Source organism: Dunckerocampus dactyliophorus, chromosome 20, assembly GCF_027744805.1.
Source record: "Dunckerocampus dactyliophorus isolate RoL2022-P2 chromosome 20, RoL_Ddac_1.1, whole genome shotgun sequence".
Lineage (NCBI taxonomy): Eukaryota > Metazoa > Chordata > Actinopteri > Syngnathiformes > Syngnathidae > Dunckerocampus > Dunckerocampus dactyliophorus.
The window spans coordinates 13278978-13567335 of NC_072838.1; the positions used below are offsets into that span (position 1 = coordinate 13278978).

At 40.6% G+C, this 288358-nt stretch overlaps 1 protein-coding gene and 2 long non-coding RNA genes across 4 annotated transcripts; 2 read left to right on the top strand and 1 right to left on the bottom strand.

The window, feature by feature from the left end:
• Positions 1-29936: 29936 nt before the first annotated feature.
• csmd2 (CUB and Sushi multiple domains 2) lies at positions 29937-231344 on the bottom strand. Of its 2 annotated transcripts, XM_054764766.1 has the most exons (72): positions 230603-231344; positions 207952-208168; positions 188966-189078; positions 169569-169763; positions 162343-162550; positions 134898-135010; positions 131518-131595; positions 130632-130719; positions 130422-130546; positions 128012-128133; positions 125337-125440; positions 124501-124613; positions 119575-119757; positions 117680-117870; positions 117475-117610; positions 116130-116324; positions 115221-115359; positions 113398-113585; positions 112690-112878; positions 112083-112199; positions 110371-110586; positions 109966-110154; positions 109131-109300; positions 108853-109009; positions 108459-108650; positions 106576-106702; positions 98070-98272; positions 97737-97928; positions 96905-97043; positions 96633-96820; positions 93453-93647; positions 92873-92989; positions 90808-90921; positions 85861-85956; positions 85292-85495; positions 84683-84807; positions 81293-81389; positions 80858-80962; positions 80530-80648; positions 78843-78912; positions 76803-76919; positions 74976-75185; positions 73764-73952; positions 71877-72054; positions 70861-71006; positions 70694-70774; positions 70191-70304; positions 64450-64638; positions 63355-63501; positions 61026-61214; positions 60292-60477; positions 60032-60226; positions 59784-59957; positions 59508-59681; positions 59097-59270; positions 54871-55059; positions 52703-52876; positions 51625-51807; positions 48217-48393; positions 47555-47734; positions 46218-46391; positions 45911-46084; positions 45556-45629; positions 44887-44998; positions 44475-44654; positions 43334-43399; positions 41741-41902; positions 39843-39955; positions 39287-39374; positions 35783-35915; positions 34822-34999; positions 29937-34579 (listed from the first exon to the last, which is right to left on the bottom strand). In XM_054764766.1, exons 1-71 carry the CDS (start codon positions 230763-230765, stop codon positions 34840-34842), a joined length of 10794 nt encoding a protein of 3597 aa, XP_054620741.1. In that variant the 5' UTR covers positions 230766-231344; the 3' UTR covers positions 29937-34579; positions 34822-34839. The 2 variants fall into 2 exon arrangements, with proteins under 2 accessions (XP_054620741.1, XP_054620742.1); XM_054764767.1 differs by lacking the exon at positions 51625-51807.
• On the top strand, positions 169093-173355 carry LOC129173670 (uncharacterized). Its single transcript, XR_008567267.1, has 4 exons — positions 169093-169240; positions 169553-169633; positions 171923-172072; positions 172573-173355. It is a non-coding gene; the product is annotated as an uncharacterized LOC129173670 (long non-coding RNA).
• Positions 215767-219009, top strand: LOC129173671 (uncharacterized). The gene is made up of 3 exons (XR_008567268.1): positions 215767-215971; positions 217666-217822; positions 218445-219009. It is a non-coding gene; the product is annotated as an uncharacterized LOC129173671 (long non-coding RNA).
• Positions 231345-288358: the final 57014 nt, after the last annotated feature.

Below are 288358 nucleotides of genomic sequence, written 5' to 3' on the forward strand. Positions count from 1 at the left end.
GGGAGCCATTAGCGGTGGCGCTCATCCTTTTGTTACACAACCCAGTTTGTGTCCCTCACCCCTCAGCCCAACCCTGAGGCCCTTCGTGTTCTCCTGCACACCTGGCTTTCCCTTTCACCCATCGCAGTTTCTTCGGCTCCCATGACTGATTAATTTTACACTGGGCTCGATAAATGGGATAGTGAGAGAAGTGGATTTTATTAGCAGGATTGGAGAAATGAGCTACATGGTGGAGAGACAAGCCAACCATTTTTGCAAAAATTCTTTGAAAAGTTTCCACATTATACGATTTGTAATTGGGTGCGCTCATCTTGCTATGAGTGAGTCAAAGTGTCATGTCCATGAGGGGGGGTTTGTTAATGACGCCAAGAAAATCAGGAACCTCCAAAGCAACCATTTGAGCACTGAAAAAAAGAGGGGCAAACAAGTGATGATATGATAGATTTTTCTCACGTTCTCTGCTCATGAACAGGCTTTAGGGACCCATATTACTGTTATATCATCATTAAAAAGTCAATTTGGCATATTTTCAGTTCCGTTTTGACAAAAGGGAATGGAATGGAACACAAAAGCATCAATCTGCTTCTATTACACAAGCCACCATGTTTTCCTTGAATTCCCTGCATCCTTGATCAATATGTACAAGCCAACGCGCCTGCTGCAGTCATTCCATTGGGAGAATCGCTTGTATAAAAGCTTCCCCCTCACTTCTCCCAAATCGCAGCATGGCAGCAAGACTGGAGCTGGCTTTTCTTCATACACAAAGACCCCCAACTATCCTGCCTTGGCCCAGAAACATGTCTGCTTAGCCAGCCTCTTACCAGCCAAAAAGACCCCCCTCATGGCGGCTCGGATTTGACCAAATCTATATTTACCTCTTCTGTATCCCACAAATATATGAGACAGAACATCATGTATAATTGAGCCCCAGGGTGGGACGCTTGAGAGAAAATGATATATCATTCCTGTCAGATCACTGACTTGCAGTTGTTGTGGCTCTCGGTTGGGCAATATTAACTTAATTTCTCACCTGTGTCATATCTACTACTCTTTTCACTTGGGAATATGGAGGATTAAAGACGAAAGTCATCTCTCACAGGATCCAAAGAGAGCAGTGAGTAAATTGAGTCTATTCTGTTTACTTTGATTTGACCACTGACATAATTCACCTGAAAAAGGTCTCACCTGTAAGGGCATCCTTTGGGAGTTTGAGGAAAATTGCTTTTTATTTTGGAGTCACTTTTACTAGCCTGTCAATCACTGATAAAATACAGAAAATACAGTTGTTCTTCGCCACTTTGCAGTTTGAATTTCATGGGTGTTTCAGCTGTAACCCACGGCAAGATGAAACTCAAACGTCACTTCCTGGCCGCCACTCACTCTGCTCCCGTGGCGAACACATTTATACCAACACACACGAGCATGAGTCTTACTTATGTCTAAAATGGCTTATTTACTCTTGTCTGCTATATTGGGTAATATAAGTGTAAGATAAGATAAAAGATAAGATATGCCTTTATTAGTCCCATGAATTCCAATTCATGTCTTGACGGCTGTAATTTGAAAGGTTGTAAACAGGTTTTGATGCTCTGACTACAAAAATATGAAATTTATACATAAGGAACCCTGGATAGAAATACTATTTATTTCCCACTGACGCACTCTGTCCAATAATAGAGAACATAAATTGAACAAAATGATTAACCATATTCTTTTGGTTTGTTATTGACTTACCTTTTCCAATCCTAACAATGAACCACCGTGTTTTACTGAGCTTGTCTCGCTGTACCCCTGGGTGAGTACTTTCCTCCCATGCTTTTTTAAAATTCTCTTCTATTTGACACCATTGATCATGGTCCTTCCCTGGCCAGACATCCCGCAGGTCTTTGAGGAGGTGTTAAGAATCTCCACCTCTGGACTTCATGCCCTCTTGCTGAAAAGATGATATCGATCATCAGCTCCATATGAACTGCCAGATGGTTAAAAAATGAAGTGAACATACTGTAAGAGCTCGATGGAAAAGGGTTCTGCCCTTGGGTTGGACAGTGATGCATTGGCAAGAACGTGTCATATAGAGAAAGTTTGAAGATTTAAATTCTTTTTAAAGATGTTACAACACTAATATATGTCTTTTGAGCTTATTATGCTAGTATCTAGCATTTCCCTCACCGTTTGCAGCACTTTTGAGAGAAGAGGCGCTCAAGCGAATGGTTTTGAAGTTACAGGTTCTCATGATGTCATGAAAGGAAAACCTCCTTCCTCATGGACACAACAGTTAGATATTATTATTACACCTGTAGATTCAGTGTATTAGCTCAATGCATTTTCTGTCTGCTAGCTTCTCACAGAATGCCTTCTTGACACACACACACACACTCACATAGCACAATCAGAGTTGTGCAACACTTACATATGTCTGATGGAAAAATACTGGAAGAGGCAGACACACCATCGATGCATTATACTCACTCACGCAAGCGTAACTCACTTCGACACAAGCTTAACTTTCAAGTTCACTTTTTAGAGGGGCGTGGCAAATGCTACATAGACTATGTGTACTTTCAATCTGGCCTGTTCGTCCATATTCCTTGTCGGTGTAGAGTTCAGCACTGCAACCAAATATATTGCTATTATTTTTTAATGCAATTTGAAAACCTTTTAAATTGTGCGATTGACTTACTTGACTACTTCTCCGATTGCAACGAGGTCCAAAGAACCGGGAAGAAAGGCTTTTACAAAATCCGCCGCCTATTTCCAACATTTGTTTTGGTCCAAATATTTGATTGTACGTAGAGGACAGTTTTGAAAAAGCAGGCTTCGCAGCGCATCTTAATTACGCCTGGGGCTTTGCCAACTATCCATCAGTCAACGATAGACGTGGGAGCTGTAAGTTTGATCATGTTGTTTTTACCTAGCATGATACTCTTGTAAAATGTGACTGTAATGTTAGCACTGCAGCTATTTTCTTATTGCAAAAAATCAAATGGATATACCGAAAGTTCTCCAGCACTCATGGTAGTCCATTACTTGCCTCTCTGCTTGAGGCAATGCTCAAAACTTATCCGCTCAATTCTCCATCCACTCTGCTGTATTATCTTAAGCCAGAGCATCTGAGGTGTGTGAAATAAGCTTGTGCAGTGTGCTTCATGTTTCAAAAGAAGATAAGAAAAGGAAAGCAGAATACCCATCTTGTGTGGTGGAAGAGAGACAATTCTGGAGGTATCTCCACCGTCTGGAAGGATACTATTTCTCAAAGAAAGAGATTGAACATGTTTGCAGTTAAAAGTCCTCATGATTATTTCATACATATGTTAATTATATCTTTGTCATCTGCAGATAAGAAACTGTCTGTACAAACCCAGAAAATTATATCTCAAGCATCTAAAATGTGGAAGAAAATTCGTGTATGAGGATGCGTCTCATTTAAGATTTTCTCGGGTGTGAACACTAAGTCAGGGATCGCTCCATTTAGATCATTTAGACTTGATAAAAGCACTTTCCGGCAGTATTCCTAAAATGGAAATTGAGTTTGAACTCTTTCTTTTAAAGCACAAATCGTTAGCCATTATCTTCACTACAGATTCTCCCCTATTTGGGATTGATCCTTCCTGCCAAACGTGCATTACAAGTAAAGTCAGCGGGTATTCAAGGCAATTCTGCAGCTAAAGATTTTGTGCATATGATATTTAACAATCAAATATGCTGTTAAACTACTGTAATGCTTTGTTTTGAAAGCGCTATGATTTGTGCAACACTAAAAAGGAAGTGCAAGGCGTGTAGCTTTGAAGCATTTTGTGCCTTAGAAGGTTGTAGTTCATTTTTCTTTGTTTATTGACATACTCAGACAGTATTTTGATACTAAAATACTATTAAAATGCTTGGTTGTTTGGCAGCTTGTTTTTACTTCAAATTAGGGGCGTCTTTCGCCAACTATTCGACGAGTCTGTTAAGAGGAGTGTGATTCGACTATCAATCTCACACTCAAATCACATGAAAATGTCATCAGGATTGTACCATTCTGACTAAATGGGGGTGCCCACGGCTGCTGCTGAGCATACATTTTTACACAGAAAGCCTTTGTTTTTGTAATAAATAACATGTAGCCTCATTTGTGTTAATAAAGAATTGAAAACAACACCGCACACTCTCCCTACCGAGCGTTTTCCTCGCTAATTTACTGAATAAAATGGGCAAGTTACGACTCCACATCGCACACAGTACGGAGACTTTTGGACTGCAAAGTCATCATTTTCACTGAGGCATGACAGCAGAGAACCGGGCAAGGCTATTGAGCTAGCTGACTGCCACAATCTTCGGGCAGATAGAACAGTGACTGAAACCGGCAAGACCAAAGGAGGAGGATTGTGCATCTACATCACCTGCTTTCTGTGTCACACATGATATGAAAGTACTGTTGCTGCACACCTGCCGTGTATGTTTACCTGAGTGGTTTCACCTTTTTTTAAAGATGGAAAAAGTTGCAAATGAGATCTGTTTAACTTGCAGGGATTGCCATTAGCGGTGCTCTTAAAAAAAACAATATTAGACTATTAGTTGACTATGGACACGATCTAACAAATCAGATTTGACTATAAAAATCCTTAGTCGAGGACAACATCACAATCCATACAGCTATTTTTACAAACCAAAAGTGTCTCACCACCACTAGCATATTAACAATGTAAGATAATATATTGTTTTTTTTTTTAATGAGTGAGACTATGTTGTCTGTAAAGTAATTAATTGGGGATCAATTGGGCATTATTTTTCATCCTGCATGCACTGCGACCATTTTTCCGACAGTTACATACACAATTCAACATGTTGAAAAAAAAAAAAGAGTAAGAAGAAGCAGAGCTTATTTATCTACTGAAACTTGGTATGATTATGCAAGCCGCGTCTTGTAAGTAATGCAGCATTCTGACAGCCGCACACTGAGTCTGATGCTCTTTTTTAACTTTGTTGCAACTTTAACGCGCCAGCAGCGGTGCTCAGTTTGACCACCGCTCACACATTTCACCATCGGGCTCTCCACAACAGCAACTCAACCCTTCCTCATTATCCACCAATCACGGTCATGGTGAGCATTCCGTAGAAATAAAAAGGCACAAAATCTGCATGTTTTCCTTTTTTTAAGTGCTGGTTCGCGCACGGTTCAATAGTGATGGAAATTTTGGCTCTTTTCTGGGAGACTTTATGTTGTGCTCCTTAAAAAACTGCCAGCTCTAAATGTATTTATTACCAAAATGCATGTAAAATGAATTTTGAATGCACCACACATTTGGACCAATCACGTGCAGCTTTAACAGAAAAGAAAAAAACGACGGCTCGCTCACTTCAAAAATTCGCTTCAACGAGCCGTTTTGTTCGTGACAGACACATCACTTTTCAGCTTGTTTAAGCATTTCCTGCGTTTAAATATAATAATTTTCTAATAGAGAGAGAAAAGAACAGAGGATGTGACAATAAATTAGTCTTACCCCGGGATGACGCTTTCGAAGAACCATAAATGGATGTTCTGCGATTGGCTGGCGACCAGTCCAGGGTGTACCCCGCCTGTTGCCCGAAGTCAGCTGGGATAGGCTCCAGCATGCCCCCGCGACCCTAATGAGGAGAAGCGGCATAGAAGATGGATGGATGGATAAATGGATGTTTTTTAATTGCCTCTTAACTGCATGATTCCCAGACACATTTCAGTTTTGCTTGAGCAGATGCAGACTGACTGATAAGTAATTGAGCTGTCTATTGACTTTAACTTAACATGGCTCAGAATATAACTACAGGAGCAAACACTTTACAAAAGCATTTACACAAACATGCTACCAGGGCGAGTGTTGAATCATTGCATGCGCTTCACTTTAGCAGTGATATGAATGGAGATGTGCTGCCGTTACCCTCATCCGGCCTGCTACACCAGCCCTGCCTTTCATTCATCAGCGTGATTAAATGAGAGACATTCACACCAGATTTGTTAATTCATCAAAACGACACGTTGTGGGAGGTAGAGGTTGTATTCATCTCATTCTGGGGGAAAATTTGCTTGGGCTTGCATAAAACTTAAACAGGTATGCATTAGAGATTAGTCTTGTGGTGAAAGAGCCTCACCTCAACCAAAACTTATCGCATTGTCATCCCAGTCACTGACAGACTCATACAAAGAGGGGCTATGTATCTACTGATGGATGGGATGAGTTATAATGAGAATAAAGATGGTTCCTTTCTAGACTATGACTGTACATCAAACACTCTGCTTAAAGGGATTTCTGAAGAAATGCCGAACATACCCACTCAGGATTACTTAAGGACATTAAGGGACACTACAATAAACCCTACATTTGATTTAATTAACGGGATTTGGAAAGTGGCAACTGTGCCCTGCATGGATATTAATAAGACAACAAGCAAAACAAAAATGAATAACTGTAATACATTTGAAAGAAACTGACAAATCCAATTCTATCCAACACAATAATCCCTCCTTTATCGCGGTTAATTGGTTCTAGACCAAAGTGAATTTCTACCAAGTAGGATTCTTTATTTAGAAATGGAATATTTTTGAAGTTAGAGCATAGAAAATCTGTTTATGACCTTCTAAATATGGGTTTTTAATATTATTAGAGCCCTCTAGACATGAAATAACACCCCTATAGTCACATTTACACTCATATTACCCAATATAGTAGACATTATCAGCGAAAATAAGACACTTACGACATAAATAAGACTTGTGCTCGTGTGTTGCTGTAAATGTGTGCTGGTGCGAGGAGAGCTGAGTGGAGGGGAGCGTACAGGAAGTGACATTCGGGGTCAGTTAAAAATATCTAATAGTTGGTCACGTAAGCTGCATGATGTCAAAATATTTGAAACACATCTCAGTAGTGCACCACTGCAACCTCAATCAAACATATTAACACATGTCTAATTGTTATTAGAGGCTAATTTTCTTTGAAATAGTAAACAATGGTTGCTAAAAGCTACCTCTGTCATGTTGCTCAAGACTTTCTTGACATAGTTCCTGCATTGGCAGCTCATTAGATTGAGTGGGCGTACCTAATGAAGTGTTCAGTGAATGTAGCTGGAAAAGCCTGGAGTGTTTGCACTGTAGGAAAAAGTACAATAGTGCAATTTAATCTCAACCATCAAAGCTGAAACACTGGCGAAAAAGCGGAGAGGAGAATATAAATAGTACGCGAGAGACTAATGGAGCTCATTTTAGGCAAGTATATGACCTACAGTATTTCAGAGAGAATCAAGGGTAATCAATTAAAAGCTCTTTTAGCAAAGGCATCTACTTTAATTACTCTGCAAAAGTGATTATTCTTTCGCTTGCTACCTACCACCCAAGAATAGATATCATCTTTGCAACATTAACATTTCTGGCTCTTGCCAAAGAGGAGAAGCCAGAGGAATGAAGCCAAAGTGGAGATATTCATCCTGTTTTTCTAATTTGCAATTAGCAACCATGGTAGTTTCTTACCCAGCCCCTATGTTTACATCAGCATAATTGCATGAAACCAGCTTTTTAAAAAAATGCATGTAAACACATTAATTATAATGTGTTTGCCTGTTTAAGGATCAGGGTAACACACGTAGGCTATGTGATCAATCTTTGGCACGTTAGCCATTGTTCACTCCTGCTGTAGCTCGTCAACGAGAGTTGGAATTTTTCTCACTCTTAAAACACTGCCCCCTAGCGTTATGGTGCAAGTCACAAGCTCAGCCCCCAACACTGACCTCATGAAACGTTTTTCAAAAAAAGTAACGCAATAATTACTTTCCCTGGTAAATAATTACATTTATTAAGGAATAATTCTGTTTCTAATTCAATTACTTTGTTGGGAAAGTAATTGGTTCTAGACTCAACTGTGATAAATGAATTTCTGTGATATAGGATTCAATGTTAATAAATATTTTCATAGTTATTACTGACTTGCTGATTTCTGATGCTGGTGTGACTGAGTGGCAGGTGACCCGTAGCGCTCTTCAACCCCCTCATACGCACAGTCAGCATGGCCTTCGGGTGTCGGGACCAATATGTGCTGCCGGGACAAAAGCACCTGTCGAGCACTAAGCCAGGCTGTTTGACAGTTAACCAACTCTAATCCACTCTCGCAGGGGAAGGAGTCAGAAATGACTGGACGTGCTCACGTAGCAAAGTGCCGGTGTGCCAGTGTGCAATGTGGCCTACTGTGTCTAAACATTATATGCGCACAATCAAACACAAGCAAATGCTACGAGTAAGACGGCTAATGCGTGATTTCAAGGTGTAGCACCTGAAGGCTGAAGCACTTTTATTTTGAATTTCTCTTGTTTATCACAGTTACAGTAATTGGTTCCAGACCCGTCTGAAGTGAATTTCCTCAAAGTAGGATCACTTACTAATAAATTGAATATTTTCAAAGGTAGAGTATATAAAACCTGTTTATACTTTATTTCAACATTATTAGAGCCCTCTAGACATGAAATAAAACCCCCTGTATTCACCTTTACGCTGCTATTACCCAATATAGTAAACATAATAACAGGAAATAAGCCATTTAAGAACAATTTATTTGTTCTCTACATTATGTCACTAGTTTGCTTACATGGCCACTTTTTGAGCTGCTGAATATGGTGGCCAGTGAGGGCCAAAAAACAAGTTCCGTACATACATATGAAATAAAAATTCTATTTGACAATAAACAACCTCTGAGACTTTTGGAGAGTGTTAAAGTTACATTCATTAAAGGCCAGATTAGCCACATGCCCAAAATTAATCTTTTCTAATTTAAGAATTTGAGAACCCCTGCAGAGTCCTTTGTTAACCCTACTGTTGAACCACAAAAAACCCCCCAAACATCTCCACCCCTTCTGGTTTTGGGTTGACTGAGTTCTTCCTCCACCCTCGATGGCTTCATGAAAAAAAAATCGTCGTAACTGCAGACTCTCAGCTCTCCAACAGCCATCGCCATCAAACCGGATGAGCACTCTGTGAGTCCGAAATGACTCGACAGATGGATTATATTCTTGTTTCCCACATCTCGCCGCAGGCAGCGGGCAAGGGTGTGTGATAAGGGCTAAGAAGTCTACAGTGGGCGGGGCCAAGATCACATCAACCTCTTAAAAAAAAAGAAAAAAACGCTGAGTAACTCTTCTGTAATGACCTTGCATCAGTTTTGCATATGATGGTATGCATGCCGTAATAAAAAAAGGGTGCAGGCTTAATTGCTTGTCAAATTCAATATGCTGATCAATGGCCTGTGCATCCTTCAGGTTGCTTATAATTACTCTACATGCGTCTGGCCGATGCGTGAGTCTGTCATTATTAAAATCCTAAGCAGGAGGGATGAGCGTTACATGCAAAAACAATGACTGGCTGCCATTTGTGCGTTGTTATGTATTCCAAATGAAAGTAGAGCACATTTTCACGAGTCAGTCTGAGCAAACTTTTCCATTGCGCTTAAATTGCAAATGCCAAACGCATTTGTGATAAAATAGCTTGCAGAAAGTCATTGGCAGCCTATAGTGTATTCTAATACCCATGGTAAAATTCAAATGTAGAGCCATCACATTAAACTGGCAATACATTTGAGCGCATACTGGATCGTGATGCCATAATGAACTTTGCTACATAATATTTTACATTTTTGGCCTTGTGCATTCTCCCATTCATTCCCCTCTAATTAATTCATATTTTTTCATCAAATACTTTGGATCGTAAAAAGCCCGTTATTGACAGACATGTAATAAGCCCTTTCAAAGCACTTTAGCTCATTAGTTTAGCTCCGAACCTGGTGGACTGCAGCATAACACAAATATTAGTCATGCATGCATGCACACCTGCACACACAGACTTGTGCACACAATCTTTTGTGTATGTGTGCGTGTGTATGTTCCACGGTTGCTCAGTATAATCCTTGGCCTTTACTGTCTACCCGTAGGTCTTGAAAAAATGTCAACCAAAAAAAGACGAGGGGGGAAAACAGCTGTATACAGTTTGATTAGCTTGTTTTCATGCCGGCACAACACACACACACACACACACACTTTAATACAGCCACAAAATACCCACAGAAGCCTGTGGAGCAAAGATAATGATTATAAAAGTGGCATAATTATATTATATACTGTATTATTTTTGTAATTTAAAATAACGCTGCTTCTCCAGGCTGCTTGTGGGTGAGCTGTCATTAAAACATAGACTAGCTAGTATAGACCATACAATCATAATGATATTAATGTGCATTGATAGTGGATTGACCCATGCTAACATGCTTTAAATACTGTTAGAGAGTGGATGCACTATTGATAGATGCACAACTCTCTTAATATGCACTATTGGATGCAATGTGCTGTATAGATTTATTTCATTCATGTATTTTTATTGATTTATTACTGAAATAATCATTTTTGTTGAGGCACAGACACAGACATACACTCACCAGCCACAATGTAAGATTCACCTGCACAATCCAAAGTGCGCCCCGGGGGCCATCTGCGGCCCGCAGATGTATTTTTATTGGTCCGAGGCACATTCTAAAAATATAATTCAACAAGAATAATATATATTTAAAAAAAAAACAGCAACAGCAAAAGTGGAAATTTGATAATGGAGTAAAGTCAGATTATTAAGAGAAAAAACGTTGTCATCTCACAAGAAAAAAATCTTAATTTTGAATAACAAATAATGTTGCAATACAATGAGGAAACATAATGTCAGTAGCATAAAGATGAAATGTGAAAGAAAAAATACTTTAAAAAATGAATAATTTATAAAACATTATAAATAAACAAAACAACAAATACATTTGGAATTTTTGGAAAATCAGATTGTGGAAAAAGCTATAACGTTACAAGAACAAAGTAAAAAAAAATAATTTCAAGAAGAAAATGTACTTGAAGAAAGCTGAAATACTGTAGATGGAAGATTAAAAAAAAACAGCAGACACAGAAAAAAAAATTTTATACTATGAGAAAAAACATTGGATTCTAACGGAAAAATATAATTATAATAGCATAAAGGTGAAATATTAAAGAAGGAATGCTATTTTTTTAAAGAAGTAATATTACAAGAAACAAACACAGCCAATAATAAAGTTGTTCAAAATGTCTGTCGTTCCCTATAAAGACATGATAGTGCCTCAGAGCCGCCCCGAGTTAGACACCACTTCACGGAGGACAGCCGCAAATAGCAGGCTTCGCTACACATCTTAAAATGAAGCCTGGAGTAATCCGTCAATCAGTTACTATCCGTCAGACTGAATTTGTTAAGGCAAACTGTATTGTGAGGTGCATTTATTAGTCTGGCAAACCTCTGCTTCACTCATTATTTCACTGCATGCAGTCTGCAGAACATAAAATGTTTGCCTATGTGGCTAAATCATAGAAGTGTGCAAACGCGTGCTGTAATCGCTGTAATGTTATTGCCATCAAATGGATTGTTACCTAAAACGCCTGCAATTACCATACATTAATTACACTAACATATTGTCTAATGACTCAGCAGGTGTCTCCTAGTTTTATGGACTTCTGTGATGTTCCCACTGATTGCATGTAAGAGTGCATCTGGGATTTTCTCTGCAGAAGCATTTCCATGTAATGCCAGCAGGTCAATAAGTCGTTTTAAAGAACATTTGGTCATTGTTACATTCATATGATCTCCGACATACTTTTAATGTGTTTGTGTGCTTTGCCATTAATGCGACAAGTGAAATTGAACCCGTGACCTTTCGCTTTGAAACAATCGTTTATGAATTAAGATACATAGAGAAACTAGTCTGTCCCTTACAGCCCACCCTTCAACACATCCCCTACCGGCAGCAGCAGGAAACATCTGGGTCTATTACACATCACCATGTGCATATTTCATGTGCAAGCCATGTCATGCAAATGTCACTTTTGTCACTTAGTATGCCACATGCAGCGACGACTCTCGGCAAGATTGAAGCGTCAGTGGACCACAGTTGAAAATGTATGCCACAAATTTCATTCCACCTTGACACATGCACTCACTAGCCACAGCATAAGACACACTTGCACAGGCTAAAGCAGGGGTGTCTAAAGCGCAGCTTTGGGGAGATTTGCAGCACACGCCTTGTATTTTCTCGGCCCACGGCACAATTTAGAAATAACAGTAAAAAAAAAAAAAAAATACAGCAAAAAGGCTCGCATGTAGCTGAGCGCCGTAATGCAATTCAATTGAATGGCCCAATGAAAACAAGGGCATGAAAATAGGACATGTCCTGGGTAATCAGGATGCTTGGTCACCCTATCCAAATCAAAGTTGATTTGTATAGCACCTTGCAACATCCCAGTGGTGCCCAAGGTGCTTCACAAGAGCAAAAACAGCAAGTAAGATCAAATAAGAAACAACTAAAACAAAATCAAAATACAGGCACAGAATCCCAACTAAAATACATGTAATCATCACGTGTCATAAGCCAGTCTGAATAAATGAGTTTTTAAAAGAGATTTTAAAAACGGATAACTCTGTAATATACCGTAGCGCAGGTGGAAGGGAGTTCCAAAGTGTGGGGGCAAACACAGCAAAAGCGCGACAGACCCCCCCCCCATTTTTTTGTATTTCATCCTCTGGACTTCTAATGTTGTGTGTTGAGAACAGCGCAGGGCCCTGGAGTGGTGATGGACAGCTGTCCAAGTGTCCTCCTTTACTTTTGAATGTCCCATTGTTGTATGTCATATATGACATCTTTTACGTTGGACAAGCGCAGAGTCACAGTATATACATGTAAATAAAAAGTGCACAATAGCGCTTCTTAGAGTACCACACACAGGACATTAGCATCAAAACAACAGACACACAAAACGGTGTGTTCCCAGTGAAAACGCTGTAACTCAAGGCAAGATTGTGGCGACACATTTCGAATGTACTACTGTGGGACCTCTGAGACGTAAAAACTGTTGAAAAATCGTATATTATACTTTAACATAGCTTGTAATGCTCTGTTAATGGTTACCTGTTTGGTTTTTACAGCAGAAATACTCTGCTACATATGCACCCCAGAAAAGGTCATGTTTTAACTACAGAGGATACACTAAAGTGGTGTTGTGGGACAAAACGAAGGGAACCTACCAGATGTTAGGTCCTTCTGCTGAAGATCATTGCCTCAAGGTAAAGATATCTCTCGACTTCACATGGTCTCTTACCACGGAATCAACAGTATGCATCAGTATGAGGTCAACCTGTAAGAAATTGGGTACAATGTTATCATACATTCATTCTACATTAATGAAAACACCCAAGGGTGAAATAAACGTTGCATTTGTTCATTTAAGAAGACTTATACATACTATGTAATGCACTCATCAGTCAACGTTTATATTGTAATACCTTTAAGTGATATCAACAATAAAATTGGCTATTATAAGGCCTGAACATCCTCAGCACTGTCTTGCCAGGCCGGGAGAACCGCAAGAGTTTGACCCATTCCCTCCACCCTCCCCGAGGAGTGCTTCTATGCCGGGTAGAAAATGAATCTGTGGAGAGTTGGTAGCAGAGGTCACCGTGTGGTCACTGCCCTGCAGCGAACCAGTGCTAGATCCAATCTGCTGCATGCTTTGTCACATTTGGGAAAAGAAAGAACAATAATACAAAGGGAGGTGGCGGATGGTGGGGAAACTGCATTTTTACCGCATATAAAATACAGTGCAATTACTTCGAACAATATAGTGTAATGAAACTGATTTATTTGCTGGAAACTCACAAAAATTAATGTGTTTATATTTTATCATTAAGCTGCTTGTTCACATCCAGTGTTTGGGTGGAATAAGAAAAGACTAGCAATTATGTAGCAATACTGTAGATTGACAGTTTATACAGTGATGAAAGAAAAGAGAAGGGGAAAAGGTTATGAAAGAAAACAAATTTAAATACCAAATAACCAAATGGGTGTAGAGAACAACTGACCAAGTACAGCTTATACATTGATAAGGAAAAAAAGAAGAATAAAACAACAACGGTTACGTGAATAATAAAAAGAAATGGAACCTTGATAGACAAGGAAAGTCCACCTGAGATGTTTTCCACACGGCACAGTGGAGAGGGCGCCATCATGATCTGGGGTGCTTTTTCTTTAATGGAACAATGGAGCTTCGGGTTGTGCAGGGGCGTCAAAAAGGTTGATGGCTTTGTGGAGATGTTGCAAGTGCATCCCTCATGACTGAAGGCCCTCGTCTGTGTGGTAAAGACCGGCTTTTTCAGCAGAACAACACTGTAGTTCACAATGCTATTCTGACAAAAGACTTCTCCCAGAGGAATAACCTGACTGTTTTGGACCATCCTGCGTGTTCCCCTCATCTAAATCCAATTGAGAGCATTTGGGGGTGGGTGCAAGGGAAGTTTACAAAAACGGACATCAGTTCCAGACAGCGGATGCCCTCGGTGAAGCCATCTTCACCACCTGCAGCAACATTCCCACTAACCTCCTGGAAACACTGGCATCAAACATGCTCAAACCAATTTTTGAGGTGATTAACAAGAATGGTGCAGCTACTCATTACTCCTTTTTTTTTTGGGGGGGGGGGGGGGGGGGGGAGGGGGGGTTCGTGGTTTTATGAGCTGTGATCTTAAACTTTTGATCAGCTGATGAACAACCCATTTCAGTTTAATGGTCGTTTACAATAAATTGCTTCCTCAAAAATGTTTTTGTCTCACTCTCATTTCTTCTTTTTGCATTCTGAATCTCGACTTAGAGCCTCCTTTCGATGCAACACTGCAAAACGTAAATTCTTGCAATTTTTCAACTGGTCTTAAAATTTTGATCAGGAGTGTACATTGATCGCCTTGGCATCTAAGACATCTACAAATTAAGTTTGGGAACCCAACAGGAACACTTGACTATAAAGAGGAAGGAAAAGGTCAGGCAATTCATCAGCCCCATACCTGGTCATTACAGCAACACCAATGGAACCTGTGACAAATGAACCCTTCTTACTTTAATGGACTTGGCCTTCTGCTATTCTGAGCACACCAGGCAGAGCGACTGGGAGTCAACAAGGCACATGTACTCAGTTGTAAGAGAGCCGCAACACCTCTCGTAACCTCTTCAGCCAAGACCTGGCAATTAACAAGCACCCACTTAGAGGGGGGGCGGGAATGTGCCTGCGCTAATGGATGACGATGTGGGAGGAAGAGAAATGAGCGTTATGCAACTTTACAAATGAGAAGAACACGGCAAAACTGCACATCCAGGTTTAGAGTTTTGACTTATTTTCATTGCTGTGCACCTTTGGGTAGTTCTATGCATGGCAGTGGAAGCTCCAATGTCGAACACGCTCTGTGACACTGGTTTGATTCCAAGTTGTTGTAATTTCAAAACAATTATTTCCATTGGAAGTAATTTATTCATCACGGGGTTACAATCAAAAAGCCTTCTAATGTACAGGAAATGCTTTAAGCTCCCATTTTAACAGTAGCTGTTATAAAGTAAGGTAACAACTGTAAAATGAACAAACTAAAGCAAAACTACTGATACTTTGAAGATGCCTGAATTTGTGATATTAAATTAATTGCATGATTGAACTACACTACAAAATTTAATAACTGAAATCAAAAAGATATTTTGTCTTACTACGTTAGACCAACTTGCTAATTTTAAGTAATTTATACTAGAATCTTGGATATATTCTTTAGAATAATCAAACTAATCTGCTAGCATAGAAAGTTGCTGATAAAATATAGTATTAATCCCCTCCAAAAATTTGACAAGGTAGTGCACTTCTGGTTCTACGGTTATCATCACTATCATTTTTCTCTTCAATGTCACCGGTACCCCAAATTTTGTTGCATATTTTTTTCAGCACATTGTGGTTGAACTCCATATTGTACCACTTTTGTGGCTTTTAATTTTTGAAATTTCACTGTACAGTATGTGTGTATGCATCAACACCAACGCCCCTACCATTTCCCATGGACTGTCCTTCTTTGCTCTCTGGACAAGCCCTAAAGCACAAACCGGAGGCCCCCACTGGAAGTAATTACTGCAGCACACAACCAAGATGACAAATGTACGGCCTGCTCACTCCTACTTTCGCAGTTTTCCACATGCATTATTAGCACAGCATTATCCTCATTCCCACGAAACTAATAAGAAGTACTACTGTGTGTAAGCTGCAGACACGCATTTAAGAAGGAAAGGATAGGACAGGCGAGGAGTGAGCCTGTTAGATAGCCTGTCAGCAATGCAGGCAGCCATGTCCAAAGCAGCAGGGTCGTACGCCCAACACTAATTACATTGATGAATGGCGCTGGCTGTGTGTTCAGCTAGTAGCGATTTATTCAGCATCTGTGACCCAAACCAATGCCATACATGAAGGACAAAGCATGCAGAGTATAAAGACAGGGAGGAAATACACTTTATCAGGCGGGCAGGAGAAAATATTGGATTTAGTCATTGCACGGTCAACATCCTTACTCTTTAAGTACCGTGACAGATATATTACACATGATTACATATACAGTATATATATTACATATACTCTATAGGACGCTGGTTGACCTCACAATTTCTCCCAAAGGAAGTAACAGAAACATAATATAATGATCCTTTGTCGGGTCATACGTATGTACGCAGTTTTTGCTCTTCTAGTGGAAAAAGTAGTGAACCACTGATCAAGTAAAAAAGTAAAAATCTGTACCTTATTCGTAAGCGAGAACACATCACACAGAGGGCTGGCAGTTAACGTTGGGTGTGTCAGAGGTGTCGCAAGATATGCAGATATGACAGCTAATGAAATATGTTTTTCTGTGATGTCAGTGGCAAATTGTTGGTCAAATTCCAATTTATACCACCCGAGAGGCAACCGATCTGAGAGGTTTCACCGTTTGCATATGTAAGCGTTTATGGCTAAATAACCATGCAGCAGGAAGAGGTATGAAGGAAGATGCAGGAGTTCAGAACAATATTGATGCGTTGCGCTTTTCCTTATGCGGGCACCCACCATTTGTATAAATGGCAGAAAGCAAGCAGGGTTTCACTTTCCCAGCAAACGCATCATCAAAGAGAGACGCGGTGAGATTGAATGCAATTAATAAGCCCTGACACCGCCTCAGTCAAGCAGGCCAGTAGGAGGAGTTTTCAAATGAGAACTTCAACCTCCTACTGCTGCATGAGCTCTTTCATCTATTGCACTTTTGCCATGCTGCAAGTTTTCTGCAAGGGTAAGGCATATCCAACAGGTAGTCATCTAAAATAGTTTGTTAGGAATTTGATGGTAATTTCAGAAGTACTTACTAATTGTCTGCAAGGGACAGTGGGACATCCATGTGTGTCCATTCACGCCCAGTTATAGGATTACACAGTGAGCCTGCTGGGTCTCCAACCCATCTCAATTTTATCCAGTAAAAGTAAGAGGTAAAACAATTATTAAAAAGAGGCATCTGAGCATTTAAAAGACATTTAAACAGAGCACGGTTTGCATGGGGACATCGAGAAGCAAATAAGCACTTATCTGTTGACAGAGGAGTACATGATAGTCACTCAGCAGACTTGAGTTATGTCAGTAATATCTTGAAACTGAATGCACTGAAAAGGTTGTATTCATCAACAAAAATGCTGTACACTAATCCCTCTTTGCGCTTTGAATTTCACAGCTTCACTTTATCAGAGATTTTCACAAATATATTATTCATAAATCATATGGTGTTATGGTTGACTACGGCCAATGAGTTAGAAAAATTGCATATTTAAGGAAATGTGATGTATTCTTTTTGCCCAAATTAAGCATTTCAGAAGATGCATTCAAAGACATTGTGATGATATGTAATGTAGTACACTGGTCACTAGGTGTCAGTAATGTTACTATAGTGTTTGGTGAGACAAGCACCAGACTTGATCACTGGAACAGCAGGCTTTTACTGCAGGTTTGCATTATCTCACAAAAGGCACAATAATCCCTAACGTGGTACTGTTGCGGTTGTAACCCACACCGAGCTGAACTCAAGGACGCTTCCTGTTCGCCCCCCCACTCAGCTCAGAACACACACAAGCCTAAGTCTTATTTATCTCTAATGGTTTATTTATTTTCTGTTATTATTTCTACTATAATGGGTAATACAAGTGCAAATGTGGCTATAGGGATGTTGTTTTACGTCTAAAGAGCTGTACTAATGTTAAAAAACATATTTAGAAGGTCGTAAACACGTTCTCTATGTTCTAAATACAAACATATTTCATTTATAAATAAGGAGTCCTACTTCACTTATCCCGGTCAGGTCTGGAACCAATTAACCGCAATAAAGGAGGGATAGATAGATTGATTACTGTATTACATAAGTGCGACGGTTAGGGAACGCCCTCTGTAGGTTCTCATGATGGGGTTATGGGGGAATGCTGGTGGAGCCTGACTGTGTGTGGGTATGTATACACACACACACACACACACACACACACTGATGCCTTGGTTAATTTCAGAAGATCCGACTCAAACTAAAACGGACTCTAACCAAACGCATTTTCCCATATAAAACAATAATGCTAAATAATGGTGCTAAACAAGCGAGGAAATGTGAACCAAAGCAAAATTTTTGCAAAAATACATTTTAGCAAAAATTTTGGTTGTTAACCGAAGAACGTGCTAATCGGGGCGGACCTTAACCGAGGTACCACACGCACACCCACACATACAGTATATAGTTTTTCTGTATTTACTCTGCAGGTTGTAATGCTTACTTACTACTGTGAAGTTGCAAAATAACCCATTAAAAATCATATTGGTCAGGCATGAAAAATCAAGCCTGAGGCAACATGATTACTTTGAAAAAAGTTCCTGATGCAGAGGAATTCAAAAGATCCAAATAAAAGTGTTGGAACACAAAATATTACCAAACAAACTGACTCACTGGCAACTGGTGTTCATTTGAGCAAACATGGATGATGAAGCGAATAATTGATTTAAAAATTGAGATCTGGCAGCATATCGGGAGCATCTTGGACTGAAAAAAACATTTTTAAAAAATCCTACACACGGAGGATGACAGTCACATTAAATCAGTTTTCCATTTCAGCAACAGATTTGGAGAGCATCAGTGTCTCCTCACGCAGAGGACATATCAGCATGAGGAGAGGCTGCATCCTCATTAATCAACCAAGCAAGAAATGAAGTTGGCACCCCAAAAGTCTTACTGATAATATCTGTGTGTTTGTCTTGTTTATATTTTGCAGAAGATTTAAGGGTTGGGAATAAATTAAATCACAATGAAAGTGTTATTCTTTTAGGAATATACCGTACAAGACAATGCGAAGTCTGCACATAATTAATAAAATAGAAAAACATATGGACATGACTGTAATTGTTGCTAATGTGTACTAATGTTCCTACATTAGTAAGTGCTGTGACTTCTATTTTCTTTTTTAATGTCTCTATTGTTAAAGAGGCAAAGACATGTTTTTGCTTTTACTCTAAAAGGGTAAAACTTCCTGCTAAATGCATCACAATCATTGCCAGAAGAGGAGAAATCACGGCAGCCCTTTGAAAATACTTTCCTGGAGGTCACACACGATATCTCAGAGCATAAAAAAAAAAAAAAGCTCAGCAGCTTTTATTTCTGAATGCAGCCCACTGTTATCGTCACGGTCACACTTTAATATTTGATTCTCTTAACATTTACTTAGACATCAGCTCAGTCACCCCGCGACGCTCGCCATCTTCTCATCATCGTCTCTCCACGCCTGCCAGACAAGTTCGGCAATGGCGAGGCCTGTTGCCAGGCAACAACTGGGCGCATATGATTAAAACTTTGATTTCCGATCCATCACCTGTGAGACTGATGTAGCGTCTTTCTCTGAATGCTGTGCAGAGAAGCTGGGATGAACTTACTGCTCAGCATCTAGACACGAGCCAAATTCATTCTCACTGTGGAATTGAACATTTGGTCGAGAAACTGTCATCTTGTAGTGAAGGGGACTACGTGTGTCCTATCTAAAGGTGTCAACTTATGGACTGAACATATGCACCCCCCACTTCAAACCTGCCGAATTGAGCAGTTAAGGGACGGCTTGCTTGTGTCAGGATGTTGAACGACATCGGTCAAACCATAAGACGTGTTTCCACATGATTCCAAAGTGTCGTTTCAGCAACTTGGAAAAATTGTGATTTCGTGAAAGCCGCGGACTTTTAAAAAAGGCTGAAAATCAACCCGTCAGAACATACCCACCCCCCGCTTTAAACCCGCGGAATTGAGCAGTAAAGGGATGCCTTGGTTGTGTCAGGAGGTTGAATGACGTCGGCCACAGCGTACGAAGCGTTTCCACATGGTTTCATCATCTTGACTGATTCTGATCTGTACAAGCGTCTCTTATGTCCGCTTCTGAGTGACTATTTGTCAAAAGGAAATAAAGGAAGAGAAAATAGACACGTGTCAAGCACGGCGTCAAGTGTCATCTTAGAACTTTGGCCCCAGGCATCCGAGTAATCCATGACTGGCATATTTAACTCCGACACCGGGGCTCCCATATCTACGTTTACAGCGTGTTGGCAATCCAAGACTCATCTAAATGGTCCCCCACTGGCATCCCACGAGGAAAGAAGATTCCATCTGGTGGCCATAGATTATAGAATGGTGGCACACAGAGGGTAAAATGAGGAGCCCAGATGAGATGTTGGGATAAGACGAGGGGAAAAAAAAAATGAAGCAAGGAATCTGACAGACATCATGGACAGCGGAATAGAAAAATGGCGCCATCTTTGATTGGAAAGAAATCCACAGTGGGGCTTGGAGTGGGGAAGATGGTGGTAAAATGAAACTGAGAAGGGACGCGCCTTTGAGCCAATTATTTCATCAATCAACAAGATCAGGATTGGTTTTTAATAATTTGTCAACAGTCATACGCCAAGTGAGTACACGGCCATTTTTAGTATACAAGACATGCATGCATGCATTTTTCTCGTCTGTCGTATAGCCATCAAAAAACGAGCAGCTAGGAAATATTTTTTTGCTGATATTGAAACCATAAAAAAAAAAATCTTTAGGTTTGTTTTATTTGTCTTTATCAAGTAAGGTTTACAGTTTATTACTAAACGGAGTAGATCCAAGCAATTGTAGTGCCAGCACTCGAGAGACGGGTCAGCAGACCAGCCAAAGCCTGGCAAAGTCCAAGCGATCTCGCAAGTGAACCTCACTTCCTCTTCCTCATAAGCCTGCTGTGGACGCGGTGCCGATGATCAGGAAACCTGTTAAGTGTTGGACGGGACCTCGTATTTCGCCCTAATCCTTGATTTTTCACCTTACCGAGGACAATTGCGGATACCCATCTTGTATTATCGTCAAACTTGATACCTGATCATTAGTACTTTTCCATTAATATTTAAAGGTATGACTCAGAGAACCCTGTTGATTTGGAAGTGAATAATGTTAAATGCTTATTGAAAGAAATCAGTAATTACTGTCCAACAAACTGTTAGTAAGGCACACAGAACTAAAGTTAGATGGTCTTTCATAATATTTGCACATTCACTCCAAGTGAAGGAATGCTGATACTCTTTTGTGTCTCCAGCTGAGGGATTGACTGATGGTTGTGGGATTGAAGCAGAGCGTCTGATTAACTGTTTGATTTTTACAAAATACCCAAGGAATCGAACAAAGCAGCGTAGCCACAGCGTGCCGCACCCCGCGGTATTGGTATCAGTTGTTCAGTCTAACCCATAACAGGCTGACTGTGAGTGTTTTTTTCATTACAGAGAGTGTGGCTGATTGCGTTTTCACCCGCACTGGAGTTCGTATTTATATCTCCTCACAGACATTTGGCAAACATGTCATCCAATCACAGCAAAAAACTCAAAAGGCTCAATGTTGCAAGTGTCAGTACTTTGCAGGTTAATTTATTTGGGTGCAACACAGCATTTACTGCATTGACTTTTCGGTAAGAAGCCTGAATATAAGACAATCAAGACCTTTCTCTTGTGCAATTTATGAGCCACCTTTTTCCAGCAGGTCTGTGTGTCGCAGCTGCATTTATTCAGGTCACTGATGTGTGTGAGTGACAAGAAGAAAAGCTGTGAATCTATTGGGGAAAGGCCATTTGGTGCCACCAGTTGGTTTGCATATATAAATATATACACACGATAACCGCTGAATGTGTAACGGCTATTACCTCTCTTTAGCCTTTCTTCCTGGTTCTTTGGACCGGTGGTCAATGATCACACAATTTAAAAGGTTTTCAAACTGTATTAAAAAATAAAAGCAATATATCTCTTTACAGCGCTGGACTCTCATCAAAAAGGAAGATTGAGGACGAGCCCACAATAAAAGTGCACAGAGTCTATATAGCAGTTGCCGCACCCTTCTAGAAAGTGAAAGTGAAGCTAATTTCAGTACTAAATAATTTCTAGACAAAACATGCTGCACAGGTCACGGCAGGGGTATTCATCATGTTTTTATTTTCTTTTTTTAAAACATGCACACTGACTTGTTTCACTTCCTTTTTAATCATCCCCCGCCGCCTTTGTTTTATTGCAATCACAGAATAAAGTCTTTGCTGCAGGAAAAAGTCTTCTGAAACACCCAGGATCAGCTGAATTTAATTAGGCTTGTCTTAAATAGCCTCCCTCCTAATCTACATAAATAAGGGCATGTTTTATGGATGATTATTCATAATTTATTTTCAGAACAACTCCAGTGCGAGATCTGAGAACTCCTCGTCGAGAAATAACCATATGCTTGTGTGATCTTGTTGGTGACAGCAGTCATTAAAGTAGGAGTATTTCCACTATTGCCATACCATAAATAAGAACCTTATATCAGCACTGCTCACAAATAAAAGATTATTTCTATGTAATACCAATAACAATTCACTATTCTGTCATTTGCTGATATTTAAACGGGAGGAGGGGGCGAAGTTAGTGCGAGTGCCTCTGTTACCATGCCAACGTGCCTTCTCAAACTTGTTCGCAGAGCTATTTTTCAATCCTGCAGTGAAGCCGGGCGTAGCGGCTTGTGGTGGCACCTCCCTGTTGAGTGCTTATTACCTGACTGAATGAACTAGCCCTCGGCGTGTCACAAAGAGCAAGGCCTACCGGGCCAGGGCGCAGCGTGACAGCACTGAACCTATTCAACAGTTGCTCTTGACGGTGCCTGCCGAGTTAGCAATCTTTCTTTCAGGAGTTTCAAGTGCGGGTCTTTATGTGAAGGGAATTCAAAAGCACAACTGAAGAAATAAGGGTGTACTCACACTAGATACATTGTACCATGCCAGCTAATGTCCAGTAAAAGCCAAAGCGGCCTTTCCACCTCATTAATAAGCTCACTACACTGCTTGGTTATTGCTGAGGATCAGTAATTGATGTTGTGAATGATTCTAAGTTAAATGAACTGAGCTTTTAGTGCTTTGTACTTAAAATACCAAGTTCAGTACCTTCAGGTCTTCAAGTTGAACTCACTCAAGTTGTTTCATTACTTTCATTTTTTAAGGCAAAGGCAAGGTTTCCTCAAATTTTTCAAGTAAATTCAACTTACCCGGGTTGCCAGTGCAATAAACTAGAACAGAAGAAAGACGCGGACAGTGTGGGAGAGGGAATTGCTGACTAGAAGACATTGCTTTGGGTGTTATGATTAGTTAGAAAATCACAAGGAAGATCCAAGACGCTACAGAAATGACTTGAGAATTCCCCCTGAAAAGTTAACCCATTCACCTGATTGAGACATGCAGGGGCGCGCTTTGACATGCACCGCCCGCATTGTGTGTTCGCGGTGTGTTCACGTTGCATTCACGACTATTTCACGAACATTATGCGTGCCACAAATTTTGAACATTTCAAAATTTTCTTTGCCCACTGGCACGCAGCCCCGCAGTTTACACACACTTCACACCTGTTAACAACCAATGTACTCATTCACACGCCACTAGCATGCAAAAGTGTGTTACACTGCAAAGTGTGTGCAAGTGCAAACTTAAGTAGTTCTCGAGTGTCATGGTAACGTAACTACAAAACACTGAGGACCACGAAGCTCTGAAAAAAGCTCTGTGATAGCTCCTTGCAGGGTTCTGATTATACCAAAACAAAATACAGTGGAACCTTGGTTAAAGTCAATCCGCTCCACAAAGTCGGACTAAAACTATAAATAATGGACATCCAATAAATCCGTTCAAGAAAGCCAAACATGTTAACACAAAACATGATTTTATAGTTTTACAATGATAGCTTTGCATGCAGAAAACAATTCAAAATGCACATTCATTGATTTTTAACGCTCCCTCAGCTGGCTTCAAATCGAGCCATTGGTTTACTCGTCTATGTTGACTCTAAGCTGCTTTCCAAACAGTTTCTAACAAGTCTTTCCTCTGTGGTGTTTTAGTGGCAGGTAGCCAATACATGAGGTTTCTGGTGTTGTTTTCAGAACCAGAGTCTGCCTGATGAGAAAGGGGTAAGCCAGATTGAAAAGCCAAAGCTGTCATACAATGATAAATTGGAGTTTGGTTTAACAAAAAAAAAAAAAAAAAGCTTTGGAAATGCAATTACATAACGCTCTACATGTTGCGTGGTGATAACCTCCAGACATACGAGTGTGTATGTGGTTGAATCGTGCTTTATCTCTGTAATTACTCTCCTCTTTGTATTTGTTGTCGCCAAGGTCAGAAACTGCATCTCTTTTGAATCAGTCTCCTCTTTTTTCCGCTCTTCTATCGCTTATTTTACTGTGTCGAGCTCGGACATGGAAGGAGACATCAAAGCAGGAGGTTTACCCTCCCAAATCCCCCCAGCACGCTGGCCTGGGCCCTGGCTAATATCAGGCAAAATCCACACTGCTTTCCCAAAGGACATTGGACCATGGATGAAGGGATTGTCTGATGAGAGGACGTATATATTTGTTTTGTCAGTTGAATTTGTCAGGCGGGGGCCGGCTTACTTACTGGAGCGCCATTGGAGACAACTTGCTATGATTACAAATAAATAGTTGCCAGGCTGATATTTATTTGGGACCAAGCACTTGAATCTGCTATCCATGTTGTTGTATCAGAGATACTATCAATTCCCTATTCATTATTATTCTACACACGCTCACACTGAGGAGAAATGACGGCCTTTCCTTCCCCCTAAATAATGTGGTGTAATAAATACAAAGATCAGAGAAATAACCGTTAATGACAGATAATGAGCTTCCGAGTCATGAGATGACAACTTCTAATTATCTTAGATAATGAACGAGTCAAAAGAATATTCCAACTCCCTGATAAGAGTCGACTGCGAGTCTCCAATTAACAGCTACGCCTCAAAACAATGGGAATGTGTAATAAGGAACTGTCAGCACTCTGTGGCATGACGGGGTAATAACAGCATAGGCCTTTGGAATGACTTGTTTTTCTACCTATTCTTCCCTCCTCTCGCTCTCTCTCTTCAGTTAACTTGAAAAGGCCAAAGTCCAAAGTTTTGTTTGACTTTCGAGGCATATTCTTCCGGAAAATGTCGGTTGACTGGGTTGGAGGGTCCACTGAGAATAGCACACAGTATTTTTGTTATGATTAAATCCAATCATTAGGGCCGGACCAATTCCAATTATTTTCATCATTCCAAAAACCTGTGTATTCAATTAAAAATAATGATACTTAATTGTTATCCACACGAGCTCAATTTTCAAATGACGCAGTTTTTGTATGATTCGGATTTTGACATAAAAGGCCTGACAGGCCAGCTGTCCCAGTGACAGACACTGGAACTTTCTTATAAGAACTCTCACTTTCTTAAAGGAGATGTTTATTTCTGCTCTTCTTCTCACCTCCCAAGTGTCCACAAACCGCCCCTCACTCCTTGAGATGCCTCATTGTTGTCATTGTTGAGTGACCGTAACAAACGCTTTGCCTTTTTCACTCACCGCGTGCGTTTTTTTTCGCCAAACCTTTGACTCTGTTCTCGTACTACAGTACATTGCACATAAAAAACTGGACTGAACTTTACCCTTTGGCATATTGAATCTTGAGGCATTAATAAAAATGTAGACAGACAATACTCCCAGCATTGCTTGCTTATTCAGCCATCTTGGGCTACGTTCACACTGCAGGGTATGGTGCACAATTCAGATTCTTTGTTCAAATCTGACTATTTTATGTGGTCGTTCACCTTACCAAATATGAATATTTTCTTAACCAAATGATTCCACTTAGGAGATTAAGGAGAGGGAGGGCAAGAATTTTGGCTATGGCAATTCGTGGAGAACTTGCTGTGACGTGGTGGGACATTGTCAGGAGAAGCTTCACACTTCTTAAAAATAATTTTCAGATGAACTTTTGCCTAAATCAGGAAGTACCTTTATCCAGGCTACGTTTTTTTGCTCATATGTCACCTGCAGCTGAACAGCACAATTCCGATTTTTTCAAATGAGACTCAGGCCTCATTTGTATGTAGATATAAATCCGATGTGTATGCGATGCTACTGCCGGCTGAACGGCCAGATGGCATTAATGTGACCTACATGTCACCGAAAGGCGTGTTTTGCCATGCTTACCGAAATTTGGATATAGGTACTTGGCAATGTAGGTAAAAGCTCTTCGTGTCATTCGAAAATTATTTTTTAAAAAGTGTCAGTGAAGCGGCTCACGGCAATGTCAGGGCTATGTCCCAGCACCAACAAGTGTGGGAGGATGGCTCCGACACCCACACGCTCCTCGGAACAGACGTCACAGCAAGTTCTCCACAAACTGGCATAGCAAGAATGATTGCCCTCTTTCTTCTTAATCTGCTATGAAGGATCATTTAAGAAAATATTGATTCCCACGGCACACAACGACAAAATCAGGGAAGCTAATGTTGTGACAGGGGTGTAAGTGTTCACAAAACAGGATGTTGAGAAGTAGTTGTTGGTGTGGATCCCCTATTCCCTCTCTGCTCCTTGCCTTCTTGCAAACAAGACCTTCAATAAAGGTAAACATGATGAAATGTTCTTTTATCCATTTCATTTGTCATTTGGAATTATTTCACAGTTTTCTATGATAGATCCCCAACTCTAATCACATCACCGATGTATTCTATTCTATAATGCACAGTAAAATGCTCGCATTCTTACACAAGCAACAAAGGGAGAAGTCTGACACAGGTAATTGTGAGTTGTCATTGTGCACTGTGTTTTTGTCAAATGACAAAACTGTCATCTGCCATCCTCACTTTCAATGAAGAGACTTCAAGACTTCCGGGAAAACTTTTTTTTTTCCCTTTGCATTCTTTAGATTAGAGACCTCCACATCGCACACACACACACACACACACACACAAACACACACACACACAAAGACAGAAAGCAAGGCACTTACAGCTCACAAACATACAAATGCACCATCACTGCCAGCACTAAATGACCCACGCTGAGGATAAACCATTAGAAAGTGCATTTAGGCAAAATCAGATTCTAATCTGATGAACAGGCAATTATAGAGAGCGCCTTGAGTCTCAGATAGCAGCACGTGTTTAATTCATCTGCCTGGAAATGAAATCAATAGTTTCTTTTTGTTCTGCATCATCAAGTTGGTGGAAAAGTAGTGCGGTTGTTCTGTTAATACTTCTCCACAAAAGGACACAAACACTGAGGCCTCTCCAGCATTTTCAAGGCCATGCATACAATGGCCACCTTTAGATGTGGCCAAGAACTGGTGACCATTGAGCCTTATATGACATAGTAGCCCCAATATAAGGTTGTTCTCTGAAAAAGACTAGTCTTTTATTCGGGGCCTAGACATTTATACGTGCAAACCAACAGGTGGTGTCAGACGTCTCCCCGAGGGAGTCAGAGCTTTTCTGCATGTCCCTCGCCCCCACCAGTGACCTGGAGACAAGCTGAAAAAAGGGACAGTTGGCAAACACCAGATGAGTTGTTTTGATGTCAGTTTGAAGATAATCATGATCAGTGAAGCGGAGTCATCAAAGTAATACCATATCCTTGTTTACTGCAATTACTTTTCTATCCTAAATACTTTTCCAAAATCAGGTCTTGAAAAAGAGGGGTCGTGTCATGTCCATTGTCTTGTAATCGGTTCAATATAGTACTTTAACCAGTTCTTGCGCCAGCCTCATGGATTCTCATGGGTCGCTGAGCTGCTTTCACGAGCCTAAGAGACAACCTTGCAGAGGAGGGAACCTCTTTCTTTTTAAATGTGTTAGAAGCATCATTTTTAACAGTCTTGACAACATCCTCCTCTTGCTTATTAGGCATGCAGGTAAAGTCGATCTTCCATATCACGAGGGCAGCGTATGAGCTCACGTCACGGAAGATGAGAGGGGCGGCAAACCACCGCCTGCGCCGCCGTCCTCCTACAGCTGTAGGTACCAATTACCTGTCCAGTTTATCCACGCCTCCTGTTTTTATGGCTGAATCCTGGGTGATGGCTCACCATAATTGACTATGGGCTCATTGGCCTCGTTCTCAGCAGAGGACTGTGGCACACATGCTATAAAAAAGTGGACACTGCAGCTGTACTGTGCATATTTTAAAGCTACAACACTTACTTTGTATTGTCTGGAGGGCGACGAAGAAAACGACCTAAAAGGAAAAGTGTACTTTAACAAAAAAAAAAAAATGTGCCCATCATCCACAATCCTTATGTGAAACGTGACCACACGTCTTTCTCTTTTGCGCGTTCTACAGAAAGAAAAACAGCTAAACAACAGGTAGCATGTGGAGCTAACAATGCATGTACTGGGACACACCTATTTCGACTATAAAGCCATAAAATAAAATCTCCAAAAAACACCAACAATGTTCTATTTACATAACCGAACTGTATATAAACCAAGCTGCAGTGGCATTGTTATTGTAGCAGCTAACACAAAGAACTATTTTTCTGGCGTAGTGCCTCACGCCACTAAGGAGACATCACAGGCCCACTCCAAAACAATGAGATATGGCACCAATCTGTACTGACGAGGAAACAAGAACAAACATATGAACAACTATGAATAGACAACCAAATTATCTGTCAAGTATTAGCCCACATTCCATGTTTTGTTTATATATGGCTAGATGGACTGTGTTGGGATATCATATGCCATGTGCTCCACGTATCACAATCAATATCATGGTGACTTACACGATAGACAGCTGGTCTGGGCCGTCATTTCCGGTTTATTTTGGGTAGGTGCAAAAAAAGTTTCTATCACTGCAGGGTTTGTTAGTGCTAACAATTCTTTGTGTGTTCTCTCTTTAGAACGCACAGAAGAGGGAAACACGTGTGCTTATGTTTCACATAAGGATTGTGGATAATGGGCAAAATTCCAACAACATGTGCAGTTTCCTGTATCGATGGCTCAAAATGCGTATTCTGGATACCTGCAAAACAGAACTCAAAAAGCTGAGCTCATGTCATGTCATTGGTCGAAAGTCACAGGTCAGTGAGCGAACAAGGTGCACAAAACAGTAACGGCATACGACACAACGACCCTGAAAAGAAAAATACTGGAAACTTGTGGAAGTTGATTCCAAGGGCGTTATAAATAGTAACAGTCGATGGTTTTTCACAAGATCAAAAACCTCTAACTGCACCTCTGCTTGTGGGTCACCTCTTATACTGACCAAGTTATATTCTACAACGCAGGAACATACGTATATGTGACTTACCTTGTCATGTTGATCAAATGTCACACTTTGGCCAACATAACAAAGAAATACTTGGATTTTTTTTTTTTTTTATATTTTATTCCAAAACCTTCAAAATAAGTTTCAAGTTCAAGAAAGTAGAATAAGCTTAGACACAATGCAAAGCATCATATACAGACGGATAAAATACATTTTATATATTGCAGACAAGCCATGGTGGGTCTTACATATGTACAATACGTATGTAAACTTTTATATACAATCTTTTTTACATATACAAAAAAGCCTTGTTTCTATATTCTTTGTATATATTTATATAGTGATTTATTATATATATATATATATATATATATATATATATATATATATATATATATATATATATATATATATACTGTATATATATATATATATAAAATCTCGATCCATCCATTTTCTATGCCGCTTCTCCTCCCTCTCTCTTTCTAAATATATATATATATATATATATATATATATATATATACATATCAATCAATGTCCATGTACTCCTCACTAGCATTTGTACTACAATAATGGAAAAAAGTACATATGTCAATTCAGATTTTTTTCATTTTATATTACAAATGTATTTTCATAAAAATATATCTCTGTACAAAAAAGTTCTTTTTAATTTGCTAATATTGTCTTTTTTTTTTTCCAGAGACACTTTAAAGTTACACAGTCCTCTCCTGTCCATTTTCATTTCCGTTTGACGTTATCAGTATGCGTTGATGATGCTCAGTCTTGTTAAAGAGCCACGTGGAGCTCACTCAGGTGCTTTTGTGTCATCAACGGATTCAGTTGTCGATTTAGAGATTTTTGTAAAAAGAAGAATCTTTTTTTTTTTCCTTACCTGCTTGCAAAGGTGAGCACTAGCAGAAAATATGTTGTGATAAAAAAAAAAAAGGCAAATGCTGCGCTCAAGAAAAAAGCTAATTTTGAAGTCTTGGGACGCACTCAGTAAAATGAAATACATTCAGACAAATTATGTAACTGCCGGGCCTTTAAAAATGCTGTCTAAGCTTGAGTCACTTGCTAAAAACTGGAGCTAAATTGTGCGGTCACACAGCAGTGAGAGTGGCTTTGGCACAGGTGGGATACTTGAGATGACAAAGGAGAGTTTACCCCATGGTTGACGGATTGTTTCATTCGTAAACTGTTGCGGGGGACTGAGAAGTGAATCCGGGAAGCTCTTAGTCGCATTCCTGACTGTGAGGAGTCAACTCTGCGGGAAGAGGAACCGCGGTCTGTTTCATTATAGACGAGATGGTGAGCTGGAGAGAGCTGTGCCTTGCTGATAACAAAAATGTGTCGAAGATGGACAGAGTCTATGTCTTTAAATATGCAAAAGAACCAGGAAGTTGGCTGATAACTCCTTAAGCATAACTCTGACATCCTCATATAACTTCAGTGCACTTTCCTGGAGAGAACTTTCTGGACTAAACCCCCAAATGAAGATGTAACTCTCGTTAGGTGAAACTTTCCCATTTCTGTTAAATACCCAGCGTGATATTCTGAGAATGTCTGGCCCTGAATGGCCCTGTTTAAAAATTTGCAAAACTAAGAGATGCAACATCAAGAACAGAAAAGTTGAACTTAACTTCTTTGGTTATAGACTTCCAAAAACATGCAATGAGCAATCAAGCAGACAAACACATAACACATAAATTAGTCTATCGGCGTTAATCCCTCCACACATTATACTGCAGTAATATCCTAATAAGGACCAAAATAGCAAGAAAAATCTGACACAGCCGAAAATATTTTCCTTCCAAAATAATATAGATGTAAAGAACTTTCTTCAGTAGGCGTGTAATACATGCATTTCATATAAAGCAGTGATTCTCAACTGGTGGGTGGGTCACGGAAGTGTTTTCAGTGGGTTGCAGGTCTTTGCCAGAGCAAAACAATATACGTATATCATGACCCAATGTCCGTGAACGTGCCTCACATTCTTGTCTGTGCTATTCAAGGTGAGTGCCATGTTTATGGGCGACATTGCCAAGCTTCAGCGAGAGGGGTCTAAATGTGCTGTCAGTAGGACACACAGCTGCAGATATCTGCTGGAGAAGAGTGCACCATAAAGAGAGACATGGAGATTACGTTGCGTGGGAGAATTCCATCCACAATGAAGACGGTTCAAGTTTGAAAGTCAGTGCCCTCCAGGCAGCAGCATTGCAAACAGCCCCTTTAAATATAAGATGTTTGAGAAGTTTGAGTTGAAAAATTTCCAGGTCCCCACTTGTCATTGAGGGGTGACGGTGAGCCTCGCAGCCAAACCAGTTGAGAACCACTGATGTAAAGGATTAGGCAGCAAGAGCAATAATGGAGACCCCCAATCTATGCATTTTGGACTTTTTGAAGCAAACCATTACTTGTATTATGGGGTCCTAACAAGGCACTATGATGAACATAAAGTGCTTATTGGAGAGTGTAGAAGGTAGAAAAACATGAAGGGGAAAAGTTTGAGTCTGGTCCTTTAGATTGAGCCCTTGTATGTAAAAACAATCACAATTGTTCCTGTCAAAAGAAACAGTTCAATCTAGATGTAAATGTATCCTGTTGGCTATTCAATTAAGCTTAACAAAGGGTATTATTATCTGTCAAATGTTGCAATGGAAACTCAATTAAACAGGCCCACCTGGAAATAAGTGAACATAGCCAAGCTGCAGAAATATTCAGAACAGTACCAAACGGAAAAAAAAAAAAAAACATGATATTCCCAAATAGAGAACCACCCCACCTCCATACGACTGTGAGAAGTGAGCACCAATGCCTTGTGAGATAACGTGGGTGCTGCGCTCCGCCGTGAAATCTCCGGGGTAATTCAATTGTTTCCTTTTCCATCAATTCACGAGCATGGCTGGCAAGGGGCAATATTCTATCTGTGGCATTGAGATAAGTGAGGGGCTGTAAAAGTAATAACATTGTAAAAACAATTACCAGCCCCACAGCCACTCTGATTGAAGGAACATTACAGTGATTGGTTTCAAAGGCCTGGATTTCTGTGGGAAATTCTATACGTATGTGATTATAAACACTTCATTAAAAACCTGTTTGTATGGATGCTGATTTGGTATGTCAAAGCCACTCTTCTGCATTCAAATATATGATCTGTATATGTTAAAAGGGTGCCACGAAGTACACACTAAATTGGATTACATAATCAACTATGGGCGCCGTCACTGGTAAAATGGATGGCTATTTTGAGACTCCACAACATGGCAAGGCAAAATTAAAACAAAGTGCATGTAATGGCTCAATTTGCTGTGGTGGAGGTCAAGCACTACCCATGCCACTTTAGCATCCACGCAGGTATGAGGGTGCTGAGAGGTAAATAGCGAAGGGCAGGGCAATAGGTAATTCATTTTAGCATCCTTTCCTCCCATCAGGCGTGACCTTCTCAAACAAACACACAAACAAGACTCTCTCACTCCCTAAACAGTATTTTCATTCACAGATGTTGGTCTTTCATTGATTCCAAAGCAAACTTTTCGATTTGAATTCCAACCAATCAGTATGCCTGCGACTCGCCTGCCGTCACAGCTTTGAAAAAGCCCCCCCTGACCTATTCATGGCTACCCAAGACAAAAAAAAGCAACGCTACTCTTTTTCAAAGGGAAGTGAGCTGTCAAAAGTTAACTTAAAGGAAAAAAAAACAGAATGTAATCCAACAGACCTTAATCACTGATTCACCCATACTGCAGAGTCAAGCACCTTCTAGTCACTTCTCAGGGTGGTGCACTGCAGATATGGACACTTTTTGAGCTGACTAAATGAAGGGTGCGCAAACGGAGCATGTCCTCATCAGAATTTAGTAGGAATTTGCACAAAAAGTGGAGGATGACTTGCATTGGAAATTTTAGAATTTGCCATAATGTTGGTGTTATGCATAATAGTTTGTATACAATAGGAATGGGCATAATAATAGATTAATTCATAAACACTTGGGTTGATTGTGTGGAATTGGTCAGTAATCGCATCTTTAATCAACTGAAGCAAAAATGGAGTGCATAGAAGAGTATTAGAAACAGGATTTGAGGACATTCAGAGATCCCAATCCTGATAGTTGATCAACAAAATGATGTCAAATGCCCATCCCTTTGTCACGGTGCTTATTTTTGATACAAAATCCTTGTAAATTCTGCTGATGACTATACTGCATCTCAAGTTTGCAGTTTCCACAGTGACATGCTGTTCTGTAACTGCTACAGCTCTGTTAAGATCTTTGGAAACAGGACAAGTAACATGTTCTCAAGGTGATTGTGCATTGATGGAGAAGTGTTTTTTTGTTTTGTTTACTTCAAGTGTCTAAACATCAGGGTAGGAACACAGGAACCGATGCTTCTGGTGTGATTTAGGATGTATCTAGGATGGAGTAATAATCCACATTAAAATTAGAGGATAGAATGGAGGGGGAATTTAACTTAGGCTTGCAGATATCAACATCAACCGTCTTGCATCACGAAGCGCTTTTTCTGCAGCCTTTTGCTCCCTCAAAACTTTGCAATGGACACCATTGGCCTACATGCAGAACATTGGCAAAAAAAAAAAAAAAAGTAGGGACTGAATATTTCTCTCCTTGGGATTGCATTTTAAATCTATCCTCTGGGGATGCAGACTAGTGGATGGAACCAGCCGTAGAAGCAGATGGCTGGGAATGAATAAAGTTTATCATTACAGGAAGCAAGCGGTGTAAAAATCCAAACAAAGTAATGGAAACCACAGCATAGAATGTAAAGTCCAGTCCGGCTGACAGGCTGTCCGTCTGCCATATTTTTCTCTTGTACGTTGATCTCTGGTAGCCACAGGTTCACATACCGACTGCAAAATTTCTTTATGTTGAGGCAGAGGGTGATGAAGAGAGCGGTCACAGCTTCAACGCACTTTCAGGTGCAAACATTTCCTCCAGATGTGATGTTTTGTGTTGCTTCTTTCATGTCAGGGATGTTTCTTTAATTTTTTTCAGTGAATAAAATTTGCCATCTTGTTTAAGGAACTATGGAGGAATATCCTCGAAGATGGGGCAAACCTCTCCTCCTGAGACTAAAAAGTGAATGTAAAAAGGGGATGGACAGAATATTGCAAACGGGCAGATGGAAATATAGTTAGCATGGGAGAATAAATGAGGGTGAGGAGTTGTGGAAATGATGGAAAGATATGAGGGCGAGACAAGCAGTAGGCAACATTAGATGTCAAATCCTCAAGAAGCTGTTATTGTTCAATTCCAAAGAAATTAAGCTGTCTGACTGTACCTTATGGTTACATGTCAGGGTGGTGTTTCTTACCTTGACAGGAAGCAGTCACTATACAGCTGTGCACACTGTGCTGACTGTGAACTCTGTCTCATTGGCCATGATGTCAGTCGGCTGAATGTTGCGGTCATACATGGGGTTCTCAAATGTAGCCCGTCCATTAGTGTTCTCGTGGCCCACATAGCCATTGAAAGGGACTCTGGGTCTTCTTCTGAAGTAAGACAATGCGATGCAACATTGTAGTCGAAATGTGTGACAATTTAACATGGAGAGTAGTCAGCGTACCACTTGTATAGCAGTATAGATTTACCATCCACAGAAAATGACTCAACACACCGCCGTTATTGTCAAAATTACTTGGAATCACAAGTGAAGATCAAGCATGGCGGTTGTAAGGTCTCGGGCTGCATGAGTGCTGCTGGAACTGTGGTTCATGAGGGAAATGTGAATTCGAACATGTGACATTCTGAATTTATAAAGCCTTCCCCTGGGAAATTGGGCCACATGGCAGTTTTCCGACAAGGTAACGAGCCCAAACACGCCTCCAAGATGTAAGTGCCTTGCAGTATGTCTCCAGACCTGAACCAAATTGGGCATCCTCAAGCGGAAGGAAGGCAGGTTGCAAGGTGTCTTACGTCTATCGCCATCAGTGTGATCATGCAGGAGTAAAAGACAACCTGTGCAGCTCTTGTGAATTCCATGCCCAAGAGGATTAAGGCAGTGCTAGAAAAATATTGACACGTTGGACACAATTTGGACAGGTTGACTGTGAGGTGTTGCCAGCTGCAGTATATCAACAATAATGTGTGTTGTGTGTTGAGTTATTTTCTGAGGACAGTACATCTATCCATCTATACAAGCTGTACACTTCCAAGAATCCAAGTTATATCCAGGTTTCTATTTCTGTAGCATTGTCTCTTGAGAAGATATAATGAAATAGTAGATACACTGTCAGGGGTGTACTCACTTTGGTAAGATACTGTAAAATGCATACCTGTGTTTGTAGAGGTACAGAGCGAAGCCTGCAATGATCATGGCTATAAAAGGCACTAGAATGGCTGCGGCCACAGAACTGCTGTTGGACGCAAAGTTGTAAGCTGTTTTGTCTCTGCTGGGATCTAAACTCTCTGCAAGGAAGAGATAACATTGTATTGTTAATTCCACTTGAGTAGACTATTTAAAGAAATAGCACAAGAGGGAGCTTATCCTCCCAAACCTCTGCCAGTAACTCCTGTCAAAAATTCAAGGAAAATACATTTGAAAAAGAAAAGATGGCGATTATCATGGTTGGAGGGGTGCTGCCAGAAATGTTCAATTTACATAATAGACCGAGCAGACAAGTGACCTTTCAAAGTTTATTCTGGTGCTTTACTTTAATTTCCCCCCCCTTTGGGAACATCAAAACCCATTGTCCTAAAAATCACTCTTAATTAGTGGCATGCACTATTTCGGAGTCATTTTTTAATTTAGAAAAGTGTGTGTGTGTTTGTGAGGAACAACAACACGGGCAGAATGACAGCACACCTGTTTGCTATTCAGCACCCCCCGTCTTCCAAAATAAAGCTCTGATAAAAAGAAGTGACAAATGAGAAGGAATTCAATTAGTGGCTTATGTTGTGCTTGCCAATCATCCCTTTGCCACACGAACGCACGCACGCACGCACCCATGCGGGCACGCCGTTTGTCCGCAGCTGAGTTCCAACAAATTGTGTGGGATTACTACCAAGACATGTATTGCAAGCATTTCATATCGGCCTGAATGCAAACATACGTGTGCAGATGTTTGTGCGTTATAAAATAGCTGCGGCAGCAGGTGGAGGGAGAGCACGACAGCACCTGCTGTTCAGCCAGTCGCCTCTGTCTCATTACAGCCGTTTTTCACATCCACTTGCTTTGTGTTCACTGTGGACACTTAATCTGTGTCAACACAGTGAACATCCCGTTTCTCCTATGTTCCTTTATATGCCGTAACTGCTTTTGTACCTTGAAGCTACACAGCGAAGCACTCCAGGCCTCTTGGCTTTGCTTTTTAATATAAACTCCTGTTATATTTGCAATAACCAGACAACGCTGCAGCACTACTGGACACACAAGATGAGATCCATGGGAATACAGACTTGAAAGTGTACTTTAAGAATAATTCATTTTTGTCACAGCCCTGTTTTAGCACAGCTTATCACTGGGACTTGTTACATGAATAATTGCATTTACAAATGAGGACAGACGGACGACCACATGAATACTGATATAAATTTAAGTAAATCAGTGTACACTGCAATTTTTTACTTTTAATCATTTTGTGGAGTCGGATAAAAACCCGGAATGGAGGGCAGTAATGGAAATGGAAACCAAAATGATTCATATCCTGAATGTTTATTTGATGAATGGGTATCTTTTAGCTGGGAAAAAAATAAAAATATAGTCCACTTTTAGCCACATTGTTAGTTACACAATGCAGAATGTGCACTTCCTGTGCCTCTTGACTCTTGAAATACGTGGGAAGTCAGTAGGCTACGCAGCTTTTGGTTCGATACATTTGCGTACCGATTTGATCCAAACACGAAGACCGTGGAAACTCTGTTAGCGTACTCCCCGGTTAGTGTGTTTTTTGAATCACGTCAGAAATGTAGGCCAACATTTGGCTTTTTTCAGCTAGTGTACAATATGGCGCCCATATTGTTGTGTTATTAATACACTGCTTGAGTCACACTGTAGCTTGCTAACACAACGCAAACCGGAACCGGAAGTCAGCACCGTCGCCCCTCTATGATGTCATCAGCAGTTGACTCTGTAGTTCTTTGCTAACTAGAGTTACACCACAATTCTCTGCCTTTGATTTGACACAACTGCAAAATAAGCCACAATGGAGCCAGAAAAAGATGCAAGTGCCAGCATTTTGATGAAAAAGATGAGAAACACCGGTGGTGTCCATGTGAGTCTCCTCCCATCCTCCTTTTAGATGCTCGTCACTGTCTTTGTCAACAATGAAGTCTTCAATAAAGGTAAAAGTGATGTTAAATGTTTATTTATCCCTTCCATTCACACGTAAAACTATCATTGTAAAACTATAAAAATATGTTTTGTGGAACAAATTAAATGGATTTATTTTTTTTATGAGAAAATTTTATTTGGCAAGAGTCACACCTAATAACGCTAAACAAAGGTTCCACTGTACAGGCACAGACTGGCCATTGGGAGTGCTGTGAGTTTTCCCAGTGGGCCGATCAATAATGGGCCAATCCATAATTTATTTATTGCTGTGCCAATTGGTAACTACGGTAACTAAATCTCCAGGGCCCGCTGCAGACACAACAGAGGAGGTGTGTTGATACAGTCAGAGACACCTTTCCTTGCATGCAGGTCAAGGCAGAAGGTGCATCTCAACCCTGGAGTATTGTTTTTTTTTTTTTTTTTTTTTTATAAACAAAGAAGGCTTGTAATTGAGGGTGGGGTGGAGCCAGTCTGAACCAAGAGGTCCAGGACTGAATTTCTGTCCCAGTCCACTGCACGTGCATGTATTCGTTACACTCCTGCTATAAGATGATGTGTTAAGAGATATTCTTAAGGAAAAAATCTCTTTTTGAAACAAGATTACTACTTCAGTTTTTGATTTTTAGGTCCTAAAGTGAGAGCGTAAACACTCCTGGGTAAGCAAAAAGCTCGTTCCAAAAAATATACTCCAGAAAATCAGGTTTAGGGGCATTGGGGAGGCCCCAGCCGTATAATCTTCTTTGAGGGGAAAATACTCTGCCGCACTTTGAAAATCCCTGCTCCAGGTTATGCGAGAAGTTACTCTTTTAGAATGGTGTAAAAGTGTGTGTTTCCGTATATTTGCCTGATAAGATCAAGGATGTAATAATTTTCCAGGAAAAAAGTTCCACTTTCTTGGCATTTCCTGCCTTCGTGTATCACTGCTAAGATTTTGTACAGCCTAATAATATATCATATTTGGTAAAACTAAGTAATACTACTACTACTAATAATAATAATAATATGCATATTTTGACACAAACATATCACACATTAGTGCACTACTTTGTTCATCTCAGTAATTTGGCCTGTGAACTAAACCAAAAGAAAAGGAGGCATAAACCTTAAATTGTGCACACATTACACAACTGCAAAAAGCATCCAAATGAATGGGGAGAGGCTGGAAGGATTTGCTACAGACAAAAAGCACATCGGGGAGGACTGGATTGCTAGGTCACAGAAATGAAACAGAATACGCAACTTGGGGAAATTAACAAAACAACAACAAAACATGTCTTACCTAAAAGCATTGAATAAATATTTACAGAAGTACAAGCAAAGAGGTAAGTTGTGTAAATGATCTTAGAAAATGTCTTTGCATGTATGGAAAAAAGGAAATTCATGAAGAAACATGAAATGGAAATGTTTGAAGCACAGCACGGTGGTGATTAATACACAGTATTTGGTGGAATAGATACAGACACATCACTTAGACACAGTTTTATTAACAGGTGGACATCTAACTCACCCAGTCTTTGGAGACCAAACTGTCCGAAGCCTTTTCCACGGACAAATCCTTGGTACACAAAGGAATTGGATGAAGAGATGTAGGACACCTGCAGAGGGAGAGAAAACGACGATAGTCACAGCATGTGTGTGTACAACATCTAAGCGTTGCAAAAAAAAAAAAAAAAAAAATGTATCATCAAAGTGTCAGCCTGTGGTGCAGGGGAAAGATGAAACATCACGTTAAAAGGAGCATTGAGGTCTGACATGTAATATGACACTTGTACAGACACACTCAGCCATGTTGCATGAGAGAAGCAACCTTGCTTCCTGGAACATAAAACACAGCGGTACATGAATGCACCACTCTACCCAGACTGTGCGTGTATGTGTGTGAGTGCTGCAGGAGGGAATCCTGATTACCCGGGCAATGATTTAACAGACGTTTTAATTAAAGGCAAAACTCTAGGTGGGCCCTTCATCTCCCCAGACTGACAAGGTACCTCAATGTGTGCTTGTGCATATTTCCCTCATGAAGGCTTGTGTGTTTCACAGAACCTCACTCAGAGTGCACTTACGTGTCCATCCAGGGCCCAGTTGTCAATTTTGAACTTGTTGACAAAGATCTCCACGGGACCTCGGATTTGGTGAACCTGGAGTAGCAGCTGAGCTTCTTCTCTTTTATATGTACCTGCAACGGAAACAGATAAGATAAGGTGAATGCAACTTTACAGCAGTCTGATCATCATCAGACTTACTGATATAAAACAATGTTGTTAATGTAAAAAAAATTAACAATGCTCACGTGTGACACATACAGTGGAACCTCCAAAGTCGAATAAAACGCTAAAACGCTACTCTGAACCCCCAACGTCACTTCCTGTGCAAATCTGGATCATATTTATTGGAACTATCTGTCCTATTTACTGTATTTCTTAAATGATTTATTTTCTATTATTATGTCTACTATATTGCATAAGACAAGTGCAAAGGTGACTATTGGCTTGATTATTTTTATATATTGATATTAGAGAACCCTAATAATGTTTAAAAATGTATTTAGAAGGTTACAAACAGGTTTCCTATGCTCCAACTATAAAAATATTTCATTTATAAATAAGGAATCCAACTTTGTGGAAACACACTCATCACGTCTGGAACCAATTCACAGATTAACCGATAAACAAGGGATGACTGTACTGGAATAAAACTATGATACCTTAATACTAAGCATGCTCCGATCTATCGACCACCGCTCTATCGGACTCTTTCTGTGGAAAAGCATGTGCAGGCCAAATGCTGATCAATGCCTTTCAATACTGATCACAAAAACCTGTGGCTCGTACTTTTGTACCCTGCAGAGGATCCTGTCCTGCTCTAACGTCTTAGGTAGTGTCCCATTCCCATTTCCTTCACACTGCGCAGGTGGGTGGCGGCAAAACAAATACAGTATGTCTGCCATATGTAACATATCTGCCATTTGTGAAAGTGATGTAAACTTTGCATCCAATGTGGGTAAAATATCCTAGACTATGGAACAAACCTAAAGAAAAAAGCAGCCTACATCTCAACTTTGGTGAAAAATGGAACATATTGAAATTGTTGTTCTTCTACATTATTCTTGACTACTATTATTAATATTCTGGGAACTAAATCACTGCTTAGAGGGCCTTAACATACTTAAAAATGACTAAATCTTGCGAGCATGTGCATAGTGGTGAAAACTGTTCTTCAAGAAAGGATGCATGAAAATCATCAAACACCAGACCCACAGTAGGGATGCACAAAAAAAATATAAAACAAATTGTGAACTCACTAACTTTGAAATGTCACGGTCCATTAAAATAAAAAAAATAAAAATGCTGAGGGTCGCAAATGCCCCGTGTTGCACTTTGGACACCCCTGTAGATGCTCACGGAGCTGAAGTCTCAAAAACATTTGTGACAGTATGCATGATCGCTGTCCAAGTTTTGTATAACTTTTCAGTCTGTTTTTTCCAGAATATTCTGTTTGTGCCACTTTTGGGGCATTTGACTTTGCAAGTTCCACTGTAGATGCAAAGCAGATAGCGTTCTGCCAAGATTCTGCACCAACACCGAGGACCTATTCAATAAAACAGCATCAATTCCACAAGGCTATGCATGATTTTCCAAGTGTGTTGTGACAATATTAGGAGGAGAGAAGTGATGAGACTTCGCTTTTTTGCTAATGCAAATTTGCATTTTAATGATTGCAGCTGCACAGCGAGTATGCCACAGGGAAAATGTAAAATGTGTTCTGTTCCATAACGGCAGCAATAAGGTGCATCATACAGGGGGCCACATTGATTTCTTTCTCCTTGTCCTACCATGAAACTATTTGAGCTGTCTGCATCAAATCCCAACAAGGAGCCAACCAGTTTAAACACAATACGAAAGTCATGTGGAGTTTGTTGAGGAAGGGTGTGTCTGCTTGTTTCTTATTCTGGAGTACCAACCAGCGAGTTTGAGCTCCACGCCACTGTGGTCAAGTAGCGTTCCATTGACCCGGTTGCTAAACGGCTCAAAGGCAGTGATGCTGAGCATGGCTGGCTGCTTTTTCCCCAAGTACTCATAGGAGCCCCTCCACAAAGAGTTCTTTGAAAATACACCGCCTGGGACTGAGGGAGAAGGATGGAGGGGGCGGGAATGACAGGTAGAAAAGTAAGTGACAAAGTTATTATTGGTATTGTTATTTTTTCTCCCTCTGGAGGTGGTGTCAGCCTGCTCAATGGAAAAACAACTGCAGAGGGCGAGAGGCACTTTCATGCGCACGCTACATGCATATTTCATATGTTTGAGATTAAATAAGACAATTGATTTATTTTTATTTACAGAATTTAATTATCTTTAACAGTTCTTTTTCCTTGCTGTCCAAAGCCTTGCTGCTCAAGATAGCATGTATTTGCCTTTCAGTCTCATCATCATGATAGATAAATATTGGAGAAAAAATCCCCAAAAGATCAAAATTATTTCAATAAATCTAGTTTTAAAGTGTCTACAATTTCTACTAGACCAGGCGTATCCAAAGTGCAGCTATAGGGCTATTTGTGGCCCGCTGCCTTTTTTTTTTTTTATTGGCCAACAGTAAATTCCAAAAATATAATAATAAAAAAAAACAGCAAAAATTGAAAAATTAGCAGTAATCAGCAGTTTCCTTATAAGAAAAAATGTAAAAAGTCATAATTTTATGAGAATACCGTTGTAATATTATAAGGAAAAATAACACCATTTTAGTAGCATAAAGTTTAAATATTAAAGAACAAAGATGCTATCTTATAGAGAAATATTATGAAAAACCACAAATAAAGTTGTAATTTTTGGAAAATTAGGTTGTAGAAAAAAGTTAAAATGAGAATAAAGTCAAAATTACAAGAATAAAATTCATAAGAAAAAAGTTAAAATAGTTGGAATATAAAAAAAAAAAACTGCAAAAATGGGGAAAAAAACAGCTGTAATTTTACACGAATAAAGCCAAAATATGAAGAAAAAAAAGTTGTATTCTAATAAGACAAACAGGTCGCAATTTTACTAGCGTAAAACCATAATATTATGAGAAAAAATAATGTAGCTTAGAGCTGAATATTATTATTATTATTTTTTTTTTAATGTAATATTATAAGAAACTTGTAATTTTTTAAAGTTGTAATTTTTGGAAAATTAGGTTGGAGAAAAAGTTATATTATGGGAATTCAGTAAGAACATTACACAAAGAAAAAAGCTGAAATATTTGGCAAATTAAAAAAAAAACAAAAAGAACAAAAGAGGAGCAAATTCATACTAATACAGCACGCTTTTTCCACCTATATCACAAAGCTGAGATGCAGCGTTTTTCGTTATATGTAACTTCTTAGCATGTCTACATACTATGTATGTGGAACTTGGTATAAAATGTTTGGATACCCCTGTACTAGACGTTACTACTAGAGTGCCGTAATTAATAGGGTTATAACAGTCAGTGTACTGTAAATGCATGGCCAATGAAGATGCAAGTCAACAGCAACGGCAATTGGAAAAACTTATCTCTCACACCAGAAAAGAGCTTGTCTTACCGGGCAATTTGGAAGGAGGCTCCTGCACTGTTCCCACTGGGCTCTTACCACTTGGACGGTTATCAGCTGGGGAGCACATAACAACACAGTATCAAGTGAAGAAGTTGCTTCTGTGGCAGGCTAATCTTGACTTTGAAAACATAAGCTCAAAGTGGAGACCATTAGTGTACCCCTGTGGCCCGCGGAACATGGGCCTATAACTTGGACTTGGCATAAAAGTCCCTTCTGAACTGCGAGTCCGTTAGACACACAGTTTTGCAGCTCCGTGAGACCAACTTCAATAATGTCACACAAGTCACACAGGAAAAGTAAACAGCCGCCCCCACTCTGGCAAACAGAAAGGGGGACGTGCATACAAAGACAGGTATATGGAAGGTAGTTTATGAGCAATAACATCGGCTCGAGTAAACACGAAGAAGAAGAGGCGCAAACTCCTCCAGCCCTTTCTTCTTTATTAGCTGCCAGTATTTGAGCTGCCCGTCCATCACTGCGCCCAAAGGTGCTGTTAAACTGCACGGCCAGTTCCCTCACACATACGCTCCTAATGGAACACCATCACCTTCTTTAGCGCTGCGACTCACCCTTGCACACAACAAGCTTTGCATCTTTCCGAAAATCAGGCAGCATTATCAAGTGTCAGTAGTTTTAGTTTTCCTTCTATATATTTAGGCAAACAGTCAACCAGTCCATTCGTGTGCTCGACCTTGTTAACGCTGCCTCGCTGTTTATAAGATCTACTCCTGCTTAGCAAATCAATGGAAAGTGTTGTTCTAATCAGGTTTTGTCCTCCTGTTAATGTTGCAAAGCTTGCTTGCTGTGCATGTGTGTGTGTGTGTGTGTGTGTGAGTGTAATTGTGTGATGGATGGACCTCCCTATCCTGGCATGTGTCTGACTATAAGCAGATGTTAACCGAGGTATTTATCAGCATTAGGCGAGCCTGACGTTTCACCCCTGTTCGACCCATAACACTGCTGTTAAAAATTGCGCGTTATAAAAATTCCATTCATTATTTTGTTGTGTTGTATGTTTCTGGATTTTGGATGTCAGGTTTTGTGCAGCAAAAAGGTAACGATGGCCTTTGCATAATTAAGTTGCAATGACAAATGCTCACTAATGGAAGAATCATGGGCATATTTCTACCTGCACAGAGAGGTGGTTTCCCAGTCCAGCTCCCATCGGACTTGCAGGTCCTGTGCTCTGATCCTCCAGCCAAGTAGAATCCGGGCTGGCATGTATAGATCAGTGTGTAGCCGAGGGATGGCAGTTCAATGGCCCGCACGTCCGATTGGGCTGGCAGCTCTGGCTGGCTGCAGTGGTGAGCTGCAGAAATAAAAATGGGGATGAAGGGGGCCAAGATGGAGATAAGGATTAAAGGGAGCAAGGAAGAAAGGAGAGGGTTTTCACGTGAGAGGTTGGAAACAGCCAAGGTGCAGGGAGAGGGATCACAGAAAGAGCAGAAAGAAAGCAAGATGAAGGTAGAGTGTATGTAATATGAAAGCGCACGTTCAACAAACACATTTTATTTTCCAATATAAGCCTGACGTGAGCTTACCGATGCACTCAGGCTGAAAACCACTCCAAGTGAGGTTGGGCAGACAAGTCCGAGAGATAGAGCCCTGCAGCAGGTAGCCTTTTCTGCAGCTGAAGAAAACTGTGCCACTGATCTGAAAGCCGGCGCACAAACAAGGACGTGACAAATATAGCGTAGGATATTGCAAACACTGTATTCAATAAATGTCATATAAAGCACACTTTCTTTATTTTAAAGACGTCTATAAATCTGCTGTTATTCTGTCACAGGGGACTACAAAGCTGCAGCCACTTGGAGCGTCTTTTACAGTTCAAACATTAGCAAACAGACAATTTTCAGTTGAATTAAATGGGAGCACTGCTACTAATATTAATTTAAAAAAAATACTGGATTACTATTACATAACTACGCTGTGATTTTAATGTGTTGCAGATGATCATATCGTTAAAATATAATGAATGAGGTTTAAAAAAAAATGTAATTTGCAACTGACAAAACACCATGACATGTTTAAAGAAAAGTAGCCCGCATCTTGCAATTCAACAACACATGAAAACAACATACTGGCTTCTAAGTAAGGTGTGTAAGAATGTTATTTTTTTGTATAATCTCACTATCCTTCTGGGATTTCCTTTAAAATGTAGCACTGATTCTTTTTTTTTTGTCTCTTATATATGGTTTCTCTCATACCTGATATCCTTGGCTGTTGTTCTGATTACCAAAGAGAGGTGTGCCCGGGTCTATGCAGGTGGTGTGTGTCGGGTCTGAAACGCACACAAAAACAAAGTTGGCCTCTTTTTAATGCACACCATGCGCAGCAATAAATAGTCTCATCATAAAAACACTGAGCAGGATATAATATTTTTCTCAGTGCTGGTACGAAATACTGTCGGTTGTGTTATTGCTCACTGTGATGATTGCAGTGGGGACTGTTTTTGTTGGCGAATGAAGTTTGCTAGAGGCGCAATCTTGCATTACAAGATGTCTAGACGACACTAATATGGAAAAACTACACTCATACCAGGGACTATAAAGTGTTACATACCTATGCAAGAGGGCTGTGTTCCACTCCAAGTGCCATCATATTGGCAGTACCTCCTGGTAGAGCCCACAAGGATGAAGGGGGAATAGCAGGAAAAGGAGACGGAAGAAAGGTAGGTAAAGCCCCGGTCTTCCCTTCTCCCTTGGGCAGGAAAGCCAGGGTCTCCACAGAAAACAGCTGCAAAGACAAAAGCCCCAAAATAATTTGATTTATTTCCCCAAAGGGAGTGAAGCATCCCATAGGGACATACAACATATGCTACACATAACCTGTAGTTGAGTAAAAGAAATGTCACGCATAAGCTGCTTACGAAAGCACTGCGGTTTCTCCCCGCTCCAATTGCCATTGCCTTGGCAAATTAACACAGTGGGCAGTGACAGTTGGTAACCTTGGTTACAGGAGTAGCTGATGCTGGAGCCCCAGTTGAAGTCTGTACCAACCACCTGTCCATTAGGAATGATCGGCGGCGAACCACATACAATTGCTACAAGAGCAGAGAAAGAAATGAAAGGAATACGTAAAATCACATTTCAATTGACCAATTTGTGTATACAAACGCAGTATCGCACAAAAGGAAGCACCCCTCACATTACAGCAAATATATCTTTTAAATCTTCTCAAGGAAAAATACTATAATAATACATCACGTTTCCAACAATGCAATTAATAGTCCAAAACCTTTATGGTATGATTACTGTAACAAAGAGAGACAGGATGTTAAAAAAAAAGAATATTAAATCAAGCTTTTTATTAATTTGTATTTGCATTTAAGAACACATCTTCATTAAAATCCCAAATGAGGGCACTTTAAGTTCACAAAGGTTACTTATAATTAAGCTTTTTTGTTTACTATTTAAGTTATTTGATATGTATTTGTATTTCCATGAGGGATGATCACTGTTTTGGACAGTAATACATCAAATAGTGATGCTCCAGTGCTGCGGTTTGCATCTTTTTCCCAACCAAAAATCTCTGTGCCGGTTTTCTCTGGTTAGAGGGTTTGTCAGGAAAATATGGTTTGTCATTGCACTTACTCACATATTACTTATTGCACTTTGATTTGCTAATGTTAGTTAATAATTATGCACATACATATGTACTGTATTTCTGTTGAGATACACATTCATGTCACACAGACTTGCTATGATTATTTGCTCGAGGATAGAGGCCTCCTGTCTCCAAAACAAGTTTTCCACATGCTTATCACCTGATTCAAATAGCCTTGGGTGTCTAGACAGGTCCTTCATCATCTCTGTCCGTCACGTATGTTTCGCTGTATTAGCTTACATTATAGCATGAATAGTCAGACATTTTCTCTCGAAGCAATCTTTTCAGGGTGTACTGATTTGTCCTCCTTGCATGCAGGTTTTGTTAAATTGAACCTCTCATCTTTCTTGAGAACTTGTCTTGTCTAATGTCTGTTTTGGAGCTAGTAGCAGATTTTCCTTATATTCCACATATATATTCCACAGCGGGTAATTCACAGAAAAAGGTTGCGAACCACTGCTCTAAAGTATATCCAAGTTTCATTGCCATAGTATTGTTGTCCCTTAGTGTACTGTAATAAAAATGGTTGCTGAAATGTGTGGACTTTACTCACTTTTGTGAGATATGATATCTGCACTAGGTAGTAATCCACAACTTTACCTTTACAGAGAGGTTTGGTGCCGTTCCAGGTGCGGTCCTTTGTGCAGACGAGGGTGGAGGCGCGGTCGGCATCCATGGTGAAACCAGGAGAACACTGGAAACTAACGGTATGGCTGTAGGTAAAATCATTCCCGGACCTCACCCCATTGGCAGGTACGCCAGGGTCACCGCAGTTGATTACTAGGGATAATAAAATAAATGATTTACCAGCTGGCTGTGTAGTTCCGCTCTGCTGTAAATATCAAAGACCAGGAACGAGCAGAAGTACAAAACAAAGGCCTGCATATGAAAAGTGCATTTCATTAACATTGTGGCAAATGATGTTTCAGTAAATAACACTTGTTTTGACTGACAATGTCATTTAACTATTAATGTGGTTTGCAGTAGTGCAGGTTGCACTGCATCATAGTGGCAGGTGTACTTTCATTATGTCATTTCGTCCATATTGCTGATTTAACATTGCCATTAAGAAAAAGAGGCATTATATTTATTGCATTACTGCACAAATCTCTTATTTTCGATTTATTTTTTATGAAGAATCAGTTTGTGAAACCAACAAACCATTTCATGCCTGGATGCCAATAAAAAGGTTACACAAATTTCCCTTCATAAGAGTAAATGATAAGCATATAGATTAATTTCCCGCTAGGGCAGTTAATTACCAGAGCACTCGGGCATGTTGCCGGTCCAGGTGCCGTTGATCGTACAGTGGCGGGTTAGCAGGCCCGTAGAGTAGTAGCCCTCTCTGCAGGCGTAAGTAATGGATCGGGAAAAGGTGAGGCCATCGTGGACCAGGATCTGGGCATTCCGAGGAGTTCCAGGGTTTCCACAGGATATTACTAAAGTGACATGATTGTGTGTCAGTGAGTCAGTGGTGCTGGGGAAACAGTGTCAGTTATTATCCCATATATACTGTACATCTGTCCATCAGCTATGCTTGGGACCGCAGATTCCGGACTACTGCGTGCACCTGAACATAAGCTCACATTTAAAGAAAAAAAAAATTCTATATATAGGCTACAGGTGTCCATGTTGTAACATGGCCGTCACTCGTTAGCTCCGAGCATTGTTTAAACTGAAGGGTTCAAAGTGTGTGAAAAAAGTGCTGGCTTATAGTAGGGAACTTACGGTAATTATAAGTGGAGATGTGTGTCTTATACTTTTCAGTGTCTGTAAAGGTTCTGTGCGTCACACACTCCAGCTTGCATCAGACTCTCGGAGCCCCGAGGGTACCGGCCTTCCATAATGACCAGATGTGGTCCGGCCTTTGAAGCCCGTGCCAGCTAAGAACAGGTGGGCGACGCCGGCTCATATGTACACACCAAAGAGGAAAAGAGCCAAAGGGAGACACGACAGAGGTGGTGGCATAAGGAGATGTGTTTGTTGTTTAAAGATGGGGGGGGGGGGATTGCCTGGGAGTGAGGTTATCTACTTTAAAGGAACACAAGTCTTCCTCTTTTCTGTGCGTTCTAAAGATATAAAAACAGCTAAAAAGATGCAGCTAAGAATGCACGTAACGGGAAACACTTATTCTGCCTATAAAGCCTTCTGAAAAAAACTCCAAAAAGCGCTCCATTTACATATAATGTGATGTGCATTTAAGAAAGCCACAGCAACATTGCTATTATTATTATTATTATTGTTAACATTGTTACGCCGCTCAAACTCCGTCCCTGGCGTATCGACAAATTGCCACACCACACCGGCTAGCTACTAATCGGCTAGCGAGTAGCTTCACCACACACTCGCCCGCAGCGTGTAATCGCCTGTTTCTATGTTCAATGCACCTGCGTCTGCTTCATTGGTCAGCATTGTTTTAAAACATCCTCCTCCTCAGTTATTTACAAACTTCCTCAACCCGATGTAATTAACTGAGACAGTAGCAAATTGCTCAATATCATGACATGTTTTCTACTTCAAAACTGTAAACAATGATGAAACATTAGCACTCTGCAGCCAGGTAAACTGCTTCATAGTGTGGGAGGTGACTTTCATGTCTACATTGCACAAGAAATTCACTGAACATCCTTTTTTGACTTTAATAACCTCACATCACAACTCCCTAATGTCTCAGTTATGGTGCCCATTAAACTTCTACTTAATTCATTAAATTTTCCGCCACTTGTCAATATCTGCACTGCGGGTGCCTGAGATTCAAGCAGTCGTCGACTTTTCCCCTTAATGTCCTTCCAACTCTTCATTTGGAATCCCGAGGCATTTCCAGGCTGGATGGGGTGCGTAATCCCTCTACCGTCTTCTGGGTCTGCCCCTGGGTCTCAAAGTCGGATGTGTTCAGAATATCTTCACAGTACACGCAGGAATGCATCCTGATCAGATTGCCTATCGACCTCCACCGTCTGCCTTTGCAGCAAGAGGAGCATTTGTTATGCTCCATTCTCCTTAATACCCAAACTTGGCAGCCGCAGTTTCGAGATTCAAATTTTAAATGAACTTTTAGGCCTTCAACACCATGACACCTATTGATCGCATTCAACCTCACTTACAATGCCCAGACCTTGTTCAATAAGATTCAGTGGCAACCTTGAGACCGAGTTTCTGCAAGATATAATTCTTGATTTTTTGCTCAATCGCAGACCTTGTTTGATCAAACCATTTCTAGGGCCTGCTGTGCAAAATTGACTTTTTTACTTTTTGACTTTCCTCACGGACCTGCCCCTAGCTAGATGAGCCTTGCCCATGTATGTAGCCACCACTTCACGGAGAAAAGCTTTGTGGAAAAGGCTTCACTACACATCTTAAAATAAAGCACGGCACTCTGCAAACTCTCCGTCAGTCAGCAAGTTTGCTCATTTTGTTTTTCTTCAGGGAGTAAACTAATCGTGCATGATGCTACTGTTAAATGTGCACTGTAGCTTACAGATATGCTAGTCATGCAAACGTTTGTGTGCTCACCCGCTCCTCAATGTTATGTTATTGTGTGTCATGTACACTGGCTGGCCAAAAAAAAAAAAAAAAAGATCACCACCTGGATTTAATTAAGTAAATAGGTAAGCACCTCCCATTGGATAATTACTGCAGGGCTGATTATGTTTCAGCTGGTACCGGGTTATTTAACCCTAAGAGATGCAGTGAGTAGCTTCCCATTTGTCAAAAGACACATCATGTGGTCATGGAAAAGACTTTAACATGTTTCAGAAGGCAAGCATGAAACTTCATGCAAGTGCAAGTGTTAGAAAATGTGTTGTATTTGCTCTTCTAAAATCATTCCTTATAGTGAACACAAATTGCTTTTTATGTGTCCTGTCGCACAATGTTTTTAGACTGCCTCATTTTCTAACATAGGATGTTCTATAATGACATGTTTTAACCGAATACTATGTCTAGAAGTCATCCACATGCTTATCACCTGATTCATTAGCCTTGGTGTCTAGGCATGAGTCTGTCCTTCATCGTCTTTGTCCCCCACAGGAGGAGACCGCCCCTCATCTCACATGTTTTCCCATATTAACAAACATTTTAGCATAAATAGTCAGAAGCTAAAAGACGTTTGCTCAGGTTATATTGATTTGTCTGCTTTTTTTAACAATTTAACAAGTTTTGTTCAATTGTACCTCTCATTCTTCTCAAAGAACTTGTCTCATCTCTTATCTGTTCTGGCGCTAGCAGCAGTTTCCCTTGAAAAACACTGTTGGACCTTTTTTTATGGCCAGAAAGTGTATGCCATCTATTACATTGGACAAGAGCGAAGTTACAGTGTTTATGTAAAAAGTGGATAAAGTGCACAATTGCAAGTCAGAGATACGCATAGACAAACAGTAGGTCTTACTGAAAGCACTTTTTTTTTTCTTCTGTCCTGTCCAGCCATTAGGGCAGATAGTGTTGTTGATCTCAATGCCCTTACGTGAACCGAAAGCACTTCTAAACTGTCAGTGAGTGGATTTTGGCCTCCAATACACTCTTGTGGGCCCTCAGAGACTAAAGTCTAAGAGAGACTACTAAAATTGTTGAAAAGTTGTTGAAAAATATTATCACATGGGACCTTTACATCCACACATCTTCTACATAGAACAATTCTTCAGACACAATAAATGAACATCTGTCTTCCATACCATGACACTCAGGCTGAGTACCCAGCCAGGTTCCATTGGCCAGGCACGTTCTCTCAGGGGAACCTTTCAGCATGTAACCCGGCTCGCAGCTAAACCGCACCACACTACCAACTGTGAACTCATCTCCCAAACGGATGCCATGCACGGGAACACCTGGATCTCCACAAAGGCCTGCAGCGTCCCCTAGGGAGGTTAAAAGAAAGCATATACAAAAATAAAGAGCGCAAAGAAACAATCCCCTTAAGTTTTCAGCAACTTCAGACTTGGCAGAAATGTTTGCTGTGATGGATGTTTTCCGATTCGAGGACATTAATGCTGCAGTTGGATCAGGGCCACAAACCATCCACCTAAACGAGCTTTTCAAAATAAATTTCATTAGGGCTATTTGTTAAACATGCAGGGAACAACCTTGTACCTCATTGACAAATCCTACTTTTAAAACTACTCTATCGATTTAGTAATAGCACTTATTGCTGCTACATCCTCGTTTCCCAATGTTGGCTTGGCTTTATGTCATTTTAATGCATAGCTACAAACATTTGACAGATCTAGATAGAAATGTTGCCCACTTCGGGAATGTGTGTAATCCGTGGGTTGCTCATGATTGTTGTTAATTGTGACATTAAACCTACAGCATGCAATCAAAATGCCAGTCGGCATACATTATGTACCTGTGTGTGATCATTACTCTTGGCTGGACTGTTCATGGACTTAACATTTCTATAGGCATTTGGTGAATTTATACACGTGAGTGTGTAAGAGAATGGCTTAAAAGAAAAAGTACGGGGGCTGATGTCTTTTACTGAGCTTCATAAACAAGCTGGGATGTGGGCGTTGTGACTCCTCTTTCTAATATGAGTGGATTAAAGCAGTTTTATGGAGGATCCTTGCTTTGCCCTTGAGGCATGTGGAGCCTCTCCTTTGGTTCACCTCCTTTGACCATTACCAGCTAACATCTGCCTTCAAAACTCCTTATTTTTCGGCCTGATATTTAAATGAATGATGTTATCTTACTCATTTGACTTTTATGATCAAGTGTGGCTACTTATGCTTCCAAAGTTGGTCAAACTGGGAGTACCAGAGCAGTGTGGTGGTGAGCCGCTCCATTGCGCATCCAGCTGGCACATGCGCGTAGTGTTGCCAATGATGGTACGCTGGCCGATGCAGCTGTAGCGGATGACCGAGCCCACAGTCCGACGGTCGCCTGAGATTTGGGCGTAGGGGGGTATGCTGGGGCGGTCACACAACACCACTTTCCAATGGAAGCAGAGTGGAGAGAAAGAATTGAACCTGTTATTGTGGAATGCCTTTAAAATAAATGGGAAAAAGTAACAGCACATTTGAAATGGCTTTTAGTCCATATTAATGATAATAAATATTACAGTAATCCCGTATTTATTGTGGTTAATTGGGTCCAGACCAGACTGCGATCAGTGAATTTCCATGAAACAGGATTCCTTATTTATAAGTGGAATATTTCAGTTTTTTCACTGCATATGTTTACGACCTTCTAAATCTGTTTTTTAACATTATTTCAGCCCTCTAAACATAAACTAACACCCCTATAGTCACCTTTACACTTTTATTACCCAATATAGTAAACATAATAAGAGTAAATAAACCATTTAAGACATATATAAAAAACTTGCCCGTGTGTGTTGCTATAAATGTGCTCCCTAGGGGAGAAGAGTGAGCGGCGGCCATGAAGTTATGTCGGGGGTTCTGAGTTGAGTTTCAGATTGTCATGGTGTACGGCCGCAATGGTAACCCGTGTTTTTATTTGGGTTTTTTATTAGGGATTATTGTTCTGATTGAGAGATAATTCAATCCTGCAATAAAAGCCTGTTGTTGTGGCGATCAAGTCTGGTGTTTGTGTGTTTCACCGAACATTACTGACACCTAGTGACTAGTGTAGAATACAACGTCAACGTCTTAGAATGCGTATTTTAGAATGCCATATATTTGTATTTTAATTAATGTAGCCATTTTTATGCTTGGAAATGCTTAATAGGCCGTATTCAACCACAAAACATGATTTATTTCATTAATACATGTTTGAAAAACCATGATAGAGTAAAGTCGCAATTTCGCCAAGTGGTGAGGGATCACAACAAGCTAAAACAAAAATGGCAGGGGGTGTCCTAATTTTTCACAGCTGTATTTCTTTCTTGTATTTCTTCTTGTTTTTGTCAATGATGACGATGACAAAATTATTCTGTTGATGCCTTTTTTTCCCCCCAAGACAAAAATGTTATGGTAACAAGCTAAACATGGCTGTTTGATAACTAAGACATGACGAGATGTGTGTGAGTTTGCGTTAACGAGACAGGAGTGGACGAAAATGTTAGTGGGTGGTCTGTCAGGTGTTCAAAATGTCTGCCAATTGTGCACATAATGTCTGTCAAAAGCTAAAAAGTATCAAAATTGAAGCGGCGCATTCATTCGAATGTAAATTACAACAAGTCATGTCAACATATCTTATGTTATTAGCCAATCAGCTTGTGATAAATTTCATACTTAGCAACATCAATTTGTTCATGTGTACGATACTGTTATTTGTAGAACATGTAGGGATTTTTGTGTATGCGCTGTCATGTTGACCCATTTGTGAGTTAGTGTCTGAAACGTGGAAGGAAATGTAGCATTTCAGACCTGTTGCTGTTCCGCATGTGTGTAAAATGTATAAAATGAACAACTCACTTGGCTTCTGTGTTAGTAGCATGCTTACAATGAAGTCAGGGACACGCACGGATGCACGCACACACAAACAAACAAACAAACTCAGCAGTATAGATCCATTATCATTTTGGCCATTGCTCAGAAAGAAAGAAAAAAAAACATGCTTCCTTACTGTGTTGGCTGTGCTATTATAGTATTTTCTGATAAATAGCCAACCCCATGACACTGTTATTAACTCCAAAAGTTTGGACCCCATAAGTCAGATTGATTTCTCACACAGCACAACTGTAACTGCGTATTTAGATGAATCACCCCAAAATCTGGTACACACTTTTAGGCGACTGACAATGTCATTTGTAAAACTTCAGCGAGATTGGTTGAAAACCAAAATATATTTGCACAAGCACGGGCGAGACAACTAATTGGCCATCACTGATGATCAGACTATTTGCATTGCCTACATGGTAGTGTGTCTTCCAAAGCATTTTGAGCACCACCCATAGAGGGCGCCACAGACGTCATTTACAGAGGCAGCATGAAATGCATGTTTATGACCAGGGTACTCACAAAGGCACTTGGGCAGGGAGCGGTCCCAGGTACCGTCGCCTTGACAGGAGATGGAGTTCGTTCCCAGCAGGTAGTAGCCTGGGTTACAACGGTATGACACAGTGGTCTGGAAGCTGTAGCGATGTGGTCCACTGGTTAAGACTTGCCTGACACTATTCTCCACATGGCCTGGATCTGTGCAGTTCACAACTGTGGGTGGGGAGGGAGGGCAGAAGTTGAATTGTAGTTTGTTTTCCACCTTGGATTAATCTACTTATACTCTTCAGACAGTATTGGGTGTCTTGACTTTAATCTCCAGCCCTGTTTTGCTGGTTTCAACCTCCCTGCCTCCATTCATCCATCCATCCATCCAACACAATCCCAATTTCAGTCGATGAACAGAAACCGGAAATAAACATTTGCTTCATTAGGGCCAGTCTCCTGCTGGCCGTCGTGGTGCAAAGACGTTGATGGATGGAAAAGCTTGAAGGGGGAGGAAGCACCCTGATAGTTTAACTCCAGATGGAGACAGCTTGGGAAGGGGTGGGGTTGGAAGTGAGAGTGAGCGGGTTGTGGTACAGCTCGAGAGGCTGATGGTGTCGAATATATTAAAATTCATGACTGGATGTAAGGCAATTACTTCTGCCGGCACTGATCCATCTTGAGTGTCTCACCCAAGCAGGATTTTCATATTGCCTTAACAGTGTCAGAGTACAGTGACTAACATTTGCTGCCTGAAAATGGAAACTACAATTAAACACACACTGATGCCAGATCTCTAAATGGTTCCCTAAAACAGTGCTTCCAAAGGAGCCATTATGTCCCACTTTTCCCTGTTTATATTTGCCAGATTCCAAAATGAGCTCATTGTATGCTAATAAGCCAAAGAGCTTGCTCATTTTCACACTCCTAACCTGCAGCACCTTCGCCCAAAAATACTCACACAGATCCTTTTTGTTCTTTTATTGAGGGCTGACCTGATGTGCATTATTTAAAACCTAGACAGTAAATCCCCGCTGTTGGTGGGGGTTACGTTCCACGACGAGTACTTTTTTGGCACAAGGCTTGCTCCTTCCCCTCCAAACCCTCCTCCTAGCTTGACATTGACCTCCTACTTCAGATCAACATTTGCACTAAAAGTGACTGTTATTAGATTAAATTCACTCCAAAACCCTCCCCTTCTCTCTTCAATTGCCATTGTTCACTCGTGACACAATCCAGGTTTTAAGCCTGAACTATGCCTCACACACTTAGTATAAAATATATTGTTACTCCCCAAAAAATGATCGCCTTTATTCCTGTCTAGCGCTAGAGAAAGTGTTTCTCCAAACCGCGTCTACATCGTCCACAGTGCTTGCCTGTTGTACTTCCAGTAACAATAACGGTAATAATATATTAGCTCTTGTTCACCTTGCTGCAAGTTTTGAGGTCGGACTGCAATAAAAAGTTGACTGTCGAAACTAGCGCCATTGTAGCCACACAAGCAGGGTTCCACCATCTTGCACTGACATTATCACGTGAGTCGTAACTTCATTTTATTTACTAAAGACTGCACATTAGTGAGGAAATGCTCAGTAAGCACAGTCTGTGCTGTGTTAACTTGAGATCAGCTAGTATTCCTCACGCGCCTTTGTTTACGATCTCAACGCCGCTTGCGAGCACTTCTGCCCGGTGGCGTGGTGTGTGTAGACTCCTGTACTGCAAAATTCAGTATTCAAAAGCTCTTCGCGAATGTAAACCAGACCCAATATGAGCAATATAATAACTACAAAACTGCAAATCTAGAAGGGACACTGGGCTTTGCTGTCTGTACGTGCCACCATCTTGCATAAGTTTAAGTCTTCTGTAAAACGCACACGTCATTTTCAACTCTTCATTAACACAAATGAGGCTGAATTTGTATCAAAATAGGCTATTTTATAACAAAAAAAGACATTCTATGTAAAACTGTCTGCTCAGCAGCAGCCGTGGGCACGCCCATGTAGTCAGAATGGTACAAGCTTGACACATGACATTTTCATATGATTTGGCTGTGAGATTGATAGTTGAATCAGACTCCTCCGAATCGAACTGACAAATAGCCAACTATTCTAAGACATCCCTAATATACATGTACATTTTAAGCATTATTTTCATGTAGTTATACATTTTTACTGACTCAGTGAAAGAAATGCGAAAAAAAACAACATATTTTTATTTTTTATTTTTTAATTAATATCTCATTTAACCCTATTTGAATTAATGTCAGTGGTGGTTTATTTGTTTTGGACATGCTTAATAAAATACATGAAGGGACGGCACTTCCACAAGTCAAGATGTCCAAAATGGGTAGGGAGAAGCAGAGTTTATTTAATTGTACCCCTTCTCCATGTCTCAGCAATTTACTTTGTTCACAACGGGGATGCAAATGGATAAAAAAAAGGAGTAATTTATCTGTTTCACTTAAAAACCCCGTCCAGTTCTACCTCCTCTTGAACCCCTGCCAAGTAATGGCCTTGTAAGTGGCACATTTTTCTCGTCTCGTGTCGCCTTCTTATTAATGAAAGACAAATAAACATGAGTCGCCCAAAGGCAGGCGCTGTAGCTGTGACTCAAATTGGTCGTGATTTGTGAGCGCTCCACACGTTATGGATTGAGGCCGTAGACTATTTTAGCCAGTAGAAATCATTATCTTTGTTTAACTGACTCCTGCTCCACCTCTTTGAAAAGAAAAAGTTAAGAGTTCACGGAGGAGAGGCGAGGCGAGATGAACACGCAGCAAGGACGTGGTGGATTGGCCTAAAAAATATACCTGTGACTCTAATTAAGGTGATAAATCTGATTTACAAAATGACCTGTAATACTTGTATTAGACGGTGAAGACAACGGGACATGCTAACATTCACCCACACACTCACAGTGCCACACAGCTCCAATGCTCACATGACATAATTAACTCATATTACACCAAAGACATTTAAACGTTTTTATAAACCTGAACGCCTGATCACAAAAACAAATGTCTTTTACATTTTTTTCTTTTTTTTAAGAGGTGAAGACGCAACTGCACAGTAAGCAGTTTTAAGCCATAAAAAAGGCCACAAAGTGGCAGAAGTGCATTTGATAAGAGCCTGGCATAGATCATTTACATGTACTAACACACTCAACAGCAATGAGGAAGTGGAAGAGCCTGTGGTAGTGTAGCACGCAGAAGGTTACGCATTGTAGCAAAATGTTAACGCACATGTACACAAAGTTTAGTTCCAAATGTGAAAATTGTAAATCGTGAAAGTTGAATGCTTGAAATGTATCTTTTCACAAAAAGCTATTTTTGTCCCTTTTCTTATTTAATTTTTCTTCTTATTTTCCTTAAACTTGCCAATGTTCTATTGGTGTTTACTAAAAAACGGAAAAAGGTGAAAGACAAGTGTCTAATCTGTAATAGAACACAATGTTCTAAAATGGCCAGTAGTGAAGTGGTTGTCTGGCTGGGATTGAATGAGTTAGTGAAAGGATTTAAGCTCTACAGTACAACTTTACTGCAGAAGCAATCCACAGGGGATTGACCTCGCCAGTCCTTTCATTAATGTCCAATAACATCTTTTCAATCATGATATAAAATACACGTATTCATTCAATCCATATCTTCATTGAGTTTGTTCTATTCTGAGCCTTTCACACCCTAATTTAGTACTGCAGATATACTTTGTCTGCAAAACAGAAAAAAAAAAAAAAACAACTCAAATTGAATGACTGAAAGGCATCAATTATATAAAATAAAAAGTAATTTATCTCAAGGATGCTGTGAATGTTTCTCTCACAGGTGAGCCTTGAGGGTGAGCTAGCTTCAATAAGTAAATCATACACAAACTCTTCATCATTTGGTCATTTAATAACTCATTCTTCTTCTATTTGCCGTCCCCAGTTCACTTCCCCATCACTGGCATCATTTAAATGATTTCCCCCAGTGGGTGTTGAGATCATCAGTGGTTACTCTACGAGATATGTCTCTGAATTACGCTAGAGTTGATTTAATAACTACCCACAACAAATTAAAAAATACCCCCCAAGGCCATATACACATGTGAATCATATATATGCAGCGAAATTAGCTGCAATGTCATAATTATCATCAACTACATGTTTGGATATAGTCATCTGGCATTTGTAATTGTACTCTTAATCCTTCCATTCACTGATATCCGCTATAATTTGTACATGCAGATATAGAATTGTACAACGTACTTAGTGGTAGACATGTCACTTACTTTTACAACGAGGCAGAGTGCTACTCCACTGCCCGTTGGCCTGGCATGTGGATTTAACGGGCCCCAGGAGAACATATCCGGTATTGCAGATAAAACGAACCACATCATTTAAGCTGAACTGGGATCCTTGGGTTACACCAAAGGTGGGGTTACCAGGGTGACCACATGTGATAGCTGGGGAAAGGAAAAATAACACTTAATGGTGGTTAAACACTTAAAGGGGCCATATTAAAACAGTTCCTCAGTGACAACCCCAAGGGTAAATACAGCACACTTATAACCCTCTCTTGACAAAACTGTTCAGAGCAGCCAGTTTTGCAAAGAAGTCACTCTTCACCACTCAATCAAGGGACACATATACGTGTTGACAAGCAATTATTAGACTCCTAACTTTAACAAGTGTGTACTTACGGACACAAACAGGGGTGTGCCCTGACCAGCGGTGATCCTGTTCACAGATCCTCACAGACACCCCGATGAGACGAAATCCCGGGTTACACTGGTATACAACACTACCTCTATAGTTGTAGTTTTCCCCATTGATCTGCCCGTTCACAATGGGCTCAGGGGTGCCGCAGTGGCCAGCTTTGGAAAAAGAAAATGCTCTGACTCAATCCCATGGCATGAAGGCATGACGTTTTTTAGGAAATTAGCTTTGCACAGCAGCACTTTGGCAAGTGAACTCACCCAGACACTGGACCTGTGTTCCGCTCCAGAGTCCATTGGACATGCACTCTCGCACGCGGGAGCCCACTAAAGTGTAGCCTGTATTGCAGGAAAAAATTGCCGTGGCTCCATACACAGTCAGTGTTCCAATCTTGTTGCCGTTTGGTGGAGTTCCAAGGTCACCACAGGAAATGACTGAAATAGCAAAGTGTACATGTTTTTCACAATCCAAACCAAAGGATGATAAAATTGGCAGCTATTTCACTTACTGTCACAGACTGGCCGGGGATCTGGGTAGTTCCAGGTGCTGTTGGCCTGACACTGTATGACGCGTTGACCCCTGTAGTAATACCCCGGGTCACATATGAGCATCATAATAGTATCATATTGGTTCTGGGTTCCGTAGATTAATCTCCATCGTCCGTGGTCGACTGCGGAGTGGCCGATGTCAGGGCAGGTCACCGCTGTAAGGTCAAATTCATTGTAGCTGAAATGTATTAAGAGCAACAAACTTCAGTGAAATACTTACGGACACATCGTGGGGGGGCTTCAATGGGGCTCCACCGGCCAGTTTCTTGGCAGACTACTGTAGTGGTGACAGGCCCTGCAAGTCGGAATCCTGGGTTGCACCGATATGAAGCCCTGGCTCCGAGTGAGAAGTCCTGGCCCATAATGCTGCCATTGACAGGAGGCACTGGCATTCCACAGGACATGACTGACACGGAAGGAAAGGGATTGTGAGGGAGTTAATCAAATGTAGACCGCGTGCTTTATTTATATCTGGCATTCTGTTTTGCTGTCCTTGGTGCTTCCTGGATTACTGTGAGAAATCTCTATAGGTAACTGGCTTTTAAAGAGTAACCTTAATGGTCAAAATACTTTAGAGACATATTTTGCATTTTTTTCCACAGATTCCAATGGTTCATATAGGTCTTAATAACGTCTAAATACCCCAAGTGTCGACAATTACAACACACTTATAGCCCTCTATTAACAGGCTTGTTCACAGCAGCTTCTTTTCTTTTTTTTTGTCACCATGTCCCCCTCCAAAGGATTGTGCAGGTACCCTAGAGGCCCAAATGTGTGTATACAAGCAATTAAAAAGGTCAGTTTTCCATAATATGTTCTCTTCAGCACACTCTCAATATCACTTTGTGAACTTGCTTTTGCAATGACATTATCTTTAACTCAGTATTCCAAAAAGGTGACTGAGCACTCAAATTTCAGCATATTTTTTGTCTTTTGGTGGAGTTGGACCCTCACCTTGACAGAGTGGCACTGGCGCATTCCACTGATAGATCCCCTGTGCGGTCCGTGTACACGTGGCGCTGCTCTGGCCGATGAGTCGGAAGCCTTGGTCACAGCTGAAACGCAGAGTGCTTCCCAATTTGGTGCCCGTAAGACTGTGCACTGTGCCGTTGACAGGGCTGCTTGGCGGGCTGCAGTAGGCCGCTAAATAAAATGAAGCAAGAGAGCACAACAAAAATGTGTATACTGATACGGATAAGCATATAATCCCAACAACAATGCAAGATGTTGCTGAGGGGGTGAAGGCTTAATGCTAAAGAGCCCGAGATTTCTTTTGCATCTGTCCCCTCTATGGCTGGCGAGGTAAAGCAGGGTATACCGTATACTGTCTGTAGGAAATTGGGAAGGATACACAGTAGAGAATTGATTTGGAGTTTGCCAGTGCATGCTGCGGAAGATCATAAACATGATGGATACATAATCATTGAAGCACAGTATCTGTTTTTGTTTGTTGGCAAAATTGGACGCTGCAATAATCGTACATCATTCCAAATGGTGCTAGCAACAAGTCCAAAGAATAAGAGACTCTCTGGACATAATATCTCACCTGGTGGAAGTAAAAAAGCTCTATCCATTATACAGTAGTTAATCACTATTACCACAGTATCTCACAAAAGTGACACGCCTCATATTTCAGCGTCCATTTTATTATATCTTCTCAAGTGACAATACTATTGGAATGAAACTTGGATACAACTTAGAGTAGTCTGTGTACAGCTTGTATTGGCTGTGCAAGTGGTTCAGCACACAGTGATTATTATCTATTGCTAAATAGTGTGAATATTTTGTGTGAGCACCATTGTTGTCTTAAGAGACCTGAACAGGTGACATCACAGATCTACTGGATTTTTGGCACATTATCCTTTGCTTGAGGATGCCCTGCAAGTGCTCAATTCAGGTCTAGAGAAATGTACTTGCCCACTCAATCACCTTCACCTTCCTCGGAAGATAGTTGTCACCTGAGGTGTGTTTGGGGCAGGACAGTTTCCCAAGGGAGGGGCTTCAATGAACCACATTTTCCCAGTTCAAGAAGCACTCATGCAGCACCAGACCATAACCCATGCTTGGCTGAGGGCAAGATGCTATTATCTCAGCTGTGTGTGGAGTCATTTTCAGTGGAAAGTAAAATGCTATACAACTACTACTCTGAAGTATGTCCAGCTTTCATTTCTATAGTAATAAAAATGTTTGCTGGAAATGTGAAAGGTGTACTCTTGTGAGCTACTGTACATACACTATTCACAACTGGTTCCTATATGAATGCCAGGCACATTCAATGTTGACATTCAGTGATTTTACATGGGGAGGCCTTCTCCTGTCAGTCACCCTGAATGACGTCTCAGGAGCTTATTTCAATTCTTCACTTCAATCAGTGTCAAACTCATTTGCCTCCCTTTCTGTCCTCCTCGCTCCTTCCCTCCCGTTTGCCTCTTAGAACACGTCTTGTCTCATTGCAATCAACCCTGCCGCTCAAAGGATTCAGATCGACGTGGGCAGGTGAAGCGGACAAGAATAGATAATAAGGAGCCGAGAGCCACAAAGATAGATATTTGAAGCCAAAGGAGATAGCAGAGAAGATAGTGGCAGGTGCATTGTGAGAAGTGTGTGCCGCACAATGAAAGGTGGAGCGGAAGGAATGGAGGCCATGATGGGCTGTTTGCTTGTTGCTTATACAAGAACAGTGAAAATTGATTGACAAAGAATGCACGGCCAATCTGCTGGTGCCATCTGTTCCTCCATCACCACAAGGTGCTACCATGTTGACCATTGCATATTGCAGGTTTTCTGCAATCAATCTATCCATCTGTCATGTAGCCTCCTACGGCAAAATCAATCATTGGTGAGGGGAATTTAAAATGCGTGGCAAGGGAAGAAAAGGGCAGATGAATGGCTGAACATTCCAGGGGGAGAAATAATTAGTTAACTTGGCTGAGATGTGTTGATAAAGAGCTAGGGGAGCCTTTTAAATATTTACACAGTCATAATTCATAGCCAGTTGTGCAGGTGGTGCACAGCAAAACAATACTGAAGAAGAGTTTGAGCAACATTGATTCCCAGGCTGCATATTGCATCTCAGCCCGATAGGTTGTCAAGGAGATGCGGCATATTTCCAGCTGCTGTGATGCAGTTGGATAACAAAGTGACGGAGGGAAAATATACCCTAGATACAATCAAATAAACAGCAGAGTGACAAATCCAAATATGATTTTTACCCTTTGCCAAAAGGACCACAGGGATGCAACCTTGTGTTATTAAAAAAGGCTTGCTTCAAGGTATCTGTTACCTGAGTAGCGTATACGGAAGCCTTTGTGACTGGTAGTGTGGTCGAAGGACCAGTGCAGGTAGACTTTGTTACTGGAGCTGGTGATGCTGAGTGGGCTGGAGTAGTTACCGCTGAGCGTGATCAGGAGAGGACTCTGTCTTGATGGGCCTGAATAAAGAGATGAATGTTGAGTAGAAGACCAACAAGCCAAAAAGGCTTACATGGGGTTCATACTCTCATCCACATGAATACAGGTCTCACACTTCAACAAGCATTTAATAACCTCTTCTCAAACAACAATAATCTAGAAATGACACTTAGCTATGTCACAGTACATTTTGGAATTCATGTTTCCCCCGATGAACCGTAGTTCCCCAGTGCCAGCAGCACTCATGCAGCTAGTGGATAGTACCTCGTGAATAGTAGATTCAGTGGACAGCAAATGTCAAGTCCCTTTTCTATAGTATTGAGAAGATACTGTATATAGTAATAGAAAAGGTTGTTGAAATGTGAGGGCTGTATTTACTGTTGTGAGATATTGTAGACTCTGTTCAGTTCGAGGTCTGTTTTTTTTTAAATGTCATTGTCATCACTACAGCAATACTTTTATTGCTATATTTGACTACATTGTTATGAATGTTCCACAATCCACAATTTCCACAGCTTCAGTCTTCAAAAGTGTTAATTTAGCCCAGTTAGGTATATACAGTATCGTTGAGAGAGTCTGCTTGTAGTTTCACTTTGAATCAAATCTAAATATACTCTTCTCCTAACTGAGGGGAAAGGTTTGTAATTGGTTAGGTAGCCCCAAGGTTAGCGAATGCTTGCTTCTTTTCTCGCAGTAAAAGATAAATAAATAAATAAAATGCACTAATCAGCAACTCTAGCATATACGACCACCATTTAGTCCAAGAAGCCTGCCAGGGTTGCTGACTATGCCTGTAATTACGCGCAAATGCACAAAGCAGATGTAAATGTTCTGTCACTGCAGAGGCAAGACGTGTGTGTGGCTCTCCAATTTCATTTTATTCTTTAATTGAGCATGTTGCTAATTGCTTTTTGGTAAACATTGTCAGTAAATATGTAAACTCAAAAAGAAAAAAAAAAAAAACTCACCATCAAAGATCTCAAGCTCATCAAATTGACGGCTAGTCTGGAAGTGCTCAATGGTGAAAGTGACATTGAATCCGGGTTCCACTTTCACCACCCAGGAGCATGACTCAAAGTGAGGGAAGCCGGTGCCCGGTGACTGGCTCATGATGACACCTGTGGACGCCGTCAGTATCTCATTCATGGGACACGTCACTGTTGAGTCAAATAGTAAGGGGACAACAAAAACAAAATTGTTAGCAGCAAAACAATGATAGCTTTTGCCATTAACACACGGTGCTTATTCTTTGTAGTTAATTGAATTGACCCTGCAGCACAACGTTCAATTGGGAAGACCCATATTATTGTAACCACTTGCCACTCCAGACTTGACTATGCTAAATCAGTTCACTAATATGTTCCTTTATTAATGAATGGCCTTGAGCAAAAATCTTTTCTCTTTGCCCACTGTCCATGTAGACAGATGTCAACTCACTTGCCTGGAAGCCACATTTGTTGCATGTGCAAGGGCGGGGTCGTTAATTTGAGGTCAACGTGCCTCTTTGTGCTTGCGGACCCACTTCAACCATGTGTGTGGCCTGTTTGCCCTCCTGTTTGCATTCTAATCCACAAAAAGGTTATAAAGTCAGTGGGGGCAGAATAATGGCGGAGTGCCCCGGTTAAACTGCGTTTACAAATGATTATGAGTGTTTGCTGTCATCATGCTTGGCGTGCAAACTAAGTGGGATTTATTGCCTGAGGAAATCTCACCATGTCAGGTGTGTCGCTCGCTGAATTGCAAATGCCCTTCCAGTGTATTTTGAATACGTTTAACATGGTTTCCTGCAATTCAATTTATGCTCAATAGTCTCAAATCCACGGGTGAGCATCTCGAGCAAGAGAATGACAAGGAGATTACCATAAATTATGCAAATTGTTAATATTTGTATGTTTGATACGAGCAACCAGTGATATGTATAAAACATGATGGAAATCCATGTGTACAAAATATAGGAATTTTCTGCAAATCCCCTGTGACTGTCTGCATGTCTCAAAAGCAATATGGGGTGGAAAGGCGTGTTGATTCTGTAGAGCACATTTAACAATTCAGAGTTCAAAATGTGTGATCACATTTAGCACATCAGCTTCTTCCAAGCCAATACAAGACCTGCAATCAGGAGTTTGCTGTACAAAATGCATATAAACACATACCAAACAATTTGTGCGTGCATTGATACCAAACACAACGATACCGCATTGACCAGAACATTAGTAAAAAAAAAAAAAAAAAAAACAGGTCTGAGAAACAACAGGTCATCTTACACTGGCCGTCTAAAGATTTATACATGTGTGACCCGCCTGGTCCATCCAGTCCCATGTTCCTCCCAGTCTATTGTGACTCTTAAGGGGTCAGGGAGTGATGTTTGCCAACCAGCTTTCATCTGTTACACATGCAAACCAACAGGTGGCACGACTTCTTCCCCAGGTGAGTCAGAGCTTTTCTTTCTGACACACACACACACACACACACGCACGCACACCACTGAGCAAAGTAAGCAAACAAAAGAAGAGATATGAACATGACATCTACCAGTTGTCAAATGGTGCTATGCTTTCTTGTCTTCGATTGTGTCTTAACAAATGTATCCAAAAACAGGTCTTGAAAAAGAGGGATCGTCTAATATTCAGGTCAATACAGTATTTACTCCCTGTAGAAAATACATTCCAGAGGTCTTTAGAACACCGTGTTCTGTTCAGTGTTTGCTATTGGATGTGTGTTAGCTGTTGAACAAGTAAATGCAAAGAAACAATGTGTCTGACACTCTCATTTCATTTTCTATGCACAGAGACATGGAGTATAATTTAGCATTTTATTCTTTCAGCCACCAGTGTGCAAAATCCCCACTGGTGACAAATAGGGTGGAAAACATTGCATTGGCCTAGACAGATACAGAAGGGATGAAATCACAGCGCATATTTTGTCCATTTCCTCTATTATATTTGTGAGATAGATGCAAGAAGATTCTGTGCATATGTGAAACACCACAGGGCCACTACATTTGGATGCCACAGTAATCTTTGCTGATCCAAAATAAATTCTAAGAGGGCATCGGTACCCACACGCGTTGAAAAAGGCTTAAGTCCATCACTGACAGCTGAAGTGATTTAATCCTGGGAGTAACGCATAAAATATAAGAGTGGAGTTCATTAAATGATCAGTTCTTTGAAGGGGAGATGAGTGCTGTCAGTGACCTTTCAAAACTGCCTTGTGACTGTTATGACGGGGAAAAAAAAAAAAAACAGGCTGTGGGGCTCTTATCTATAGGCCGCTACTTATTAAACCGACCCACTTTGAGATGAAGCGCGGTTGTGTTTGGCTGTAAACAAACGGGCATGAGGGGACAAATCTGACAGGCGAAGAAAGAGGCTTCCGCACACGAGGTGTGATCAGTGCTGATAGGCCTCAAAATGAAATCTCCCTTTTAATGAGGCGAGCGAGGGAGTAAACAGGGACGTGTGAGACAACCCTTCTCACATGAGCACATGGTGTGTGTAATATTCATTCATCGACGCTTTCAGGTGGTAAGGTGGATGGGGTAGGGAGTTAAATAAGCTCTGTTTCTTCCTGATTTTTTTCGGACATGTTGACGAGTAAGTGGAAGTGTGTGATGGCTCTCAATGTAACAAAGCAAATAAAAGCATTACCATTACCAGTGTGATTATTGCTCAAATTCAACGATTCCTCTGTCTGTTTAATTCTGCAAGTAAGCAAACAATGCAGATTGTTTATTTATAGCCCATACAAAGGAGGAATGAGGCTCACACAAATCCAGGATACATCAAGCCTTATACCGTTGCAGTGTTCTACTTGCCTTTGCGGGAATTTAATTAGCATAAGCTGAGGGGTGATAAGGAGCTGATTGAAGGGGATGGACCACTACATAAGTATTAGCGTGGATCAGGACGTAACAACTCTGAGAAGTCAGGGATGACAATGACGACATGAATAAGGGGCAGCTGTAATCCTTTCTCTGGGACTTAAAGAAAGGGGGCATGGTGAGAAAAAAAAAAATAATCTGTGGGATAAAAAAGAGACAGATAGAAAGGCAAACACAGTGGGTGCAGGAAGAACTATAGCTGGGAAACAAATGTGAAGGACAATCATGCAGGTTTTCGGCAGCCAATCTGTCTGGGGGGAGTTTTTTGGATCATCAGAGCTCATTTGTGTTCCATTAATGCATTCAAACACGGAACACATTGTGCTGATGCCACCTCTTTGTGCGTTTGAGATGCTTGGAAGTCCCTATGTCCCTAGTCCAAAACAGCCCTGCACAATCAAACACGGGGCGTATTGAATAATGTGCAAAGTGTTTGCTCGAATGGCGGCAAATGTGAGCGATGGAAAATCCACTCATGTCTGGCAACAAGTCTCTAGATGTGCTATAAAGGAGAGGATGCGTGTGATTGTAGCAATAGCAAGGCAGTGTATGGTGATAGACATATAAACAAATGTTGTGATTTAAACCACCTCCTATGGAAGGATGACAGGTGGGGGTGTTACATAAGAAGAGTGTAATGCTGGTGAGTCAGGGAAGGGGGGTGAGGTGCAGTCAGAGGCAATGCAGAGGATGAGAGAGGATACTGGCGCCGAGGGGCAAACAGCACTGCAGAACAGGCTGGAGGCTCTGGCACTGCTCTCTAGGAGACCACCGCAGTGACACCGTCCACTACTTTCAAAGCCAGACGCATGGCAGAGTGCCGTGTGTGTGTGTGTTTGTACATTTATAGTGCGACATACATGTGTGTGTTTATGTGCAGGGGCAGTTAGATGCGCAAGAAGGGTTGTGCTCTATATGAGAGCCAGAAGAGGTGATTTGATAGGTGCAGCTGCAGCCGGAATGTCCCGTGCATTTCAATGAGCCGTGCATTCCAACCTCAGTCTCTCCTTGTCCTCCCCTTGCTCGCCTCAGCACTAAACTCTTCTCCTCTTCTCTTCTCAATCACCGTCTTGCTCGGTAAAGACACTCCTTCCTGCTTCACCTCTGGCCAAACAACTTCTTTTTGCTCACAAAAAAGAAAAGTCTCCAGAAAAGCAGATTAATTTATGTAGAGCTAGACCATACAGACTCCCCTCTCTTTTCTGTCCTGCTACTTTCCGTCTCAACGCAGTCAGTAGAGGCAGGGAAACATCAGACACTGAGTCCTGGTCCTGTTTGAGGTTTATTCCTTGAGGACTTTTTTCCTTGCCTCCCTATGAAGTGGCCTAAAAAGCGTCAAGCTAGGATTTGATTTTAAAACCAGTAGCCTAAGAAGGCATGTATTCTTTCATAGCACTATAGCATGTGTTTCTCCTGAGATTTCTTCTGTATAGAGAATGTTTCCTTACCTCTGTCACCAAAGCTCCTTGGAGGTGACCGATGAAGTGTCAAACAAGGACTGGATTTTAAAACCAGTAATCACAGTCAGGATGTATTCTTCCATTACACTATTGCTTGTGTTTCGGCTAAGGCTTCTTCCTTACAGGGAGTTTTTCTTTGCCTCTTTCACCAAGGCACTACTGAAGTGACCTGTATAGTTTAAAGCTAGGATTGGATTTTAAAATCAGTCACCCCAGTCTGCATGTATGCTTCCAATTGCACTGTGGGTTGTGTTTCTGCTGAGGTTGACTCCTTATAGAGAGAGTTTTTCCTTGCCTCTGCCACCAAGGCACCTCTGAAGTGACCTATAACGTGTCAAGCTACGATTGGATTTTCAAATCAGCAACCTGAGTCGGAATGTATTCTTCCATTGCACTATGGCTTCTACCATTGCATTCTGTCCTGCGTTTCTGTTGAAGTACCACAAGTACTGCTCATCGGTCACTTTTTGCAATTATTGGCCGGTAAAAATGCCAATTATTATCTCAGCTCTAGTGATTGGTCATGACGTCACCCGCTGTGTGTCCATGTCAGTACTGTCAAAACAACACTTGAACATTTCTCACTAAAAAAAAATGTTTTCCCCCTTTTCCATCAGTCTTGAGCTGAACTTATTTCCTTTTCTGTTGTCAGTCAATGCTGAAGGAGATTTTCATTAAACTATTTACATATTTTTCCTATTTAGCACTGCACTCAACACGCTAACTCACTGGATAACCCCACCATATCAGAGACATAATGACAAGGTGTGCAATGAATGTACAATGAAGCATGAGAATTTCTGGAAAAATACGCTTTCATAATATTTTTAAAAGCGGAGTGAAACAGAGGGACCTCTCTGTGCACTCGCTTCCTCTCGCCTTGAGGAAGTGTGTGGAGCACAACATTCAGCATGATAACTGAGCATGTTGGTAACAGTGCACCCATTAGGTCCTTTGGGAGGACGATTCTCGACACGAAGAGAGCAACATAGCAGCCGTTCTCAGTTCTCGTGGGAACCAAGCAGCATCCGTGGAGATGAAAAGTTCCCACAAACTGATATGGAGCTGTTGCACTATATGACCACAGGCTGGTGTAGCACCCATGGGAGTCAGAAATATGGCCCAGCTGGCAGGAGCGCACAAATACACCAGTTGGATAGGAGAAAATAAAGTTGCTGTTTTTCTTTAGTCTAAATTGTGCACCTTGCAGGAGTAAATACAGTTTATTGAACGTGATGTTGTTTTTAGACTGTCAATAATTGTGTAGCAGCTTACCTAAAGACAATGTGCCAGCATACACAAAGCAAAGTGTAATCAAATGATTTTAAATAATTAATCCTAGATCAGCCCAGATATCTGACTCACTCACCATCACATGAAGGTGGAGGCCCCTCGAACTCCAAGTAGGTCCCCAAGCGACACGTGAGAATGTCGTTGCCGCTTAGATGGTAGCCAGGAAAGCACCTGTAGCGTACTATGTCACCTGGACAGAGAGAAAGTTTGGGGATAATGGGTATAGTGCCGGATTAAAAACATAATTACGGGACAAAAAGTCCAATCAGTAGAGTATCTTTAGTCAGTATCTTTAATTGAAATGTCAACTCTTGATGATCAGTCAAGCATAAAGACACAAACAGGTAAAAAAAACTGTGAGCTTACATGTATGCTGGCACAAAAACCTCAAACACACAAGTTTTTTAGAAGGAAAAAAAAATCTACATATTTTTTGACCAAAATCTGCAAATTTGCGGGGCAACCAATACCGAATCCCGAATGTGTGGGAATCCACTGTGCCCCCCAAAAAACAATAGAAGTCTTTTATCCAGTGAATAAATACTTGAAAATGTGCATGTAATAAACATCCAGACATACCAATTTTAAACTCTTTGCTTGCCATCAGGATCTCTGCGTTTGGAATGATGGTAGGAGGCAGACAGAACTGAAGCCTGTAAGCTTTATTGATAAGAAAAACAAACAACAAGTCAGGGAAATGAAACCTGGGCATCAGAACAACCTGAGTTGCAAAAAGATGAACCTACCTTGATAGTCAATGCGAAACAATCCACCTTTCTCTGTGTTACTACGGAAACGGATCAGCACCTGATTGGATGTGCTGCTGGGAGGCTCGTTGGGCTCACCATCGGTGAACACACCAAGCTTCCTTGCTGTTTCTTGTAGACCATCCCTAATTAGAAATGCATTATATATTATTATATATTACAAAATTAAGAAACATTGCATCTCAGCATGGAATGGCTGATCTGAACCGGACTGTTTCTAATAACTAGTATCCGATGGGAATGTCTTTAGAAGCCTGGTCTGAGATGTCCCCTGGCATGGGCATGGCCGATTAAGTCAGCTCCCTGAATTATACCACAACCATTCATCTTAAAAACCATCTGTCTTTGGCTGTCAGAGTGGGCATGGGAGATTACAAGCGGCTCTGGAAATGGCTGGCTGGGGACCGCTGCTTGACTGCACTCCGGCCAAGCTGCCATTACTGGGACCATTTCCTTGGCTCAGTAGTTCAGTGGCTAGATACACAGAGGTGCTAAGTTGAAACTGGGGGAACATGATAGTCCACATCTTGGCGCTCGGGGAGTTTGCTGGGAAAGATCAAGCCAGTAGGGGACATTTATCGAAGAACAACAACGCTGTAGAAAAATAGGCTCCTTTTCGCTCTTTACCACAGCTTTCTGACATAAAATCATCTGAGGTAAAATGTGCACAATAAGACACTCAATAGGCAGTGAAATCAGCATGTGGTTGTATCATTTACTATATCGTCTGCAAAGAATAGATGACACCGGAATACATTTGGACTTTCATTAAGTCATCATGGTGCCACGTTTGCTGGCAATCAGAACAAAACTGGGGAGGATTTCTGAAGCCTGCCTTGGGGAGAGTGACTCAACGACTGGCAAGTCTCATGCATGCAAAGTCCCGTCTTTGGTTTACATATGGTCTTGTCAGTCATGCGTTACAGAGGTGATGAAAAGATATTAAGCAAAGGAATTCAAACATGTAATTTAGAACAATACATGTCATTTCTTACCAGACTGTAATAAAGTCATGGGGCCCGTGAACATGAAGCAGGGTAAAGTTGAGCTTGATGCCAAAACCAGGAGCCACAGTGATCAACCAGGAGCAGTCAGCCGAGTTAAGGTATTCTTCTGGGTAACGTGGAGAGAAGACGGTTCCGTTGTCCGATGTGATGTTTCCACCGCAAGGCACTGAAGGAAGAACCAAACGAGAGGGAGGACATGCAGTATGGATCAGTGGGCCAAGTGGTTTGACTATATGTGCTCTGTGATTGACAGGCGACCATTGCAGGGCATGTCAGTCAGCTGGGATAGACTCCAGCTCACCCGTGATCCTAATGAGGACAAGCAGTATAGAAAATGGATGGATGTTGATGTCACTCACTAAAGATCTGACGCTATGCTAGCGCAGCAACTACAAAAGGGAGAGAGTCAATGGAACCTACACCAGTCAAGCAGTGGCAGTGTTCTTTGAAACAGGGAAAGCCTGTTGGGGTCTGACATGCAGTCCATTTAATATGATTGTAGCAACACTGTCTGCTGCCATCGTAGCAGGGCTAACTAGCAAGCTACTCCTTCCACAACAGTGATATGATTTAATGAATGAAAGGAACGAAAACAAATCAGTAACGCTGGGATTATATAGTTTATTTCCAATGTAGTATATAGAATATAGTATATATAGTATATAAAATGAGAAAATAGCTGTAGAATTGAATCGTGAAATAATTCAAAGCGGAAAAGAGGGTTCACATCTACTCCGACCGATGTCTCCCCGGAATCTGTATGACTGCATCACATGTGGAAAGGGCCAAAAAAAAAAAAAAAATCTCCTCTGGTTGCTGTCAGTCAAAACCAAGGACCGCCCCGCTCCATAGACCCTCAGTGAAGCTCAACTTCCCTAGGAAATTATGTTTTTTTCTGTTTATCCAATCAGGGTCTTACTTTCTCGCCGTGAGCTTCCATGTGCTGAAGCTACGGCTTCAATGGAGATTTACCATGAGCAGCGTCTGAGCTGCTGCCGAAGGAAGATGGATCATACCAGAGAGCATACTCACTCAACAGCAGATCAATGCTCTACATACTCACAAAATTAAGCACATTCTAGCACACTTTTCATGCAGTTTTGAGTCTACACATTGGCGTTTAACAATTCATATTTCAGCGATAATGTTATTCAATTTAAAGGGGAAATGCAGCTTTCCTTGTAGTCAATGAGCAATTGCCATTGCACTCAAGCATGTGTACACTTTCACTCGGCCTGCATGGATTCAAATATTTCTTGATTTCCGGTTACACAACCTAACATTCCCGCTGGCGTGCAAAGCTCATATTCCGATGTTGCAGGAGAACTGTCAAGGATTGTAATCACAGTCGTTTAGACGACACAAACAGTTCAGATTAACGACCCACCCTCAGAGTCCTATGTGTGTACAATCATTCCCAAAGCAGAGATTGCTTTTTCATCCGTTTCTCACAGGCACTGTGGGTAGTGTGTCCGTGTGTGTTCATATTATACAGCTACCTGATGTGTTCCAGGAGAGAGCCATCAGCTAATGTCTCACCTGTCAGGTGAGCTTTTGATCAGACTGACTGATTAAATGCTAGGCACTTCATAGAATCTGTTGCGACTAGCTTGCAGCCTGCTTAATGCCTACAGTCAAACAGAGTGTGTTGACTTGAAATCCCTATAATGTTTCTAGCAATCATAGGACAATCAGAGGCAAACGGCGTGTAAAAACATGGGTCAATGACAAGGTCCCCTTAGCATTATTTAATTCGTCATTTCAGAACGAATGATTTGCACCATTAAAGTGGGCACTTGATGATTCTCTCTGATTGCATTGCGTTGCATCATCATGTACATAGTACCAAAAAACAACACAGCATATCTGACCTACCTTCACAGCGAGGGAACGGATGATCCCAATTGCGTGTTGTTCCGTGTTCACATGTCAAGATGGAGTGTCCCACCAACTTGTATCCAGGCAGACACTCAAAGGATATGGACTGCCCTACGTTGTAGCCAGCACCTACTACCACCCCGTAGCGGAAAGGCTCTGGATCAGGGCACTCTTGCAGTTCATAAGCTGAGGGAATGACGCACCCATGAGTCATGTGTACCCAATCACATTGAACAAATTGTTAATGTTTGTATTTTGTAACTGTCATGTTAGCTACTGTACATGCTAGCAATCACAACACACATTTTTTTCATTGTTGTGCAGACAAAAGCAGCGAGGTGGTGGACACCACAGGAAAGCACAGTATGCTTGACTTGAGTCATCACAAGTGGTGAGAGTGAACTGTTTGCTTTTTTTTTTTTTACCCCCTTTGGATCCAAAAGTGGAGCAGGCTTCGAGCTTCGAAGAGCCAGGTTGTATGTAAATATGACTGAAGAAATTGATTTCTATGGATCACAGATTCCCTATTGTAGGAGATAACTCATGCAAATTCTTCAAAGGGGGGGTATTTGCAAATACGATCTTTGATTTATATGCTAATATGCACATATAATTATGTAAATACACACTGCTATTTTTCGATTTCGCCAATATGTTTGTGGAATGACAGAAAAAAAACATATAGATTTGGTGACTGTAGCATTTTCAGACAAGGACAATGTATTGCTTGCAGCCAAGGGGATTAAAAAAAAAAAAAAAAACCCTTTCTTTAATGAAAATGATGATATATTTTACAATAAGTGATTGACACTTTGGTGTTTAAAGAGCTATAATGCACACATCCTGTGAAAGTTACCAAATGATCTTGATGGAAGACGAGAGACAAGATATGATATATCATTCTGTCATTACAAGTTATTATTCATCACCACAGCTTCATTTTTTTATGGCAATTTTTATCATTTTCCAGGCAAATAGCTCAGTATATTATGTGCACTTCATCTCAACTACACTAAAAGTAATTATGAGTTATATCAAGCTTTACAGCAGAAATTAACTGAATACTCAGAGCCAAGTCAGTTCCACAATTAGCAAAAATTAATCCTGGTGATTATGCCAATTATAATATGAACCGCATATTAAACGAGACCGCTCTAAATGAAATAGAAAGATGTGGTCTTGCATGCAGTAAAACGTTGGGTGTCTTACCTTGGTACTCAAACCTAAACCCTGGTTTGTTCTGTGAATGGTCGCTGTGGAAATAAACGGTAGTCTCATGCGAGGTGGTGAGAAGCGAGGAAGGGACATCCTGCCCACTGAATCGGCCGATGACGGCACTCGTGTCCAGTGGTCCATTGCGTATTTCGAGGAAATCGTGATTGGCTTCCGTGGAGAAATTGAGAAACTGTATGTGGGCTCCTGCCAAAAAGAGAATACATGTTACCACTTTCTTATAGTCGACTTCCAGTGACCAATCCTTCTTATCATGTAGATATATTATATATATATATATATATAAGTGTAAAACCTCTCGGAAGCAGTCGCACAAATAAATTTACTTAGGCTTCAATGCAGCAAGAATGTTGGAAAGCTTACGCACAGCATCAACGATATTATTAAACACTCAAATATTGATAGAATCTCACACACACAAATGGAAGAGAATGACTGGACCTGTGCCATTTGTAGCCAGACACATTTTAAAAAAAGAACCAATTACTGGTTCTGCTCATCATGTCTCGGGGCAATTAGGACAATGAATGTGCATATTACAGTAATGGTCTGTTAAAGGGCCCCCATCGTATTGTGTTTTCCTTAATTTAGAAAGGGTACTCATGAATGAAGCTGTAAAGTAGTCTTCTCTGCAAGAGTTCTGGTGAATTCTTGGATGAATAGGATGAGGAAAGTGAGGGAAAAAAAAAGGTTTATAGTGCACACTCCTCAGTTTATTCAATGCTTTGTGCCTCGTGCCATTATTAACATACAGGAGCCCACTGATTCTTACTAGGGTTGTGAACGATAAACCGATGCAACCGGATATGCGGTTTGACAAGAGAGAGATGCGGCTGAATCGGTAGCAACCTCCTGGATCGATAAGAATCAGCCATAAATCTTTAGATTCATCAATTGTAGAGACATGCACCGGGTATCGCAAGACTAGCAACCGTTTGTCTTAACCCTCCTTTTATGTTACGGTTCAAATTGACCCGGGAACGTCATTGCTGTTCCTTACAAATGAACATAACAGGAGGGTTAAACAACACGAGATTGTTGCGCATGCTCTGTAGCCTAGCATGACTGAAGACGAGAATGGATCCAAATAGCATTAGCAGTGCGCTAGCTGTGCACCACAAATATGCACATTAGCACTCAATAACGTCGTCTAATCTTACCTTTATGCATTCCCATATAGTATCAGCATTTGTGACCAAATATGAGGTGAAAGAAACACGGGAAAAATTGTAGTATAGTAGTCTCTGTGCAGCGAGGGACAAAGTTAGATGGTGCGTTCAAGGACCGTCGGACAAAGTGGCAAAAGTCGCCGCTTACAAAAGACAACTTAAACATGCAAAAACTGTGGGATTTCTAACTGTATATTGTTTTTTAATATAATAATGGCCCATATTTCCAAAATTGATAACCATTTACATAAAATTTGATAGTTATTTAGAAATTATTTTATTTTTTTTAATCATTGCGCCTGACCATTTCCTGTGGCCCTATGTTTGGGGACCCCTGCCTTACAGCATATGATAACATGTGCGCTTACACACATTTGAAAATACTGTAAGAATGCCACCTTTATAGAATTGTCTTCTTTATTTTAGAATGTAAGATTAATGTTTACATCAACCAATGTAAGCGTTCAACGAATCGTAGCGCATCGAATCAAATTGTATCATTTGTACACTATATCAAACTGTATCAAATCATTCTGTTTCTAAAATATATCACTTTTTAACCGTATCTTAACCCGTGTATCTAAATGTGTATCGAATCGCATACCACAAAGAGATTTACATCTCTAATTCTTACCATAACCAACTGGCAGGTAGACCCTCCATGTGCAGTCGCTGTTGCTTGGGTAGTTGCCAGGAAAACCCGGGCTGAGTATCATACCCTCCATCTCCTCCCGGATTCCTCCACACTGGGCTGAGAGAAAGTAGTCCAAAGTACATGTATGAGCATGGGCAAACAGCATTCCATGAAAAAATCCTACATGCCCTAAATGCTCCATTTGCCACCTCTATTAATGATCTACCAAAGGAAATAACTGTTGGCGTCTCTAATTACCGCTCGGTCAAAACGACGTTGGCATTAACAGCTGTGGTGGGTGGTAACCTCCTGATGTAGTATTTACTAACTGCAAGGCAGCGGCTACAAGCAAGTATAATGAGTGACCATCATCCAGCAGCTTTATCTATGTCTGCATGCACTTTAAAATGTTGACTGTGGTACTCTGTTGTTGGTGTGAAGCTCATGCATGTTAAATTTGTTTCACTGCAATGAACTCATCACTGGTTTTAAAGCTGACTGAGCAATTTGTTCGTTACCGCTATTCCAACATTGGTTCTGTTGCTGCCGTGTTGTACAATATACTTGGTAATAAATTAACATGTTGTCAAAGAGAGCCATGTTTTCCTTTGCATTTCCTGATGCACTCCCAATAATAATTAATTATCAAATTATCGAAAACAGCAGCCTTTCTCCAATTATCTCCAATTATCACCTGCTTGCAGTTTAGATAAATCAGCGACCCATACACAATTACAGCACTTACTGTAAATATCACTATGGTTACATTTAGGAGCTTGCACAAGTGCAACTGTTGACTTCAAAATATGTGGTGTAAAGGCTATTGCTTCTCCTTAGCCTTTCATCCTGGTTCTTTGGAGCGCATTGCTATTGGTCAATGATCATACATTTGAAAAGCTTTTGAAATTGTATTTAAAAAAAATAAAGAGCAATATATTTAGTTACAGCGCTGGACTCTATCATCAGTGGGGAAGATCGAGGAAGAGGCCAGAATGAAAGTAAACAGCGTATGTAGCAGTTGCTGCACCCCTGTAGAAAGTGAAACGTAACTGTTGCACAACTCTGATTGTGCTATGTGAGTGTGTCAAAAAGGCCTTCTATGCTATTAGACTTAATCTGAAGGTGCAATAACAGCCTTGATTTTGTGAATAGGAAGACATTAAATAAACTTTTTTTTTTGATCAAGATGTCAAAGTGGCACATTGTGCATGAGTGCTATTTGTCAGCCTTCCACTTTCATCTTAAACCACCAGTGGATACAATTTCCTTGACTGAAATCCAGGACGAGGACTCACAATAGTTCAAAATAAAAGTGATGATGGTATCAAGAAAGATGAAAAGAGTGAGAACTCCTGAAGTTAAAGAAAAAAGATGAAAGGACACTAAACTGATGTTAAAAGCATCAGCTGACTCAAGCAGAAAACAGTGAGAAGTCCTGGAAGGGCGGGGTGGGAGAGAAATAAAAAATGCGTGAAAGAAATTGATGAGAAAAACAGCCGACTTAAGACAAAGGAGAAAGTCAACAGAGAGAGAAAAGGCAAGTGATATACCGTTATTTTTCTCTCAGGGATAAATAACGGCAAGATTCTTATCTTCTACTCGTATAGAAGATGCTGATGGGTATGGACATAATGAATCTCCGAGACTTCAACCAATCTGAGATGGAACCTGTTTGTCAAAGTGCTCTCACTGGATTCATTAGATTAAACAAACAACAAAGAAGTGCACTAATTCAGTGTGTTGGCTTCGCTTTTGGGGTAAAAGGAGTCTCAACCTATTGAACTGCACAGCCCCGAGGGAGCCACAAGAGGGAACTTGTTCCCCCACAAATTTAAAGCTGCAACTAAGAGCCGATAATGCTAAAGTGTCAAGTCTTTAAAGTGAAATCTTGGCCTTGTACTGCTTTAAATAATCATCTGGGGAGCAATGTTAGACAAAAAAAAATCCCCAAGGAAAAGTTGTCAGACTGTGAGAACAAGGCCAGAAGGACAGGGAAAAAATGTGGAGGCAAATTGAAGGGGAAAAAAACATAAAACTTACCGATGCAGAGAGGCGGCGGGTAGTTCCATCGCCGGACAGTTCCAGGCATGCATGTGATGTGCGAGTTCCCCTTCAAGATGGCCGGTGTGCCAACATGTGCAAAGCGGAAGACACAACAAATAAGCCGTGATGTGATTTGCACTCACTCGCATCTGGTGCTCTAATTGTTTCAAGCAGCTGCCCGTTGTCTCCACATGACTCCATGCGGTGACTAAATGACTAAATCTATCTTAAGTGACAAAGATCAATAGAGAAAGGGAATTATATCTGTTTTAAAATGAAGGAACAATTGGAGAGGGTTGCATGTTTGCCCTGGCCAAATAAGGAAGAGGTTCAAAGAGTACTCATCATCCAGTGAGTACGCCACTCACATTTCAGAAACCAGAGTCAATACTATAGAAATGAAACTTGGATATAACACAGAGTAGTCAACACACAGCCATTATTGTCTAAATAATTACCAATACAAGTGCGTATACCTCACAGTGAACATGTCCAAATTGTATTCAAAGTGTCAATATTTAGTGTGAGCACATTTGTTACCTAGCACTGTCTTAATACTCTTGGGCATGGAATTTGCGAGAGCTGCACATGCTGTTACTGGAATTCTTCCATGATGACATCACCCTCCGCTCGAGGATGCCCCAGGTTCAATTCTTGAGACATTCTAGTACTTGGCCACTTCACCTTTAGCTTCGACAGAAAGGTACTTGTTATCTTGGATTTGTGTTTGGGCTCATTATCATGTTGGAAAACATGATAAGTAAGGGGAGGGATCATGATCTGCTTTACAATCACAGTCACAGCTGGAATTCATGTTTCCCTTAATGAGCCACAGTTCTCCACTGCCGGCAGCACTCATGCATCTGCAGACCATGACAGAATCTTGACTTGTGTTGCCAGTTATTTAGACAATAACTCAACACAATAATGTGTTAATAACTCAACACAAAAATGTGTTGTTATGTTTAGTGGATAGTAAAATCTATACTTTCATACAAGCTGCTACGATCGATCAGCATTGGCCAATTCACATGCAAAAGTATGCATTTAAATGCCGATCACAAAAACCGATCACCTGTGGCTTGTACTGTTGCAGTCTGCAGCCTGTAGAGACCCCTGTGTGCAGTGTAGTGCCCTGTTCTAATGTCTTGGGTAGTGTCCCCTTCCCCCTTTACTTCACACTGTGCAGGCATGAGGCTGCAAACCCAACATGTCTGCCGTGTGGAACTTAAATGCCATTTGTGAGAGCGATGCAAAGTTTCCATCCTGCAACACATGAAGGAATAATTTAATTTGTCAAACTAGATGTCCAGCCTTTCTCAGTGGTGGAAGACACCGACTGCTCTCATCGAGCTCTCACATCGAAAGACAACTTAAAGAAGGCTCGCATCCTCTGTAAGTTCCACGAGTGACATATGTTCTCTTGAAAAAGTAAGTAAACTGCTCTTTTCTAAATTAAAGTAATTTTATGGTTCCTTTTTTCAGATCAAATTTTCAATAGCAGTGGCAGCATTAGCGCACCCATAATCTAAAGTAATTCAAAGTTTCATTTCCATAGTATTTTTCTTGAGGTATTCTGTAATAAAAATGGCTGCTGAAATGTGAGGGGTTCACTCACCTTGCGAGATAGTGTATATATTTTATATTGTATACAATTATTTCGATTATTTTTTTATGACTTTACCTGGAGAGTGTATCCAGGTTCACACTGAAAGGACACCACATTATTCATCTGAAGACGCTCCCCAACCTTGATGCCATTCATAGGAATGATGGGTTCAGGACAGTTGGTAAGAGACACCGCTGAGGGGATAAAACATTTTTGTTTGAGAAAAACCTATGCACCATTAAACATGACATATTTCTCAGCAGAAGTTAAATAATAGCAACTTATCACCCTCTAGCGAAACATAGCCAGCCAGTGAGTCCTCATAAAACATGCACAAATGATTTCATAATTGTCTTTAAGGTGTTGGAGAGTTCCATAAATCATTATTATTATTTTAACTTACTTTTGTATTCCAGCCTGAATCCAGCAGCGGACACACTGATATCGGAGAAAAAGTGCAGGTAGAGTTGGTTGGAAGTACTGTTGAGGAGAGCTGGAACCGTGGTGCCTTGGGGGAGAAGATTAATAGTAGCGTTTAGTGATGCTATCTCTGGCATAGGCTGACCATGACTAACTGTGTGAGCTACTGACAAATAGCTAAAAGGCCTGCTTTAGAGCATATGCATTGGGTTGGGTTCTAAAAAAAAAGCATGATTCCCTCTTGCTATGAAAGGGAGATTAACAAAGATACCAGAAATACAAATGACCACAGCAGACAAAAGATGTGTGTGAGGAGAATGACAGTCTGGTAGAACAACACACATCTTGGTGTTAAGACCTGCATTGCAACAATACAGTATACCGTATATAGAACAGGAGTGAGACATCATCACGATACCTGAGAAACTACCAAGCATGGTGTCAGTGTTGTCTCCTCCATCAAACACCTCCAACGAATCCCAGTTCTGTTCTGTGACAAAGCTGATGACCTGAATCTGAGAGAAAGCATGCATTCAGGAGGATGACACTTAGTGGATGGGGGAAAAAGACAATAATCGCCCAAAGAATGCAGAGCACAAAATATGCTTTTAGAATGATGACTGGTCATTGTTATGTTATGTTAGGAACAAAAATGTTTCCTGTATCCATATCTAATGGAAGACGTTTGATATATTTGGGGAAATATTGATAAATGAGCACATTTGAGGGGAATTTGATTGATTTGAACAGCCCTCTAGTTCAACGGGTCTCACAGTGGGTGGGGTCGCGGACAGCAAGTGCAAATTTACATTAAAATATGTAATATGCAGCTTTGTGGTTTTAGTGCAATTTTGACATTTGATTTTCTTCCTCATTTCCTTGACAAAATGTCTAAATAAATGCCTGTAAAATGCACTTCAGACATGTAATTATATCTGTTGCAAAAGATGACAGTCGATTAAAAAAAACAAAACACACACACATGCATTTGCCCAGTTTGACTTAAATAAAAGAAAAAAACAAATAGATGATATAAAAATTAAAATGACCTAAAAGCGGGTTGTGACTTAATGACCATTGGAAAACGTGGGTCCCAGGTTGAGACCATTTGCGAACCCCTGACCGACTTAAAACTGTTGTGAGTTTCAAATGAAGCCTTGATGGTGTCCCTCAGGGATGATTAATAGGGCCCCGATTCTGCTGCAAATAAACTCAATATTTTAATACCAATTATGTCACAACATTTTCGAGGTTATTTAAGCTTTCTGAGTGAATCCTAGTCCACAATTGACCCAATGGGCCTTTAGGTTTAAACAATGTCTCAATCTATCTAAAATATGAGACAATATGATTTTCCTCTGCATAGTTTAAACACGCTCCTTCATTTATTCTCTCAGTACCACAGCGTCTCATTTGAATCCAACTCACATCCATAGCTAAACCGACTCTTCTCCTGATGGTTATAGATTGGATACAAGCCAATTAAAGGGGAGGTTCTGGCTGTGGCGCATCCTGAAGAGAGAGAGGAGATCACACATTGATCTTTCATTAGGAGCCCACAGAAAATGTGCCGCTAAGGCAAATCACTTCTGTGAGTTCTCTCGATTGTGACACCCCGATCTTATAATGTGCACTTCCCTGCAAATGTAACTACAATGCAGCAGTGCAGACTGCAGCTAAGGTGAATATTGTGCCTCGTTGCCTCCCGGGCACTGAGGCTCATAATTTTAGAAAATGCAAATCAGGTTTAAAAAAAAAAAAGACTAAAATAATCCATGCTGTTTAAGTTGCTTTTGTTTGAGAAACTTCAACCCTGCTAGCATACGAAAAGACAATAATACAGACACTTAGAGCAGTACAGGACTCTTGCGTCAGCCACAGTGTACAACTGCAAAGCAGCCTTTATGTGTCTCTTCCAGCTGATAAGAAAGGAACAATAGTGAGAAAGAATACGCGAAGTAGGACAATGACCCTGGAATACAAGAGATGAGAGGATTACATTACCCAGCGTCGACTCAGAATAGCAAACCCCCTAAAATTGGCACTTCACCTTTTCTGAACACAATGTCAGTGAGGAAAATGTGTGCCTGTGCATTTAGCGATGTTCAAAAAGGCATCTTCCTCTTCTTTGTCTATTCCCTTCCATGCAGCCCAACACTGCTTGTGTGTAGTACAGCACGTTAAGGGGTTTGTGTCAAATTTCTGACCCATAAAGATAGCCAGCTGTGGTGGAGAGAGCTAATAGCTAAGGGACAGCACTGAGGTCATTAGGCACAGAAGCTAAAATGGACGCCAAGAAACTTTCCATCAGGCAGAACCCCGGGGGGACTAAGCGACAAACTCCTGCAAAGAGCACTATGTGGCGAGAAATGCAAATACACATTTAGCACAGGTGCAGAGCTTATGAACTATCCTCCTTTTTTTACGTAAGTGTAATTGGAATACTTTCTTACACTGCAGCTGCTCTGTTAATTAGTGCTTGGTCAGCTAATTACATACTTCCAATTGTGCATTTGTCAAGCCACCACATGCTGATGGTAAACACAAACTGTTCTTAACTTAAATGACCATTAAATCTTCATTATGTTAATATTAGGAGTGCAAGGGTACAGGTAACCCACGATTTTCTGGCTACGGTGTGAAGAGAACAAGTTTTTTTCTCCCAAAATTCTCAAAAAATGAAGGATGTGGGGGTCACTTTGAACCAATCCAAAGTAGGTCGGTATATTTTACTATAAGTTATATCAGCTTTCTGTTATAGGTGACAAAACAAATTAGTGTAATATCTAATAACACATCTCATGAGAAAGAACAAAAGAACAACCTGCCGGCCGAAAATTGCCCCTGGACCACGCTTTGGACACTCCTGCTTTACAGTACAGTCAAACCTGTCTTAGCGGCCACCTTTATAGAACAGCCACCTCCCTATAGCAGCCACTGAAAAATCCCCCCCAGCAAATTTACATGTTATAGACCCTGTGTATAGCAGTCACCTGTCCAACGCGGCCAGCGGCCACCCATTTGGTCTCCCTTGGTCAATATCTGCCTGTCACGCGGCTGTTGTCGCCTATATTCTCCATAATACTGTATCTGTACTCTGTCGTGGAATGCTTCACCTTTTTGTCCGCTTTTAGACAGACTGCCCCTCACTTGAAATACAGTCATTGAAAAAATTATTAGACCACCCTTGTTTCTTTGGTTTATTGATCCGTTTTAATGCCTGGAACAACTAAAGGTACATTTGTTTGGACAAATATAATGACGATAATCAAATATACAGTAGCTCATAAGAGTTTAATTGAAGAGCTGATATCTAGCAACTTCCATGGGTATTTAGTTCTTACATGAATAGCTATAGCATTGTACTGCCAAAAAAATTTAACTCTTATGAGCTATTTTTGTTGTCATTGTTATATTTATCCAAACAAATGTACCTTTAGTTGTACCGGTCATTAAAATGAACAAGAAACTGAAGAAATAAGGGTGGTCATTTTTTCCATGACTGTATGTTCAGCATGGGAGATGGGGACATTATGTCCCGGGGATGGCTTTTCGCCAGCCTAGACTGGGACGCACGCGCAGATTCACAGTGCATAATGGATTGAAAAACCGCGGTCTGTCCTGTGCACGGTGGACGAGTAAGTATGGAGGATTGCGAACTGATATTGCATGTTTGCAAATTAAATATATGTGTTTGTGGTGTATTTGTGGCAGAACTTAGACCGCCCCTTCTTGGAGGTTAAACTAGTTCTTAGCAATGCAATTGTGATTGATGAACCTCATCTCCCGACACAGATGTAATACAAACCTGGATTCCCGAGCCCTCTGGAACGGTAATCTTCCAGACACAGTTGAGGCTGTTGAGGTAAGGTTCTGGAAACCCAGGAGATAAAATGGTCCCAGTACGATGGGTGAGATTAGCTCCACACGGAACTGCGGGAAGAGCAGCATATTAATGAGATGTATATCACACATGTGCATGCACTTTTATATTTTTAATTAGCTCAAGTTAAAGTATGTCATTTTAGGAGTTACTGAACTAATCATCAAATCACGTCACTTTATTTCACTAGTATTGCAGGACTGTTTTTCCCAGATTGTTCTGCACAGTTCGCATATGGCCAGAGCATCTGTTACAGCTGCCTGTGTGTGTGTGCGTGTGTGTGTGAGAGAAAGACGCTTCCTGCTTCCTGGTACATGTGGACATCTCAATGTGTGAGGTGTACTTGTGACTCTGCCACCTGTGTTGCTGCATGGATGAATATTGGTGTTTTTCCACAGGCGATACCTGGCAGCGCACATCTGTGGCAGGTTAACATGAAGGCTCGCACGCAAGTTATCATGTTGTGAGGGCAGAATGAAGAAAGAAATCTGAAAATCTGTGTATGGGTGTGTGTTTCTTGTTGCGGTATCCTACCTATGCAGCTGGGGATGGAGCTGTTCCACTGTGCCAGTGCGTTGGGTACTGTCAGACATTCAATGGCACTCGATCCCTCGAGCACATAACCTGGGCTGCACTCAAAGCGAATCACGGCGCCAACAGCAAAATTGTTGCCCATTCGGCGACCATTCCGGGGCTCTGGGACTGAGCTGCACTGGGTGGCACTGGTCCGTGGCACAGCTGTGTACAAGAGGAGTGTTTGTTATTTCCAAGAAAACATACAGTATCGCTGTACTGCTAAATTTGTCATTATCACCAGTTGAAAAGTAGAGATAATATGCAGTAGTTTAAGTATACTAAACAGCAAGACTCTACCTTGTTTTGGAGCAGTCCCTGCAGTATTTTGTGCTTTCATAATGGTGAGATTGTCATGCAGTTTAAATGTAATAGAGTGCTTAACGTGTCTATTTCTGACTAAATGTCATCTTCTATTGATATTTGCAACAAGGTACTTTTGGCTCCCTTGTAATAAGACATAAACACACATTTTCAATACACAATTTGTGTATGCAGCCACCTGTACGATATACTGTATACTCGCTCACCTTGGTAGACCAGGTGGAATCCCCTGGAGCTGGATTGACCTTTCGAGGTGAAGCGTATCAGGATTTGGTTGGTTGTCGCTAACGGCAATGACTCGCCTGTGTTGGAGCGAGAGAGAGAAACAATTTGCAATGTTATAATCTAAGTGCCCTGCGTTCGTACTGTATCTGCGTGGGCACAGCGCTCTCATCTCTCTCCTGGTTTCACTTGGCTGAGTGTGAAATACAGAATGTAGTTCATGCTCAGGTTTATCTCCTGCAAAGCGCTGTGCAATCCAGACCTTATTTAAAGGACAATGTACAAATTCAGGAGGGATTTCAAAGGCACCTGAACCATGGTTCACCCACTGGCCATTTGTCTGAAATTAAGCTAGCGCAGGGAAGTCTAAAGTGCGGCCCGGGGGCAATTTGCGGCCGCAACTTTTTTATTTGCCTGTGTAAATATAAACTGTGTAAAAATCCCCATGATGCCCAATGGGATACATTTGGGTCATCCGTATGCCTATTTCAACAATATCCTTATCGTTATTTAATAAGTTATCCTGTATTTATTCATACGTTACACAATGTTTCTGGCACTGTGGCACTCCTCTATTTATTTATTCATGTATCATTCTTTAATTATTTTGCTATATTTTATATATCTATGTGTTATTTCTATTTTTTTTCTTTATTTTAAATCCCCTTTCATTACTGCATAAGGTATGCATTTATACACATTCTGCATTCATTTTTCTCCTTATGAGAAAATGGCCATGCTTATTAACCAGGATTGCTGAGGCACAAAGAATGGGTAGGGTTACATAAGATCTACTTCTTCCTAGCCTTTTTGGACATGCTCAAGTTTGCAAGTAACTTATGTCTGAACCAAATAAAACCATGACAATGGGCAACACAATCAACCGTGCATGTCTGGTTATTGACAGTCTGAAAACAGAATGTACCTGGAGTTGTACACAGGTTTACAGTTACTTCAAACCAACTTAATGAAACCCCTGAGATGTTTCTTCAGAGATGGGACACTACTTTTTGACTGACATAGAACATGATACCATGCATGAGCATCTCTGTCTCTCAGTCTCCGTCCTCCACTTGCAGACAGTCTCTCTCAGCGGAGGATCTCATTACACCCTGTCTGCTTGCTGTCACACTGTAGTGGGGATGCAGACATGCTTAACCCCCTGAGGAAACATTGTACTGTGTGTCTGCAGAACCTGGCATTTTTTTGCTTATGTCTTTAATACATCTGTCCCTGTAGATGTTGCATTATAAGGTTGCTACTCCAGTGGCACTTCTATAAAAGTGTCAAAATCACTACTCTGTTGCCACTGCTGGAACCCCAGGGGGCAGGCTGGGTAGTTAATTGCAGGAAGCCCGAGAAGGATACTGTCATGGTGACAGCGGGTTTCATAATTTGCTGTGCAGGGAACACGTTCACCTTAGCAGATCAGACATGTGTCAGGATGTAGCTTATCAAGGCACTGGTCAGCTTCCAGCGGCAAACCAGGTCACCCTTTCACAGCTACTCTGCTGATGTTTTGAAGGACGGGCAGCAGGGCTTTGGCGGGAAGCCAGTAGCCAAAAGGAGTTGCTGATGCACACTGGTTTTGATTCAGTAGTTATGAGAAGCAAAGTTTGGGATTAATGTTCCAGCTGTTAAGCAATAAACAGGTTTCATGCAAGAGGACAGAGCCACAAAAAGACTCTACGTTCTACACCAGGGGTTTCCAAACTGACAAATTAAAGGATGGAAGGACTACTTTGATATTTTGTAAAGCAACACATGATGTAGGGATGCTAAGAAGTTATATATATTTCAAGAAAAAACTGCATCTCAGCTTTGTGATATATGTGAAAAATCCTATTATCAGTAAGAACTTTGGTCTTTGCTCTTTTTTCCCTATCTTTTAACTTTTTTTATGTTACAAATATTTCAACTTTCTTCTTAAATAATCTGAATTTTCCTTTTGTAATATTATGACTTGATTCCCAGAATATTTTGACTTTATTTGCACAATATTATACCTTTCTTCCTAACCTAACTTTCCAGAAATTGCAACTTTATTTTGTTTTGTTTGTTTCTCATAATATTACAACTGACTAAAACTTATTACAACTACAAAAAAACAACATATATTCTCTTTAATATTTCAACTCTGTGCTACTAAAATGACATTATTACTTTTCTTGTTGAAATATGACTTTTGTTCTCTTAATATTTTGACTTTATTCTCATGAAATCACAGCTGTTTATTTTTTCAATTTCTGCTGTTTTTTTACATTTATTTTCTAACATTTCAACCTTCTGTTAAATTTTCTTCTTGTGATTATGACTTTATTCCCACAATATTTTTACTTCTCTTAACATTCTATTTTTTTCAAAATTTTCCAAAAATTACCACTTTGTGTTGTTTTCTTTGTTTGTCAAAGTACTACGACTTAAAAAAAAGCAATTTTTCGTTATTTCATTATTTTTCCTCATAATATTACATTTTTTCATTTTTTCTCATTAGATCACAACTTTTTCTCCTAATATTTTCAACTTTATTCTCGTAAAATTACTGCTGAATTTTCCACGTTTGCTGTTGTTTTATTAGAATGTGCCATGTGCTGCACCACTGATATACACTGTTCGAGTCGTACCTGTCAATTGTTTAATCATCCATTCAGGGAAAAGGTGAGGAACAATCTTAAATATAGCGTGATGTGTGATCTTACCAATATTTTTTTTGACAAATGCTGTACATGCCTCCAGCTCACATTTGTGAGCTAACTAATTATGCTCAGTGTAGTCGTACTGAGTGTGTGTATGCACAGAGCACACGTTCATATGATGCTGTGTTCTGCGCTCGTCAGGGTAACCACCTTTGCAGGCTCTCTTCCTTTGCCAGACAGTGTCAGCTCTGCTTGGCTATGCCTGCTTAGTGAGCTGCACGAGTCTGCCGCCCAAGAGTCCCCGGTTAATATAGCGTCTTGTTTATTGAGCCATAAAGTGGCTGTTTTTTTCAGGCAGAACTGGACATCAACCAAAGGAAAACCTTTTTTGTTTTTGTCAAGTCACAAGCTGGACCGAGATGCGGCCGTTGGCACCATCTTGAGAGGTAGTTACATTTAAGGATGAGAGCTAAGACACTTTGAAATATTAAAGGTGGATTCTGCACTTTGCCGTCCTTTGTCTTACTATAATTGATGTACATTGGAAATATAGACGTAGCAATATAAATGCCAGCGTTTGCTTATCGTCATCCTCCACTGGCGTAGGTCGTAAGTACAGGATTGAAAATGTGTAGGAAAGGGAAGATTAGTACAAAGTATAATTTGCAGAGCAAGAAACTGAAAGTGACAGAAGATTGTAAACATATTTTGAAAATGATGCACTTTCAAAACGGCTCACGATGCTGACATTGCAATATAGCACTTACACTGACTCAGTGACAGGTGGCAAGTAAATATTGTGCATCCCTGTTTGTCTTTCTTTGACAAAATCCCAGATGGGATCTCTGCCTGTCTCTGAATTCCAAGCGACTAGCAAAATTGGAGATAGATTGGATGGGAAATAATGTGCCATTGATGTGCATTGCAGGTGGGGAGCGGAAATGATTGCCTTTATAATTCATAATACATACCATCAAAATTACTTTCACGTTATTTGCTCTGCATTTGACATTCATTCAGAGCACAGTGGAATATTGGTTAGCGTCATTAATCCGTTCCAGGTCCGACACAAACCGAAATGTACTCTAACCAAATCAATTTAATCCGTTCCAGAAAGCCAAAGATGTAAACAATACATTAAGAACACAGTTGAACTCTCGCAATGTATTAAGAACACAACAATACGCGCGCCATGTTGTACGCTAATAGGAAAATGTACGCAAACCAAGCAAAATTTTCATGTACAATTTTGACGTAAACCGGAAAACACGCAGTAGGATTCCTTATTAATAAGGGAAGTGAAGTCAGGAATTGAGTTTTAGCTTGGCGTCAATTACTGCTACGACAGCTGCCCGTGTTTTTATTAGGGATTATTGTGCCTGTTGTGAGATAATTCAAACTCGCCATAAAAGCCTGGCGTTCCGGCGATCAAATCTGGTGCTTGTGTGTCTCACCAATCATTACAGTAACATTTACTGACAACTAGTAAACAGTGTAGAATACTACATATTATCACGTCTTTGGCTGTGTCTTATATTTTGTATTTCATTTAGCACTTTTTCCACTTAAACATGCTTAATTTAGGCAAAAATATATGTAACATTTGTTTAAATATGCATTTGTTTACAAATAATAGGCCGTATTCAACAACGGAGCAGCATGATTCATTGATATATATTTTTAAAAACATGATAGAGTGAAGCCACAAAAATGGAATCGCAATGTCACGAGGGACTAGCGTACTAGAGCGCCATTAAGTTTGCCAGTTTTCTCATTTTATGTGCCTGCCTTCCACATCATAAATACGTTTGTCTGTGTTTTGCATTGTGGAAACATCCGTCTGCATATCCGTACAAGCGCATGCACAAACGTGTTGGCGTCAAGCTAATACAGGTGTATGTGCAGTGCAATCTCAACCCTGTCTGATGATTTGTTATGCCTGCGAAGAGGAAGTTGATGCTGTCGCCTCCGCAATGTGTTACAGCTCAGTGGAGCCCACCTGCCGCCGCCGCATCTCCCGCCTCTGTCAGCAATATGTCGCTGGATAGCTCGTAAAAAGGTACACAGCTGAAACATTTTATTCAGTCCTCTGTCATGTCAAAAATAATGCCGGAGACATCAAACAGTCAATGAATCTGGGAATTTATCCCCGCTGTTACTGGATATTAAACTAAGGCTAGAGTCATGTTTGCCTTCCCATAATTCCATATAAATATCTTCGATTTGTCACCCTCTGAAAGCGGCAAGCATGCATGCAGTGTGTGTGTGTGTGTGTGTGTGTGTGCGTGCACGTACCTGTGTGTGCTCCAGACAGGGAACTAAGAACCCGGGAGGATTGTGTGGGCCCATCAAACACCTCCACAACGTCGTTTAGAGCTGTCTGGAAGAACGCGAACTGGCTGAACACCACTACAAAACATCAACAGGTGGAGTTTGTCATTGCACTGTGAAATGTGGTTAAAATCCTCCAAACCAAAGTATGTGACATATGGGAGTGAGAGAGAATATTTCAGTCATAACAGACCTTCTCTGTCTGAAGCAAGGTGGGTGATGTCACCCGTTATGAAAACACAGATGTGACAAAGTGGATGATCACAAATACTGTCTGGGCTTGATGGCTTGTCACTCGATTACAGTTTTTTTTTTTCTTTCTTGCAATGACAGCCAGTCTATTATATATCTATGTACTGTCTCGCCTTCATCCTTTAAAGGCACCCTCTTTACTGCAACAGCCGGAACATATTTAACCTTTCAGATCTAATCTGCGTCTGCTTTACAAGAGAAAGAATGACGAGGATATATTGTAGGAGACTTGGAGGAGAGCGGGGAAGAGGGCTGGAGGACAGCGTTCTCTATTAGTTGCAGGATCTTGGCTTCAAAGTTACAAGCGCATGACTCAGCAGCTACCATTTACTGATCTTCTATCATAGAAGATACACCTGGGGCATTGAAGGAAAAATAGCCTAAAGCAACATACAGTAGATCATCACCAGAGCTGCCGACATTTGTGTTAGGTAATTCAGTAGATTCCCCAAGTGATTGATGCTATCTTGCTGGATTCTGTACATTCGTTGGCAGCATACATTTTTACTTTTGGTTGTCTCCAAAGCCACTTTGATCGCGATCTTATAACTCATTTTCACAATATTTATTTCTTGTCTTCATAATTGCATTTAACTAAATAGTGGCATTAATTGGAACATATACGATATATGGGTGACATTACCCAAAGGAAACACTTGATTTGTTATTTCTTCGTTCACAATAATATAACATGAACTTTGAACAATGGCGGCAAGTAAAAGGAAGTCAAACTAAGAACCAGAAAATGGGTTGGGGGAGATATCGCACTTCACCTCCATAAATGGCATGTTTGAGCTTTGCCTCACATAGTCCCTTTTTGGGGTTTTCCAGCAGCATACAGGCATCAGATAACATTTTGTAGGAGACGTGACCTTTAAAATTAGAAATGTCAAAGGCTAGATAAAACTGGATCATCCAGACACACTTTTAGGGGCACATTTTATGTATAATATGTAAAATATTGAAACAGATGGCATTCAGAGAGACAGAGGTATTGATTCTCACTTTGATATTGGGAAATAATCCTTGCAAGTTCTAACACGTTTGATCGAGAAGGCTACGATCCCTTAAGCATCACGTGTTGATATCACTGAAAATTAAACCTAAAGTTGCTTTGACATGGAACAATAATGTCTGAAAGTGAAAAAAGAAAGTAGACCATTGTAATAAATTCACTCCTGATCTAATTTTTTTTTTTTAATTGCAAGAATTTACATTTTGCACTGTTGGATCTTCAGGAGATTCTAGTGTTTCAAAATGCAAAAAGAAGAAATGGGAGTGAGACAAAAAATGTTTGAGTGAGCAGCTGATTGCAGACGAGCATTAAAGTGAAGCAAGCTGTTCATTAGCTGATCAAAAGTTTAAGACCTTTAAAAGCCAGAATTGTGGCAAAAATGTGGATTCAATGTAATTTCCTGTCAGGTATTCACAATGTCATGATTTCTTGATGGAAAAAGGCAAAAAAACTTTCTCTCTTGAATTGTTGAGCTGCATAAGCAAGGCCTTTCACAGTGTGCCGTTGCTGCTCAGGTTGGACGCAGTAAGAGTCATTTTGAACTACTGAAAAAGGTGCATGCCTGCAGAATGGCACGGTGTATGGTTCAGGGTCGCTCTCCTTGGAGGGGACGGCACTGATGTGATAATGCATTTATTTTTTCAGAATATTTTCTGGTTCGACCAGCATGGTCACAAAGACTGATGGACGGGTTGGCGACCCCTAATCTATGGGGCCATTTACCATTTAAAATGGGACAACAATGAATATTCCTTGGTTTACCATAATCCTTGGGAACCGCCACAGAGTACAGGCAGGTTCTTGCATTGCTGTAGTTGCCGGGGTAACCAGGGGATAGGACCACTCCTTCCAAACCTGAGTACTGCCCACCACACGGCGCTGGAAAGACAACCAGAGTAATTAGACAAGATGAATGAGACGACCAACAAGAGCACATGGCCAGCAGAGGAAAAAAGAAGATTCCTGGCTTGTAATGCTTGATTCCTTTTTCTCTCCTACCCTTTTCTATTCCATCTCCTCTGTTCCATCACTCCTAAATTACTTTTCTTGTCTGATTGGGCTCTGGGTGGGAGATGTCACTGGTGTTTGCCACAGTGAAATTGCAATGTTTTTCATGAGTCCCTCTGGGTTTAGCAGGGTGAAAGAAGGATGAGGCCACCTCAGCCATTTGAAGGTGTGGAAAAAAAGAAATTATGCGCTATCCCATGTAAGGGACTTTATCTCGGGATTAAAGACACACCCTTCAGTAAAAAGTAAAACAAACAAAGCAATATTGAGATAAATCTAAAGGCATCGGTGTGCTTTGTGTTCCTAGCAACTGTCTCCAGATGTCAGTGTTTACCAGTGCAGATGGGTTTGGGCTTGTTCCAGCTTGGCTTGCCATCTGCCCCCATGATGCATGTGAGGGTTTGTTCTCCCTCTAGTGTGTAGCCGCTGTCGCAGTGGTAGGTGACAGTGGAGCCCAGCTTGAGTTCGGTGCCCATCCGCGTCCCATTGCGCACCAGACCCGGCTCGAAGCAAGACTCCCTGGGGTTCTCTGTGTGGAAAGAGGGTAACACGGTGGAAAATCAACCATGTTCGACACATGTTGGCACTGAATGAAAGGGTTTTCACATCAAGCTGGAGCGGTGATACTGCAATACAAAGCAAATTCAACCTCGCCATCTTCATTTTTTCTGCAGCTTCCTTCATTGTGCTTTCCTCTATCTCGGTGGCTGTCACTTTTTTCTCTTGCCCTTTATGGTGCCTTTTCATCTGTGGCTGCTTGAGGTATGTATAGCTTTGGAGATAGACAGGCAGCTGATTGAGAGTGGCATTGGTCAGGCCCAAGGTCTGCTGACTGCACACAACTGCTTCCCTCACAACAACTTTGCTGTGCAGTCGAGTGAAGAAGACAATGCACGTACACATGCTTCCCTTCTTGCATACAAACACACAGCCGCACATCAGTCACTCCTCAGGTCGATGTAAGAAACACTCATTCAACCGTCACATTGTTCTTTGGTCGTAAAAGAGTCAATCTGGTATGGTGTCACACTTAAACACAGCTCAGTACCATATCTTATGAGGACCCCTTATGTGCACCAAACCAAATCATACCCGAGGCCCTGGCATAGGTTGCCTGCACCCTAGCAAGGGTTCTGGCTTCACCATCTGCCATTTAGACAGCAACCCTCTCCTTGTGTTGTGTATTTCCCCCGTCTTCCTCATTAGAATTTTTAAATCAATTTCTAGGTCATTTTGAAATATGTGCTGCAGTAGATAGCACAACTTTTTAATCAGGATGCCCGAAATTCCACCCTTCCGACGATACCACCCTATTAAACCAGTAAACATGGCCACGATAATGATCTAAAACGGAGGGAGAAAAACCAACAGAATGTGTAACAATCGATAGCTTAGGAACAGGAAAAAAGAAAGACAAAAGGCTTGTTGAATAAATAAGTAAATAAATAACGTAAACACATTATAGAAAATTTCATAAATCAGGGGTGTCCAAAGTGCCCGCGCCTCATTTTTCATTGGCCCATTAGTCATTGTAGAAATGACATTTATAAAAAAAAAAACAATGTAAAGAAAAAAATCCAAAATCTTAACATCTCAAAATGAACTGATAATTTCAATCATCCACACGTCTGAAAATCTATTTCATCTAAAACTAGTCTGTTTAATAGGCAAATAGATTTTCAGACGTGTGCTTTCTATTAGCATGCTTAAAATTTCCAGTTCATTTTGAGCTTTTAAAACATACAATTATATAAAACGGTGCCCTGTAATTTATCTTTTTGTTCATAAAGTACAGTAAAAAGGGCATACTTCACACAAGTAACACTTTAACTCTGTTATTATGAGCCATGAGGGGCTGCGATCAAAGACACCACGTAATTTTTTTACGTAAATTGAATTCACTGTTTTGAGTGTAGATGTATTTTCTTGGGATTTCGGAGCATACTCAAATGCAGCCAATTGTACTTGCGCAGTAAGACTTATGCTAGTGAATGACAATATCCACTTACTGGTTTTCTCTGTCTTTCTGTTTTATAGACCACACAATAAAGACGTTGTGATGTTCGGAGGGCCCCTGAATGCACCTCGCTGTTGTCAAGTGACAATGTGGAAGTTTCTTTCCAAGGACGACTAGAGGCACGCTTGTGAGTTGTGTGTCAACTCTGTGTGGGGATGCTATTTGTGCGTCTGTCTGCCATCATAACAGAGAAGTGTGGCTTGACATGGTGGTGTTTCATTATGCTACAACGTTTAAAGTAATGAATTAAATAAATTACTTGCCACGTTTAATGCACATTTTTTACAGCCCTAATATAAATATGTCAAAATAATATATAGAAATATTTGTATATGTATAGAAATACTTATATGAATAGCTATAAGTAATAAATATGTAATTGCCCTGTTGCAGTCCTTAGATTTTTCAGCACGTGGCCCTTGGTAGAAAAAATTTGGGACATCCCTGTAATAAATGAAATCAATATAAAATAATAATAAAAAATACACAGGTTAAAAAAAAAAAAAATGACAGAAAAAAAAGACAAAACATGACGTAATATGCGACCAGTGTGGTCTGCTTACAAAAAAACAAAAAAGCCTTGAAGGAGTTGAGCCCAATGAGCCCAAAAAGAGAATGGATGTATGCAACAATGAAGATGCTTGTGTTTTGATGTATGTCTTTTCACGTTGGTTATTCAAATGTCCATGGAATGTTTTTGCATACATATTTCCCAAGACAGCACCATCAGACACTGCCAGAGACATGGAAACAGAAAGATTGCTTGGTAAACAGATTGACAGCACCTCAGGCAGAGTGTGTAATACAATTTTCAATGGCAAGCTAACCAAACACTCGCTGTGTCTATTTGTCAACTTGCTCACCAAGCAAACGCCAACACGCAGGTTTCGTATGAGCTTTTGTGCCATGTTTGTTCAAAACCAGGATGCTAATTCATATCTTATCTGCTTATGGTTTACTACAGAGGAAATTGAAAGTGAAAGTGGGGAAACTGGAGGATTTTTATGAGCCACATACTGGGTCCATCTGCCCGACCAGATTGGCAGTGCATTATCACACATTGTATCAGATGCTGTAAATATCACTAGGGACAAGTTCAGGGGTAAGCCTGTCAGAACAGGACAGCCCAATTCAATCCATGCAATTTGCAAATGCATTGCAGTGCTAGAAAAAAAACTGAAAACCAGCCAAGAAACTGTTGGGGCTCCTAATACATTAGACACGTATTGTTTTCTTCAGCAAAACATTGACAACTTTTTCGTCTTCCAAAATATTTACAGTGGTCGTCCAAGTACTGACATGACAGCAAATGTGTTCTCTCCTGCAAAAAGAACTAAGCACTACTGCAGTCACCTTTTTGTTGTTTCAATCCATTGGGTTAATCATCCTCTAATGGCAAGCACTGATCAATAATTCCTTCCAAGCATACTGATCCCTCTCGCCCCAGACTAGTCCAAACAGGAAGTTAGAAGAAACAATGAACAAAAAAGTGCAAACCTGTGTACTGAAGCACAAATCCGTTGCTGCTAAGGGAGGCATCGCTGCGGAAGGCCAGAAAGAGAGTGTTGGAGCTGCTCTCAATTCTATCGGGCACATCTGTGCCGTAAAAGCTTCCGAGCAAAGGGCTGAGGGAATCTGGTCCGTCATAGATATGCAGGAAGTCATAACTGGGCTCCAAGCTGAATCTGGTCAAAAGAGAGATCAGAAAGGACTTTGTTGATGTTATGCTGGCAACAGAATACAAACCAGATGCAAAGTCAGAATTTTACTGGTTGAAGCTGAGGGCGATGACGTAGTCCTCTGTGACAGTAACGGTCCAGTCGCACTCTCTCCCATGAGGGTACGGTTCAGGATAATCCGGAGAAAGGATCAACCCACTAGGACTGCTGAGGTTGCCTCCACATGGAGCTTTGATGAAGCAGGATAAGTGTCACTATTATTTCATAACTTCTGATTTTAATACTATGAATTCACAAACACAGTGGACGCGTGCTCACACATACATAATATAAATGCAACAGAAGCAACTTAAAAGGATCCCAATATGAAACTGTTTATTTTCATTTTTTGTCTGACCGTGAAGTCAACTTTAGCTGTAAGAAAACTTCCCCAATGTACTTTTTAATTATATAATAACGGTAATCTACTAGATCTTATTTATGAGGACCAAATGTGAAAAAATTAAAAAATATTTAAAAAATCTATTATCTCTCACTTGTTTGCTCCGCATTTGAGAGAAGAGACGTTCAGTCATTTTACATTCCGGGTTTTTAGGACGTCATGAAGGAAAACAACTCCTTCCTCATGGACATGATGCCACCTCTGACCCACCCCCTTGCTATATGGGCCTGCGCCGTGTTTTTGTAAAAAAAAAATAGGCTTCCATACACATCCTTAAAAAAAAAAAACTTGCCGCTATGCCAACTATCCATCAGGAGGCCAATTCCTTTGCGGGACCCTTTAAAGGATCTGCTTTGTCTAACCTTTGAGTCAGTCAAACCACAAAGGCTGAACAGTATCTTGTATTAGTGGTGTTCTGATTATATCCCTTTTGTCCTTATGAGCCATAGTTCACGTTACACGCTGTGCCTGAACGAGTACCTGTGCAAGTGGGAGGGTCTGGCTGCCAGAAGTAGCGACCGTTGATCTCAGTGCAGGTGATCTTGTTGGTCCCCTGCAGGATGTAGCCTGGGTCACACTGGAATACCACATGGTCCCCTGGTTCCCTGCTGTCGCCGCTGCGGGTCCCATTAGTCGGCATGCCGGGGTCATTGCACGAGGTAGCGGTAGAGACTGAAGGAGCGGGGGAAGTACAAAGGCACCACACTGAGATGAAAGCATTCTTGGCATAAATCATATTTTTTTTCTTCTTTGTCTTATTAAGCAAAACCATCCAAAACACTCCCCTTTTTATCATCGCATCATCATGCTCACCAGAGAACTGCAGGGCAAAGCCCTGCTTGCTGGTGAAGAAATCAGTGGTGAACTGCAGGCTGATGGTGTTGAAGGTGCTGTGGGCATCCGGCGGCAACGTAGAGCCGCTCAGTTCCCTCAGCAACACTCCTCCATCTTGGGGACCATCCCAGATGCGAAGCACGTCATGGATCTCTTCAGTGTGGAAAACCAGGAAATGCAGGCTGGTGGAAGACAAATTTAAGACAACGTTAGAGGCTTTGACCGATGATGCAGCTCAACTTAAAGGCATAGTTTGGATTTTTTGACACAAAGTTGTATGACATCCCCATCAGCAGTGTAGTCCATCAATAGTGACTTTCCCCACACTTGGTCCCATGAGCTCAGTTCTGGTCGGATTTTGGTGATGAGAAAAGTAGTTCTGGTTAGTTATTGGGATTATTTAAGTAAAGAGTTTAGGTTCTTAAAACAATATGTGTTTGAAAGAGTAATACATTTGTATGAAAAAAATGCCTCTTCGAAAAAAATCTGACCTCACAAATCGCTCGGCTTTACTTTCTCTGACTTCGTATTAAAGTGTGCAGACTATTGGATGTCCATTGTTGTGTGTGTAATGAAGATGCAGCCACCGTGACGTCACAGCCATCTTGTTTACGGAGAAGTCAGACTCTTAACTTACCGTAAGTAACCTCAATCACCAAAATCCGACCCAAAATGGGCTCTCGGGACCAAGTGCGGGGGTAAGTCACCGTTCAAAAAAATCCAAACTATCGCTTTGATATTCAGCCCAAGCAAACTACAAACTGTGTATGTTTTATGTTCAAAGGAACAGTGCTTTTAAATTAATCAATGCATCAATGCGTTTAAAATAAGACCACACCAAAGGCCCAAAAACAGTTAAGGGCATAGGAATCAAGACGAGAGACAAACGACATTTTAAATATAATCACAGTCACCAGATGCAGAGCATTCGATGGATGTTTTACAGTGTCAGTCAAGCCGCTCCTTCAGCCCAAGCATTTAATTTTCAGGCCCTACATCACAAAGATGTTGCTGTCAAAATATGTACTCTTCACTTTGCCAAAGACAGCCATCATCCAGCTGGATGTTAAAAGCACGCTAGATGTGAATGTGTGCGCGCGTGTGTGTTTGAGCATGCAAAAGTAGGCCAGTCTCGATGCGGTGGATTCTTATTCCTTGCAGTCTTGAGTATGTAAGAAGATATTTTGTACAAGTTGGCAGTCAATATTTAGTGTTCACACCTGCAGAAAGAAAAAGTTTGATCCAAAGTCTTTTTTAAAAGTATATACAGTATGTTAATCTTGATCCCTGAAACAGTGCTGGCTCAAGGCTTGGTATAAAAAAAAAGAAGAAATAAATTTAAAAATAGCTGCTCTGAGACGAGATGGCACAGGCAAATTGGGTTGTGCTTGGATAGATCATGTAAATGAAGCACCAGCCAAAACGACAGACCTTCATACTAGGGTGAAGCTTCAACAATTCCAAATATCAGCTAGTCAGAGCAGCGAGTTGGTCTTGGTCCATTACAAGCAGATACAACTAGAAATACAGTAATCCTAATTGTATTCATTGGTGCCAGACCCGACTGTGAATTTCCGCAAGGATTCCTTATATATAAATGGAATATTTTCGTAGTTAGAGCACAGGAAATCTGTTTACAACCTTGTAAATATGATTTTTTAAACATTATTAGAGCCCTCTAAGCATGAAATAATACCCATATAGTCACCATTACATTCACATTACCCAATATAGTAGACATAACAACAGAAAATAAGCCATTTAAGACATAAGACTCATGCTCGTGTGTTGCTGTAAATGTGTTTCGGGGCTAGGGGGACTGAGTGGGGGGCCGGACAGAAAGTGATGTCAGGGGTAGCTTGGCATGGGTTACGGCTGCAACATTAGCCCGTATTAGGTATTACTATGCCTGTTGTGAGATAATTCAAGCCTGCAATGAAAGTCTGTTGTTCCGGCCATCAAGGCTGGTGCTTGTGTGTCTCACCGAACATTACAGTAACATCAATGACACCTAGTGACCAGTGTGGAATACTACATATCATCAAAACATCTTTGAATGCATCTTCTGAATGCCTTATTTATTTCATTTAGCCATTTTCACAACAAAAACAAAATTGCTTAAATATGCGTATGTTTGACTAATAATAGGCTGTATTCAACCATGTAACAGCATTTTTTTAAATATATTTTTGAAAAATATTATTGACGCTGTTGAAATTGTTGGGAAAATGGGTTATATGGGAGCTTTAAACTCTTTGGCAGATGTACTGAAATACTGCAAGAACAAAAAGAACTGTAGTTTTATAAGTTACATGGAGTTGCTCTGTGCAGTGGTTGATGTTGAAATTTGTCTTTTTAGTAGTCCAAACCATTTTCCCCAAAGTATTATTTTGAAATCAACCCAACACACACACAACACACAAATTCAGAACCTTTGAGCTTGAAATGATGCACAGGAGAAAGAGCAACCCGCTGCTATGTTGACGTTTAGTAACAACTTCCCACCGTGTTTGCATAATTGGTGTCAGAATCCGATTCCCAGAGCGTCTGATGCGCAAGCAGCAGCCAGAGGCTACTCGGCAATGTGCTGCGAGGGGCCGATATGCCGTGTAGTCAACACGTTGCCATGCGTGTGAACAAAGCGTGCGAGGAACAAAATGAAGCAAAGAGGCGGAACTCGTGCATGTTCACATAGTATACGTTGATATCTACACAGAGCTTTCCTACTTGTACCATTTAGTAATGCTAATCCCAGGAGGACTAGTATGGATAAAGGGCAGATGGATTTTAGCATTACAGTACATACACTCTGTTCAAGAAGATTAAAGACATACAGTACTAAGCTAAACAAGTCACGAAACCTAATGTGACTATTGCATCTCGCCAACAATTAAGCCCAAGATACATTTCACCTCTTCATATCACAAAAGTAAGTACCCCCCTCACATGGAACTTGGATATAACTTAAGAGTAATCAGTGTGCAGCTTATAATAGATTTATTATCCACTAAAAAGGATTCAACACACAGCCATCATTGTCTAAATAGCTGGCGACACAACTGGGTAAACCTCACAGTGAACATGTCCAAATTGTGTCCAAAGTGTCAATGAGTAGCTCTGTTGCATGTCTGGTCCATGCTCGTGGTTTACTTTTGTTGAAAACGTTTGTTCCGTTTGTTGAAAACAACCTTCAGAATTGCCAGACACCAAATGGCATCAAGTTCTAGTTTCAGATTTATCTGTTCAATGACAAGACGTCATTGGTGAAGGTGGGTGGAAAGGCACGGCTTAAGAAAGTGCATGGCGTAGGAGGGGCTGCATATAAGACCAATGTTAATCATTGCTGGGTGTCTGTCTGGAAAAGGTGGATGGTGGCGGGAGGACAGGAAGCTGATATAGTAAGTAAAGGATTGAGGGTTTTCTGTGGAGATGGATGCGGGCTGCATGTTTGGATAATTGGTTTCTTTTATAAAAGATCTCAATAGCCTGTCTCTCCATGTCACTCTCTGGGAGTGAAGGTTGCAGGATATGATAACCAGATAGTGAAACTAAGACTGTGGTACGTGGATACAAGTGCAGTGTTGATGTTGATAAGGACACCCTTATCACTTGGTGAAAAATCAGGTAGCTACAGTATATTTTGCAAGCCCGGATTAGATGTGTTGTTGGTTTGCTCTAAAGCAGGCGTGTCCCAACGGTTTCCACCGTGGGCCACACACTGAAAAATGAAAGGATGCAAGGGCCACTTGGATATTTTGCAAACCAACACGTTGGTATAAAAGTGATACATACAGTACTTTAAGAACAAAACAACTGTACCTCAGCTTTGTGATAAAGGCGAAAAAGCGTAATATTAGTATGAACTGCGGCCTTTTCCCATTTTTGTTTTTTTTGTTAAATTTTCAAAATATTTTTATTTTCCTTTTAAATCATCTTCATAAACTCCCCATAAAATTATAATTGTATTTGGTTTAATATTACGACTTTAAAAAATAACAAATTTTTTCCTTAATATTTCAACTTGTAAGATTCCAACTTTTTTCTCATTTGAATACAACTTTTTTCCCTTCATATTTTGACTTTATTCTAAAAATTCCATCCTGTCATATTTTTCTTAATTTTCCAACTACAGTATTTCAAATGTCTTCTTGTAAATGTTCTTCTTGTAATCTTACGATCTTATTCCCATAATATTAAAACTTTTTCCCCAATCTAATTCTCCTAAAGTGACAACTTTATTTTGATTGGTTTGTTTCTCATAATACTGCTACTTTAAGAACCTAACTTATTTTTAATATTTCAGCTTAATGCGACTAAAATGACATTTTTCTTCATAACATTACGTTATTCTCGTAAAATTCAGACTGTTTCTCATTAAATTACTTTTCTATTAATATTTTGACTTTAATGGTGTAAAATTATTGCAGATTTTTCCATTTTTGCAGCTGCTGTTTTTTTTTAAGAATGTGCGTCTGGCCAGTTAAAAAAAACAGCCACTGTCTGTAAGTGGCCCCCGGGCCACACTTTAGACACCCGTTCTTTAATGCACACCTCACTAGGACAAAGCATGTGTGTCACCCTGCGTGCAAATTTGTGAAATCGTGGAAAGTCGGATTTCTAAGCGTTCCAGCACCGGGGGCTTTCAACTTATGTGTACTTGTCCCCTCTTAATGTGCTAAAACAGGTCAATCAAGTTCCATGGGTTCGCTCTGAGGGGAAGCGATAGGGAAGGAAGCGATTTCTTGGGTCTCTTTTGATTCTGCTGTATCTGTTTTGTATTCGTATGAGAGAAACAGAGAGAGAATTGGGGAGTGCTTTGAATACAAAATAGTCGAGCTGCAATCATGAATCCTGTGGGGAGGCTTGTGGATAGGTTGGTGTGTGTGTGCATGCTGATGATAAATACATGTAGGAGTCTATGCATGTGTGTGTGTGTGTGTGTAGATCATAACATAGCTTTAACTGCCAATTTCTTAACTAATTAGGAGAGATGGTGTGGGTTAGCGGTTAGGGTTAGGCAATGGGGCCAATTCCTTTGCAGAAGTTGAATAATAATATTAATAATAGATATAATAATGTCCCACAAGAAATCATCAGTATTCCCATGGACTATCACACTGCACTCTGTACACTCGTGTCCCGCTATAGGCTGACCCTATCAATTTGTGTACGAATCCAACCTGTCGATGGTCCCTGTGGGATCATCAATCAGGGCTGAAACAAATACACACCGCAGGGATGGCGCATGCATAGACAACAACAACAACAAACAACCCACTCTCTTGACACATGAACTCAGCAATGATTGTCCAGACACAAGCATGCAATAACAGGAAGACAATTCAGAGAAATAGTAGTATTTTTCCAACACGTAAGGGTGTGAAATTGCATAATTCAGCAGAAAGTTTGAATGAGGTGAAGTGCATATAGCACAAATCAATTACCAGTACAGTGTCCTGGCAGACTTGGACGTATTGGTTTCTTATAGACTTGTCTTTTACAATGCATTTCTAAAGAGAACATCTGCTCATTCACAATGAATCCAATTTCTACACCACTTATCCTGTGTAGGGTCACAGAGGAGCCTGTGTCAGCTGACAAAGGGTGAGAGGCGGGGTATAGCCTGGACAAATGGCCACTCAGTCACAGGGCTGACATTTCAATTAACCTAACATACATGTTAGGGGAGGAGGCCGGACGGCACAGAGAGATCACAAACGCACAAAAGCACACGCAAACACCACACAAAATGCTAACATTGATTCTCAACAGCTGCAAACCACAAGAAAAGTATTTTGGGAATTAAAGGCCACAATATACTGCCACTTTCTTCCTAATAAGCTCAACTCTGAAGGGGTTTCTACAATTATAGTTTCATCGCTACTGCGCATCTCTTGATTATAACCTTTGCCTCCCACCTGCACACTCCTCTCCATCAAGTCAGGAGGTTTTTCTTTAGTTTTTTTTTCCACTGTGTTTCCGAACCACTCTCTTGCCAACCCAGAAATGTTCGACTAGTGTGCTATACGTTCAGGTTTGCTCTTTGCTATAAGAGGGCTCCCTTGACTAATGCATACTCTGCTCAATAATGAATTACACAGGCAGAATCAGAGGCATGCATGTTGAGTATGTCTGACAGAAGAGCGGCAGGGAATTAGAAGTGCCAAAGTCATTAATGCGCAAAGAATTGTGAGGGACCCAAGGATGTGAAATATATGTGACACAGTGAGAATACAACAAACAAGCCAACTATATACATTGCAGAAGAAGAGAAAGGCCAACAGCGATGTACAATAATACCGCATGCTCTCATTATATCGTGAGCATGCAGAGATGACTGACACTGGTATTGACATGCCTGAAGGCTAATTCTTCCAAACAGATATGAAGCATAGGGTTGAGGCTCATTTTCATGTGCAAGAGCACTGCCTTGTTTGGAATGCACATTCATATGTATACTGTGCTTTACTAATGCACTGCTGCATGCTTTGCATTATTCCATAGGTATCCAGAGACCAAATTGGTTGCTTTGCCTGTGCAGGAACCTTTGAGAGTGTCTTTGAAGAAGTAGTGGAAGCACTGCCAGGGATTTGGATTGTGGCGGTTGAACAGGCAAATAAAACAAGTTATTTTATTCAAAACAACATTAACAACTGCAAGTAGATGGCAATATTGCTCAAACAAGGGACTTATAAGAGCTCTAAAAACAAACACAGACAATGGATCAATTCCTACTATTTTTTTGTTTGTTAGCTGAGATTAATAGAAAGCAGTAACTATCCACATCAATCTCTAAAGCGGGGAGGCTGCACACTATCTCTTCAATTTGAATGAGAGTCCAGTCAATGTAATCCCGTAAATGCTAAAAGTTTAGCCGGCTCATTTATTTACCAAAACCCCTAATAGGAAGGGGTGTTCATTTTAAGCAGCTGATAATTGGAGAAAGGCTGTTATTTACAAAATGTGAAAACTCTGAATTAAAACAATTAAAATGAATTAATTATTGTAATGTGTTTATTTAATAATGATTTGGAATCAGTGGGAAAGCAAAGAGCAGCTCTCTTTAACCATATGGTCATTTATTAACATGAATATTTCACAGCACAACTGCGACAGAACCAATGTTGTACTACCCAGTAAGGAGCAAACTGCTCAGCCAGCATTACCATATTTTCAGGACTATAAGTCAAATAAGTTAAAACAAAATGAAGGGGCAAAAAAGACATGTCTTTTTCTCCTAAGTAAATTAAGTTCACAAAACTCAATATCAGGACAATCTAGAACGGCAAACTATTTAACTTAACAATAGCCTGAATTGGTGTCTCATGTGTTTACATAACACATTAACTGTTGTACATAACATACCTTAACATTATAAACCAGCAAGTCCAACAAGCAAGTTATTGGGAAGCAAGTTCACCAAGCTCCCGGTCTCATAGTTGTCACAAGCTGAGACTGGCTACTGACTGTTCACATGTTAGTTCATGACAGTCAGTATGAATTAACATTTAAAAATATGTAAAATTATACAGTGAAACCTTGCTTAGTATAATTAATCCATTCCAGAAGGTCTGACTCTACCCAAAACGTACTCTAACAGAATCAATTTTTCCCATAAGAAATAATGTAAATCCAATTAACCCGTTCCAGAAAGCCAAAATGTTAACACAAAACATTTTTTTTTCGTTTTCCAGTTCTAGTTTTACCTGCAGAAAGCAATTGGAAATGCATGTAGATACACATAGATTGTAAATGAAATAAAATGAACATTTAAGGTCACTTTTGCCTTCATTGAAGACGTGATTGACACAATGTGGCAGCAAGATCAACACGGCCACCATCTCGTCATGAGTTATCTCTTCTTAACTTTTGAGCACAGCTGCAAAATAACCCAAAATGGAGCCAAGATCCAGCCTTTGATAAGGAAGGTGAGACTTATTGTCCGTAATATATACTAATAGCGCTGATTAGTTAATTTTAAACATGAGTTTCACCAACAACTCATTTTACAGTGCATGCAGAGGTAGATATGGGTGGTAGATGCCGACCACTCACAATACTTCAAATACAGCTATCTTGTCTTGTGGAGTTCGACATCAGGAGGTTGCCTACAGTCATTGTTTTTTGATTAGAGACTTGGGTTTGATACTGCAATACCAGGAGACTCAATACTTTATTGAATATAGCGGCGTTCATCGGGGCATGAAAATAATCCAAAAAATACTACGCAGTACATCCTCATCCACCACATTCTTCACAAGTGACACCCTCATTTTTTACAATTATCCCAATCCAAGCAATCTAAGGTGTCGTTTCATCCACGTGTAAGGCAGTCACTACTTGGCCAAGATCAACTCACAGGTGATTGATGGCAGCCCGTGGAAGTGATGTGTGTACCACTGCACAAATGGAAGTATATTGAACGGAAGCCAAAAACGTAATCAAAATAGTCGCAAGCGCACCAAACAAAGAGGATTGTCCAAACCTAATAGTGCTTCCTGGCGCAGCCTCAATGGTCCACACGCAGTGCAGGTTGTGTTCATACGGAGCTGGGTAGCCTGGAGACAGAATCCTACCAGTGGGTTCATCTTTGATGGTACCCCCGCATTCAGCTGCAAAGAGAAGGGCGCATAAGTGGAGAATAACATACTGAAAAGTAGTTATTTCATATTTTGGAAGAAAAGTGCTGTTTGAGAGGGAAATAGTTCTTTCATACTGAATAAAAACGGAAACGGGAGAATTATACAAGATGCAATGGTGAGGAGAATAAGAATGGGCCTACAACAAATGGGCTCAGCAGTGAAGCAAAAAATATAATAGGGGAGCTAGTAATAAAAATTAATGACCATCAGAGAGAAATAATTATTAATACCATTAATACCAATCAGCATGGTTTTAACTGCCTAGTCACAGTTCTCTTTCATTTTCTCTTCAAGTAACTCATTGTACTACGCATTTAAGCAACAATGGCTCCTGCCAAATCATAAAAAGAGCAAACACACCACACCAATGTAACAATTCCAAAAAGAAAGAGGCTATTTCACATAACAAAATACATGACGATACGATGGGGAATAAATTTTGAATTTCCAATACTACAAAGCCGACAGTACGTGACATTTACTATTTACTTGGATTCTAAAATAATCAGTGTGAACTGCAGGTGTACTTAAATGAAAATAGTTATTACTGATATTACAGTGGTGCCTGGCCACTTCGCACTTCGAATTTTGCGGCTTCACTCTATCATTGTTTTTCAAAAATATACTGCTCAAAAAAATAAAAGGAATACTAAAATAACACATCCTCGATCTGGATGAATGATATATTCTTATGAAATACTTTGTTCTTTAAATAGTTGAATGTGCTGACAACAAAATCAGTCAAAAAATGTATTTAATTATTATTTGTGTGTTTTTATTCATTGGGGGCGTCTTGCTATCCACCTGTTTATTCCATTTGCACAACAGCATGTGAAATTGATTGTCAGTTTGTGTTGGACAATTTAATTTCACAGAAGTGTGATTGACTTGGACTTACATTGTGTTGTTTAAGTGTTCCCTTTATTTTTGAAAAATGTAGGTTCATTAATAAATTTTGCTGTTTCGTGTTTTAATACGGCCGCTTAGTAAAAAAAAAAAAAAATGCATATTGAAGAAAATTTTACATGTTTTGCCCAAGTTGAGCATTTGCAAGCATACAATTGGCGAAATCAGCTAAAATACAACTATAAGGCATTCAGAAGTCGCATTCAAAAACCCTGTGGATGTATTGTAGTCTGGTCACTAGGTGTTACTAATGTTATTGTAACTTGACTTGATCACCGGCTTTTATTGCAGGTTGGAATTATCTCAGGCGCAATGATCCCTAATACAAATCCCTAATCAAAAGAAGGGTTCCTGTAGCTGCAGTAATCCACGCCAAGCTAAAAGTCAACTCTAAACCTCCAACTTCACTTCCTGTCCGCCCTCCACTCAGCACCTCTAGGGAATACATTTACACACATACAAGCACAAGTCTTATTTATGTCTTATTTACACTTATTATGTCTACTATATTGGGTAATACAAGTAAGACTATAGGTGTCTTATTTCATGTCTAGAGGGCTCTAATAATGTTAAAAAACATATTTAGAAGGTCGTAAACAGGTTTTCTATGCTCTAACTATGAAAATCTTCCATTTCTAAACAAGTGGTCCTACATCATCATCCAAAGTCATTAAAAGGAGATCCTCTTTGTTTTTAACCCTGACCAAAGCATTATGAACAAATGTCTGTGTGAGGAACACCAGCTGCGCACATTTGACAATAGATCCAAATATGTTCTAGCAGAATGACGACCATTTTTACTAAGGATGATCTGCCTCACCGACACAGAGCGGGAGAGGGCTGTCCCATGCCCTCCTCTCCCCCCTCAGGCAGGTGAGCACTTCTGGGCCTTTTAGGGTGTAGCCGGGGTCACAGCTGTACGACACAGTACTCCCCGCAAAATGACCCTTGTCTTCTCGCTTGTACCCAAATTGGGGGACGCCTGGATCCTCACACTTCACCAGCTCAAAGCCTTGGGAGGGGAAAGAAGTAGAAGGGCAGAGGGTTTATATGAGATATAGGCAGTAAATACGAACAAGGTGTCCTTGTGCAACACGATCTCACAAAAGCTTTATTTTGCAGCCCTTTCGAGCAATGCATTCCTACAGAAAAAGCAATGTCGCCTAATGTATTCCACAACACCATGCAGTATATTGCCATAGATTGCTACTCACTAGTGAAGTGTAGCTCAAAGCCTTTACTGGTATTGTCTGCATTGCTGATGAATTCCAGCCACATGGAGCTGGATGTGGAGTTCAGGGTTGTGTCAAGCATTTCGCTGTCCGTAAACACTCCGAGCAGACGAGCCGTATTACTGCTGCCATCAAACACCTGAAAGACAGCAAGATGAGAGGGGGATCTTTATTAAGATGTTCAGCGGTGAGCACGTAGCTGTGCTAACAAGCCTGCAAAAAACACACTAAGGGGAGGGAAACTCCTCCCCTTCCCTCACTTTGAGCACATCGTCCTCCTCCAGTCGGAAGTCTCGAGCTCGGAGCTGGATCCCTTTGCCCGGCTGCGTCTGGATGGAGTAGATGCACTCATGGTTGTTGCCATAGTAACCAGGGTAGTTGGGGGAGAGGAGCACCCCTTGCATGCCAGTCACGGAGGAGCCGCATTCAGCTAGAGAGAAAGAGAGGAGGGGAGACAGGAGAGTGGGGAAGGGGAAGGTGAAGGTTTTGGAGAGAGCAAAGGACATGTCAATCGCTATATGATTGAAACTTACCACATACAATATGTATATTTATGCTGGCATGCAGAGGGAAAATGGGAGGAGATGGATGAGATGAGGAATGCAGTCAGCATCTATACCTGAACATCAAATTGTGCATCAAACATAATCATACTGCAATCTGCTTGAAATCTGTTTTTCAGAGCGCACTCAAGGATAGGAGGGAACTTATTGTGTTAGTTTTGTTTTTTTGGGACACAGCAAACAAAATTTGAAATGACCAGAAATGTGATGGTACTGTCTGTAAAGTATGTGATTGTCCATCCATCCATTCGCTATGCCGCTTATCCTCACTAGGAGCCTATCCCAGCTGACTTCGGGAGAGAGGCGGGGTACACCCTGGACTGGTCGCCAGCCAGTCGCAGGACACATATAACCAAACAACGGTACCACTTGATGGATGTATAAATCTGTAGACCCCAACTATAAGACGACCTGTCTTTTTCTGACTGTCTTATATTTGGTTCATGTGCAAGTGAAAGGCCTGTTGTGGTGGTATGACTAGTCCAAGGGGAAATGGGTGAAGAAAGCTAAAATAAAGCATGTGACCACCTACCAACACACCTTGGCAGAGCGGAGCTCCACACCTGCCTCCTGCCCCCTAAGCACACCACCCTCGCAGGACCCTCGAGTCGGTAACCTGGGAAACAGGAAAAGATAAGCACATCTCCCACCCCGTACTGAAGGCCCTTTCTGGTGCTGTAGGGTGGGATTCCTGGATCTTCGCATGGCTCCAGATCATACTCTGCAAAAACATAAAACAGAAAGATGTGCACATAATTAAGGATGGGCATGCATTTACTCCTGGAACACAATAGTCAATTAAATGCAATTGCAAGTCATTTTAAAATGCAGTTGCAGTCTTGCAGCAGGGTATGTATAATGCAGTTGTTGTTCATACAGGGCATATACAGTACTATAGAGGGGTTTTGTGTTTTCCAACAAAATAGTCCTAACTCACCAGAGAAAGTGATGTTGAACCCTTCGTAGGAAACAGAAAAGTCAGACAGGAAGCGTATCTGAGCCGTGTAGTTCCCAAACAGGCCGGCACTCAGAGGCGGCGGCAGAGTAGAGCCCGTCAGCCTCCACAGGGGCTGAGAGAAGCTGCCGTTCTCCGTCACCAACAAGTGGTCGTGAGGGCTCTCCAGATGGAAGGTGTGAAAGGTAAACTGGACACCTTGTAAAAAAGTTAAGTGACAAGTGTGAACACAGCATTAAAAACTATTTCTAAATGAGGAATTTTCTTTGTAAAACTTGTTTTTCATCGTTTGTCCTTTTCTTTCATCGCTGCATCAGGCATGTATCTATTGTTGCACATTCACTATTATTTTCTCTCCCTATTAGAAAATGGAAATATTTTGCATTTGACACAATTGTAACACATCAACTCTGTTTTATCCCATTTCTTTTTAGAGATATGGAATCGCGCAAGTGTAAACGTGATGTTCCTCAACGGCACATCGCAAAGAAATGACCATCTGTTATGAATCAAACATCCTTATAAAACACATTATAGACAGAAAGGTTTGCATGTATAAAAATATGTACAAACTTGACCTGATCTACTAACAGGGTGCACCGAGGACTGCATCGGTCAAATGAGTAAAATATCACAATCTATTTTGCGTGTCTTCATGAATAGGCTCAATATATGCAGAAAAAATGTGCAAAACACTGGGAGCAGGAGATGCAAAAGTAATAATTTAGCACCCGTTATGTGATTTATCAAATCTGAAACATGTTTTAGTATGGTAGATATTTTTGCATCCATTTTTAACATGTTTGTAAGGCAATTGCAAACCAATGTATTCGGTGCAAACTGGGGTGTTATGCACAAATAGCTGCGATCACTGAGAAGGAAGCATCGGTGCAATGACAGACGACGGAGAGAGACAATCTTCCTTGCGCTTGTCAACATGTTTGGACAACAGCCCTCCACAAGAGCTGTGCACCCCTGTCCCTTAGCACAAGAGTGTAGATTTGATGTGGATTTCACCTTGCTATGCAGCTGTCTGGCTAATGCCCAAGTAGATAATGCTATACAAGTACATTTTCCGCATGTTCACATGCATCTCAATTTAATCGTGTAAAACACGTATATTTACACGATATGTTGTAGTGTAAAATATGTATATTAAATGACAAACTACACTAATATAGCATTATTGTGATGATGATGCAGTGTTCACCAGTGTGTTCATTTGCATCCGCCACCAAAACCTCTAGTTCCGTGACTTTAAACTTCATTTTTTGCTTATGGTCCATCCGGTAGCAAATGCAAAACCCAATTTAAATAGAGCTGTTCGCACCATTTCTACACCCGTTAAAAAGTGTGCAAGCAATCATAGCCGATCACCCGCAACATGCCCACGAACAGCGCGTGCAATTTTTTTTCTTTGCTCACGCAAGATAAAGGTCGTTATTTGGGATCTTAGTAGATCAGGCGCTATGAGTGAGCATTTGCAAAAATGGCTGTCATTTTCCAACGCTGACATGACTAGTGAGTCATCCCATGGCACTGTTGCCCTAGGCTAGCCTATCAGCACTACTCTCTTATACAAAGAAGCTTGTTCGACAACGCATAACGGCCACTCATGCCACGGCGGCGATGACATTGTCAGGCAAATGGTTTCTGACTGCTCTCACACGTCGACACATAAACCGTCTGCTCACCTTTGCCATGGGAGGTCTCGATTATCCAAGTACAGTTGAGGTTGTGCGGGTAGAAGTCTGGAAATCCTGGAGACAGGATGGTGCCGACGTTGCCTTGGATGTAACCTCCACACAGTGCTGGTGGCAGGCAGACAAAACAAAGTCGATGAATACTTAAAAATCGTAAAAATGAGCAAGAAAAAACATTTCCCCACAAGTGCCCTTCAGGAAGGTATAAAAAGGACCGAGTGCTATCATCAATATTGCTAAAGCATGTGCAAAATCAATACTGTCTTGAAATATAAAAAGCATTTACAGTTGAGGAAAAAGTGGAAAACATCAAAGGGCGAGCTCACTGCCACACGCATAAAACATTGATGACGAAATGAGGTCGAAACTTTTAAAGTCTAAAACAAGAAACGATGGAAGGGATGCTATTATATGTGGAATTCATCATAACTCTGACATATCTGGTGATTTAAATGTGATGCAATATCAGGCAAAGTGCTTAATGTTTCATCTATAGCGCCGCATAACAACGGACCCGAGCTTTTTTAAATCCCATTTATGACCGGAAGGGAATCTGGCATGCGAGTCCTCATTTTTAGGTCAACAGTCTGGAGCCTACCATCGCAGCTCGGCAGCGGGCGGCTCCACTGGAAATTGGGTTCACATTCTAGAGGCTCCGGATCACTAAGCGTGTACCCCGCGTCACAGCTAAATGTCACCAGAGCGCCCACATAGAAGTCGTTGCCGTGCCGCTGCCCGTTGACAGGTATGCCAGGGTCCACGCAGTGGTCTGACTGTAGCTGCAAGGCTGCAAACAAGCACAAACATAATAGACGTGAAGAATAATCAGCTTAATTCATTAGGTCAAGCAGGGGACAAAGAATATTTAAATGCAGCATGGTTTTCCAAAGCAGTCCCGATTAATTATTTACTGGAGCATCCTTTTTCGACAAACCAATGAGAAGTTTGAGTTCTCTTTCCCACTCGGCAATGTTTCTGTCTAAGTAGGGCTCAAAGTAAATTATTCAAGCTTTGCAAAGATTTACCTACAGAAGAATTGCAAAGGGATGCCAGTGTGAGCTAAACGAGAGGAAATGAGAACCTGGTGACCAATTGTGTACGTGAATGAGTGTATATTTGACTGATTTATCTCAGCTCATGTACTTGCCTAACTCTGTGTTCCAGCAGGACAAGCTTCATGCTGAATTTAAGAAACAGCAGGGGGGATTTTATGTTCACGTGTTACTGCTGCTTGCTTCTAATTTGAGTCTGTCTGAGGCGAATCAGATCATCTTTCATGCATCGACTAGGAGCTCCAAGTGCTTACTTTCGTAGCGTATTCGGAAGCCAATGTCGGAGTGGCTCTTGTCGGTGGAGAAGAGAAGATACAGGAAATTGGAGGTGCTGATGAGGAACTGGGGAACCTGGGTGCCCTGGTAACTTCCAATTAGTGGTGAAGAAGGAAAACGGCCATCGCGGACCTCCAGAACATCATAGTTGACTTCAGTGCGGAACCTGAGGAGGAAAAATAGGTTCGGAATTAAATGAGCATCATTTCACTATTAATAATGCTAATGAGAATCATGTTTTCCTACTTAGTATTTTATTGTTGTTTTTTATTTGCAGTGGTGTACTGCATTTCATCATATTTAGAGCTGTTTCTTGACAAGCTTGACAAATAGATTAATGCCTTTTTAAAATTGAGTTTTTATCATCTTCGGCTATTATCTCAAATCAAATCATTTTTATCTGTTCGACACTTTGAACAAGTCATGCATGCTTTTATTTCATCACGCCTGGACTAATGTAATGCACTTTACAGTAGGATAGGTCATAATGCACAGTTAGTCCAAACTCTGCAATACTGCTTTTAACAGGAACCAAAAAAAGGAGCACATCACCCCAATTCTCGCCTTCCTGTTCATGTTAGAATTGATTAGAACATTTTATTGGTCATTTTTCAAGCTTTGAATGGACTGGCCACACAGTACATCACAGACCTCATCCATATTTACACTCTAGCGCGAGCACTTAGGTCCGGGGCCCAGCTCCAACTGGTGGTGCCCCGGACGACCCCAAACTGCCCTCTCATGTCAGCACAGCCCCCACAGTCGAATGCTTTTAGTCTCCTCTTAAAACTCACTTTTATTCTCTGGCGTCTTTTATTGTTTTCTTTTATTGATTAGTTTTTACTTATTTTAGTGTTTCACTGTTATTTTAAATGCAATGTATGTGTTGTGCAGCACGATATTACATACAACGCTGAGTACGATGCAGTGCAGTTCTACACCACCGCAAACTGCAACACTGCTTACCTGGAGAATAATTAGAATTACAATTAACAAAGACTTCATACAATTGGCCATGCATGTCTAAAACCTGTGCAATGTTGCAGAATAAAGTTTGGTTTTGAAAAAAAAACAGTTGGTCCCATTTAAATTATTCACAATTTACACGTTTATTTTAAGGATGTTTGGCACGCTTCACTGAGTCTTGTGGTTGTGTGTGCGTGTGTGTGCGCGCAACATGCCGAGAGTGTGCTAGTTTGTCTCTGCCTTTTGCTAGTGGAGCCACTTCATCTTCAAAAGGCCCGAATAAATTGCTTCGACTCAGAGCTGTGTTATCTAAATGAAGTGTTTTGTGATATTTTATTGATGCGACATAAAAATGATAGACGAACAAACATTTATGTTGTATTCATTTTTCATAGCGTGCTATCAAGGCAGGCGATGAGGACGTGCGGACGAGCCTTGGTGAAACGCTAATGTGGCGTTTGATCCGACAACTCTGTCTCTCTCTCGCTCTCACGCGTGCTGTCTCTCATTCTAGCGCTCAAACCAGTGTCCCTTGACAGACACTTGCATGGAAAATGCATGCACAACTACGTGCATGTCTTGACGAGCTCCTTTGTGTGCAGGCGGATGCCTGTGTAAGGATGTGCACATCCCTCAGGGATGGGGTATCATATGAACGGATCAAATACTTATGAGCGTTCTTTAATAAAACATCTTAGTTAGAGGGTTATGTTAATGTAGATTAGACTGACTGTCCTCAGAAAGGGGTAGCAGGCACAAAAGAATATGAGATCACTAAAAACGGTAGACAAAAAAAAGTGATGACACATCAGCGTGTGCTAGCCGGGCAGCTGACTTGTCGAAGATGATCTTGATGGGGTAGCCTGGAGGAGCTTCAATGATCCATTCACAGTTAAGGGCCTCCTTATAGAGTTCTGGCCAGCCAGGAGAGAGGATGATTCCACTGGGAGCCTTCAGATCCCCTCCACAGGGGGCTAACAGAGAGAAGGAGAAGACAGAAAAGGGGGCGACAAAGCAGATCGAGTTGGAATTAAGTACGTCTCCACCAGCAAATATATGACAGGGTGCATACATGAGCCCATGCATCAACCTGGGCCCATCCCATTTCTTTTACTGCTAATGTAAATTGGTGACAGCTTACCTCAAGGTTAACCATTTCTCCCCTTATCTCATGTGTGCTTGTGGCACAGGTGCATGCATGATATATATCCATGGCTTTGCATATGTCCCCTCCCTTAAATCTGTCACTACACACCTCCTACTGCAGCTGTCAGCACCATCACACGTGTAACAAGACACCGACCCATCTCCGTACTGCTTACACTGAACCAAAACACACGAGTATGTACTGTACACAAGGCGGCGTTTAAAAGGCGCCATATACCTGCTCCCTTAGAAGTGCAATGATTTAAAGAGCCACCTCAGTGTAGTGAAGGACATCTATAAAAGGCATAACACGAAAAACATGCATGATGGATGGTCCAGTGGGGATGCAAAGCTGCTGCGGTACACAGGAGAGGAATGACATGTTTTAATAATGCCCCTGCCTTTGTGTGTGTCATGAACGGTGAACTTGATTAGTGCCCCTTGAGCCTATGCTGTATTCTTTGAAGCTGGGATGGTTTGCACTCAAATGTGGGTACACTCATAGAAGAAAATACAATGGCTTGTCACTGCAGCGCCGTTCTCAAACATGTTAGCTCTCTGTGGTACGCCGCTGTTGATTCCTAATATCAATTCTCACCTTCACAGCGTGGAACAGCATTGTCCCACACCACGTTGCCATCCTTGAGAATGCATGATATGGTTTGTGAGCCATGGGTCTTGACGAATCCCTCCTCACACAGGAAGGAGATGGAACTCCCCAGTTGAAGACTTTCGCCAAAGCGCTTCCCGTTCACTGGGACTCCCGGATCGGGGCACTCATTGTGGCGAAATGCTACAAAAATACACAGAGGAGAGAGTCTTAACCCTAGAACAAAGGCAGGTAAACAAATACGTCACCTGCGCTACTCTCTGGCTCACTCATGGACATGCATGTGGCTAGCTGGCATGTGTAGGTGTTGATGAATCCCCCGCCTAGATCCACCGGACCCAAATAAAGTGGGCGCTTCACCTCCTCCATCAAGGTCTTCATTTATTAACGTACCCAAAATCATCTCAATACAGTTTGGCGCGTCCTTAATTAACATGAATGATGAGGAAAAGCAGCTCTTTAGTGAGATGACAATATCATTTGCATGAAGCTAGCCTCCATCTTCAATTAACAGTTCCTGATGTTCAGTCAACAAGTTGTCTCAGTTTAAAGTAAACCCTTGCAACTTCCTCATTAAAAAGGTCCCCTATTATGCAAAAATGACTTCATTACTTTTTAATGCTGTTATAACAGTAATATGTGTCCCTACAGGCTGTTTATGACCACCAAACATGACAAAAACGTATAATCTTCCTTACCGCTCCTCTCACCTCCCGTTAAATCCTTGAAGAAGGATTGTATAAAAAAATGCTAATAAAACTGCCAATTTCGCATCATTCACACTAGTCACCGGGAATTACTGTTTCTTAGTGTTGTCATTTCTTTCTTTTTCCTAAATAAATTGTTACCCGAGTTAACACCCTTGTTTTGTTGAGTTTTGACTTGGGGATTAAAAAGTTTCTATTCTGAAATCAACCGTTCCTATGCTAAGGCTGCACAAAATCCTCCATGAAAAAACACAGACAATAGTACAGTATATCCATAAAACCGGTTTACCAGCGTGTACAAAACCCATCTGGAAATTTCCTCAGAAGTCAGCAGTGACCCAGAATAGAATATAATGAGCACTGCCGCAATGTATTTGTCAGCTAAGGATGCCGCCTCTTTGTTCTGGATTTATTTAGATGTCAAGTCACTGTATAGGCTCAAAGGACAGGGAGTTTGTCATTTTCTTGGAGTCACTCTCGGTGTGAGTGTGTGAAGACTACGCTGCACACAGGTGGAGGAGTTTGTCCGCAGATTGGTGGCTCATGGCAGTTGATTTATGAAGGTCATTTGCATATGCAATGGCAAGCACACAACCAATGTACGGAACAGAACCTCTGGTACTTACTAGTAAAAGTGATGTTAAAGCCTCTGTTTGTGTAGGTGTGGTCGGTCAAGAACTCCAGGCGTGCTACATGAGCACTGGTTGTAATGGGAGGAGGAAGCACATCACCAGAGAAGGTGCCCAAGATGGGAGACTCAGCCTGATAAAAGACCATTAAACACTGTCAAACTAAAAACATAATTGAGTTTCTTTAAGCTGATGTACATACCTTTCCGCCATCTTTAATAGAGAGGAAGTCAAACTGTTTCTCCATGCTCAGGTCATTGAAGGCCAGGTTAATTCGGCTTTCAGGGTTGGTTATAATCAGCCAAACACAGTGCATGTTGTTGCCGTACTCTTGCGGGTAGTTTGGGGACAGCAGCACTCCAGAGGGTGTGGTGAAGTTGAAGAAACAGGAAACTAAACAGTGAAGTGAAAAGTTAGAATTAAATGGGAACACGCAGAACTTAAACAGTGTAACACATTCTATTCAGTCAGTGACTGCACTGGAATGAAAGTACTCATGTTGCCCACAGAAGCTCGACCTTTGATGAGAAAGTCACAATTGATTCTAATTCAGTCAATTCAAGGAAGGTCAGCTGCTATAATGGAGAAGACTATGGCTCACTTAAGGTCTCGTACAACCATTTAATTTACATTGAGGACGAAAGATATAAGTATTTTCACAAGCTTCAAAGCCGACGCTTCAGAAGCTCAGTCTGGAATAAAAGCAACAGTCGCTGAAAGTCAAACAAAGCTTTTAACCATCATCACGCACGATAAATCCAGATAGATTGTCAATCGTCCAGGTCGTCATCATCCTCAAAGGTTGAATGAGGGCAAGTGGACTCTTTGTTGAAGACGTTTCACCCTTCGTCCAAAAAGCTTCTTTAGTTTTAAAATTGTAGGTGTGGCGTTTCTCTATTTATGTCCCTGCTGGGTGTGTCCCATGGGGGTGGACACAGTAAGGTTGATGTTATTTCTTGTGAACTCCCATCCTGCATAGCAATAGGTTGTCCGCCTGCCTGGTGGCAAAGCAAATCAGTGGTCACTCTTCCTGTGAAATGAGACCATCTTTGGGGGAGAAATATCGGGACATTGCTGTAAGCAGACGATAAGTGGTGGTGCAATCACCCTTCCCCGTTTAGAGAGGGCCTTTTTACTTTGACATCGATGGCTTTCACAGGTCTTTCAAACCAGCGGTCCTCCCAATCCAGAATTAGAATCAGTGTCCTCAAAGGAAAGTCCTTTCTTTTTGAGATGCAAAGCTTGTCTCATTCCGAGTTGTTTTGCCACCAGGCAGTTGAACAACCAATTGTTATGCAGGATTAATATATAATAATATATAATAATATGAATATCACTACCATATTTAGTGAAATTAGAACAACTTGAAAGACCAGCGTCACTGAACTCCACTGTCTGATTTGTATACAGTATACAGTATGTCATATTTAAAACTTTGAAACACTGATGTTGTTTTCAGGACCGGTTGTCTTTGTCTGCAAAAGTTGGTACTTTGTCTTCCCGCTGCTGGGATTGTTCGATTGTCAAGAGACGTTTCCTCAAAAACGCCGTTTGCAAAATTCAGCAGCCAAACAGAATGTTCCATGGCATACATGCAGTCACCGGGCTGCTTAAAATAGCAACAGCAACAGCACCAGCGAAGATAAGGATCCGTCAGTGTTCATTTGTGTAATTTCCAACAAAAGGCACCAACGCTGTGTGCCCACTTCAAAAATATGTAAGGTTAACAGGATTAAGTAAAGCTCATTTTACTGACTATCACAGCCATTGCTTGACTGCTAACAAAAAGTTTATTTACTAAAATGAAGCTGCATTGTCACGACTATTATGCTATCAGTGACACAACAGTGGGCATGATTTGCATTGTCAGCTCTTTGTTCCTTTACCCCGACTCCCTCGCTCCCTCTGCTCTTCTTCCTTTGCAATCATTAGCAAAGAAAACCCTTCTATTGTCTCCAAATCCGCATCCCTGCTCTGTAAACTGCAGAGATAATCTGACCATTTATTATGCAGCAACCCCGCGCACATTTGCAACCGTCATACATATTGATGTGCAACAAATCATGTGCTTCTGCAGACGTGAGCTGAGGAACTTACAAACGCAGCTGGGTTTCTTGGCAGACCACTGGTTGTTCTTCTGGCAGGTGATGTTCTTCTTGCCCACCAGCTCAAAGGCAGGCAGGCACTCAAAGTACAGCCTGTCCCCGTGACGGAAACCCGTCCCCTCTCGTTTGCCATAAGCGGGGATGCCGGGGTCACCACAGCTGCCTTGGTCAATTTCTAAGCACACAAAGCATTCATAAAACTCTGGGTCATTCACAACCGTGAATTATCTTCATAAAACTCTTGTATCAGATTGTGCGTGTGCACAGCTCTGATTCTGAATAACATCTGCAATATCTCAAACAGGAAATGAGCTTGGTTTGCCCTCATGGCACATGAGAAGCGAATGAAGGTCATCACTAGCTGCAGCCCTGGACAGATCCTGACAAGATAACTCCATCAGGAAGAAGTGATACGAAGATGCAGTGTGTCACATCAAATTGCAACGTGATTAATTTCACTTCCGGGCAAATGCAAACTCTGTGAGACATTTTCAACAGACGGCAGAAGCCTGCAAGTGTGTTGCATTCAAGTGCAATCATGCATATTTTTAATTGTTTTTTTTAAATTAACCTATAGAAATGCTGCTGTGTAACCTGCTCTCAAGTAGAACATAACCACCAGCTGATTTCTCTCCACTACCTTCAGGTATACATACAGTCCCCGATCACTGGAAACGTGGCACTATCGCATACAGAGTAGGATAAACCCTACATAACCTGCTTTGAGCACTGAAGGACAGTGACATTTGGCTCACATGGACCACAGCATGTGATCTGTTCCCTCAAGGATGTCACCCATGTATGTAACGTGTTTGTAAGATCTGACATTCGTATCAGATGGCTGTTAAGAGACGCGTCTCTTTTAGTTGGATGAGGGGGGCTTAACTGCTTTAATATCTCTCCCGTCTTATCTACGACTAATCCTCTAAGCAAACAGCATGCAGGCATCCAATCTAGTAAGGCAATAAAGTCCATGTCTGCATATAAGAAGCATTTCACAAAAGGATGGTTCAAATGGTTCCACAACTAGAACCTCACGATCCTTGGACTCAATGCTAACTGGCCCAACCAGTTCTGCACAAACAGATGATGAAGTTGATGTTATCACTTTCTTCCTCTCTCTCACATTCCATCCCCATTTTCCTCCAATCAGACTCTCTAATCCATAAGTGAACCTTTATGTGACCATTGCTGTCTTCTATCACAGTTGTCTCAAACTTGCGATCAGTGGGCCGTTTGCGGGCCGCCCGGACATGTTTTGTGGCCCCTTACTTGAGATAAAAAATGTATGGAAGTGTGGCCCGTCAAGGGCAAGTTGGGAGGCAATTGCAGGGCCAACAATGAACTCACAGTGAATGTGTCACACATTGAAATAAACAGTGGAGTCACTCGAAAGAATACTAACTACCACTAAAGTGACAGCACAACATGGAACAGATAAGCAAAGACACATAGGGCAGCTACTACTATGGGGGGGGAACTATTATGTTAACTCTAAACATGTAACTTCAACAACTTTTTACAAAACAATTACCACAAAACATGATGGGAGCTGGCATCACTCTCAATACAGTAATCCCTCATTTATCGCGTTTAACTGGTTCCAGATTAACCGTGAAAAGTGAAATTCCAAAGTATGATTCCTTATTTATAAATTTAATATTTATATTCAATATTTAGAACATAGATAACCTTCTAAATATGGTTGTTAACATTATTAGAGCCCTCTAGACATGGAATAACACCCCATATTCACCTTTACACTGGTATTATACAATACAGTAGATATAATAACAGGAAATAAGATATACAAATAGACACAAAGAAGAAATAACTTAGACTCACAGGTTAGCATTGGGAGAGTTTTCTGAACAGCACACTTCCTGCGGTGGCTGCTGTCAATGTCAATGTAACATTACTGACACCTAGTGACCAGTGTAGAATACTACATATAACATCTTTGAATGAGTCTTCTGAACGTTTACCCCAATAATATGTAAAAATTGCTGAAATATGCATATTACTATACTAATAATAGCCTGTAGTCAACATAAAACAGCAACAATTAATTAATTAATTAATTAATTAATATTGTGAAGCCGCTAAATTCGAACCGCGATGCCAACTGTACTTGATGTGGAACCAGCCTGACACAGACTACCTCCAGTGACCCCCAGGTAAACTAAGTTTGATACCCCTGTTCTACCACTTTGTTCTTGTGTTCCTCTTTGTCTGTCCCCTCTTAAACCATGTACTGTCCAGTGGCTTTACAAATAAATGACAAAAACACTCAAACGCGATAGTAACTAAAACAAAGCATGCTGGGAAAAGCCTCCTCTGATTCCAGAGCTATAAACTCTGAAGTTACAAATCTCATCGACAATGATGTTTTTGTGTGGATATAAAATATTGTAGCTTTTGCCCTGGACGCTGAGAGGGTGACGAGGAGGTGGTCAATCACTTTATTGAAACGAACACCCACGGCAAAACAAATCGCTTCGGCTCCCTTTCCCTTGCTCATCTAATCATAAGTCAGGACAGATTTACCGCCTCACAGACGGTTAGACAGCAGAATTTTCAAGCAGGAACAAACAAACACAAACAGATATTTAAAAAAAAAAATATGCGGGGGAATCCTGTTCAGCCAACCACCTAAAGTGGGCTTTGAATTTTGGCCACCTGCGCTACTGAATTTGACACCTCTGGTCTACATGTACCGCATGACGAAGCTGCAGCTGTTTTCATAAACCCTATGCATGTCTCCTTCAAAATACGCCTCTCCCAGTAAGTGACAAACTATCTGCATTGGAAGCTAAAGCGACTACATTTAAGAAATCATAACTATGGTCCCTCTTCCTCGCTAAAACTACACGTGACAATTTATTCCAAGATTCATGCATCCTGTTCGCCACCAGTCGAGGCATTGCTAACAAGGTACTGTACATGACACGACTAAGAAACGCAACGATGCAGGGAATGATTTCATTGTAACATCCACCAGGGGTGAGACTGGATCTCAAACCACACTCCTAATAATGATGATAATCATTTACAGATATTTACAACACATGTTCCGAGTGTGCTGTTGTTGTTTTTGAGATATATGGGCCCCTTGCGGCTACCTCGTTCACAACACAACACATTGATCTTACATGAAAGTCACCTTAGAAAGGGTTGGGGGATGCAGGACATTTTGAGGTGAGTGCAGTGCTGTGTTTGAGCTCACAGACCAAATACATTTACGTTGCAAAATCAGTTTTTAATTATGTTTTCCTGTCTGAAATACATAGATCAAGTAGGAACGAAAGCAACAGTTTTTGCTTCTCATGAATAAGGGAAGGGCTGTAATGGCATGCTTGTTACTCCTGTCTGTTTGGCTGTACAGAGTTACCCAAGCGTTATAATGGGAACTCAAACTCACATTACTGTCAACAACCAAAGTGATGCGATCTCATAAGGCAGACGATGACAATGTGATTTTATTGGCCAAATATTTCGGCTATAACCAAACGTCACAATGGGCCCTAGGCACTGAGCAATCCTCTATTTCAATCAGCTCTTTGGCATGACATCACATTTTCGGAATGATTGTGAGACCACAGCAAAACACATGTACCCTTATAAAACGCACAAAAACTATCACTAATTCTGGAGATATGAGTAGTAGTAGCAATGAATGGTTTTCTAAATGTGATAATTTACCAAAAAAATGTGTGTTTATTTACCCAAACCACAGAAAGGATGGGGTGTTAAGAGAGAGGTTAGGCAAAACTCGTATAAAACTTCATATTTTAACTTCAACAGTGATTTTGAATGCATGCGAAAGTGGAAAGGAAAACGTAGCTCTCTTTGACCACGTGGTCATGTATTAACAAGTATATTGCACAATACAGGAGCAACAGAACCAACAAACTGTTCAGCCAGTATTAATGATTCATGACAAGTGTAACACGCATGAGTTTGCACCAACATCTGAGTCGGGGAGCCATCATTTTAAAGTGCATTCAGAGGTAGATAAAACTGCTGGATGCTGACCACTCATGACACTTCAAATGCAGCTACTGCCACGTTGTGGAAAAAAAAAAAAAAAAAAAAACTAAAGCCTTGTTCACAGCTGTGAATGCATTTTTTGACTAAGAACTAGGCAAAGAGCAGGATGTCGCCCATGTGTTATACTTTGTCCAGGTCTGAAAAAGATTAACTATGCATTTTTTTTATTTTTCTTTGGCTCACTAGGGGTACTGGGGTACCACTGAATGGAGGTTTAAAAGGATATGTTATATTTCTTATGTGGAAATGCATTGTATCAATGATCTAATCAAACATAATGGAGGTTCACCATATTTGGCAAGCACTCTTTAGACAGAAAGACTGAGGTCACTCCAGTATGAGTGTGGAGTGGGAATATGTGCACTCGAATGACTTTATTGGCAAATACATTTGATAGGGTTTTGAGCGCAAACAACTGAAGATGCAAATTAGTTTTTGGAGGGATTCAAAGCATATCTTCCCCTTCATTAAGTAGAACTCATTGTTTTAATTACACTTGCATACTGTTCCACTTTCCGGGTTATTTTTACAGATGGAAAATAAGCATCTGTGGGCCGGAGAGACGACTTGCAATGCATCTAAAAGGTAAACATGCATTATTGTGCATCATCACAGAGAAATGAAAGACTTTCAAAGTGATTTTCACTTTTTGTCCGATTCCGACCCGTTATATGCAAAACAATAAACCAATCATTTAAAAAAGCCTACATAGAAATCCTTACTTTTAGAGGATGGCCAAACAAGCAGAACACATTTACCTGAGGTCTAAGTTTACTTTGTTTACTTTTACCCTGTGTACATCAATAGCAGCAGAATATCCAATTTTAACAGCATTCACAACCATTCACACCTCTCAAACAGCCCTTACCTTCATATGACACCTTGAAGCCCAGAGAGCCACTTGTGTCGTCTGTTTTGAAATTGAGCCACATCTGGTGACTGGTGCTAACCACAAGATCTGGAGTGGTGGTACCGGATAAGCTTTTAAAGAAAACAAAAGCACACATATTTCTTCTAAGATAGGCAAGGAATGATGAAGTGTAGAGCAGCAAAATGCAATAAAGTTAGTGACATAAACTTATAAGGTGTTTCTAATTAGAGAGTTTTGTACCATTCTAGTCTGAGGCAAAAAACAAGCAATTGAAAACAATTGGGGATGAGTTAGTGCGAAAAGGAGTCAAGATCAGTCAATGCCACAGAAGTAATTGAATCCAATTTGAATACTAATTTCACCCAACTCTAATTAGTTAGGAATTCCAACACAGAGAATAAGTGATTAAGGGTTCTAATTTTAGTCATGGCACATGGAAGGTGGTTGGAATATAAACGAGGTGGTGTCTGATGACTGTCTTCTGGCAATTTGGCGAGTTCCAGTGAACTTGATACATTATGTGGGCTGACGTATGCCAGATGATAGTGTGTGCAAAAATGCACCATGGATGGCAATTACGATTCATGCTATAATGTTTCACTCAATGGCTTTGATTTTCTTCAACAACGCTGTCGCTCTATGCATCAAGTGGTGGGAAGAACAGAATAACTGCAATAATACAAAGTCTATGACAAAATATGATTAAACAGAATACAAGGGGCGACAATAAAATTGGATGGTTGCAGCGGCGTCAAGGGAGGCGACTAAATTAGTTTGCGAACAGACGGAGAGATCTTAAGTACTGAGAAATGGAGGTCAGAAGAGTCACTCACACATGAAAGATCGTCTTCTGGTCCCCCACCACCTCGCCGTCTCCCACTGTCAGCGTGTCGTAGCCTCGCTCCAGGTCAAAATCCTCAAAAGTCAGCTTGATCACCTAGACACCAGCGGGGACAGTAACAAGACAACCGTAAATAACAGATGCTGGGACATATCTGAAAGATCTCACGTTGCTCTCCTCTAGTCTTTCATCACTCAAATGTCTCTTGAACATTTGTCTGGCAGAGCTCCATTTACACCTTTGAACCTTTAATAAGGCAACTCAAATCACTCATCAATGCATTCTTTGCCTATCGTTTTTTTGGCTTAAATCAGTTTTCAAAGTGTGAGGCACAGCTGCTTGAGAAAAATTGAGAAAAACATTTTTCAAACCTGTTAAGCTAAGGTAAGCTGTTTCAATTTTCATATAATATTGCACATCGCAAGCTAGTCCGTTTGCCCTACACCGTATCGTTCCATCAAGTGCCTAAACATCATACCCTATCTGTTGCTGACTCACTGTGAGTGCATTTTTTATTGAGCGTGACTGCTAAATTACCCACCATGGGGCCAAAAAAGTTGCAAGTGCCAAAAATGTGATGAAGAAGGTGAGAAACACTATTGAATTGGATCTCGCCAGGATGTACGGGAAGTCCGCATCAGCAATAAGTTCCATCCATTCATCATTTATAATTATTTCACATTCTTTTCTGCATGTAAAAGTATAATTATTTTCTATAAAATGCATTTTTGATCATATTTTTGAGTGTCTAGAACGGATTAATTTGATTTCCTATGGGGAAAATTGCCTCGGTTTTTGTCAAACCTTTTGGAAGTACTTAACAAAAACCGAGGTATTTAAGCCCAAGAAAATTAGTTTTTCAGGAAGTAAGGTTGCCATAAGTGTATTCTATTCTCTGATGGCAGGTTCACTGTGCCATACTCCAAACCCTCGGCTTAAATCCACATTTACTAAATTGACTCATTGAAATAATACTGCATGATGAAAAACATTGACAGTTGAATTAATAAAGACAATTCCAACATTATTGCAGGATGACATAATAACTAAACATAAAAAACAAAGCAAGGGACACCTTTGTCGGCCCTATTTTAAATTGACTGCCCCTGATTTTGCACCACATTTTTTTTCGAATGTCTTCAGAGAATTGAGCGAGTCTAATGAAAAAGCTTATATAAATGCAAATTGCACTCAGAGCAATGTTAAAGTCACTGCCTAATGAACAATGGCCACAGACGAAGACAAGATGGATGGTTTGTGGGTTGGATTCCTCGAAATCCGCACCAGAAGTGTCAGCCAAGGAATGTCCTGTACAAGCAATAGACGAAAAAAATACATCTCTGATGGCACAGTTGTGATATTTTGGTTATATGGTTGCTTGTTTGGAGGTAACATTTGTAATGATGTAATAACATGCGAGCCTACAACCTGTCTATGACCATCAAACAGCTTTGGAAAGGCAAAGGCTTCGCTACACATTTTAAAATAAACCTGGAGCTCTGCCAACCATCTAGCTGCTGCAATTGTCATTTAATGTCTGTATTTTAATGTCTACCTGGACATTGTAAGGATGACAAAGAGGTGGTCGTTCAACAATCTCTGTATTGCAAAAACAAAACAGGTTATTGTCAGCCGAATCACGCAGAACTTGACTTACAATGCGTCGCAGGAACGGACCTTGTTCATAACCTGAGGATCACCTGGAGTGTGATAGAGCTGACTATCACTCTTTATTCTGTGAATTTCTCTTGGAGATCAATAAAGTATCTATCTATCTATCTATCTATCTATCTATCTATCTATCTATCTACAGTATCTATCTATCCATCTACAGCAGGGGTGTCAAACTCGTGCCATGGAGGGCCAAGACACTGCAGGTTTTCTTTCCAGCCAGTCACTAAAGCAGGTGATTTTAATGATCAACACCTTCATTTTGAGGGAAGGAGCTCATCAATGAAATCACCTGCTGAAGAAACTGGTTGGAGAGAAAACCTGCAGCATCTCGGCCCTCCAGGGCACGAGTTTGACAGGTAAGATTTTGGTCATCACCTTTAAAATATGTATTTTGGGACCTCTAAGACTTTGAAATTGTTGAAAAATGTTTTTTATATGGGACCTCTAAGCTTTCTGAAGGCAACGCGTAACACGACCCTACTATATTCAATTAAACTGAATTAAATGAATTGAATTCAAAAGTTTGTTATATCAGTGATTTGACCTAACATTATGTGACCATGCAGGGTTAAAAGCTCCAGAACGAGCCTCGCTCCGATCCGGACACCACAAAGTGTCGTCTCTTCTTGCGGCATACGGTAGGAAGACTGCAGACACAGAGAGATTTAGCAAGGCTGGCTGGGTGGCCTTCACGGTGGCTATAACACTTATCTTTCATGCTCGCAAAACCTCACCATCACTCTTCCGTCCCCCTTTTTTTTTTTTTTTTCACCACAGGTATTTCTAACAACTCCATTTGTCTTTCACTGCCCTCTTTCCAATGTTGTCTTACTTCCCTTATCTATGATATTGCTCTACCAAAGAACCTGCACCATGTGGTGAATTGGCTTAAGAATAAAATGAGTCAGGTAATGGTTGCCTCCTGGAGCTTGATACATCCTTGACACACCCCAGGAAAGTGGAAATAGGCGTCCAATAATGATCAACACCTACCTTAGACGTGTCTGTCGCTGTGATGATCCAAGTGCAGTTGGCATTGTTGTCATACTGGACCGGGTAGTTTGGAGATGTGATGACACCACCGGGTCCTTTTAGTTGACCGCCACACATTGGGGCTAAAAAAGGAGAATATGTTAAATCAAACCCAGTCTAGTAACCACACAAGAAAGTCACCGATGAGTTTGTATTCTGATACTCCTTGATCTAAGTGCAACCTTGGATGAAGTTAACCATGAAATCCTTAAGTTCCTCCAGTGGTGTTTAGGCCTTCAAGGCACGCTCCTAAATTGGATTTCTTACAATCTTACTGGCACATCATCATCTGTTTTTACAGATTCAGAAGTCATGCACTCCATGCGGAGACCCTCGCGGGTAGATTCTTGACCATGTCATTTCTATATGCTGATGCCACAGCTTTGCATTCTGGTTCTCACTGATGTCAAGTGGACAAAATCTGTAAACCAAAGGAGGAAAGGCAGTGTCGTTTTATGGGTCTGTGTAAAAACCTTGAAGCCGCGCCAAAGACTTGGCTGAGATTTACGATTACAATCATAACTTTGAGGAATAAAACTATGTGAAAGCTGCCAGACTGCCATCTTTCATGTCAGACACGAGTAAGATGCTTCCGCTCACATTCGGGTCCGTAAATGATGGTTCAAGCTCGTCCTGCTGCTGCAGTGGACAATTTAGTGGTCTACCAGCAGATGTTAAATATAGTTGAATGTTGCTTGGAAAATATTTTGCACCAACACTGGCGATACAGCAACTATAACAGATAATTTGAACGATACTGGAAAATAACCATAATAATAATAATAACTGTGGACTCCAAACTGTGAACACTTTGAAGCGAAGCATCCTTCAAAGGACAATGTGACTTTTCTTATCAGGGCCCGCGGGTGTCTGCATGCTGGAGCTGTTAAACGTCCTTTCAAATTAAAGCAGAATTTCAATGAGTGCTTGAAGGGAAGTGTGTGATTGTGTGTACCTAGAGTAACCTAAAATTAAGGGCCCTGATACCCTATAAAACTCCCCCTGAAAAAAAAACTTTTAAAAGTTAAGGGCAATTAATATGAGTTGTTCTGACCCTGAGGGTGACCCTCATAAAAATAATACAGTGCAGAGGGAGTGTAGCATTGCAACCAGCAAAAGCATGGCCCAAAAAAAAGACAACGATATGAAGTATTTGAATGTTTGCTTTTTTTTTTTTATTCCCATCCGCATGCTAATGATAGTGCTATTCGTTGGAAGAATGAGTAATTGTAATTTAGGATACAGATCTTCAATTATTCCTAATAATCATTTAAGCAAGTGAAGAAAGACAAAGGCGCCATACCGACGGTTTAATGAGGATGATGGAGAGAACGTTTTTAAAGGTCATTTTTGCTAGTTACATCAGCCATTGATGTTTTCTACATAAATAATTTCTTTTAAGAGACATGAAAAACCCGTGACACTTTACTACAGTGTTTTGAGTCACCAAAAAGAGGTTTTTCAATAATTCAGGTAACAGTGCCCCTTATTACTTAAGTGTCCTCACTCCCTGTGGACTGTGATTTCATTTAGACACAATTGGATCAGTCCAACACAAACAAATGAATGGGAAATCCCGTTGGAAGGGTTGGCTCTCACAGCTGAATAACAAATAAGCACTGATGCACTGTTAAATATTCATTCATTCATTCATTTTTTTTCCTATGCTGCTTAGTCCTCTTCCACTAAGGGTCACGGGGGTATGCTGGAGCCTATCCTAGCTGACTTTGGCCAAGAGGCGGAGTCGCCAGTCAATCGCAGGGCACATATAGACAAACCATCATTCATACTCAAATTCATACCTACGGACAATTTAGAATCGTCAATTAACCCAACATGCATAACAAGATATATTGGAATACATTTATTGTACAATGCAAAGTGACTTCTGTTCCATAAAAGATCCTATGCAAATAAATTGCACTTATTTATATAGCTGTGTTTTAGATATAATTAAATGTGCAACATTCGACACACGTTTTTTAGGACGAGGCTGTAATCATTTCTATTGTCTTGTGTCCCAAAACAAATGATCTTAATGAAACAAAAACCTCACTTTTAGTATGTATAAATAGCAACTCATTTGGATATAAAAGTCTTGTAAAATTGCCATTTCCAAACACAAAACATGATGCGGTTTAATCTTCCCATCTGTTACTAAACGCCTGCAATACTCAAGTGATGGAAAGAAGGGAGCATTGCCAATTCCTGTGTGTGATCTAAAATGAAAATATACCGCAAAGACTCACACAAACACATACAATTCAGGTAGCCTCAGTAACCGAGATAAAGCAGGAAGCGGAGGTCATACGGTGTTGACCCCGCTATTCCAATGTGCGCCAACACGGTCAAGCACGGTGTTAACACTTGCCTCTGCAGATGGGCCGCTCGTCACTCCAGCCCACATAGCTGTCAGTCACTCTCAGACAGCTGATGCTCTTGGAGCCCTGCAGCTCGTAGCCCTCGTCGCAGGAGAAATGCACTGTGGCTCCGCGTCTGCAGCCAGATTCCATACGTAAAAGGAGAATGTCACGGCTTTGCACACACACTGAAAGACTTTGCATGCATTCTTTGTTTCTACCTGAAGTCTGAGCCTTTTCTTTTGCCACGATCTGGGACGCCGGGGTCTGGACACATGTTGTGTCCTTGGGCCACACCCATTTGAGACACTACACGCAAAAAATACGAGTGGAAAAAGAATATAAATTATTATAAAGGAGAGTGTTTTATTGCAGACGACTCAAGGAAGTGATTTGGACGTGGATGTCATTACTGTTCTATATTAACGACATAAAAATGGAATTGGTGGTGGAAAGTCGACCCGGCATTTTTCCACCACCTTCTGATGTAGTATCAGAGGCGTGACGGTGCCTGCATGCAAGAGAATACCGGGAAGACATGGCAAGGGTGTGAAGTATTGATCAACACTCTTGCCTTCTTGTGCTGAAGGCGATTGTCGCTGCCTGACAAGTATTTTGTCCATCGCATCAAACCCATTGTATAAAGGGCAGAGGCGTATAGATGTATTGTTGCAGCCACATGCATTAAAAGAGGCTAGAGGGTCAAAAAGTGAACAGGGTGAAATGAGCATGTGACAGCTTCTTACAGAAGAGGCAACTGAAATGGTAATAATAGTTCAGACGACTACATCAAATAAGTCCTATTTTAATTTTTATCATTTCCATAAATGGTAAAAATGTAGTAGCGGCAGAGAAGCTATGCTTTGTACTGGTCTTTACTCTTGTAAAATTAAACTTATGCTGTCAAGTATGTCAACAAATATTATCCTCAAGCATGAAAATTGAAGTCCGACGAGCAGTGCAGAGCCTTTTCAGCCCCTTTTATTCTCTTAGGAGTATTTCTGTAGATGGCATATGCAATATGAAATGGAAGTCCTCTTCACAATGATGAACACAGGCTTACGTATCTCACTGACCACTTATGAGGCGTTCATTTTCGTGACTTACACACTGATAGCTTGTGGTAGTTGTCTTTGCTCGGTAACATCTTTACACCTCGGGACTTCAGCTCAGTCATCTTCTTTACTGGGGAGGAAAAACAAAACAGCACAGTTCAACAAAGGAGCATTTACTATTACATTTTTTTTCAAGCATAAAAATTGTGAAATGAATTGAAATCAAACAATAACGCATTCAGAAGGCACATTCAAAGATGCTGTGATGATATGTATCGGTAGTATTCTACAATGGTCACCAGGGGTCAGTAATGTTACTGTAATGTTCGGTGAGAAACAAGTATCAGACTTGATCGCCCTAACAACTTTTTATTGCAATCTCACAACAGGCACAATGATCCCTAACACAGGCTACAGTTGCGTCTGTAACCCACGCCAAGCCAATGTCACTTCCTGTCTGCCCCCAACTTGTTTCCCCTAGCACCGGACCACATTTACAGCAACACACACGAGCATTAGTCTTATTTATGTCGTCAATGGCTTATTGTCTCTGATTATGTCTACTATATTGGGTAAGACGAGTGTAAAAGTAAATGAAATGGACTTTCACTTGAATAGCGCCGTTCTACCTTTAAAGGTACTCAAAGCGTTTTGACAATCTTATCACATTTGCCTACTGATGACACAGCATCAGGAACAGCTGGGGGTTCAGTATCTTGCCCAATAATGTAAAAAAACAAACAAACAAAACATATTTAGAAGGTCGTAAGCAGGTTTTCTATGCTGAATTAAAATGTTTGCTTTATAAATAAGGAATTCTACTTCGCCAAAATTCACTTATCATGGTTGGGTCTGGAATCAATTAAATGCGATAAATGAGAGATTACTGTATTAGTAACATTTAACGGAGAGGAAGGGTCATGATTTAATAAATTAAGATAAAGAAATAACCATAACCTGAGTGCATATTTATAGAACAATTTCAACAAACAACATCTCAACTCACTTTTACGCTAATTCGCCTTGACTACTTTGTCAGTTCCTGACAGTTAAAATGTGTTTTCATCCATTGCTCACTTTCACGTTCGATATAATTCAAAGCAATTATGCTGGCGTGTCAGTACGTCATCTTATTATGGCGAAGCAGCTCGTTTCTGATGCTGGTGACTACAAAGGAGGAGAGGAAAAAATAGGGGAGTATCATCATGAGCTCTTAGCTATCTGCAGGTAATAAAAGGAGGTTTACTGAAAGCTTGCTGTGGCATTATGGGAGGTGTCACCAGGAGAATGGCCGGTGGGGAAAGGAAATCGGGATATGGGAGTTTAATCTAATTAAAGTGTTAAGTCTCCAATTTCTTTGTGATCTTCCAAACAAATGTTTCTATACGTGGACATGTAATCCCATAGGATCATTACCTTTCCCTTGCCTTATTATATGGTATTCTATATGGTTCCCCTGCTTCCTTTCTTATTTGTCTGTCTTCCCCCGCTGCCTCTGAAGCACATACAACCTTAGAGAGCAACCTTTTTTTTTGGTGAAGGAATAATCCGTTTTTCCCAGCTCATCCCTTCTCAGAGTTGCCCCTTGAACCTAAACAGTCACAGCACAAGAAATGAAAGCAGCACTGGGAGGAATTTTGTTTGGGCATCAACATCCATTGCCGTTTTTTTCCGATGTAGCTAATAAAAAAAAAAAAAATCAACCTCAATATCCCTGATCATTTTCAGTATCTGTTCTTGGGAAAAACAAAAACATTTTTTGACCAAAATTGTTGTTTGATAACTGTTCATTCGTCACCATTATCTTGCCCAAGCTTTGAGACACAAACGAGGGGTGTCGGTTCTTTGAAGTGAATGTCTTTTTTTCCTGTTGAAGCCACGTGTGATAGGTCAAAATGTGTGGTGTCGTATGTGTCGACACATGCAAAGTGGAAAGGTGAGAAAAATGGACAGTAAGAAACAAAAGCCGAGGCACTTGTGTTTCTCCATGCCAAGCTTCACTAAGGACTAGCAAAAATTGTTACCTGACTGTCTTCATTTTGCACATTTGAATACACATTGGGTAATGTAATTTTGTGTTCATGCTGTGTTGTTTCACTGTAAATACTAGGAAATTTCCTTCTCACAGAAGACCTTCTCGACACACACTCACACAGCACAATCAGAGTTGTGCAACACTTACATATGACTGATGGAAAAATACCGGGAGAAGAAGCAGACACACAAAAGATGCATTCTTCTCACTCTCTCGCACAAGCTGAACGTTCGCTTTCTACCCAACAACTGCTACTGCTCCATATGCTCTGTGCACCCATCATTCTGGCCTCTTCATCAACCGTCCTTGTCGATGCTAGAGTCCAGCACTGAACCAAATTTATTGCTCTTAATTTTTTATGCAATTTACAAACATTTTAAATTACGTGATCATTGACTACTCTTCCGATAGCAACGCTGTCTCAAAAAAAGAAAAAAAACAGGAAGAAAAGCTCAAGGAATAGCTTTTACATTGCAATCTGTGCCTTGTACAGCATATAAATGAAACCACCCATCCATTTTATATGCTGCTTATCCTAATTAGGATAATTAGGGGGGTATGCTGGAGCCTATCCCAACTGACTTCGGGCGAGAGGCGGGGTACACTCTGGACTGGTACAAATGAAACCATATGAACATATGAGTAAAAAAAATCATATAATTCTAATTTTAGAAATTAATTATACACCAGTTTGCTAAGACATCAATTTAAGAAAAAAAATAAAAAAATAAAAAATAAAATAAAAATCTAAGGAGCCATTTTTGAGCCAAAAGAGCTGGCTGGTTTTGGGGAGCCGAAAAAAAAAACAAAAAGGTGGTTACCTTAAAAGAGCCATAATTGCCATCGTTAGTCTCTGTCTAGTGACACTTGATTTTCATGTCTAAAATGGTACACCCCAAATCCAAATATAAGACGACTCTTTCTCATTGGGTGACTGCTGTAATTACTTTGTTCATTTGCGCTAAAAGCAATAACAAATCTTGTCAATCCAGCCAGCAGTTTTTCCTCCACTGGGCTTGACATCATCTTCTCTGTTCGGTGTCATCTTGAGAGTGGAACAAATGAAAAGTAAGGTCATTAACATTTTATTTCCCTGGGAACACGATTGTGCTCAGCAGATTTCACAGCAATCGCCCTCTTATATTATAAATTATCTTTTGACACAAGTTCACAGGTTCAGATTTTGTGCTTGTGGGTGCAGCAGTCCAAAAATGCAATGCAGAAGTGCTTCATCTCTGGAGGGCAACTGTTGCAGATTTCATTGCATCAGTACTGATTTTAATCTTCTTTTGATTTCCTCCACAAGCGGATTTTTGGTTGGATTTTGGCACTTGAGAAGAGATGCAGATTGAACTCAATTTGCATAATTCTTTTGACATAGTCCACCTTATCCTTACCTTGGTACTGGGCACTGAAACCTTTCATCTTATGGTTGCCATCTGATGTAAAATGCAGACGAAGCCAGTTCTTGCTGCTAATAATGGGCGAGGGAAGGTTGGGGCCGGTGAACCTGTAAGCACGGAGAGAGAGAACAGACATAAGTACATTGGGTTATTAGGACAGGAGCATTTTAGCATGCAAATGTGAAGTTAACAGATTGCACACTGCAGACACATTCGTTAGTACATCCTGTGCACCGTAATGGCTTTCAAGGAAAGGCCCATTACGCAAAATTACCAACACTTCAATTGCTTCTGGAAATCTTGTTTTCTCTAAAAACAAAGAAGCCCATCTTGTATTAAGTTGTATTCTTGTAAGTGGCCACAATGCAAAAATACAGTCTATCAAAACTCTTAATCTGGCCCAGAGGCACTGAAATGGCGCGCCATGCCTTGCATTTTTGTCTGTCTTGTTTGGTTCTAGTCATTATGATTAACAAGGCTGTATACTTGTACATGCACGAAAGGGGATGCTAACATGAACAACATCTAAACAAACTGTTGGCCACAAAAAAAGGACCAGCATTGACAATTTCAGGGACAAGGCATTTCATTTCCAGGCTTTGGAAAAGTAAATGCATATCATACTTCACAAACACTTAATGTGTCCCCTGATTTGTATGCTAATGAGGGTTCTTGCTTACCAGGCACTTCCGCAGTTGTTAAAGGCAAAGTCATTTGGGGGGACGTTGGGGTTTTATCATAGGACACACTAACACAAGAGGCGCTACAAATGACCTACTAAAATTGATGGGGCTAGTGTGATATATTTGGTGCGGAACATGCATATCTAAATCCATGTGGTGAAGCTTTTGCTGCAACAATAAAAGCAATCCAAAAAACACTTACTGCACTCATATGTACTAAAATCATTCCAGATTTTACACCTTACCGCATCTTTCACACAACACAGACGTCTGAGAGTGAAGGAGACTACAGGGAGCAACAAATTCAGTGCGGAGCAGACTGACGGAGGTCTTATGAAGGGTGCTGTGGCCGATTCTATGGTTCCTTCGCACCTCGCCATATTAGTTAATTATTGTCTTGATAGCGTGACACTAAATCAGTTTTCCGTTGCTTGGGCCCAAAGTGCCACTTTTCAACGACTTTTTGTCCAGTGAAATGTGTTATGGCCGTGGCAAGGTTAAAGAGGTGGATGTTTTTGACTGGAGGGTGATATTGCACGTATCCCAATATGTGATGTGACTCATTAGGGGTGTTTAGTTGACTCTCTCTGGTCTGAACCAGTTGATGGCTTTGTAAACTTAGTCCGTGTCTTTTCACAGTGCAAAACTGTCACAAAAACGCTACATGGCCCACTTATTGGAGTGAGGTTTGCTGTACAAAGCAACGAGTGAAACACGATTATGTAACTGATGCTAGCCTGTGCGGCTGCGCAAGTGTACGTTGGTAAAAATCTCACTCCCTCAACCTTGAGAGCTGCGCTCAACGTGCGGTCGACAGTCCGGGCTTTTGGCCGAGCGGTCAGTGCTCTCGTCTCCCATTACGAAAGTCCTCTGTTCGAGACCCGAAGCAGGCGAGTTGGGTTACAACTACATCATGATTACATGATTGTATGTAAAGTCGTCCCACATTGTTGTTTCAACATTGCTCCCTCACACTATCAAAAACGTTCAATATGTATTAATTAATAAATGACTGCTGTTTTGTGGTTGACTACAATACTACTATAAAAAATATTGACAGAGAAGTTATGTGTAATATTCTGGTCACTAGGCGTCAGTAATGTTACACTGATGAGACATATACTTCAGATTACATGACCTTTATGCAGTCATGCAATGGCATGTCCGACATGACAGTGACACGTCCGTGTGGAAGTGGTATGTTTTTGGCTTCTTACTTTGTCATTCTTCCCCACTCAGTTTGAAACCCTTTAAGTTTAGAATAAATCCATTTGAGGCCAACTAGCCATCTCTTGTGTCCCTGCAGCGATCCCGTAGCCTGCACATGACACTTGAGCAAGGTGTTGTAAACAAGGAATAATAAGAATGTAAAAGGTGACTTTAAGAGTGTCATTTCATGTCTACTGGGCCCTAATAATGGTGAAAACCGTACTTAGAAAGTCATAAACAGGTTTTCTATGCACCAACTACAAAAATATACCATTTATTGATATTGAATCCTACTTTGCCGACATTCACTTATTGTAGTCGGGACTGGAACCAATTAACAGCGATAAACGAGGGACAGCTGTATATGTTTGTGTAAGCTAACTCTTCTACCGGGGTGCCAAATTCAGTCACAATTTTTTAGCTGATGTATTTTGAGTATTTAGCTCACTTTGCTCGAGCTTGCTGTTCTCACATTTAATTCATTTTCTTCACATTTCAGGTAGAAGTTAAATGGTGAATCTAAATGTTACATGTAAAAATATAAATGGCAACATATAAAATATAAATAGAACCGTTTAAAATACATATTTAATCCAATTACAAATAATAAATGTAAATGTTAAATCTAAACATAAATGTTATATATAAATGTTAAATATGAATGTCAAATGTAAATATACACATCACATTAAATGTCAAATTAAATGTTAAATCTTGAAATAACAATTTCAAAAACATTCAAATAGCGCACGCCTCTCAGTGCGCACAGGCCAGCCGACACCTTTGACTGTGCTGTGCTGTGAATGCAAGATGAAATGAAGGGGAAGGACCACATGTCCAGTTCTCTCTGAGTAGGAGACATAGAATGGAGGGATTGAAAATTATTTGCTCCGATTGCGTGTTTGTACATTCTTTTTTTTGGACTGTGACCGTATGTCACCATTATACTGCTATGGACAAACCTCATTCGTACATTTGTGAGATGGAATGGATTAAATTCGAGTTGTTCACCACAATAGAAACACATCAAGTTTGTTTGGAGCCAAATGTTCTAGATGTTCTCGAACCGACTAATTTGGTTTGGTTACCGCATTCCTTACCATGCAAATTGTGCAGAGTGCAGAAATGAACTTCAGTTTGACTAAAAGAGACCCAAGAGTGCTTGTGTGAAAGCAGCCTGTGAATGCTTTTCATTATTGTGCACAAAGACAACCTTTCATATGATAGAAAAGGTGATGTAATCTGCTCTGTATTGCAGGGGCACGACTCATGTATGCATAATGACAAGTGGGTGCAGTTTCGGTGTCAGGGGTGATCGGCTTCACGGCAGGATCAAACATGTTAAATCACCGTTTTAGGGCATGATCGCATCGGCGTATGCCATCTAATGAACACAGCTCATGTTCACATGTGGGTATTTCCACGGTTAGTTAAGTCGAGGGACTTTCTGGAGAGAAGGAGAGAAAAACGTCCCTTTGTAATTGCAGCCACTTTACAAAGATCAATCAGGAGTCTGCTCTGTATGCAGGTCTGTACAGTGGAGTGAGGGTCACAGTGACTTTAAAGCCCAAACTAAACTTTCAGCATTTTAATGATGCGGATTATAGCACAGGCTGGTTTAATCCACATGTACAGTACACACATACGGACATACACTGCCTTTAGAGACATATCAATGCTCCACCTGAGGTAATCACTATGGAAGTCCAGAAGGGCAGTATTCGAGTGTTGGCCTTGACCTTCACTGTACACTTGGACTTTGTGTACTCCAGATAAAACAGAAACACCAATACAGTTCTTCCAGTTCTTGAAACATCCACCCCTCAGGACATAGAAACCATCAACCTTTACCATAGTATGAAACAAGGCCTTCAGGCCAGTTATGTCGCAGGCAAGGGAGTTTCAAACTGCCCTGCTTTCCTATACCTTCCTGGTTTGTTCGTCTATTTCAGTGCTTTCTGTATAATTTACAAGAAGACTTCTGGTCCCAGCAGGGAATCTTGTTAAACCTTCTGAGGGAATCCTGTCGGCTTTTTCCCCAACTAATTTTCTGACTTCACAGAAAAGACAATGTAGACACTGTGGGAAGAACACATCATCTCAGCACCCTGTCTTTTCTTTCTTCAACTCCCCCCCCCCTTCCTGTCCAGCCATTAGCGCAGATAGTATTGTTGACCTAAATGGCCCCACGTGCTCAACGGATTTACTCTGCCAGGGTAAAGTGTGAGATACACTTCCCCTGTTATATAGAATTTATTTATTTGACTTTGATGTTTTGTTATTATGCAAATTAGGAGCGGCCGGACTGGAGCAAGAGGGGATTGAGAAGAAGAGAAAAGAAAACAGAGGCGGGGCACGGGGATAAGAGGGGTACAAAAAAGACAGACAACAGGACAACAGCAGCAACAACAATTGTGACAATAACAAAACAACAGAAACATACAGGGCTACATCAGCAAATGTCTGTGACGGCTATAAAGACCCTAACGGAAGGGGCAAACTAATATCAACAACCACAATGACAATACTGCATTGAAACAGTCACACATAATAGTAGTAATGAAATTATTAACTATGATAGTGATCAGAACATGGGCATTACATCCTTACCAATATCTATAGGCCTTACCATAACACCACCGGTCCACTGTACTGGGCTGCAGCACTGTTTCTATGGTAATTGCTATGTAATTGCTTGTATCAATATATGCATGCTGTATGTCCACATAAACAGAAGAATATCAGCTAAAAGCTCAAGAAAACCAATTTTAGGAAAACAGACAGCAATTCAAACCACGAGCACTTAAATTGGAAATAATCAAAAACAAGGGAACAGGCCGAGACCAGCATATGCCATAAATCAATTCACTGCACAAAAGACGAATGTGACAATCTTGGCAGTGTTTAAAAGCTAACAACAGCACAAGTATCATTCCTCTACCAATAAAACTCATTGATCAGCAGCATTGTTTACACTTACCGAGTCCCGCCTTTAATTTGATATCAAGACCATCAATATAGACCTTGTTGATGCATAGAAAAACATTATTATATTTCTTTTGCAAGCAAAATGACCGTCTTTAGCTTAAGATTAGTGGGAATACTGTGGCTGATAAAAACCAAACACAGTTGTAGGAATAAATATATTTCTTTGTGCAACCAGTTAAAAAAAAAAACACCACTTCCTTCCTACAGTACGCAAAGCAGCAGGAATGGGCCAGAAACATAAACCTAAGGGTCTCAATGCACGGTAGTAGAAAATTCAATGCCACTTGTTCAACAATTGATCTCTCTGCCAGTGAGATTCATGACTTGGGCTCAGAATGTCTTAATAGGGAGGCGAAGGACTGAGCTACGCTGTTTACCGCTAGTACACCATGGATGCTGAAACCATAAGGGTCTTCAGGTAGCCCAGTATAATGAGTTGTTTAATTCAATACACAAAAATATATTTGTTGTTACTGGTTGACCTGAGCTGTGTCAAAGCATACAAATAATATCTAGACTCTAGTTCGTTGGTCAGTCGCAACCTGACAATGCACACAAATTAAGAGGACATCTGTAGAAGTACGAAGCATTTCTGAACAGCAGAAAGAAAAAAAAAAAAAATCCAAGGTCACTCAAGAAGAAACGGCAATCACAAAGCTTTCCTTTTAAGTCCACCAAACACAACTCTAAACGAATGTCAGTCACGATGCCGGACTGATTCCGGCATCGTGGTCCTTCTATTTAACAGAAGGCTTATCAAAAACAAACACAAATGTTGGGAGAGAGGTGACGTGGCATGCAATGAAGAGATATGCAAAGAGGCACAGCAAACAGAGATCAAAATTTTTTAAATGTTCAAGGTTGATGCGGTGCTTCGTGTGTGGAGATGTTAAACGTTGAGCTCTTACGGCTTTGAAATGTGATTTATGTAACGACATGGTATTGCATCATTTGCTCTAAAATATTCAGTGGAATTGAGCTTGCTGCATTTGACAAATGTTTGTATTGTTCAAGTTCAAGTGCTTTGATGGACACATTGAACTTTAATTCTCAGCTGCTAAACGTAAAAAAGCAATCAATGTATTTGTGGACGATTTTGATTGACGTCCGTCTTTGTGGACGATTTGTCTTTGGCATCGGTATTGGTCAGTGGTAGACACGTTTTATTAGACCTGTATCCTAATTTGAATGTAATCACCTGCTAAATACACTCCTAGTATCAGATTTACTCTAAATGGGACCATCATTTAGAAAACAAACAACATGCTGCTTTGAAAAAGACTTAAAATAAGTGATGGAGACAATAAACTCATTAGGAAAATGTTTATTGAGGTCATAAATCAAGTGTGACGTTGGGTTACTCTCTTGCGGACTCTGTTTTTTTGTTTTTTCTTCGAATGAATGGAGTTGTTCTTGCCAGTAATTAGAAAAAAGGACCTAAATTGGGATGGAGCGATGATGAACTACTTCCATAAACATTGCATATAAGGCTAGCGATGAGTGACGACTAAAAGAGTATATGCAAATCTGTTTAAAAAAAAAAAAAAAACCTTTTTAAGTTTCCTGTGGTCATTAAATGTGTGCATGATTTCACAACAAGCCATTAGCAACAGTAACTTACTGACATTCATAAAACTAAATGGCATATAAAACTATGTTGCCACACAATCTGCTCCTGTGCACTTTTTATAATGGAAGCTCCGGATAGTGCAGAGTCAGAACTTAAAAGAATAAGCACTGACAAGGAGCCCACGTATTAAAGGCTAGTACAATATATAAAAGGTCAAAATAATGCATAAAGAAAGCTAATTAACTTCAAGTCTGAGCATTATACAAAGTAATGGCGACCAGTAAATCCGCCGAGATTTATTTTCAAGAGCTATTGAGAGAAATTAGGGCTTCATACTGCACTTCTCATCAGCGAAACAAGATGGTCTTTCCCCCACAACTGTTGGCCTCAATCTGCAGGGAAAGCGTGCATGAAAATAAGTGAAGGGATAATCAATTTCAAAGAGGCACTTTTATCGCCCAAAAGTGCTTATAATTGAACATTTACATTCTCGAAAGTCAGACATAATTTCTGGATTTATCTCAGATACAACCCACATGCTTTAGCAGAATTTTAAATCTCACACACACACACACACGCACGCACGCACACACACACACACACGCACACAGACACATACTTAACAGCTATTATAACTCAAATCATCCCACAGTGTTCCATAGCTTTTATCTGTACTTCCTTAATCAATTGCAACTAAGCAGTCCTATCAAATACTCTTCCTTCAAACTAAGTGGTTGGAATAAAGCAATGGACTGAGAAGTAATGCAGATCAAGAGCTGCTATTTAAAACACTTTTAATCAAACTGTACATTTGTTGCATCATCTTCACGGGGACGTAAAGGCATCATTTATGCCCTCTTAATCATACCTGAACACTTTCTCTTTCAAAACTCATTTTTTTGTGGCTCAAAGCGGCTAGCTTAAAGGGAGCTGATGTGATTTGAGCCTGATTGTCCCACTCGGCCTCTTTTTACCCTCGCCAAGGAGACAGTGGAGTTTTGTTTGCTTTTGTACTTGACCGTCAGTCAACTGTTTGTTAGCAGGATTAGGCAGAAACCACTGAGCGGATTTTCGCCAAACTTGGTGGACGAGTGGGTTGTGGTCCATAGAAGAACACGTTAAATGCATTTGGAGTAGATCCTTCTAGTGTTGCATTGTTTTGAAGTGAATGGTGAATATAATCTCTTCATATAATATAATCTCTTCTTCATTCAACTTGAATTTAGAGTCTTAAGGAGTCTAAACTCAGTTGAATCTTGCACGATTTGAGGCAAGTAGCTAGTAGCCTACCTCCATGAAGCAAAACACAAAGACAGTTTAATGCACAGATTGACTAGGTAGATATTACCTTCACATAAAGTGGAGTGTTCACCTTTTTGCAATAGACAACAACAGAGCTTTTATGGGAACTGAGTGAAATGATTGAAAAAACAGCTGTGTGGCAGCAAGTCCTGCTTGGGAAATGAGCCAACGGACAAGAAGAGTCTAATTTGTCAAAGCCCGGAGGTGTGAGGGATAAGGCTTTTTGCATTAGTATGATTACACAGCAGATGCAGGACATGAAGACAAATAGCAAATCAAAATGTTACGTTGTATTGATCATTGCAGGGGTAAATTTAATCTGAAGCTATGTTGTCTTGCCTCAAGGAAAAACTTCAAGTCAATATAGTAACTCAACCCAAGCTATTGAAGCTGTCAAGACTCTTATATTTGGGGTCTAGGGTTTGATTAAATTAGCAAGTGGCGGCAAACAACTTTTTCCCAAGCAAGTGAAAGCTTTTCCTCCTGTCACTCACACACACACACCAGTGACACAGAGACTCGCTGCAAAAAAAATAGTGTCACAATTTGGGCAAGTTAACAGACAAAGGAGTTGTGATCCAGCCATCCATCCCTGCATTTTGTTCCGCTTATCCAGGTCGGAGACGCTGGGGCAACAGTCTTAGTACGGAAACCCAAGCTTCCCGGTCTCCATCCGGGGGACCCCGTGGCTCCACTCTGACCTCCAGCTCCAGCCATTCTACAGAGGAAACTCATTTCAGCCACATTGTACCCGCCATTTCGCTCTTTCGGTCTCTACCTAAAATTCATGACCAAAAGTGAGTGTAGGAACGTAGATCAAGCAAAATAAATCAAGAGCTTTGCCTTCTGGCTCAGCTCTAGTAGTTGCAATGCCAATTTCAATGTTATTAAACTGATTTGCTTAATACTTATTAAATAAAATGTATCTAAACTTGGGTCTTGAGCTGAATGATGAAAGTTTGGTCAAACCCATGCATTAATGACACACGCAATCTAAAACCAATTTGTGATTAACCACAATTTGATACCTTGGATCACACTTGCTTGTACGTCTAATTTCATCCAGATTTGTGACGCCAGGGCCTTCCTCATGTCTTTTTTTTTTTTTTTTTTACTGATGATCTTACTGAAGTTCCGAGGACAGATCTAACACGTTCAGTGACACACGGAGCGACAACTTTCGTCATGGTGTGAGGACTCACGCAAGAGACCGGCAGCTTCCTGCTGAATGAGTCATCCAGGTACCAAGAACTGCCAAAGCTTGATCACGACCTCAACCCCCCCTCCGGTGTCCACCCACTTCTTAGAGAGCACTGTGGAGTTTTCGTTTAATTGGTTTTGAGGTCACAGACAAAAGCCCTCCTGTTGTTCATGCATTCACTTTCATCCTGAGGCATTAACGGAAAAGTATGCGATGCACAAAAGATAGACAATCCCTTGGCTCGGTGGTGTTCACTGGCCCTTTGTCTGACTTTCACAGTGGGCTTTAATGAGATTAACTTTGTTCTCCTTTTTGGCATCATTCTCTACAATTCCTCCCTGTCATTTCTCTGATCCCCGGCCTTCTTTCTGTGTTATACGAAGACATATTCATATGGGTCTGCTTTGCTTTATTGCTCACTGTGGAAATGATAACTAACACCAATATATATAGGCCAAAAGGCCCATAGATATTACCAGAATGTGAAACAGAATCTGCAGTTAATGTTTTACCTTTTAGGTTTGAGAGTATGTCCTCCCAATCACTTTTAAAACGAGTCACACCAATTGTATTATATTATTTTGTCCATGGTGCTCACCAGGCCAAGTCCAATTAAACTTTCAAGCTATCTCTAAGTGAAAATGTCCCATTTTTTTCTTTCATTACACTGAAGAGAATGGCCACCTTAACCCTGGACCCTTAAAGAGTCAACCTTTTCTTCCATTAACCTTCCATGCAGCCTAAAAAAGACTTAAGAGAGATAACACAGGCTTGTATCGCCCTTTAATGTTATGATTTGTATCCATCTATTTCCAGTTTTAGCATTTATTCTTTATCACCCTCACTATCATCAATCAAGCAAAGGGGAGAAGCCATGGAAAATGACTCTCTTACACATCTGCCATGACCAATTTGTCATCAGGAAAAAAAAAGCATCCAATTAAAAAGTCTATCTGTGTGCCTGAGTCAGCACTGACCTTTCACCTACCCCCTTAGCTATGATATAGACACCGCCTCTGCGCTGTAGGGGTGTGATATGATACATATCATAAGAAGCCAATGATAACTTTACTTTTCCGAGAATATATAGTCCCCAATTCATAAATGAATCTTAGAATTCATTCTTAGCTTCACCTACATGTTGCATTCTAATTCTAATAGTAATCCAGTTCATATACGGTATATAAAATGCATCTCTATGTAGGACAATGCAGTGGTTGCAATATGTGCGCACACACATCCCCCGGCCTTATTATTTCTCGCTGTAGATGAATGCAGCCTTAATGTCCCATGTCATTAGACTGTGTGGCCGATAACTATAGGCTGCAAAACCCTGGAGATTATTTCATAATTACAAAGACAGGGTAATCATATACAGGAGAGATTTTTAATATGGTACTCGTGCTTTGTTCTTGTTCCAAGAAAACTCGTGACATGAAAAGACGGCATAAAAGCCATGCATTTCTCATCCGTCCGTCTATAGATAATTGTTACAAATGGCTTAATTTCATATAATTTTCTGTACAGTCTTTAGAGCAGAATTATAGCCGTTCATTCCATCCTTCCACACTCAAACCTTTGTTAGCGCCAGAAAGTCAGACTCCCACCGAAACATACTCTAAGCAAATCAATTTTTCCAAGAAGAAATCATGTAAATCCAAATAATCCTTTCCAGAAAACCAAAAATGTTAACACAAAAACACATTGCTATAGTTTTATAGTTACAGTTTTACAAGCAGAGCACAATTGCATATAATGCAAAAGGGAAATAAATACATACAAATCTTGACTGAAAAGGATCAATGAACATTTAAGGTTACTTTTAACTTCAGTGAAGAAGACTAAAACCTTTGTGTTTTGCCATGAGTTATTCCTTGAATTCAATTGTGTTTCTCACCTCAAGCCTCTGCTTTTCTTTATGATCACTGCTGCTAAATAAACCAAAATAGAGCCAAAGAAAGTTTCAAGTGCCAGCCTTTGGTAAAGAAAGTGGCGTTTGTGTTGATCTCCCTGCCACATTGTGTCTTTGCAAACAATCACGTCTTTAATTAAGGTAAAAGTAAGCTTAAATGATCATTTATCCCTTTCATTTGTCATTTATACGCATTTAAAATTGTTTCATGCATGTCAATGTTTACGATGTTAACCAAAAACATGTTAACCGGGGCGTACGCTAACCGAGTTTCCAGTGTATCAGTGAAAGAACAAAATGTAAGCTGTAGTTTTGGTAAAAAGGGGTGCCGGGAATTCTATTTTTTGGGGCCGCTCTCAGTCAGTCCTAAACCCACCCACCCCTCACCCCTGAAAACCCCGCCCATATTGCATCCCAGATGGTAAACGGCTAGCATTAAATCCCAATTTTTGTACTGGTTCAAAAACAATTTCTCCTCAAGCAAGTCAGAGCTTTTCTTACAGTCACTCACACACAGGGACCTAGAGAGATGCAGCCGGGACACAAAAGAAGTGACTCACAGGTTGGAAAGTAGTGCAGCCATGAATAAAATATAGCGCTTATATTTTCATATGATTTGCTACGGAGTTCCCATGAGAGCACATTGATCAGTGGGATGAACACGATTACATCTCAAAGACCCCCAACAACTAATACGACATCAAGTGCATGGTAAAGCTTGTACTTTTTACAGTGGCTCAGGCAAAAAAAAAAAAAAAAATCCTGCATTTGATACCTCTGGGCCATCAGGGCGTCACCGAGCACGCCTACTCCTTTCCGCAGTGAATGCGATTACAGTAGCTGTGACGGAGACCTTATGTTAGCTGTCAATCAGCATCCGCTTTTCTCTAACAGAGCGCCTGCAGCACCGCAGTCACGTGGGGTGAAGTGTAATGTGTGTACGCTGCCATCCTCTGTGAGTTGGGACAAGGCCTCAAGGGCTGTGCGTGGCTCAGCTCTCCCAGACTAAAATGGGTCAAAGAGCGTGTTGTGTTAATTATTTAACACTTACACACATTTCAATGGGATCAGTAGCACACACTGACGTCGTGCAATACAAGCTTTTTTGTTTAATATATAAATTACACTATGGTCTATAACTAAGTGTAGTGTGTATCATACAATAATCTGTTTATCTGCCAATAATTATCACCCAATCATTTCTAGTGTGTCTATGGCTGGTATATACCTAAATGTACTGTATGTCTTTTTTCCTCAATCACATCCAAAAATCCCAATGGACTCAATTAGCTCCAGCTGTAAAACTGTATGATATGAATGTCCTGCCCATGAGGACCATATTGACTTCCCCCACTAAATACAATATATCAAACTTTTGTGCATGTGTGAGTGCATGCATGCTTGCATATGTTGAAATGCGCACAACTCTTCAAGCAGCAGTGTGTGTGCTTGATAATCAGCACCAAACTTCACCACTTGCGTGAGCTTCAGAGTCAGTGGTAAGTGTTTAAGACAGGTTGAAATAATGCAACAGTATTATGCAACGTGTAATAAAGTAACACATACAGTAGTAAGTAGTAGAAGGCCGATATTTATTTGCTAAATTGAAAAAAATGAAAATGGGAGTCAAATTTGGAATTGCAATTGGATTCTGAAAACTACTTAACCTCAAACCCCTAAACAGTTGTCCCTCGCCACTTTGCGCTTCGAATTTCACGTCTTAGCTCTATTAACGTTCGGTGAGACAAACAAGCACCAGACTTGATCGCTGGAACAACAGGTTTTTATTGCAGGTTTGAATTATCGCGCAACAGGCACAACAATCCCTAATAAAAATCCCAAATAAAAACACAGGCTACTTTTGCTGCCTTTAGCCACGCAAAGCTGAAATCAGCTCTGAACCCCCAACGTCACTTTCTCTGCCCATCACTCAGCTCCCCTGGGAAACACATTTATAGTAACACAAATGAGCACAAGTCTTATTTATGTTATACCTGGCCTATTTACACTGATTATGTTCACTATATTGGATATTACCAATGTAAATGTGACCATGGGGGTGTTAGTTCATGTCTAGAGGGCTCCAATGATGTTAAAAACCGTATTTAGAAGGTTGTAAATAGGTTTTCTATACGCTAACTATGAAAATATTCCATTTATAAATAAGGAATTCAACTTTGCGGAAATTCACTTATCACGGTTGGGTCTGGAACCATTTAACCACGATAGATGAGGAATTGCTCAACGGACAAGTCACTAAGATCTAGTGGTAGCAGATCACAGTAGGTACTCACTTTATTACCCCAAAAAGCTTTATTCTATGATTTGGAATACACTGAAGCAAATTTAAGGTGGACTATGTCACACAAGCATCTAATTTCAGGATGTTTGTGGGGGAAAAAAAAAAAAATCTCTGGAATAAGATGCCATGCTTTCAAACAAGAACACACCGTGTGTAGTTTACTAATTTCATGGTGTATGGTTCCCAAGTGCTGAGACATTAAAGTCTACTTTGCTCTCGGCAAGTGTAAAGTTGTTTGAATGAGTTTACTCAATTTTGTAAAGTGAACAGTGAATCACTTATGTCGGTGACTACAGTTTTATATATATACACATAAAAAGCCCCCGCACAAATTATAGGGAGGGGGGCATTATGACAACATTGTCTGTACAGTAAACTTTTGAAAAACTTTGAAGTACTGTATATATCCAGTCATCACGTACATATTAATTTGGGGTCCTTAAAAATGGTATGATTATATGATGGACTTATTCAATGATTTTTAAAAACAAGATTTGGGTGCACAAGTTTGAAGGGATTTTGGATTTTCTCTTATTTATACAAGGTAAAAAATAATACATACAACCTCAAATATAAGGCATTGCAACGATAACATAAAATAAATATTATTTGTCCATTTAATTGTGTTATAAAGTTATTTTCCGAATGATTACAATCATTTTTAACATTTTCTTAAGTAAAAATCACAGAATTTTCCTGTCAAATACAGGGTTTGTTTTATTGTTATTTTCAATGCAACTAATTATGAGGAGATGCCAAACTGATTTTCAGTATTCCTGTGACAATAAAGTTATATTCTCTTTTATTCTATTCTATTTGGAATGCTAAGATGAGGCTGGGGCTCAAATACTGGGCAAAATTGTCCAATCGTGTATTGTATCAATAAATGTAAGGATTTGTGCATTTAATAAACGGACATTTCATTCACTGGTACAAAAAGTGCACACTCTATGATGGTAAAATAAGTGTAAACGGACACTACATGCTTGGAGATGCTTCACTATGGCTGAATCAGTGCACGACATTACTCTCCTTCCACCGGGTGATGGGTCAAGCGTGGCGTGCCAAGTCCGCACGCAGGCTGGTAGATACCGCAACATTGTTAGCTTGAACAAAGGGGTTTGGCGTTAATTAGCTGAGCTAACGTTTTGCACCATAGTTGTTGCTGTACAGTAATAGTAGTAGCAGCAGTGACACTGGCAGCGCACTACACAGAAAAGCCGCATGTTTTGGGGAACAAAAGCAACAGGCTTTATGTAAAATGAAAAAAATCACTCCATAACTCAGTTGAATAAGTGCATTGATGCTTAACAGTTACAAACCAAGGCACTAAACAGTTTTTAGTAGAACATGTTTCGTCCGCACGCTGACGTTTCAGTATGTGGGCATCAGTGGAAAAAGTTTGGACACCCCTGACCTACACTTTTTTATATGTAGTGCTGAATTTCTTTGAGCGGAACAGGGGAAAGTCCTTTTTATCTTCTTGTTAGGGATTATGATTGACTGCAGATGATAGTTTCCTTTTGCAGCACGAAATAGTGCGTTTCAGCACTAATTGGTCCGCCAATATCCAGAACAATGGCCCAGAGAAAGTAAGTGAATTCATAAGAAATTCAATTGTGAATTAACAGAAGTTGATGAATAAAGTTTGTTTAATTTGCACTTCTAATGCATAAGAAAAATATAATGTCATGTTATGCTGTTGTATTTAAAAACACCTCATTTTTCACCAACAAAATAAATAATACCCTTAATGGAAACACTTTTTTTTTTTTTTTTTTTTACTGGGTCCATTATTTGCTTGGCACATTTAGTCGCTGATTGCTACTGTGTACGCTCACAAGCGTATTGTAAAATGTCAATAATTAATAGACTCACACTGGAATCTCCATGTTGTACACTTCACCAATTCACTGTGGGACTAACTAGCAAGATGCTGAAACAAGCATTTGCTAAACCAATTTTGAGTTGGATTCCTGTACATCAAATCCTCCATAGGTGTCATTAAATGGAGGGGAAACAAAATCAATCACATGTGACAGCGAGTGTCGGCAGGGTAACGAAACATTGCTGCTCGAACACAACTCGACTTTGTTGCACTCTAAATACATGCCAGCCATTCATTTGCCTCCTCGTTATATCTGTACTTTTAATAATGTTTCAAACTCTTATCATTTCGGAATTGCCTTGTTTAGCAGTGAGGGAAATTGTTGAAATGTTGCGGCAGAGCACTGACAAACACGTATCCGGCTTGGACTGGATATTATTACTATTTAATAGGGTTCCTGCTCTGGCAAAGCCAAATAACCATGAAAAACATATGATCTGTTTACAAGGTTTAGGTGGAAAATTCCCACAAATACAGTAATCTCTATCCTTATCGCGGTTAATCCGTTCCAGACCAGACCGTGATTCGTGAATTTACAGCATAGAAAACCTGTTTATGACCTTTGAAATATATTTAACATTATTAGAGCCATCTAGACATGAACTAAAACCGCTATACAGTAGTCACCTTTACATCTGTATTACCCAATAGAGTAGACATAATAAGCAATTGAAGACATAAATAAGACTTGTGTGTTGCTATAAATGTGTTTCCTAGAGGAGCAGAGTGAGTGGCGGACAGGAAGTGAGATCAGCAGGTTCAGGGTTGATTTTCAGCTCGCCATGGGTTACAGCCGCAAAAGTAGCCCGTGTTTTTATTTGGGATTTTTATTAGGGATGATTATGCCTGTTTAGAGATAATTCAAACCTATAATAAAAAAACCTTGTGTTCCTCAGGTTACACACATTACAGAAACATTACTGACACCTAATTAACAGTGTACAATACTACACATCTTCTTTGAATGTGTCCTTTGAATGCCTTATTTGTATTTTAGTTCATTCAGCTGTTTGCTTAATTTAAGTAAAAAATATGCTGACTTAAATATGCATATTTATTTAACTGATAATAAGCCATATTCAACCACAAAATAGCATGATGTCTTTAATACATTTATATAATATACTTTTGAAAATGGATAAAGTTGCAAAATTCAAACCGTGAAGCGGCGAGGGACGACTGTATACATATTCTATATATAACATATTCTATGTTTCTTTGCTGTATTGTGTCTAGGAGACATTATAAGCACAGTATAAGCCGCGGCGCGATGGGAACTAAAAGACATGAGGGAGTGAAAGTCCAAAATAAAAGAGTGTGTCAGCAGACTGTATGCAAAAAGGAAGCATGACACAGAGGAGCTAAAGGTATTAGTTTTGCCGGCGCTAAAGCCATCCTTCCCATTCCCTCTTCATGGCTTCCACGATGAGAGGGGAAAAAAAGGAAAGGCAGAATAATCCCTCAGCAGCTCCATTTGTCTGCATCACTCTGTTGCTGCTATTTATAGCACATTCAGGAAGTTTAAAAAAATGGTCAGGTACGGTTCTTAGCTCTTATGTTCTTAGTCGATTAATCTCAAGCTTGTTGTTTCGATTAATCGAGTAGCTGGTTAGGCCCCAGACGGACCAAACACAATTAGTGATTTGATTTGCAACATATCAGAAGAGAGACAAAAATGTCACTTTTTTCCAAAGTCAAAGTTGATGTCTGTGATTATCTCGCTTTGCCTGAAACACAAATAGGTCTGCTTTCATGGATGACTAAGGAAATCAAAAAATGTTACCATTTGAGAGGCTGAAATCAGAGGATATTTACATTTTTAAGTACAACGATTAATCAAATCCCATTAGAGTTGTCAATTAATTGTCGCAGTTCTGGTCGGCTAAATCCAGTAGGGTAGGCATTTATTGGTTTCCATTGTAAAGGGTGCCAAAATATCTGGCATGCTTGGGCACCCATCTGAAACACTAAAAAACAACAAAAACATGTTCACTGATATACCACAACACACACAACAAACCTAACTGCACTCCATTGTATTGCCAGTATAATTAATTTGACAAATCGTTGACAAACACCACTGCATGTCATGATACTTAACCCGTAGACATGACAACCGTGCTTGCACTACCCTAAGTGCACTGAAGTGCCTCCATGTGCAAGACAGCAACTACACTCTTGGACATGTTGAGCATCCATTGGCCCCGGGTCAAAAGAACCAGCTTTGGCTCGATCCGTATCATCCATGCAAACAGCACACTAATTAACCATGCTATGACAAATCACACAGATTTTCCCCGGTTCACTGGCCACAGCAGCACCTTCCATAATCCTGCGCTATCACACAGTCGGGGGAGAATGATAGTCAAGCTAATAACGCCATGATATTAGCAACACTGATGTGCAAAAAGATAGGGCTAGCCAGAGCTAGTATATAATTCTGCCTGTCCCGGACGACACTAATCCCTTTTTTAATTATTTCCCTACTTACAAAACACACGCACCACATGTTGCCGAGGAAATATAATCATAACAATTAGAAAATGCCTGAGTGTGCAAAGCAAAAAGGTACGCACATTTGGTTTAAGCAAAAATACACACACCCAGCCCTGGACATGTAGACTTTTTGCAAAGTCATGTCATGCAGCTATGTTTAGATAAAGCTTTTGCTTTGGTTGACAGCCCATTTTGTAATTCTGCCTATAAGGTGAAGGTGAAATAAAGAAGGACTGTAAATCGATGATGCTGACAACTTACTGGCACTTTACTAAATCTCGAGTGAGCACATGCCACTTGAGATAGAAGCCTGTATGTGCGCATTTGCTGGCTCATCAAATCATTTAGTTCGGAGTTTGGCAAACTTTTTCTACTCTAGTAGGGTGACCATATTTGGATTACCAAAAACCAGAACACTCGGCCCAGCAATGAGATACTCAAACAATACTCAAAGTTTACTCAAAAGATGCCTGATAATGTCAATACATTTAAAGCCCCCCATGTGTGGACAGAAAACTGTTATATTACAAAATACAATCTACACTATAACCAAAAATTCCAAAGAAAGAATGTCCAAAAACAGAACAACACAGGAACCTGAGGTCAAATGTGTGTTAAGTTTAGGAATTTAACCAATATTTTCAGGAAAAATGTGCCCTCTAAAGTCACAAAAACTTTGGAATTTTAACCTCTGTTCTGCATAACGTTCCCAATTTTACGAGACTCCAACTCGACAAGCGTCTGCGCCTATGTTTTTCTTTTCTTGGACTTTTGCGACTTTTTGGCAACACTTATTCCAAATCCTGCCCATTGGGCCAGACCAGGACAGGACGTAAAAATGTACAACAGGCCAATTCCGGGGAAAGCAGGACGTTTGGTCACCCTTGCGCTACACCAAGCAAAAAAAAAAATGTATATATACAGTATATACAGGTATATATATATATATATATATATATATATATATATATATATTAAAATGTTGGTTCCTTATACAGTATCCCACAAGAGTACATCCATCCATCCATCTTCTATGCCACTTATCGCCACTAGGGTCGTGGGTATGCTGGGGCCTATCCCAGCTGACTTCGGTTGAGAGGTGAACTGGTCAGGTCCAATCGCAGGGCACATATAGACAAACAATCTTTCACACTCACATTCATAATTTAGAGTCTCTAATTAACCTAACATGCATGTTTTTGTGGGAGGAAACCCAGAGAAAACCCACGCAGGCACGGGGAGAACATGCAAACTCCACACAGAGATGCCCAACGGAGATTCGAACCCAGATCCTTCCGATCTCCAGACTGTGTGGCCAACGTGCTAACCACTAGGCCACCATGCAGCCGTGTATTATATATTCTTTAAGAAAAAGAGTAATCACTGTACATTTAGTATAGTGGGATTCCCCACAGGTTCTCAATCGGGTTGCGTCTCACGTTTGCGTCATTCAACCACTGCTCCCCAGTGCAGGCACCACTCATGCTGCCCCCAGAGCATGACACAACCAGCACCATGCCTAAAGTTGCCTTGCTATTCACTTGTGTCGAGTCATTTTCAGTGGATAGTAAACCTACACATCTGTACAAGTTGACTACTGACTAGTATTGTGTGTATATAAAATCCAAGTTTAAAATCCAAGTTTAATATATATCCAAGTTTAATTTCTACAGTATTGTCCCTTAACAAGATAAACTGGAAAAAAGTGGACAAGTGTACTCACTTTTGTGAGATGCTGTACCTGGCATAGTAGTATCCATTAGGACATTTCACTACTGTCACCTCTAAAAGTTCAACAGTGCACCCTTCTGCACAGAGGACTGGCGCCGCCTGTCACCCGTGGGCTTCCCACGTTTATTGATGCAGTTGAAAAGAGTTTTTATGGGAGGCACGGTGCCGTGCAGCACCGGTAATTGCCGGTCAAGGCACGTTCAGTCGAGTTCATAAAGGTTGCTCTGTAAATATATTCAGGTTGGCCTGGATGTCACCTCATATAAAAAAGTGATGAGTGGGAAGACTGCACACACAAAACCCAACTGACAAACCAGTCCTGCAGTTCCACAAACTATGCAGGAAAATACGTAAGCGGCAGCAAAGCGCATCATTTGATGATAACGAGCATGTAGGAGGAGTCGTGAGTCATGTGACTCCAAAAAGGTAGACATGACTCATGTCCAATCAATTAAAGAAAAACGAGTTAAATTTAAATGCAACTCTTGGCCTCACTTACTGTTATGCACATCCCTTTATTAATATCATCCCAATGCAAATGAATTTGACATAAACTAAATGATTTGAGTTGGCAAGAAAGTGGAATGTCTGACGCCCTTGGCAGCTGTTGTCAAGTCCGGTTACTCTCCACGATGGTTGGTTTTGCAAAAGCTGTGGCTTCTCACGTGCCGTACTGTTGATGCGTTTGTGTTTAGGTTATTCTGTGAAAAGTAGAGGGTTGACAAAAAAAATAAAATAAATGTTGTGGCTGAGCGGTGACCCAGATCAGACAGTGACATCTTGGTGATCTCTGGGGAAGGCCCAGGGACAGGATGATGTTCTGCAGTTACTGCAGCATGGTTGCACACTGAAGATGTTAACATTTATTTTGAACACAGATTTGTCTGCTTTGAAAGACGGTGGGGCGTTTTCACAGAGGAGCTAGTGAACCTTGCTACACTCAAAACATACAATTGAAACAACATGTACGTTTTCCTGCACTGCTCTTTAACCTCTGCAAAGTGCTTTTTTTCAATTACTTTATTTGGGCCTCAACCTTCCTTCCTGCCTTATATTATCTAATTATTGTTACTGTTTAATTGCAAGGCAGTCTCACATTGCACCGACTATTATTATAACCACAACATAATCATGCTTTGGGTAGAAGCAGCACAAGACCGTCATTTAAACTTGCAAACAAAGATAGCTCTTTGATGAAGAACCAATTAGAAGGTCTTTATTTGTCATATGTACAATGCACAGCGGAATTTGTCTCTGCATTTAACCCATCCTCCAGATCTGGGTCGTAGGTCAGTGTCTTGGCCAGTGGGGCGATGCGGGGGAAGTGTCTCACCCAAGGACACAACAGCAGTGACTGGGATGGAGGAAGCAGGATTCAAACCAGGAACCCTCAGGTTACTGGACCCGCTCTACCTCCTGTCTTATAAGATTTCTTACAAAAAGCGATGGACTGTTGTCAGTTGGCATACTTTCGGGACAACTTGAAAATAATTTTGATATCCTTTATGAGAGACCAGAGTGTCTGGACAGAAGACACTCCCACAGAAACCCATCTTGCTTAGGTATGTCTTGCAGAAATCTGATTTTCTATGAGTTTTGACTTTCAGGCTTCCCAAAATCAAGCTGGATAAGGGGCTGGCAGGGCATAACTTTTTGTTCCATCTCCAATTAAATCATCACATATGTGTCCATAAAGTTGTTATTTCCAAAGTATTGGTGGGTGCTTCTTTAAATACATTTGGATGTACAGTTCGTAAGCTTATGGGGGGGGGCTGTCAAAGGTGACAGATTGGATCCCAGTGGTGCCGCGTAAACACACCTAAAAGAGACCCAGTGATGTGGCCCATTGCCTTTAACCTCTGCGTGTTCTCTTGCTCTTGCTGGAATAAGGGTTGAGGGTAACACATGGCTAGACATGCTTACACAGACACATCGCTATCCAGACTGCGTGCCTCAGGGGAGTCAGTTTACCCTTTAGACTAAGCATTGCTGACTAAAGTGCCTCTCCTGCTGTTTCTTAACAAAATACAGATGATCAACAGTAATCAATAATAGATGCTAATCAGGAGTTGCAAGCCTACCCAACCGCTGTGGCCAAACTGGTCTCATACTGACAAGAACACAGCAAGTTTGTAAAGTTGATGATGGCTTATTTTGCCAACCTTGATCTCTATACCCACCATTTCACTTCTCCCCATCACTGTGCGGTTTTATACCATGACCAATGAGAATGAGAGAAAATGCATCAATGTGTTGGAGGTCTGAGATGAGCCAATCTGCAACAAGGCACAAGGTTTTGGAGATAACATTGTTGATTGATGACACTTTGCAGATTGAGTCCTCAAGCAACAGCTGCTGCTAATAAATCTTTACTCAGACAAATAGGCTTTGAGGGGCATCGGTGGGCAGACTGGTGACGACAGCTATTGATCCATTGCTCGAGCGCAGACTGATGGGCCAAACTATAGTTTTGGATGTATGAAGGCTGACGCAGCAAAATAAAAAAGTGACTAGACACATCTTTCAAGGATTGGGATTTTGTTGGAAAACTTACATACAGCGGAACCCGGTTAGCATCATTAATCCGTTTTAGAAGGTCCGACTCAAACCGAAACGCACTCTAACCGTATTAAGATTTCTCATAAGAAATTATGTAAATCCAATTAATCCGTTCCAGACATAGTTTTACATGTGGAAACCAATTTGAAATGCATCCAAATGACAAAAGAAATCAACATTGTTTTGACCTTGACAAAGACTGCTATGAGGCAGCGAGATCCACATGGACACCACTTCTGTGTTTTGCTATGTTGTTTCTTGAATCCAATAGTGTTTTTCATCTTCTTTACCAAAGCGCTGGCACATGCAACTTTCTTTGGTTCCACTGTGGGTTATTTTGCAGCCGTGATCAATAAGAAAAGGAAAGATTTGTGGTGTAACTATGTTAGTTCGCAAAGAACTACAGGGCCAACCGCTAATTACGCCATAGACAGCAACGGTACTGGGGGACAATGACTTCCGGTTCTAAATGGGAAATGTGGTGATAAAAACATGTTACAAACCATCTGGTATTGTCAACACGATAAGATGCGCGTCACATTGCACCCTAACCGATAAATGTATGCTAACCGAGGTAATTTATTTCCTCTTTTTTTTTGTAGGCATACCAAAATACGCTAGAAGTTCCACTGTGTTAGATACAGGCAATACCAATATACATATAAATGTAGCTTAGTCGTGTATCTCTCAGATGCTTCTGCAAGTGCCTCTGCAATGCCTAAGCATCATCTTTTTAAGGAATGGATAATTATTAATAGTCTGTAGAGATAGAGAGAGAAAAAGATAATTGCATGATCGGGTGAAAAAAGACAGGGATCGAGATGAGATGTGTGATAGGTGGTATATGTGACACCTCTAAGACAATTCTGAAGGTTGCGTGACGCAATGATCCTTGAAATTCTTTGCCATTATTTGTCAGCCAATTCACATTTGAAAGGTACGATTGCCCATGAAAGACTCTACATATCCATGTGGGCAGGTGTTTAAAAAGGGATGAGAGCGTCCCAAAGAGACTCATAAAATTTGTTAGACTAGTTTGGATAAAACTGCTGATACAGTAGTCACTCATTTACCAGCTTAGACTTTTAAATAAAGCAGAGTTTGGGTTTGCGAAGGAAAAAAAACGGTATTATCTTCATCTGCGGTCTGCAGGAGTTTACCAAACGCAATAAACACAACTCACCATTAGTTTACTTTTGTCTTGAATACGTTCGCTTTCATGATGAGAGCACCACTTAGAGTAAATGACTATAGAATATGTAATGAAAGTGTATAGACTTTCATTAGACAATCAGACGAAACGATCCGCTCAGATGCTTTATGACACGCACATGGTCGAGAGAGGCGGGGAGAGGCAGAAATGCCACAGCACAGTCTAGCCCCTTATCGACGTGACCGGACTCGTGATGCTGGATTGAATTACCAGCAGGGCTCTGAAGCAAAGTGCTTCCAATCCCGCAAGTCGACGTTATGAGAAACATCTCGCAGCATAACAAACATTAACTCCATCCACTACTACACAGCAGCACCCATTTAAGCACATCTACGGAGAATACCACAGTCTACTGTGCTGATACTCAGACTGCTTATTTAAATGCTGAAAATGACTGCCATTTTTAAAGCAGGAAATAGAACAGACATGGATGCTGCAAGAATATACTGTATACTGATTTGACGCAAATATATAGAGCAGTGTCTGGGCTGCAGCAAACCAAAACTTCAGACCCAAGGGACTCAAAACACAAACAGAAGTTGAGGCTTTCATCTCCACAAAAAATGTAATGTATTGATATCGCTTTAGCTCCAAACCCCAAAAATCTCCGGGAAGTTAAAAGCTGTTCCGGAGACTGCTCAATCACTCAGGTGAGTCAACTAAACAAACAATCAATACATCGCAGTGCTTTCTAACAACAATCTCTCTCTCTCTCTCTCTCTCTCACACACACACACGCACTGTTTTTTTCCCGGGAGTGAAGAGACACATCAGCACAGCAGGAGCCATCCACAGGCTGACTACATGTCACAGTCATGAACCAGCAGGGATAGGTTTAAAAAGAAGTCAAAGGATGCACAGGTGCCAGGGAGAATTTTCTGTAAATGATCTAATTATAGCTGTGGCATTTATTTACCTCAACCTGAAAGAAGCTGTTATTTCCAACATTTGAATCACCATACAACATATACTGTATATATATTTTTACTTTCTTACTTGTTTGGAGTGCATGAGAAAGTGGATAATAAAATGTAGCTCTCATTGACGACATGGTAATTTATATATTTATATATAAGTATAGTGCACAACACAGCAGCAACAGAACCAATGTTGTAATTAGGGATGCACCGATCCACATTTTTTTCCACTTCAGATCCTGATAACTGAATTTGGCGATACCGGTACGTCGGGAATTTCTGATACATGAATAGCAGTCCCGTTTTTCCCTGTCCCCCAGTAACTGTTGAGTGGAACAAATGCATATTAATTAAATTTTTGCATCAGAAAACAATGTCCCGGATGAAAAACGTGAATGCCAAAGGGAGATTGTGCCGATGGGCAGTAAGTGTACGGTAATATCATTCTATTGTTGTGTGGAACAGCGGCAGGAGATTTAAGGACATCAAACGCTGTGAAGTCTGTCAGATCAACAGCATGCTGTGATCAATGTTTGAACACATTTGATGTATTAATGTTTGCAGTTAAATCACTTTTGAGTACTTTACAATTAAATGAGCCATGCAGGCTTTCACATATTCAGAAGCACCGATGAGACATAAGAAAAAAACAGGAAGTAAGATAAAATGTGAATCACCAGCATCCAGAAATACACTTCTAAAGAAACAAGTAAGCAAAGTTTGTCAGAGAGTGACAAACATTTGGAGAGATGGCATTTCATTTTTTTTTTATTATTTTTTTTTTCAACTTCAGACAAGCACTTCCTTATCTCTATTTACAGTGCTGAAAGTGTGGCGGGACTTGCTTTTAACATCTCAAGCACTGCTGGGAGATGCAAGTGCATGAGGGTGCTTTGCAAAACAAAGTGCCACCCAAAAACCAAAAATATAAGTCAAATATATGTGAGTTCCACTTTGATGCAAATGGGCGAATGAGTATCTGGCAATTGACGGGTGTTGGGTATTTACATTGCCTTAAAGTGGAAGGCGATGGGGAAGAAAATCAATATGGATGCAAACAATGCAACTGGAGAGGAATGCGTTCCCCTGGGTGAGCAAAGATCTATTAGGGTAATTCCTTGTGGAGGAGGAACGGGAATTATTTCTTTTTCGCAAGACCTTTCCACTGTGACGCTTAATCCGCATGCACATCTTTGTTCCTGAAGACAGCTTTCAAGGTTGTCTTTTCTATGCTGCCTTTTCTGAATCCTAACTCTGCAGGGCTGCCAATCAAAGCATCTGTTTGTGTGGTAAACTGCAATGTAAGAGGACAAGATAAGATTCTTACGTGGGAACAGTCAACGTCTTGATGGTGATTGACAGGGATGGAAACAAATATTCAAAATTATAAACAAATCCGTAATGAAGATTTGCATAGCTGTGTGTAATGTGGGTGACCACAAAGAAGGAAGCAGAAAAAGATCACGATAATAATAAAAATAATAATAATGGATTCGATTTATAAAGCGCCTTTCAAGATACCCAAAGCACCAAAATCCATTATCAATTCACTTCACAGGTAGTCATTGGTAGAGGTAAACTACATCTGTATCCCAAGCTGCCCTGGGGTAGACTGACAGAAAGGTGGCTGCCAATCCCTGCCAACAACCTCTCGACCACCAAACATCCATTTACATTCATACACCAGTGTGGACGGCAATGGAGGCAAGGTGGGTGAAGTGTCTTGCCCAAGGAACAGTGACTGGGATGGCAGAAACGGCCAACCTTTCAGTTTCTGGGAGACCTGCTTGACGTCATGAGCCACTGCCACCCAACTTAGCATCCCATCGGATTTCCCTCGGTTGTTATTTTGCCCTTTTTGTTGAGCACCTCTGAAATAATATATCAACTGTTATGAGCTCAGGCCTTGAGTACGAAGTATTAACAAGAGGGCTGAGTGAGTTTAACAAACGTGATCTTCAAGTCCACCCATGTATTAAACTGTTCATTTTTCCTGTCCATCTTGAGGGAAACATGAATTACAATATGTACTTGGACATTTTAAAGCAGGGCATGATCCCCTTCTCTTGGAAAACTGGGCCACATTGCAATTTCCCAATATGATAACAAGCCCAAACACAATTTCCAAGATGACAAGTGGCTTGCTGAGGAAGTTGAAGGTGAATGTGATGGACTGGTCAAGTATGCCTCCAGACAGGAAGTGAGCACCTGTGGCAGAGGAGCGCAAGGTGTCCAACATCCACCAGCTGAAATGTGAGCAGTGTACTCACTTTTTTCAGATACAGTATGTCTCCCGTGTTGCTGTTTTCTCACTCACTAGTTTCACTTTGTTTTCAAGACTGTGAAGCAATTCCACAGGTGCATCACTACAAACACCCACGCAAACAACCACCACAGAGTTGGAAGACTCTGTGGAGATTTGGATGCCCCCACACAACACAGCAGCAGAAAGCAAATCAAAGACTAGGACAAAAGGCTGATGACATTGTCGAATGCGCAAAAGAAGCACCTTCCACCTCAGGGAGTCTGGGAAGTATCTCAAAACTCCAGGCCGATATTCAAAGTGACTTTCATATCGAACAATCCTTTGTTGTTGGCTAGATGACGCATTTCTTTCAAGCAAGTGTTTATGCGGAACTACCAACCGAGTTTATTGTGCGGGTTTCTGCCTATGACTCTGACTTCAAATGTGCTTCCTAGTCTAAAGAATAACCCTTGACGCATACCTGCATTGTCTGATGGCTGCATCCATGCATACGACATCTTTGTGTGTGCTCTGCTTTGCGTAAGTGTGGCGAGCTCGCTAATTACTTCCCGTGTTGAGAGACTTGTCATGGTGAGTGGGAGCTGCCACAGATGGTAAGAGGACCACGCTGACACCATGATATCCTACCTCTTCATCGTTAGAGCTAAGCATTTGTGTTGTCGTAGGCTGACTAATTGAAAGGATAAACGTGTGTGTTTGTGTGTGTGTGTGTGTGTGTGTGTGTGCATGTGTGTATGCGTGACAATGGCAATTTAAACCCACATTTCGCATGATACACCCTAATGGGAGAAAGCTGTGACAGCCATATGCAATGATTCTTGTTTTGTTTTTTCCATTTTCAAAATATGCCCTGCAACTGAGTGATCTCTTAATTGATTATTCGCAAGATGGCGCTATTCCACTCAATTTAATATACACCTACCTACTGTAGTTATTATTACACGTTCTCTATTCTCTTCACTCTTTATGGGGAAAATAAAGTTTAAACACAGAAAGTGAAGAATGTATCAATAGAAGAGCTGGGATTTATTAAACTCTGCTTCTTTCTACTCCTTTTCAGACTTGTTAAATTGTTCCTTAATGTAACTTGGTAAGCATGTCCAAATAAAACAACCACCATGACCTCCTCCTCATTTAAAAAAACACACATCATCCCGAGCTCAGTGCAGTCCCTATCAATTAAAGAAATGCTGACAACTCACCACTGCGACGAACCCTCCGTGCCGCTGACCTCCAGCAGGTCGTAGTCGTCCTCCAGCTGAAAGTCAGAGAAGACCAGGGCGATGGTGTCTCCTGGCTCGGCCAGCACGGTCCACGTGCAGTCAGCATTATTGTGGTACTCGGCGGGGTAATTGGGAGTGGTGATCACCCCGCTCTGGCCTCGAAGTGTCCCTCCACACCCGTCATCCGCTGTAAAGAGTAGGAGAAAGAAATTGTTATACAGTAATCCTTCGTTTATCGCGATCAATTAGTTCCAGACCCAACCTTGATAAATGAATCTGTGAAGTTGGATTCCTTTTTATCAATCAAATATTTTCATAGTTAGAGAAGCTGTTTACATCCTTCTACGTTTTTAAACATTATTAGAGCCATCTAGACATGAACTAGCACCCCTATAATCACGTTTACACTCGTATTAGCCAATATAGGAGACATAATGAGTAAATAAGACATTTAAGACATACATAAGGTTCGTGGTCATTTGGGTTGCTATAAATGTATGGACAGGCAGACTGGACTTTTATTCGGGATTATTGTGCATTTTGTAAGATCATTCACACCTGCAATAAAAGACTGCTGATCAAGTCTGGTTCTTGTCTCACCGGACATTACAGCATTACATTACTTACACCTAATGACCAGTGTAGAATATCGCAAATCACATATTTGAATGTGTCTTCTGAATGCCCTGTATTTTACTATTCACTTCATTTAGCCATGTTTATGCTCAGTTTATTCTTTGACTAATACGCCATTGTCAACTATGAAAGAGTTATGATTTATCAATTTATTTTGAAAAACCATGCTACAGTGAAGAACCACAATTCCAAATGCCATGCTTGTTTTCCTCCACAGGCTTCCACAAATAGACTATTTTTGAGCAACCTAGTGCAGCTACTTAAACAACAGCATGTGCTGATTAGCAGGGCGTACGGAGACGCTTTATAAAGCAAAGGACTGAGGTCATACTACAACTTCTCTTTCTCAGACCAATTCAAGATGTGTTTGATTCGTAGTGCCTGTGGTTTTGTGACTAGATTTCATAAATGGTAACTAAGGAAACAGTCTTGAATCTCGTAAAAGCACAGATCCATGCCAAACGTTCATTCATGCATAATGTACAGAGAAATAGAGGGGACACTTTTATTGAACATTGTGAGTAAAATTAATGTATCCACTGAAACATTTTATGCCTTATCCCTTTCCCCAAACGCCGCCCCTCCACAAAGTTTTATGGGAACTGGTTAAGTAATTTGTGCACGATCCTACTTCAAATAAAATTTGTCCCTGGATCCAAAATACATTCTGTATCATTCCCAAAATGTAATGGTTTGTTAGGTGGTTGTGAAGCAGTTGAAAAATTACCATGAAAAATTGTTCATTGTGTTTCTTTTGCTGTTGTTTTATTTGTTTATCGTCATGTGGAAACTGTGTTCCTAAGCTAACCCATCTACTCAATATCTGCTGCACACAAAAAGGTGAAAATTAGTTAAAACATGCACCCTAACGGTGTTGCCAAAGTTTGACGCCATATGTCAGTGCTTTACAAAACACCCACTGTAACTTTATGTATCAATACATTTGGTGCACACATTTAGCGGACAGATAATCACTTGTCTGTAAAATTGGTTGAACAATCAGCGGCCAACAAACAACATGTCTTTGCAGGGGCATCAGCGAGACTCACAAGACTCATCGATTGCCTTGATTTTCTTCGTATTTGATTTTTTTTCCTGGTGGAAAATTATCTTAGTGAGGCACAAAAGCCTGAGCGCAGTGAGCATGTTGTTCCTTAAATGTTCAATGTAGGCCACAGAGAAGCAAATTGATTTTAAAAAATGTGCAAGGAGAGGGGTTAGAATGCATGATGAAACATGATGCAACATGGGGAGACATAATTACAAGCTTATTAATTCAGATTTGTGTTCATTAAAGCAGCTTTTGTCTGCGTGAGACTATTTGAAAGACACATTTAAATATATACATATACAGTACTGACTACTGATATGTTACTAATAATAATAATATTAACAAGCTATGTGTATGTCACAAAATGCACCAACATGACACTTCCCTCCTTGATTTAAATTGTGTGTGCTTTTGTGTCAATCTAGAGTGGGGTTCATCAGTGGGTGGCCAGCTAGATCTGTCCGTCATCCATCCTACCTGTCACCACAGCAGCCCCCCAAGGGAGGGCAAGAGAGTGTAGAGACAAGCGGAAACCTGTGAGGTGTGAACTTAAATGGGAGGGAAACCGAGACAGAAGAAGGAGAAGACAGGTGACAAGCCAGGACGGGTGAGAGAGAAGTGAAGGCTTTGGGGGGGATGACGAAAGGCAGATATGGCGGAAGGGGTGACGGTTGATCGCTGCAGTGCTTGGGAGTGACGGTGAGGGGATGACAGCAGGCGGAGGGAAAGATGAGGGAGAGCATTGAAATTCCACACAAGCTAGCTTCTCCACACTTGAAGGGAAGCATCTGACTCCAAACTTCACCTCTGTATTGTTCTCTCTATTTTGCAGCTGCCACTAGCCAATGCAAGCCCCATATGGAAGCTGAAAACTAAAAGAGACACCGTATAATCACCAGAAACCATTGCAAAGACCTACATCTGAAGGGAGCGGAGACACATTCTCTTGTCTCCAACTGTAGATGTCAGAATGCTTCCTATGGTTGCATATTTTCTGCCAGTCGCTTAGGATTTCATGGTTTTCCATAAAGGGGAAAAAGCTACTTCAGTTATTTTGGGTGCCATGATAAGAATGAATATAGGAGGATGCGTAGGAAATGAATGCTGTTTTTCCCAGAAAAAATATGATTGACTTGCACTTTTAAAGAAATACTAATTTACTAAACATAATAGAAACAGTTCATAAACATTTGGGAAATTGTAGTTCCCTTGGAAACTGCATGTACTATGCTAGTATATGCTGCAGTCTAGCTGAAATAATATAGAAGGAAATGACTCTGTGACTATTACACACATTATAGCTAGGGAGGGGCACAATAATCAGTCAATTAACCAATCAATATTGAAACACGCTGTTCGGTCTCTGCTTGTTTGCATAAAAATAGCATCCATGGCCAGTTAAGCTACATTTACAATATGGCAACTTGTCCAAGCGGCATCATTTCTGCTCAACGTGACACTGGCATGGTAACAGCAGTTCAACACATTTAGAAAATAAGACTATATTTAATAAAAATCATATGTTATGGATGTAAGATGAGACAGAAACACAGAGTGTCATCCTCGATGCACCGCCGGGAACCGGATATGTGTATGCGTGTATGTGTGTGTGCACCGTCGCTGATGACGGAGCCACCTCTGAGCCATACCTCTGAAATGACAACGGTCTTCTCTTTAAGCCGTAAATTTCAGAGGTCTCCCACCTTTGTCTGGGTATGGTCCACCGCCTTCTGTGCGATTCGTGTATTTAGTTATGTCATATATTTATCTATCTGATAAAAACAAATGATGTTGCTCTAAAATGCCAACCGCGGCCCACAATGTATTGCGCAATCATGTGCAAGTATCACAACATTTCATCTTCGGTGCATGATCCAAGATGGCGGCGTAAACAAACCGGATGGTATTTTGGATGCTAAACAAGCGGGCAAACACAAGCCAAGGCAAAATTTTATCAAAAAGTTTGGATGTTAACCGAAAAACACGCTAACTGGGGCGGACGTTAACCGAGGTGCCACTGTATATAGGTAAAATGTTTGATGCATGGCTTGAGATAAATAGACCAGTGAGTACATGTTTATGTTTACACCAAACAAACACTAAATCAAAGCCAGAGAAGACCATATTAGTCATTAAATGCCATCAATGGCTTCCCCTCAATTATAGGTCAACTGCCCGAATGGCGCAAAAGCGTTTGGCAGGCTGCTCCAAACAGCAGATTGTGAGCTCTGCACTGCGTGTAAACTGGAGTGTCATTAAGGATTCTCTTATGCATTGAGGAGATGCCTTCAGGCGTACATGTTGGATTTTATGTGCTACTGGGAAACTTGAATTAATCACCAGGGAAATTGCCAGCTTCTACAACGTGTATGTAATTTTGGCTGAGGAGGTGACAAAATCACATCCTTGAGTGCCCGAGGAGTCTGGCTGAGCATTGTTGAGGAAAATGTAATAGCAGATTTGGGTTCCAAATGGCAAGCTGGTGGTGAATTATAAAGGAGGTGGGGGGGAAAAAAGACGAATTTAGATGCAAAAATGAATACGTTGCGAAGAAGTGTTATTTAAATGCAATAAAACTGATTTTGCATTGTACAGGCGTGTTCTGGCGTGTGTGTGCCCGGCCATGTGCGCTCATGTGTGGGCTTCCTGACTCCTGGCCTGGATGCAGATGGCTCAGTGTCTCAGCTCCCCGCTCAGCAGGCACACTGACACAAACCATCACTGGTGATACTCAGGTCCACGCGTGCGTGGATTTAAATGCATGCAAAGTGAGAGCTTCTACAAGGATGATTGATTGCAGCATAATCGCCTGTAGTGAACTATTCCCCCAAAAAAGAAAGAAAAAAATGGTGTCAACGTGGGTCAGACAGTCCAAACTGGCAGGTGTTGCTGCTGCAGGGGGGGCGTCTGACTGTGAGGAGGGACAACTGGCATGTGCGCCTGACTGGGAGCGACCATATGAGGTCCTGTCATGCTAAATAAGATATCAGTATAAGCACAGGGCACTACCAAAAAAGCTTTTTCTTCATCACCAGGAGAATAAAAATGCAACAGAGGGCAAACAGACTATAATGCGCACCCTTTTTAGGTAGTTATGATGAGTGTAAACTGATACTGCAGGAGCATTTCAAATAAATTAGGAAATTGTGCAAAAGTTATTTGATTTCAGGAGTTCATTTCAGACCAAGAGACCAATTAAAGGCTCAGGAAGGTTTTACAATTAATTTGCTAATAAGAGCATAAAAGCAGTACTTTACAATATTGAACTTTTTGACAATTTATCAAATTTTACTGAGATACTGAATTTAGACTTTTTTTTTTAATAGGCTGTTAACTATAATCAGCAAAATTGTTAAAAAAATATTTCACTCGCGTGTGTACCTACAGATGTGTCACTTTTTGAAATGAACTGCTGAAATAAATGTACTTCTCAAAGATATTATTTATTGACATGCACCTGTACAACATGTCATTGTATTTCAGGTTTTGGACTTAGTTTGACATTTTCTTTAGTTGAAAGGCTGTTCACTTGTCCCTCACTCGTGACTGAAATAAATTCCTCCTCACTTGAGTGTCATTTGTATGTTTTGTTGTGTGTTCTTAATCAGGCTACTTCCTGGTTTGAGGACAATTTTGTAAAGCTAGTCTTGGTACAGACAGGAAGTGAAAATACAAAACAGAACATGCATCTGGAGCAGACCGTTCAATACAGTGGTCTCGATACCACTAAGAATCTTAAGATAGTGTAAGCCAAGTCGCAAATGTCATGACAGTCAGCTGACGTCAAAGTCCCCTCTTGATTCGCTGTTGTTCCTCCACATTATGTGTCTCAAGCAGCACGCGAAACTGCCTTTTTCGTCTTTATTATTATCCAATTCCAGATAAAATAACTTGGCAGTAAGATGCATAACATTCAATAAAAGTCTTCATTGCATTCGTAGCAGCTAGTTCCATGCAAAGCCAAAAAAAAATATATATATATATATTTGTGCTTTCCACACTCACTTGTTATTGTTGCAATTATTTTATGATGAATTGAAAATATCTTCAAGTTTTCTGTGTGTTGCCGTGACTTCGTCTGTATCGTCATTTCTATTTTTGCATGTGTGTATTTTATAATTGGAATGTTTAATAGCAAACCGGATGTGCACATGCACTGTAGACATAATACTATGTAGTTTGACTGAAATAGTATTGAATTTATAAACAGAACTATTGATGAATGATGTGTAATCATTTGTATTACCTTGGTGAATTGAATTGTGAATTATTTATTATGTATTGATTTTATTTACCAGGTGCTGTTTTTTTTTTATATGGTTCTAAGTATGCACAGCAGAATATGAGGCATTTAATTTTATTTAAAAACTGTACTTGAGAGTTGAACAAATGTTGGTAATTTCAATAAAATACAAGTTAAAAAGGCATGATTTGTTTTTTTGTATTGAATTGTATTAAAATACTCATGACACTAAAGTACCAAATCGAACTGAACCACGAATTTTCTCGATCACTGCACCCCAACAACTATATTTACACATTCATACAGATCTCCTCCAAATTTGAATGGGTTCCTCTTTGATATGTGTGCCACCTCTACACTACGTTTTATGGAAATCAGTTGTGCAGTTGTTGTGTAATCCAGCTAACAACAAGGTGATCGCTAATCAAACAAATACCTTTTGCAGGTTTCATGCTTGGTGGAGACAATTAAATTGTGAAGCTTCCCACTTTGAATTGAATCGAGCATGTGCATATACAGTAGATAATTGATAACATATCAAATGAGGGTTGAAATGTTTCTTGGGGTTCTGTGAGAAAGGGTGATGTGTTTGTGTTGTTCTGAACATTCATTTCCCAGGACTTCACCGTAGCCTGTTATTGTTATTTGCTTGCCTTGTGATAACTACCAGATGCTTGGCCACATCCTGTTATGTACTGAGGAAGACAGGACACTTATATAACCAAACTAGGCTGCCTGGTGCCTGTTTTGTTAAAACAGTAACTCTGTGTGCGAACGCCTGAGTTTTGGGGCAGGCCACCCCGCACTCATGCTCGCACAAACAGACTTGTATAAAGAGGGGTGAGCGAAAGCACCTAGACAGAGTCTGCTGCGGGTTTCGTACGGACGCCCAACCGATTGATGCACACTCTGCCGGGGTTGTAGGCTCTCCAACCCAGCGCGTCACGGTAAGAGCTACATTTACAGTGCATAGCCAATGTTTGAAACTGTAACTGTTTATGTGCGTTGAATAAAGACGCTGTGTTCAGCCATATCCAGTTAGTTGTGGTTTGTTCTTCCCCGAGCCGATCTCCAACGAATCCTGATAAAAAAAAAGGTGTTTCACTACAGGTTCACATCTCTCCCCAAAATGGAAGAGTCCTGCTACACAAACTCCACAAAGACGGCAGACAGGACAAAATGTTTTGTGAACAGATAACGCAGTTGTCTGAATTTTACTAATTATGTTCCTTTCTGTATAAAATCCTACTGAATTGCAGACGATGCTGCCAATACCTCTGCAGTAGGGCAAGGGGAAATCCCATGCAGCAGTTCCAGCTGAAGTGGCGAGGCAAGACAAGGTGGTGTGACCCTCCAATACATAGCCCGTGTTGCAGCTGTAGCGTATTTTGTCTCCGATGTTGAACGTGGACCCTTGCTGATGGCCGTTGAGAAGCAACCCGGGATTACCACACGTGTAGCTGGGCAAAGCTGCAGGAAACAGAAAGAGGCAACATCATTACATTATATTCCTTTCAGCAACATCATTCCCGATGGGATGCAAACGTGATGCTGATAGTATTTGTAAAGCTAAAAAAAAGTGTTGAAATGGGCTGCAAATTACCATCAGCCAGTCACTCATTAATGCGAAATTGACTGTCTCCTCTCGTCCACTCATTCTCACATGCAAATAAGTCATCTTTGTGTTGACCTTGGGTAATGATGTGTTTTTATGCAAATTGAGTTTAAAGTAAATGGAGGGTTCAGCCAAGCTTTTCCTGTTGGACCTCATCTCCGTTCCAAACTCTAGTACGAGACACGTGATTGCAGCGTTCTCTGCAGTCAGTGTGGATAGAATTGCTAAATGGCTATGCCTATTTTACAAGGAAGATGATTCAAAGCAGGCCGAACAAAAGGTCTTTAGAGAGCATGGCCAGAAGAGTTATTTGCACTAAAGTGTGCATTGCGACTAAAGTCCCATGCGGTCTCTCTCACACACACACACACACACACACGCACACACACACACACACACAAAGCAAGTGAGCTGGCCAGAGCATGTGCTGGACTTTGGATGTAACTCTGCATCTCAGCAGGGACTCAGTAGAGGACAGAATGGCTTGGACACAGTTACACAGTTTATTGGCATTGCACCCACACCACACTCACTACCAGTTCAAACGCTTTCAGCATTAGAAAGCATCACAAATGGTTTGTTTGAGAGGCTGTTTGGTCATTTTGGTAACATGGGCTTGTTTGGTCATGTCCATTTCATGATATTTATTCATCTTTACCACACAGAACGGCTTTTGGAAGTGACTTTTATGGGACTACAGTGTGAGAGCAACAGCCATTCCAAGCCGCGCCGCTTATTTTGTTTGTCCAACATTATCTAACAAGGACAGATTAGGCAGTGCAAGTCCAGTTCACCCAAATATGCAAACTGCTTGGTTTTGTCATCCAGAGAAGAGTTACAATGGTCAGGTTCTGCATTCTCTTTTGTTCCGGGCACCTCAGTTCCCGGTCCAATCGTTTGCAGTCGCCAGTTTGTTTCTCGGTGTTGAGTGGAGTCTCATGTTTTCAACTTCCCGCGCCTTCATGTTAGTCTTCCATTTTGGACTCGAGTAAGTTTTTTGTCTACACTAGCCTCTCTCTCATGCACTCAGCAACTCCGCAGCCCTCGTTGTTTTTTTTCCGTACTGTTGGTTGTTGTGCCCTGTGATTGGCTGGCAAACAGTCCACGGTGAACCCCGCCTCTCCCCCAAAGTCAGCTAGGATAGACTCCAGCTCACCTGTGACCCGATTGAGGACAAGCTGTGTAGAAAAGTGATGGATTTACAGTATATTCTATTTTGGTGGCAACGGGGTATTCCTACAATCCTGTAGGTTTGCATAACTCAGTGAAGGCCAATGTAAGAACATTTTTTTATTTAAATAAACATTTTTCACTATTCCATACATAATGAGATGCATTTTTTCCTGCACATGGGGATTTGACGCTTGTATTCCTTAATTAACAAAAGTGTGGCATTAACATTGAAACTCACACCTTCTCTTTAAATCTTTCACAGTTCCAGTTCATTAAGGTCATGTTCTTATCATGTATTAAGATAAAATTAATTGTTTTGCCTCCCGAGTGCACTCCAAATGAAAGTACGGAGAAGCATTTGCAGTGTTTCTAGCTACAGTTCATCCACAACCACCCCATACTTTCTCTACTCTGGGGGACGTGAGCCGAGTTCAGACCGTTGCAAGACTAGTTTAGTTTTACCCTACTGATATGTTGTTGCAATAGTCTGTGCTCTGACCATCATCACAGCTTCTCCTCCATCATAACACAATTAGCATTTACGCAAGGACGCTGCGTTGTTAGCATACCAAATGTTATTGCACAACACCACAATATACAGGTGTAACTATTAATTATGACACAAGAGGCTTTGGATGCTCTATGAATAAATTCTCAGCCAAAGAGCTACCATTGAATTTACACGATACTCTCAACTTCTTCTAAATGAAATACTTTATCTTTTGTGTTACAACCAATACACACAGATTAACTCAGCATGGTGTTGTTTCATTGCATCCAAAGGGGTCTGGCTTCTTATTGGGGGTCTTATTCTCCTTGGGGGGGTTGTTTGTCACGGCAGCTACATGATTCACTCGGATGGGAGACAGTGACGCGGCTCGTCCCCTGGGGTCAAGACACTTTACATGCTTCCTCTTGCTGAGATGGCAAAGAATGTTCCTCGTCCATCAAGGCATTCCTGTCTAGAGCACGCCGAGCAGGCCATGCAAAGGTGATCAAGTGCCCACTAACCTACACAGCACAGGAACCTTCCCATTCATCACTTCTTTATTCCTTCCCTTTCCCCCTTCCTATTCCCTCTTATTGCTGGCAACTTGGCCAGAATGAAAATGGTCCCATAGGATGACCTTTGACCTTTACAAGAATGATGGTCTCTTCTTGGGTGTCGTTGAAAAGGTTCCCTGTCACTTTTTTTTTTTTTTTTTTACAGCCTATGCTGTAGTTGCACATCCTTGCATACAGTTTAGTCGCAAAGCTCTTCAGTGCATGACTTTTGTACAACATCCATGAAGAGAACTGTATTGGAGTCAAATTGCAAAACACTCAGAGTATAGTACCACATTTTGATATTTTTGTGGTTCTATGAGTCAATAGCTCCCTGTGTAACATGTACCAAAGCTGTAATTTTCTAACACCCAAACATATTTTTGGAACAAATGTCTGCAAAAGGTACTTTATAATAGAATATGTCATTTATTTCTACTACGTTAGACTCTTCTGCACTCTGTGTGTACGCTAGCGGCCACGCCTCCACCCACCGAGACAGCGACTGGATGACTGACAAAAGGGCTCATGCCGTTCTATGGAACAAACGCGGCAAGTTGCTGAAAGCGATGCACAGAGTGAACTCCCTTCCAGCTTGTTTGGAGGCGAGAGACAAGAAAGACAGACACGCATGCACACGGCAATATATCGATGCTGGTAAAATGATCAAGTTCATTTGAATTTATTGTGTGCTAACTAACTTATTTTCATCCCAGCACTGGTGCCCATGAGAAATCTTTTAATCACATTTTAGTCACATCATAATCTCGTTACTATACATATTTGTTACTATTATTATATGTATGATACATTTATACATGAAAACCAGCAAGGTGGCGCCAAACAACTTTTCTCCAAGTGAGTCAGTCAGAGCTTTCCTTCCTGTCATTGACATGCACCAATTATTTAGGAAGAAGCTGGAAAAAGCGCCTCACGTTGGGCAAGTTAGCAAACAACAGAAGAAAAACTAAACTAATGGTGACCAATGTCAAACAACTGAGGGGCCATCATATTCAAGTACACTTGTGCCAAACTAAGATTTGCAAAAATATATACACTGCATATATATGAGTCATTATTCTATCAAACTTCCAAAATTCTGAGAAGATAAATCACTTTGGACTGACTATTATGTTACCATGGTTTCCAAATGCTATGTAATGTGTAACAATTGCATTGTATATCTGCAGGCACTTTGGATTCACTTGGTCAAGACTGAATAAATAAATGCCACCCTGGCTTTCCTTCCTCTCCTTCCAGCTATGCGTTTGAATGACATTGCAAGATTGATCTCGACATGCATTCAGCTGCATTGGCTCAATCGGCAAATTCTGCAGTGACAAGCAGTAATTCAATCAATGCCTCCTGTTTCTCCATGCACACATGGGCTGGCCCGACAAAGGGCGTTGAGACACGCATCGCTTGGCTTCAATTTTAAATTTGATTAATCAATTTTCAATGTGTTACATTCATTGTGTTACGAGCACATGTCAAAGCATGCATCTGAAAGTAACACGTCACAATGCATAAGGTGTCTTATGGCTGGTATCAGCGTTTGCAGAAAGGGTTTTTAACATTTTTTCATTGCAAAACTAAAAAAAAAGCCACTGCTTAATATGTCATATTCCAAGCAAAAACCAAATCCCTACATACCTGACACCGTAAGGTTTATATGTCTACACACACACACACGTGCACGCACACGCACTGACTAAAATGTATGCCACATATCCTTATTTCCCTTGCACATGACAGCAAATTCAATAAAAAGAGAGTCTGACAGTGCAGGGGCTGTTGAGGTGAGATGCAGAGATCATGGAGATATGATGGTTGCACTATAGGGAGCATGCACCTAATATGCTAAGGTCGATAGGGAAGCCTCAAGGAACGCCACAATTGTCGCATCATCTGTATAGAGCCAACACAGACTTGTGTATTAAAAAAGAAAAGAGACTTAACTCATGTTATTTGCCAGCTCAACACTGTATATGTTGACGTGCGAGTTCAAATACATTTGTCACATTCTGTAACTGCAGAAAGATAAAGTTGCTCGTGTATTCTCTAAGGATGTGTAATGTAAAGAGGAAGCTTGCAGCTAGAAGGAATAATGACACAACAGATCACACCATAAAGCAGCCCGATCAATATGTGGATATTGGAACCTCCGTTTTCGTCATTATTCTGTCATTATTATTCAGACGATAACCGAAACATACAAAAAACAAATTTATTTTTCCCCATAAGAAATAATGGAAATCCAATTAATCCATTCCAGGCACCTAAAATAATAATAAAATAATAATAAAATAATAATTAATATGAAAATAATTATTTTATATTTTACACATGCAGAAAACAGATCTATTTAACTGAATTTAACATCACTTTTATCTTTATTGAAGACTTGATGAGTGGAGGGGGGTGGGGGCAGAAAGTCATTACACACACTGGCCAGGCTCACTATTTGTTATGTGTCTCTGTTAAACCATTCCCCCTCTAGGAACCTTTACATCACAATCCTATTGAAACAGGCATTACCTTGGTACTTTTTTTTAAGTACAGACTCCTCAAACACAGACATGTGTGCGTTCTATGAAGAAATAAACCACCCACACACACGATGAAAATTATTAAAAGATTCCCAGCCCGGAATCTGTCTGTAGTGTCCCAACTGTACAAGGACCACTGCGCATTCTTCACAGAGAATGAGTCACCAATGGTCGCTTACTTTGGCCACTCGATTCTACAGACTAATTTGTTAGGTGCACTGTTTGGTCATACGACAACTGAAAAAATACTTATAGCAATAACTTTCGTCAAAAACCGAATCCAAAACCGAAAGCAGAGGTTCCACTGTCCCTGCATACGGATCCAACCAGGCAGACAATGGCATCGTTAGCGCCTGCTGTTTAGGTGAAATCTGCATGACTTTTGCTTGTATTTTGTCCTGCTTTGCCCTTCCCTCAGTCAGTCCTCTCTCCCTCACTCTGCAGGTTGCCTTGGAAACAGTGGAGGCTCACACTGTAAAAACTAAGGCAGCGTATCTATTATAGTAATTTCTCAAAATACATCCTTCCAAAATAAAAATTCTAACATAGTGATTGAAATAAAACTACCAAGGGCGAGAACTTTGACTTGTATTAACTTTACAATGCAGGTAATTGCAGGAACTTAATATTTTACATTCATGGAAATACATTTTCCACATTTACGAGTTAACGGAAAAAAATGAAGTTGAAGACACTTGATAAAATTACTTCGATAACTTAACTTTCCACCTTGACCGAATTTCTTAATCTCCTCCCCCCAACCACCGAACATGACTGGGCAAGTTTGAAGCTGAAAGCAAACGATATTTTCAAGTGAGTATCTTTTAATTTAGAAATACATACACACTCTTCTTATGGCCTTAGAACATACAAATCGACTAGTGATAAGTACTGCAATTAGGTGGCAACCAGTAGAGGGTGTACCCCGCCTCTCGCCCGAAGTCAGCTGGGATAGGCTCCAGCATACCCCACGACTCTCATGAGGATAACAGGCATAAACAATGGATGGATGGATAGTGGTAAGTACATTCTCTACTAGACAAGAAAGCTCATGCTAATCTTTAGGGTTTAGCATTACATAAAGTATATCCAGCTAGTTTCCCACAATACTAATAAAAAATAACATTTCTTTTGACAATTCATCTAAAGGGCTTTCATTGTGTTGTAGTGATCATTGCACTGCCAAAATGTCATCACGGGAGTCAAAACGGCCAAGTGTTTTATCGTTTCAGCCTCTCATCCACACAGAAACGGCGCTCTGGGTGACCTGAAACAGTATTTTTTGAAAACTGCTTCCAGAGTGGGAAAATCTGAAAATGCCGGCTTGTCGTTTTCGCGTAGACAGACTCCTCTTGACGAAACAGAAAAAGATAATTCTTCCATCTTCCAATTCAATTTAGGTTGCCCATTGAACATCATTTTTGAAGATGTTGTCATTACTTAAAAATATTGATGGAAGTTGTTATTTTTAATATATATATATATATATATTTTATGTATATGTTTTTTTTGTTTGTTTTTTTTTTTAAATAGTATATGACAAAAAAAAAAGACATCCTCCGACCAGTTATATAGAAACACTCCTGTCTTTGTCACATTAAGACAAGAATGTCAATAGACATCCTATTAACTGCGCCTCCTTAATTAAGTTAAAAGCATCACTGCACTGAAGCAAAGGCACATTGGAATGACTGATCAATGCCTTCACTCGACCTTGTCCACTCCCCTAAATTTCACACTTTCCTGCTTCAACTCTGTCCTCCCACCCAGTACGGCTGTGCAGAGTGAATTTCCAGATTCGGAGTTTGTGCTTAAATCAGTTTGGTTTTAACTGACTGTGCTGACATTTGTCATTATGGCACATTACGGCAAATTAGCGAGAATTAGAAAACTGTTCCACAGGCATCATGGTGTTAAATCTATATTGGATCTTGGCTCAGTAATAAGCAATATAATGTGATGTTGTCTATTACCATGCCAGTGTCACACAAAGTTGAAAGCCAAGCTGAGGTAACATCATCATGTATTATGTTTGTTTAATAAAATGTATATCTTTTGGGGTTTTGATTTGGCAGGAGATTTTAGTCAAAATAGTCAAAAGCAATATGAGCTTCACGGAAGACTTGATGACCACATCACTGTTTCAGACATTTCCTCAGCTCCATTGGTTTGTGATTAATTCCCATTTTGTAAACTGGTAATTGTTGAAACTGCAAGTAATGTTTCTTGGTCGCTTGGGGGCAGCAGAAACAAATTGCAAATTGATTTCAGTTACTCCAGAATGAGCTTTAATGTGAAAATGGAACAGAATGTTGGTCCAATTGGTTTCTCACCTCGGAAATTGGAAAAAAAAACAAAATATTGAACAACATGTGCTAAATGGATGAGAATGAGGGTCTCTTGTATTTACTTTTGAACTCTTGTATGGAGAAAAATATCCATCCAAGGGGAGGCTGAGGCCAGCAAATAATTGGGCCAATGCAGCAAAGTGGAGATTGCGGAGTATCCAGGTATGCAGTGTTGCACTATGATGAATCTGCCCAATCGGTGTGTGACGAGTTGTGTTTTCCATCACACATGCGGAATGCTGGACGACCGAGTTCTAGAAATAGTACCTCGTAGCACCTGGTAGTACCTGTTTTTGCCAGTGTAATAGCATCATGACCAGTGATCTTTTCGTCAACAACGACAACATTATTTTGTTGACAAAGTTTATTTTTTCATGACGAGACGGTGACGAGCTCTTTGATGACTAAAACGTCACGAGTCGTGAGTGAGTTTTCGTTGACAACTCGGGACTGGACAAAAATGTTAGTAGGTGGTCTATCAGAGGTTTAAAAGGCATGACAGAAAAAAATAAAAAAAATAAAAAATAAATAAAAGGCATGACAATTCTGCGTATTGTGTATGTAATCTTTCAGTCAAAAACTGCAGTATAGCAACGCAGCATGCAGCGCACTTCCTGCTCAACACGCCGGTCGCTGGTGACGTGGGCAACCGGGTTAGCGTCATGAATCCGTTCCAGAAGGTCCAATTAACCAAAACGTACCCTAATAGAATCAGTTTGTCCACAAGAAATCATGCAAATCCAGTTAATCTATTCCAGAAAGACAAATATTTGAACACAAAAAACGTTTTTAGAATTTGACTATTATTGTATTACATGCAGAAAATGTAAATACATATGATGAATGAAAGGGATAAATGGACAATTATGGTTACATTTACCTTCACTGAAGACGTGATTGCTGACGACACGATGTGCCAACGAGAGCAACACCAACACCACCTGCGTGTTTTGCTATGAGTTATTTCTTGAATACAATTCTCTCACTTATGTCTTTTCTTTTGATCACGGCTGCAAAATAATCCACAATAAACCCCAAATTCTGGCATCAATTTTCACACTAGCCAGGGCGTACACTAACCGAGGTTGAACCGCAACTGCAAGCTCACACATAATTTGGAACATGATGAAGCCTCCAAACACATAAGATTAGTGGATGGATTCAGGTTCCAAAACACGCGCAAAAGTAAATATCTTTTTTCCTGTTTTGTTTTTGGCAGTTCCCAAGTCTGCCTAAAAATATCTGCTTTTTCATACTAAATGCAAGCTTTGCCCATATGACAGCTGGCAACGCCGTCGTGTAGAGACAGAGTTTCACTTGATTTCTCTACCATATGAGCCAATAAAAAGAAGCTGTGTCTCCCACTGATCTCGTAATTACCAACAAGCCAAGCACGTTGTGCTCAACAATGACAGTGCATTCGGTCAATGTTTAAACTGTAGTTAGATTAGTCAGGCAATCAGGAACATACTGAATAACTTTGTTCCAGCACACTTATAGGACTCTAGCTTTACACACGTCATATGTATGCCATATCGTATCTATAAATACACCTGGCCTTTTTCAATTATATGAAACTTCATGTGGTCACTTTAGCCCCACCAAGCTGTGGCCATATTGATGAAAAGAGAGTTTACCAGCATTATTGCGTTCCTATTGCCTTCAATCCCTATGGGTCCTTTCCAAGCTGGGACAGCGGATCTGCTATAGAGCTCCTTGGATGGTCATCAGTGTTTGTCTACTTTTATGCAATTGCAATGCTTCAACTCAGTGCACTTCAGTATTTACAGGTGTTCGTGCGGGATACGTTCACCTACTTCAATTAAATACAAACAATAACACATATCAGAAAAATCAACTCAATTAACAAGATGTCAGCTGTATAAACCCAGAGCAAATTCTGACCCTGTGATAGACTTCTGATATTTAGGTGGCTAACAAGTGAATATCCTAGAGTCGATCAGGTCTGAAAGGGACGAGAAGGCAGGACGAGGCGATGGTTGATCGATAAGTCCTTCTTGATGAATGACTGCACATTAGAGTAGGGCTCAGATAAATGATTAAACGCTGCAGCCGAGCAGGAGCCGGGTTGGTTGATATCAATTATAGCTGGGGTGAAAATGCACCCCTTCCTGTTCATAACCATCTGGGTATTTAATCACAGAAGATAACGCGGCTGAAATCTTAATTGGATTTACTGCACGGCTGGTTAATTATAAATATGGGGTTTACCAAAGTCGCCTATGGTGCTGTCTCCAAATACGGTTAATGGGTATGTATTCCAATCAATCCCAGTGAGGAAGGCACTACACAACCGGGAAGCAAAGCACCGCAGAGTGCACAATAGAGTGTTCGATCGAAACGGTTAAAAGGGGAACTCAGAAGGGAGGGTAAAGTAGTGGCGAAGTAATAGACATCTAGCTCTTGTAAAATGCAACCAAAAAGAGACCCTATGAGAAAAGCTGGCTTGTACACCCACAAATGTCAGTCAGCTAAAAATGTCAAATAGACGGACACGCAGTTCCAGGCTCGAGACCGGCATTGGAGTGCTCCAGCGTGCAAAAACTGAACCTTTGGCAGTTGTATAAAAGCCTGTCAACAACCCTTTACTAGCCTACGACCCTGTAGTTTGGAGCTCCTATCTAAATGACACCTTGGAGGCAACATCTCTCAGTCTGAAATGACTGCAAAATGATCGTAGTATCAAATCAACAACAGGTAATTCGCGCTCAACATCTCATTCTCTATCTCGCCATGATGCCGTGTTTTGTTTCTTGCTATTTCTTGTCACAACATATCAGTGGAGCCCCTGCTGTGGCCTCCAACAGTCGGGTATCTCCATCCCGCTGTGCTAATACAGTTTTTTTTTTGTTTTTTTACAGCTTAACCTGTTCACAATGCTTCTGTCTTTTTATCTGTATTGCATGACACAGAAACATCCAGGAAATGAGTTGCTTAAAGGCAGCTATGAATATAGATATTCCTTCCACCTTGTATCGTTCTTCACCCCTTTATAATTTAAGTGTAGAGAGTCGTATGCTTCCTTATACCCGTATCCTTAGCTCCACTGAAGGGAAATCTTATCAACACTTAGATTGGTTTGCAGTGGTGTAGACCTGAACTGCATCATACTGAGATGTTGGTAATATTTTGTCCCTCCTGTGTAGCTAAATAAGTTATATTCAGTATATTTGGTGGAAAGTTCCTCCCTCATCCCAGCACAAACAATGACAACATAATCTGAAGACAATACAGCCACTAATCCACACAAAACAGGGATTGTTCAGAGAGAGGCAAAGTAGAAATATGGGAGGAAAGGGCTAGTGAGCTGCAAAGGCGGCTAATCCTGATAAGAAATGGAGGCCGGACTAGGCAGGATGAAGTTACTTTTAGGAGAAGACAAAAATGGAATACTGAAAATTAGTGTCAGGTTGCCTGAGGATAATAGAAACAAAAAGTAATGATGTCAGTAATGCCGGAAAGATGACTGGTTGCACCCAAAAAAAGAGATCAATTGCCTTTGACTTCTACTGGTATTACAATATATTTTGCCTTGTGCACTGTAGTGGCTATGGTTTCTCTTTCTTACTGGTTCTTTGGATCGGAATGCTATCGGAAAAGCAGTAAATGATTAAAAGGTTTTCAAATTGTATTAAAAAAATAACAATATATTTGGTTACAGTTCTAGACTCTTAGCATCAGTGAGAACGATTGATGAAGCAGCCCAGAATGAAAAGGACAGAATGAAAAGACATTTGCCGCACCCCTCCAGAAAGGGAAACTTAAGCTTGTGTTCGTGGAAAGTGAAAGTTAAGTTTGCGTTTAAAGTGAGAGCTAAGGTAGTGTGAGTGAGAACAATGCATATACTGTGTGTCCCCCACGAATCTTCCATAAGTAATATCTGTATTGCACAACCCTGTGCAGTATGAGTGTGTGTGAGTGTGTGTGTGTGTGTGTCCTGAGGGCCACTATGAGGAGTTGTTAGACTGACAATGCACTGAGCTATGAGACTGTATAATATTTAACAACACACTAACTGTTCAGACCATTCAAAGTGCATTACAAGACTGTTAAAGCCCACTTCCCATTTTTCATGTAAGTGTTCTCCCTGTCCATCAAACTGAAGTCATCAAAACAACCCTAATTGAAAAGCGAGTTGTGGTTTCTCAGCAAATAGTGGTTGATGGGGGCGGGGGGATTAATTACATCAAAGCCTACAATCCAAAGGGGTGGGAAGCTGACATTTACAAGAGGCCAAGCGAGGTTGTTAATTACACACTTATGTAAAGTTGCAGGTTTTCTATTGTGGGCTGCTGCTGCAGAAAAACAACAGATGAATTACAGCATATGTAACCTTTTAAAGATGTCAAGTTAGTCAGGTAAAGTGGAGAATGTGTGTGCTATTTACGTGGCCAAAGCATAAATGTTAACTGTTTTGTACACCCCTCACTTTTCAGCAACAATTGTATTCTTCTCAAGGGAGAATATAGCAGCGGTGTGCAGTCAGGGCCTGCAAAGCCTTCTCTGCTGGCCTAAACACTATCCAAATCACTGACCTACATTTACAACATCACTTTTCGTATTTGTTTCATGAAATTGTATTAGTTTATTCTCAACAGTCTACATCTTCATTTCGTAGCGTGTCTCTTGGCTGCATTGCTTTCAGTAGTTTGTGTATTTTGAATTTTTTTCGTCCAATGAGATTTCAGCTTCTATGTGTTGCCATATCAATGCCAACTGCCCAGAGCCTTCAGAATCAGGAGTGCTGAGCCATGTCACTTGAACACTATTAGCAATGGGGCTGTTCCTCTAACACAAGCCGGCCTACTGCATTTTTCCATCCTCTGATTGGCTTCTCAGAACAAAACTGTTTGACAAGCAAATTTACGCCCGCAATGGTTGACTGAGGAGATATTTTTTTGTCCTTGGGTGGGGGAAACGGTTCCATCGTGACTCAAATGGCAAAAATAGAAAATTTCCTAAATAGTATTTGTGTGTGTTTGTTTAGTGGCAGGCTGCTTCCTGTTTTGTGGTGAATGTATTCTTCAGGAACAGACTGTTCTATACCATTTGCATTTGCAAAAAAAAAAAAAAAAGATAAATTCAGCACATTTGTGTTCTTATTTGTCTTCCTTGGAACCTCACTTACTGTAAGAGCTGACATTTTTTGCCATGCTTTTATGTTCGGTAAAAACTGCACCAATACGGAATGGGGTGATGAACTCATCCTGACAATATTTCAGCTTCGAAGGAACTATTCTTAGCTGTAACAGAGGTGCAACAGAATCTGTAAGGGAATGCTAGAAAGCTGGGACAGGCGTGTAAATTTCACACTTCTTCTGCCTTGCTGTGTTGAAAGTAGAGTCAGTGCTGTCCAACAGTTATGTTTTTTAAATCACTGGCATGCATCCGATTGGCCGATTGCAGTATGAAAGCCACCCCGTTTTGTGAGGATCTGTGCAAAAGGCAAAAGTAGATCTACTGTGACTGCAGTTTTAAAGAGAGGTTATGGAAATGTGTCGTTTTTGCGAAATCTTATCAGCCAACCAAAACAAAACATCTTGACTCTGCACTTTGGTGCTTGGCAGAGGTAAACAACCGATTTGTTAAAGAAGATAGAAGGAATAAGTAAAAAAAAAAAAAAAAAACAAAACATGGCAGCAAGGGTGAGTTCTGTGCAAGAATAATAATGCAGGAACAATGCCACTGGGGTTCAAACCTGCTCCTCGCATAGCTGCACAACTGTGAGTCATCCTTGTCTACACTGCGGTGGGCCATTCACACCTCGATTATTTTAACTACTTTTTTTTCTCCCTTCTTCCCTCTAGTTATGCTGTAGCTCTGCACCATAGTTCTCACCCACTCATCTCATCCCCTCTTTTTGTTTGATCCAACAAGGGTATGCTCTCAGAGGGCAGTTGGTCATTATGGGAACAGTAGGTGGCATAGAACGCCTTTCAGGGAAACAAAAATAAAGACAGGCATTGACGAAACGACCATGTTGCTGATCCCCACATACAGAGAGGACCGCAACCTTGTGTCTCTCCCGCGTAAAGTGCTCAGCTGACACACTACCCTTGTCTGTCAGTCAAACGCTCCATCGTCACACTGCTCTCACATCCACTGGAAGACTGTTGCAAAGGTAGCGGCATGTTTTCCGCTCCTTGGCAGAGTTGCACACGTGCATGATCATACATGAACATGCACAATCACCGTTCTGTCCAACAACTAATGCACATACTGCTGTACCTGCAGGACCATAAAACACTGAGAAAGATGTTTACAAGTCTCTATAAATGTAAGCTGATTGATTTCCTGTTAAATGCCCTTCAGATCTGAGCAGGAACATTTCTAGCCAATCTAGGTCATAAAAAGACTCAAAGGCACTATTCCAAAATAATATTTTGATCAAACCTCCAGAATTAATCGGAATTAAGACTGCGTTCAAACCTTTATCGCGGCTTATGTAATACTCATATCAAAAGCAAACTTCATTGTCATTCAGAAAGTCGGCAAAAGAGCACCACGGCCTACCAGACGGTTCCCATGAAAATTTCATAGGATACAGCCATAGTTTTTGGATTGGAGTAAGTAGACAAAAGAATACTATCTTTGTATTTTTTTTTATTAATCCCAATACATTAGCTCACCAAAGTGTTCAGTCACGTACCCCTTCAGTCATCTGACTTCAAGCCATGTACCCCTACTCCTTCAAAAACATAAACCTTTTTTAATCTTCATTAACTTGAAATACTGGACATGATTAATTTGTTAATTTTACAGTAAGTAAGTAATTCTGGTTCAAAAATGTGTATTTTACATGGGCACAGCTAAATAGATAAATATTCGTCCTACATATCTTATTTCCCGGCTGCTGGGATCCTTCCGTTTGTATGGGTTGAACTCAATTTAAGTCTACATATTAACTTGATACCAAATCGAAAGGGAAAGTTTAACACATATGATAAAGTAGTAAACTAAGTACAAAAATACCTGCAACCATCGATAAAGCTTCATTTTTGGGGGAATCCCCACTCTCTCTTCCTGACAAGTATTCACAGTATGGGGATGGAAACACCAATTTAAATTAAGTCTTCACGATGAAACACTCTTAATGCACAAAATAATCATGAAACTTACTTGTTCATGTAACTCACACACAGCAATGAAGAACCTCATGCTCTGTCTGCTTCCTTCTTTTTGCTCTGATTGTGCAGTCTGCGCTGTGAGGCGTTCAGGCACTAATTGTTTTTTATTTGTATTCACATACAGCCTATGACAATTGGGGTACCCCAGGGGGTAGGCATACCCCACTTTGGGAACCTAGGCATTAGATGAAACAGAACCAGTCAACCCCAATACAAAAATAACATCGCTCAGGCCCTGTCCCCTGGGGAACGTTCCTGGGATTTTTTTGGAGCGGGTTGAAAAAAAATGTGCGTCCACACTAGAAAATAGTTCCATCCAGATGGGAACGGATCATTGTGTGAAAATGATGTAACACACAAGGCACACCTACGTGTGGCGCTGTAAACAGATGGAAACCACGTGACACATCAAAGAAAGAAAGAATGCATGTGCATAAGTCCGTCGTTTTCCAGTTTCCAAGGCTCATCTAGACTTACGATGAAGTAGAATTACTGCTACGAGTCATTTTGGAGAAAAAGACAACAAAATATCAGGAGAATGTCGACCGGGTGAGTCATGCCAGTCGAAATAGTCAAATATTATGCTGGCTTGTCGTCAAAGCTCACTTCTGGTCACATGACGCCGACGGGGTGGCGACTGCTCAGTAATGTCATTTCTCAACAGCAGCAGTTTGGTTGTCTACACGAAAACGAAAAGCCGGCATTTTCAGATTTTCCCACTCTGGAAGCAGTTTTCAAAAAATACAGTTTCAAGGCATCGAGAACGGCGTTTCCGTGTGGATGAGAGGTTGAAGCAATAAAATACACTACCGTTTCCGTGTGGATAGCCCCTTAAATCGTCAAGACACTCATTTTACGCTAATCATAAAATATACATGCATGTAGAAAAAGAATGCTGTGAACTACTGACACCCTAAGCTTGCAAAACCTGGCTTTTTTCGTAGTCATGTTTGTGGAGGGTGTGTGCCTGTGTGGCTTTTGTGGATGTGCTCTGAGCTCATGCAAAAAAAAAAAAAAAAAAAGGCGAGTCTTGTACAACATTAAAGTGCTTGTGTTACTAAAACACTTGTTAATCTTGGTATGAAAGATATATTTCCTGTGTTAGATGTGTGCTGGAATGCTGAAATATTTACTGTTTTTAACGCTTTTCGTCGTAGGTTTAAGAGGTGTTTCATCAAGAACCCTCCCACTCAGACCCACCTATTGGGCTATATTGGTTTCTATATTATTGTGGTGCAGTTTTGGTTGAATTTCTATTGTTTGTTATATACTTTTTGATGTTACACCCGCCGGATGTGTTCGAACACTCGAGCAGACGGCGTAATGAAAATCACGACTTCATATCACTCGTATTTGTATAGTTCACCGCCGTATGACAAGAACATTTTATTCAGAGTACTTCTTTTCATTCAAAACACATACACTTTCCTGGCCTGTCTTGAATGGAACGTGTACTTTAAGACAACGTGAGTGAGTCTCACCTGAAACCTGTGACACAGACCTTGAATTATAGTTTTATGCATGGTGCCATACAAGCTTATTCAAAGATTCACATTGAAAGATGACCTTCCTGTGCATGCTCCACTGTGCAGTAGACGTGCCCACTTGTTTGAATGAGTGTTCTTGAACGTCTGCCTGGGTGAAACTATTGTGTGGAAATGGGCTTTTCGACCCTTTAGCTGTAGAGCGGAACAACAAGTTGATGTCCATTCACCCACAAAACAAATAAAAGGCCAGCAGGAAGGACAGAAGCAGGCAGAAACGCAAACTAATGTCTTATAGAGCTGCTCAGAGTGGACAGCCATGTCATGGAGGGCAAGGGAAAATTTATTTTCAGTCCTTTTCAATGAGACAATAGAAAAAAAGGCTTGATGTGGGAGTGATCAAATATTGACACAAATGACATCACACTTTCAACCACAATACTTAAGTTTCAAAGAACACTTGACAACACTTGAGACAAGTCTAGGGGCGATGTGCTCAGCTTCACTACAAAAAAAAAAAAAAAAATGTGTGTTTCAGTTGAAACAGTATGTTAACATATCAGTATGTTGAACATCTTCATATTCAAATGAGTCACTAGCCACAAGCTAAGAAAACAAACATATCTTTCTGACATAATGAGCATATCATTTAAGAACAAACATGCATGTACATTGTTACGCATGAGAAAAGGGGAATTGGCTACTGGGCTGGGACTGACCTTTTCAGATGTATTAAGCTAATTTGTTCATCGACATTATCTTAATTTCTCTTTTATTAACTGGTATTTCACGCTGTAGGCGAATAGTCACATTTGATAAAGGTGTGCAGCGATGTTTCTGAGCAATTATAATAACTTAACTATGCGGACTGTATTTGCTCTATATGAAAGTAGAATATATCAATGAAGAAAAGAAGAAGAAAAGAAGAAGAAAAGTGGAAATACTGACGCACAGTCATACCAATATCATATATGTGTATACTTGTTAATGAGAGCCACTTTTCCTGATGCTGGGAATTTCTCAGGTGTCCCCTCCTAATTAAGCTGTGGATTTGTCCCTTTGGAGGGGAACTAACACGACTAGGATGGCAGCATTTGAGCCACATTTAAACCACTCAGCCATTCATTCTGCCAAGGACTTAAAAGGAGGAGTCTCCATCCATCCATCTCTGCTTATCCAAGGTCGGGTCACAGGGGCAGCAGCCTATAGATGAGAAGCCCAGGCTTTCCTCTCCCCGGCTGCTTTGTCCAGCTTCTCCCGGCAGATCCTGAGGCTTTCCCAAGCCAGCTGGGAGACATCCTGTCCTGGGTTTTCCCCGAGGCCTCCTTCCGGTCGGACGTGCCCTGAACACTTCCTTGAGGGACGCATCCCAACCAGATGCCACCTCACCTGGCTTTTCTCAATCTGAAGGAGCAGAGGCTTTATTCCGTGTTCCTCCCGGATTACAGTGCGCCTCACCCTCTCTCTAAGGGAGAGCCAGCCACCCTACAGAGGAAACTCTTTTTGGCTGCTTGTACCTGCGATCTTGTCACAACCCAAATCTCATAACCATAGGTGAGGGTAGGAATGTAGATTTACTGGTAAATTCAGAGGTTTTGTATCTAAATCTATTTTTTGCAATTAAGGGCTTCTTCGCTGTGTGTCTCACAGAAACAAAAATAGCACTTTGGTTTTATTCAAATATGCTGAATGCATCATGTACTGACAGAAAAAAGAATTAAACATAAAATGACTTCATTATAGAGCAGACCGTTTCAGCCATGCAAACGCGTGCGTTTATTTATTTATTTCCTCTTTGGCTGACCCACTTGGGAGGTGCATTGTCTATGCAGCTGACGAAAGACAAACTTTGCAACACATGACTAGATAATCATCTTGCAACATCATGGAGAGCGCTACTTAGGCAGCACGTATCTTGGATAGTACGCCTGGAAGGGAAGAAGGAGAAGATCAAATGTTTCAAATTCCCCTTTGCCCGTGAGCCGCCTTCTCTCTTGCTCCGAGAGTTTGCAAAGAGAGGTGCGAGAGAGAGGAGAGTCTGCTGGTTGTCTCGGTAACGAAAGACTGTAGAGTAGTCTTAGTCATTACGGAGGGTCGGGGTGGCGGTGTGTACTATGTAGCACTTAGGCTTATTGCTGTGTGCCCGTAACAAATATCATCAACACCAGATGAGCCAAGACCAAAATGGTGGTTGGGAAGCTGACACCTTAAAGCCAGCCAGACGGGAAAAAAAAAAAAAACAAGGATTATTATACCATTTGGGAAAATACAGCCTACAGTGAGTAAATACAACATAATCAACAAAGACTTTTCAGTGTGCGAGAAAAGCATAGCCTGTGATTAAAGCCAAGCAATACAGTACGTGTGCCACATTGTGAGCTGATGCTCGCTGAAGCCTCCATTTTTTTCAAAGATTAAAACATACATGTCGTCAGATGTTTCTAACATTGATTTGGTCAAAATACATCCATCCATCTCACGGTTGTTCAAAAATACAAATTAATAAATCACGCTGTTTCGTGGTTGAATATGGCGTATTAGTAGTGAAAAAATATGCATATTGAAGTACTTTTTGTGTATTTTTTGGGGCGTATCAAAATCACCACTTCATTTCCATCGTATGTCATAGTTGTTTATCGATGACAGTGTATGACAACAATGTTTAAGTGGGTATTTTCATGTTCTTATTGTTTATTTCAAACTTGTTTTGACGTCATGAGCACTTTAATGATTGGTCAGGCACTTCAGGGACCTAAATATGTGTAGTCATTTAAAAGTCCGCTTTCCATAACATGTCAAAGCCAAAACACCAGTTGCTCCACCGTCATCCTCGGTTTATTCCATTAAGCCACATTCCGATATTCACGGTACCTCAGAAAGACTGACAAATCCCTCTGTCAGGTAATTAGCCTAATTAGTCAACTCGCTCGTCCTCGCGTTCCCTCCCTGCCTGCAGGCTCTCTGTTCCTCCCGCCTGGCTCTGAGGAGCGCAGTCATTAATATCATTAGAGCATGGGCCATAAAGAATCCCACGTCAACGTGACGAAGGGAGAGATGATAACCTGGCTGTGTGGGTTTTTTGCACATCCGTCATGTATGAGAATTTTCAGTCATGTAGGTCACTCTGGAAAGAGACTTGACTCAAGGACGAGTCCTCCAGTGTTCTTCAACAAACCTTCTTCACGTAACATGACATTTTTCCCCTCCTTGGAGGTGTTTTCTCCCTTTTAGCGCCGTCTCCTTAAAGCGGTCACCGGGATGATATATAGCATCATTTTATGTTCTAATGGGAAACAGTGAAGGGATGTTACCTTCATAGGATGCTTTAAATCCCTGGCCGCTCACTGCGTAGTCAGATAGTAGCCACAAAGTGAGCCTGGAGCCTGTGCTTACAATAGGCGATGGCAGCTGGAACCCCGTTAACCTGAGAACAAATAAACAGAAGGATAATAACCGTCAAAAAAAGACAAAAAGCATCAACAACACCTTGCAAGGTCACGTATTGTGCTCGAGCTGGCTTTCTCACGATGCATTCAAGGGTAACATTTGTGTGTGAAACAAGCTTCTGAATCATGGACAAGCAATTTAAAATGACAAATCCTCAACAAGACAGAGGAGCTTGATAGATTTCTCTCCATCAGCACAGACTGCAAACATGCCGTGAATCAGACGCCCCGTGTGAGAATGAGCAAACAGTTGAGTAGACAAACATAAAAATGTCAGGTCCTGAGTCAACAAACATCCCTAATAACCATGCGGATCATTTTAGACGTGGGAGTATGAGCTGCAAGAGACTTTATGTTTGCTATTTTGAGGAGAAGCAGTGGAGTATGTATAGCTCCATGTCTGCCACGCAATCCTGGCTTTCCTCCAGTGGAACATAATTGAGAAAATGCTAAATATGCATAAGACAAAAGGCACATTTTCTTCGCGTGCGTGCGTGTGCCAGTTTTAACATGGACTAGTATTTTTTTCAGCAAATGTAAATAAAGTACACTAAATCTTATAAGGTAGTAAGAAACTGTTTCCATTAACCGGATGAGTGACATTTTAAGTAACATCGAAACAAAACCAACTGCCTGCAAGTGAAGTGTAAACTAAATACAAGTATAATAAAGTAAAACTGCCCACCATTTAAACAGGTGCCTAATGGAGGGATTTTTTTTTCTTTCAGTTTTTCCTTGTTGCTGGACTTAACTTTTACGAGTCTTTTATGACTCCCTGTGCTTTTATTGAACTGTGCATTGTTTTGTAACGCTAAAAGTCCAGTGTGTGTAATTCAGGAAGCAGAAATTGAATATTATACTGCATTACTATGTAGTAACAATGTAGATTATCCTGGACCATTCCCATTATAGCCCTTTGAGCCACTACATCTAAGTATTCATTTGTATGCAGGTGGTTGGCAATAACAATGGCTCAATACGTACATTCACTCTGTATGCCGCTTAATCCTCATTAGGGTCACGGGGTTATGTTGGAGCCTATCCCAGCTGACTTTGGGCGAGAGGCGGGATGTAAACCTTGGTCTGGTCGCCAGCCAGTCGCAGGGCCCCAATTCATACAATACTGACATATTATAATGCATAAACATGGCTGATATGCCGGTGGCAGCATCTGTGCGAGTGATGCCAGCTGCATCCATAAAAATCATTCACAAGGTCAAAATGTGGATGCATTTTATTCAGGGTGAGGCAGAAGCTCACCGAAACAAACTGGTCCCCATCATGAGCCATCCATCCAAAAACCTCTCCCCAGTAAGGCAGATCTCATTTTCCAACAGACTCATTCAGCTCTGCTGTCATAAATAATGTTGGAAGACATCATTCTCAAGCTTTTGCCCGCAAAGCACTCACCTTTGCTTGACAGGAAGAACCATCATTGCACACGCACACACATACACACACATGCTGTTTATCATTCATAGAGTCTAAAATATTCATTGCCATTTTATATTATTTTGATACTTTTAGATGTTCTTCCATCAAACAAATTCTCTGAATTCTACTTTTATGTATTTGTCATTATTATTTTCAATCCATCTATCACAGGTAGAAGCAGACACCATTGTTGACTATTAATATCAATGCACATAATTTAGAAGCCAAATGTTGTTTAAAATGCAAAACATGTTCTCAAGAGGTAACCAGAAGAAACTGACACCCACAGAAGCATGGTGGTGGCAGCATCCCACTTGGAACTGTTGTTGACACTCGAGCTTTGGTTAGGGTGGTGGAATTTACAAACACTTAAATGCCAGTCCATTTTTGCTCAAACCTTCAGATGTCTTCAAGATCATGATAACCCAATAACAATCAAAATAGCAGTAATAACAATATAAATAACTTGCATGGCCACTTTTTTTTTTAAATATACTTTTTCAAATCAAATGTACAGGTGTTAGAGCACATTTTTATTACCTTACTTTACTTTTAAAAGAAGGTCTGGTTACTTTCGATACACGCATGCTGTATGTGCAACACACAGCAGAGTCATACTAGGAAGAATTACAAGACGTGCTATGAAAATGTTATTCCCCTAAAATCATTTTCTCTGAAAACTACAAAAGCAGTTCGTATAAGAGCAACCTTTTTGTAAGAATGTCTATTATTTTCTGGTTTATTAAAGACGACAAATCAGCTTGTTTTAATAGAGGTCTTTGACAAGCAGAGCGGTAAAGAGGTGGAACTGAAGGTAATAACCACAGCAATAACTACAGTGCAAAATCCTGTCCCTCTTCTTCTGAGATCAAATGCATTTATCTTAACGCCATGTATAAGAAATAAGGATCAGGTTGATCCATTCCTGTATTACACTGCACTACATATCACTGATTTGAATAAAACCCAGTGTTCACCTCAGTTTTAGCTCATATTTGATTTCTTTTGTGCTACTTTCATTTGCATTTTATGCACTCACTCTGCATGTACACACCCCCTTGAAAATCTCCTTGCATCCCTCTGTTTTATCCCTCTTACTGTTAAAAGGTGCTTCAGTGCTCCACTTACACAACAGAAGTAAGGTAAAGAGGAATAAGTAACACATAAAGAGGCATCATTTCCCTCCTTGCTGTGAGATTGCCGCGGCGGGGTATAGCGACTAAATGATGGGACACATGTTCATGTAAATAGCCCCTTTACTGACCGCAAATTAAGTTGGAAGGCAGCCATCTTGGTTCAGCAGCGCACTGCGGTGGAAGAGCGGGGTGATACAGAGTAGATGATGGAGGGACTGAAACAAAGAGGGGGAGGTTGGGTTGTTGCTGCATTCAAGTTGGGATCATCTGGCTCGAGCCTGATACCACTCCTGAATCATTTATGGACAAGAAAACAAAGTGGATGCTATGTGAAATCACATAGAAAGTGGCTTGAAAAGAGAAGGGACAGCAACGTGTTTATGGGTTGCGGACATTTGAGGTGTGCTTACTGCAATGTGGAGTAGCCAGTTAGGGCATTGGCTGCTAAGGTAGAGATGTCTAGCATCACTGCAAGTGAGAGGTACAAAAGAATGGTAGTAAATGGTGTACTATAATGCACTGCTTAGTTACGTAGCTCAAATACGACAGAAACATCCACATGCTAACCAAGTACTTTAATAAGAGTCAGTAATAAAATAACACCCGAATATATGAAGTATGGTTATTCACCATTGATGGTCATGCATTTAAAAAGTAACTACCACAGCAAGAACGCTGCCGTAAAGGTCTGCTAAAGGAGGAAGTGACGTAGGTATCACGCATGCGCAAAACTGGTTGCTTTTCCGGATTGCGTAATGACAATCCACGCAAAATTATCAGACAAGACTGCCTTATGTTTCATTATATGTAATAAGTGTGGATATTTATGCTTTTTTATCAAATAGGGTCAGCTCTTAAAAAAAAAAAAAACGAAAACATTCATTCCTATTGTCAATTTAGAGTCACCAATTAAACATGCATGTTTTTGGAATGTGGGCAAAAACCGGAGTGCCCGGAGAAAACCCACACAAGGGCAGAACATGCAAACTCCACACAGAGATGCCAAAGCGGAGATTTGAACACAGGTATTCCCGATCTCCTGACCGTGTGGCCAACATGCTAACCACTCGGCCACCATAAAAATACAATATTCTTAAGTCCTAAGACATTTATACTCATACAAGCATTACATTAAATTATCCTTATGCATTTGGCGTATCCCTGTATAAAAGAAACAACTAAACATAACTCCAAACTGTAGTGTTAGCTCCAACGCTAGTGTCAAGGTGTCCAGGCTGGTCCAACCAATAGTACGTATAAACCACTTAAGTAGGTGATCCAGGGTCAATACAGCATGGTTATTTATTTTCTTAGCCTGCATTCATTCATGAGTGCATGCACACTCCAGCATGTATGCTTCAATCGTGTGTAACTAACTGTTTGCATATGCACGTGTGTATGGAGAGAGTCTATTAAGATAAACTTTCCACCTGACTGGCTTCATCCTCATCTCAATGAGGAGCCTCTGCTTCCAATTATCCCGCCACTACCCATGGGAATGAGGGGAAGACAGACGGACCGAGAGGACACAAGATGATAGCGGCGGAGGGGAAAAACATAGGAGAGATGGTAATAATGAGGAGATGGCAACGGATGTGGAACCTCTAACCATGAGGAGGAATCATTGGGGGAAGCACCTTCATTAAGCGCTATAGGTGTTATGCATTCATGCTCAAACACCTTCTCGCACACACGGACGCACACGCATGTGGTTGAACTTTCTGCACGAGTGTGCATCTACCTTCCAAATATAAGCTATAGAAGGCAAAAGGAGGTCATTTGTCTTTTCATCTCTTTACTCCACCTGTGTGTGTGTGTGTGTGTGTGTGTGTGTGTGTGAGAGAGTAAAAAGACAGAAGTAGTGTCCTCTCTATGGTTTGTTGGCTGGTGATGCACTTCCCTGCTCCACTTCCTAGTCCCCATGAAGAAGGATTAATTTAACAACTGTGTGTGTGTGTGTGTGTGTTCTGAAGATGGGGGTGGGGGGGCAGAGTGCTGAAGCAGCTGATTTTCCAGCAAAGAGAGGGAACAGCAGGGGGAAACACAGAAAAATAGATACAGCAGCAAGATTTTGATAGCAGGGCGGAAGGGAGATATTAGCCAATAAATGATGGGTGGGACAGGACACACAGAGGGAGGGGGGGCATGCAAATTGTGATTTTTTTTTCTTTATGCGAGTGTAGTTATATAGCTTGTTGGTGGTCTTGGCCAGAATACCAATCAGTATCCGGTGTGGCCACCATTTGCCTCAAATCCCGTATCCAGAGCATTCCAAACATGCTCAATGGGTGACATGTCCGATGAGTATGCTGGCCACTGCACAACAACATACCGCCCATTAGGGTTGGGTGATACTTGTATGTACCTTTGATGTATCACAATATGGCAATATAATTCAATTCAGCAGAGTCTTGTATAAAAAGCTCCAAACCTGAACCCATATAATGAAAAGTTATTACATTAAAAGTAAGCTTGCCTATGGGACTGCATAGCGAGTGTCCAAAGCAAGCCAGTCTATTCCAGTTGCTTTCTCAACATTAGATCCACTGTCAGGAGTTACACTTGTTTCTTCCATCCAAGTCCCATTCCTGGAAAAACCCCTTCAACTTACTTGCGATGTTTTCACCTGTATGTTCCTCCGGAAAAAAACTTGTCTGGAGACGGGACGACTTCAAAGTTCAGTTGCTGGTTATGTAGTGAACCGTGAGGCTCATATATGGTTGAGTCGCTCGGCTACTCCACACGTCTGTACCACGTCTGCTCTATCTATACCGAACCACTTCCATATTACCTCCTCGTTTAGCAATTTCTTCATCTATAGTCTCCGCTTCTCCTCTGCCTTCAGCCATGCTCATCTTCTCTCTTCTGTTGTTGTGTTTGTGCTGCTTTCTCCTCCACCGCTGGACCATCCATGAGGCGCCAAGCATCAATACAGTGCCCTGTGGCACGCAGTCACGGGAAAAAGACGTCATCAACCCTGCTTTTCCCGTTTGAAATTATATCATTTATATCGGTGTAAGTAATTTTCTTATCATTGGAAGAATTTATACGGGTATATAAAAATAATCGCCCAACCCTACAGCCCATACTACAGCCCCACCGCCACTTTGGGCCACTCGAGGCACCTCATGTTGCAAAGATCTGTTCACAATTCCCAGAAGCTGAAAACATCCCAGTTCTTTTATGGTCAGCATACTCACCAGACATGTCACCCACTGAGCATGTTTGGGATGCTCTGCATCAGTGCACACTACAATACAGTTCAACTGCTCATTTTTGGAGTGGCCTTTTATTGTGGCCAACCTCAGGCACACCTGTGCAATAATCATGCTGTCTAATCAGTATCTTGATATGCCACACCTGTGAGGTGGATGAATCATGAATTCCCACTGACATAATAGAGAGCGATAGGCCGTTTGTGTACAAAGAAAATGTTTTGCATTGTTGAGTTCAGCTCATGAAAAACGTTTTTTGTTGAGTACATACACATATACATAAACAACTATCATGGGCAAACATTTTGAAAATGTTAAAGTACAAAATAATGGCGACCAGTATTCACGTGCACAAGCAGTTGCTTTCTTGCTCGTGTGTTTGCAAAATAAATACATTTTTATATGCAAATGCATTTCTTCATTATTTCAAAAAGGCATGATGAACACAAAAAGGACACACTCCAAGATTTAAAAAAGCTGCATGTTCAGTTTTACCATGTTTGTGCGTGACTCATCGCTGTCTTTACGCTTACTGCGACTGTGTTGCTGTTGGGAGGTTAAAACGACACTGCACTCTCATAAATACGCACACACACTCATTTTAATTCCTCCAGGTAATGGGAAGAATTTCACAAGCAATTAGATTAGGCTTTCTATCGGCCCTTCTTGTGCGTTCAAGTCAGGGCAACTGTAATGCATCAAGTCACTTTGCCCAAGGCTGGGATCTTAGCTTTGATGGTTTGCCTCTGGGATCGCAGCAAAAATTATCTCCATTGAATCCAAAAGTTGAGCAAATATGTTCAAATGAATCATATGTGGTTCCACGGGGAAGGTTGAGTCGCCATCTTTTAATTATCCATCACTTTTTACTTTGGTGTTGCTCTTCACAATCCGAAGGTCCGCAGGGCACGCGGTTCACACAACAAAAGGTAAAATTTATCATAGCTGTAGGCAAGAGGAATTTGTAAACCTCATGCATGGCTCCCTCACTGATACCACAACTCATCAATGTTTTAAACACAACTTTTCCGAAAAGAAGTCTTTGTTTCTTCTGTTGTCAGAAATGTCTTGCTGTGTTGCACGCATCTACTCGTCAATATTCATACGTGCGTGACATTACAAGGCTTTCACGCGCCGCGCCTGAGCAGCAATTGTCTGGAAAGTCTCCCCGGTGTCACTGATGCTGGGTGCTGATGGTTAGATAATCAACCGCAGTCAGTGCCCACTGAGAGACAAACCGCAGTCAAGTCATTAACAAACCGGCTTCTCCAGACGGAGGAGGGCGATTGGAAAAAATTTGAGCCTAAACTAGAAGCGTTGAGTTTCTGGCAGGTGTGCTTCACCAACAAGTGAATTGTTTGCAGCACCAGAAAAGACTGAGTCATCAGCATTGTTCATCATCTGTGTGGCAACACACCATTGAGTAGTTGTCATTTGCTCAGCAGAATTGCTAAAGTCATCAGCGGCTGAATTAATGGACGCACGCATGCATGTGAATGAAGAGAGGAGTTACAGACGACTGCACGCAAATGGTTCAGCTTCACCAGAGATAACTTCTCCGCAGAGTCTTTAATTAGATGCCTTTGTTTCATTGTAATTCCTCTAAATTAAAGTTGGAATTATGGACACTTTTCATCATCATGACATTGATGTTTGTCTACATGTGCCCTGTGATTGGCTGGCGACCAGTCCAGGGTGTACCCCACCTCTCGCCTGAAGTCAGCCGAGATAGGCTCCAGCATATCCCCATGACCCTAGTGAGGATAAGTGGCATAGAAAATCGATTGATTTGTTTTATATTATGTTTAACTCATGAGCTATTTTTGTTGTCATTGTTATAATTGTCCAAACAAATGTACCTTTAGTTGTATCAAGCATTAAAATGAACAAGAAACTGAAGAAAAAGGGTGGCCTAAGATTTTGTTTCCATGACTGTATAAATAAATTGAATTTAGAGTCATTGTGTAGTTATGATTGTAGTTAACGTTAGAAGCTACACTTTGCAAAATATATAACTAAAGCAGGTGCGTGTTACCCATGCAGAGGCAAACCAAAGGCCACCGAGGCAAAATGTTGGTGTAAATTGTCAACGTTAACCGAAATGCACGCTAACCAGGGTGTACGCTAACCAAGGAATCACTGCCAGTCCAGTTTCCAAATCCTTGTTATTCCAATCCATGCTCATTTTCTACATAGTTACAGTGCATTCATGTATGTTCAAAAAGTCAACCAAAACCTAGAATGGATAGAACAACAACAACAACAATAATAGTGCATATTGTTTAACAATATGCAGTACACAGTATGTCTTAAAACATCTGTAAGAAATCAATAAACACACAACCTAAATCTCTCAAAGTGAAATTAGGCAAAAAGAATTGCATTACATCGTGTCCGTCCTTGTGCAGACATGTCAATTACTCACCCAGCAAACAAATCAAGGCTGCCAAATGAATCGAGATGGCATTCACATGTCTACGGCGGTACCTTTTGTTCCGCACAAATCACCTTGCAATAATCCTCGGGCGAAAAACAATTAAGGGGGAGAAATAAAATTGATTGAAAGTCCTATGACTCATATCTCCAGGTAAGCGACAAAGCTTGTGATCGCCCGGTGATATGCATCTGTTTATTCAGTATTGCCTGGGTGTCGATTACCCGAGTGGATCGAGCGACGATGACATATGATAATTGACTAAATGAACAACAGGAGAAAATGGAGACAGAGCTGATGCAATTAAAAGTAAAGAGTCAACAGGAAAGAAGCATCAACATCTGTTCTGCATTTTATAGTAGCGAGTCTTCTATGTGAGAGCTATACCTTTACTGCATAGTCAACACAGAATGCAACAATAAATATGGCAACTGTCATAGCTTCCTAAAAAACACCGAGGATGGCATATGGAGGCTCCCACCCAAAACATCCGCAGACAACTGGAATCCAATTAATTTTTCAGCTTAGAAGATGTATTTTTATTACATTGATCATAAGAACTTGTGGGATGGTGTAAAACACAAGAAATTATTAATATGACAGATACATTTGTAAAATTAAAAAAAAAAAAATTGTCTGTAATACACAGGAGAAGGGGGGTTGGCTTTCATAAGCTTTGCTTCTTCTTACTCATTTCCGACATGTTGAATTGTGCAAGTTTAAACATGCGATGTACTTTGTTGAACATGGTCGGAAAAAAACTACGCCATGACTATTTCAGTTATTTTGCATGGGAAAAACATCTTTCCAAATGCATGCATTACATCAGTTGCTTCTATTGTTCACATTTTATAAACAAACAAAACTTGCACAGCAGGTTACACTGCAGACCTGATTTCAGCCTCTGACCAAAAATAAAGTGCACAGCGACTAAACATGGCTAGTCATCCAATGCCATGAATTCCACACTTTATCATAGTAGCTTTGCGCTTTTAACTCTTATAAGTGCCAACAATGGGCTGCTGCTTGGCTCTTGCTCCGGCTAGTTTTAGCTTTTGCCTTATCTTGATTGCTAGCTGTCTGTCTGGCAGAGCAAAAGTGGACAGTGGCTGACTTTCAAACTTTTGCGGAGGTAGATACGATCGGCTTCACGTAGAGACGGGCCGATTGATGAGCCCCATATTTCAAACATAACTGATGATTAATCATGATTAATTCATTTACAAACTGTGAATAATATGAATAAAAATATTGACATAAAAAACATGATATTTAGCCATCATTCAAAGTGATTACATTTAATTCTATTTCCTAACACTACTGCAATGCAAACATTGATACCATACCATTTAACCATCAGTGATATTGTAGGCAGATTTAAATATTATTGGACTCACATACACCCCACTGATGATACACACATGCATAAATATATTTCTCCTCCACTCTACCTTCTTCTTCAACTACGGAGCAACATACACGGCCACATACCATGTCATTAAATCACACATGTGCAAACCCCAAGGCTCTCTGCTCTGCTCCCTTTGAGGGCTCCAACGCAGCATGACGCTTTGAATCTATATTCTCAATTCCGCCATTCAGATCCCTCTCACTGCGACGTTCAGTTTCACTTCACAGAGGGACACCACTAATAGACTCCAAACAAGGTTGGGCATAAGATCGGATTATCCGGCAGGGATAACAGGGACACAGTGACCGATGGAGTGCCCGAGCATTGCTATTTACTTTCTGAACGGAATTCTTCTTTGGTTCCAGTGGCGGAGCTGATCAAACAGTACAGAGAAGGAGACAGCAAAGGAAATGGGAGGAGAGGATGAGGAAGGAGCAGTGTGTCTGTGTGTGTCATTGAAGAAAGTGGTGATCTAGAATTAGCTCTAGGCTCTCACAAACACAGATTGTCTCATATGCCATTCACAGTGCGTCTGCATGCTGTTGACAGTCACTTTGGAGCGCTAAACGCACAATGCATCTTTTGTGCCTTCTTTAAGATATGCAGACTGGAATAAGCTGTTCTATTTTAGTCCTCAACCTCTCTGCGTGCCCCTGTTTTTTATGGACCTCTTTGCATTCTTTGTCGCACAAGCCCAGCTACAACACAATACGGAGTATTAATCTTCAACTTTAGCTCACAAAATAGACAGGAGTGCAACTGGTCACATGCCACAAGTGCCTAATTACATGCCAGGCGTATTCTTTGCACACAGCGCGACTACTGGGTATATTGGCGCATTATATATGCGCTTGAACCATTATCACATTTCACAAGGTGTTTGGATCACTAATTAGACGGATATGCTTGACGTCTCTGAGGGCTGAACAAGAGCAGAGAGAGGCAAAGGGTGAAATCAAAGGAGAAAAAAGTGAGACTGCTGCAGTGCTATAAAAGAGGCTGAAAAATATCAGGGGAAGAAATGCTTCACAATAGACCAAGGCTCAGTTTATGGTTCTCATTGAGGTACATACTGTACTGTAAGTCAAAGGACATTTTCCATTTCACCCAAAGGAGACCGGTATCGTCCTAATTATACTATACTACAGTTCTTATATAATAATAGGCATGCACTATAAACTTCATATAAGTAAGAATAATTATATACCATAATTGCTCCAACTAAAACCTCTGTTCAATTAACCGTAGTCTCTCCTATAGTCGCCGGGTGCATGAGCTACAAAAGCAAATCACCACGGGGGTTCTCTAATTTGTGGTAGCTCAAAAACATTGGTATTAACAGCTGCGGCTGCAAGCAAACTCCCAATGTGTGTTTTTTTTTATTACCTATACAAGATGGCAGTAGCTGCATGCAAGTATTATGACTGGTCAGCATCCAGCAACTTGATCTACCTCTACATGTGCTTTAAAATGTTGGTTGTGCTACTCTGCTTAATATTTAATAATATTTAATAATAATTCTGCTTAGTGAAACTGATGCACTGTACACTTGCGGTATTATTTATAACAGTTCTAAAAAAATAAATAAATAAATAAGCTGTTACACATACAGGTAAACTTCGGTTTTCATACCCGGTTTTTGTAGAATTTGTTTTTTGACTAAATGTCTCAGTTTCCGTACACTGTCTCAGCTACGGTACAGCCAACCGCCTAACAAACAAGTCAGCGGAATGGAGTGCTCAAACAAAGCATCCGCACATTGGTAAATGGATAGTAGCTGTTTTACAGTTTGGACACTATAGACAGATTCCAGCCAGGGAACCCAATGAATCTTTTTTGTGTGAGTGTGGGCGGTTTATTTGTTCATAGAACGCACATAGAAGGATGAACAACTCTGTAGCTGTCTCCTTCCTTCCTCCTAATAAGCACAGCGGGTATTCTGGTGAGGCGTTCAAGCGCACTGTGTATTTCTGAGTGTCAGTCTTCAACAAAAGGTAAAAGTAATGTTAAATCTAGGCCTGTCACAATAATCAATAAATCAATTAACCGCACACTAAATAAAAACAAACACGATACTTTTGCCGGTCATGACAAATTGACGTGTGCATGCCGGTTTGTTGGAGTTGGCCGCGAGTGCACACACACACACACACACACACACACACACACACACACACACACACACACACAGTGCTGCAAGTGAGTTACGTGAGGAGTAACAAGCAAGCCAATGCAAATGGATGCTTCTCCTGAAAGGAGTACCAGAGACAGTGCAGTTACGAGGGTCACAACGCACAGACTACAGTCATTTGAAGCCGTAGCCATGTGGAAATATACTGCAAACATGTTGAACAACAGAGGAAACATTATTGAATATTTTCGTGTCTGGCCATGTCCACACGTGAACGTTCTTGGGATTTTTTGTTTTTGGCGGGTTAAAAAAAAAGTCGCGTCCACACTGTGCCAGATTAGTAAAAAAAGAAAAAATCGCATCTAGACGGGAACGGATAACTGAGTGAAAACAATGTAATACACAAGGCAGACCCACGTGTGGCGCTTTGAACAAATACGCCGACAGAACCACGAGACACCAAACCATAGAAGAAGAAAGAACGGATGTGCATAAGTCCGTCGACTTCGGCTTTTCAAGGCACGTCTAGATGGAGTGGAATTACACGTGTGTCATTTTGGGAGTACTGTATAAGACAAGAAAATACCGGGAGAATGTCGACTGCGGTGAGTCATGACACTCGTAATATTAAGATATTACGTCAGCTTGAAAAAGGTGAAAGGTACAGTAAGAAAATGAAAAAATGTGGGCAAAGATGACTATCTTGACTATCTATCCCCCATTATGTCAAGATAAAATAAAACTGACCCCTAAATACGTTGACAATGACACATCCTTGAAAGGTTTATTCTTTAATCTGCACTGCAAAACATTTCCCTCTGCAGCTGAAGTGCATCCCGTTACGATGCTTGATCTGCCCGGGGATGGCGAGGACGTCGATAGCAATGGGCTCATGCAGGATGTGGCGTGTAAATTCACAGCCATCTAGTTGATTATTTCTCTAATCTGAAACCAGTATTTCTGCCTCACAGGTGAGACGATGTCAATAAATCACAGCATCATTTCACTTTTCTCCCCTGTCCGCTGCAAGATGATGAAAAACAAACTATCACTCTTCACCCCCGCCCCACCGTTTTTACCAGTCTGTCGTTAAAGCTGGCGTTGATAAGTGGTAGCCTCTCCATTAACAGCTCAAGCTCAATAGAACCATAAATCCAATAGTCTATCTGCGCGTGTTTGTGTGTGTGTGAGTGGTCATATCAGCTGGTATTCTTGAGTATGTCTTGGCATGGGGGTAGATGCAGCCCATGGGGAAAATATACAAACATACAGTGCACGTATGCAGGAAAAAATGTGTGAATGTTGTTGATGAACACACATAAAGCCTTTGTAATCTGAAAATGTACCCAGTGGCAGAACGGGCATGTGTAGCATAGAGGGAACATGCAAATACACGTGCCGGGTACATGCGCGTCACGGTGTTTACATACTGAGGTCATTTACCAAAGTGTGTGTTGTGAGAGATTGATAGCAGAGGCCTTCGCCAAGGTAGAATTATTGCCAAGACAAGTCTTCCGGCAAGCAGTGAGTGGACTACGTCACCCTGACCCACTGACATGGGCTCTTTATAAGCTTGCATCATCGAATGACAGCACACAGTGCATGGGTTAAAGATAATGCATCTGATTCCTTCAAGCAGGGGTGTCCACAAACTTTTTCCGCCGAGAGCCACAGAGTAAAAATAAGAATTCATAACTAAAAATGTATACATTTTTTTAAAGAAAATACTGCATCTCAGATTTGTGGTGAAGCGGATTATTAGTATCAACTTCAGTTTTTGCTCCGAACCCCCATTCTGTTTTAAATTTCTTGACTTTCTTCTTACATATTCGTAAATGTTCTTCTCATTATATTATCACAGTATTCCGATAATGTTTTTACTTTTTTCCGTAATATTATAACTTTTCTCCAACCTAATTTTTCAAAAAATACTTTGTTTCGCATAATATTACAAACTTTCTTCTTGGAAATTTTCTTGTCGTTATTATTCAAATAATATTTTGACTTTATTCTCGTAACATGACAACTTCTTCCGTAACCTAGTTTTTCAAAAATTTCAACTTTGTTGTTTTTCATAATATTGACACTTGGGGGAGGGGGAGTAACATCGTTCTTTAATATTTAAATTTTATGCTACTAAAGTCATTTTTCCTCAGAATGTTATTCTCAAAAAATTATGACTCATTAGATCACAACTTTTTTTTCTTAATATTTACATTTTCTGTTTTTGCAGCAAAGCCAATGAAAAAACAGCTGCGTGCCACAAACGGCCCCTGGACTTTAAGAGACAGGAGACACATTCACGTCACCTTTTTCATTATCGAGTCATCTTCCTGTTTGGTCATTACGAAAATCATCGTAATTAAAAGGGAGTACTGCAGCGCTAATGCGGCACAATAGATGGAGGGAGAAGCTGTTCTCATACAAATGCATGTAAAAGATAATGCACAACATGTCTGCTTTCATGTTGCGTACTGTTTTCCAGTAAGCCTCGGAATCAGCTGGCTGGAATGCTCCCAGAACCTCGCCTGCACTGGAGCACAGAGCAATGCCAAACATCCTGAGTATCTATTTCTCCCGTATGCTCACACAATGCACACATATTTTGACAGTGTGCTCTCACAGCACTGAAGGCTGACTGGAGCGTCAACACTTTTCCCAGCTCCATACACTAGTGTTCCTTATTTAGTTCCAATCCAGTCTGCGGGCAAAAAAAAAAAAAATCAGTGCTTTACTGTTGCTTCCTCTTCTTTTCTACTCCCACACCGCCCCCCTCCCTCCTTCCAAACTCCTCCATTCAAGTCACTCCATCACTGATAAGGCGGCATGTGCAGAAACACCTCCTCACACCCTTATAGAGTGAAATAAAGATATGCAGATATACACAGCGTCCCATCTCACTTAATACTTCCATGCAGGATTTCCAGGGACTCATGCATTCACAAGTTAATGTCTTCATTCAAATTATTTTGAAAATGTTCCAAGTAATGTATTTTGTTGTAATTTTATATATTGCATGTTTTGAAAGGAGCTACATTGTTACACAAAATGTAGTTTCGTCCCTTGTATTAAGTCTCGTAACGTGATGCACACTATTTCGTGTGTAGTCAACTTTTTTTCATCTACTTTTTAATGTTTGCTTTATATTTGTATTTTAGTTCAGTTAGCCATTTTTACGCTTGAAAATGTTTAACTTGGGTCAAAAATACACAACATTAGCTTAAACATGCATATGTTTTGACTAATAGGTCATATTCAACCACGAAACAGCATGACTTAATATATTTTGGAAAAAACATGATACAGTAAAGTCATTAACTTTGAACCAAGTGACGTGGGACAACTGGAGAAGCATTTTTTAAGACAAAGTGTGTCTTCACCATCAACTCATAAGAACAAGAGGTTGTGGAAAGTAGTATCGTAGTAGGTAGGTAGGTAAGTAGTAGTTGATAAGTAGTAGTAGGATATTTATTCATAAAATAATATAATGAATCTAAATCATTTACAATAGTCATGCAAAACTTGCAAATTCTTCATTGAGCTTATTTATAGTGTCTTACGTACCAGAGATACACCACTGCTTATTATTTTTGTCATTTCTGTATTGCAAGCCGCCCTGTGCTTCCATGGTGTCAGTTTGATGAAGAGCCGCCACAGCAGACAGACTCGCGTATGTGTTTCCTGAGGTGGGACTGTGACTCATAAAGCAACTGCTGCAGGAAGAAACCCACACCAGGGAGCATGGCAGAGTGCAAACATGCATATCTTCCTTCCTTAAGTAGATGACAAGCAGACGTTTCATCTCTTCACTTTTACACCGACTCGTGTTGGGGCGGGGGAGAGGTCATGTAAACACTTATAGGGACAAGAGTCACACTTTATGGGTCTTTTGGGTCAAACGTGAGTCACCGACTCTGACATCATGGTTGACATCAGGGTCGCAGTAGTCAAAGTGTGGGCTGGGTGTCGCCAGGAGGACAAGACCTCTGCTGTTGTTGTCAAAGCGGCTGGTAAAAGGTGTCGTGGACCTTCTATGTTTAGCGACAGATGCCTGTTTGACTGCGATGGCTTTTGCCACACCGGTAGTACCTACTTTTTCTCCTCCGTTTGAGGTACTCTGTTGCGTTGTAGTCTAAACTTGTACTGTAATTTGAGAAAACATATGCAAAAAGGGCTGGGCTTGGGGGATGGACGGTGTGACAGGGAATTAGCAGAAAAAGGAGGTGAGGGATGGAAAGAAAATTGCATGTGACACCAACAGGACATGAGAGTACGAGAGAGTCAACTAAATTACCCAATCTACTATATATACTGTATTTTCAGTGGAAATGTAATGGCAGCGTGTGAGTACAAACAAAGCACTCGAACAACCTTTGCTATTTGTTTACACCCCCCCCAAGACTGGAGTGGAAAATGTATATTTTCCCAAGGAAATGATGCACATCAAGTGGCGCAAATAGTATTCAGAACTAGCGATGCCTCTGCTATATTTGTGCAGTTTGTTCACACGTGAACCTACAGTGGCTGTCAGGGAGGAATATTGTTGCCCAGTAAAAATTTGATTTTTTTTTTTTTTTTTTTTTTTTACATACATGCTGTAATATCCATGTCATGCCAGTAGGGGGTGGTGTCACTTTGTAAAGAGATTTAAAAGGAACTAATAAGACTAATAAAACTGTTTTTAGCGATATGTTCCCAATTTTTCACTGGATAATGCATGATAGGCACCTATGAATGAATACTGTACAAGTTGGTGCCGAATAAGGCGGTCGTGCTCTTCAAGGTGTGCCATGCTGCTTTGGAAAGCTCCAAACAGTGTATGTATAGTAATACACGATTCGAATCCCAGGCTTCACTCAATCATGTTTTTAAAAAAATATATTACTTAATAAATCATCACTGTTTAGTGGTTGAATATGGCCTATTATTAGTTTAAAAATATGCATATTTAAGCAAATTGTATAGTTTTTTTGCCAAAGGAAGCATTTTCAAGCATGAAATGGTTAAATGAACTCAAATACAAGGCATTCGGAAGATGCATTCAAACACTGTAGTATTCTACACTGGTCACTAGGTGTCAGTAATGTTACATTGATGAAACCACCGCAGGAAGTACTGTCCAGAACAGGAAGTAAAAAAAAAAAAAAAAAAAAACAAGGAACTTTCCCAATGCTCAGGTGTGAGTATACATTTATATTACATCTTATTTATGTCTATATCTTATTGTCAATTATGTCTAGTATATTGGGTAAAACAAGAGTAAAGGTGATTATGAGTTGTTATTTCATGTCTTTTTAAATCATATTTGGAAGGTTATAAACACGTTTTCTAGATTCAAGAGTTTTATTAAATGTAGAACTCTTCTATGCTTTAATTATGACAAAACGGGTTCAACCGCAGGCTGTAGTAATTTAAAAGGTAGACTAACACCAATGCAATGGTTTTGCATCAATAAGAGACTCTTCGTCAACACCCTTGGTGCAATACAGCCAAAAGCAACACACAGGCCTCCAAACCAGCAGTCACATCTTAACATGACTAGGAGGAAACCAACTGATGACTGAGTTCTGTCTCAATGGCCCCCAAAAGGAAACCCATCCAGTGTCTGTGGACCAAAATCGATGTGTGGAGGGCCTCAATTTGGAGCCTGACCCTGTGGAGCTTTCTCCCCACTGGAGTATCATTCAAGATGTCTAAACAGGAGAGAGATGCTGAGAACAGCAGCACAGCACAGCACAGCACAGCACCGATCCATAATGCATTTTTTCCCCCCGACGCTTGGAAAAAGACCAAGAGGAAGGTATTGACAGAAAAAGGCTAACTGCGACCCAAAACTTTGTTTCCTCGCAGGTTTTCTTAGAAGGCTTGTATAACAAGTGTAGTCGATCATTTGTCAAAAGGGGTGAGAGGAATTAAGATCACTAAAACATTAAAAATAGCTTCTACTAATGAGAAGAGGATATTGACTCTAATTAGAGATAACACGTATATGTGATGGACTGCCAGGTCTGCAGGCAATAATATTCCAAACAGCATACATGAATAAGACAAGTGAATAGGAGGTTGTGGGTGCATCCGATAATTGACGCTAATACGAGTAAAATACAGCTAATGCTGCATAGTGCTTGAAAGGTCTTCAACGTGTGTGTGTGTGTGTAGGGGGGTGGGGGGTATTTTATGGATGTGTTTTTTACCCCATCTCAAGTCTACAAGGTTCAAATCTGTGGAAATGAGATCAAATGAAGAGACGTGTATCGTAGAAATCTCTACTATGGAGTCAAGTTCAGACTCGCTAGCATCACATTTAATCACAGCAGCAGAATAGATCCCCCCTCCCCATTTAATGGGCTCTTGCTATGCACATGTGCCTATAACCATAAGGTCTGATGGTAATCTGTTTTTGCAAAAACCTAACTGACCTAACTGACCTAACCGTGGGTTTTGGTGTTATTCCGTAACTCCCCTTAAAACTTGGCAGAGCAAACTTCATATTTTGTGTCACTTGTCATACACTTGTGACGCTATGAAGTTACTTCCAGCAAAACCTATAAACCTCGACTAGGTGACATTTTCTTGCCACCCCATTATGTGTGTGGTCAGGCTTCAAACATCTTCAAACATCTTTAAATAAATTCAATAAAATTGGAATTAAATACAAAAAAACTTATTAAATGTGCCATTAATTCATGAAATAAATACACCGTTAAGTAATTACTTCATTAAATTAAAATTGTGTTGTTGCAGCGTCATGAATTTATTTTAACTGTCAAATTGACTCAAAGTCAGTGGGCGGGGCTAACGCAAATCTAGTCAAAGAGTTGCTTTGGTCTGAAGCCTGGAAGTCTTTCAAAACAGGACGGCTACGGAGGATAAGCTTTGTCTGATGTCGCTGAGATATTTTAGACCTCGAGACTTTTTGTTGTTTTTGATTGTGTTAGACTTTGTATTTCTGGGTTTTTTTACAAGGCAAAAAAAAAAGACATTTCAAAAGTTGCATCATTTAGTGAACACCCACTCAGCAGAAAAGCAGAAACATCTGCCAGCAACAACTTTGAATAAAAGATCAAGTTCACTGTAACTCCACATCTACCTTGTCCGTAGGTTCCCTGGACTGGACGGCCCGTCATAAACGGACAAGATGTCAAAGTCCTCCTCCAGGGCAAAGCCTTGAAACACCAGTTGTATCCGGTTATGCTCGGCTGCTACAATCACCCACGTGCAGTTGGCATAGTTGGGATAACCGTATGGGTAGCCGGGGCTTTCTATCGTCCCATTGGGACTGTGTAGTGTGTAGCTGCAGTTCTGACCTGGGGGAGACAAAAAGACAAGGTGGAATTATTTAATGGAGAAATGCATGAAGGCTACATAAAAGTCCTTGCTATGTATCCAAGAGTACAGATTATCACACACACACACACACACACACACACACACACACACCACAACAGTCATTATTCCCAACAGTGTGATGCTGAAGGCATTATTATAACACTGAATGGCTCACTTTCCCCTTCAAACCAACAAACAAACCTATACCACTTGCATTAAATGAAAGCTACATTTGTGAGATTCCCACCGAGATGCATGAAAACACTTGAGAGAGTGTGGTGGCATAAAGCAGACAAGCAGCACAAACAGAAAAGATGTGTCATTATTTTATTTTTAGCATAAAAAGATAGCCATGCCTAAAATGTTCTAATCCTATTTTCTTCAGGTCTCCAAATGAAATTGCGCGGCGATGACGATCATTCGGTTGCCATGTTGGCCAAGCTTCATATAACTTTTCTATTCAGCCAAATCTTGAGGACAAAGAGCATCTCCTTTGTACATGACGCCAACAGCAATGTGTCAAGTCCTAATATGATTCTATTTTGCAGGCACCGCATGTTAAAGAGCAGCGCACAGTAGAAAGCTGCACACTTAGATATTCTCACTGCAGGACTAAATTAGAATGTCATGCAAGAATACATGCTATTAATAAAAATGAGTACACTCCCTTTGTTTGCTTGAACCACAGACCTAAATCATAATGCAGCCTGCATAAAAATGTAATTAGGAGAAAATAATTGGAGGGCATCTGTTATCTGTAGCGCTCACATTATTCAAATAGAACAAACAATGCGGCACAAAACGTGAATGTGATGTTTGTTTTGTTCCTTCTAAAGGTCCACTTAAACCCTCACTACTGTTCATTATACATCAATGTAAGTTAAAAAAAATACTTAAAAATCCCTTTGGCTTTTGCATGTAGAAGAATTGGCTACCACTGCGCTACCAGGGCTCTTAAAAATATAAAAATCATAAAAAAACAAAAAAGCATACAGGTTTGCAATGTAGATGAATGCTGGTTCAGTGTTAATTTTTGCCCGTTATGGGTTTCTAACAAGATTCCATTCATTTTCTGTCATATTGTGCTATTATAGCATGTAGCGTCACCACAGGATTCAAGGACAGGTGCAATCAATAATATCTTTCAATTCAGGAAAAAAGAGGGAAGCTCACAAGAAGCACAAGTCCACACATGTGCGTCACAAAATACAAAAATGCAGGAAATGCAAAGACGGGCTATAGAGCGCAGCTAAACGCTCACCAAAAGGTAGGAAGCAGGTAGGAAGTGTCCATGACAAATGCAGCAAATCCACACACCAGCAAACAATAATGAGGCGACTAGCAGAGAGTCCTAACTAAACCAAATAGCAGCCTGACTAACAATTACCAACAGGTGCTTCTGCCAGCCCTTACCAGCAGAAGCAAAGTTGCTGCACATGATCCCAAAACAGGAAACCAAATTAAGAGCACCAAACAAGAACCAATGTAACAAAGGAAAAACAAAACTGAAGTCCAACCCGTCATGTGGAACGTGACAGTTTTCAAATGCAATTGAATTGAATTGATTTATTTTATATTTGGCAGATATTTCCATACATTTTCAATTTTAATTAATTGTTTTAAGTACACTTTGTGTCTACAATGTATTTTTCTCATCTTTCAAAAATTTGACTTAATATCATTTGATGTTTGTTTAATTTGCTTTGATTTGATATCCAACTTTATTTTACTTGTTGCCATACGTTTGGGTGATTTGACAAAATCGTTATCAATTAAATTTAATGAAATTCAATATTTAGTTTAGTGGAACTTTTAAAACTTGTTTTAATTTTATATCTATTGGATAGACGGTCCTGCACGGTGGCTAAATGGTTAGCACGTTGGCCACACAGTCACAAGATCGGGGTTCAAATCTCCGCTTGGCCATCTTTGTATGGCGTTTGCATGTTCTCCCCGTGCGTGTGTGGGTATTCTCCGGGTACTCCTCCCACATTCCAAAAACATGCATGTTAGGTTATATGTGCCCTGCGATAGGCTGGCAACCTCTTGCCTGAAGTCAGCTGGGATAGGCTCCAGCATACCCCTCCAAGCCTAATTAGGATAAGCGGCATTGAAAACGGATGGATGGATAAAAGGCTTTGCTTATAGGCTCCAGCATACATGCGACCCTAGTGAGGACAAGCAAAATAAATGGCTGGATGGATTTATTCATTTATTTTTCTTTGGCAGAGCTTCCCAGACTTCTTTAACACATGTCGTTGCATGGATACTAATGTAGAGCCGAGCTTCATCCTTGTATTGGAGCTCATAGTTGTGGTCCTTTGGAGATTACGTGCTTTTTCAGATGTAATGTGAAATGATACTAGTTAGTGTGGATGGCAAGAGGCAGTAAAGACTTTTTAGATGGGCTTCAACAGCTGGAGGAGTACAACAGCATCATGCAGTCACAGTTTATCTATCATGCTGCTGTTAACTTCCCAGCAGCCGCCTTGGAAAAAATACAAGCAAAAGCCACTCAGCCGTCCTCTTTTCAGCAGTGCACATGTGCTTGACCTCTTCCAAAAGACGCATAATCCGCATGAGACGTAATTCAGGTGTATAAATCTGCATTGCAGCGCCGATTTCTGCCATTTCTTCAGGGGGCTGTTTATTAATGGAAAATGTGATTAACAATGACTCATTTAGGCGTGGTTATTGCCGTACAGCTGTGAAGAGTGATGAGATAAACATACAACTCCTCTCGTTTTACTGGCTCTCATTTAAGCAGGAAAGGAAAAAAAAAAAAAAGCAACACAATCAATCACCATGTGTTTTTTCCATTAAAGCCTTAAAATAGGCCCAGCAAGTCAGTAGCTAGCCTCCCCATTAGCATCAGGTCAATACTAATATCCAGGTAGAAGCTCCACATCCACCTCTACCTTATTTCATACACCCAATTGGGTCAATAATCACCCTTCATTAGCGGGCCTCCATCAGACAAACGGCAATCAATTGCTCATACAAGCAGCGTGATGGAGGATCTAATGGGGTCAGACTAGGCTGTCAGCCTCTCGTAAACACTCAATAAGATTTTTGGGTGTGAATGACAAAAGATGACCTGTCAGTTGAAAGTAGAAGAAATAATGAATATCCTGTTTTACTGAAATTCCACACAGAAGAATGTCACAAAATGCAACCACTAACAGGCTTTTTTATACGTAAAACGCAGCAAGACTTGTAATAACTAATAAAAGCAGAAGCATGTGCATCAGTGCCAAGTGGCCGACTTTGGAATGAACAGTGACACACACAACATGGGCTTAAAGAGTAAGAAAGTGTTTTTAAAGTAGCTGCTCGCTCACTTGACTGCAGCCAGTAACTTTATTTCTGCTGAGGGATGGCCAAAATTCAGTTTAACGATGACAAGTGATGTATATAAAATAGTTGAAACACCCTTGATGAAGGCCAGTTTTTGTTAAATTAAAATAATGTGACTGGGCTAATTGTTTAAAACACCTTTTTCCTGTTGTACACAGACTTGGTATTCAGATTTGCAAAAGCGTTTCAAATGTGAGTGCGAGGGCATGTACTGTACCATGCATGCCCCGCTTCTGGCCACTCCATAGTCCAGACCAATTCGACTCATTTATTCTGGGGGGTCACATTTTCTGAAAGCTCAGGACCACTCTGCTGTTTTTAAAAAGGAAAACTGCACTTTTTTGTGGAATTTTGCCCATCATCTACAATCCTTGTGTGAGACATGAACACACGCCTCTTTTCTGTGCTTTGTAAAGATATAAAAACAAATAAAAAGAGGCAGCTCATTACTGCACGTGATGGGATACACCTATTCCGGCTACAAAGCTCGCTGTTAAAACGCCTCCAAAAACCTGCAACTAGGTTTTATGGTTTTGTATAGATACTGAAACCATGTAATAACAGCTGCATTCATGATATCATGTAATACTTACAGTATTTTGCTGTACTTTGGTCATTTTAAGCATCACCGGAACTTCCTTCCTGGGCGCATTGATTTCACAGAGCAACATAGAAACCAACGCCTACACCTAACGTTTCCAAACTCAAAAATAAAAACGCAGCAGCAGGTCCAAAATGTAGCGTTAGCTTTCTGTAGTGGTCACATGCATTGTGAGCAAATATGTGGTAAAGCTAGTCTCTAGCCGGCTGGTAGCTAGCCCGTGTGGTGTGAGGTGTCACTATGCCAGTAATGTAGTTCTTCGGCGTAACAATGTTAATAACATTAACAATAATGTCGCTGGAGCTTGGTTAATATGCAGGTCACATTATGTAAATTGAGTGTTTTGGTATTTTTTTTTCAGAAGGCTTTATAGGCGGAATAGGTGCGTCCCATTACGTGCATTCGTAGCTGTCTTTTTATAATCTGTTTTTATATTTTTAGAAAGAAAGACGCGTTTTCATGTCTCACATTAGGATTGTGGAGGATGAGCAAAATAAAAAAAATAAATATAGTGCAGTTTTCCTTTGAGGACTTACTGCAAAAATGCTCGTCAGTAATCCTCTATATCGGTGGTTCTCAACCGGTTTGGCTTCGGCACCCAGTCACCCCTTCAATGTCAAGTGGCAAACCAAGTTGAGGACATTTTTCAGCTCAAACTTGTGAAATATCTTATATTTAAAAAGGGACCGTTAGATACACAATGTGAGCTGCAGGGGTGAGATGCTCTCTCTTCATGGTGTGCTCTTTTCCAGCTGATATCTGCAGCTGTGTGTCGGCCGGACAACACGCCAAGTCCCCACTCGATGTCCTTCCCCTCCAGCTCAAGCTTGACCAAGTGACTCATAAACATGGCATGCACAGAATGTGAGGTGCATTCACAGATATCAGGCCATTACATATTTTATTCTTTTATTTTTGCACAGGCCAAGACCCGCAGCCCACTGAAAATCACCAATTGAGAATCACTTGCTCGATATGACCAAACTGCTTTGCTGCCTTTAAGGACCTTCTACAAAATACTACAGTCAAACATTCTCTATATGACAGGAGCACTCTGCTGTTTTTAGGAATTTGCTGCAAGAGTGTTAAATAGTCCTGATCTCGCGGGCCCGTCCGATGTCAATCATGGGCCGCATTTGGCACATGCTCCGCCAGTTGAATAACCCTGCTCGAGCCTTATAGCTGGATTCTCTATCTGGCCCACTTCACTAATGTATTCCTTTTTTTTTTTTTTTTTTTTTTTTTTTAAATGTAATACTTTGAAAGTTTCAGCTTATATTAAAAGTCAACTTTTTAATACTGATTTGGAAAAGTTCTTGCATTCTTTTTTCTTTTAAATAAAAAAAAAAAAAAAACTTGTCTAAAGTTCATTTTCAAGCACCTGATGATATAAAACTATATTTTAAAAGGTCAGCAAAGATTAAACATTTCAGCAATTGTTAGATCTTTGAACATGGTGATGTCCTCAAAACATAAAAAAGGCACTTTCACTCAAACTGTAGCCAGGGTATGAATCGAGTTATCATGCAGACTGATCTCCCTTTTCTTTAATGTAAATACCACTGTGTCATTTTCACAGTGAAGCGAATGTAAACTACGTTATTGTAATGCTTCTCTCGCAGTCTTTGAAAGCCTACAGACTTTGATTAACAAATCCAGCACTCAGAGCATGGATGAAAAATTGAAACCTCGCCCAAGGTGCATTATGAAATTAGCTACTGGGGGCTGGTGACCTACGCTCAAGCCCCTCTCGTGTACGTTTAAAAGGGAAACGCCTCTCCAGCAATCATCCCCGCCCGCTGCAAAGTACTTTGGAAAGTCACAATTTCTTGCAGAATATGCCCTATGATGCTTAGGGAGCAAATTTGTTTGTTTTGGGACGTTAACATTGGGGATGTTCAACAGATAGTCATGTTCATCGTTCACCGAGTAGGTCTCAGCGCCACGGGCGACTCCACACCTGGCACTAAAACATCTCTTGTGCTGCCAAACGGGTGCATGGGGAGAGGTGTGACCTTCCCGGAGCAGCACTTCAGGCTTTAGCTTCATGTTTATTATGTGTAGTGTTTGCTTTGCAGCGCGTGCTTTGACACTTTGATGAATTGACGGCACGCCGCGCCGCAGTACGTCGGGACACAACGGGGGAGAAAGAGGTTGAGAAGTCAGCAGATGAGCGTATGGCCTTCGAAAAACATTCATTTGTTTTGGACATGCTTAACAAGTCAAATTAAGGAACATCACATTAAAAGGAGTAGGAAGAAACAGAGCTTATTTAATTCTATTGCAACATGTCTCAGCAAATTTATTCACTTACTGTGTTTGAGTGTGAAAGAAAAAGAATGTGTAGATAGAAAAGATAGGTCACTCCACAGACTCCACACAACAAAATAGAGCAAAAAAATGCAGAATGTGAAGAGAAAATGCAGAAATGTTGACACTGACTAGTAATGATGCAAGGTAAGGCTGCATAACCACCAAGCACAACTTTTCAGCGAGTGTAAGGTAGGTAAACTTGTTGTTGAATGCATGGTTTGTCTGTCAAACATTCCAATAGTTTGTCAATAAAATAAAAAGAGCGTCAGTGGGCGTTGTGACGGACAGCGAGTGGTGTGTGCATACGACATACATTGAAGCAGAGCAATGCTGTTATTGTTCCTGTGGGTTTTCTGCTGTGTACAACCGCCGCTACTTCATTATTGCCTATGGCGCTTCCGCATTCGGGCAGATGCATCGAGCGAAACAGAAATGCTGACAATTGCGGTTCACCTTGAGAAGACAAACATTCCGTAAAAACAAATCCTGAAGTAAGGTTGTGTGTGTGTCTCGCAAATATTGGTACCACCCTAAAATAAATAAATAAAATAAAAATATTAATTAAATGCAGATGTGGAGAGATTTAAATGTTAAATTGATTTATCAATAAAGTATTAATAATTAAAAATGAATGAAATACATTGCTTGACATTGTTGAAATTGGCATACATGCTTCTGCTGTTGGTGAATAATTGATCATATATTTTCAGATTTAATGTTGCTGTATTGTTCCTCCAATAGCGGCAGAAAGGATGTCCAGCAAAAGTTAATAACCTTGAAAAAGGACAAAATATATTCACACGTCTATTTGTCCAACACATCATTTGGAAGGTGTTTTACGGATGAGACATGCACTCTACTGCAGTGTGACCATGCTATATGGACAAAAGCATATAAGGCCATCTTAATTCTCTCATTCTGGTTGAGCTACTATTCACACTAAACTCATCAAGTCAAAGGAAAAAAAAAAAAGCTTCCAAACGGCATTGACTTGTCCAAGATGTCTTTAAAAGTTTCCCCTTGAACGGAGCTAATTGGCAACCCCACAAAAACAAGCCATAATCCCTCCATTGAATTTAACAGGCACAATGCAGCCAGGCCGGTAACACACTCATGGCCAAACCTAGTTCACTTCACGACCTTCCAGCCAACACTTGGCATGATGCTTGCGTAACATGCATCTAATGTAAATGTGGATAAAGGTCTTAATGGCCAGTGAACTGCAAAGACGACTATTTACAATCAAACAGTCTACTTCTCCAGTTCCCGATGGATAATCTGAGTGAATTGAATGAATTAGTCACACGCTTGTGTATGAGAGTTATTGTATTTGGAGGCAGTGTCCAAAAGTTGTCCAAAATAGAATGAGTGGAATTGTCACACTCGATCGGAGAGAGTGGGAGGAAAGGACAGGCTGCAGGGCCTCCTACCGGACAACATTGACTAAAACGGGATGTCCAGGTTCCTGGCCTTGCTTCCTAGCTCGCCATCAAAGGAGTTGACCTCACAGGTAGGATACCTGACCTGCATGGATCAAACAGTCCACTTCATGTCAAAAATAAAGTTAACAAGGCTAACGCTAAGCTAGCATTAGCAAAGCAACTTATCAAAATGTGTTTCAAATATATTGAAAACCATTAAAAACGCGTGTTAGCATATTAGCATAAACATGTTATGCCAGCATGACTAAACAGCATTAGAATTCAATTCCGTACAAAGCTATCAGCATTGTCACAATTCCATTCAACTCACCAGTTCAGTAGATCCAAAAGCACACAAGATAAACAAGTCCCCAGAAAGAAAAGGGGAGAAGAAGGAGGTGGTGGAAGAAAAAGAAAAGAAAAAACAACAACAACAAAAACTATATAGTGCCTTGGGACTTGTGATTGGCTAATTGAAATCAGGTGCTCATGTCATGAGACATGGTGCATTCAAGGGCCAAGGAAAGTGTGGGTAAAAAACGCTACAAGGCTAAACTTTGGGATTTCAACCCTGGTTACACTTGCAATGAAGCTTGCAGTGCTCAACTTTTGATGAAGCCAGATGAGGTTGCAAACTTTTAGCTGCTGTCGCTAAGCAATTCCACTTTTCAATAACAACTACAATTGGTTTTCAGGTTTACTCAAAGGGAAGACATTTCAGCAGCTGGCTCTTTGCAAAAGCATTGTATTAGTGTGCCACATTCAAAGGTCCTACTCTTTCATAAAAGTTTCTAAAGGCATACAGTAGAGAACGTTGGTAAATGGTTTTTCACTTGTATAGCACTTTTCCACCTGCAAGGCACTCAAAGTGCTTTGACACCGCTAGCACGTTTACCTACGGATGACGCAGCATCAGGAGCAACTGGGGGTTCGGTATCTTGCCCAAGGACACTTTGTCACAATCATGGGAGGACGGATGATGACGGAAACTATGCTTTAAGTAAGCAGATAATGGAGGTAGTGAATACAATCCCACCTGATAGCAAGACACAGCAATTAATACTGACTCCCGACAACACAACGCTAAGTGTGTGTAAAGATCAACTCCTCTACCCCACACATTACAATCCATCTCGCGTGCTCGCCTCGACCGCATCAAATCTGAATTAACCTCTCAATGGCCGCCATTAAAATGGAAACGGACGCGCTGACAGATCCCGCTCGACCTCCCCCGTAGATTAGGCTAATGTACCAATGGCTGCCATTACAGACAAGTCAAATGTAATGGAAGATGTAAACGCTAGGCTTGCCCCGCTCTTAACCCCTCCACTAGAGACCACATTCAGAAGGCACATTTACATACAGTATGTTGTGATGATATGTTGTATTCTACAAAGGTCACGAGGTGTCAGTAACACACACACAAGCACCAGACTTAATCACTGGAACAACAGGTTTGAATTATCTCAAGAGGCATAATAATCCCTAAAACGGGCTACTGTTGTGGCCCTAACCGTAAAATGCAACTCTGACGCTCCCCTAGCACCGGAACACATATACAGCAACACACGAGTCTTCTTTCTGTCTTCAATGGCTTACTTTCTCTTATTATGTCACCTATATCGGTAATACGAGTATAAAAGTGACAATATGGGTGCTATGTCATGTCTAGAGGGCTCTAATAATGTTACAGCCCGTATTTAGAAGGCCCTAAAGGTCAAATGCTTTAACCACAAAAATATTCCATTTAGAAATAAGGAATGCCTCACAACGTCCATTCCAGGCTCCACTCCAGGAAGCAGACACCATGTCATCACAACAACAGAAGCAGGACCGACACAGAACCAAGGAAGTCCAATCCCATCACGCATCCAAAGCAGCATGAGGATCCTCGCAAAACAAACCTCCGGCCCCCCTCAAGCAACCACCGTCGTCCAAAAGTGAGCGTTTCCTCAACCTGATTATTGTTCTCTGTTTGAGTAATATCACTTGATCAAGCCTTTTCTAGCATGCCACACTATAAAATAAGTAGTACAAGTTGGAAGATTTGTGGTGATATCAGATCGGATTCATCGGATACATCCCTATTACTATGACTTTTCTGAGTCTTTGATACTCCCACCCTACAGTTGGTATAGACCACAATAGACTCTAAATCAAGCGCGCAGTGCAACCTTTGGTGTGAATAGTGTTGGCTTAATTCATAACCCCCCCTTGAGACTTGGCAGAGCACGCATTTCATGGTGTAACCGTATAAGGTCATTATATTTAAATCCCTGCATTTGATCTGGTGACATTAAAACCTTCGACTGTCCGCTGGCATTTCTTTTCAGCACCCAAACATGCACATTGTCACACAAAGCCAAGGGGGTGACACGTGTACAAAAAGCACTAGTGTGCAAAGAGGCAACATATGATAGCAATGTATTCATGCAAAGAATTCGGTGCTGGAAAAACTGCACATTAATTGCTCACATGAAGACATTCACACATTCCTGCCTGTTGTCAGGCCTGGTAAAAAAAAAAAAAAAGCAACAATGAAGCATGTGTTCTCTCTAACAGAGAAGAAGAGCAGGAGGTGGGAGGATGCAGCCTGGCAGTTCCTTCCAGCTGGGTCATATTTAACGCAGCGGTACCAGATGAGAGAACTTGCAACCACCCGCACGAGAATCCCATGCCTCAATTTACAGAAGCATAGAGAAAGAGAATCAATAGATGTATTATTTCACCTCGTTATGCCACTTGAGCAGCACCGTGTTTATGCTGCGTTGCGATGAAGAACCCCACTACGCAGCAACCCACGCATGAGGCTTCAAGCTGATAAAAAGGAAAAATAGCCCATCCAGAGTCAAAGGCATGTTACGCTCAATGATCCCCCCCTCCACAGTGCTGTTAATGGGGGAGGTGGAATTATAAATCCTATAAAAAACACAGAGGCTCGATGTACAGTGTGTGTATGAATGTGTGTATTGATGAGTAGAAGATACTTTACAGTATCTTCAGTGCACTTCAGGAAGCTGGATGAGCAGCTTTTCACAGGAAGATGCATGTTGTTGCCATGGCAACCAAAAAAAAGTGAAGACACACATTTGAAGACAAAACCCCTTCTTCAATTATTTATTATTGCAGTCCGCCTTAACACTTCATCTTGCAAACCCACGACAAAATACACATTTCAGCCTTTTCCTCCTTTCTCCTTGTTAGCAGCAGAAGTTCATTATCAGCTTGATTTCTCTTTCCTCTCATGAGATGAATACCAATCTTATAATACTAATAATAATGACGGAATGAGTAATATCAAAAACGTGTAAAAAAAAAAACTAATTAACAAGTAAAATAAAGGATACGTGAACACTCAAAAGAGATTGTTGGCCTTGGCGTATACCACTGAAACTCAAATAGTGGGGCGCGCGGTGAGGTGTCGGGGGGGTGAGAGGGCCAGTGGGCACTATAATCATAAAATGTCTTCAGGTCTGTTAGTATCTTTATTCATGCTTGAACGATGCTGGTGCCAGCAACTCATACAGTGCTTTGTACAGATTAATGAAAATAAACTACTAAATATCCTACTGAACATAAATACTAATACAAATGAATACTGCAGGTATTCTCGACTCGGTGTAGACTCGGGTCATGCAACTTCGACTCGAGTCACAATTTTAATGGTTGAAAAAAAATTCCGGGTCCTGGGGGGCACGACAGAAAATAATTGAGAACCCCCGGACTATACATCTCATCAAATAGAGGATCTTCGGCTGCTCAATTGCGAGGCTTTCAGTGAAGCGTAATTGTGTGGAAGTCTATGGAACTGACCTTACAGCTCAATTGATTTGTTAGTGCAGTAAACATTTTCCTATCACAGTTTATGGTCACAGTCATTACTATGAAGTCTTCGGTCGGCATTTGTTTTTGGAATTATGGCCCCCATTTAGGGTGGGATCATTCCACAATAAAGCAGGAGACGGTTTAGGAGTGGCTCCCTTGTCATCATCAAGCTATCACTATTGTGGAGTGGACTGAGGCAGAAGGGATTTACACATCTCTGGCCTATAATAATCAATTGTGATGGTTCATTAAAGCTGATTAATATATCACAGCATATCATAGCAATCCCTAGATACAGTGGAACCTCTACAATCTGTCACTTTTTTCACAAACATCCCGATATATTTATGTATCCATTGTATACTGCATACAGTCATCACTTACCACTTTGCGGTTTCAATGTCACAACTTCACTCTATCACGGTTTTTAGAAAATATTTCAGTTTATAAATAATGCTATTTTGTGGTTAAATATGCCTATTATTATTAAAAAATATATGCATATTGAAGCAAATCGTATGTATTTCTTGCCTAAATTAAACATTTTCAAGCAGAAAAATACATACAGTCGTGGAAAAAACTGATTAGATCACCCTTGTTTCTTCAGTTTCTTGTTCATTTTACTGCCTGATATAACTAAAGGTGCCTTTGTTTGGACAAATATAACGATAACAACAAAAATAGCTCATGAGAGTTAATGTTTTTGGCAGTACAATGCTATAGCTATTCATGTAGGAACTTAAGTGATTTTGGTTATCATCAAGAAAACCAAGGAATTTGCTAGATATCAGCTCTTCAATGAAACGCTTATGAGCTATATTTGTTATTATCATTATATTTGTCCAAACAAATGTACCTAGTTGTAGCAGGCATTAAAATGGATCAATAAACTGAAGAAACAAGGGTGGTCTGATCATCTAATCAAGTCATTCAGAAGACGCATTCAAAGACGCTGTGAATGGTTTTAGTGCAGATTAGAATTATCTCATAACATGCACAATTGGCTGCAGTAACCCCGACCAAGCTAAAACTGAGCCCTGAACCCCCGACGTCCCTTCCTCTAATCCCGCACTCACAAGTCTTTTTTATGTCTTAAATGGCTTATTTACTCTATTATTACGTCTACTATATTGGACAAGTGGAAAGGTGACTATAAGGATGTTATTTCATGTCTAGATGGCTCTAATAATATTACAAATGTATTTAGTAGTTGTAAACAGCTTTTTTTATGCTCCAGCTACAAAAATATTCCATTTATAAATACAGACATCTACTTTGCGGAAATTCACTTACCATGGTCGGGTCTGGTACCAATTAATCGTGATAAACGAGGGACTACTGTATTCCCTACTCTAGGGCAAAATGGTCATATAAATAATCTGTTCCAGGGTCAAATTGTTAGCATCATAAAACCATTATTGAATGCAAAGGAAATGTTTTAAGCAGCTTTTAGCAATTTTATTGTGTAAAAATCTAACAAGGCATATAGTAGCTAGCCAGGTAGCGGTGAGCTCATGTAGTTAACACTCCATTAGGACATGCTGGAGTCTGACTGTGAGTTAGCTGCATGCATCTTCCAATGTATAATATTCTGTTTCTATCTTTCTTCGTGCATGTTCACGTTATTGCACAAAAAAAAAAAGATTTGTCCACGTCAATCCCACAAGAAACAGAAAACGCTTAAAAACAATAATTGTAGAGTTAGAAAATGTGACTTGCTTCATTTACACAATATACTCTTCTTCTATTATTATATTAACATTGACTCTACATTGAGCTGAGCAAAAACCAGCCTTTGTGAAAGTGCCTATCCTCTGGCCTTCACAAGAACCCAAGTAAATGTGCGGAGGTGTTAAACTTACAACATGATCACCCTTTTATGAGCAATGCATACGTAAGCACCAGGAGAGGGTAAGCAGGGACATTGGGATCTCCTCTAACTGCTGTATATTAAACCCAAGAGGCACCCGTGTTCCAAAAGGTCAGGTTATGAATGTCCCAGTAGGACTATTCCATCTATCACGAAGAGTCCGCCGGGAAGCACATGATCAATCAGCCTCACTTCAACTTAGCGTGGAACACTTTAACCTTTCGATTCGGATCCAAAGTGCCCCCAAAGAAGAATAGTGAGTGTGTGTGTGTGTCAGGGGTAGATTACAATCGTAATGAATCAGCCGCATGTGGCCACACACGTATGGCTTTGCATTTTTATTATTATTTTTTTTTTACATTGTGTTACTGAGGCGACCTAACCTAAGCCTGTGATGAAATACTAAACATTTAAAAAAATTAAAACATATGTATCATTACTGCAATGCTATGTTCATGATTTAAGATACTGTATGTACAGTGTATCATGTTTTCCAAAATGAACAGATAACTTGATGTAAAATGCTATCTGATCTTTCATTTAGGTGCATGGAAATGCATCCTTTGAACTTACTACAGTACTGCATATTGCATAAAATTAGGAGTATAAGGAGGTATTTTAAAAGCTAAAACCATATGCTTTCTTTTTTTTTTAAGAAATAGTGACCTATAAACTCATTTTCGGCAGAGAAGGTGCGAAAAAACAGCAAAAATAAGCATTGATCGCTGGTTGTTTTCCACCATTTTATTCAAATGGGCAATGCATTATAGTAAAGAATGTGAGCATATTAGGGCTGCAAAGTAACAATTATTTTCTTAGTCGATTAATCTGAAGCATGTCGTTTCGATTAATCAAGTAATCGGTTCGGTCCTACACGGGCCAAGCACAAACAGTTAGTGCTTTGGTCTGCAACATATCAGAAAAGAGGCAAAAATGTCCATCACCGTTTTCCACAGTCATAACTGATGGTGTATGAAAATCTTGTTTTGCCTAAAACACAAAGATAATAGGTTTGCTTTCATTGATGGCTGAGGAAATTTTAAAAATATTCACATTTGAAAGGGTGAAATCACAGGATAATTACATCTTTCAATAAAAATAACAATTAATCAAATACCAAAATAGTTGTTGATTAACTGGGTAATCAACAGTAATCAGTAATCAGCGATTAATTGTTGCAGCTCTAGAACAACTGTTATCCCACATGCAATAAAGGCTAAATATATATTTCTAACATATTCTTAATTGAACTTGGAACTTAATTATGTATATATTGTATATATGATTGATAATTTCGCTTAAAACGGTTAAAACGTATGTTGTGTTTGTTTGTCAATGTGTTGATCTTGTATTTGCATCACATTGCACTCATTTAAGAGTGCGCAGCAGCCATTGCAACCACAAAATTGCCTCAGACAGATTGCCTATAGGTTAGATATAACAAGAAGCAGCACAGGAAAGTAACAAGACAAAGACAAGGACAGGTAACCTGCCCTGGATCTAATCTCCTGGATCATTACAATCTGATAAAAGCAGCCAAAGTCAAAGAAGCCAAAGGAAGACTTCGGCAGAGCTTTGCATTGGCACAAGGCAGCCAGGGCATCTACATCAGTCCCTCTCTTTGGGAGGATTTAGAGCAAATTCCCCTGTCTGACAGGGGGGAAGGCGGAAAAAAGATTCTAAATCTAGACGTCTGTTGCAGCTCTAGCTTCCATATGTGGTGATGTAAGCTGCAGATTGATTTATTTTTACCTTAAGCTACTGTGTTCATTTTCTGACGTGTGACAGCAGTTGCTGAGCGGTCACACAAGCTGACATCAGGGAGCTGCTCACAGCAAACAAACATCTCTAGTGGGAGATTGTAGGGTAAGAAAGGTGAACACATTAACATTCCAGAAGACTGCACACAGTGGAGAACACAGGGGTGACTGCACTGCAGTGTGGAAAAAAAGACAAATAACTTCAGCGCACCTTGGCGGACTTTATTTCCACCAGCATCAAAGGTGTGTATTCTGCTTGTTGCTTTGGAGTTTTGCAGCTCTGCAAAACACAGAGAGCTCTCAGGGAAGGATAAGAGCGTATCCACCGGAAGTTACCCGGTGTCCAAATCGACGTTAATGAAGTATTTGAATGCTCTGCATTTACTGCCTTCCTGTTTGTAACCTTTCCAATCGGACTGACAAAATTTTCAGCCAGTAAGGAGTAGCTTGACAGACAGATAGATGGAAGACCTCCAAACTTTATTTTAAGATGTGTAGTGAAGCCTGTTTTTGTTTTTTTTTTACTGAGCTGTCCTGCGTGAAGTGGTGCGCGTGTACACGGGGCAGCCTCATCGAGCTAGCGGCGAATCAGAGACGGTAGCATGTCCATGAGGAAGGAGGGTTTTCATTTAAGATGTCAAAATTGACTGTTTGATTACCTCCTCTTTAAAAAACGGGGCAAACAAGTAGAGATGATTTTGCTCAGCTTGCGAGACGACCAGTCTACAACCCGAGCCATGCCACCGTGCACAGAATAAGCAGAATGTTACAAGTAATGTTAAATATAAAGTGAATTTCTGCCGATCGGGGACGACACTGAAATTAACCAGTTTCAGTTTCAAAGGGAAAAATGTCACAGAAAATACTGAATTATAGAAAATGTGGGAATTCTTAGAAAAGTCCTGATAGATAGCCTACATGTCCTGAATGAGCTGAAGATTTTGATGTTGGAATGGTTTGAAGCGGTAGGGAGGGAAGTGTGACAGTAGTTAGCGGACAAAAAAAAGCAAAATTTGAAATGTTGGAACGTAAAAATTATTGCTGAAATGTATAAATAATTGGATGACTAAAGCGGGATTGAGGATCGAACCAGCAACCATCACATTGGGAAACAACCACTCCACGTCCTGAGCCAAGAAGAAGTAGAAGAATAAAGAATACTGTAAAGGTTTCATAATGGACTCCGGAACAAATTCCTCCATATGTTTTTGAAATCGCAACAACATTGGAGATTGACCACTTAACCAATTTTTTGCAAAACGTCTTTGTTCAAAGTTCAAGACGGGTGATTGAAAAATGTAGACATTTCTCAGTGAATGCATGAATCCTAATGAGAAAACCAAGGCATATGCAGGAGATGGGGCGTCCATGGAAGGATTATGGGACTCTACAAAGTGCCACCCTAATTCATGCTCTGCGTGAGTGATGTATGTAAAATAATGCCGTACTTAAAACCACATTGCAAGTAAAAGCTTTTATTCCATTTGTTTCCCATCACTGAACTTTACAATCGGAGCCTTCAGACAGAATAAGTGCCAGTGTTTCAGTGTTCTGTGCATAATATTTAATAAAAAAATAAAATGTTTTACTGCAAACACCATCAAAGTCAAATACCATTGTTTAGTGCTTAATAGGGGAAACGGCCGAGGGAGCAATTGTATGTGATGCTCCTCCGTCTTCGTGACTTTAATCAGTCGTTTGCAAAGCGGCATCAGACTTTGGACGTCCGAAGTTTTTGTGTGTTTTGTGTGAGTAAAAGTCAATGAGCCCGTGCATACTAGCAAATGGCTGCATGAATGCATTTATGAATATTTCGGGGAGAGTCTGCGAGCGTGCATGAATTAGTAAGCGAGTGAGAGTGTGTGTGTGAGTCACCGTTGTGGCTGAGATTAGTGTGACAAAGTGCGGCGACAGAGCTCAGGCCATCTGGAGACGAATGACGGAGAGGGGGAGGAGGGAGTGAAGAGGGAGACGAGAGAAAGAGGGGTGACACATCAGCAGGTGGGATTAGGAATAACAAAAAGATACAACTTGAAGACACACTCAGAGGCTCTTTTGTACTAATGACCTGCTTGTCAACACTTTAAGCACTTGAGAGTGAGGTGATGTGGCAGCTCTCACACACACGTACGCTCGCAAACACACACACACGCACACACACACGCGCAGACACGTACCCACGAGCACAAGTCATCCAAACAGGAGTCTACTTAATGTCTGATAAGAAAACAAGCCCTCCAAAGTGATCGTTTACTATACAGCGGAAAATCACCCAACACTCCAAAGGCACGTAAACCAAAGACTCTGATTATCTTTCTTCTTCTTTTAATAGTCACTCCCCTTGTCTGCATTTCTTTTCTCCCACTTTCTCCCGACTGTCCCCCCTCAATCTTTATCTTGACCACCTTTCAAAGACCTCCTCACGCCCATGCTTGCTATTCCAGACACTCCCCAGCTTGGAATAAATATGTAACGTTATTCCGGCTCCCTTTCCCCTCATTTACTGTTCACCGGTGAATGTGGAGAGCAGATGGGAGATAGGAGGCAACAGAGCGTGTGGTGGGATTGGAGATTTGAAGCAGGAGGACAGGTGGGAGAGAGGTGAGATGAAGCACTGTAGAATGCAGTGGACATATGGGAATGTTTGTCACGATGCTTGGGCCGATATGTCTTCCAAGGAGGACAACAGAACATGATTTTAGGGACATGCTTCTATCAGAATTGAGTAGATATTGTGTAAAACGTAACACTGACATATTACTTGTTGCTGCATTTGAAGAAACTGGGAAATGAAAAATTGTTGACCTCTGACTAGGAAAAGTCCATAGTCTGCAAAGTTTTTTGTTCGACATTTTTAGTTTGCGTGGTGTATGTGGGATGTTTCCAATGTCTTATTAATGAACTTATTGAAAATATTGAGAAAAATCCTGTTACCCTGAAGTCAAAACCAGGAATGGGCAACTTCTGTGATGAGGAAGGGACTTCGTATACCATATGCATATTTTTCAGAAAACATGAACACAGCCGACATGTTATAAAACAAATGTTCTTATGTAAACTTAATGTTCCTATCTTTGAAACAAGAGCATCCTCTGGCATTTGTAAGGGAAATTAATCTCATGGAAATTGAACATAACCCATGCAGTACTCAGGTATTTGCAATTGCAATGTTTTCATTTCGGATGTGAACACACGGGCTTGTGTTTAAAGTCAATAAACAAGTACTCAATTTCCCATCCTGGCCAAAAAACACAATTTCAATTTCAACTTTTCTTCTTGTTCACACTCATCATGACTTCTGGTACAAGACATGAAGCAACACCGGCACGTCTCTCACACAGCAGTAGCAGTTACAAGCGCCCTCTGCTGGTGTGGGGTCATAATTGCACAATTTTCACTTAGAATCTTTGGAAATGTTTAAAATCAGAAATGAACCTGAGGGCGGAACTAATCCGAGGCAAACAAAAAAACACTATGATACAGCTGCACTTTCAAATTGTCATCAAGAGAAGTTAACTAACCACTGTAGAATAAAACTAAAATAAAGTGAAACTAGTCACCCTTTTAAAACACCTGATAAAAGCTGAGGCATTTACAGGGCGCATTTACTGTCACTAAGTGGCATTTTATAGGTATTGTGTGTTGTTTCTATTCTTTTCAGGCAGCGTAAGAACACATCTTGAGCTTTGCTTTGTAATTGAAACAGGAAAAAATAAATGTGTTTTCCGTTTCATGCTATTTACGTTAGCATCTCCTTGGGAAAATGAATGCGTATACCATATCTTGTTGGTATTTCATAGTATTGCTCATATTGCACTGAGCAGCCAAACACATTTTCTATGTTACATTTAAGTTCAATTTCTGGTTCTTTGCCATCGCTGCTACTTTTCGGTGGTGGCATCATAAAAATCAAGAAAAAAGTCTAAACAAACTTGTGGAGTTAATATTTAAAATGAAGTCTCGGAAGATTTGCATACATGTGATACATCATGCTTTATGATAGTTTCAGGCATTTCTTTTTTTAAATTTTTTTTACAGAAAATAATACTTCACATATAATTTTAGTCAGGCTGCATGTCATCACAAGTGCCAATACACCAATGTTGTTGTCAAAGGCATGCTTTAATGATAACTCGTATGAGATTTTACTAGTATTAAGTGGTGATATCACCTTTTCAATCAAGTTAATGTTCTAAAGGGTCAGTGGCATATTACTATCATTGCTGAAGAATGACCTCCGATGAACAAAACGGCCATTTTAGCTCCTACTAATATATAGTGAAATTATTTAACATCGGTGTAGTGTAAGTCTCCATGACCGTTATTTGCCTTCAGTTGCCTTCTGCTTGGACGTTCCCGTCATTTAAACGACTTGCATTTGCCTAATTTAGTATGAAATTAGACGCAAGAATCTGATCAGATCTTGTCAGATAGGCTTCTAAAGTGTGACTGTGTCTAATTGGGGGTGCACAGCCATGAAAAATATTGGCGAAATCCCCAATTTTTGAAGAGTGCATTGCTTCAGATGCTACAGGAGCCGTCCGTGGTGCTGAAAGCGAGACTCTGACCAAGGTAGTTAACTGTCTCTATACAGCCACTAACAGGACAATTGCACAATATAATGAGATTGATTGTGAGAACATTTTGGCTTAGAAAAAGGATAATAGACAATATCACTGTGGTTGGGGTTGTGTATACCAACTGCATTGTACTCAGCGGTATTCCAAATATTTTGGTTAGCTTAATCACAGTATGATGCAATGCAGTTCAACACCAAGTCAGACTACAACCTGCTCTTTCTTGTTTCTCATTAGATTGTGCAAGCGTACCTTATATTTCATCGAGTGAGTGAATTTTGTAGATCGGGGGTCTCAAAAGCAACATACCCAGGAGTCACTAGAGGTAGAGTCCGGGTGAGTGAGGCTGGACCTGATCAAGTTTTCAGTCCAAATCACGTTTCAATCAAGTGACTAACGTGTCACCACAAGCTGTCGCAAGCCTGATATGGTAGGCCATATGTGGCAAGAAATAGAAAACACAAGTTAAAGGATACTATTTTGACATTCTTGAGTTGCCCATCAGATGGTTAGAAGTACTTCAGCTTGTTTAAAGGAGGTTCATCTTTATTTGGACGAGGGGCAGTCTAAACAGAACTCATCAGAAACTGCAGGAGGTTATCACGCTACAGTCTGACTAGCATTATCATAAAAGAAATAGCACTATCACCACCAATCAGCTACTTAACATGCGACAGGTAGATAACACATACGCAGGGGAACTACTAGACAACTAGTACGTTAGCTCCAAACACGTACTTGGTGCGGGCATCATATCGTCACTGGGTGTGCTTGTGGCTTCCCAGCATGCCTCGTGCCACTTGTTTTGTAAAATGTTACCTGTTTAGAGTTAACGTAGCTGTTGTTTATTATTCCCCATAGCACTAGTAGTTGCCCTATGTGTGTTTACTTACATGTTGTGCTGCCATTCTTTGTTTTTTTTCACACCGGTATTGTAATTAGTCGTAGTTTTGTAGTTCTAGTTAGTGACCCCTCACTGTGAGTGCAGTGTTGGCTATTGTGCGTCCAATTAAAGAGTCTTTTGCCTTAAGCACGCTGCCTCTCACCATCTTGTGTAGGATTCAAGATCACAACAACATATGTGTATAATTCGCCCAGGGTTCGTGCACTTAAACTAAACTTCGAAGCAAAGTAGAGAGCCACAAAATAAGGGCCTATGGGCCACAAGTTTGAGACCCCTGCTTTAGATGATATGAGTGTAATGCAATTGCCGATGAGCTTGTGCAAACCTGGCCATAGTTTGTCAAGGAAAAAAAATGCATCTACTCCATGGTTGTGCAAATACAAGCTGATGCTATGATGTGCAAAGAGGGTGCATAAAACACTCGAGTCTTTAAAGCATTACTGCAGGTTGCATCACGATCACAGCAGCGCTCATGTAAAAAAAAAAAAAAAAAAACAGGGCAAGGAAGATGCAGCGTGTGTAAATTAACAAGCTTTTATGATGCCGCTCTCCAGCCACACATCATTCCCTCTAGCCCCCCCACCTTCCTCATGTTTTTTTCCCCTCTGCAGGCTTGATTACTGCTTATTGAGCGAAGGGTCCTCCGGGAAGGTTGGGTTTGATCGCTTGACGCATCTCTATCTCTGTGCCTCATGGGAGCCATCATAAGAGCAACAGGGAGGATTGTCAGGAATGCTTGACAAATGAATACCTTTTATGCACCTAAGGCAGCAACAGTTTTTTGTTTTTTTTTTTAATTCAGCCCATGTTGGGATAGGACCCATCTTGGTTCCCACTGTGTGGGGCTCTGGTGCCACTCAATGGGGGGATGGGGCAACTGCTGGTGGCTCCAATGCAGGGACAACCAAGTGTGTGGCATTCACTGACCTCCAAGCTTTAACATCTGAGCAAATATGGGCTCCCTGGATGCCGATGAGTGAGAAATCCATGTGGGATTCCAGGACGCTTGATGACACAACTTTTGGTCATTAGGTGGGTGGAAGCACATATCTCAATAATGGAATATTGCTGAAGCTCAAAGCACATTCCCACTCACTTGTGCAAAGAAGTTTGAGTGGGCGAGAGCCATGGAGAGCTGCTGTTAAAAGCACACTGTGGTTCCGTCGCTTTATCTAAATATAAACGTCCAGTGCTGTGATCTATAGCCAAACAACTGCGACAAAGGAGGTATTAATGATGATCTGTTGAATGTCAGCCTGCAAGAATGCATTAGGAATTCATGGGAGAGAGAGAGAGGGAAAAACTGGGGAATCTTCTGACGTCTTGATGGTGAAGGATGATTCAAAAGGGAGACACCCCCCTTTTTCTCTCATCACACACACACACACACACACACACATGCATATATATGGACACGAACAGCATAACAACCTGCTTGCGCTCATGACAACTATATATAATCAGCCAAACCATCTATATTGCATTCATGAAGGGAAACAGCTCAAATTCAACAGTTACCACAATGACACGCTATCCTCCTCTATAAAAATCACCCATTTTAAAGATTTGCTCCACTTTTCACAAATCATCTTGTTGCATCCTCTAGATAAATGACTTCAGGTGCAGCATGGCGAGGCTCATCCTTATGCGTGTTTATGAATGTGTGTGTGTGTGTGCGTGTGGTGCTGATTTGCATTCAGTCAGTGGCAGTGGGAGGGTGGGATGAAGCCTGCTGCATTTTACATGACTTCAGCTCTTCCACAGCTGAAGAGGGGCCGACTCACCCTTTGCCGAGGCGCTAAGCAGCCCCATATAGAGCAGAAGCATCACCCGGCTCCATTGACCCCCTCTCATGACAGCAAAAATCCCCATGCTGGTCCCATTCTGGGTGCGTGAGCATTCCGGTCTCCTCTCAGGTGCCCCGTCCTGACTCCAAGCGGTGTCCATGGTAAAGCTTCTCTAGTGTTAGTTCTCAGATGCTCAGAAAGGGGTGATTCACTCGGGAAAAATCCCAATGCATGGAGGAGGCTCGGATCTCGTAGCTGGAATGAACCATGTCATTCAGGCATGAGGGATATATTTCACACCTGGGGGATAAGAACGAGAAGGGGCTGGTCTCCTCCACACGCGTAAAAATCACGACAATTCCTCGTCTGCTCCACGCACGCAGGCACGTCAAAACCAGAACATCCCTCCTGCGAGTTGTCGCGCGGCTCCTAAACACGTCTCCAGACAGTCACCATTAGCAGGCATGATAATCCACCTTCAACTATGCAACATCAACGGAGCATCCGGATCCGAGGGAGAGAAAAAAAAAACATGAAAGTTCTCGACCAAGCGTCCGTGTGCAGCAGAAACGATGCGACCTTGTTGCGTTGAAGAGCAATCTGCAGTTTGTAGTTATTCCCAGGTTGCAGGGTGATCAGTCTGACAGCGTCGTCTCGGCTCGCGCAAGATCAGACTGCAGACCTTCTCCTTCCCTCCCTTTCCTTCTCTCTCTCTCAATCTCTCTCTCGCTCTCTCTCCCTCGTTTCTCTTCACACTACACCTCCTCCTCCTCTCAGTACCAATCAATGTGGGCTCCCCATTCTGATATCATAAATATATGTGACTTCCACTATAATCACTTGAATTTGGCATTGGATGAGTGATGACGCTGCAATGCTAAAAAAAAAAAAAAGTGTATCATCACATCACAGCATAGCATAGCAAAGGGCTGTGAGGAGTATTTGGATGTGTTCTATATACATCAACATAGTTTAAAGCGGTTAATTGGTTCCACATAGGATTCAATGTTAAGAAATGAAATATTTTCATAGTTAGAGCATAGAGAACCTGTTTATAACTTTCTAAATACGGTTTTTAACAATATTAGAGCCCTGTACACAAGAAGTAAGACAATAGTCACCTATACACATGTTTACATCACATTGCCCAACTCTTCTGCAGGGACTCGAGACGACCGCTAGCTAGCAAGCTAACCAGTTAGTCTCGACTTTATTTCTTCTAAACTTAAGAAGCCAAAAACGTACCACTTCCACACGAAATGGGATGAGAACTTTGTTTTTCCACTCTATCATGTCGGACATGCCATGGCTGACTTTATGCAGTGTTAAGGTAATGTAATGTAAGGTAATGCCTCAACGTTTTGTGTCATTACCGCCGCCTAGTGACCAGAATACTACATATCACTTATATTTCAATATATTTTGACTAATAACATTTGGAAATAAAAGTACATATCAAATAACATCCATTGTAAAGATACAAATAATTAACTTAATTATGAAAAAATCTTTGTGCACATGTGATAATTTAATATTGTTTTTTCTGGACTTTCTTAAATTCGGTCTCTTTCCGATACAACAAATATATCATGACAGTTCTGTTCATATCTCTGCAAGGGGGTAATCTCACAAGTTGAGCTTGTGTAGCAGATGTATTTTTCCACTGAAAATGTGTCAACACGCAGCCATTATCGTCTAAATAGCTGGCAACACAAGTGAGCACCAAGATAACTGTGTCTTGCCTATAGTCAAGCATGGTGATGGTAGTGTCACGGTCTGGTGCTGCATGAGTGCTGCCAGCACTGGGGAGCTGCGGTTCATTGAGGCATACATGAATTCCAAACATGAGCAGGATGTGTGTGTGTTTTTTTTGCTGCTTTGTCTTCACCATAACTGCTGCTAACAGGCGTACAATGACAATCCATGTATGTCTTATAGCTCGTATTAAATGCTTGTCTCTCCACGTCTCCATGTTGTGAAATGCCATTGCTTAGCCCTAGCTGGAATGTCAAAGAACAAAATGTATTCAGCACAACAACATTGGTTTGTGCAAATCACCAGACACCAAACATACACTACCTAGGGGCTGCAAGTAGTATTGTGATGAATTAAGCAGAAAAATAAGATTGACAGCAGTAAAAGTGTGAATGATTAGCTCTCCGAAGACTTGTAAGAAATTCATTGTAAATGTTAAGCAATGGAAACCAGTCAAAATAGTAAGAAACTGCCACTATAATGCTATTTATTGCATTGCAGCATGTCAATGGTGTAATAGCAATGCAAATATGACCAAGAGGGGCCATAGGCAGTAAAGTAATCGGACTGGATGTTTACATCTTCCATAATCCCTTTCACTATAATAGATTCCCCCTGAATTGGCAATATTACGGCTATAAATTGAATATCGCTCGCCCATCCAAAATGAGCCACATTATTTGATCGACTTTAAATCTGTTGACAAGCATGCAATGTTAAAACATTTAGCGTTTTTTTGCATTCACGCAAGATTATTTTAGCAATTATCACCCTGGCCACCATTCAGTCATCTTATTGTGTAACAGTTTAACATACAATGTGTCCACTTGGAGTTCACTCATCATGAAATGATGCTTAACAGTCCGGAACCTTTTCTGCTGGTGAAACTGAATGTCATTTCCACCTTTTGCATATACGGCCGCTATGATTAGTTTTCAGCATAGCGCTGTGCAGGATAATGAAATGTGCATTGACCTCAAACCTCCAAGATCATAAATAGTCCTCCCACAACATCCCGATTCAACTTTGCAAAATTGCATTCACAGTCTGCAGGACAAGACAATAAAATGCATTTGGAAAGCTTCAGAGGAATTGTTAACAAATGAATTGACGAAATATGAATGACATTTCAGTAAGTTTGCATGTATTAGTTATTGCTGGAATTAATGGTCACTAGTTTTTGCAAGGTTAATGTTATTCCAACGGGTTGCTATGGACGTTTATGAAGACAGAAAGGACACAGCACAGTCCCGGAATTTTCAGCCCACCTAATAAGAACAGTAGGGAAAGTGATGCAACACGAGGATCTGCCAAGACCAGGTTTGTTTGTCAACTCGCTCGCACTGATATGTGGATGTGGAATTCAACTAAAAGTGTCTAAAATAAAGAGCATGAAGAAGAAGCAGGGCTGCAGAAGGCATTTTCCACCTGAAATAAACTCACCAAACTTTCACCATGTTCAACCAAACGTCCGAGTACCATTCCTGGACTGTGATGCAAGTCGAGTTTTGGTGTAAGTTGGCTCTTATTATGCCTAAATTACCTCCTAAGTCACTCACACTGTAAGTCATCCCTCATCCAAAGTCAGCTGGGATAGGCTCCAACATACCCCCGTGACCCTAGTCCCAAGACCAAAGTCCCTAGAATCAAGTGGCATAACAAAATTTATGATTGCATAAACAAGGTTTCAGTGCTCTAACTACAAAAATATTTGATTTATAAATACGGGTCCGGAACCAATTAACCGCAATAAACGAGGGATTACTTATACCGTATTGCTCAGACACTGTACTTTTTATTCTTTTTTAAAAAAAAGTCTGAAAAAGACGTGTCGTATATTATTGATTTATACATGCAAACCTGCTGGTGGCACCAAACGACATCTCCACAAGCGAGTGAGAGCTTTTAGTCCTGTCACTCACACGGACTAGAAAACCGCTGGGAGCCAAAGTGTCTCACAGTGGGCAAGGTACCAAACGTGATCATGCCAATTTTATGATAATAGTGATCAATGAAGCGGAGTCATCAAACTGTGAGGCAGTGACACTTGTGAAGTGCAGAAGATGGATTGACATAGCCGCAGTCCATGAATCTACGAATATGTTCTTATGACTATCCATTAGCTATTGATTTGGACAAGGAACTATCAGGGTGAAAGAGATGACACTGTAGATAATGTATGTGAAAATCTCTTTCACACATGGAAGCACCCTCTAAATTACCTTCACTTTTTCTGACCATAACCTAAATATTCTCCTATTAAAGTTTTAGAATAAGAGCGTGAGAGAGAGACAGCTGGAATGAACTTAGCAAAGCAGCTTTCATTGCAATGGGAAGTTGGCAGCACGGGTGCCACAGCCTCCCAAACTGAAACAAAAGAAAGGGGACAAATAACAAATTGACAAGTAAAAAGAAAAAAAGCTCCACTCTTGGCAGAATGAGACAAAGAGAGTGGCCCAAATTGTTTGGCGTCGAGACCTGATCGATGGGCTGTTGCAAATGCAAGGCTGCAAGAAACAGGGCGCATTTGAGGGGACGTGAGACGAGGCGCTTTGAAGGAATTGGATGGAGGGCATCTGAGCCGGTGTTCCTTTCTGCTCGTGTAAATGAGTAAGTGACAGAGACAGAGGGCAAAGATTTTCCTTGTGGCGTTCTTCTCTCTTCGTCTTGCTAATGAAGCCCATCTCCAAGCAGTTGCTAGGCTACATAGGTCCATTTTGTCTGGAGCAGGTGGCGTGTGACTTGATGTTGATGTTTGTTGTGTTTGTGTTTCAATATTGTGAGTCAAACATGGACGAGACACTATAAACTCCGTCGGTGACGCATACCGCTATGACTGTTCGACATGTCGTCACGGTCACGGTCTTATTTGTTTCAGAGCTTACTGAGTTACGTTAAGGGAACATCGCATTGTTAGAGTTACAAAATTCAACATATCTAAAAAGAAGTAGGAAGAAGCAGAGCTTATTTAACCACAGAAAAAAAAGAATAGAGAATGTGCGGCAATGCAGTGGGGAAAGAAAAAGGGGAAAAAAATAAAAAAAAATAAGTGTTAAAAAAATGCAAAATAAATTAAATACAACAAAAATAAATAAATAAAAGGTTCCAAATAAATAACTGGTTCCAGACTCAACTGTGATAAAGTGAATTTCAGCGAAATAGGATTCAAAATTAATAAATGAATATTTTTGTAGTGCAAACCTGTTTACGACTTTCTAAATACGTTTTTTTAAATTTTTTTTTTACCATTATTAGAGCCCTGTATACATGAAATAAAATCCCCATGGTCACCTTTGCACTTCTATTATTCTTTGTTTCCACCACATTGCGCAGCTCTAACGTGCAGGCTACAGGATCAATGCAGGGACAAAAGAGACGGCCTCTTTAAGTATTAAAGAGCTAACTACAGAGCTCTTGCTTCAGAGCTAACTGGTTAGCCTCCAATTTATTTATTCTAAACTTAAGAAACGGTTTCAAGTGGAGTGGGGAAGGACAAAGTAAGAAGGCAAAAAACTTACCACTTCCACACAAAATGGGAGGGACACTTTTTTTCACTATGTCATGTCAGACATGCCCTGGGTGACTCCATGCAGTGCACGTTAAGGTAATGTAATGTAAGGTAATGTCTCTTCAATGTAACATTACTGACGGTTAGTGACTACTACATATGACTTGTGTTTCAATATTTTTGACTAATAGTGGGGGATAGTCAACAACAAACAGGGATTATTTATTAATTAATTTATGAAAAACCGTGATAGAGTGAGGGACGACTGTACATCCCTCTACTGCTGTTGAAATTAAAAACCTCCTAACATTCAGTCTTCTTTAAGTCAGGAGGAAAAATATTCTAAGCAGGCATAAATTGGAGGGTTTCTCATTAGTTTGAGCAGAAAGAAAGAAACCACCAAAGGGACCAAAAGGTCTATGAGAGAAATCTATAATTTGGTTTCGAGGTGGGCGCATACTGTTTCTTTGTGGATGACTCATTCAATCAATCAATAGCTTTGTCCATAAACAAGAAATGAGCTCAGAGAACAGATTTGAACCAAGGCCCAGGCCTTGGGTGATGCCCAAGGTCTATTCATAAAGTCACATTAAACATTTACGAGAGGCAATGGCAGAAAACAAAGTAGCAAATGTTAGATTTTGGATAAAAGCAGTTAGAGTTTCACTGCACCAATTATCATAATCTGTTTGAGGGAATTAGTTGTTGCGCGTTACCACTGAGTCAGCAGCATCTTGCCGAGTGTTGAACATTTTGGCTTCTATGGCTGATGTTTTGGATCAAGCTTACTCCAATCCTGTATTAGGAACGGCATCTTTTACATAGCAGCAAGAGACTACGCAGCAGCAACTCACCTCCCCCACAGTTGCGTGACAAGATGACAATTGGCTTTATGATAGTTTTCGGTGATACTGCAGTGTAGGTGTTTCTCAAAAGCAATTTATCCAAATAGGTTTTCCTGAAAATATTTTTTGCACACTGGTTCCGTTCTATATCTGAACATGCAGTCGGCTCACTGAGCTCATCTCTTCATTTATTCATTGGGTTTGCCTCTTGCAAACCCTTCCAAGCAATCTGTGAAGAAATACCTTAGAACTACTACTCATTCACATGCACTTGTCTTTGAAAGTAGCTAAACATTGATTCCCCCATTTTTGTTCCTCATGTACAGTAAATGACCTTCACTGTGCACCTTCCCGGTCCCCCCCATGACACACTTTTAATCGTGTATTTAATCTCACTCTCCACCCACCAGCAATTCAAAACCCACTAGAACTTCACTAACTTTCTTATGAAATTGTGGGAGTTTACCCATATGCTGTCACTGTTTTGTGTTATTGTCAGGAAAATACAGTTTGTTATTGCACTTATAACATGTTTTGTGTCCATTATTCAATAGATTTTACTATTAGTTCTAACTGTGCACTGACATACATACGTATTTGTGTTAAGATACACATTAATGTCACACTGATTTGCTATGATTATCTGCTCGTCACCAAAAGAAGTCTTACAGATACTCAGCACCTGATTCAAATAGCTGTGGGTGTCTAGGCATGTGAGACTGCCCTTCATCGTCTCCGTCCTTCACAGGAGGAGGAAATCACCCCATCAACCCTTTCACACGTTTACGACTGGACCAACTGGGTGAGAAATTGGGAGTCAACCACTCTACCACCTGAGCCATGACGTCCCATGTATTGATTTGTTTCCTTGCATGCGAGTTGTATTAAATTGTACCTCTCAATCTTCTCAAAGAACTTGTTTTGTCTCTTGTCTCTTTTGGAGGTAGCAGCAGATGTTTCCTTGACAGGTGAACACACTTGGAAAGGGTACACAATATCTGAGTGGTGTATGAATACAAAATAACTCCAACCTACTCACCGCTTCTGCATTCAAGCAGACAATATTCGAGGATCAAACATTCAACCATTCACGCTTCCGTCTCACCGTATCGTTGGTCTGGATCTTAAAAAAGTGCGACCAGTTTTTCAGGCTCTTTGGTAGCCTTCAGTAGAAGCACTCAGGACTCAACTCAACTTGAAATGGTCGAGAGGGATAAATAGACATTCTTTAGAAGGACAATGATCATCATATTCAAGAATGTTTGTCGAAACAGAAGTGTAATTGATGTGTGATTGTGTGTTCGTCTTGACTGTTTTAATATCGTGCCTGTGAACATTCTCATTTATCGAGGTCAATGCATTCCCGGGGCACTGAATCGATCGTAACTGGACTGGTTGTTTTAGAAGACGTTTCGCCTCTCATCCGAGCAGACGTCATCAGTTCATACTCAATGACTAGGTGGGACTAACACTAGTCTGACTAGGTAGACTAGGGTTGTCCTCCTTCGTCAGACTAGTGTTTTAATCTCCTGATTTATTTAGTCTGTCTGGTGGTCGGGGACATGAGGTGTTTAAGTGATGAGTTGGCCGTCATTTTGGCCACTGATGACTAAGGTGTGAGAACCTCAGGAGGTGCTATCTCCAAGGAGAAGTAAAAGTCTGTTTTCCTTTTTGCCACTAATCACTTGGGAAAATAAACTTGTCAGACTTTTTGCCATCGTTTGGATCAGTCTGGTTGCAAGGAAAAGCTACCAGCCACCCTCACACAAGGTGGGAGCGTGACAGAGATTTAGCAGATAACGCTTTCTAACCTTGCCCACAAATCAACCAAACGTGGAAAAGGTTATTTTTGATCTCGATGAAATCTTGCTTTTAACGGAAGCATATTGTTCAGTTGTGATAAAACTGCTCCTATGGAGAAATCGATCATGCTGCCACTGTTGCAAACACATAGCTGCTCCAACTCTCTGACTGTTTAATACCTTTTTAAACCAACTACAATCCAAAAAACTAGAAGCACGGAATAGGTCGCCCTTGCTTCCAAAGCCTAGCTCCCACCTAATTCTCAATAAAGAATTCTGATTGGTTCACTCATTTTGAGACTACAGACCCGGCATCTTGAAAGGTGACGTACATTCTGATAAACTGTTCCTATGGCAGATCCATTCTAATCATTTGGGAGGCCGCCATTGTTTCCAACACCTAGCTACAGCTCTAGCTCATTAAAAGATTCTGCTGTGCTAATTGTTAGACCACCCATAGTCCTCTAACAGCTTGAAGCTTGGCAACACGGTTATGTGAGATGACATAAATCTAGATATTTAAGCCCATTGCTTTGCTTATTACATCCTCGAACAGTTCCATTTACTTCAAACCGGAGTTTTTGAAGCAACCCATAATTTGCGTGAGAGCCTGCAGATGGGGACTCAGTCCTCCAATGAGTCTTATTTTTATTCCAATAACTTGCAATATGCATCTGCTTGTGTGTAATACAATTTCCCGGATGAGATTCAACTATTTCTGGAAAAGCCATGCTAAATTTAAGTCTGACATGTGCTGCACAAATGTTATTTGTCCCTGTGTCAGTCTTGATGGATTCCCCTCATAAGACGAGCGCAATCAGGGACCATCCCTCATCTCTCCTTCCACTCGATAACTTTCGTCTCCATCTTTGTATTCCCTCAGCCCCACACTTGTTGTTTTTCCCCACCCTCCTTTCCCTGCAGCTGAGATACGGAGGTGTCACAGTGAACCTCGTGTGTGGACATGCTGGTTTGGTATGTTTTGTTCTTAGTGAGGAGGAGGAATGAGGCAAGACCGGGCAAGTTTATTTATAGAGCACCATTCAAAGGGTAAAATCACTTAAAACATAGAACCATTCTAAAATCATTACCTAAAAAAAATCCATAAAATCACTGCATAAAAAAAGGAAAAAAAATTAAAAGTGAAGAGTGCAGATAAAATACTTCCCGTTGTCATGTGCACAGTTGAATAGAAGTGTTTTCAGCCTGGATTTGAACATTGCCGAAGTTGAGAATTGTAGCACATTTTCTGAAAGTCTCTTCTAAATTTTGGCAGCCAAAAACTGAAACGCAGCCTCACCGTGTTTAGCCCAGACTCTGGGCAGCTGCAGGAGACCACTCCCTCAGCTTCACAGAGCCCGAGATGGTTCATGTGGCTCTAACATGTCAGACATGTACTTTGGTGCTAGCCCATGAAAAGACTTGTACACAAGCAGAGCTGTTTTACAGTCTATTCTCTGAGCAAAAGGAAGCCATTGCAGAGAATGAAGCTAATATGGTCATATTTCCTGGTTCTAGTCAGGACTTGAGCGCCAGCATTCTGGATGCACTGCAGTTGTTTTACAGCTTGTTTAGAGAGCCTCGTGAGAAGGCCGTTACAGTAGTCTAGCCTGCTGGAGACAAAGACATGGAATAGTTTCTCCAAATCTATTTTAGACACTACTCCTTTGGTTTTGCCAATATTTTTTAGGTGGTAAAAAGATGCTGATGTTATTGATTTAATGTGGCTGTTAAAGTTCAGTAATCAATCAGTAGTTCCTAATCATTTTCATGACTATGACAAGGCACATGTGGTGAGGTCCTTTGGATTTTTTTATGTTACTACAGGTTGCTCATTAAGAGGATAACCACAAAAAAAGAGGAAAATAATCAACTTTGGTTAAAAAATGTTTTGAAAATGTTTTTGGACACATTGATTTAATATTTTATAAACTGAAAAACATTTGTGTTCTTACCTTTTATTTGTATTTGAGGCGCATGCAGCCTTTCTGTCGCTGAAAAGCTCTGATACTTTGTTGTAAAAGCCTGATCACCTCCCGGTGAGCTTGGGTATATCATCCTCCATCTTTGCAGTAAAATGTATTCATTCATTCAGCAGAGCATAAAAATATACTAAATGCATTTGATTTTCTGCTAGCTAATGCTTGGAATCATACGGAAAATACATTTATAATAAAGTTCAATGGACAAATATTAATATTTATTTTATGATCTTATTTGTTTTTGTACTTTTCATCTTGGCACCTGCTTCCCCTGACAGCGTGTCACTGCAAGGCATAGTGTGTTCTCAAGTGTTCAAAGCGGACTACCAACCCTCCTAACACACAAAACATAGTGGCCGTTCCGCACAAAAAAATTATATTTTGCCACAAAACACAGTATTCTTTAACTTTAAAGCAGTTCGGCTTGAGGTGAAAGCATACTTCCAAAATGAAAAAGCTCAAACTGTCATCATGCATGAAGTAAAAAATGTCAACAAGTCTCACGAGACTTCAGCATCTAAAAGATTAATTCCACAAGTGTGATGATAACCATGGAGTTATCATAGTGTATGGAAACAAAAGCAACACTTACAATATCACTATTCTAGCCAAGTTATGCAGCTATTTCACCGAATAACTCTGATGAAGTTGAGCCTTTTCATTTTTTTTTTACACAAAAGAACATTAAGCTAACGAGCCCACAATTGACTTTACAGTTTTGTTTGACTTGACTGGTTTAATTGCAGATTGCAATTTCAGTTTTTATACGACTCTCTTTTCAATTCTGTTCACGGTGGCGCATTATAGGGATTATGAAAACTGGACGACGTTATTGGATTTATGAATAGTGTACAAATTGATTACAGCAGTTTATATAAATACATTTTAAGGGCTTAATGGCCTGAAATAATGTTCCATGTTCCACCCATTGGGATAGTATTTAAATGTGTTCTTTCACAAATAAGTGTTTTCTCTGGTACACAGTGTTTATAAATAGTGGGTGGGGATTACAGTATATATGATTGTAGTATGTGTATTTGTTTCATATATACAGCAGGTATAAGTTTGCATAAAAGTATCTGTAGACCAGAACAGAGAAGAAGAGGTGCTTGATAATACAATATGTAGTCCCACTGGTCTTGATGCTTATCCAAAGTTTATTTTCTTCCCAAAACGTTAAAAAGGGCATCATCACATCCATAATGTTGGCGGAATTTAATCTCCTACTGCAAAGACTCTCACAAAGTTTTGTCAAAAAGACCAAAGTGAACTACTTCAAAGATTCCGATCAACTGGCAAAATAAGAGCAGGAAATCCAGTGCAGTGCATAAAAGAATGTCCTGATGGATTGGGCATTATCAATCCGGGAAGGGCTCTGACACACATACAGTATACAGTACCTGTTTAAAGTTTGGACACACTATGGTGAGCAGTTTTTAACAATGACACAAATATCTCTAACAATAATTTCTACAATTAAAAATTCTATTTAACTCAGAATTTGGCTTGGATATGACACATCTAGAGACTTAACTTTAACTACTAAGTAATTTCAAATGTCCAAATCTAAAAAGTGCACTATCAAATCATCCATACACCCATTTTTTATACCGCTTCTCCTCATTAGGGTCGCGGGGGCATGCTGGAGCCTATCCCAGCTGACTTCGGGCAACAGGCGGGGTACACCCTGGACTGCATACACAGTGGAACCTTGGTTAGTGTACGACCCAGTTTACCCCATCATTTTGCCTCAGTTTGCGTACATTTTCCGGTTAGCGTCCAATATGGCGCGCATCTTGTTGTGTTGTCGAGTCCAACTGTGTTCTTCATGTATTTTTAATCACAAAACATCCTTCCTTGTTAGCATCCTATTAGCTTGCCACTACATGGAAACAGGAACCGCAAGTCAGCTGTGACGCGTGTTTTTGATGTCATCAGCAGTTGACGCTCAAAAATGTTAACACGACACAATTGTAGTTATACATACATAAAACAATTCTAAATGCATGTAAATGAAAGGAATAAATGAACATTTAAGGTTACGTTTATCTTCACTGATTGTTGCCAAAAACATGATTTTGCAGCGAGATCAACACCTGATAGCTGCACGTTATTTCTCCAATTCAGTAATGTTTGTCACCTTTATCAAAATGCTCTCTCTTGTAATTTTCTTTGGCTCCATTTTGGGTTATTTGAGGTGAGAAACACTACTGAATTCAAGATGCATTGCAAAACAGGAAGGCGGTGTCCGTGTTGATCTCGCTGCCACATCACGTCTTTGGGAACAGTCACGGCAAACATCAGATCTACAATGTAGGTAAAAGTCACCTTAAATATTCATTTATCCCTTTCATTCATCATGTCTTTATTTGCATTTGGAATAGTTTTCTGCACGTAAAACTATAATTGTAAAACTATAAAAATGTGCTTTGTGTTAACATTGTTGACTGTCTGGAATGGATTAATTGGATTTACATTATTTCGTATAGTAAAATGTGATTCAGTTAAAGTCTGTTTCGGTTAAGAGTCAGACTTTATGGAACGGATTAATGACGCTAACCAAGGTTGCACTGCGCTTTAAACTTTTTGAAACAGCACGATTGCAAAATAGATTTGAATTCACAATTTAAAAAAGAGTTAATTGGGATAGGTTAGTTATTACTGTTCTTATTTAAAATGTATTTGCTGTGAAATATTTGGAGGGCATCATATCAGATTTTTATGATAGGCAGTGATGTGCAGTGCTAACAGGTGTTCCAGTCCTTCATTTCTTTCTGTAGGATTTTGCCTCAGCGTCTCTCTGCAGATGCAATTACAATATTTGCCCCGCTCTGTGTGCAGCTCTGCCACTACAGGATCAAGGCTAACAACAGAAGTCGCTGATGAATCAAACTCAAAAAACGCCAGGGCGACTTGCTCGTGTCAAACCCTGGCACACTGATCTTTGTTGGGGTGAGAGGTGAGCGCTGCAGCATTTTCTGGTTCAACAGTGCAATTTTGGGAACACAAAAAAGGGGAATAAGAGGTGGACGTGGGGCCTTTTTACAGCCAATACGCTCTTTTCAATCTCAAGCTCCTCTCTCTTTTCTGGCATCTCATCATTAGACCTGCTGACCCTTTTTTTCCCATCTCTGATGTCTTTCAAACAGCTTCCCCTCTACTGGCCTCGACAATGGACGTGCACAATCTTATGAGACCCAACAGAAGGCTTTATTTCTTTCGAACATGCAGTACTTACAGTACACTAAATGTTTACATGCGCACAAATCCACATGTTTGAAAAGGAGTAGAAAGAAGCAGAGCTTATTTAATCCTGCTACTGTTACTGAATAGAATAATATGTAACAAAAACATGAATTAAATCATTTTAAAAAAGAATAAAAACAAATAAAGTGGCGCAGTATTGCTCATGGTCTTTGTTTACCATAAATGAGGGAGGGGGCATTTTTAATGCTGCTGTATTGGATCTCATTTGGGTGGACCAAATAAATCCAGTCCAATATTTGGCTGCAACCAGCAGAGGCACTGTTGATTCAGTCTCATCTAGTTTGCAGTCCACAGTCCACGACAGCTTTGGGAGGTTGTGCTACATCTAAGCAGATGTCAGCGTTATTCTGCTTAGTACAATATTAGCATGGATTCAATACAAAAATAATATTTATCTTATGTACACACATAACAGAACAATTAAAGAAGAGGTATTTTTCTTGCTGCTTTTGGGTAAGAAGACTTAAAAAAAAAAAAACGCAAATTATTTACTCTTCTGATTGAAAACAAGAAAGCAAGTCCCATTTTTTGTCAACCATAAAAGTGACAGCGTAAAAGGCGCATCACTGCCAGGCCAATATTTTGCTGTCATCCAAAAGGCATCCAAATGTAATCCTCGCCTTATTATTTTTTATTTGAATGTCAGTGATGCAGCGCACAGCGTTGTGCAGGCACGCACGCACATCGTTATTTATGAGCTCTCTCTTCCGCCGTGTCATCCACGCACACACACACCCCAAGCGTTGACTCACAAGTGTGTACACATAGAGCTAATCACTCCCACAAATGTGTGCGCAAGTGGCTGCAGGATGGCGCCACAGAGCAAATTGGCATCAGTGAGGATAATCAATCAATAATCTGGCATCTTGGTGTTTCCACACATTTCCTTTCCTTGGTTTGCCCTCAAGTGCCTTAAATATTTGACAGTGTGACATCAAATGCATTCATGAATGTCAATGAGGCAGATCTCAGTCCCCCTCTGATGTCACACATATCAATATATAGACACACACACATAGTTGGAAAAACAGCCACCCAGCATGGAGAAAGCAGCATGAGTCAGAAGTCATTCATCTCCAGAGCACAAGTTTGCTTGTTTATTGTACAGTCAAGCTTACTTTTTGTAAAACTTTATTTCAAATGTGTGGTCACTTACTTGAGTTGAGTTGACGGATCTTCTGACACTTAGCAAAAGTGTTTTAAAAGGGCAGTGATAACGACAGAACAGGAAATTGAACTTACTGCGGTATCAGTTTCATACCAAAGCAGCTGCAAATGTGATCTTACGCTGCCTTCTTTATTTTTGTTTTATTTAGTTTTGTTAATTCTTGTACATTCAAGTACGTAATTGTGTCTAATTGGAAGCAGACAATAACTGGAGAGATGCAAATTTAAATATCATGATGTATATAAAATAGCTTCATTTTTTAACTTTGTAGTGCATGACAAAGTGGAAACAAAAACATAGATCTTTGACAGCAGTATATTGCACAATGCAGCAGCAACAGAACCAATGTTGCAATAGCGGTAAGGCGCAAACCGATGAGTCAGCATTAATATCGCGGATTAATGTAAACCGTAATTAACGTACGACAAGTGTAACATGCATGAGTATCAAACCGACTGCTGTGTAGCGCAATCAAAGTTTTAAAGCGCATGCAAAGGTAGATAACGCTGCCGGATGTGATGGACCACTCATGACACCCAACAACTATAAGAGATTCAACAGTTAATTGGGGCGTTAATTGGAGAATTTACAGAGTACAAATGTTGACCCAGCTCTCCTTTTGGATCTTACCTTCCCAGCCCTGTGGTGCTTCTTTCAGGCAGCTCCAGGAAGCAGCAACAAGACAAGTTCATTCATCTGGGTCTGTGGGAGAAGCAAGTCACCCTTGTAAAACACTGAGTAGTGCACTTTAGGAAACCTGTCCCAGAAACAGGGCCATGTCCAAGGATAGACCTGCTACATCAAATTACACTCCTCCCCGCTGCACATTGCCTCAATAACAATGTTTGTGTGAGCCATGATATGTTTTTGTGTTACTTAGCATTGAGCTGAGAAGCAGTATTGAAGTCCAATGGTGGAACTTTTGTTCAGATTGAATAGTGCACTTTGTCAGTTTATCTTTGCTACAAGGTCGCTGCATGCACCTGTACTTTTAACACAATCTGTGTCTCAACCTTAGATTAACTGCACATTTCTAAATGGTCAACGGGCTTTGGTTTGTATGGTGCTTTAGTACTTTTCAAAGCACTTTCTTTCACCTGCTGATGAAGGCGCATCAGGAGCAACTGGGGGTTAAGTGTCTTGCTTAAGGATACTTTGATATGGGGATCGAACCATTAACCTTCAGGCTGGGAGATGACCATAATAGAACCATTCTATCCACAATGTGTGTTGGTCTTTATCAGGGGTGTTCAAACTTTCTCCACCGAGGGCCGTATACTTAAAAATCAAAGCATGCGGGGGCCACTTTTACATTTTCGAAACCAATCCATGTAGATCAGGGGTCTCAAACTCAATTTCACTGGGGGCCAGTGGAGGTAGAGTCTGGGTGAGGCTGGGCCGCATCAAGTATGAGTGTATAGTACGAGTAGGGCTGGGAATCTCAGGGTACCTCACGATACGAAACAATTCACAACACATCCATGTGATAACACCGCTGTTAGTTCAGTGTTGGCGTTTACTTGCCCCTGTAAGTATGGAAATGACACGGAGCTTGCCCGGATGTTGCGGGCTGCAGTTACACTACTCTTTGATGTCCAGTCGCGGGCCACAAGATACGATTTGGTGTGCCGCAAATGGCCCGCGGGCCACGAGTTTGAGACCCCTGATGTAGATCCTTGTTTTTTTATATTTAAAGCAAAAAATACCCTGCATCTCAGCTTTGTGTTGTTATTAATATGAAAAGTTTCTCATTACATAAAAAATTTTTTTTTATTGATTTTTACAAATATTTCAAGTTTCTCCTTGTACAGTTTTTCCCTCATATTATGACTTTGTTCTCATAATATTTGGACTTTATTACCATAATATTCTTCTTTTTCCCCAACCTAATTTTCCAAAAATTGCAAAATTTTGTTTCTCATACTGTGACTTTTTTAATATTTCAACATTATGCTATTTTTTTCTTTTAATATTATGACTTTACTCTCTCAGTATATCATCTTTATTCTTTTTTTTCCCCATTTTTGCCATTTTTTAAAATTGTTTGTTTACATTTTCTTGTATAATTGGATTTTCAGAATGTGCAAAGGGCCAATAAAAAAAGCAGCTGCAGGGCGTAAATGGCCCCCGGCCCGCACTTTGGTCCTACTAAGCTAGGCTATCTTCCAAGAATAACAGTAACAGTAGTAACTATGTTTGAGGATGGGGATTTAATTATAATCATATTAATACTCATAACTTAAATCTACGGTATATCGCACCTTTCAAGAGAACCCAAGGACAGATGATTAATTAATCATTTTTGTCAGGATGGGAGAACTTCTCTGAATGTTCTGAACTCCTCTTTCCATGTATTCGTCACATTGGGCAAAATAATTCTGCCCAGAGGGAGTTGACTTCTTCGGACAGCAAATGAATGGAGTCAACAGTGCCCCTGCTGGTTGCAGCCAAGTAGTGCACTCCATTTGGCCTCACTTGATCAATCAATGAGCAGCAATCAACATAATTCTTGATTGATTCCGAGATCATTCATGATGAAACCATCATAATCTCATCCATAGCAATTTGTGTCTTCACATGGTATTCAACACATTCAGTGACCGAAATAAAAACAAAAAAAATCTGTTTTCATTTGAGTGATGCTCGACACAACATCTCGGTGTGCTGCGGTGAAATAGTGATTATTCAACAGTGCAGTGTCATTTTTTGCCAGAGGACCTCTCGCATACATAATTCATCCAAATCATTGCATTTCCCACCCCCCCCTTCTCCATTCTGGGCTACAATGCATATTTCATCAAGCCAGTGAAATATTAAGCACTCTTATGATTTGATATTCTCTTCTAAAGAGGATTTCAGTTTATATATTTCGCTTCACATCATTCGGGTCCCTCCTGTGGGACCAAACTTTCGGGTATGTCTCTATTTGGTGTTTGTTTACTGCAGAGGTGTTTGATTAGTTAATGCTGGCGTAATGATCAATGAGGTGAGCGATCAATGAGAGAGTTTACGGAGGCTCAGAGGTCATTGATCCCTTAGCGGCTTCGGTGCTGCATGCCGGGTTGGGTATTAAACTTGATTTGACTAAAATTAGAGGAGCTCTGCCTTTTGTCCATCTAACTCATGTGGAGGAGGAAGAGTTGGCATTAGCCTACATCATAATAACAAGAGCAGACGTTTGTATGTGCAGAAAATAGCAGAGCTTAAGCTTCTTGGTGTCACAACGGGCGCAGTGGGGGTGTATTGTTGAATGACAGTAGCTTGGAGTCTTTCACACTTCCAGTTTTGCACCAAAGGGGATGAAGAACAAGTCTGTAACTTTAAGTCATCGTGTGATAGTTTGTCGCTTGGAGGCAACGTCAAGAGCAAAGACCACACGCGCTTCTAAACAGACAGCAGTGACATGTGCACTTTTTTTTCTATTGTCGGGAAAACTTGTGTCATTGTTGATGCAATCAATGAAATCGCTTTCTTGTAAGTCAGGGGTGTCCAAAGCGCAGCTGGAGGATCATTCGCGGCCCGCGGCTGTTTTTTTACTGGCCCGCCGCACATTCAAAAAACATTATTTATAAAAAGTTGTCATCTAACGAGAAAAAGTTGTAACTTTTCCTTGAATAATGTCATAATATTATGAGTAGCATAAAGGCATAAAGTAGTAGCATAAACTTGAAATATTAAAGAAAAATTTAATGAAAACAAAACAAAATAACATTTTAAAATTTGAGAAATTAGGTTGTGGGAAAAGTCAGATTTTGGGAATAAAGTCATAATACAAGAAAAAGGTTGAAATAACTGAAAAAAAAACAAACAGCAGAAATGAAAAAAAAACCCTCTAATTTTCAGAGAATATAGTCAAAATATATTTTTTAAAAAAAGAGTTGCATTCTAACAAGAACAAAGTGGCAATTTTACGAGAATAAACTTGTAATGTGAGAAAAAACTGTCATTTTAGTATATATATATATATATGTGTGTGTGTGTGTATTTTTTTTATGTCGTAAATAGTGAATTAGTGCATGTGGAATATACAGGAAGTGAACGTAAGTATTTAGCAATTGATGTGATACAGAGAGGGGGTTGGTTTAAATAGGCTCTGCTTCTTCCTACTCCTTTACTTTATAAAATATCAAAGTGGCCCCTGCATTCTTTCATTTTTCACTATGTGGCCCTCAGTAGAAAAAGTTTGGCCCCCCCTGGCGTAAGTGACGGTGCCACCTGATGATTGGTAGATTGAGTTAACTTTTTTCATGTCACTGAGCAGCCAAAAACTTGTAGACACTGTCATTTAATCGGATGCAAAGTGTCCCCAAACTTTTGATTGGGAGTGTATTTTTGTCCCCACATACATGTTATGTCCTGGGACCATCAGCGCATGGCAAACCCCCCCCCCCAAAAAACGTGAGTAATTGATATGTTTCAATTTTGATACGTCCCTCATTGTTCATGTGTTTAAAAACAGAACACAGCCCCGCTATGTCAGTGTTGATCTAAATGAGGCTTGAGAAGTCACCTGGGATATGATGTTTCACGCCCAATTAACGCATGTCTACTTAATTGTGTTGGAAACGACAACGTGTGATATTCACCCCCTTTTCGGGTCACGTCTTCATTATTGTCATTATTGTAAACTCGGCAGCAACAGGGATCTCCAAAATGGAACATTTGAACCTAAAAGGTCTATTGAGAGCATGTTGCTGAATGGCATAATGTGGCGTAATTAGTGTGATTTGCAAAAGGCACTCTTATGTATCAAGCTCACAGACAATTTTTCCACTTCATTTTCCTGATTGCATGTTGACAAATAATCATGTGTTAACAGTCAATTATCTAAATGATTGCAGCGAGCGCACCGAATCAGTGAAGTGGTTGAGTGGTGACAAATTGAGGGGTATGTAAAAAGGAGACATTAAGATGAGAAAGTTGAAATGGCGTTTGCTTAATTAACCTTCAATAATTTAAGGCCACGAGGCTAGAAAATGTGTTTTCGGGCAAATCGACTTCCCAGTAAGCTTGTCCTGATGCTGTTTTAAAAGGTGCAAAAAGGAAATATTCTTAATCATATTGCGTATTCTTTTACATCACAGGAAGTACTAAGTGACAACTCTTTTGAGTGAAAGTTTTATTAGGACAGTTTTGCAAAGTTGTTGTTGCAGTATTTGTTGTTCATTGACAGAACATAGTAAAAAAAAAAAAAGGTTAACATTGAATGGCTTATTTATTTTATTACAATGACTAATGTCATGATTTTAATGACTGCATAGTCATGTCCTAACCTTAATCGCCTGTAGTATTTCTAATAACACTGCATTTTAATGCCATATTCTTCATAGCTCTAATTGCCTTAAAATATTTCATTTTTGTGCCTTTTTTTGTATTTCAAGGAAAACATTTTTGCAAAGACCACGCAGAAAATGCAGTAATTTCTACGAAAAGCGAAGCATAACAGCGGTAACCTGTTTTTTTGTCCGCGTTTATACATAATTTGTGAGCTAGTTTGTTTGTGGAAAACCACTGAATGATTTGATGCTGTGCAGGTGGCTTGTACTGTACTATAATACAAGATGTACGGCTAAAAAAAAAAAAAAAAATCCTTTTAAAACTTGGCATTTAATTATGTTCGTTGGTGACATTTTGCACAAAAGCACAAAGGGTCTGCCATGCTCACCTAATCTCCAATTTTTCCCCTGTAAAACAAATTATTTCGCACTTGCACAGAGAGTAAGTGCTCTGTTGGAGTTGGAATGACACCTGAGTGCATGCTGTTCACTCTGACAGGCACATGGTCTCTAATTCATGCCCTTTAACGAAGTCAGTGGTGAGATGGCGACCGATGTGGCTGCTGACACTGAAGTCGGTATTAACCCAATTCCGTCACTTGCCCTTTTAATATAATGAACGTATAATAGATACATAGAAAACTGTTAGGCGTGTTTTAATCTTGTTAATTGCTTAGATATGAACTATAAAATAATATGAAGTAGTTCATACATTGCTTACCCTCTTCAGAGTCTCGACAGGGGCTGGAGTCTAAAGTCAGCTACGTGAAACACTATATCACCAGCAGCCCCAATCATGATTCCCTTCCATCCATCCATCTTCTGCATCACTTAGCCCGTTCAGGGACACAGCAGGGGTGCAGGCTCAAGTCAACTATGTGAAACCTTACATTAGTCCCTCGAAATAAATCTTAATGTCAAACCATTCATATATTTTCTGAGAGGTTCCAGCCAAAGCCTTACTAGCGTTACTATATTTATAATCTTGTACAGCAGGGGTCGCCAACCCGTCGATCAAGCTCGACCAGCCTATCACTGTGACAAAGTGTTGTCCCTTTAAGATTCAGAATTCCCAGAATTTAGTTAGTTCATTGTTTGCTAAAATTTCCCAACCTGGATTTATTAAGTAAAGAGCTCATCATCTTACATGTGGGGTGCAGTTTACTTTTGGGAATGTTTGGGGAGGAGCCGCCAGGTATTTCCTGTTTTTATAGGGTGGCTGATGTCATCACCAACATCATCAGACCATACCATGTAGTGGGTTTTTGTTTGTAGTATTTGTAGCGTCATTGGTATAATGTAAAGCAGCACTGTTGAAATGCAGTTTGGGGAGAGTTTAGAATGTTAGATGTGGTTTGTGGACCAACCTATAGGATAAAGCGAGGAATTCTGTGTGGTATTGACGGCCCTAAAAAGGAGCAGCTGGGAACCATGCAGGGTGACGTCATGAAGCTGTGCTGCTAAAAAACCTGTGCTTTAGTTCATTGAATTGAGTGAGTAGATCATTTGCAATTTTATTTTTTCATATGTTTGTATGTTTGAGGCTCGCCACCGTGCCAATAAACACGCCAAACACAGGAAACTGGAAGTCTGCCTCCTTAATTTTTCCGGCACTATAACAGCAGTCTTTATTTTAGGAAAAATACAAGTATTATCACATCAGTGACCAACAGGCCCGGATGTTGATCAGTGAACACGCCTGTATGCGGCTTGTTAGGGCTGACTGTTGCATGGATGGGCCGCTCTCTCCTCAACCACCATCGCTCACCCGCAGCACTAATCCAACACGCAATAGAGTTGGCGTTGTGGTCATTGCATCACTGCAGAAACAAAATAAAAATTCAAACTAAATTCTTAAAAGTAGAACAAAGGGCACCATGACAAAAAGATGAACTGTTGACGCCGACAACCAAAAATCACACAAGAAAAACAATCTTAAAATAGGAATCAAAAAGGGCTAAAAATGTTGCTGTACAGGGTCCCAATAGTTAGTTAGTGAACCACTACACAGCCACTGACTCCTTGAAGTACAGCATATCTTAACCTCCATCCATTCATCCATGGATTCAGGGTCACGACAGGGACTGGAGTCTGAAGTTAGCTATGTTAACTACTACACTGACATCGGTATCAACTTCCATCCATCCATCAGCTGTACTAATACAGCTTTTGAAGTATGGAGATTTGCAGCGAAGTAATTAGTACCCTCTAAAGGTCACCTCCACGTATAGCATTCTATCACACGCCACTACACCTGTATGTATATTCAATCGGGTTAACGAGTGGTCCCGTTAAAGACCACCCACATACCTTAAGTCAGTGCTTCTCAAAAAGTGGGGCGAGCCCCCCTGAGGCATGAGAGGGAGGGGGACTGTCCTCATAAAATGACTTAAGGATTGGCAGGTCTATTAGTGTCTTTATTCATGCTTGAACGATGCTGGTGCCAACAACTCACTCAATGGTTTGTTGAGATAAATATTACAGGTTCTCAATAGTATTTCAAATCAGAGAGGGCGCAAAAAAAATGTCTGTCGCCGAGTGGGGGGCATGACCGAAAACAATCGCGTACCACTCCCTCACGTACACGTTTTACTGCAAGAATTGTGATATTATAATCAGCTTACGAAAAACTAACAAGCCCAAATTTCACCCCTCTTGGCACATTCCCACATTCCCACTGGGTGTATGAAAAGTGCTGCCTTTTCTTCTGTGGAGTTAAAGACCTTTTGAACAGATAGACCTCAGGCACAATATGACAAGCCAGAGAATGGAAGCCTTTTCATAAAATAATGTCGGGTTTTTTTTGTAATTGTTTTTTTTTTTTTTTTTACACAAAAATAAAAAGGTGTCGAATCTATTCGGAGAAAATATCATGATTAATGGAGACGTAAATAAATAAGTTAATTTGAAAAAAATTAAATATGTACATTTACCGAGGAGCTGCTGACACTGTTGGGTTTGACGATTTGGATTTTTAATGCTGTGTGAAAATGAATCAATAATTGAAACTTAAACTGTCATGGGCGTAAACAGAATCCCTGATGGTAATCAGTGAAAGCAGCTCGGTCGTGGTTCCACATCAGTGTGCGATCTTCAATGGCACAGTTATACAGCCAACACAGGAACGAATAAAAAAAAGAGCCAAAAATGAGAGAAAATCTTTAACAGAACTTTACACAGAAAGATAATAATAATTAGTTGTAATTGACACTGACATAGATGTATTGCCATGTTGATCTGAATATAAGACGACCGCAAATATACAACAACCCCTCTTTTACGATACCTGTTTTTGGAAAAAACAGTTCTAAAACAAAAATTGCGGGTGATCTCGGATCGCAGCCCTCGCGGATAGCTGCGATCTACTGTACCTGTCTTCAGAGCAAGCACTAATAAACACAGCTGAATCTTAGCAAAAACATGCTACAACGATGCTTGGTAAGAAAATGATTCTGTTTGTGGAATGTAGTTCCTTCTACAGACGCATGCATGGAAATAGACTTGTAGTCCTGTTTATTGTTGTCTATGAAATGTTACCTATTGGTCGATTTGGGAGTGTAATTCCTTTAACCATCAGTAAATAGGTTATTAAGAACACACACATTGCCTGGGGAATTGAATTAGAACCACTGTTGTACTCTTATTGAGGATTAAAAGACTGTCAAGCATCAAAGTGTGCTTTGTGTGGCCAAATTGGAAGAAAATAACCGATTAGGTGATATGACACTGATTTGAAAGGTTTTTCCAATGGTTTGATCATTGTATCGCTATCAATAGACTCGGGTGCCAAATGATGCAATGTTGGCAGAGTAACCATGCAGGAGCAACATAGTATTACAGAAGTAAAACAGACCTGATGTACTAAATACAGTAACACTGACATGATACCTAACAGAGTGTAAAGTGATTAACAATCCTTTCGATTTGAGAAATCTCTGTGAGATTCCTAGGTTTCCCCCAGGACAGGGGTCTGGGCCAGCTTTCTGTCTCAAAGACTTTGGAGCCTGTAGACTGGAACTTGCGGGCTGGCCATTTAAGCTGCTGGCGAGAGGCAACTGCCTCTGTCCGGATGTCATCCCTGCTTCAGCAGAGTTCCACAACTGGCTGAGTAACCACTGAGGCCGGTGAACTGCCATTAACGGCAGTTCTAGTCTAAGCTATCTGGGATCTTGGTGGAACACAGGAGTCACCCGGGGTTTGTTGTGGGTCATGAGAACCAAATTGTTGTTATGCACATGAACAACTAACTTTTTACAGCCGTCAATAACTTGTCACAAAGTGTCATTGTCCACTAAATTACTTTGGAATTGCTTAGGAAGGTTTATTGCAGGGATAAGCAAGGACAGTGCAAGTCGCCCGGAAGGTTAGTTCATTAACATCTCATTGGCTCGGCCCAATAATGTCCATTTGTCTTGCTTTAGACAAACTAATGCACCGTACCCTCAGAAAGGTAAACTCTTGCATTCCATACACAGTTTGTCCACCCTGTTTGCAAGCATCAGTGGCCTTGTGTTGCTGTGTTTAACTCCCCCACTAAATTCCCCTGAGAACATGTAGATTTTTATAGCTCTAAAGCAGACATGTGTGATTTCCAAATGCACGACAAATGTATCTGTCGTCACTATGACACAGCTGTCAGGTACGGTGCTTTGCCTTAGGACATTAGCAGAGTTTTGTTTTTTGGGATATGTATTGCTGTTGGGGAGCTTTAATGGCAGCGAGTGCCACAGGAGCATTTTTCATTTATCAGCCAAGCAGATGGGAAATGTTTCCCCATTTAGTTTATTTCTTATTTCATGGCCCTCCGTCCCCAGCTACAGAGTCATAAAAATACATTTCCTAAATGACACGGATCCAACTGGTTACAACGTGTGCATTAAGATAATATAATGAACACATTGCCAGAAGATGAGCGTGATATAGTTAGAGAGAGCATCTACAAATGGCCAAGATGAGATCAATAAGTATGAATGATATGTTTTATGAACACTCCGAGTCTAATCGGATGATTTGTTGCACCAGTAATCACATGCTGACACATTTATTTTGAACTATAAAGAATGCATAGGTTCATTCATACGGTGAATTTCCAAAGGCTTAGGAACTCAAGCAAAGTTTGGATGATTAGTCAGTGCATTGTTTTCAACTGCAGTAATATAGTCCTGCCCGTTTTGCTTGATGGCGGACATGTTTTTCAACCAACCTTTCTGAAATTTTACAGACATGTGCTTGTCAGTCCCCAGAGAGTGTGCACCAAATTCCCTTGTGATATGGCCAAGCACTAGTATCGATATCGGATCGATACTGAAATATAGATACTTCTGATACCAGATCTTCATGCTCTGAAATCGATCTCAAATCCAAACAACCGTACTTTTGATACTTCAGGCATTTGAGGTAATGTTTGTCTGAAACATTGACCCATCGTAAACGGAGCCATGTGTGAATTGTGAATAAAGTTTATATTCTTAAAGTAATTCTTAATAATTAGTCATTTATTTTAATGGTTTTATTATATTTTTTTTTCTTTTCTTATTGTTTGAAATACCATTTTCACATATTTCATATGACTTGTCCTCATATTAGCTTGCCTGTATTGTAAATCACCGCGTTACCTCAATATATTTCAGGGTTTAAACTAAATACATACATTAATTATATTATTAATTATTATTAATACACTACTTTTTAAAATTCACCAGACACGTTAGGTGAATTTGCAATGTAGCGGTATCGGATCGGTATCACCGTAAACCAGCCTGAATTTACTAAGGATCGGAAAAAAAAAAAGTGGTATCGCACAGCACTACCAAACATGCTAAAGTTACAGCGACTGTTTTGATAGTTCAAATCAACCCTACATGAGGGATTGATTTTAATAACATAACATAGCAGGAAAAAATAAATAGCACAATCAACACAGTGGCAGTGCGAGTGCTGCCAGTTTTCACCCTTGTGTGCAGTGGCTCAGGAGGAGAAGACTGCATACCAACGAAGAAAGAATGAGAGAAACTACACAGAATTCAACTTATATTATCAAAAGATGCATGGGAATAGAGTAATAACATCAACTGCAGCGATACCCGCATTGTTAGACTGCGGCTGAGAACCACAGTGCATACAGCATGTCAGAGTGGGGAAAGCGTCTTGCCGACCAACCTGAGCACCACATTTTGGGGCCACTGCACACGCATGGCTTGAATTTTGATTTTGAAAAAAAGTTCCAGAGAAAATATCAGAACTTTTTATACCACGACCTGACAGGGCCTCTCATTTGTCTTCATAGAGCACCTGTCAATACAGATCTATGAAGGTATTATCGCAGCGGGACAAATAATGGGTACTATTGTGGAACAACAACACATTATCGATATATAAATACTGGATATAAAAAAGTGAAGGTTGTTGTTCTCTGCCGTAGTCGATGCTGCACAATTCTTGCAATCATTACAGCAATAAAAATGTTCATTTCTGGAATCATCTCATCATAACCGAGTGCAAACACGTCTTCCACATTAGTGGATTTGTAGTCGTAATTCCGTACTCTGACTCAGTCTTCCCCTCAATGGCCAATTGGTAAGGGACATCAGGGACATCTGTGCAGTTGTTCTCCCAGTCCTGAGCACTGAGGGGGGGCAGGTGACACATCACATTAATAAATAAACAAGCAGGTGGGAGCAGAGTGCTCATCACAACGCCAATGATGGGACAATTATCTCATGGCAAAAACGCTCCGCCATCACCTGCCACAATCGAAGCGATCAATAATGCTTGGGGAGGAGGGAAGGAGGTAGCAGGGCTAGATGCATGAAGAGAGGTAGAAGAAGATGAACATTAACGCAGGGGAGATCACTTCCTGAGGATTGTCAAGACCGTCAGGTGGTCACATAAAACGGTCATTTACATTCCACCGACACTGCACTGGAATGTGTGGGGCCATCTAATGAAATGTCCCCTCAAGTGCTTCAACAATTCCGTACAAAACCTATTTTTTTAGCACAAGACGGAAATGCTTTCTATGCTTTCGGAAATGTGACACCCACACAAACACTCTACATGTTCATACTGTACGCTACTGTACGTAGGGGCGTACACGGAAAGATGCGGCTGAGAAGATGAATCAGAGGGAATGAAGCGAGGAGGTTGAAATCCCGAGGTACAAAGATGCAGAATGAGGCTGAGAGATGTACTGTACTGTACGAGATGTACTGTTGTTGTTCAGCGAGTACAGTATAGCCACAGATGCAATTCATTCTTTTTTTAGAAAGACAAAGGGAAATGTTCTGTTTATTAGACAGTATTGGCTTTGAATGGGGAGCAGTATATTTTTAAGCCATTTAATGTATCCCCATATGTCCAGCATGATGTTACCCAATCATCATTAAAAAGCATAGCACCCACGGGCATTATACACAGCAGCTCAATATAGAACATATCTACTTTACAGCATGTGTGTGGTTTAAACATGCTTTCAGTCTAAATCTTGTGCAAATTAAGCTCCCCTACTATGCAAAAATTGACTTTTTAATTATGTTATACCAGTCGTATGTGTCCCGAGAGCCTGTTTAGGGCCATGAAACTCCCTCACTTGTTTGCTCCACTTTTTGAGGGAAGAGGCGCGCAAACGAGTTTTGAAGTTCAGGGTTTCATGGCATCGTAAAAGAAGAACCTGCTGGAAATGGACACGATACAGGCTCTGATTCTCCCCTAGCTAGGTATATGCCCACCACTTCACAGAGGACAACTTTGTAAAAAAGCAGGCTTCGCTGCAGGTCTTTAAAAAAGCCGGTAACTCTGGCAGCTATCCATCAGTCAGCTACAGACGCGGGAGCTGTAAGTTTGAACATTTTGTTTTTCTTCAGCTAAAAGGCTAACCTAGCCTTTGTTCCAGTGTTCCAGTTCCCTTAATGCTGCATAGTTGTATCGCATATATGGCAACTACTTTGCCGGACATTTGCAGTAAGAGGCTACATGTGGAACCTCGGTTTTCACACGCCAGGGTTTTGTAGGATTCGTTTATTAACAAACTCTATTGCTAAAAAAGTATTGCCTAACAAAACTAATCGAGTGCCCCAACAAATGTGAAGGTTTTTTTGCTACAGGGGGAACGGTTTCATGTAGATACATTACAGAAAGTGAGCCAGTGCATGTAATGATGATTGTACCTGCTGCTGAAGTTGACTATCAAGTTCAAGGGTATACACCTCTAAGTTTATAATGGCGTGCATGGCTATTCCGTCCCCTGGCCTCCTCCCGCCACTCATCACTGTGTTCAACAAGGTAAAAGTGATGTTAAGTGTTCATTCATCCATTTCATTTGTCATTTCACTTGGTTTTCTGTGTAACTATAATTTTTATAAACTATAACTTTTCTAAAATCTTGCAGCCCATGCCCAAATTTGGAAGCGTTATCCCACAACGATCTTTATGCGTTTATTGTAATATTGATATAACAAACAAAATATTGGCTGCAGACTCAGTACTTTTACTTTCCCTCCTCCAAGTGTGCGTGATGAGCCATGAGGACATGTCATTGTAATGAGCGAGCCTCATTATGAGCCAGCCTTGTTCCTCATAGGAATTCAGCATGAAGAGCACTCCTTCAGGACGGTGCCTTATAAACGCCGCCATTCCGATCAGTCAGCCGTTTTTTGTCTACTCATTAATGTAGTAAAGGGTCAAGATCACGCCAACACAGCAGAGCCAAAAAAGCTATTATTTATCTAAAGAATGACTGATTGCTGTTTTTGCATGTGTTTCCAAGGGTATACAACAATAAACATGCATTAAACTAACAATGCTCAATGCAGCCACACTGCATCATCAGCAAATACAGTCGCATGGTGTTCTCCATATCAGCACTGAGGAGCATGGAGGGACGTGGCTGAAGTATTTAGAGTGCTGCTCACATCCACAATGCCACAAACGGAGTGACCAAAGAGGGCTGCCACCCCCTGAGGGGCACTATGCACCTCTTAAGTGGATCACTCTGCGTTGTCACAACGTTTTCATGAAGCTCAGTGGGATGGGGCTCTGTAGTCCTTTCATCACCGGCAGACCTAAATGAGCTTTGTCAGCTCGCTAATACAACGCTGGTGGCTCTGCGACTTCCACTCAGCACACGTTTACTTATATGTGTGCCGGCTATACCACTCTGGAGTCGGAGAAAGATGTCGTTAAACGTTCACCTTCATTCACAACATGCCGTCGTTAACACCCTGTCTCCATCTGCTGTTTGTTTGCAATGCGGCGCTGCGTGTGCTAAAATCTGTTCAAGGGCAGAGTTGGACGCAGCAGGTCAGCAGCAATAATTGCTGCATGTCACTGGTTAAATGTTCCCCGTGTTCCTCTCTCGTACAGAACTTGGACATTATACTAATGAGAGGAAAAGAAAAAAATATGCAGGCGGGAGATGAGGAATTCAAGGAGAGGAAACTAGAGGAGACATGGCATTGGGGAGATTAAAGTGAGGACATAGAGGTTGATGATGCATCAGAGACAGGGAAAAATAAATGGCAGGAAGTTGACAATGGAGCTTTACTAGCGGGAGATGCTAACACTGACCATCTGCACCTGTGCCAACAAAATCTCAGCAGAATGTGATGGGAAATGTCTCCTTGGAACATGAGGATCACGCTAAAAACGAACTGCCAGGTTGTCACTGAATAATGAAAAATAATGGGGATACATGCTTTTATGATGTGCACAAAAGCTACGATGTACAAATTGGATGATATGTAAACAAAATAAGAATAATAATATTCTCAGAGCATTGAATCAATCGCTACCGGACTGTTCGGGCATGCTTCAAGCTTTGCTTCTCATCTGAGCAGGTTTCATCAATTCATGATAGGACAGCTCCCGTCTGACTATCTGCTACATTATCTTCTAAGCAAACCTTAACAATTCAGTCTCCTGTGTACTATCTAGTCTTGTGCATGAACTAGATGGGAGACAGCCAGACTTAATGAGGTCCAGATAGGACAGCTCTAGTCTGTTGTCTTTCTAGTTCATGCTCAAGGTTAGCTAGGAGATCAGTCAGACTAGAGCTATCCTATCTAGTCTCGAGCATGAATCAAGATAAGACAGATAGATGGATACTTTATTGATCAGATACACGATTGTCAGACTAGAACTATCCTATCTAGTCTTGAGCATGAACTACATATGAGATAGTCAGATCAGAGCTGTCTATCCAATTACGTATTACTATCTCTGATGTAGTTTTTGTTGAGCATGAACAAGATAGGACTAAGACTGTCCTATATAGTTTGGATCATGAACTCATTAAGTCGGACTATCTGCTATAAAATGATTAAGTCTGACTCTCTTCTTTGTAGTTCATGCTCAAAACTAGATAGGACAGCTCTAGTCAGCTCTAGTCTATGTCTCAAGACTAGATAGGTAGCTGTAGTCTGACAATCTCTTATTTAATCTAGAGCTGTCCTATCGAGTCTTAAGCATGAACTGATCAAGTCTGCTCGGGTGAGAGGCGAAAGGTCTTCTAGGAAAACCTGACCAGTCCAGTTTTGATGGATCCAAAGCCCTCAGAATACAATAACATAGATGAATGGGAATATTCACAGGCAAGGATAACAGTAGTTTGAAAATGTGGCCCCCAGAAGAATTTAGTTGACCAGCCCTGCTTTAAAGCCTGTTTCACCCCATGCCCATTTTGGTTTCCAGGTCTCCTTCAGACTGTGTGTCCTTGCGTGACCTTAAAATCAATCCTGAAATTACATTTTAACAGCCTAAAATACATTACAGTGTCATAACGTCGTTATTGGAGATCTAATTTCTCCCCACCCGCTGACAGGATTCATTGTAACACGAGCACACGTTAAGATTAGTATGCAACCAGCTCATTCCTCCAAACACTGTGAATTTTATCTGTTTTATTAGAACCACAGCCCATTTTGGGTTTTATCTGCTGAGCAGAATTCAATAGGACTTAACAGTTAATTTCCTCTTGTCAATAATGTTGGAGAAAAAGTGGGCAGACAGCTAAAGCGCAATCTCATTTCTCTGTTGTATCCTCATTATTTGTTCTCCTTGAGAATCATGTATTTTGAGGAGGCGCAAGCTAGTATATCAGAAAAAAAAAGCCATTTCTTCACAATTTGCAAGCCGTGTTCAATAAGTCATTTTTTGAGGATACATTTCCTCGGAAACAACCTCCATTTATTTAGCATTGTCATTTCATTTCTGCAAAATTCATAGTCAGCTTTAGGTTGATTTAAAGACGCCATCTCTATTATGATGATGATCAACATTAGCGACACATCACACTGACCCGAATATAAGAAGAGCCCTCTTCTTCGAGACACGTATTTGGAAAAAGATAAGACAGCTGCTTTAAAAAAGGATATCGTATTTGCTGTTTAACGGTTGTTCCATGCTTCATTGATCACAATTATCTTCAAATTAGCAGCGTCGCTTCGTCGTTTGGTGACTGTATCGCTCCAGGTCGCTCATGTACGTGAGTGACAGGAGGAAAAGCCCTGACTTGAGGTTGTTTGGCACATCTTCGAACGGCTTAGGGTTCGGGTTCGGGTTCGTTTGAATCAATACATGTCTAGACAAGTATAAGACGAGTCATCTTTTCGCAACTTTGTTCTATGGAAAAGTCCATTTTTTATCCCGGTCAATGTGGCAAGTAAATTTGCCACATTGCCAAACCCCCTGCTCCTACTTTACGACAGTCCACATCCCTTAACTGACCAAGAAACTATTCCACATTCCAAACACCAAAATGTGGGATAGGTGCACTGATATTCAGGTGTTTAGCATGGAAAAACTTACTTAAATATGAGTGCTGATGGCCTCAACCGAGTTGTGAATATATAACAGGCATCTTATAGTGAATATTTTGCAAATTATACACACTTGCAGAACGTGGAATTGGCACGCACGTCAGTTTGTGTTCCTGCATGCTGATGTCGTTTCGGGATGCAAACACCTGCCGGTGCCAGGTGGACGGTGCATTATACACTCATTATGTAAATGATATGTTTGTGTGGCGAGATTGTAAGATGATCGCAAATATTACAGCAGTGCTACTCAAACAAATCTGCCGCAAGAAAAGGGTGATTCACGATGTAGTCACACGAATGCATACATATAACCATTCATAGATAATAACTAAATGGGTGTCCATTGGCATTCGGCGTGCTGGTTTGACGTTAGAAGACACGCACAAGCACAAAAAGAAGTGGGTCGGTACGCAGCTAATGTTTCTCTGCAATGAAGGTTTGTCACACACAGACAAACACAGCTGCCGGGGAATATTTTCAGCAGACAACAGAAGCGAGCAATGTACATTAACTGCCATCTTAATGTGTCCTGAGACAAACAAGTGCTTTTGACACAATGTTTTTGCTCGCACACTTCAGTCAAGGCCTTTTTGTATTAGACTGATTGCACTTGCAACGAAGCAAAAACATGGCTGACGACCTTTCACATTAGCAGTACATTATTCTAGTTGATTGTAAAAAAAAAAAAAAAAAAAAAAAATTCCAACAGGCTGTGATAAATGTCCTTTGACTAACAACATTATCACAGCCACGTTCCCTTGTAAAGACACATAAGTCTAAGGACACCAGTGGAGTAATTACAGGCGTTTTAATGACTGGAGGCACAGCACACATTGTGGAGAAACGGGCAGGCGTGGATTACGCTGATTGATTTCAACCTTGTGGCTTAATGGTTGTTGTTCGAGTGCTTTGTTGCAGACGTCTCTTCTTTCGTCAAGTGTGGGGCAAATAAGAATACTTAAGGACAGCAGACTCATGAAAAGAACGGCCGTTCAGGGGTGTGAACACCGTGTTTCTATTGTTTCTGCTTCACAGGAAGATGACTAAAGGCCTACAGCGTTGTATTGAAAAGGCTTCAGTCTGATGTGGTGGTGGGCGCTTTGACATGTCGGTGGGAAATTAGACCAGAGAGAGAGTTGCAGGTTTTTGAGTCCTTGTGGACCAACGTACGTATGCCAAGGTGCCCTTGAGCAAGGCGATGAAAGCCCAACTTTGTCAAGGAGGGCAACAACTTTGTGCAGACCAATTTCATGTTAAATTTAGACCCTTGGGACTCACGGTTTGGTGGTCCAACAACAACCTATAATTTGATAGAAAAGAAGATAGAAAAGTTGGGCTCCCCAACACAAATGGGGCAAAATAAAACAATGTGGTTGGGCATTTTTTTTCTATCTTTATATGTGCAACAGCACAATATTAAAGGACTCTTGTTGCATAAATTGGTATTCAAAGGTAAGATATGCTACACAATTGTTACTTATTTTTGTGTCGAGCCTCTTGGTGTTTTAAGATGTCTAAATTATATAACCAAACCATATGGATAATATGCAGTACAGGACAAAAGTTTGGACACAAACAATACAACCCCATGGTCGAACCCCATGAATAAGGCAAGAAATTCCACCAAGCAGTAACCCTGGTTACCCTGGTTACTAACCCGCACGCTTAGCATGCAGAACTTTTGGCCTGTACTGTAGGTCTGTACTGATGGGCGAGACCTCAGAGAATATAATTTCAGTATCAATAACACGATGACTGTTTTTATGCATAAATACATTCTGATGAAACAATGAAACATGTTGTGTTCCAAATCCTCACCCATTACTTTCCAATTACACACTGTAAACCACCATTACAGTAATCCCTCACTGATTCTTTGGTTCCAGACCCTATAAGTGAATTTCCGTGGCCCCCAAAGACAGGACACCCCATACCCTGAAGAACAATCCGGTGTATGCTATCCAGTGCAGTGAGGAATGCACCTGTTTTTACACTGGGGAAACTCAGCAGCCACTGAGGCACAGACGGGCTAATTCTTCAGGTCCCGCACCTCAAAGAGAAAGACGCTCTTTTGAGGAGAAAAATGTACACTTTCTGTACAGAGAAGAAGGGTGATTTGAAAGAGCAGTGAGTTAACGTTGAGAAGCAATCTCTGACGGCGGGGTGTACAACACCAACTTTCTGCTGTTCTTTCATCCCAGCCTTTTACATATAAACAAAACATAGCCATCATGGTTTCAGATGGATCCATGATCATCATTACATCTGAATGGGATGCTAATGACCGTGTTAGCATCCAAACCACCATCGTTGAGTCCCCACTGCATTGTATCCCAATGATCATCATTTGACACCACTCAAGAGCCAACCATTCCTGTCTCCACCTGCCTCCTCCTTTAGAGGATAAATAGACTGGATCTTGCACCAGGCTCTCAGACTAGAGCTGTCCTATCTAGTCTGACTGGTGTGTCGCCCACCTAGTCTTTGAGTATGAACTGATGAAGCCTGGGAGGCGAAACGTCTTTCAAGACAACCTGAACAGTCCAGTTGCGATCGATTGAATGCCCTGATAATAGACCGAACTTATAACAAAATACTGTAAACTCCATACACCGCCTCCATTTCTGCATCTGAGGTCCGAACCCATCACAAAACATCACGCATCTACCAACGAAAACACTGCCAAGTTCAACAAAAGGTGCATAAAACATAATTGCATAGCATTCACATGATTATATCTGTTTTCCCACTTTGCCGGATAAACAAGAGGACACAAAGCTTCGGAGCGCTCTCGATCGCCGGGCCGAGCTCCCCGAGAGGATGAGGCCTCTCCTTGACCCGCAGTGCGTCTCTCAGTTCACTAGATTAACTGGAGCACAACAGAGGCCAGCGCTATCGCCATCTCACAGCCTCCTTGGTCCCCGCCGGCCACACAAGACGTCGCTACCTCACACGAATCGCACACATAGAGAAACCTCTCTTAGATGTGACCTCCCACACGCGCACACACATAAGCGCCAGCCACATCAATTCCCACACAATACCGCTCGCTCCTGTCATTGCGCCTGGAGGTTCATTAGTGACATGGAAGTTATTTCAATAGGAGCTTTACTTTCAATGTGCGATTTACGCGCGCGCACACACACATGATCCTGTACACGCTTTGCTGATTCCATACGTAAGTAACCCTGTTTTCATGTCCATTCTGCATGTATATGCCTTTGAGTTAAGCGGTTGCCTCACCTAATGGAGTCCACGTGTGTGCAAGCATGCTGCACATTAACCAGCAGGACCTCATCATGTAAAAACTGATGTTGGGGATCAACATTTCAGCACCTAATTACTTCAAAGTTGGTTACACGCGAAGCTTTGAAGTTTAGCAAGAGAGCATCAAAAGATTTTTTTTTTTTTTTGCTGCTTTTTTTCCCCATCTATCGCTCACCTTAGGATTTCAAAGCTTCACTCGGTAATGGAACAAAAAGGGAGGTTGTGCAAATGAGCTGAGACAGTATGGTGACACGGTTTCAATGCTGTAGGCGAACATATGGAAGAAAATGCATTCATTTATAGGAAGCCGCGCGAGACTTGTCACGCTTAGCATGCGGAATATTTCAGGGGCATCGAACATGTTTTCATCGGGAGTTATGATTATATGCAAATGCTCATTGGTAAACATTGCCTTACTATGTTGTTATAGTACATAACTGCCCGTGCATTTGATTTGTATGATTTTACCAACAATTACCTCAGAAATCAGAAGTAAAGAATAAATACAGTAATCCCTCATTTATGGCGCTTAATTAGTTCCAGACTGTGATAAGTGAATTTCCACAATGGAAATATTTTCGTAGTTACAACATAAAAAAACCTGTTTACAACCTTCTAGATACAGTTTAAGGCTTTGCTTAAACCTGGCTGCGCACCACTGGTTGGGCAGGGCTCTAGTCACGAGTAACATTTAAAGAAAACATTTCAAGAACACTTTTTGTGTGTCGAACTGAGAGGACACATTCAAGGCCTTGGATGAATAAATGTTGCAAAACTTTGTGTTGACGACTGCGCATCGAGTAGCTGCTTGACTCCTAACACAAGGTTTGCGGTCACGGTGAGTCAGTAATCATTTGTGTGTCTTGTGTTGTGCTTTGCACAGTGGTGTAGGTTGATATTTGTTTGGTCAAGGAGAGCACAAAGCGACTCTGCATGTGGCCTTAAAGACATGGCCTGTTTGTGCTGACATGGCCTGAGAACATGATTACAAAATCCATGGGTCAGACAACTCCCGTCTGCAAACATGGCCCCAATCTTTTAGCTCAACTGCACACGTTACCTTTAATAAGTATGAATGGACATGAATGCAACCTCCAACCCCACCGTGGTGTGCACCTGCTCTGCATGCCTATGACACGATCATGTCTCTAAATCCTCTGCTGCATCATGCAGAATGAACTGAAAAGGCCTAATCGAATTTTGCCAAATAATTTGTGGCTACAATGACACAAACACAGTTGCCATGTCAACTTCCCGTGGCTTACACCACTGAGTGAAGGCGGCGTCTGCAGAGCTTTGAGTTTGACGTCTTGGGAAATTAGACAAACCACACACCATCTGACAAGAGAGGTCTGTGCAGGTGCAATATCCATCGTCCCCTGTGCAGAGAAGGCCACAAAATAATTGCAGATGTCTGACATCTGCAAGCTTGTGGCAGTTCATGTTTTTTTGTCCTCCTTCAAAGAGGCTTATCAAGACTTGTGACAAAGGCTCACTCAATGAGACTAAAAGTAATCTAGAACAGCACAACGACCTTTTTTTTTTTATTAAACTATATCTTCTCAAGGGACAATATTTTAGAAATTAAACTTGAATCAACTTTAGAGTAGTCAATGTACAGCTGGTATGGCAGCAGTCATCCCTGGCTACTTTGCGCTTTGAATTTGGCGGCTTCACTCTATCATGGTTTTTCAAAAATATATAAATTAATAAATCATCGCTGTTTTGTGGTTGAATATGCCCTATTATTAGTTTTAAAAATATGCACATGAACACTAATGTTACCTATTTTTTGCCTAAATGAAGCATTTTCAAGCTTAAATGTGTAAATGAACTAAAATACAAACATAAAGCATTTAGAAGACACAATCAAAGATGTTGTGATGACATGTAATATTCCACACTAATCACTAGGTATCAGTAATGTTACATTGATGAGACAATACCTACCGCAGGAAGTACTATGTAAAACAGGAAGTAAAAAAAGAACAACAAGGAGCTCTCCCAGTGCTAACATGAGTTATGTGACTATAGGGGTGTTATTTTATGCCTAGAGGGCTCTAATAATGTTAAAAACGTATTTGGAAGGCCATAAACTACAAAAATATTAAATTTATAAATAAGGAATCCTACTTCGCAGAAATTCATGTATCACTGTCGGGGTCTATAACCGCGATAAACGAGGGATTACTGTATAGATTTGCTATGCACTGAAAACAGCACACCGGGAGTATGGTTGCTGGAAACACAAGTGAGTACCAAATAAGTCTTAAGTCCTGCCCACATCCAAGCATGGTGGTGGTAGCAGCATGATCTGCGGCTGCTTGAGTGCTGCCAAGTGTCGGGAGCTGCCGATCATTGAGTGAAATGATTTCTAACATGTAGTGTGACATTTTGAAACAGAACACGATCCCCTCCCTTGGGAATACTCAGTTTTGTGAGCTAGCGTATACTCCATGTTTCGGTATAATGGAATTCTATATAGCCTGTATATCGTTACAGGAAAGTGCAACAGCTTCTTTCTTGCAGCAAAAAGAGATTGGTTTGTTGCACTGATGTATGAAGAGTTTGAGGTCATACAGCAGCACTTGCCCTTGATTCAAACGCCCTCATGAAATCCCAGCTCCATATGAAGTTGCCCCGTGACACCAACCCAAGAAGCACAAACTGTCACCAATGGTGTTTTTGGCATCCATCAACTATGAACTCCATTTTCACCCACTGAACTCAGCAAAACGCTTTCCCACAACGCAGCAGGACAAGATGAATGAGACCTTGTGGAATCCCAGGAGTTGATAAGGCCTAGAACTTCTTCTATACTTTGTGTTTAAATGTGTCCCACACAGAAACAAACCTGGCCAAGTTCCAAAACCACACTAAAAAGGACATGCATTTCCACATTATATCTTTATATAAACCTGGAATGTGCATGCTGCATGTAATAAAAAGGGAAATTGATTGGTGAAACTTTCAAAGAAGTCCTTGTTCAAGGGTACCAATTGGGAATCAAGTCACACAGGGTCACAAATCTTCAGTAGGTTCCACACATAGCCAAATACCAAATAGCCAAGCAGGCGTGTTCCCACATCCTTTATTCGTGGCACCTCTGTTTAGGTGAATGATCTTAAAAGCACTTTTTTTTTAAGGCCTGACAGTGTAGTGATAGCAATGCTGAGATTTAGCCGAAGATAGCGAACATAGCAGAACCCCTGTGGTTTAATCCTGTCTGCTACCGCAGAACTACCCCACACATAACCAGAAAAAAACGAACTCACAGCGGGGCTTCACTTTTAAAGACACAAGCCGCGTATCTGTGACACACCTTTACATAATCGACTGCACGTATCTATACATTTGCATGTCGGCATGGCATGTGCGTTGACCTTCTCTCTCGGCGATCAAGTGATTTTTCCAGATACAGCAACATGGCTGTCAGCAGGAGTCAGGCAGGTCACCGGTTTCCATGCATTATTGAACAGAAAGGGGCCGGCAAACAGGCCAGAACCCGGTGGAGAAAAACCCGATGCTCTTTTTTCGCATTGGATCAGTGCCAGAAGTCAGCCTCCTCCTGGATAGAACCTGCGATATTGTATTGAAGGCGCTTCCAAAAATTTTATTTATCTAAATGTGGATGCCAGTGGTGTCGCAGGGTCTGAAATTCTAAAGCCCTAAAGATTTTATATATAGCCTTGGATATGAAATTCAATTTATAGTGTACATATAAGTATATGGTGCAGATGAAATGAGGATATACACATATTTTGAGTGGCACTGTCAGCTACTGGAGCTTTAAAGGTCAAATACAATACTGGTTTGGATTTTAAAGCATTTTTCCCTCTGAAAAATGGAAATAGGGATTATCTGTCCCAGGGTCAAACTGATGGCATGATAAATTAAATTAAATTTATAGGCAGATTTTAAAAATAGAGTTTCTGTCTTACAAGTGTAAATCTAAAAAAATGTATCACCTTAAGCAACATGTTGACCCAAATATAAGACTGTATTTATCTCCAAGAAAAACCTCTAAAAAGCATGGATCATCTTTAATTTGTGGTGGAGCAATTTATGCACGCAACTGGTGGCCGTTGCTCCCCGAGTCGGTGCTTTTCTTCCTGCTAGTCACACACCAGACAACAATGAAGCAGTCAGAAGTGTCAAGCAAGCAAGACGTATGATGTTTATTTTATTGCGTTCTACCAGTTGTTTAATTCACTTATATTGAAAACGTGATTACAAAAAAAATGAGATTCAATGCCCACTTAGGCTCTTTTAATGGTAACGGTAACGGTTGATTTGTTTTGGACATGCTTAACAAGTTACGTTGAGGAATAGCACATGTTTACACTTGCACAATTCAGTGCTTAGTAATAAAGTTTGCAGGCTTCGACAGCGCTCTTGGGTATAAGAGGGTTTTTTTTTAGAAAGGATAAAAGAAGACAAGGGTGTGCTGGTGTAAAAGAGTCACAAGGGCTTGAGAGCACCACTAGCTTCTATCCACAAGTAAACAAGCATACAGTAGTACAAATGAGGGCTCTTTAACTAATGTCAGCTGGGCTACCTCTGTTCTGAATTATCTCATCACATAGCAGACATTTTAATAAAACCAGTGTGCTCAGTGCACACTTTATCTTATTAAACCTGCGCGTCTACAGAAGACTTTATTGCTAAAGAGCATATGCTGAATGTATGATCTTGTATGACAAGCTATAAACAAATAAGCTAACTCATGAACTAAATGATAAATCATGGTGCCTCAAATAATGTAGAATGAAGATGACAAATATAAAATGTGATAATACCACGAAGCTGTACCCACGTACTGCAATTAATCATAAATTACAAATGATTCTTTGAGTATTCTTTTGTATCGGACTAAATTAATCCAGCTCATATATTTAAGAGTGAAATTGTATTGCATCTGTGTACTACATATTCTATAATCCCCTGTGTTGATCATCTCTACAGAATGATGAATTAGCAGCCTTGTTAACGTTACAATTGTGGCTGCTTCTTCCTTATGAAGCAGCAGAAATAAAGCATCGTATTTTGGAACTGTAAGTGATGTTTTGGCGGGTCCTGCAATTTATAGTCATGTGCGACTTGCATGTAAAAATAGAGATATAATTTAACACCACACCGACTGACGTAAACCAAGAGTGAACATCAACAGCTGTGCTCTCGGCTTGAATTCAGTGGAATCAGTGATGCGGAAGGAGATCGGGAGCTTGGTGAACTTGCGTCCCGATAACTTTCTTGATGGACTTGCTGGCTTGTTATGTTAATTTAGCCTATTCAGCTTGCCAGGTGTGTTACTCTATGCTATTGTGTCCCTGAATAACTGTTAATGTGTTATCGAGGAAAAGGCTTCTTGAGACGTCATCTGTACTTCTGTGAAGAAGGTGTCGGACGTTTCGCTCCTCATCCGAAGAGCTTCGTCAGCGAACTAATAAGTGCTGGTAGCTTAGGCCTTAAATACAGTAAGAGTGGGCGGAATTGGTGTGCCAACACCCTCCTCCTATTGGTTCGTTACACTAAGCCTGGGCGGAGTAGTGGTATAATCCTATCCTGTTATTAACACCTCCGATAAAAGGGAAGTGTCGCTCCCTGAATAGGGTATGAACGACTCTGATACTGGCTTGTTAGCATCTATTGTTCTGGCTCGGCCCTGGCTCCACCTCATTTGCAAGACTAAGAGCTGTGGGTTTTGGTCTCAGTAACCTGCTGAACACAGGGTCCAGGGTTAATGTGTTAATGTGTTAATGTGTTACATTAACATACTGGACATCTGTTCAGGCTGTCGTTCTGTGTGCTATTGTGTGGTTGAATAACTTTCTTTTGCAGATTGTTGGTCTTGAACTTTGTGAAATAAATCTCTAAATAAATGTGACTTATACCGTATATATTTTTTCCTTTTCATGATGCATTTTTTGACTAATCGAGAAATTTATAGTCTGGAAAATAAGTACGTTCAAGACAAAAAAAAGAGCCAAATTGGGGTGTAAATCCTGATATGTTGCCAAGTGACAACAAACAAAGTTGTGGTGTGGCTAAGCTTGTGTCAAAGAGTGGCAAAATCAATGACAAGAAGAGGGAAGAATTCAAACAAGGAGGAGAGGGGGGTACAAAGGTGCCCAGTGGTAAGGTGCCAAGAGGTGGAGGTAAAGTGCAAAAGACAACAAAAGCCCAGGACGAGGAAACATCCAGCAAAAGAGAGAAAAGTAGGCTGGTGGAAGGGGGGGCTGAAGGACGGCGTGGTTGTTAGTTTTAATTGGGCCTCAGGCTCCGGGACAAGCAGTGACAACATCAAAAGGCCAGATATACATCAAGCACTGCTGGGAAATGTCGAAACATGCGGGAAGGGCCGCAGGCCAGAGAGAAAGGCCATTGTTAGCAGACATATTTTCCAACAAGTTTTCATGGAATTGATAAGAAACCAGAGAGAAGGTGTAGGTGGTCATAAGAATTAGTCTGATGGATGAGACTGATGCAGTTTTTATGATGTTTGGTTGGTCAGCAACGTCTGGAAAAAAAGCAACAATAAATGTAGCCGACATACTTGGTCATTGTGAAGCTTATTGTTTTATTTTTCCCTTTTTGTTCTCTTTATTGCGTTTGTTGGAGTTGTACAGAATGAGTAGACTTTACGAGAGGGCGAAGTAAATTTACCATCTTACTCTCAAATACATTTAGGGCAAACATTGGAATTTATTTGCAAGTACAGTCGTTCTTCGCAATACCGTGGTTCAATTAGCCGCTAAACACGAGAGGCGACTTTATGTTAAAGTCTCCATTCTGAAAAATCATTTGGTTTTGTTCCATGACGTCACTGTTTAATTTGCATAATTGGCCATGAAGACTGTGCATGCAAGTTCAAACAACTGTGGCCCCCGGCTGCACTTTGGACACCCCTGGTTTACATATTTCACCAGGAAGGCGAAGTGTTACCAAACGACGGAAGAGTGTCTCCAGGCTCTGTCATCTTGGCCCCATCGCTCGTCCAAGGCTGGGCTGCACACTTGTGAAGGTGTTTGGAAGACTTCCACACCTTTCCTTTCACCGTGGTGGCAATGCACACTCCCCGGGCTTTTGGATTGTCTGGATCTCCAAATACTTTTCCTTTTTGTGACCGGTTGTATTTGATTATTGAGTAAATGCATGACGCTTCTCATGCGCAGAAGAGTTATGAAGCATACCGCCACTTAACAGGTAGTGCCAATCCATTTGTGGAGATCCATTCATAAACAGACCTCAGTGTAACTTCCCATAATGGTTTTTCACCTCCAGTGAATCTCACATTGAATGCTCTTTTGTGACTTATATTCTGATTTCTTAAATTATTTTATGCAGTACACATGATAAAAAGAGTTGACACTTACTATGTCCACCTTGAGCTGAAATACATCAACGTAAAGCTACCTAAAGGAGAGTGAACATTGTTAGGATACACACCGTATCCTTTTGAAGATAGGGAGCCACTTGAAAGAAGCAAAGTAAACATCGCATGACACTTGAACTGTGTTTAGCGCCGTTTAATGATACAACCGGTGGCAGCGTAGCAGCAATCATGGAGATAGTGAAGCGCTACTAATTGACAACGGCCTCCTTAATTAATAACTTATATCAAGCATATGACATGTGAGTGTGCAATGTGTGTGTGTGGGTGGACTGGGTTGTGCTTGTGTGATGAATACAGGCCCAACAACATCAGGATTAACCCAACCTGACACCTCCTGATGTACTGTGCGTCCGGCCAGCTGCATAGTTACTCTGGGTATGCACACTTGCACACATGCATGGTGTAAGTAGGTGCAAATGGTTGCATTTTTCTCATGTGAACCACCTGAAATGTCCTCACAAAGACAAATGTCCACATAATGAAGTCAAGAGTTTCATGTAGGATAGTTTCATGTGCATGTCAAATGCGTCAGTGCATCACAGTAACATAGAAATATACTTCCAGTATAGCCATTGAGATAGTTTGCATATCATATTGTTTACATTGTACATCTTTTTGGAGACCCCATGCCTAGCTATGGGATTATGGCTGGGGACAGTTCTCGGTTCCCAGGAGGGTCTGGAGGGCATTGCTGTGGAGAAGGATGTCTAAAATCAGACTGCTGTTGCCACAGTGACCTGCTCCCTGATAGGCAGGGGAAGACGTCTGGTAAAGTTTCTATTCCCAAGAGTGTCAAATAGTCAAGGGTCTCGCTTTAAGTGACGGAGCTAAATTTGGCATTAAAGCGCTCAGCCACTGTGGAGGCAGAGGGAAAATGTATTTTTGTCGAGTCGCGTCTAGTAAATGCAGATTTCTGCTATAAAAGAGCTGTATTCCAGGTACCATCAAAAGATGATAGTTTTTATACTACAGTCGTCCCTCGCCACAATTTCGCGGCTTCACTCCATCACGGTTTTTCAAACAAACAGGTATTGTTGCGAGACAGGAGCACGGCGCAGATAAAAACGGCCTCTAATTGCTGCACAACCGGGTGCAAACAGGCAAAACACGAACAAAAAGCACAGTGGGAAGGAAAAACTACACAGAAGTAGTGAGAGGTGACGCAGCGGTATGCATACCATCACAAGCGTCCAACAACCACACGACAATGAACCAGCAAACAACGAAGGCCACACGCTGTCCTGAAGAAGCCAACTAATTACAAACAAGGGCCAGCTGTGACTGGCAGCTTCCGCAGAAAGTGGCAAAGATGACTGAAAACAGCAAAAAAAAACCTAAATGGGAAGCGCTAGCAAAATAAGAGTACGACTTAAGCATTTTCAAGCATAAAAACGGCAAAATGAACAAAAACATAAATACAGTATAACGCATTCAGAAGATGCATTCAAACTGTGAATGTAAGATTCTACATTGGGCACTAGGTGCCAGTAATTGTTCGGTGAGACAAGCACCAGACTTGATTGGCGGAACAACAGGCTTTTATTGCAGGTTTAAAGTATCTCACAACAATAATAATAATAATAATAATAATAATAATAATAATAATAATAATAATAATAATAATAATTATTATTATTATTATTATTATATGGTCTGCTGTTGCAGCCGTAACCCACAAAAAGCTAAAACCCACCTCTGGCCCAACTCAACGTCACTTCCTGTCCACAGACAACCATGTAGAATAAGAATAAATAAATAAATCCAGAATATTTCCTAGTGTCTGATCCAAGATTTCATTGGAAAACATAGCAAATGAGGACAGCTCTTGTAAAAAAGGACAATATCATAAAAAGTGTCCGACTTGTAAAAAATGAAGTTTAATGTGTTTTATCAGTGAGTTGATAGTCCTACGAATGATGGATGTTGGGTGTCGTGGATCTTTAATCGAAGTTACAAGTAATTTTTACGGCCAAAGGAGATTTTAAATTTAAGTCTTTTAAAACCGTACAAGATTAGGGTTTTATCGCTTCGCTTTTACAGCTCGGTCATAAATGTACTCGGTCCCAATGACCTCAATTCCCATACCTGTCATGAAAGCAGCTGATTTAAAAAAAAAAAAGGTGTGTGGGGGGGGTGAAACTAAAAACGAAATGGCTGTCTTAAAATGTCTTCTTTATTCAGACGGTTATTTTGCTGCAGGTAGTTTCTTCCTGATGACCTCCGCCATCAACAGCGCAAGGACTCAAGTCAGTCCGGTGTCTCTATCTATTAAAAAAGCAGCTGGGTGTCAGAAGCGACTGTGCAGCTGCTCCGTGCACCCGCTGGTTTGCGACTGTGTGCTTTAGACACAACTGTTGGTCATCTTGACAAAATAATGGGTGTGTTCTACGCTAACTGCAACGGCAACACACAGAGATCACTGGGCAAAGGCAGAGTAGAGAGAAATATTATTATGAACAAATACCGTTTACAAGCGTCAGTCATATACCATTCTTTTCTTACAAAAAAACACTGCATTAAAAGTAATGAGCAGAAATGTTTCTCACAAAATGAGTATACCCCTCGCATTTCGGCAAGTTTCTTTTGGATGGTATTGTCGCTTGTGAAGATATACTCGAATAAAAAACAGTCACGGCGCATCAGCAAACCCCCCTACATCATCTTTCATGTTCCGCCTTTCATCGCTCTTCCATGTTCTGCTTATTACTTACATTTCCTCCTGTTGTTTCCTCACAGTTCCGCAGAACTCATCTTCCTTTCCAGCTGCATATCACTCATCATTATTCACGTCCTCCGGAAGGTCAATTGATCTAGTTTGGGACTGTGGGAAATGTTTTAACTGATTGCTTGTGACACATTCACATATACACACACGCACGCACGCACGCACGCGCGCGCACGCACGCAGGCCCTTCACTTCATCAAGCACGGAAGATAAACAACTCTGGATAGCCTGAGAGACAAGGTGGGGATGTTAAATGTGAGGCCCTTCACACATGGCCTGTTAACTGATGCTGAATAAGGGCATCTGTCCTTCTCAGGAAGCTCCTGTGGCATCGAATACGTGCATCGCTTGCACAGGCGCGTGCGTGTTTGCCCTTTTAAAAACTCGCTGTGTCTGCAGTCTTTTTCTTTGTGACACAATGCACCAATTAATCCGGAGTTTAGGTCCAAAATTTATGACAACGGTATTGTGTTGCGTCACACTTAAAACAATAGTGGAGGAATAATGATCCGGGGGGGGGGAGAGGGTGCTGCCGTTGTATAGTTTCTATGACAAAAGTTTGCAAAGCCCCCCCGGTAAAGTAGACATAGCATGGTTTGACATGGTTAATTAAATAACCTTTAGAAGAAAATGTTAATGCGCCTTGTTCTTGTTCCTGAGACAAGATACGCCCCCCTCCGAGAATGTGGTTATGAAACCATCTTTTTCAACTAAAACAGGGAAAGGCCTTTGAATTTGCTATAGAAAAAAAGTGAATTTTCCCTATAACGTAGCCTCTAAGTAAAGGATGTAGCTTTAAAGCTGACATTGTGCAACTTTACATCTAAAATGAACTTTGTTTTATTTATTAACATATCATTACCAATTTGTAATCATGGTAAGTTCGTACAAATTTCCTTTAATGGCTCAAATGGCCCCCGGGTGTCTTTTTATTGGCCCGTGACACATTTTAATATATCTATCCATCCATCTTCTACCGCTACAGCATTCTAATTTATATAATATAATGTAATAATAATAATAACAATATATATAATTTTACAAGAAAACCCCCCCAGCAAAAATAGAAAAAAAAAATCTGCAGTAATTTTACAAGAGTAATGTGAAAATATGAAAATAAAAAAAGAAAAATGTGTAATTTTATGAAAATAACGTAATATTATGAGCAAAAATAACATCATTTTAGTAGCTTCAGTTGAAATATTAAAGTAAGACTTTTTTTTTAAGTCGTAACATTATGACAAACAAACAAACCAACGAATAAAGTTGTAATTTTTGGAAAATTTGCTTAAAAGTTATGCTACGAGACTAAAGTCACAAGTACGAGTATAAAGTCGAAATGGTTTGAAAATTAAAAAAAAAAAAAAAACCCACACACACAAAGGCAGAAATGAAAAAAAAACAGCTTTATTTTTTTGAGAATGTCAAAATATTAAGAGAAAAAAGTCATGTCCTAGCAGATGAAAATGTATGAGAATTAACTTGTAATATTATGAGGAAAAACAATGTCATTTTAGTAGCATAGAGTTGTTGTTGTTTTAAAATGTGATGATTTCATGCATTACTTTCTTGAAATATAAATAACCTCATAGCAACTCTACATGTGCTGGTTTACAAAACATTAAAGTGGCCCCTTGCATATTTTCATTTTTGGACACCCCCGCTCTGTAGCTATTTATTTAAGACTTTTTGCTAATATCTTCCAGTGAGGCCTCTGGTGGACATTTTTTTTAAAGTTTCGGTTACCTAATTTGCTCATTTGCCATATAAAAGTCTGAAATAAAGGTCTGCCTTGTCTACACTGAATAATAGTATTAAGTATGGAGGTCTTATAGATTTATATTAGCTATATTTAGTTACATTTTATGCATTTTTCACTTTCACCTTCATTGTATGTTTTACAATGACACATCCACAGTAAAACAAACAGTTTAGCTTTAATGAAAAGTTACCATAGCAATGCCGTCCCCTGAGACTTCCATATATTGAGCGCTGCGGGGACACACCGCATACTGGACTCTATTTTACCTTCGCTTGTCCTCATATCGCTTCAGCGCTGGCTCGAGACCAACAATGGCTGTTCAGTGCTTCATCATGCAGAAAGTCCCCCCACTGCTTGCTGCCATCCTTCAGCCCTCTGCAGATAGCAATCCACAGGTTCAGTGCTCTCCAGATTTTCAATTTAGGTTCCTCCTCCACTTCCTGTGTTTTTTTTGTTTTTTGCATTTAACCACATTTGCAGTCAGAAATTAAATTAAATTGAATTTAATTTAATTTTATGGCAGTTCATGCAGGTTGTTATGGAAAATGCATCACAATGGAGTCTGGGAGCCGTTCCCCCCATTTAGTGTTCCTCCATTCTGATGAGGATCATAAAGCAGCAAAGTGTAGCAGTGCTGCGAGGGTCCCGAGCAATAAAAATACTGGCAGATTGTGAAATCCTTTCTGAGTTGACGTGGAAGAAAAAAGTTACAGCTTGTCATGCTACATCCGACATCTCTCTGTGGACACTTTTTCATGCCGAAATGTCAAATTCACATCTTTCTATCAGCTATCAATGAAATCCGGTATCTCAGTCTAAATGCTGTAAGGGACTAAAACACCGGGAACACAACGAGGGATTGAAGACATCAGACTTTTGCTCACGAAATGAGCAAAATTGGTATAGTACAGAAAATATGCTTCCACACAGCCGTGCGTTATGTGTGTGTTCTCGGTATCTGACAGCTTAAGGTTTACACGGTATTTATTAATGCATCAGTGGCTGCAGCCTGTCAACGTTTTGTAATGTGCATGCCCTTAAAATGGGAAAGTCGGCTCCCTTCAAGCATGCAAATCAGCATTTTTTTAAGGACACATGCATGCCAGAGCATAAAGGGCTGCACAGACAACACACACATAAACATTGAACATGGTGTCAGTCATGCGCTGAAACCTGTGTAATACTGTATGTGTCAGTACATAATAAATCCGATTGGTGCAATGCTAATATCAGCAGGAGGCCCACCTGCCTAAATGGGTTGAAGTGAAAGTGAATACATGCTCTGTAGGGGTTCAGGATTAGGGTGAAACCTTAAAAGTAGCTTACAGTCGTCCCTCGTTTATAGCAGTTAATTTGTTCCGGACCGCGATAAATAAATTTCCACAATACAGGAGTCAATATTTTTATAGTTAGAGCATAGAAAGCCTGTTTATGACTTTCTAACTATGGTCTTTAACATTAGAGCCCTGGAGACAATAAATCACACTCCTATAGTCACCATTACACTCTTATTATTGTTTACACCACAGTGCACAACCCTCATGCTGCAGGGACTCAAGATGGCCGCTAGCTAGCGCACTAACTAAGAAACGATTTCAAACAAAGAAGCCAAAAACATACCACTTCCACACGGAATGAGAGGAGAACCTTTTTTTTCACTCACTCAATCTCAGCCACGGTATGTCCGCCTCAGCCAAAGCATTTCAGCTCGGCTCGGCTGGCTTGGCAGTCGGTCTACATGCAGTGTGACAGTTATGTAATAAGGATGAATGTTTCATCATGTAACATTACTGACGCCTAGCGGCCAGAATACTACATATAACTTTTATTTCAATATGTTTTGACTAATAATAGACCAAAGTGTACCATGCAGAGGGAACCGCCTCTGCTTCGTAAAATGTATTAATATTAGTAATTGATATGTATTCAATTGTACTACTCATAATATCGTATGTTAACATAACATCTTAAAAATAGTTCCATACTAATTTCAGTGCGAATTTCCCCTCCCCGCCAAAAAAGCACAACAGATGTCCCCGCACGCAATGACAGTGAGGGCTGCACAGCAACGTGCGGCTGGCTTGCTTGCGTTAAAAACCCTCCTTGGCATTCTGTGCATGGCTGCTGGCGAAAGGTTCGCAAGCGGATCACATCTATTACCTTGCTAATTCTTCAGCTTGGCCTTTGCATAATAAGATGAGCGAGGGAAGGGGGTGTGTTAAGGAGAGGAGGGTAAGTAATCAAAACGTGTTAGCAATAGCGTCATGAGTGAATTTAGCCATTGTGATATCACCATGAGATAGTAATTGGCTAAGTTAATGTGATTTTTTTTTCTTTACTACCTTGACTCCAGTCTGATGACAAATGTAATGGTTCCACTCAATTGCAATGGGCACATGAAAGCACCCTGATACATTAACCCTTCAGCTTGTGCCAAGTCAGGAGTTTTTTTGTTCAATAGCTCTTCATGTCAAAGTATTCAGTACATATTTGAATATAATAACACTGCTACATTATACGCACCAGTCACCGGTATGTAATTAGATCCAATTGCGGGTATTGTACCTGATGGCCATGTGAGTTATTCAGGTAAGCGGAAGTAGCATTTATAGCACCCCCCGTTGGACGTTACGGATATTGCAGCAATCACTGCCACATTGAAATGAATGAGTAAATACATAATGGGTTGGACGGGGATTTTAATAGTCCAAAATAATGCCTTTACACAAACTATACAGTTATCCCTGCAATCTCGCATTCCGATTATTGCTCCCTCGCGATATTGCGTTTTTTTTTTCCATTTATTAATTAATAAATGACAGCTGTTTCATGGTAGACTACGATCTGTTATTAGTCAAAACGTATTGAACAAGTGATATGCAGTATTCTGGTCACTAGGTGGCAGTAATGACACAAAATGCTGATGAGACATTACCTTACATTACCTTACCTTAACACTGCATGAAGTCATAAAGTCAGCCATGGCACGTCTGACTCCTCCCCTGCAGTTTTTGGCTTCTTAAATAGAGGAAATACATTTGAGGCTAACTGGTAAGCTTGCTGACTTTATTATGATGACTGTGGGGTGCTATTTCATGTCTATAGGGCTCTAGTAATGTTAAAAAAGTTGTAAACATATTTTCTATGCTCTTAACTAAGAAACTATTCCATTTACAAATCAGGAATTGACAGAAATTCACTTATCGCTGTCGGGTCTGGAACCAATTATCCGTGATAAATGAGGGATCACTGTAATGCAAACGATATAATGTGGTCAAGAAAGCGCTTGCTAGGGTATTACACACTGACTGTAGCACAACAAATGCTATACAAAGTCCCAAACAACTAATTAAGAATAAATAAAGAGTTCCACTTCAGAGCACTTCTACACTACAAGATTTGGTTAGCTTGCCCTCAAGTCCACTTTCTTTTGTGAGAATGACACATTGCAGTTTTTTGGGAAAAAAAAAAGAAAATGGAAGTTTCATGGCCCAGTGGTCCCATAGTAGTGTGAGTCAGCTCCTCTTGAACGGAGGCCTGCACTGTAGAAATCATTGTGTTGTTGGAAAGGAATAAAAGTGCATGTACTTATTTCCCTTTTTAGACAATCCCGCTCCTTCGCATTCTTTAAACACACTCCTACAATGACATTTAATGATCGAAGTAACTTTTCCCCACACCAAAGGTTTCTAACGGTCCTGTTTAATTATGCCCTTCTAGCTCTTTTAATTTCATTTTGATAAAAGGCACGCTTGATCAGCCTGTGCCTAAATAGCTCTTTAAGGAGAGCAGCTTTATTGCCATTTCACGCCCCTTACAAGGAACACTGCTGCTTCAGAGCATCTCAGAAGCGATCGGTCAGCATTTTTTGTGTGTTTGGCTTCACACTAGAGAGCTGTGAAACTATAAAATAAATACCAGCTCGCTTTTCTTTTCTTTTTTTTTTTTTAAGTGATATAGCGCATGGCTGAGAGATTGAAGGGAAGTGGACAATCCACTTGTGTGAAGGGCGAAGTGTAGTTCGAAAAGGACAGCCTTTCTGACTTTCACTTTCCATAAAGTGAGAAAGGCATTTTATTAAGCGAAATGGGAGAGAGAGGAACCTCTTTTTGGAGTGATATCTGAGCCAGACGAGAGGTAAGCTTCTCCAGATGAATGAAATTACACACGTTCTTTGTGACCATGGAGGCTGACCACTAATACAACCATCACCCAAGACCGCTGATGATTAAATCTTTTCAGGTGAGGAACTATTTTACCAAAACAAAACTAAATGGTGGATCATCACGTCACACGAGAATTCAGAATTCAGAATGGAACGACAGATTTTTTTTTTTGCCCCTGTGTGTATTTTTCCATGTATTGCTTTTTCTCTAGCATTCCTGTGTGTATATTTTGTCGTAATAAGCCCAAAATTAGTGATATACTGAAATACCGATAGCGGATCTTTATGCTCCAACATTGATTCTCAAGTCAAAATATTTTGACACTTAGTCATTTGAAGTAATGTATATTATTAACAAGAACACAGCGGAAAGCAACTGAATAATTGAGATCCTGTTTAAATGATACACAGTTGGCGGGAACTAATTGCCGTGTAATGCGTAAGCACAACGGGACGCTGCTTAGTCAATCTTATTCTGTTAAATCATGACCGATTGTAAGTATGTGAAGTGTGAATCAATTTTCATTCTTATCGTAGTTCCGTAATGGTTTTATTATTTTACTTATTTTTGTTTTTTATTGTTTAAAACACAATTTTCACACAATTTTCCGATGTTGTATATTAGCTTGACTACACTGTTGATCATGCCGCATGCCTCGATGTACTTCAGGATTTCAAGCAAATAAATCTATTACTCTAATGTCTTGTATTCTTTATGCTATGAGCTATGTTCACAAAGTATCGGTATTGGATCGGTATCGCCAATACCAGTCTGAATTTTATTATGTATCGTATCGGAAAGGATATCAGTGGTATCGTACATCGCTAGCCAGTTTTCGTATGATTAGGTTTTCAAAGAAAAAAATGGCCTTAGTTTTTGTACACTGTTTCAGTTTTCATACAATATTGCTAATATAACAAAGCAGTCGTTTGCCCCGTGCCGTATCCTTCCGCAAACCCGAGTACCACGAAGAACCCTGTGCATTGGTGACTCGCTGTCCATTCATTTTTTTATGACATATGTCTGCCAAGGGACAAAGCATGTAGACGGCGATCCCCTTTCCTCGTGTCTTTCCACTCCTCGTCTTCGCCAACACCAGTCATCAAAAAGTTAAAGGAGATGTTAAAAGTTGATTTATCCATTCATCATTTATCATAATTTAAATTGTTTTCTGCATGTAAAACTGTAATTAGTGTATGTAAATGTAAATGTCTTGAGCGGATTAATTAGATTGACCTCATTTCCTATTTCGGAACAAAAATTTAAAAAAAAACAAGGTACTACAGTAACTAGACCGAAAAAGGAAACTACCTTCTAACTTCTTTTTTGTACGTACCTGACACCTATAATTTAAGTGTAATAGCTCAGTGCATTTGCAGTCTAAAAGCATCTTAGAACAATCAGAGTTGCGCAACACGTAAATATGACAGATACTACAGAAAATACTGGGAGACACACAATAGATGCATTATTCTCACTCACGCAAGCTCTCACCTCTACACAAACTTAACTTTCACTTCCAAGCTATATAGACTCTGTGTACTTTCATTCTGGGCTCTTCCTCAATCTTCCTCACTTCCCCAATTGTTCAGCTCTGTAACCAAATACTTTATATTGCCCTTATTTTTGAATACAATTTGAAAACCTTTTAAATTCTGTGATTGTTGACTACTTCTCCGATAGCAATGCGGTCCAAAGAACCAGGATAAAAGGCTAAAGAAAACCAATAGCCATTTCATGACAATTGACTACCTGTATGTACAAATCAATTGTAAAGTTAGAAGTTTGATGCAGTGATGCAAAATTCAACAATTTAGCAATAAAAGGCGAGTTTGTTTCTTTGTGTTTTTGAAAAGTCACACACACACACACACACACACACACACACTCACAGCTATGTTCATAAAACTATAACCATTCACACATCGCTGCCAAAACGCCTGATACGTTGTAATTTCCATCCCCCGGTGCCCATACCATGCATAAAAAAGCCCATCTTGATTCAAAAAGATATTTAAGCTATGGTATTATCCCTTCTCAAAGCAAAGAACATGCATAAGACATTCATGATAGGTTCATGACTAGAAAATCCATCGTTAACACGTCATTTAAGTGAATGATATGCTTTCCTATCCTTACATACATCCTAATACATATGCTCACAAGCTTCTATGCGATTGCTTATCTGCGATCAAGCACATGCAACAGGATATAACAGTTCATATCCAGTTGTAGTCAATGCAGCAGCATCAGGTTTCACTCACTCGTTGCATGTAAAATGGAATTTTGAGCTACAATGTGCGACTGTCGTATGTAAGAGCATTTTCTTTCTGGAAAAACAGTATCGCAATGCAGCCAGATGGAAGGCTTAGCAATAAACATGGTCTGAAAAAGGCTTTGACATTAGTTGTGGAGGATGATATAGGCTGAAAAGGCATAGAAAACAGGACTATGACCCGAGAAAGGAGATGTGTGAATATGTGAATCAAAACGTACAAAGAACTATTTAATCCTGTGTAGGCCTGTCAATGTCCTTGCTTGACGTGCTTTATACAGTAGTACAGTGCATATAGAGAAGCTGTATATATATTATAAGCTGTATATATATTATATTTTGAATTAGTTGGAATCATTTCGCTTCCGCCATGCGCCTCCCTGCATTTGTCCTTGACTTATAAAGCGAGGCTGACTGATTCCAGGCACTTATTGGCTTGTATTGATCACATTGATTGGATGCTCAACTCACTTACAATCTCTGACCTCTGAAGGAGCGCAGTCTTTCTACAAACGTTCATTTTGAAATTCTTGTATTTGTTTTTAAATCTTGAAGTGGTCTTTACCCGCCCTACCTCTCAGATACTTCACATATACATTCCTGTTCGGTCTCTTAAATCAGCTGATCAGATGTTCTCAGAGGTATCAAAATCTAAGCGGGAGCTGGGAGGGGACAGAGCTTTTTCCCTTTTGCTGCTCCCAAAATGTGGAATAATCTCTAAATTTGCTCCAGTCAATGAAAAACAGACTTTTTTAAATCCAAAGGAGATGGTTACTACGGTTACTATGGTTGATACTTCATATAAATACTGTATGTTCCTTTAAGATTCTAAGCTCCCTGCTGATATCGCGTTATAATTAGAGGTTTTACAGATCAGCGGTAGGGGTCTTGAGTAGCTGATCAGTTGAGCAAATCTCAAAGAAAAAAGTTCTGGAAATGTGAAGTCATGGCAACAGAGCAAATCCAACAAACGCCACGTCACGACAGCATGAAAGTCGGAGCTTCGTTAAAGGTTTCCGCCTGCCACGTCGCCCACTGGGCAAGTAAACTCCCCTTTCATTAGAATGCAAATATCCCAAATAAGGTTGACTTCCTCTGATCAAGACCTAGAATGGAAACAAAGCTCGAGCAGTAAGGAGCATTCACATTAGATTTCTGAAGGCTCCAATGAGGGAAAAACCAAGACGAAGTGGAATCATGAGAAAGTCCAACTGCTAGTAAAGGAAGAAATTTACAGGATCTTGGTATAAGTCATGATTACAAGCAATAAAACCAATAGAGGTCCATCAGCAGTAAAATATATCCGACGGGAAGATTAAGTTCATTTTCCTGTGTGCCTCTTTCACTCTCTTTCTATCCTGCTGTACAGAAAGCATTTGGCCAAGTTCCCATATTCTTTGGAAAGGAAAGGTTCATCAGGCTTCTCTGTGATGATAGACACCTTGAATTGTTGGTTGGACAAGCTGAGAATGTTTTATAGGGCTACAATTATTTATGAAACCATCTAAGTTGGGTGGATAAGTTCTTTCCTCATTTTGTTCAGTCTATTAGATATTATTATTATTATTATTATACCGATGGATTCAGTCTACAGTCATTCAATAATCACTCCCTCACTCTATTGCGGTTTTTCAAAAATGTATTAATAAACGACCGCTGTTTCGTGGTTGAAAGACAAGTTACATGCAGTATTCTGGTCACTAGGCGTCAGTAATGTTACATTGATGAGACATGACATGAGATTAGATGACCTTCACGCTGCATGTACTCAGCCATATCATGTCCGACATGACATAGTGAAAATAAGTTCTCCTCCTATTCCATGTAGAAGTGGTACGTTTTTGGCTTCTTTGTCCTTCTTCCCCGCTCTGTTTGAAACACTTTCTTAAGTTTAGAATAATTACATTTGAGGCTAACTACTCAGCTCGGTAGCAATGTTTAAAGCGCCGGCTGTGTCTTGTGTCCCTGCAGTTATCTCGTTGCCTGCCCATAAGAGTTGCGCAATGTGGTGTAAACAAAGAATGATAGGAGTGTAAAGGTGACTGGAATCAATTAACCACAATAAATGAGAGACGACTCTACAGTATTAGCTTAGTGCATTTTTAGTCTAATGACTTCTCAGAGAAGGCCTTATTGGCACACACAGTTACATTTGCATAACGTGTACATACGACAGATGGAGAAATACTGGGAGACAAACAATAGATGCATTATTCTCACTCACACAAGCTTAACTCTCACTTCTACACAAACTTCACTTTCACTTCCTAGACACTGTGTACTTTCATTTTGGGCTCTTCCTCGTGGATAATTGATGAGTCCAGCACCATAACCAAATATATTGCTCTCACTTTTTAATACAATTTGAAAACCTTTTCAAATGTGTGACCATTGACTATTTCCCCAGCAGCAACTCGGTCCAAAGAACCAGGAAGAAAGGCTAAAGAGAAGAGACAGCCGTTACAAGCCTAAAGATTTAATTTTGGCAAATTCTGATGCAGATGATGCTGATGCACAGACAGCAGTGCAAAAGTTTTGGAGCAAATAAGTAACTGGACAAATCAAATAAGTAAGGACAAGGGTGTCAAGGAAACAAGTGTCATCACAACAATTCTACCTGCAAAATAAAGTGACGAGGGGGACTCGTGTACATCTCATAGAGTAACAAATGCAAACAAATTGCTGCAGCGGAGCGCCTCGTGCCACACGGGTTCCCCTCATGAAACTTTAAGCAGACATAAATGATTAAATCCGCAGCAAGTTGTTTGCCCTTACATAAATGCACAGCTTTGTCAGCCAAATGTTGCACCGCTGAAAGCTAATGTCAAACTGCCAGATTTTGTTCTTTGTCATTCCTCTCATGAGTTTGACACTTCCTACGCCACACCGATTGATGCGATTTATTAGAAGGTAATATCTTTTAATTGGGAGAGTCGGACTGCAGCCAATCGTTGGAATATGCTTGTCGTGACTGATAGATATCATCAAAATTAAAGTCTCAACTTTGAGGTCAGGATGAGTGATGGTCTGTCAGAGGTTTTTTAATAGTGAGAGGAAAAACAGTGAGTCGTTTCTCTTTGGGGACATGCGAGGGAAGGGGCAGGAAGGATGGAGTGATGGCGTGGGATGAGAAACGTGGAGGACAGCATCTTATGAGGTTATTAGGTTTTAATCAATATGTTATATGGCTAGGAGATGATTGGAAAACAAACCTAATCTGGGAAGCAATACGTCTCTCATTCATCTCCTGGCTGTCTCACTGGCGGATCTGCTTTTAGTGTTATTGCGGCTTCCCTGCACATTTGGTTCTTGTGCAAATCCGCCCTTTTAAAAAAGCAAATAAACAACAATCCGAGAACCTAGGAGGTTGGTTTAAAAATGTGGCTTGTACAAATTTAGAAGTAATTAAACCTCACGGGGTCAGATTAATGGCCAACTTCATTATAACATTCGCAGCATGTTTATGAGCGCACGCGTAATGCATTTCCCCCTTCGAGATACACGGTGTGTGTATCAAACAGATGCCGGAGCTAAGTAACATTTATGTGACATTTACTCAAAGTAGTAAGGGAACACTTGAGCGTACCCTAAAAGAAAACAACGGGGGATAGTCAAAGTGGGTCAGGTGGATGCAATTTGTGTTCAGTTTCTTAAATTTAGACAACTTTTTAGGTATTTTATTATTTTTTTGACCTTGATTTGTTTTTATCGTCATCTTCAGTTTTCTTCAGAAGGGTCACCTGACCACTGTGCCGCACCGCTTATCAGCTGTTTTTCCTGGGCGTGGCCAACCTGATAGACCTGAAAGGGGTTACGTTCCCACTGCTTTTACACGGTGGCCTAGTGGTTAGCATGTTGGCCACACAGTCAGGAGATCGGGAAGATGTGGGCGTGCGTGGGTTTTCTCCGGGTACTCCGGTTTCCTCCCACTTTCTAAAAACATGTAACCATGGCATCTCAGTCCTGGAACATTTGTGGAAACTTCAAGGATTGTGTGCAACCAGAGTCAGCATTTCTAAACTAAATGATTTTGCCTCTGAGATGAAGAATTTTGTCTATGGCGGTTTGTGTGGAACTTTGAGAGACGTTTGTTCCGAGGAGCGTGAGGGTGGACGTCTGAGCCAAGAGTGGTGGGACATTGACCTGAGCTGCTTCACTGGCACAATCATTTTCAGACGGCAAGAAGAACTTTTGCCTACATCTGTGAGGAGCTTTCCTCAACTCTTGCATGGCAAAACATGCCGTGAAAATCAAATCTACAGAGACACAAAACTTGCATTCGATTTTCGATTGAGAAAATGATGTAAATCCAAAAGTTTCTGAGGATTGTAGACTTTCATGAAATATGCACACATTGTCCTACCAAAGAACTATTTCAAATTCATGTGAAATGTTCAAATATTCACCTCAGAACCCCAAATATACTCTTATTTGAGAACCAACTTAAAGCAAAACTGCAAATTTTTCCCATCATCCACAATCTGTATGTGAGACAAGAACACACATCTTTTCCCGGTCCGTGTGTTCTAGATAGCCGCCTCCTGCTGGCAGTCTTCCCACTAACAATACAAGTAATTGGGATTCAGCTATTTTGCGTACAAAGCCCTCTTAAAAACATCCCAAAACCGCCAACAACACTCAATTTGCATGCCGTGACCTGCATATTACCCAAGCTATAGCTAACATTGTTATTGTAGGAGCTAACACAGAGGAACTACTTTTCACCACCAAGCCATCCTGGTCCTG

What these genes read in the sequence shown, in the direction of transcription:
- csmd2 (XM_054764766.1), bottom strand. Translation starts at nt 230,765, where the DNA reads ATGGACACCGCTTGGAGTCAGGACGGGGCACCTGAGAGGAGACCGGAA. An exon ending in AACACAGGTCCAGTGTCTGG is followed by an intron (nt 59,682 to 59,783) that starts GTGAGTTCACTT and finishes CTTTTTCCAAAG; the next exon opens with CTGGCCACTGCGGCACCCCT. An exon ending in CACTCTGCCTCGTTGTAAAA is followed by an intron (nt 55,060 to 59,096) that starts GTAAGTGACATG and finishes CCCCACCCACAG; the next exon opens with TTGTGAACTGCACAGATCCA.